This window comes from Salarias fasciatus, chromosome 16, assembly GCF_902148845.1.
Source record: "Salarias fasciatus chromosome 16, fSalaFa1.1, whole genome shotgun sequence".
In the NCBI taxonomy this organism is placed as follows: Eukaryota; Metazoa; Chordata; class Actinopteri; order Blenniiformes; family Blenniidae; genus Salarias; species Salarias fasciatus.
In genome coordinates, this window is record NC_043760.1 from 17,796,146 (window position 1) to 18,013,863 (window position 217,718).

The 217,718-nt window shown below is 43.0% G+C and overlaps 12 protein-coding genes and 1 pseudogene across 14 annotated transcripts; 4 read left to right on the top strand and 9 right to left on the bottom strand.

Moving 5' to 3' along the window:
• Positions 1-20,084: 20,084 nt before the first annotated feature.
• On the top strand, positions 20,085-109,406 carry asic4a (acid-sensing (proton-gated) ion channel family member 4a). Its single transcript, XM_030111126.1, has 10 exons — positions 20,085-20,832; positions 96,591-96,735; positions 97,137-97,264; positions 97,441-97,594; positions 103,003-103,056; positions 105,146-105,299; positions 106,143-106,234; positions 106,382-106,461; positions 107,351-107,461; positions 109,024-109,406. The coding sequence occupies exons 1-10, from the start codon at positions 20,257-20,259 to the stop codon at positions 109,192-109,194; spliced, it is 1,665 nt and encodes a 554-aa protein (XP_029966986.1). The 5' UTR covers positions 20,085-20,256; the 3' UTR covers positions 109,195-109,406.
• A 5,151-nt stretch (positions 109,407-114,557) lies between these two features.
• On the bottom strand, positions 114,558-139,159 carry chpfa (chondroitin polymerizing factor a). 2 transcript variants are annotated; one of them, XM_030111125.1, is made up of 5 exons: positions 139,155-139,159; positions 123,013-123,372; positions 119,245-119,809; positions 117,607-117,789; positions 114,558-117,475 (listed from the first exon to the last, which is right to left on the bottom strand). In XM_030111125.1, the coding sequence occupies exons 2-5, from the start codon at positions 123,300-123,302 to the stop codon at positions 116,213-116,215; spliced, it is 2,301 nt and encodes a 766-aa protein (XP_029966985.1). In that variant the 5' UTR covers positions 123,303-123,372; positions 139,155-139,159; the 3' UTR covers positions 114,558-116,212. The 2 variants fall into 2 exon arrangements, with proteins under 2 accessions (XP_029966985.1, XP_029966984.1); XM_030111124.1 differs by lacking the exon at positions 139,155-139,159 and having other exon boundaries at positions 123,013-123,481.
• Positions 129,894-137,915, top strand: LOC115402637 (pyridoxal kinase-like). The gene is made up of 11 exons (XM_030111127.1): positions 129,894-130,160; positions 130,954-131,008; positions 133,904-134,008; positions 134,655-134,738; positions 134,894-134,928; positions 135,177-135,262; positions 135,407-135,452; positions 135,533-135,644; positions 135,839-135,975; positions 136,194-136,260; positions 136,595-137,915. Exons 1-11 carry the CDS (start codon positions 130,080-130,082, stop codon positions 136,720-136,722), a joined length of 936 nt encoding a protein of 311 aa, XP_029966987.1. The 5' UTR covers positions 129,894-130,079; the 3' UTR covers positions 136,723-137,915.
• Positions 139,160-140,032: 873 nt separating the features above from the next.
• Positions 140,033-154,829, top strand: agpat3 (1-acylglycerol-3-phosphate O-acyltransferase 3). Of its 2 annotated transcripts, none has more exons than XM_030111905.1 (10): positions 140,033-140,265; positions 147,696-147,753; positions 147,889-148,117; positions 148,235-148,404; positions 148,591-148,752; positions 149,940-150,093; positions 150,182-150,284; positions 151,331-151,406; positions 151,773-151,971; positions 152,577-154,829. In XM_030111905.1, the coding sequence occupies exons 3-10, from the start codon at positions 147,940-147,942 to the stop codon at positions 152,666-152,668; spliced, it is 1,134 nt and encodes a 377-aa protein (XP_029967765.1). In that variant the 5' UTR covers positions 140,033-140,265; positions 147,696-147,753; positions 147,889-147,939; the 3' UTR covers positions 152,669-154,829. The 2 variants fall into 2 exon arrangements, with proteins under 2 accessions (XP_029967765.1, XP_029967766.1); XM_030111906.1 differs by lacking the exon at positions 140,033-140,265 and adding an exon at positions 143,809-144,125.
• Positions 154,830-157,036: 2,207 nt separating this feature from the next.
• On the top strand, positions 157,037-160,870 carry LOC115403450 (GTPase IMAP family member 8-like). Its single transcript, XM_030112344.1, has 5 exons — positions 157,037-157,094; positions 157,393-158,100; positions 159,096-160,367; positions 160,460-160,515; positions 160,616-160,870. Exons 1-5 carry the CDS (start codon positions 157,037-157,039, stop codon positions 160,868-160,870), a joined length of 2,349 nt encoding a protein of 782 aa, XP_029968204.1.
• A 3,610-nt stretch (positions 160,871-164,480) lies between these two features.
• LOC115403451 (olfactory receptor 6C1-like) lies at positions 164,481-165,431 on the bottom strand. The gene has a single exon (XM_030112345.1). It carries the CDS (start codon positions 165,429-165,431, stop codon positions 164,481-164,483), a length of 951 nt encoding a protein of 316 aa, XP_029968205.1.
• An 11,569-nt stretch (positions 165,432-177,000) lies between these two features.
• Positions 177,001-179,533, bottom strand: LOC115403453 (olfactory receptor 13C4-like; annotated as a pseudogene).
• A 2,814-nt stretch (positions 179,534-182,347) lies between these two features.
• LOC115403278 (olfactory receptor 142-like) lies at positions 182,348-183,274 on the bottom strand. Its single transcript, XM_030112139.1, has one exon. It carries the CDS (start codon positions 183,272-183,274, stop codon positions 182,348-182,350), a length of 927 nt encoding a protein of 308 aa, XP_029967999.1.
• A 1,657-nt stretch (positions 183,275-184,931) lies between these two features.
• On the bottom strand, positions 184,932-185,897 carry LOC115403454 (olfactory receptor 10A3-like). The gene has a single exon (XM_030112347.1). It carries the CDS (start codon positions 185,895-185,897, stop codon positions 184,932-184,934), a length of 966 nt encoding a protein of 321 aa, XP_029968207.1.
• Positions 185,898-194,754: 8,857 nt separating this feature from the next.
• LOC115403455 (olfactory receptor 10G4-like) lies at positions 194,755-195,732 on the bottom strand. The gene has a single exon (XM_030112348.1). The coding sequence runs from the start codon at positions 195,730-195,732 to the stop codon at positions 194,755-194,757; it is 978 nt and encodes a 325-aa protein (XP_029968208.1).
• Positions 195,733-198,727: 2,995 nt separating this feature from the next.
• On the bottom strand, positions 198,728-199,654 carry LOC115403456 (olfactory receptor 142-like). Its single transcript, XM_030112349.1, has one exon. It carries the CDS (start codon positions 199,652-199,654, stop codon positions 198,728-198,730), a length of 927 nt encoding a protein of 308 aa, XP_029968209.1.
• A 1,912-nt stretch (positions 199,655-201,566) lies between these two features.
• On the bottom strand, positions 201,567-202,532 carry LOC115403457 (olfactory receptor 10A3-like). The gene has a single exon (XM_030112350.1). It carries the CDS (start codon positions 202,530-202,532, stop codon positions 201,567-201,569), a length of 966 nt encoding a protein of 321 aa, XP_029968210.1.
• Positions 202,533-205,511: 2,979 nt separating this feature from the next.
• Positions 205,512-206,507, bottom strand: LOC115403458 (olfactory receptor 6N1-like). Its single transcript, XM_030112351.1, has one exon. It carries the CDS (start codon positions 206,505-206,507, stop codon positions 205,512-205,514), a length of 996 nt encoding a protein of 331 aa, XP_029968211.1.
• Positions 206,508-217,718: the final 11,211 nt, after the last annotated feature.

A 217,718-nucleotide genomic window follows, 5' to 3' on the forward strand; every position in this document is an offset into this window, starting at 1 on the left:
TCTCTTTTGTACTGCAAATGTCAGGGTGTGCACATATACATATATTACAGGGGATATACTGTATTTGAGTAATCTCTCTAATTATAAAGCATATGCCGGTCACTGTTTTTATTCCTGTCTTTTCAAAGACAACGGACTTCGGTTGCGTGCTTCTCATACCCGTAACCCTTAAACCCTTTTTACGTGACAGTAATTGACTGTAAAATAACATTGTTTTAACACCTTTTTTTCCTCTTAAAAGTTACACAATAAAAACGCACCATTTAGAAAACAATCATTCGGTACAAAGATATGGTAGAAATGCTGCCGTTTGCATATCCAGCCCACTTGTCCGTTCGGTGGTTTTGTAATGCAACTACACACGCATAAACACAGAGTACAGTGCAGTGTACCTTTTAGCAGTGTTCCTTCATCATATACTCCCTTTTGTATGTTTGTCAGAAATGTCTTGGCTGGCCCGGATGATGGTGCACACGTGTTGGAGGAAGCATTTTGAAATTGAAGAGTGAATAGCACGGGCATTATTCTGGGATCCACCATTGTTACTTGCACTTGTGCACTGCGGTGCGATTGCAGTGGGCATGTACTGTACACAGTGTTTCAGAAATGGAGCTTTTTCCATCTTCACATGGAGACCATTTAGAAAATATTGCACTCTGGAAGCCGTCTCTGAAAAGTGTAGTTTTCAGAGACTGTATTAAAAAAAAAAAAAAAAAAAAAGGAAGGTCTGGCTCGCAGGCCTTCTGGAGTACAACCTGTCATTCACAGACAAGATTCTCCAGCATACCTTGGGAAAAAAGGGCAGAAACTCTCAAGCATTGCACATTTTTTTGGACAATTCGACAAAGGTGAAATCCTAACATATAATCCAGGCGTTCCATTCATAAGAGAGTAAAAACCACTGGACCGGTGAAGTACACCACACTGAGTTTGGTCTTTTAGTGGATGCGTTGGAAGCAGAAAAATTAAGCAAGCATAAGGATTTGAGCAGCTTTGAAAATGAGCTGTGACTGCCATCGCCAGTCTCCACCAGACGTGGTCCAGGGAGGCAGACCAGGCAAATCAAAGGGGTTCAAAAGGCTCAACTGTTCTGTGTGGGGAGAAACCGGTGGCCTGTGTCTTCCAGTGGCACAGAGGAGCGACGGTACCACCGTTTGCTGACAGGCTTTTCAAAGGTGGCCCTCAATTCTCCCGCACTGATCTCTCAAGGTGTCACATTCAGTGGTGTAAGAATGATCAAACACCTACACACAAAGCAAGACATGACTTGCTGTCAGCCGCTTTTTGAGCACAGTTGTCCTGGAATGATCTGAGAAACATGGCGACTCGGCTCCACTGTGGTGTTTGACCTCCTGTTCTCCGAAATCTCAGTGCTGTGGATCTTTGTTCTGTACTGGTAAAACAAGTCTGATCCACATTGGTCGCTCCTCACAACTGCCAGGACTTAGAGGATCTGCTACTAACTTGGTGTCAGATTCCCAGAGACACTTTCACGCTCGGCGCTTCAGAAGGTCAGACCTGTTTTGGTGACATAAGGTGACATTATCTACTGTAGCATGTGTCACCAACACTGAGCCTCGGAGAGCAGTGAATACTTTCCTTTTCAGCAACACCATCAAATTACTTTTTCTCAGTCTCTGAAATCAGCTGCTATGTTTAACCAATCTTATTTTCCAGTGTGGTAAGGAAAGACATCCCGACTCTGAATTATTTTGTTGTTTCTCACAACAAAAACATCAATCATGCCTGGTTAACTTAACATTGTGCACTGAAGGCTGGTTTTAGAGATAATCTTGGTTAACAGCGATCCAAGACTGGATTACAAAACCTCTGAATGGAAAATATGGCTCAACTTGTGAGCCTGCAGCTGTTTGTTTAATTTAATTTTCATGCTAGAATGGCTGCTTCCAGTCCAGCTGTGTGTCAAAATCTTCTTGTGACAAATGTCCGCAAAGCAAAGCACACAATCTGTAGTCGAGCCAAGAAACAGCAAAAATCTTAGAATCAAACTCCAGAGCTACATCGTTTGTTCACTATTTTTCAAATATTAGCATTTTGTCTAAAGAATTTAAAATACTGCAATGAAAAACTCAAAAAGAATTATTCTAAGATCATGAGAATGCTTCCAGAAACAAACCACAGCGGTCATTAACAGCTTATAATGATCAGTGTTTACATTGGGACTGCGCCAGAAGCAGAATGACGCTTTAGACTGTCGCTCTGAGAACTCGAACTCAGCTGACTTCACTTTTTCTTTTTTCCCTCTCTGCTGTCCTTTTCTATTTTCCCATACATCCAGAAGATGCCGTTTAAAAGCTTAGTGATGAATTTGCGACAGCCGTTTTGCTCAAGTTGAAACAAACTTGTCCTTTTCCCATCTCAGTGGCAAAATCCGTCTGTCTCTCAAATGTGTTTTGCATTCTGTCTGAATAATCAAAGTGTGGAGATCAGGGTGATAGACAGAGCAAAGACTTCAATCATTATTTGTGGTTCTGTTTGCATTAGTTGTAGCCTAAAACTCTGATATTGCTGCTGACAGGAGGCTGAGGGTGGGCCAATGAAAATCAAGTTTTTTTTTTCTTAATCCAGTCTGTTGGAAAGCTACTGCAGAGCGAGGAATGCCACTAAGTGAATCTTGGAACTGTTGTCGAAGGTTGATCGATGCATCATCAAAGGGAAATTTTCAGCCACACATTCTTCCTCATGATGAACTCCAGTTATATAATTTAATTCAAATACATTATGATGGCTTTAATGAGACATTTCAGATCAAACTCGGTTGGGGCCTGTCGTGCATGTTTTTTTTTTTTTTTTCTTTTTTTTGTACGTCTCAATGTTTCATTCCAATGGAATCTAAAGGTTGGGTAATCACCATCATCCTAAGTAAGGCCAGTACCATGTTCATCATAACAATCAGGTTTTTTCCAGCAAAGAGAGACCTAAAATGTTTCAGCATTCAGGAAAGGGGCCCTTCAGGTTCAGGGTTAAAACCCCTGGATTAAATAGTGAGGAAAATCAGTTTTCAGTGTCTACTATTGGTAAAAATTGTAGCTTAATTCCCATTTCCCTTTAACTACAAAAAATATGTGAGACAGTTGCTGTTAATTGTAACTCTTGTGTTTCTGAGTCTTCAGTGATTTACATACAGCTGTATTATTATAGTGTGGCTGTACCGCATTCGCTGAGCACTGTGTGGATCAGTCTAATGACTGATTGACTTCATTTCAGCTGAAGTTACGTCACTTAGTCTCGGGAAGATAATCTATAATACATTTTAAGAGACTTATAATTGATAAATTTGGGAAAAAGGATCAACTAACAGCTGCAATAAGTTGGACACATTCAGAAAGCAAGTGAATGTTGGGCTGAGGCTGCTGTTATGTCGCAGGCGTTGTTGTTACACATTAATATTGTTAGAGAGTCTCTCAAAGTGTAGAACTATAAAACCCCCCTCACAGAATTTAAACCGTATCGATCCCTCCTTTAGCCTACCCAACTCTTCCTTTCCATGAGTTGGGGAGCCCAATGCCAAACTTCCTCATCTTTGTTACATTTTGAAATATTGTAGATGGCTGTTTCACTCATTGATGACAAAAAAACAAAACAACAACTTTTCTCTTTAGTGCTTGGAGGCTTTAAGTTTTATATATTTGGTAAGTTTTCATATACAAAATGCAAAAACTGTTCTGATTTTCACTCCTCTCTCTACATCCTACATCTATGAATTCAATGATAAAAGTCTGTGAAATGGCATTAATGACGGATTCATGAGGCGCTTTTCCTCAAGTAATGCAGCTTTCAGTGAAATAGGAACATCAATGTGGATAATAAGACTGAAGCAAACAGTTGCCAAGTCCATGACTATCTTCATTCTATGACTGACCAAACGAGTAGAGCTGTTCATTATTGTCACTGTTCCTGTCCGTTACTAATGCTACAGTAGCAGTATTACCATCAATGCACTGGTTGGTTCTCATGATTTTGTAGATTTTACCAGATTTACCTTTCAGTGTCTCCTGAAAGTCAAAAGTAATGGTTAAAATATCTTCCCCGAACACATATTGCAAGCATTATTGTTTTTGTGCAGAACTCCAGTGCAGACAGCCTGACTTTAAACTAGAGTATTTAACAGTGGTGGTGTTCATTACTTTTTTCTTGCACTGATGAACATCAGTGTTCTGTTCTGAATTTAAAATTAGGATCATCCCCGTGCCAGCCAAGGGAGTTGACTCCAACTTGGAGGTGTATTTATGCTTTCAGGCTCAGTAACCAACATTTATATGGATAATGGAAACATTTATTCCAGAGTTATTTATTTGTTATGTGCCCTATTCAGTAGTCAAGTGTCAGACTCAGTCAGCCATGCCTAAAGTCCATTATCTACGCTGTTTTGGCATTCTCCAACCATGATATACCCCCCCCCCCCCCCCCCCCCCCCCCCCCACACACACACACACACACACACACACACACACACACACACACACACACACACACACACACACAGAGAGGAATTTCTTCCTGTTAAAATCCAAGTTTAAATGCTGCTCAACAATTTTTCACCCAGAAATTTATTCCATTTCCTGTTTTGTAGAAAGCACAGGATGTCATTAATGACGTTATTGTGTGAGTAGGTTTTCACTGAGTTATTAATGGCTTTATGACATTTTTTTACACTTAGTAAAGCAAACACTTGTGTCATCCCCAAATGACTGCTTGCCTGAAAAATATGAAATTAGCATGTTGAGACAGAATGCTGGTCAGTGAATTTAAGTTTCTCTTATTTTGGAAAATAAAATAATAACACAGTGGATTCAGACAGTTTGTTCCTGCTGTGAACTCATGTAACATTAATTAATCAGAAACTAGGAACAGCGTGTTATTTGTATTTTGATGAACTAAAATAGCCATGGCATTTTTTTTTTTAATTCAAAAGTTTTATTGCCTTGTTTACCTTTTTTGCCTTTTTGTTCAGGTTACCAAACATTATCCAATTAATTCACAGATGCTGTCAAAAAACTCCTGACTTTGATCCGGGTGTTAAGCAGAAGAATATTGTATAGTATCCACTCCCCAGATTTTCTGCAGAGCAGATGGCTGATGTATAATCTCACCAAATAGTGCGCAATTGATTTGTCACTATTTGCAATCACAAGACTCCCAGTATTGGTCTGACCGTTTTGCAATATTTATGCTTTCACCCCTCATTGCCCTTGCTATAATAGCCCTTCCCCCCGTCTCGGCCCCCACTCAGCTTTTTGGCAGCCAATTATTCACCTGATGCTAATGACCAGGTGCTAGCTCCACTGTCCCTCAGATATCATGCCTGAAGACTGATATATCGATCGGCTGAGATTGATCAGGGCAGGGATGATACAGCAACATTACATGATTTATTCAGGTTCTAATATCTTGCGTCAGGACTGCCCTCGGGGGGATTGGTTGTCGAGGCTCAGTGTACTTTCATCTTCTGTCCAAGTATCGCCCCCGCCCCCCCTCCTCCTCCCCCGTCCTCACAGGCTACAGCTTCACTTTCTCCGAGGCCAGAGGCGCCGACAGTTTAAGCTTACGCTTCAGAGCTCCGCTTGCTTATCGATATTTTAGAATTTGTAAAATCGGCAGCTTTTCACTCATTTTTTAGTGACTTTGCAGTAATTCTGCTGTGTATTTGTGTATGTATATAGCATCCAACTTCTTTGACTCTTTAGTTGTTTTATTTTTCTCCTGACCTGAAGGTCTCCCTGACACATTCTTAGTGCAGCACAGATGCTCAACAAGCAGGCTGCAGACCCTGACCAGGCTGGAGTTCATTTTGTACCAGGCGACACACAAAGAATAAAGATATTTTCTTACATTATGGTTTCATTAGTCTTTTGGGTATTTGCCACATTCACACGTTTCACTTCCACACTTGACTCGGTCGGATTATTTCAGTGCATTCAGTAGTTCAGTAAGCTCGCCCTCATAAAACATCACACAAGGAAATGTCACTGGAGAGGTTCTTTGAAAAAGGGAGAAAGACGGTGAGAAACTGGGAGGATCACAGAGTGCCAACAAGAAGAGAGCTGCTTTTAAAAGAAAATGCTAACGTCCCAATGTAGAACACCTCAACACCCGTCTTTTGAACAGTCTTCCTGCTTGAAACTGGCACATATTGCATAAGACGTTGCTGACTTGTGGTATACAATGACCCATAGGTTTTTTGAGACTGGCACAGGTGAGAATATTCAGAATAGATCATCATATTGTCATCTAGTAGTCGTTTTCATGCTGAAGTTGAGGAACATTTTATCTCGCTGTACATAGGTAATTGAAAGGAAGATCACCTCATACATGTGGCTCGTCTCTGTGGTCCAGTAACGAAAACTGATGTTGGTTCTTTTCAATTTTTTTCCACCATGCTATTGACTTTTATTTCAAGTTTGAGCATTTCATTAAATTTTGTTATATATTTACATGAATTTTGTTATTTGGTTTGTGTATTGTTAGGCACCTTGTGCACTCTGAGTGTAAACATATTTTCTTTGTAAAGGACTGCGTGTGCTTGAGTTCTGTGGACAAGAACATTTACAGCAATCATGTGAGCACAATCTCAAAACAGGCCCCAACAAATACAACAATCTACTCTTAAAAAAGAAACATTCATTAGTATTCATCAGTGGGGAAAAGTAATTTGTGATGCATTAGACATACTCAGTACATGTGGATGCTTTACCTGAAGTACGTACACCATTTGTTTACAAAAATCCCAACTCTTAGTGAACACAAACTGTCTCCGAGTGGAAGGCTGTGCATTTTGTCAAGCTCCAGCAGGTCAGTGTTCCGGGCTGATGGCAAATCGCTTCAGGTTTGCACGTGAATCAGGAAACAAAAATAAGACCACGTGACGCAAGGTGCTTTTTGAAGAGCAGCTGAGGCATAACCATTCTGGTGTGTGACCTTCATTACTCTTATCAGCGGGAGCCTTCTATAAACATCACACAGTTCATTCACGGCTGTACAACAGTTGTGGATGCGAGGTTTAACTACAAAGAAATTATTTCTCTTTCGACTATTTCTCGACTGTGTTTGAACCAGTCTGTGCTATCCCCACAAAGGTCGTCCCCGAGACCCGCCAGAGTCTGAGAAGCACAACATGTAGTGATTGTGTGTGTTAAATGTTTATACAGGGATAAGCAGAGAGAAGTATAGGGAGAGAGAGGCAGCCCAGACACTCCAGATGGTGGAGAATATAACCGTACATGTAAATGTTAAAACATGTTTCATACATGCATGATTTGCCAGTGTTGTTTACAGTAATTCTTAATAGAAATCAGTGCTCAAAAGGAAGATAAAATGTTTCTTGCAGACAAAATCTAAATTCATTCTAAACACAGGATTTTTTTTTCTTGTCCTCTTGGGTAATTTGAGTAGCAAAAGATATTGATGCCATTTTTAATAAAATGTCACATCTCTAATGAAGAAGCCGAGTGGAGGACTGGCTCGGGCTGCAGAGCGGTCAGTGGCTCGAAGTCTTCGACTCAGGTGGTGGGGGGCGCGCGCCCTGTTGTTCTAAGGAGCTGGAGGGCAGGTGAGCTCCTGTCAGAGCAGAGGATGGGTCGCGCCCATGATGCGTGCTGCACGTTGATGGCGCCGCTCATGAGGAAGGGGGAGAAGAGGGGGGTAGTCAGCGGTACCTCCCAGGCCTCCCATCCTGTTCCCCACCATCCCATCTGTCCTGCACCGACTGGCTGTGTGTAGAATAACAAGTCAGCATCTGTCCGGTAATGAGGCTCTCAGCCCAGCAACAAGATATTAGGTGCTAACAGGTACATTACGACAACAATGTAGACTCATCAGTTTAGTCTTTGTAAACACATCACAATAAAAACTGATACGATCATCGCTGATATCCTTTTTTTTATTATTATTATTATTTTTGAATGAACAAAAATGTTGGCAAAATGTGCCTGGTGCAGGTAAAGAGCGCTGTGTCGTGGCGACGTTTCAGAAAAGTTACATTTCCTTCCTTTTAAATGGGGTTGGAGCATTTTCAAAAAGTTCCACCTTGAAAGGCGTTTCCAGAAAAGTTGCGTTTTCAGTGGCTCCAAACACCGTTGTCATGTAAACAGTCAACCAAAACGCAATGAGAGTTGTCCGTTTGCACTTCAAAACATCGTCGAGTGAACGGGGCCTTGAAGAAAAAGCTTTTAGCAAGACGGTGAGGCTTTGGCTGCCTCTGAACCCCTCTGACTGCTGCGACAGTGAATGCAACTGGTGTAAAACTTGTGCCGATTTCAAGGATTATCTCCGATCTGCTTCTCTGTATCACTGCACGTTTACAGCCGTGATGAGTGAGCACAGGTTTTCTGTCTTTCTACTGGAAACCGACAAAGCAGCAGAAATCCTCTAAACGACGACATTACCAAACACAATTAAGCAAATGTTTGCACAAAGAATGAATTTCAGACTTTAAATCTTATTTGGAGGTGACCTGTCGTTATTGGGCGAAGTGATCATTTCAGCATTGATAATAGAGCACAGGCAAACAATGGTTAAAGTCAGCCAAATGAGCTCGAACATGTGGAGAAATGCAAATTTATTGACAAACTTTGCTTTCTCAGGCACACACACACCCTCTCGGACAGATGAATGACTGAGCATGACACACTGGGAAGAGACTACACTATCCAAGAGTGCCGTCACTGGCCTGCCAACCCCTGGCTGTGCTTCAACACAGCCTGTCATTTTATTCAGCCAAAAGCTCCTCCAGTCATGGTTTTTTTTTTTTTTTTTTTTTTTTTTTTGCCCACCAAGGTATTTACACACACAAGTTATTAATCTACCTGGCGGAGAGTTTTTTAAAAGCTGAAGCTCAATCTTAAAAACCAGGATTTACTGATGGGAAGTCTCACTTTGTCTCACTTCCATTTAAAATGCTGTTCATCATGTCGAAGTGTCCTTGAGCAAGATGGACTGAGCTCCTTGTATGGCAGCCATCTGCATTGGTGTGTGTGTGGTTAATCGAGGAAAGCTTCGGGGACTACTCCAGCCACTTGTATGAGGAGGCGTCTACTAAGACTAATGAATCCACTGGACCTGATTTAATTATTTTGCGATGCCTTCTACCTGTATAGAAAAGAATAAGCTCTGACATATTTCTCTATGCCAGGAGACCCGCAGCAGTTCAGAGTCTGTTCTTTCCTGACCACACTTCAGACTGCAAGAAGTCTTGTTGACATCAGCTGATCTGTGTGTAACATCTCTGTCTGCCGGCTTTTCCCACAGTGCATTTAAAAACTCTCACACAGCGAACTCAGAAAAGAGTCTGAGAGTTTTTTTGTTTTTTTTGAAGAAGCTATTGAAAGTAAGTTCATTTATTATTTACAATGAAGTACATATACTGTAGATGTTTTGCTCAAATTGATTTCTTTTTTTCCCTTTTTCCGGTCAGTAAAACTTTAACAGCTTGACATTTAGCTTTTGTTCCACTTGCTTATGGGAGAGAGGATTTCTTTCATTTTGTATACCGGGGTCAATTTTAAGAAGCAGAAATGCATTCCAGAAAGAGGATTCAAAGGCTTGCTTCAGTTACCTGCTTTGCTTCTGTGACCTTCAGTTATAAAAGCAGGTTCCTGCTATTTGCAAGTCGATTATTTGGTGCCCTTTGTCAAAAGTACTGCAAAAACATTTACATTTACTTGATGCTGTTTTTAGCTAATTTTTTATTTATTTCTGTTCTCTTTGGAGTTCTGGATGTTGCATGTCTATGATAGACACAAATTACCTCAGTTTATCACAAATAAAACAGTCATATATATATATATATATATATAGAGAGAGAGAGAGAGTTCCCTTATGTTTTGTAATGATATTAAGGATGTGTGTCTTAGTATTATGTTGTATTAAAGGATAGCAGAGTGTGCGTGTGTGTGGCTGGAGAAAAGTGATCCTCAGGGCTATAAAAAAATCACTGAACCCTGCTCTTTGCACCCATGTGCAAAGCATGGCAATTCCTCAGTCCACTGCACAAGCCCCCCCGTACTTTTTTTTTCTTCCCTTTGGGCAGTGCGCTCTTACATACACAGAGGAATGAGTAACCATATGGTCCATCAGAAGATAGCACAGCCTTAATAATGAGAGCTCTCATTAGACAGTGGAACCTCTGACTTTCATCTGCTATTATAACATGGTAGCAAAATTTGTGCTCGCTAAGGCCGAACTAAGCTACTGAACCACACCATGTCCAATCTCAGCATTAATGCAGGCTGATGTGTTACCTTGCGAGCTACACCAGTCATTTCAGCATTTTCATAAAGATGAAAGCGACAGTAACACTCAAGTGTTCCGAATTCGCAATGAAGTGCGGAGTGAAGGCTTCCAGTTTCCCCGCCACAGATTCACAGCCGAGTTTGCACAATTCAGAGTCACCAATAAACCTTTGTGTGTCACTGAGAGCATAAGCTCGCTTCCCTTTGGTCACCCTGTCTGTGTGTGGTCATTCTAGGCTTCATCATGTGGCATAAACTTTTATTACTTATTATTTCCCTTTCTGTTAGCGTTTAGTCTTTCTATTCCAAACTGCTTTCTTGTACCAACCAGGAAGTTTTATGCAAATTTACTCTTCTTCTCACTTTTAACTCTTGTTTTCATATGTTGCTCGTGAAACGATATAAAAAAGCATGTAGTCGGTTATCAAAGACTTCAACAACTGGGATACAGTGTGGATCGATCAGCCATAGCATTATAATTGTTATAATGAGCGGCCTGTGACCGTGCAGTGTCCTGTACAACACGCCGCCGTGCACTTTGCATAATGAAACCTTTCTGTCGTTTACTTCTGCGGCAGTTTGAGCTACAGCCGCTCGTCTTGTTGGATCAGACCACACATGGCAGCCTTCGGTCTGCACGAGCATCAGTGAGCCTCGGCTGTCCACAATACTCAAATTTTGATTGGGGGGAAAAAAAAAAGCAACAGACCCCTGCAGACTGGAAAAACCCCAGAAGATGCTCTGACCCTGTTATAAATCCAACAATTGTTCCTTTTAGAAGTCAAAGCTTTGTCCCTTTTCTGTTTGTATCACATTAATTTTGTTCACTAAATGTTTATCTGCTGCTAATATGTATATATCCTTTTTTTTTTTTAAATAAAATGCATTTTTACAGTTGTTCAAATATTTCCTGTTCAAAGGGAATAAATAGGAAAAAAAGAAACTGAACCTAGATTCATCGCTACACAAAACCGATACGTAGCTATAAATAGCATAAAGCACAAATGTCAAGATGCACCACATTCTCAGTTTTGTAACCTTAATCACCGTGTGGATGGTAAATACCAAACAAACCTGATATAACCTCTGATGAAATGAGTCACAAGGGCCAACGTAGCATCACGCCGTAGCGCCCTGGAAAGTGAGCAAGCATTTTTTATCTGGAAGCTCAACTGTTTATTCGGCTTGGCACCAAATAGCATAGAAACACAGCACAGACTTTGCAAATCGGCTGGAGTCTGTTGAAATTAAGCTAATCTAACTCAATACATTGTGATGTTGTACATTTAGTAAACACTAATTGTTTCTAGCACTGTGATTCTGCTCTAAATTAACACCAACATTAAAAACAAAACAGCCCTTCTCATTGTTTTGCCTTTTTTGTTTCCTAAATTCTTACAAATAGTGATGTTACAACTGCAAGAGTTATAGATATTCATTGACATTTTTAAATAGATTCAAACAATGCTGCAATGTAATTAAAAAAAAAATTCAGAAGATAAATTTAGTTCTGTTTTTCCTGTTTTCTCATTATAGGCTACGGTCACGCTGCAGCTCTTCATCCAGACGGTGAAAGAAGCAGGACGTCAAGCCGAGCGCCGTTCATGGGAGTAAATATGGAAGCCACACAGGTCAGTGCATGTATATCAATTTTCAAGTGGCTGTGCAATAGGGATCAATATAATTTTGAGAAAATGACGAGAAAGAGATTGAGAAAAAAGAGAACACACCCTCCTCTGTGGCACTTCCTCTGTTCAGACCACGTGCGCCATGAGGAAAACATCAGATATATATTTGTAGTTATTTGATTTGGTGCCACACGTGAATGAGGCCTGGGTCTGGTGTGAAAAAACTGGAATTACAATGTTCACACGGTCACAAAACTGATCGGATATGGGTCACTTGCCAGCAAAAAATCAGAACTGGGTCGTATTTGTCTGCAGTGTGAATGGAGCCATACGTGCACCCACACGTGTGCATGCACACTCTTACACACAACATAAATACAATGTTCAAGTATGACTAAAAAAGACAAGAATGGAAGAGAGAAGTTCAGTATGTTCAGAAGATGAGTGTATTTTGCTGATTATAGATGTAAATTTGAGGTTCCTCCAGTCCTTTTTTTAAGAGCTCCTGGTTCAGCATTTAATCATTTCTCGCAGGCGCTCTGAGCCGGTACAGTTCACTAGGTAATTAAGTGCTTAATGTGCTTTTCCACTGTTTGTGCCTCTGTCTGTTGTCAGGGTGTTTTCTTCATTCCAGTTTACCTTCACAAAGTCAGAAAACCAGATTTGAGAACTCTGTAATACTCAAAAACCATAAAACAATGCAAATGGAATGTGTTCTTCTGGCTGGACATATTACTTGGGTATATACAATTTATTTTTAATTTTTTTTTGTCATCTATGTTTTCCTGGAGGTTGTGTGATATAAATTCCTTAAAAAAGCTCAGGCTTAATGAATGCTTCTAAAATACACGTGTACTGATAGGCACGACAGTGCATTTACATTTTCCAACACCTCACTTAAAACCTGAGCTGTCCGCATTTGGCCACTTGTAGTTTATCTCGTGTATGATGTTTAGCATCCACCATATATGATCATACCAAAAGAGAACTATGTAAAAAGCTAAAGGACAAACTGACCTCGAATTTTATTTTTTTCATCTGATTATCAGGGTTTGCGTTGCTTGGGTGGTGCCGGGATTACATTTCTCTCAGTGGCGGGAAGAATCTCATATGCTGGTTCTATGAAATGTAATCAAAATTCAACATTTGTTGAAAGGCACAATCTGAGCTTTACACACGTGCTATAGACTAGTGACAATGCTCTATAGACGTGTCATAGGTTGTATTAATGATTTATAATTACATGTAGTGCACAAAAATCAATAACACCCCTCAGTGACAGAGGTTAGCAAGTAAGCCTCAACAGCATCTCTTTAAACTGATTCAACAACACATTGTCACAACTCTGACAGAAATTTAAAGCCGAACTGAAGAAACGTGGTGCAACGTTAACTCGCTACTGCCACCAAATGCAATGAAGTTGCATTGCAGATACTTTACTGTATGTGCTGCCCTTTAATGGACAACTTCAAACACTGGTTCTGTGGGAACCAATTGTGTTGGGTTTCTTTTTTTAGTTGATTTGTTTTCCTCTATAATGGCTGCATACCTGTGTGGTTCTTGTAAGTATAAATGTCTGCTTTGCTCTTCTATTTTCAACATTTGGACATGAAATTGTATTGCCAACCTAGCCATGCACTTCATGTTGAAATGGATGTTTGCTATTTCATCAGTGTTGGAAGTATACAGGCTTCACATGATGGTGTTCGTTGTGAATTTATGTTCCTGCTTACGGTGTGATGAAGATGGCTATTTGCATGCACACTGCTCTTCATCACAACTTGCTTATGCACATCGCAGAGTGAACAGGACAAAAGTCTTTGCTTGTAGATGAAGCCCTCAAGGCTCAGACACAACAGGAACTTCCATCAAAGTATAATTATAATAGAACTCAGCATAGAAATGGACTGAAAATATGCATTATTGGAAAAACAGTGACACTAATTTTAAAGAAGTATGTATCGTCAGTTTTAATAATGAAATAAGGTGTGCATAATGGAGAGAAAAGCGCAGACAAAGTGTATATATTAAAAAAAAGTGTAGGCATGACTGTATCAAGCAGATATCAGATGAGGATAGAGAAAATAATACATACGAGCCTTGGTTAACACCGACGCTGGACACTGAAGGAGCCTTCGGTTGGTTTCCTCAGATTGTAACAGTTGAATCTCAATATTCCTCTCATTGAGCAGAGGGCTCTGCTGTTTGCTCCAGGAACAAAAGAACAAATATCAGCCCGCCGTCTGCAGCCTCTGCGCTCCCCCACCTTCAAATATGAAACATGGAAAGAAACAAGAAATACAATATTTCGTGGCTTTTATGCAAATCTGACATTTCCCCTGCTGGTTCCAGCGAGCCAGGATTTCTGTTGACCACAGATACCTGCCTGCATTACTGCTGAGCTAGCAGCAGCCTCTGTTGAACAGAGTCTTCATTATTTGTTATCAACACATTATGTCGAAAAGAAATTACACGGAGGCAAGTCTGAAAGTTGAGGTAGGTCTGAAAAGTAAATATGTCTCATGCATGCTCTGTCTAGCCACAGCTACAGTAGTTCTGAGTGTATATGGAGTTTAATGTAAATATGCATAAAAAGGGTCAGCACTGTATGTTCAGTTCAGATCTGCAGTGCACAATAGCACTAATAGCCATTTTGAAACCTTTTCTTGTTTTAATTGCGAATAAAAGCAAGTTGTACATGCAAACGTATGAATACCAAGTTTCCATTCTCTGATGGCATTCTTTTGATTGACATTTTTAGGAAAGCAAAATACAGAATATGATCAGTGCATGTCTTCTGAGTTCACTGTCAGAAATATAGTCTGTCCTTTTATTGTGTTTTGGAGTGATGCAGAGATGCCCAGACGCCCCGACGGTGACCACCAGAGGTCAGTCAGTATAATGGGACCACAGCAGCCCCCAAACCGAAGCACACTGTGGCTACCACAGAAGGTGAAAGGACTGACTGTTTGTTAATATTTTGTGCTCACATTTCATATTTCAGTTGAACAAAATGGACAAAACTCTGTGTGGATGATGTGCACCAAGCATGGCCTGTCCACCCAATAGCATGACGTTGAAGTGTAGCATTTTTCAGAAACTTTAACTGTAGCCCCTCCCATCCAAGCTTCCAGCTGACATCAAGACAAGGTGAATATTCTCATTTTCTTTAATGTCTACTTTTGCTGCAAATGCTTTTTGGTAATTTAATCGGGCTACATTACAACATGTAGTATATTTTTCTGCACTGTTTGACCTGAATACCAACCAGCTACAGTTCATCATAGCATACATTAATCTTTCATGTATATTCAGAAATACATCTTACAAAAACTAACTATGAAAGTACAAACAGTTAACTTTGATATGTCAGTCTTATTTTTTTGGATTTGGTTCTTTAAGGTCAGATTCAGTCAAAGAGGAAAATGCAGAAAAACATTTCATCCAGAAGAAACTCATAAGGATGAGAGGCCACAGAAGAAGTTGGCTGAAGAAGTGTTAGTTGTTCACTAAGTGCTGCATGAAAGCAGCTTGATGGAAAACTGAGTGGATGGACAGTTGTTGGTTGCACAATATGAACAAACTACTGGACTGCCAGCTGCTTGCAGAAGACTGCCAAACAAACCCTGTTCAAGAACTGTGAGGAAACTTCACTAGGAGCAGACCGAGGCTCCAGCTAGAGACACACATACATACACGTGCCCAGGAAATGGATTTTAAGTGTTTCATTCACAGTGTAAAACCTCTCAAGTGTGTCTTATTTGACCTCAGAAGGAAAGGAACTGGACCATTGCTGAGTTGTCTGAAGTCCTCCCTTCAGTGGCAAGGCTTCAAATCAGAGCTACTTCAAGACTGGTCAGAAATATCCAAAGTCACTTGGTTTATTCAGGTTTCCATAATTCTGTATTGTTTTATACAGTGAAAAAGTCAGTTCAGCATCCAGCAGCACATTTTGGAGCATTTCCTGCTTCTGTCTTCTGAGAAGCTTTATGGTGATGTCTATTTTCCTGCAGGACTTTCACCTTTCACAGTTCCACAACCTCCTCAGATTTGGCATGTTCACTGATCTGACCTTAGCCCGATCTATAGAAAATCTATAGCCTGCTGTGCAAAGGAAAAGCAAAGGTGCCAGATGGCCGAGACAAATGACCTAAAGTGTGCAGAAACAGCAACCTGGGCTCCATAACAACACCGGGCGATCGTCTCCAAGTTACTCGTGTTATTTTCGCAAGAATAGAATCCAACCAAAGTATTAAGTGCATTACTGTACAGTTTCATTAAAGCCATGAAACATTCATGCTCTCAAGGGGATAAATACATTTGAATTTAAAGACCTCTTTATGGGTTTAATGAACATTGCAAGCTTCAGGGGAGGTTAGTGAGGCGCTGGAGTTTAGGGCCTGAAAAATGAGTTTGTGATGATGAATTAGTGAGATTATTCATGAAGTGAGAAGCTGTATTTACTGGAGTAACAATAATTTCACACTCGTACCTTCCACCTTCACAAACATGCTTCAGAGTTACTCTTCAATAAACCAAATACTGCTTCACTCAGTGTATAGGCACTATGTCTACATCGTCTCCCTCGGAAGATAAAAGAGACGTTTCGAGAAATTATTTTCAGTATGTCAGTATGTTGTCTGAACATTTGGTGTGTGTGTGTGATTTTTATTTCTAGCCACATTTTGGAAAATACAAGTCTATCAGCTCACTGAGGTGCATAGTGCTTGCTAATTTTTCTTCGCTTTGGGAAATTGTAGGTTTGTACAAAGCCGGTAGTTCTGTCAGTTGAGTGCATCTATCAGGTAAAAGTTCACATTTCACCTGCAGTGTGCGTCGATTGGTAGAAATCGAAATGGTGCAACTTTCTGCCATAAAACCACCCTTTCTGCCTCCTTTAGTTTTTTTTTCTTAAATTTCCTCCCGATCAGCATCAAAACACACACTGGATTTAGGAGTGAGGTAGACATTTTTGTGTTATTGTACACTTGAGTTTTGAACAAACTGAGAAAAAAAAAATAGGAAAAAGAAAAAAAGGGGAGACAAATGAAGCAATTAGGCCACAATTACAAGCACAATTCGTTAAAGTTTTGTAGGTGATTAGGAAAATCACACATTTAACAATGTCGTCATTTTTTCAATCCATTTCTGCTTGCAGCAGTCACACATCCCGCTGGACTCTTTTGTTCCTGATTTAGAGCCATTCTTTCCACATGCTTTGGTACCTAAAAATATTGTGGTAAATTTACCAAAAAGGCAGAGAGAAGGTTTTTTTTAACGGCTTTATTAATACCAAATCAATGAAATATTCCCTTCCTAAGTTGTTTTATTTATTCAGTGTTTGGCTTTAAAGTCTGTTATTCTTTTCCACTCCACTCAGTTTCATTTTCAGTTTTTGTTTGCATATTTATACTGGAAAAAAAAACAGGTTTTTTTTTTTTTTTTTTTTTTTTGGTTATGATAGGCGAAGCTGCCTTAAACTATCTGCCTAAAATTTTGATCAGCCAGTTCAACACATTTGAAACTCACTACAGAGACTTTCAATACTTTATGGATGAGATGATAAAACTGTCAGACTTTTTTTCTGATGGAGGGGTCTTCTTTTCATATCTTTCTTCTCTGAAAACTATATATTTTTAAATTTCTCAATAAGCAGAACAAGTAGAGATTCCTGAGAAAGATAAAAACTCACCCTTGTTTGTGTTAGAGATGCCATGAGCTGTTAGGGAAATTCTTCCTTCAAAACAATCAGGAAAAATAATACATTCATGTCTTTTATGCAGCTGAATTATGAATTTTTCAACCACAGTGAAGTTATTGGAAATCATAGCAAATAGAGCTTATCCTACCCACGTTTGTGAGGTAGTGACTAACCTTGAACCTCGTGTTTGGTTTCCAGCAGCAATGAGAACCGGTCCAGAGTGGTGCCAGGACTCGCCTGCTCTGGAACAAGAAGGTACTCAGTGGGCCTGGATTACCAACCAACAAAAAAAAGTAACAGCCACTGCAGTTCTCTGTGGAAATCCAAAGCAAACTCGAGGGATATTCAGGAACAAAAGCTGGCATTCGAATAAACGCAGTGCAACATTGCATTTTTGGAAAGCAAAGGGGGAAACTTGAGGCCAGAACTCGCTTTGTATTAGTGGTAATTGTTACGTCAGACCCTTCTTACCAGACCTGAAATGATCGTGTTACAGTAACATATACACATCCCTGGCTAAGAGGACTCGGCCAAAGCAAGGTCACAGTGAGTCCTTCCCAGTTCTGAAATGTCAAACACTTTAATCTAGAAGTCCCCAATGCAGTTTAGTCAAACACAAAATATAAGGTCCATTGTGAGCTCAGCACTTGGAAGAAACCCCGACTCATAATCGTTATTTTCCTCACATATGCCCTGCAAAAAGCCCCTTCTAATGGTTTAGGCAAAATGAGACATTATTCATAGAGTCAAAAACAACTTGAAGGTCAGCGACATTTAATCCATTGTATCTCATTTTTAGGGCATCAAACACAAAGCAGGCCTGGGCTTTGGAGCATAATTGGCTCTGACAAACAAATATAATGCCGTCGACTCCTTGAATGGTTTTCATGTGCCAGATGTGTCTGCGTGTTTTTTATTCACATTTGGTATTTAGTCATGGCACTGGACTGTGAGCTTTCATTCCCTCCGTGAGACTGTAAATAAGCCCAGCATCCTCTGGGAGTGACTACATAAAACACTCTGTGGTTAGGAGACCTCAGCGCCTGCCAGAGGCATAGCTAAACCACGGACGCTCCGCTTCTATCAAGTAAAAAGCAATATCCTACATATCTGTGTTTATCTAGCCGAAGAACACAGCATCAAAAGACAATCCTTCTTTAAAAAAAAAAATAGAAATAAGTATATAAAATATAGAGCAAATGTTTCAGAGACGGCAGTAAAAAAAAAATAAACAAAGGAGGAAAGGATTTTTTTGTCTTTTGTTTTGTCACTGAATGTATTTCTTTGACCAGTCAAACATATCAGTGAGACAATGATTTTTTTCTTTAGTTTTCTCAGTAAAAGATCTATGTTTACAGCATAAATACGTTTCATTGGTCATCTGTATCAGGAGAAGTGTTTGAAAATAAAAAAAATAGCAGGTTTTCTTCGACTTCTCCCCGTAATTTTGAATTTGTGATCCTCTTGTGGACTTGACTTGGCATGTGTGTTTAAAGCGGTTGAATTCGCTTTTAAATATGCCTTTTTCTCCAGAGGTCCCAGCCTCTTGTGATGTGACCCGCATGACTAATTCCATTTAAAGGGGAATAACATGCATTAGGGCTCTCACTTTTCTGCCTCCCATTTGCATAATTTTGTTTGGCAACTTGGAAAAGGGCCATTAACAGCGCTGAGAGGCGCACTGTAAAGGGTAGGGACAGAGGCAGATCAATACCTGATTTCAACATCTTCACCAGCACTGGGATCCAGATCAGGATGCATTCACTCATTCAAATTCGTGCAGCAGCCCTGTGATGCTCCCATTAGTTCCTGATAAGGAAACATCGTTGTACTGCCCCTCTTAATCTCTGACAGACACATTCATGCGATCGATAGTCTTTTACTTTTTTTGTTGCAGAGACAAGACTGATTGCCAGGAACTGCCTTGCGTTCAATTCCGCTCTCTCTCGCGGTCCTCATTATTGTTTCAATTAGGCGTTCTCCAGGGACTCCTTTTTTTTGGGATGGTTTTAAAATGCGATGACCTCCCGCGATTCACATCAAACAGCAGCTGTTTGGCAGGACAACCTCTGACACCAACTTTATTCAGGTCAAGAAGTGAAAGCTCCGTCCAAACAAGTGGATTAAGCGGGAGGAGGTCTGTCTGCGGGAAGCGCGGGGATGACCGGGGGAAGTTGCGACTCGCGCCAGTGAGGAGGAAATAATCACAATGTTACCTTCTCATGAATTATTAAGTGCCGTGTTGCTATTTTAGCCCCGGCTAAAAATGCTGCATTTCATCTGTGGTTGGTTCTGACGCTGCGCGCTCGGATTTTTTTATTTTTTTTCCCTCCCTTTTTTTTTTTTTTTTTTTTTTTTGACAGCTGTATTACTGCTGATAAGCGAGACTGTGTGAGCTGATCAAGTAGTGAGACAAGCATTCAGAGCAGTAGCAGCACAGCAGCAGCAGCGCTGTAGTCACTAGGAGCCGTGGCGGCAGAAGCAGCAGCAGCACTATCAGTCACAGCACAGGCAGCAGCGAGAGCAGCAGCAGCAACAAACTCTCTCCTGTCTTTTTCTCTTCTTTCCGGAGTTGCTCGCCGCTCAGAGGACGAAAGCCAAGGAAGTAGGAGGGAAGTGATCAGGGGCTGATAGCTGCCATCAAAAACAAAACCTAATCGCAGACCTGGCTGCCCCCATGCCTATCGAATTTGTTTGCAAAATCAAATTTGCAGAGGAGGATGAGAAGCAGAAAAGCAAGCAGGATGGGGACAGGGAGAGCCTGATCGAGGAGAGCTGCACACCTCCGGCCAAGGACTTGGCCGGGTTCGCTAACTCCTGCTCCCTCCATGGGATTAACCACATCTTTGTCTCTGGCCGCCTGGGCATCCGGCAGACTCTTTGGGCTCTTGCCTTTTTGACTTCACTCGCGCTGTTTCTGTACCACGCGGCTAAGTGTGCCATTTCTTACCTGGAGCACCCTCATGTCACAGCGCTCAATGAAGAGGCGACCCCCGAGATGGTTTTCCCCGCTGTGACCATCTGCAACATCAATCGCTTTCGCTTCTCCGCTCTCACCGACGCTGACATCTACCACCTGGCTAACTTGACGGGTCTACCCCCCAAAAACAGGGACGGGCACAAACCCACTGATTTAATGTATCCTGCCCCTGACATGCAGGACATCTTCAACAGGACAGGACATCAGTTAGAAGAGATGCTTATGAGCTGCAATTTCAGCGGGCAGAACTGCTCGGCCGAGGACTTCTCTGTGGTGAGTGTGTGAAAGTTTCCCAAAGTTTCGCTTTGCATGTTACTTTTAATCTCACGCTTCTCAGCTGTGATTCACTGGGTTCATTAAAACTTTTTTTTTTTTTTTTTTTTTTAATTTCATAAAACAAGTTTTGTTGAATTAATATTTTTTTTTTTTAGATTTTACTTTACCAACAATCTGGGGAATCCTAACTTCACAAAGTCCTGCTTGTTCATACAAAACTACTGACAAGTGTGAACCAAAACGAGCACTTAAAGGCAACCGTGAATTGAAATTCTCTTTGTGTTGGCAGTCATCTCCAGGGGCCATGTGGTTCCCACGATGCACTTCTGCATGCAAGATTCATGCCTTTTGCTCAGTCATTGAACTGCATCTCTCCTCACGAAGTTCTAAGCAGCAACAGTGTTTCTCTTCAGCCGTGCCTGTACCAGAATCTATTATGTCAAAGAACAAAGGCTGCTCCCAGAGAAGAAAAACAGAGAGCTGTCGTATGTGGTTGTGTACTTTTCCAAGGCAAACTGTGCTTTAATGCTGCCTCCAGCCTCAGAGGCTGAGAGTGCATGGCAACAAAATTGTCATCGAAAATAGCCCGGTCTCGTCTTCCTCTCTTTTCCATCGCTCCCTGTCGCTCCCACTCTCTTGTACTGACATTGCAGAGCAGCTGCCTCTCTCTCTTTCTCTCTCTCTCTCTCTCTCTCTCTCTCTCTCTCTCTCCCTCCCTCTCGCTCGCTCTCTTCTCTCTCTGAGCTCTTGTACCTTTCAGGAGGGAAGGAGTAATGCTTCTTCAACGTTGTATTTCAATCCTGCCGCTGTTAAGATTAAATATTTAAAGACAGACATACATGATTTTTGCATTAGCCAGATTGACTAAAAGGAATGAAACAATTTCCATGAGAGGGAAAGTGTGTGTGTGTGTGTGTGTGTGTATGTGTGTGTGTGTGTGTGTGTGTGTGTGTGTGTGTGTGTGTGTGTGTGGAAGAGAGAAGGGATCAGGTGAAAGAGGGAGAGTTTGTGCCTGTGTTCTGTGCACTATTTATTAAAGCCACTGTCCTTGCAGGAGATGGATTTCCCCATCTCTCCTGCAGGAATAGGAATATGCAATTGCTTTAGTGATGATAAAGTGCGGGTGTCAAGTCTTAATAGGGCATGTTGAACATTGATACGCTCACCTTCCTGAGACCCAGAGCTTCTGTCTGATCACAGAAGGCACTGTGTTACATTTGATGTGTCAGATTACACTAAAGAAATAATGACTCTTTTTGCACTGCTTCCTGTTTGATTTGCTCTCAACAGCCCGCAGAGGTGTTTGTTTTCCTGTCGGCAGGGCAGGCTTCCACATGTAGACGTAAAATTACCTGTGACATGAAGAGGGATCCCCCTCCAAGAAAATTTTCTCAGTTGTTCAGTCGGGCGAGAGGAGATGTCATGATCCTCGGGGGAGCTGAAAACTTTGACAAAATTCGGTTTGAAGCAGGAACACTATTCTGAAAGTTTAGAACGTGCTTCCAGCGTGTTTGATGGCAACGCCGCCTGACATTTTGACACTCACTCCTCCCTGAGTACATTAATTAGCAGACAATTCTGACATCCAGGAAATGTCTGTCCCATGTCAGTCGTGGCGGCGTCCTGTAGCTCTCTTTGGACGCCGGCTGACTTCATCACAGATTAAGATCCTGTTGAAAGTTCCCTAAGCTGCTGTTTCCTCTCTGTCGGCTATGTGATCTGCGTTTTCGGTTGGGGGGGCGGAGGGGACTCGCTGTCAGTTAGATTTGTTACAGGCTACTTGCTGCCTCCTTGCATGACAAATCACTTACCGAGTCCTGGTGGGGGGGGACACCACTGGGAGTGCACGGCGAGGACCGACTGGGAGTTGTGGGAACAGGCCTGAGAGCACAATGCGAAGAGCAGCAGATGCTCTGTCACACTCGCCTCTCCGCACTCGCGTGTATATTGTGGCAACAAATCGCATGCCGTTTGTTACAGCGGGAAAGCCATCATTAAAGGTGATGTACAATTAATCACATGCAAGCCTGTAAAGACCCATATACGCACACATACAAAGGAGTCCTGCAAGAATTAGTCATTATTCTTCCTCTCGCGGGGCCCTCCTTCAGGATCAGCCTCTCGTAATGTATTTTCTTTCCATTGATCATTCGGCGAGCTGCAGATGTTTTATTTTGGTAATAGCCTCATGGATGCAGGGGCTCCTGAGAAAATTGCATGATGAAATATAATTGCGTTTTTTTTCCTGACATTTTATTTATTTATTTATTTTTTTTTTTTTGCCTTATTCCATTCAGAGTTTTTATTGAGCATTTCAATTAATGGCCTGATTCAATTATTACATTTGAATGGTAAATTTACTAAATTTAGTGTTGCAATTGTATGCTGTAAAATACAAAGACTTCTTTTTTCCTTCCCTTCCTTAGTTATTAGTTCAGTTCTGAAAAGCCTGAATTGGTCTCTGTGTTTACTGTAAAAAAGAGTTAAATAAATATAAGTCTCAAGGCCAGCACAAAATTGTCTGGCTGCTTTAATTTATTGTAGGAAACAAAACACATAATCACATTGAGAAGAAATGTTTTCTCTTCTCTCCAGCACCGTGGACCAGCGTGATTATTTGACGTAGGTAATAAGGAAATTTTTTATAATTAAAGATTACATTATTGACTTGGATTAATCGCAGAAGATGAAGCTGATTCAACAAGCCATGAATAAATAGATTAATATTTTTCTTCCAGTCTAACTCTGAAGAATTGTTCATCTATTGTGCGGTGCTGTCGCAAAGATGAGCAGCGAGCCCTTTGGCTTTTTTTTTTAAACAGAGCTCTGAATTGGTTTGCTCTGACTCTCAGCTGTGTTTGCTGCTGCATTATCAGATTTTGCTCTCAGCAAGGACAGATCCCTTATGCATATATTCATGGAGATAACTAAACAGCTATAGGGTGGCATGCGAGGTGATCTATAAAAACCTGGGTTAACGGGGACAATACTGAAGAGCTCTCCGGCTGCAATTTGTCATTTCACTGACTGAAGCCTCTATTGTGTGTTTTATAGATAATTGAATGTTTAATGGTGTAAGCCACAGATGATGAGCCACGCCGTTCCCTCACCCCCATCCTGTCCTTCAGAGCAGGATGAAATGTTGAACTACATGAACGCAGATCAATAATATTTAGAGGTGGCACAATAGGAGACATTATTGTAAGGCGATATTGGTAAGTGCACGATCTACTTGATGAAGAAAGAGAAAAGCTGTAATTACAGTGTTAATAGGAAAAAGCAAATAGAAAGTCTTGCTGTAATGAGCCAACAGAATCGGCTGGAGCTGGAGTTCGCACCAGTAATGTACAGCTCAAGTCTCAGAGGTGCGATCACACAGAGATGAGTCACCAATCACTGGATATCTGGGATAATTTTCCTGTGTGGTAAAACAGTTTCTGGAGTTGTTGTGTTTTTAATATTTTTTTTTTCCCTTCAAACTTTGGATCACCCTTCAAACTGCTTGCCAGTATCTTTCTCTGCAGTGTGTGAGGTGCATTTTCCGTATCTGCAGAACGATATATGAACGTGACTGTCCGTGCACTGCAAGGAATCCATCCCTACCTTCAACATTGTCTGTGGGGGGAAAAAAAAGACATTGTGAGTTTCAGGGAAATAAAACAGGCGTAGGATTTCATTTTCAGCTCTGTGTGTGTGTGTGTTTATACGTGTGTATGTGTGCAGAAGACTGTGAGAGTGACATTCGCTTCCCTTGTGGGCGCAAAGTCTGTGCGCCCCTTAACAACACACACATACACACGCACACACGGCGACTCCCTCCCCACTTTCCTGCCACCCGCGTTCCCCCTGGTGGAGAGTGAGGAGTGTAGGAGCGTGAAAGTGACCGGCTATCTGGACTGGCTTCATCTCTAACAGCCTGTCAATTAGCCATCTACAGTTCCACTGCTGTGGGAGTCCCTGCAGCTTAACATGCTGTCTGATATCTGATCCACACATCCCACCCTGGAGGCCGGTGCTGAGTGGTATTACACCGCCCCGCAAACACATAAACAAAAACATGCAAGCTTTTCTTGTCTCGAGTCTTTCCTTATTTTACCCCGCTTGCTTCATGCCCCCCCTGCACAAAAAAAGCGAGCGGGAAATAGAACCAATCCCATGTCTTATGAGGCTAAAGGGGAGGACTGCTTCTTTTGCAGCCCACATCAGTGGCACTGCACCGTCCTCCCAGCCTCTGCTCCTCTTTCCCCTCCTCGTCATCCACAGCATCAGAGGAAGATGAATTACACTGCAATTGGTCGACTACTCCCCTTGATATGCATCACCACTGTCTAATCAGATGAAACCCACCTGTGACCAACCACTGGATCACACCAATACGCAAACAGTTTATTTTTGGGAAGATTTACCTCCTCCGTCACTCGCTGAGCCGGTTTTAAAACCTTTCAGCGTGCGCTCGGTTTGATGAGGAGAATCTGCGGCTCGGGGATGGCTTTTAACTCCACGATAAAGGCTTCCGATGTTGTGGTCCCGCGAAGCCCCCCACCCCCCGTCTCTAACCCCTGGGAGTCTTTTACTCACACAGACATTTGTCTCTTTCTGACAAGGCACACACCAAGCTGTTGGTAGTGTTAATGTGGCTGTACAAACACACACGCGCACACACACACGCATGCACGCATATGAGCCAATACACACGTGTAGCGAGACCGCGTGTTGCGCAGATAGAATGCTTCCCCGTACAATCACACACAGGTCTCATCACAGATTGAGAGAGCTGGCTGGTGAGATTGATCATGACTCCTGACTGGGCGCCCCTCCCTTCGCTGAAGGATCAATACGTCCCTCAGTCAGATTGCTTCCCTGCCCTTCCTACTCCAAGCCTGGTGTGACTAATTATCTTGTGCCTGTGTTTTGGGTCTCGGTCTCAGTTGCATTTGTTTAATGCTAGCATAGCTGGTGAAGGATTTGATCTTTAGCTCAAGATATCTGTTTGTTTTAGTGCAGATCTGGCTCCCAGTCAATCAATGTACAGTGTCTACCTTTTCCCTGACGGGTACTGAAATTATCGAGCAGTATGAGATGACTCACTGTCTGTGGCGCGCAGACACGGTTTAGTAACAAAATGTAAAATCAAACACGTTTTGTCTTTGCATGCCCTCTGAAAAAAAGAAAGGTACCACCTAATGAAAAAGGGACTCGGTGAAATTGCATCTTCAGGCTTGATCAAATTAAACACAGATCTTAGGATCTGGTAAAACTTCAATTAGTTCCTGCAAATGAAACCATGTGTGTGACATGTTGGGTGCCTAATGCCACATTTAAGTAGGTCTTTTTTTTTTCTCTTTCTGCTCACAGATGTTCTCCATATTAACCATGCTTTGTATTACCGTCGCAATTTGAAGTGGAGGATTTCCGTATTAGTAGTATGAAAGGCTTCATTTGCAGCTATTCTGCTTCAGTGACCCCATCAAACAAATACTGCTATTATTCCCCTGGATTTTATTAAAAAAGGACTCGTTGCCCAGCGTATTTGGGGGAAGATTTTATTAGTGAACATATGCATTTTCTTTTAAATATATAGTTCACTCAAAGTCAGTTTCAATTTATGAAGTGCTCTTGTCACAGTAAAGCTTTTTCCTTAACACTCCACAGTGATGATGAACAGCACTCACTGTGCAGATAACTATGATTATGAAAGTCTTTGGCCGAGCTCACTTTAAATATACACTTGTCTTCTTAGCTGCCAATGTGAGCTTTTTATTTTGTCATCTTTCCCAGGCTCTGAATACATTAGTGCAAATTCCTCTGAAAAATTAACCAGGCTTGCTTTTAGGCTGCCACATAATGGGTTCGTGCTTCTTCATTCCCCTCACTCGTAAGGTTTAATTACTTTGTGAGAGATAGTACAAGTGGGTGGACAAAAAAATAGAGACACCTTACAAAGTAGTTCAGTTCCATACAACAGTGTTATTTTCACAGGTGAAAACTAAACTACAATGTCAATACCCATTTTTTGTTTTTTTCTGAACTGGACATCCAAGATTTATTTTCTCTGTAGTTGTCTTTCATTTAAGTACCTGGCAAAATGTACAAATCCAGTCACACATGTAAGAGGGTAAAAATCACTCAGAGAAAGAGTTTACGCTCATGATCATGTACTCCTGCAACAACATTAGAGGCTTCAAAAAAGAGAGGGAAGTGTGTGGGATAATTTTGAACTCAGATCAAAAACCATCAAAGTTAAAAGCTTCATTTCTTTTGGAAGCTGTTCGTGGTTTCAAATAGAAAACTATGGAGAGAAAAAAAAAAACACATCACAACCTATGTGGTGTAAGTTAAAAGGTAGCGAGTGGAGAAATGCTGAAGATGCACCAAACAATGTCAGATCTGTAGCGCAGAGGATATAAAGGTGGATCCCTATGCTTCAGTAAAGCTGCTCCGCTCTGTGCAGAGTGCACTATGTATAAGAGAGCATTACCTGTGGTGACTTTATGGTAAATCAAAGCTGTCTGGCAGATTATGTAAAATGCTGGCCTTCAAGAGGATTTCTGAGCAAAAGCTCAACCCAAAATTTACGATGCCCGGTGCTGTGCCGGTACAGTGCTTCCTTCAGTCTGAGGTAAAACTGAGGTCAAACACATTTCTACATAAAAGAGGAAAACAAAGATGCAAGATAGATGTGGTGTAAACTGCAAAAAGCACAAACAGCTCGGGTGAGACTGTCGGTTAGATTACCTCTGTGGGGGCATTTCTGAGGTTGTGTTTGCAGTGCGGAGGACATGACAAACATGGACCGATGCACTGTTCTGTTGTTTGCAAATCCTGCGTTTCTGATACCCCAAATAGATTTGAAAAGTCAAAATTAAAACCATTGTGACTTGAATGAAAATGTCAGTCAGCTACAATTCAGCCGACGGAAATCGCATACAGCACAAATGTCATGGTGAATATTTACCCCTGGCACAGTCTGAGCATGAGGGGCTCGTCTGTCCGCTTGGCTGGACACTTGGCCCTTATTCTGAATTATGTCTAATGTCACACACTTGGCTGTGCTGGGCGCTGCTGTTTGGTAGTTTATTATCACATACACAACATTGTCGGAGCGAACATGCTTTTTAACGTCCTCTCCCTGTATGTTTTGTTGTGTCCTCTCTCGCACTCTGGGCTACAGTTAATGCAAACCAGGTTGGAAGTCTTGAACACAAACACTGAGTCGTCATGACAGGTGTGATATTTTGTCTGAATCTACACGACTTTGTGGTGTAAAACACCTGAGCAGGCCTTCATCTATGATGATGTTTGGCGTACCTCGTAGCTCTCTCTTGGGAGATACATGCAATGATTTGTCATATAGCTTCAGGGCTGGCTCACCAGCAAACGTACTAAATGTTTTTTTTTTTTCTCCCCCCGTTCCTTTTTTTTTCCCGCTGCTGTGTAGTGTTCAAACCTTATATTGTGTTACTTAATATTGTACACCATGCTTATGGAACTACGTACATGCTGTGATGGGGAATGTTAAATAATTCAAGCTAATGCTTTCATGGTGTCGGTGGTTCCTACAGGAGCTACTGTGACCACCGTGTGACCCCTCTGTGATTTAAAAGATTCGGCTCCGTTAGCTACTTTCTTCATAAGAGAAAAAAATTAAAAATGTATCCTCCTAATCAATGCACGTTGGTTGTTCAGGTAGCTTCAGTCTTCACAGGATGAAAAGTATATAAATATTTCAACCAGAAATGTATTCACCAATAAAGTGTTGAGACAATCTATCTGCAGTATACGTTTGATTTAAATGCGTTTTTTGCATGAATAGAATTTTATCAAACGAACTAGATGTAATTGTAGGATTCTCACAAGCTTCTCTTAAGTCTCTCAGAAACTTTTTAGACTGGAGATCGTATGACAAACTGCTGGGAAGTCAGATCTGACAGTGTTTTGATTCTGGGCTGACAACACATTGTTGACAGCTCTTCACTGTAGCTGCCTGAGCTAACGTTAGCGTCGCGTTGACAGGAGACGCTATTTCACAGCTCCTGGAAGTCCCGATTGAAAACTTCTGTTGTGATGAAACAGCAGTGTGATGTTCTTAAAAGTAGAAGCGGGAGATTCCAACAACTCTCTGCTGTCACTTACACTTGACAGCTGGAAGTAGTGGATCTTCACTCAAATCAATGAGAGGCTGTCGCCGTCCTCACTGCTGTATGGAAGGAGTCTGCAGAGCAGCCAAAAGATGCAACCCAGGATTTATTAAAATTAGGATCATTTATCTTCAGCAAAATGTGAAGATTATTATACTCAACTCTGATCGAAACAGCTGGGATTTTTCTGTGGTGATTGGATTTTTTAAAGCAGACTGAGGATGAAATTCACAAAACTTAGGTACTGTTGATGGTATAATTAACATGTTAAATCGAAGGAGGCATATTAAGGTAAATTTGATCATCCGTTTCAAAGTGCAAATCAGTAAAATCAGAATAAGATCTATTTCATACTACGTATTATCTTCTGTCATCCATCATCTGTCCTTCCACACCACTTCATCCAATTCAGCTGCAGCCGATCCGGGCTAACGACTGAGGAAGGCTGGATACAGCCTGGACAGGTCACCAGTTCGTTGTGAGGCGAATAGAGAGACAGACATCCACAAACATTCACATTCACGTCATCGTCACCACTTTATCTCAAACTGTGGAGCACCCAGAGAACTGCACAGCAAGTACAGAGAAAACATGCGTAGAAAGGTCCACAAGCCTTTCTTCAAATGACAAATTACCGTGTGTGTCTATTAGCATGTGTGTTTTGCGTGTGTGTGTTGTGAACTGGCGACCTGTCCGTGGTGTAACCTGCCCTCCTCCATTAGTTAGCTGGGATCAGCTGCAGTGCCCTCCGACACTAAACTGAATAAAGCGGCATGGAAGGCGCTGGACTAGACATGACAAAAATGATCCTGCTGCTGTTGTGAGCCATCAAAGCATCCGGCGTATGCAGTTTGACAACAACCTTTTATCTGTTTTATTTTTTTATGTTTTCTGGAACTCATGTTTAAAGAATGAAAGCCATGACATTAACAAAAACTTTGCGTCCTTGTCACTGAAACGTAAACATACATTTAGCTTGTCTTTTGTCTTAAAAATATGAGCATTTTCTTTCTGAACATTATATTTGAAACAGCCTATAAGGAAAACATTTTCTTCCTGTAATAAAAACATGTATTACACTGTGACCGGCTTTCTCACAGGACTCCTCTTGCTCTTGGACGCTAAATGTTCATGTCTTGTTTGGGTAATGCATGGCCATTAAACTGTTCACCTGTTGTTGGCAGCGTCGGTGTCTGGCTCCGTCCTTGTTGACAAAAACACTTGACCTTCAGGTGGAGCGAAATGTCATCTGATTCAGCACGCCCAGTTTGAATTGCCACCCCTCATTTTGTCACCCATGCATCGCATTTTGGTTTACAGGAGTCAAAGCAAATGCATTACAGTGACAGTAAAATGACAGTAGAGCGCTTGTTTTGAAAGAGGACAATCACACGCAATGTAATTTCGATCCGCTGTTTGCATAGCTGTATATTTATGTGTCTCCGCTCCAGTGTAATTATAAAGAAGATGAGAAGTGATGGATGTTTATTACATGGCTTTTCAGGGCTCGGATCATTTGGAAGTCAAATAGATGTGAAACATCATGACCTTCTTTGCCCTGCATGACAGAGACACCAGATTTATGCACTACAAATCTTTCAAGTGGCATTCATGCTGAAAACTGTGACTTTATCCAGAATGACAGAAAGTGAAGCCGTGATGCACGGAGGTCCTGAAACATTAACGACAGTATCGTGGATTACTTTATCGTCATACAAGAATAATGAAATGTTTCCTTCACTTTTAAACACACAATTGTCTGTGCTCCTTCCTCATCGGCTTCGCCACCAGTCTTTGGAACACAAATGAAGTTGCACCATTGGCTGACCATATGGCATGCTTTCCTGCAATCATTTGAAAAATTAAAGCCCTCATTTCACTTTAAAAGCCCTTTAGGACGTCATGCATGTTACAGCCATAGATTTGAGTTTACAGCTTGGCCGTGTGCTTCTCCACAGGAAGGTTTTGTGTGGGGAAATATGCGTGCAACTATATTTACATCTGGTTCCCATGACTCCTCCTAACGTGATTGCCAAGTCACGGTCAGGCATGTTTGCTTGAACAAGCATGTAACTGTACTCATGTTCTCCGACGTTGTTGTCAGGATTAATTCTGTGTTTTCCTAATGCATGCTAATGAGAAAGTTGTGTGCATTTGATTGTCAATAACGTGAAATACGGCTCTGCTCCCTAAATGCTGGCTCCGTTCAATATCCTATTAAAGCTGAATCACAGATAACTTGGCGCGCATCAGGAAAGCAATCTGAAATTTGTGCTGACATTGATCCAGCAGGAAGGAGACCTATTGCTCCGATTAACACTGTTGCCCCAGGAGAGGAGTCCCTTGGCCATTAATAGCCCACTGTCCTAGATTTTACTTAGACCATATAAAACGCTCTTATTTATGAGACACATGCTGGCAAAGCATCGTGGACATGGAGCTCCCATCCCTGGGAGCTGTGTTGTTGATCACAGTCTGTTTCATTTTCAGGTAATACCCCGACTATTTTTCTTATCTGTTAGCATAACTTATTTGCTGTTTGTGCATTATTTTAAAGACTTCTCTGCTGTACATATATAAATCTTAACCTTGCCGTTATTAAAGCAGTCACTGTTGCACTGGGAGACATTTGAAGATGCTGAGAAGCCTGTTCTCAGAGTTGGATTGCCTCAATGTGATGCTAATGGCTTTATCTGTACATATGCAAAAATAAATGCAATCACAGTGAAGGAAAGTGATGTTTGGATTGATGTTGTGTATTCTTCCATGTTTTCATGCCATCGTGGGATGATATGAATGTACAGAATTTCATGCCAAGAGATGTTCTCGGTGTTTTCATTGTTTATTAAGTTGATGTGTGAAGCCCATGCGGTGCATCAGGTCATTTTACAGTCCCAAGGTCAGAGGAACAGCCCCTGCCTGTGCTTATCCATGTGCCAAAGGGTCTGTGAGCATGACACTGAACCTCCAGTCGCTCCCAGCGGTGGGAGAGTATCTTGCCCTGGAGCTGCGTTGCCTTTGGTGTATTAGTGTGTGCTTGCATGTGACTGAGCATGTGAAGAGCTTCAGAATAAGTGAAGCAGCAAAAACTGCACTATATGGGTGTATTAATATTACATTCTTATTTTAACGCAAACCACGATCTGGTGCCTGTACGGAAATCCCATGGCGTGTTAGCTTTAGCAGTCAGAACCTGTTCTTAAGCCTTCATAGATGTTTCACAGTGGATTTCCTGCTCATTTCATGCACGGTGTGAACTGCTGCAATTCACTATTTACATGTATGAATCACTAAAGTATACATAAATTACAGAGTCTTCACCAGGAAGCAAGAACTCCACTACTCGTGTTTAAGCAGTTTTCCCTGGGCTTCCGCTTGATTTTAAAATTCATTTTGAGATCACCGTATCGATCTGAATACAGAAAGACCCTGATTATAAGACTACCTCCACATTTTACAAGGGTCATGGTTTCAAAAAAGATTTAACAGACCAGATCTTGTTTGTTTTATTTTTTGAATAAATATGATAATGCATGGATTTAAACGGCTGTTAAACTTTTACAAACCGGTAAGAGCACATGAATGCTGAGGTGTATGCATCCATTCTAAAATGCAATGTTTTCATATAATAAGCATCTGTGGCTGGTTTATTTCCTCCCGGTTTTGATAGAAAAAGTCACCTTTCATTGTGCACATCTGAGCAGCTGACTCAGGTGTCCACAGACCACATCCAATATATACATGCTCCTCTTGTTTTTCCAGTTCTCCCAACTCAGCATAACACTGGGAACTGACTGCAAGCGTGCTTTCATATAGCGCTCCAGTTTAAGTCGACCTAGTTGACTTTTTGATCCCAGTGCGGTGTGGCCGTGCCGGTACGAAAAGCAAAAACTAAAAGAGGTGGCCTCAAAGCGGCGGCAGTCGAACTCTGCCGCCTGAATGCTGTGTCAACGCAATCACAGTCAACTGCGGACCAAATGCCCGTGATGACACCAGTTTGAACTTAGTGAGTTCTTGCGGTCTGATTAGAAAAGCAGACCACTTTATAAATGCCCGGTTGTCCACAGCAGAAAGGAACAGGTCTCCTGGAGAGGGGCATTAATTGCCCTGTATAACAGTGCTGCATGAAGGAAATATGCTTTTTTTCTTTAGGTGTTTTTCAAAACAAATCTGTAGAAAATGAATCTATATGCAGAGGAATTTTTATATTTCATTGCTCTAAAAACCATGTTCAAGCACAACCCGTTCTTGTTTCCTACCATATTTGGTCAGATACTGCAGATGAAATGCTCGGCTCATTAGCGCCACTGACGGTGATTGTTTAGGTGCGTTGCCGCGGAAACCTGAGCGCGTGAGCTGAAAGGAGATGTGTTCACACAGGCGAGAACAAAGTGTGGATGTCTGCCGTTGATGGGTCAGTGTCAGGTGGCCTGGGTGTCCAGCTGAGCCCTGGGAGCAGTGTAGTGCGGTTACAGCAGGTGTTTGCTAATTCGCTGTTTTATCACCAGCACGCTTCCTGTTCAGTAAAGGATTTGGGCTAAAAAGGCTCAGGTGGTGAAGTGAGGGACTCGTCCAAACCCAAGGTTGGCGGTACAATCCCCACCTCCGCCTGTCCGCGTGCCAAAAGTGCTTGGGCAAGACATCGAACCCCAAATTGCTCCCAGCGGTTCCCGAACAGCTCTGTTACTCCTGGACTGTGAAAGAATGAACAATTGTTGAAACGTTTACTGATTGTGTGAAGCGCTCTGGTAATGCTGAAGTAATCAAACAATACACTTCATGATTGAAGTCCACTTATCCTTTTACTGAAAAGGATGCAATGGCCAAGGTGGCACAAATTATAAATACACTCACAGGGTTCGGAGATGAGAAACTGAGTGTGAAATCTGTTCACGCCATCTGTAAGTCCGCAAAATGCCAGGGGATAAAGTAGAAGACCCCCTACTCCCATGCGGAGAAACAGCTTATACTTTCATTTCAAGATTGAAAATTATGTTGCATTCTTTCTTAAGAACATTTAAATATATACAGTAAATATTTTTATTTGTATAAATATTAATAACTTAATTTTTAGGTTCTCTTTTGCTTTCTCTTTTTAAAAATCTTTGTCATTCAGGAGCTTAATAATTACTATTTTCAAACACTGCTGTTGAAAGTCGACTCCCTTTGGACTCCAGTCCCCTCCTTTCTAAGCTGCATGCGTTTCAAGATATTTGAAGATGTGGCATTTAAGGTGCCTTTAACACCAGACTGAGCATTTGAACATGGGAGGGTTTGAATTTCTGCTCACAGTTTCTCCCTCTTTGAGAATGATCTCAGATGCAGCTAATGGGTGTCTCGACACATTTTAAACAGTGCGCGCGAACATCTGTAAAATGCCAGGGACCCTTTCTAAGTGTGCCAATTATTTGAATACCAGATGTCTGGGTGCTGCTGCAGCTTAATGCCAACTCGAGGGAGGCCGCTGTAATTACACCCACTCGAAATGTGATTGTCTGATCTTACGACGCGATGAAACGTATGTAACATGCATTCTGGCTGAAAGTGACTAATAGCTCATCCATTAGCCAACCTCCAGCAACTGGAAGAAAGAAAATGACAGATCTTTGTTTTCTTTCTTCTTTTTCTCTTTTTTTCGCCTTAAACTGTGGTCTCATCCGTTTAATTATAAACACTGTGATAAGGGCATCTCCTAAGAATGAATATGACCGGTAATGAGCTATGGCAACTCTGTTTATGCATGCCCTTGACATTCTCTTTGAGCAGAGGGAGGGAAAGGGGGCAGCGGCATCCTTCTAAACACATCTTAAAAGTCCACTGGAAGGGAAAAATGTCAGTGGGCCTCACAGAGTAATCACGATGCTTTCTCCCTTCCTCCCTGACCTTCACCATGTATACTCTAAAGAGAATTAGCAGGATATTAATAAGTAATCGGTATGTATACGATGATGAAAGTGATCCCCAGAGACAGACTGAATATGTCTTCCATAATAGCATGCCCTTAAACTGACAATTAATTAGTGCATTTAGGTAATGATAAATAATTAATTAGCATGACATTGAGGGACTTCTGGGACAGTGTGACAACTGGATAAATTACCAAGTTGTAACCCAGGCTAAACACGCCTGGCAACTGAACCCACGCCACATAAATCTATTGTGCATTTGAATATCAGTGTAATCTAATTGGTGTCATCATATCTCTCCTGGCAAGAGCTTTGCCTAAGGATACTATTTGGCTGCTCCAGTGGAAGTGTGCTGTGAGCAGATCAATAGATGTAGTGGGCATGATTATGTTACGATTATACACTGGAGAGCAGGAGGGAGAGAGAGGAAGGTGATTTGAAGAGAGGTACCACACCTCTTGGCACAGCTCCTCCGGGTGAAAAAAGCTCCTCTGTGGGAAACGGAGCGGTCAGCGAGCTTGGCTGCACCCCGGCTTCGGGACCAGCTGGCCTGAGAGCAGAATTAGAGCCTCCCCCCTTGTTTCCACCTGCCGTACGCCGCTCAAGTGTTCCAAATCAAGCCATTATTTGCTTCGTTCCCTTGCCGTCTGACTCAGCTTACAAATAAGTCAGCTGCCCGCCCCTTTAGCATGGCATCTTACTGGTTAGATCAATATGTACCCAGGGAGTCTAATGGTGACTGGGAGGAAGGATTTATTGGACCAGTTTGTCTCAACTGATTCAGATTTTTAACAACACAGCAGTACAAGCAAAAAGTTATGAACTTTAAATGTATTTTTCTATAACACCACAACAGAGCCTTTTTTTTTTTTTATCCATGTGCAACTCAATAATTGAACTTACTTCTCTTCGATATCAGCGCCGGTGTTAAAAATGAATCGGAGCGGCGCTTTCCTGAGCTTGTGATGATACTCTGAAGAGGTCACCTTTAACCGTGCCTCTTTCTCATGCAGTTTCTGCAGGACTACGGTCTGATCTTACCAGACATCGCCTGTGTACCGAGTAGATGGCACTGAATAAATAAAACCCTCACCCCTCCAAACACCAGTGTAAGATGTCAGGATTAGCATCTCATTAGGAAGTACTTGCACTTGCGGTGTGTGTGGACAAAGAAGTGAGAAAGAGAAGCTGTTTGAGGTTCCGTGTCTGTATGTTTAAAAAGGGGGAAAAACTTTGCTTGTTAGGCGCCTGATCACCTGTTTCAATACACAGGCTGTATTACTACCAAATACTGCCACAGAGATGTTGTTTCGAGCACAAACAGTTTCAAACAGAAGCAAAATTCCCTTTTGTCATTGTTGAAAACTGCAAGATTGCCCGTGAAATCCGTGCGGCCGGGGAGACTCGCACTGAAAAACTTGGTGACAGTTTGCTCAGGAAATAAATTGGGCTCGCTGAAAGTGTCTCCTGCTGGTGTCCGGTCTGTGTTATCTGTGCCATGAACATGCAATTTCCCCTTGATTTTGCTCCCCGCGGATACGTAAACACATTCGACTGAGCAGTAAACCACAAAAGACATACACCCAAAAGACAGTTGTAATAATCTGCCCAGAGAGTCAAACTCTCATTCGGAGCTTTTAGATACTCGTATAATCAACCTGCTATAAACTCTGTCCTTTTTTTGTTGTTGTTGACGGCGGTGGATTCATTTATCCAGATAAAACCTGTCTGTTTGTTGTTTTTTCTCTCACGTAGAACGACGAAGGTGAAGCAGCTTTTTCTCACAGTGGATTTTTTTTTAGATTTTTTGGGGAGATGTGATCCACCTGACTGATATCGGTGAAATTCCCTGGAAGCTCGGACCAGCCTCGGCACCGCCCTCAATTTAGCCGTGCAAACATCGCTTAGCAGCATCCGATGGCCGGGGTTAATGTTGCAGACTCTCTGGCAAAGTTTAAGAAGAAGGTTAATGTGAGTATGGTAATGTGACTCCCAGGTGTGCTGTGTTGCGGCTTTAACCGGAGAGTTTTTTATTCCCCTTTGGATTGTGAAACATATATTTCCATACCTGAGGTGATATCCTATCCCCAGAGCTCAGCTGTGTCTGCCGTCAATGGGAGTTGCTGTATTTCTTCAGATTGAAATGGCAGACATGTGTGGCACCTTTGGCTGTTGATAGGGACCGTAATCTCCTTCCAACTCTGTTCCTCGTTAGTGCGTGCCACTATCATAAAAATCTCCATGTCACTGTGAGAAGTGCGAGAAATGGCACTGTGAATTTTACTGAACTTAAACTGCCTTCCCTTGTCATCATGTAGGCAGTCTGAAATTAACTTTTTAGCTCGCTGCCAAAGGCTGTAAACTAAAAAATTACCTGCCAAGAATACCACCTCTTATCAGCCAAATATTTTTTTTTTTTCATTCAAGCATGCCACCCGGCAAGTTCTTAGCATTTTTCCTTCCAACAGTTTTTACACACACTTGGATAACCATTTGTTTTTCATACTTATTTTAAGATAAACATTCAGTGTGTCAGATCCAGTATAGTAATCACAACTGTGTTAAGTTAGACATTCATTTAATCAGGTGACGTGTGTGCGCTTGACGGTTCCCCGAACAGTCGGCTTTCAGTTGTTTTGCTTCACGAAGAGTGTTTCACACGTTGATTTCACTGTAAGTAGTGTCAAAGCCTCTTTGCTTGCTGACAGGTTGGTGAGGGGTTTTGTTCAGCCACATAAAGAACAGTCCATTAAAGATTTTTGAAGCTGATAGAGAAGGGCAAACGGAGCACAGTAACAAGCAAGAACACACACAAAAAAAAGCTGCAAAAGCGACGTGTGGATGGCTGACTGAGTGATTTTATGAAACCAGTGTTTGTTGTTGTATTATTTAGAAACCCAGCTATTCAAGCAGAAAAACAGAGAGCAAATGACCATCCTTTTGCAAAAGAAAAAAAAAACTAAAAAAACACTGATTATAATCCATTATTCAAGCTGAAAAATGACCTAAATATAAAGAGGAGAATGAGTTCGATGGCTGGAATATATACTGAACCGTCATTCATTATAGAGGTTTTCACAAAATCTTCATTTGGTTTGTTTTGCCTCCACACTACACCTTTGAAGGTGGACCAAACCGCCCAGACAACATCATGCAATTACAGGAGCTGGTCGTGTCGAGCACTATTGCCCGAAACAAAACCTGATGCGAGAGGGAAGAAAAAAGCATGACGAAGTAGAAATCCAGCCTGTTTGATTGGTCCAGACCAAAAGTGAAAATCTCTCCAGTTCACCTGGCTAGCGGCTCATGGGTAGCCATAAGCAATCACGATAAATAGTCTTCTGACCATTTATCAATGACTACCTGTACTTCTCTCTTTCTTTCTGCTTAGTGTCGGCTTCTTTGGATTCAGGCTGTTGGTTTTGTTCAATACCCAAAATGCACTGCGCTCTATCTATTTCATATCCGCTCTCTGTCTGCTGGAAGGTCCAGACCACAGTTCGCCTGCACATGAACTGAGACCTACATCTCCGAGCGGACCAGAGTTCACTGTTTTGGTCTGGGCGAGAGTCCAGGGGGAGCTTTCAAACCTGCCTGAACCAACCTTAGAGGTGAATAAATATCCAAGGTTATAGAGTGTTTTCCAGTTAAACCAAACACTCTATTAGAATAAAAATATTCAAATTAAAATGATGCAAAACTCACATTGAAATGTAGAAAAGTGTAGGGAATAATGTCCACTGTGTCTTGCACTGGTTTTGAGGCACAATCCGACATTCATGACTAAAGTTTGTGGAATTTATTTCAACCCGTTTTGTTTTGCCTTCATCCATAAACCAGGATGTCAGCCCACCGCCAGCGCTGCAGATTCTTTTGGTGACGTTGACCCGTTTGTCTCCTGTACGCTGAGAAAAAAACTAAACAATATATTCTGTAGCGTTCAGGTCCGTTTTGGGGGTCAAAGGTTCACTAAATGAGCTAAACATGAAGTCGCATGAAGTGACAGGTAACTCCTATTTGACAGTTCGGGTGACTTGTGGCCCTGTTTGTGCTTCACGCCGACGTGTTCGCGGACATGTGGGAGAAGATCAAAACGCACTTTGCTTCAGTGACTGACAGCAAGTCTGCGCCCTGTGGCTTTATTCATCTTCTGCTGTGGTCACCGTAGAGCTCACAAAAGAAATAGCGGGTCATTGGTATTACTAATGGCTGTCAAAACTGGATGCAACGTGTCTGGAATAACAATGAATTTGCAAAGCTTGCATCGTGGAAGTTTTTTATTCTCTCTAAAATAACAGTATTCAAGAAAACAAATAAAATGTGATCACATGTTACTTCTTGACATTTAACAAGCTTTAGTACTAATAATTTCAGGAAGTCAAAACACAGATTTGTGACATTCATTTGTAAGGGGACAAATTCTAAAAAGGTGAGTTGGAGGTTACTTTCCAGAAATAGGTGAATGTCTAAATAAAAATATACTGTATGTGTTTGAAAATGATGGACTTTACTTCTGCTGATCTTCTCAGCCATTGTCTGCCTTTGATAACACATTCAGTCATCAGTTCCTCATTGTTGATCTGTCGGCTGCATTATTTTTCCGGTACTGTGGCTGCTTGTCATGGCTGATGAAGTGTTGAGTCTGTGACTGAAAAGTGAATTGTGCTTTTAGTGTACAGCCCATTTTTCTTGCATTTCAAATGTTTACAGTGATTCGTTTAAGTCAAATATGCAAAAGTACAATTTACTCACAATGATGGGATAATGGCGACATGGAAATCACGCCTCTTTAAGATTGCTCTAAAAGCATGAAACTGGCAAAATTACAACTTATCTAAACATACTGGCCATCATAGAGGATTCAGACAAAAGTCTAGCCTTTTACGTCTGACTATGCTGCAAAAGCATTTATTTTACCAACCGACAAATGGAGACGATGGTTGAGTTGTGTGCTTGCTTGTTCGGCAAAGATCATGTGAACTGGGAAAGGTATTATTGGCATTAATGTGAAATGGAGAAAGACAGTGCATGATCATGCGATGGAAAAGTGGTGGGAGGCGCTGCCACTCTCTCTGGAGGCCGGTCATGTAATTTCTTTTTTAGATTCACAGGCAGAGAGAGAACGTTATGAAACAGAACAGAGCTGAGGCTCCAGTTGCGACCAGCCAGCAGAAAAAAAAAAAAAAAAAAACCTGGGGTTTAAATGTTACATCGTTGTGTGGTTTGAATAATGGAAAGCTGCTCAGAGTCATTGTTTTGCTTGGATGTAGCTTGTAGACAGTGTGTAGAGGCAAACAGGGACAAGGTGGGGGAACGGAGTCATTCTGATGCTAGTGTCAGTAATAGAGCCAGCAGTTTGAGCATCATGACTGCCAATAGTTTTATTACTTTTTCTTTTCTTTTTCCAATTCAGATGTCTCTGTCTCTAATAAATTACAGCCATTCAGTATAATTTTGTTTGTATTCCTTGTCAATTCAGAGACTGCACCTTGAATTCAGTCTTCCAACATATTCAATCAGAGATATTACACGGCTGAACTCCCTGTTCCGTAAAGTAATCAGGTAAAATGCATATAAGGAGATGTAGGAATTGCTCTAGATGGGAGTATTGGGCTTAGTACGATCAATGTACGATGTGATTCAAACAATCTTAAAGCCGCTCGCTTCTGCTGTGAAATATTGATAAGTGTGTGTGGGAGCTGCTGCCCCAACAGCCTTCCACACGCTGGAAAGTTAAGATCATTTGATCACCCACCTCAGAGACATCCGCGGCAGTGATTTACTCCCTGTATTTCATTTTTTATTTTATCCAGCCCGTCATCTATCTTGACTCGGCACACGGAGCATGGGTTTTGCCCTCCGCGTTCTGTCTTCCAGAGCGGGACCGGATCGAGCAGCCGAAGCCCTCCGCGGGGCCGGTGGGACGCGGCCCGACGCCGACCACGCTCAGATGCTGCTCGAGGTTTAATCCCCGCAATGTGAGAAACGGGCTTCTCTCGCTGGCTCTCTTTTGCTCCTGCAACTTTGATCAGGCCCTAATGTGATTAGGCAGTGACCCTGACATGACTGGCCCGGGAACTGGTGAAAAGAAGCATGTGAAGGAGGGTGGGGGGGCAGAGCGGGGGGGCGGCGGTGGGAGGCAGCGCGTCTGATCTGACCAGTAAACCAGGAGAAGAAAGGAATTATTCTGAAGGTGTCTTTTCTCTGTTGCTGCAGTGCCTTTTGGGTAATAAAGGTTTCATGTATTCGTTTTACCCGGGCAAAAATTGCGATCTATAATGACCTGACATTTCTTCTTTTTTTTTTAAACTAGCCAAGAGGCTCATGATTTGAATGTTAACCAGGGTTTTTACTTGATGTGAGGTGCAGTCTACAGGGAGGAAGCTTCTTTTGAATTCTACAGGATCCGGGCTTCTCTGAGTTGAGTTTTCATGGTAAATTAATGTAAATCTTCCACTGCCTGCGTCGCGGAGCAAAATATTTCTGTGCACTCTGTCATTGTGTCGCGTCTGAGCAAGCAACGCGACAACACGTCTCAGTTATCCACACGGCGCTCGGGCTGCACTATATACCCCCTCACAGACAGTCTCCTTCAGAATCGGGCAGCGCTGAGCCTGTTTACTGTGTCGTGTACTGGACCGCTCCCATATGCGCCGCGCATTATTCCCGCCGTCAGCCGGCTGACGGCGTGCGGGGTGAAACCGCAGTGTCTTAACTTCTGAGGCCAAATGTGTCGAGCCTCGATATATTAACTTCACTCTAATAGACTATATCTGCCGTAGTGCAGAAAGTTGTGGAGATTAGAGTGAGAGAAAGTGGAAGCTTGATTATTTTTGCATTCTGTTTGGCTCCCCGCTCCATGTCAGCGGCTGCATGAGGATACTTAAAATGCCTTTTTGGAAACACTTGAATGTGGAATCACCTGCAATTCTTCAGCTGATACGAATTCTGGCCACAGCCCCCCAAAACCTCACTTGGAATGGGTTCACTTTGATTTAGGGCTGCATTTTTACTATCTAGTGTCTCGAGATTTGTCAGATATATGGCCCTCTCAAGGTGTATGCAAATGTTCAGCAACAAAACCGTATTCCATGGAAATTAAAGAAACGCACTTGACATGCACCCTGTGTTTTTAATAAGTATTTCAGGGAGACTGTCTGTCTCAGAGATTGACCTATGCATTGTGTATTCTTTCCCTGCTTTAGCAGCTCTAAAGGGACAATGTCATAGATGAGACAGAATGTGAAAGATGTCCTGTACAATTGGCAGTGAGATGGAAAAAGATGCTGCACCACAAGGGATCCTTTGCCATTAGTCTAGAATGAGGGAGCTGGTGTGGAATGGAAATAGGCCTATTTACAGACATGGTGGTGCTTTGGATCAAGAAAAATGTGTTGAATCGCTCACATCACTGATTGCATCCGGTGTTTACTTTTGACCGAGCGTCAAGAAAGTAAGCAGACGCCTAATATTGTTTGACAGACAAACAGTGGTGTAGATCTAACAAAACCGCACTATTTACAGACAACCCTGTAACCCGTAAAACATCTAGTAACCTTGTTTGACAACGACCAGCACAAGGCAAACAAAAGGTTTTCATTCATTCTTGCAGAAATCAAATGCTGGTGCACCGACGGTTCACATCCACTTATAAAACCAACCAACAAAGCGTCTGAACAACAATGTCGGTTGTGTCTTCCTATTTCGCACAAGACTGGCCTTGACTTCAACAGCCTTTGCAAACAGACCTTCTTTTGCATTTATGTTAATTCCGATCATGTGGTTCATACGGTCAAAGCTAAGTACCTGATGGTAAAATAATAAATGAATGAATGCCAAGCTGTTGTAATAAACTAGCAAAAAAAAAGAAAAAGAAAAAGATCTGCTTTACCTACATTAGACCATTAGAAAATAATAATTAAACCCTACTAACTGTATTATTTTCTACATTAATTATAGTAATATAGTAATTTGTGCAGAATCAATTTATTTTCCTAAAGGGATTGCGATATAAAGAAAAATGCAGTGCCACACAATAAGGTGCTCTTAAACAGCAGTGTCCAATTTGTTAATTAGCAGTGAAGTATTTTTCAGAAATCACACAAAAAAATGCCCTTCATGTTAGCAAGAGCCAATAATAATAATAATAAGAAGAATAATAAGAATAATAATAATAGTAGCGATCCACTTTTCAATAGGATTTGTTGTGGTAAATTGAGTCTTGTTTTGGTGCACACAGGGTCCTTTAGTTAATCAGACATCAATAAAATTTTATTCGTCAGCTGCACCTTCTCCTGTGAGGGTGATGTGATTTTTAGGACTGGTAATATCTGCTGCTGGTCATAACTGCACTTTCAGACAAAAGGTTAAAAATTTAGACAAACAGTTACTTTTTTTTTTCTTTCTTTTTTTTTTTTTTTTTTTACATATTTGAGGATGTATTTCTCAGGAACGTATTTGTGTCCTTTTGGCTTGGTTCTGTATGTTAATGCATGCAGAGCTGTTGATGATGGGCCTAACAAAAAGCTTCAATAAAAAAATATAGTGCCTTAAAACACCAGCCCCACTTTGGACATAATTCTGTGCTTTATTTGAAGGAAAGATCATTAATTATTCATTCCTGAAGTAAATGTGGCCATTTGTAGGAATATGGATGTAAGTGACATTGCATATTTGGAGCAAAGGACACGCAAGTTCACGTCCTGCATTATAGCATTGCTGTCATTTTGCTTTCAGCTTTAACTAGTTCATGGGTTATGTGAGGTAGTTTTCACTGCTGCTTGAAATCGCCCTAAGACAGCATTTTAAGGCCGAGCACAAACAGAACACTTTCAACAATCCTAAATCAAAATTATCCTGAAAAAGGTTTACGTCTGTAAAAAGCCTGTAAAGTCTCTTTTGACTTTGTTAGGTCGTACTGCGTTGCAAGTGAGCGCTCGCCGAGCGCCGGCAGACCAGAGACACTGATTGCCTCTCTGCGTCTCGACTTGCCTCCACATCCAGCAGCAGCGTCATTCCAGGCTTTTCGAGGCTGGACAGGAACATAAACTAACTCAGATGCCCGTGCAGTGGCCTTGATAGATCAAGCGATAAATTTATCGTGTGAGCAATTAATTTCCCTCACCTGTCTTGACGATGTTTTTTTTTTTCTATGCCATAAATATAAGCATCATGGCTGGAGTCATTTATAATGAATTAACTCCGGAGTTAAGTGCTCTTGGTGTTGTGACACTTCAGATGAGCTCCTCCCAGAGTTCAGCTGTCACTGCTGTTTGGCCTGAACACGCGTTGGTTTCAGATGCAGACATTTCTGTGGATGCAAAGAGAAAGCTCCAGTTTCTGGTTCCATCTCCCAGTTTAAAAAGAAAAACACAAAACTCGTTCACTGTTGACATTTAAACCTCAACCAAAACCACAGATTTGGAGCAAAGCCGCTCTGTGTTACAGCGTCATGCAGGATTAGTTTCCTATCTAGTATCGTTTATTCAAAATTTGTATTTCATGTGACCTTTAAGAAAACACATAAGCCCTCGACGTTCAGATTCTACATAAATAAAAGCCTTCACAGTAGAGGATTGGCATATTTTATGGATCCAGAATAAACTAGTTTGACCATAAACCTTTGCTTTTACTGTTGTATTTTTTTTTTTTCCTCCTGTGCTTGAAAACATGTAATTTCCTTTGCTCAGTGTTACCTAAATGGCACTGGGTAGGTACGACTTCAGCCCAACCTTTATTAACCTCTTGTGATTCTGTCTGCACACATTAAGCTGTTTTTACTTCCATTGCCACTCCTGACTGGACGAGCATGTCAGCTTTTTCTCCTCCTTAAGCACCACGCTACCAAATACATCAACATTTTTCTGCTAATTGATGAGAAACTTTGTGGGATTTATTTGATTGAACGTAGCAGTTTATCTTAAATGACTTATTTATCAGCCCATTTTAAATATTCTGACCTCTCATGTTTCCACTGGATATGGATCTTGAATAACTGTCTACAACTACGTATCAATTGCTGTCTTCTTTTAGGCTAAAGAAAATGTTTGACTGGACCTTCAGATAACTATTGCAGTTTGTTTGCTAAACTGCTGAGTTGTTGAAAATGAAAAAAGCACTAAAAAACATCTTATTAAATTAATGTTTAGTTGGTTTGTGTACACCAGATGGTAATAAAAAAAATCACCATAAAAAGAACATTTACAGTGCAAAACGTGTCTAGAAATTAGGGTCATGACCAACCTATTGATTAAGCAATTAGGGGGGGAAAAAAACCATTCTATATTTTTACACTGAAACATTTCTCTGTGCATCTGAGAAAATTCCTTTCAGTTTCTGACATACTGATCATACTGATGCACTGGAACCATCCGGCAGGAAACAACAATTTAGGTTTAACTGAAGAAATCCATGTCTTTGGTTTCATTGTTATTCCCAATGTTACATATAAATGAATAGTTGTTGACATCAAAACAAAATCAACATCAATAAAACATTTTAAATGAGTCCCGTCGCTACTACATACATATACATATTAAGAGAAAGTGTAGTAATTCATAAACGATGCACTGTACTATTGTACTAACGGTGGAGAAAACAGTAAATCTTCCAGAGTAGCTCATCTTTTGTGACAATGAGAGTAAAATCAGCCTCCAACATGTTTCATCAAACAAATACCAGCTGTAGTACAGCTGCATCCAGCAGCAAATTGAGACTATAAGCTCTGGCTATGTGGACAGTAGCTCCTAGGAACAACAGCAGTGAAGGAGAGGCTGCTGCGTTATTAAAGCAGTGTGACAGAGGTTCGCCCGGACATGATACGTGAGTTGGACTTATTGTGAGTCAGAGAACTGTTAATTATGGAAAGGAGCTGAAATAGGCAGTAATTTTTCAGAACTGGTAGCAGAGAAATACTTGGAGTAATTTCTCTCTTTAATTGAGCTGAGTTCTGGTCCGGTGCTTAAATCAAGAGCCACTAATACTTCTTCATACGGAAAGCACAATAGCAGTCTTTGCCTCAGAGCAAGTGGCTTCAAAGTCAGAGGCAGTGTTTCCCACCGCGGATGTAACTGGCGGTTGTGGCTAAAGTGATTTACAGCGCTGAATGCCGAATGGCTTGGATGCTTCGAAAACTTTAAAATCCATCTTTATGTTGTGATTTCTGCAGTTTTAGTTGCGTTGGACATGTGAGATTACGACATCCTGAGTCAGTGGGGTTGAATTTTAAGCAGTGAGCGTCTTGTCTGAGTGCGCTGATAGTCGAACGCCTCGGGTTTACACAAGCCAAGAGCTGTGTGTCACTGCCACCGATGCAGCTCTAAGTGCTGACTGTGCTGATAAGCAGACTAAATCAACAGGACAAACTACAATGACCAACTCCCCAGTGCTTTCAGCACACCCCAGAGTTTTTTTTTCTTTCTCACCTCACTTAATATCATTTATTCAAATCCCCTCAAGTCCTCAAGCCCCGATCTCAGCCGCAAAATAGTCTCATAGTCGTTGCATATGTTCTAAAATTGCCTTGAACCTTTCTCAGTTTTACACAAATTAGAAGCTCTTCATTCTTGAGCTGCGTTTTCCTCCAAGTTTAACAAAATGAGTGCTGGACTGAGGAGAAACACTGGATATGTGTTCAAGAGCTCCCACATGACATCAAACTGGAGCCAAAAGTAATATTCTTCGTTCTTTATGGGAATGTTTGTCATAAACAAAGTACAAATTCATTGTGAAAATTGTCAGTAACTCAGTGGGTTTTTCTCCTTATGGTGCGTTCACACCGGACGCGTTGCAAGCTTCACAGGCGTTGCTTTTACATTCAGTCTATGGTGGACGAGCTTCAACGGACCTATTGCGCGTCGAGCTTTTCGAGCGTTAGTGACGCGCGTCACACGCGTTGCAGGCGTCAACGCCTGAAGTTGGGAAAATTGAACTTTGGAAGCGTCAACGCAGAGTGTCATCCAATCACAGACGAGCACTCTGGGGAAGACGGGGTTATCTGATGCGCTGATGCGGGCCAGAAGGTCGTCAAACTGGGCCTGGGAGAGGCGGAAGTACCGCTGAAAGCGAACCTCATCCTCACGCAGCTCCTGGGGCAAATGGTGAAATTCACCAAATTGCGAACGCCGTTGCAGGATGGGATGAACCCAAAAATGTCGCACAGGCGCCTGACGACGACGTTTTCTGACTTTCTTAAATAAAGCCAAGCCAGTGTCCCGATGGGATCCGCCATTGTCAACATGAAGACAGGACACAGAAGCTCCTCCCACTCCGCGCGGCGCCAGCGTTGCAAGCGTCGTGTGTAGATTTGAACACGTGTCGAATTCCACACTTTACATGCGTCAACTTTGAGGCGTCAGTGAAGCCCGTGAAGCTTGCAACGTGTCCGGTGGGAACGCACCATTACATTTTTTAATTTTTAGCTATTAACCAGTTGTTAACCAGTTGATACTTTAACAAAGGATCTTCCAAACTGCTCTCCTTAAGCTGCAGTCGTTTGAGTGAATAACACTGGATTTCTTTACTGAATTTGCTCTCTTGATTTAAAGGTCTCAAATCACTCTGGATTTTGCATCTGAGTTTTCTCTCTCTCTCTCTCTCTCTCTCTCTCTCTCTTGACCCTGGCTCAAAAATACAACGCAAAGCAGCTTTCCACTCCACCCAGAATAGAAAACATACTCGTTTACATCCCACACAGAGTGGGCCAGACGCTCCACCTTCTCCTCTGTTGGCATTTTCTTCCTCCGGTCCTCCAGCATTACGCACACGCAAGCTGCTTTTGGACCAGTATGTCAGCGTGGACCTTGCAGTAGTTCTAAGGCACTGTCTTCCCCCAGGGAAGTCAATCAAAGCCTCGCAGCAGTGAGCTATTTCTCCAAGCCGAGCTGATCATTTTCCCTCTAATATCCCCGGTCCCAGCAGCTCAGAGGCTGATCAATGTTGGTGGAAACAGAAAACTGTCCATTCTGTCTCGGAGTCGGCGTGCGAAAGCGAAAAAACACCCAGAATTGATGACTGTGTAAACGGGGGCCGGGGTAGACTTGGTGCGACACCTGTGCATCCCCACCCCCCCTTCCTTTCAAAACGCATTCCTTGTCAGCCTCATCACAAATGAATTAGCAATTCAGAGCGTGGCCCTGGGGTTGCCGAGTGTTTATGTGGATGCCGGGTGTGATGAAGGCTCACATTTGTTTCCTGTCACTGACCTGTCACTCACGGGGCTATTAGTGCCGAAGGCAACGCCATTTTTAACCTCAAATAGTTGGAAAGACATTAGCAGTGACCAAAGAAGGAAGAGGAGGAGGAACGAAGAGGAGAAATGTTTACAGACCCCCCCCCCCGATCATCCCCCCAAACACGCGCCCTCACAAACAAAGCAGGCATTAGATCATCGGCACTCGCAGGGAGAGATGCCCTCCACACAACAGTGGCGAGCTCTTTCACCGCAGATTACATGGTAAGAGACTGGCGCTCTGTTTTTTTTTTTTTTTTTTTAAGTATTATTATATAGGATCAATATTCCTAATTAGCACTTCTAAAACAGCCCAAAGTGCTTGTCAGATTTTCAGCTTCATTTTTTTCTTTTTTCTTCAATGAGTGAATCAATTAACTATTTCAAGTGGGATCTCACTCACATTACAGCTTTTCTCACCCTGTGAATCACAGTCTTCTCAAAAGTAATTTACAGTTACGTGACGAGCAGGAAGCAGTGTGGAGTAGCCCCGCAACACACACACACACACACACCTCCCATTTTGTAATGTTGATTTCATGCGTTTGAAATGGCTTTTAATTCTGTACATCGGGCCGATCTAAATCCCGTCACAGCTGGTAAATGAGATTCAGTGTGAGGAGTGACGCTGGGCGGCGGGAATAAGGCCTTGTGTTGTGCAGGAGTTTATTTTATATTCCTCATTGGCAGATACTCTGTGCCTTTTGCCTTCTGGTCTTTCCTAAATGCAGCCAGTCCATTATGCATGTGGTATAAACTCAAATGAGAAAATGTGATCTCTGGTTAACTGAAAAACACAATTGGAAGCCAAAATTCTGAAAATAATCTTTTTTGTTGGGGAGTTTTATTGAACTGTGTCACACCATTATTTTCTTAATTCTCTATTTGTTTCAGTTCTTCAACAAAGACTGGCAGATGGTTTTTTTTTTTCCTGGTACAGAATAAAATCGGATCTTTCTCTCTGTTGTAAAACTGCACTTTATGTTCAAAGTTCAGTATAATTTTACACAGCCAGTGGAGGTGAAACCTCGCACAATGTATTATAATGCCAGTTACTACTAGTAAAAATAGCAACTTTTTTTTTTACTAAACTGAAACGAAAATATGTCTTTTTTATTTTTTTTTTACCATTGTTTTTTCTGCTTGGACTCAGACTGGTTGCCCTGGTTGTTCACACACTGCAATTTCTAAGCCTCTAAGTAATTATTGTTATTTTTTAAGCCACAAATCTTCTTAATTGAGACAGAAATTAAGTCAGTATAGCTCAACACAAAAAAATCTATGGTGTAAGTATAATATTTAATAAATAGCCAGATGTTGGCAGAAGATACTGTAACTCTCAAAATATGCAGTATGGACTCTCTCAGACAAACAATATGCAATTGATGCCTCTTCTTGTATTTTAAAAATGATAGTCTTGTGTTGCTGTCTCGGATGGCTGACATAGTGTCCATTCAGCTGCTTTTATATTATATAATATATATTGGGGGTTGCTACTTGAAGACGTTGCAACTTGCACTGTAGACTTGGAGAGTTTTTACACCAAATTCTTTTCATGGTGCAACCAGAAAAAAAACCCAGAGCTCACTTATATCTAACAGAATTACAGCAGAAAGCAACAACAAACAACTCGACGCTGGCACCAGTGATGTACTTTCATCCTGATGAAAAATCCAGATGTATTCTTTATCACATTAAGAGGTTTTATTGACATATTACTCATTCAGCCAATGGATTCTCAATGTGATCTTTGGTGAAATCCCGGCAGAAGGTTCTTCTCCAGCTCACAGCCTCGTGGAAAGCTCTTCTGCTTCTTGAAAGCCAGCGAACGTCTGGCTGCTGATGACCTGCCTCACCTCCTCGAAATGAGCTGCTGTGTTTCTGATGACAGCAGCTCAGCTGGATCAGCTGTCAGTCTGCAGGTGTTAACTGCTCCACATGCTTTTGAATTTGTATTTGCACACATAACGTAATTTACTTTCCAAATAATAATGACGGCGCACGGCTTGCAGGCGGCAAACACAGCGGTGCAGCGACGTCCTTCAACAAGACCAAAATGAACTATGTCTGCCTTTTTTCTTCTGTAAACTGTCGAAGAACCACCTGCGTGTGCATTTCATATGTAATCTGTATTGATAATCAAACCCAATCTGCCAAACCACGGTTCATAAATTCACTGCTCAATGACTGAAAGAGTAAAAACAACATTGTTATCCATCGTTCGTCGCATTTGCATTTATGGAGAATCTTTTTTGTAAATGTATGCAGTGATGGAGGTTGTAACATTTCTCAGAATTTGCATGAACACGATGAAAGGCGTATTTGAAAAAAAAAAAAACACTGGGCAGCTTTTTTCACAGTGATATAGGAACTGACTCATCAGTAATCAAAGTGAACTGGAGTCCGTTTTGAAGCCTTGATGAATCAAAAAAGAAATAGTTGGGGAGTGTGCATGTTGACAAATGGTTTTCCTTAACAGTCTTCTTCATCGTTTGATGCATTCTGATCTTTGTGACAGTAAAAGCCGAACAACAGAAGTCTTCGGTTGACTTCAAACATGAACTTCCTTCATCTACACTCTGGTTTAGACCCAAATGGAGAAGTCTGGTCGTCTTGTAAATGTGAATTTCAGTGAACTCTGTTGCAGTTCATTATCAGTTGAATAATAAAATACATTAAGTGAACCAGAACTAGTGACATGGTGCATTTTGAGTTGAAACAAAAAAAAGTTAAAAGCATTAGCTTGAGGAATCTGTGGAAAACAAAACAAATAGTTTAAAAATTGGAGAAATTATAAGGTGTATGCACTTATTGATATTCGATCAGATTGCTATAAATCACGGTTGCATGTGGCCATCTCAATAACTGATGGTGTTAAATTGTTTATTGGGTGTTTGGTTCTGGGGGAGCGTGTGAAGTGAGCTGAACAAGATGAATTTACGTCTTTAGCACTCTCCTTCATCAGGCTGTTTTTCAAAGTCCTAGTCAGTATTTATTTGGGACAAGAACAACTCGAAGCAGCACCTGCAGTGGTTTGGTCCGCTTTGCCCCCTCAAAGGAACCAAGTAACAGGACTAACCTGGTGTGAAAGCACCCTTTAAGTCCCTCAACCAATCAAAGGACTGACAGATTAAATGGTAAAGGATCCACTGGTACTTCTGTAACACGCAAATCATTATGTGCCATTTGTGTTTTCTGGTTGGAGCAACATGTTTCCATGACGACTGAGCACCACATCTTGCTTAGGAGGCAGCGGTTGGTGGTGTTCCCTTTAACACTACGTCAAGGTTGTCGAACCATTGCTCATCAAGTGCCTTTCTTTACATTGCTCACTGACAGTCACATACCGTCAGTGTTCGTTTCACTTCTTCATAGTCTTCATGTCCATGAAGGTGGTGCACGAAATATCAACAAGACATCGAAGAGTGCCTTGGCTCTAGGTTTTTCTACAGTTGTTTGTATTTTTATGATTTTGCACGTTACGCGATAACGGAGTATTCATGTTCCCTAATATATAATTAGAACATAACACATTCATTAAAGCACATATATAATATTGTAACAAACCACATTTCACATTTGATATCTTTGTTGTTTAGTCAGTAACTTAAGCAGCCAGTAATCCTTTCAGAAAAGAGCTCAGCAAACTAGTTGATGAAAACAGAAGTGAAACAACAGAGGTTCCAGAGAGTTAATGCTTCATAAAGATTCATTTTTAACATGGTGATTGTAATATTGCAAACGGTGTGAAAAGGCTGATTGATAAGCCCATCACTGCTGGATAAATGCTTTTATGTTGCTATGTTTTGTGGCCTTGTTTTTTTGCTACTTAAACAGTTTTTGCATTGGTGGTGAAGTGTTCAGAATTGATTGTAGAAGTTAAAAGCTGAGGAGTGACTTGTTGTATTAAGTTAATTTTACCCCTTTCAAAGAGTGTTCTATTTTGCTCACGGTTTATTCATATATTCAAGTGTTTCATGAATTGTTAGCTGATCAACTGTAGGCTGCATAAAGCAAACGTAATAAAAGATTTACAATTGTTTTTTTTATTTTTTTTTTCCATTCTAGTTTCGCAGCGACATAATTGTCTGATAAACAAGAATTATGCCTGGAGAAAGGCCGACTCCATTCTTTCCAGACTGAGTTCATTTTAACATTCATTTGTGCATGAACAGATTGATGCTTCCTACATGAAAGAGGCTAATCAGCGTGTTATTTCCTTTCATACTTCTATCTGCTGCTCCCATATAGGATGACAGCTCATTGTGGTGGCACAGTCTTATTAAATTCAATAGCGGTCATGTCAGCTCAGGTTTTATATATGTGCTGTTTGTCCATTGCTGACCTTAATTATTTAAATGTAGCATTAATCCTCTGAATCCCGGGGATTGTGAAGCTGAATTAGGGTCATCCAGAGGTTAATGATTGTCAGAATTACCTGGGTGGTTCTCAGCAGAGTGTTGGCAAAAAGCAGCTTTTAATACAGCTGCAGTGTCGTTATAGTGTGTGGACTCACTTTGTCCCTCCAGTGATATCCCCCCTCCCCCCTTTTTTTTTTTCTTTTTTTTTGTGTGTCCGTGGTTGTGGGACCAACTGTAACCTTTGCTTTGTTGGAAAAATCAGGTGTGTGTTTGGGCTTACTGCCAAACCGTTCTTTTATTTGACTTTTTTTGTGTGTGTTTGTCAAATGTTATCAACAAAAAGCCCATCACACAGCGCTGTTTAATAGCACAGATCCCAGTGGGTGTGTGTCAGGGTTGGACCACTTTTGATTTTTGTCAAAAGATTGTGAGCGTCTGATCTTTCAGTGTGTACGACCTGATCAATAAGAACTTGGGTGGCCACTTACATATTCTGCATGAAAGCGTTCGCTCGACTACGGTTCCTTGAAAACAAAGCAGTAAGGAAATTGAGCGAGATTTTTTTTTTTTTTTTTTTTTTGCAAACACCCAGTTGCTGTGCTATAGGTGAAAATAACACAAATACTGATTCAATTCATCCCGAAAGCTCTTTGAAGCGATTGTGTTGTGACTTTTTCTTAGTGCCGTATGGGGCTCAAGCTTATCAAGTGTTACTGAGAGGCATAAAGGGATATAAAGTGCTCCTTGTGTTGGATTACTATGTATAATTGGAGCCGATCTCACATGCAGTTGTTGTCTGATAAAGCAGCTGTTTGCCGTTTGTTCTCGGGATCAGACTCTTTGTTGCAGGGAGACATTTCTGCGTGTTGGTCAAATTAGCACAAGACATAATGCTGATGATAATGGTGAAGTTTTCATTACTCCCTCTGTTATGCATTTTAATATGCCGCGGCTGTGCTGGCTTAAAAAGACGCGCGCTAATTATTATCGGCTACAGTGCCGACACTTCCAAATAGTTCTCAAGGAAGTAGTTTCATAAAGTCACAAATGAGAGTTTCTGACTGAAAATGTTTGCAGCCCAGTTCACTTCAACACACTGTATGTAATTATTGCCAAAAAAAAAAAAAATCTCATTAAACATTGAGGAAAGTGTGCATTTTGCATTAACTCCTCGGCGTAGGAAACACATTTGCCGTCGAGTTTTGTCATCAAGGACGGATTCATCTTTTAAACTGTGAGTCTAAAGTCACAGGCAGCACTTGGATGCTATCAGGTGCGGCATGAAATTGAATTTCAATGGGAATGCCATTACCCTTCATGTTTGTTTACACCAGCCATATTGCACGCACTTTTTTGTCAGTTTTGTCAGTGCCGCTCAGTTCGAAGCGTCGACCTGATTTTAAACGCAATAAAAACAATAATTACATGCCTCAAATGTACAAACATAAATCCAGATGCTGGGTTAATCGTGGCAACGTTAGGAGAGCCAAAACTCACTTATTGAGTTAAGCATTTTAGAACTTATCGAATGAATCATTTTCCCCTCGCTGGCTCATTCTCACCGAACTAAACATGTTGCACCCGTTTCTCAGTGCGCTCGTCACGTTCCAACTTGGTGAGGGGGCCTGAAGCCTCACCTGTTTACATTCCTAATAAGGAGATCAGACAGGCTGACAAGAAGGGCTTTAACTTAATTAATAACATGCCATGGCTTAGCTGGCATACATGTAGTATTAAATGCCCTGCAGCCTGCAATCAAGCCCCACATGACAGCAGCCGCCGCCCGTGACTTGGCATAAGCAGTATCTAAGGAAGAGTGCATGGGGCCCAGGGGTGCACTTGATTTGGTCATCAACATAATGAGGTAATTTTAAACAGATTGCCGCTGAGACAGATAATAGGCACATCATCAATGTGCCAGCTTGACCTTTACTAACAAAGCATAAAACCGTCCTGTGCTGGCTTAATGTTCATCTTCTCCAGGCTGTATTGCAGGAAACCTTCGGATCAAGTGATAGTTTTCAGACAGATTTTGCTTCTTCTATCCCTTTCTTAATGAGCACAACCTTCCCGAAGATCCAATTCGATCTTCGTGTTTTGTATTATAATTTAAAATGGTGATTCTATGGAAAGAAACAGGAGGAAAAGTTTGACTTATTGGTCTTTCAATGCAACAAGTACAAAAGACCGACCCATCTCTTCCATATGATGTCAGTCTAGGCTCCAAGATTGATTAACATTTAATTGTATTGCATTTAAAAAAAAAAAAAAGGGAATATCGGCTACCTGATATAATCCAGACTCGTTCCTTTGTGAATGTTTGCATGTTCTCCCTATGCGTGTGTGGGTTTTAAGGGTACTCTGGTTTCCCCCACAGTTCAAACACGTTTGAAGGTAATTGTCAGTACATTGCATGTAGATTGGTTCCATTGTGTGTTGTTTTCCGTCCATCCTGCTCTCTCTCATAGTCATCTGGGATCGGCTTACTAGCCTGAGTTGAATAAAGTAGTAAAGAAAATGCAGCTATCATTTTTATTGTGACATAATTGTTTTGAATTGCATTTCAGCGGAGACAGAGGAACATTTAGAGACCACAGAAAGATCTGACATTTTCCCAGAAAATCCATTGAATAACATTTCAGCTGTAACTGAATTTAGGAGGACAAAAATGATTTTAAATTTCACAATAGCTTGTTCAGTGTTTGACAAGATGTTTCGGTTTGTAGGAGCAGTTTTCTGGGTTTCAGTGTCTCGAGTTTTCCATGTGTATATTTTCTTCTTTTTTATTTTTTTGATATTCACACGTTCATTGAAAACGTGTCCAGAAAGACACAAAGAGCCAGCTTGCAGTGGAACTGCACAACATTAAATGCATGAACAGGCAGCGCGAGCCTGTTATTTACTTTGTCCAAATTGACAACCTCAAATAGAAACCCTTCTCTGACTGATGTTCTCATCTCACCATGCCACTCAGTGAAAGATGCACACTCTATCTCTGGTCAGTGAAAAATTGTGAAGTGCTTTCGCGCAGATATGCCAACTTGTATGCACTGTCAAGTCTCAGCAGGGCTCTGACTGATCTGCTGGAGCTATGAGGCTTTATGTATTTTTATTTTCGTACCTGCTGCACTGCTTCCTTTGCTGGGGAGAAGCAGTCAAGGTGTCCACGTTCGTTGCTGTGAAACATTTAGTTCAGGAGGTAAACTGTGTCCCTGAACAAACAGAATGAATTATATATTGTTTGAAAAAGATCTTTCAATGAAATGACCAGCGTCGACCTCAGATGCTTGGGAATAAACCTTAGCCTAATGTCATCATTTAAAGGAATATGAAGCAAAAAATGCGTAGGAAAACATGAAATTGCTAAGAGAACAAAAGTAATAATAGAGCTGAATAGTCCTCATGCATCATGAATTGTTATGATGTTTGTTATCGGCATCGTGGACATTAGTCATCACAGACAAACGCTCACTTTTTCTGGCAACAGACATTAGAGAGATGGAAGACAGCAGTGTGATGACAAATGTATTGCCCATACTTCTCATGCAACCAAACATCCCGGTGATTTGTTACAATTTCCGCACTCAATTAAACCATTTAAACTTTAATTTCCATTATGAATTCCCCTGTAAACCTATGGTCTGACTTGTTGTCTGCCTATTATTTGCAGATTGAAAGAAATACAATGTTTTTGATGTGCTATAATATCAGTTTTTTTTTTTTTTTTTTTGTTTTTTGTTTTTTTTTTTGTCAGATAAATACACTTTGCCTCCAACCCAACAATATGAAGAAACATTTATGGTGTTTTCTTTAACGTAAATGTGTTGCTGAGATTAATGTCTGCCCCGCCTCTCAGTCCTTGTCGGCAGTGTAGTAGATCACATCACAGGGAGAAGCACTGCAGATTAAAAATGTCAATTTCAAACGTCACCCTCCGCTCGCTGATATACAGCGCCGGGGTTGGGAACGCACGCGGGAATTTGATCGAGGAATCTTTGTTGAATGTCACCGAGAAAACACCTGCTGGAGCCACATTCATTTGCGTGCGCACACGCGGGACGTGACTGCCTTGACTCGCGGTGACACCACGATACACTCTAATCTCCGTCAGGGTTCACCTGGCGCGCTGCGTGCTTCGGCCTGAATAATGTTTCCCCGTCCTCCGCCGCCTAAGCCGCGCTGGCCTTTGACTTGTTTACACAGATTAAAGATGTGATGTTGAAACGTGCGCCGGATCAAACGGCGGCTCTGCCGAGGCGTAGCGAATGTCAGCATGATGAAGGTGAGGACTCTAATGCTGTATTATCTCTGCTGCGTTGTTTATTGGATACAAGGGGGAGGAAGCAGGTGTGATGAATGTCCAGCTGAGACAGACACACATTTCTACCTGTCTCCACCTGTCTGCCCAGACCGGGGAGAGCGGAGGGGGAGGGCGAAATCTATTTAGCCGAGAGGGGGTGGGGGCTGGGTCGGGCAATCCGATGTGAAGATGTTTGCTGGTTGACAGGGTGGAAGCGGCGAGCGGACATGGCACGCTTTGGCCCTGGGAGATTTCTGCCTGACACCGCCGGGGAGGAGAGACGGGAGCGGGTCGGGGGACGAAATAGGAAGGTCGGCACAGGACAGGCAGGTGTCAGCCGATGCGTTGTGGGTTAACAGCTTTGGAATGATGTTGCTGCCGGCTTCACCCACAAACAGAGACGCCTCTGAAACAAAGCTCGGTTCCTCCCTGGTCTGTACGTGCTTCTGATCTCTGAAAACCCAACTGAATCTCTCTCTGATTCATCCAAGTTCAATGTACTCCAAAGTGCTCGAATATGATGACAATAATTAAGCCGGCGTCACAATTATTGTGACATAATGTAACTGATGATCTCAAAAAATCCCTTCAAAAGAAACTACACCACACTGTATTTACTTTTATACTCTTAAACCAGCACATCATTCTTTTCTAATCTATTGTTAGAGGTTCTGTTCCTATAGGCACAAAAACATTAAGGTTAAAGTTATATCAAGAAGCAGAGTTATTGCATATCTGTGAAACCGCAGAAACTCTGGGCTCCTTTGTGAAAGCCTCCCTCTCTGTTCTGCTTCGTACCATAAGGCTCACTAATGCCTGCTGGCACAGAACAGTGGCGCTGGCTGGAATGATCCTATATGAACATAATTCCTGGAAATACGAAACATTACGTCAGTATAATGTGTAACTTGGATTCGGAGGACTGCTGTTTCAGTTCCACCAGCAGTTGTTTTTGTCTCAATCAACAGTTATTTTCTAACTTTGTTTCAACGTTTTTAGCATAACTCCAAACCATAATGTCTCAGGTGTTGTCTAAAGGAGTGGTATAGACTGAGAAATGTCTCATAATTTCAGGTAATTTTCTTGTTTTTTCTCCTCTATCACTCCCACTCTTTTGGTATTTTAGCTTCCTGGTGATGACACTCTTCAGAATTTAGCATTGTTGATGTCTGTTGTTAACATGGAACTTGCTTGAACTTGACAAGGATTTCTGGCCTTTAAAATGTCTTTACTCTGAACCGAGGGTGTCTCTGAGGCAGCCGAAGGTCATTGACGGGCTAACGTGAATATACTTTATCATAATCAGCCTTCAAATTAATGATCAACATTTCTGATGTTTGTGAAATACTATATTGTGAAAAATAGGTTTCATCCAAAAAATTCTGAATGTATGCTGCTCTTACATAATTCGCTGTTTGAAAAGACATCCGTCATCGTCTTTTAGTCCATCAATAGCAATTAAGCAGTGTTTCATATTTTAACAGCAGCGAAGCTTCATTTGTGTCGGATCATGCTGGTGTCAGATTGCAGAGCGAAGCGAGAGAGGCTCTAGTTTAAACATGTAAAATAATTATAATATAGCACACTGACCTTTTCTCTGACCCGTCCTTTTTTCAAAACGGGCTGCTCTGCTGACAGGCTCTAATTAACATTAGCCTCCAGAAGCTGACTGCTGTCTTCTGGGAAGCGGAGAACAATCGTGGCCAGACCAGAGTCCTGTAAAACACAGCAAAAGGCCATCAGTTCATCTGTTCATCCTCCCCCTCTTTTCCAATCCCCCCCGTCTCCTCCCACCTCCTTCTAGTCTCCCACTCAAAAGGAAAGAAAGAAAGGCAGCTAGAAAGATTCACATATTAGAGGTTTGTTCTGTCTGCATTTAATTTTTTGATGTGGTAGTTATGGTTTTCCATCAAACTACTGGCTCATAAAAGACACTAATAGACTTGACGGGAGCAGGAGGGTTCACATAAGGAGCAGGAGGAAATTATGCGCTGTTGACTGCGATGTTTTTACCATAGTCGTGGTGGATACGGAAGTTTAATGGTCACTACATAATTAGGACAGGGCATTTAATGTAAATGTTATTGTCTGGAAAGTAATCATTAGGATGTTCTTAGCAAGTGTTTCTCAGCGTAGAAACTCGCCAGTGTTTCATGCACTGTGACTCTTAGTGTCTGTAGGAATGTTCCTAGTTGGCTATTAAGAGCAAAAAAAAAAAAAAGATGCCTAAGACAAATTTACATAACCAATCACAATTCATTTAATGGGATACACGACTGTACAATAAAATGTGATCCGGCCAAAAGCAAAAAGTCCAGTTTCACTTGAGAGACAGTGGAAATAATGCAAGGTACTCACACACAGTCAAGACAAAACTCGGAGTTCACTTTCTTTCATAAAAAGACTTCAGCAGCTCAGTCTGGGGCAGATGGGTGGTTCAACCATCGGCAACCTGATCTGCCTACTTGGTGGCAGCTCTGAGCTTTTCTGATCGGATCAAACAAACTGAACCATTTCCCTTTTGGAAATCTGAATCGATAGGAATATTTACAATACATAGAAATTTACCTCAAATACTGGATTTTATTTTTCTGTATCATCTAACCAATTTTGATGCCAATACTTGCAAAAAGTAAAAATGTGTTGGCTGTTCCTGAGCAGTGAGGGTCAAACTGTCACTGTCACATTGACAGCGACAGTGGAGTCATCTGTAGTAGTGACGATCTTTGTCCTGGAGGCCATAGTCCTCCGTGTTTTGGACGTTTCTCTGTTCCAACACTCACGATTACAATAATTGAGTCGCTATCTTGCTCTCTGCAGGTTTGCAATCTTGCATTCATTAAATTGTGGTTTGTAGGAAGAAGGAGACATCTAAGAGACGGAGGACAGCGTCCCTTAAGGAGAAAGCTTGGCGACCACTAAACCATTGTTGGGTTGGTTTAGGCCACATTTTTTCCACATATGAAGGAATGTGGTGCCTTCATGCTCTCTGATTTGCTAAAACATCCCAGTCTGGCAAAAAGGTGGTTTCCCTGATCTGCTATAAAATCTAAAATCGGTCTTATTGTGTTTTTCTCTGACATGTAAAAATCTAATTAGACGAATCTGCTGAAAACCCCTGGGCTAAAGGATATTCTGATCTTATTGGGGGTGTTTATCCTCATATCTGAGAGGTGTTGTTTTTTTTTTTTTTTTTTGTTCGGTATGGGAATGTTTTTTCCAGAAAAACACATTGCATAAATCTCTCCCGGACTGAAAAACCCTGAAAGATGTTCAGCTCACTCATCAGGAGAAACAGCTGTTAACCTACAGAAACTGAAGAGTGGCATCTGCACTCCTGTTGGCAGGAGTTTACGTTTTCTTTTTTTTTCCTTTTTTATTTTGACAAAGCTCCAACACAAGGTGCTCACAAGGTATCTGTCCAGTCAGAGGAACAAAGTCCTGCAGCATCAGACGGTGAATGTTGAAGCAAACACGCATTTTCAACAGGTGGAGCTGAGGGTGGAAACTGTCGTCATAGAATTTTCTACGTTTCTAAAGTAACTTGACTGATGTAATACTCATGTTATTGTGGTAAATTTAAGCTTGAATTTGAAGGTCTTAACAGGCAAGCTCTCTGAAATTGAGGTGTGGGAACAAAAATGGGCGTTTAGGGAGAGAGGTCTAATACTAAAAAAAAATCACCACTCGGAGGAAATGTTGAGACGCAGTGAGAAGATGTGTGATATTGACGGAGTTCTATTAGAAATGCCTCAAAGTCGAAGGGTGTGTTTCAGATGTGATTGACATTTTCAGCTGCACACTCCTGTCAGTTGGAGCTCTTATCTGCAGGCGGGGGAGACGCTGCATGGACTTGCACATGCATCATAGTAGAAGAGAAAGGGCACAGAAGCTGAAGTTAAAATGTGTTTTGGATGCAGAATTAGGATAATGTGCAGGAGTGCAGGATGAGTCATTAAACACTTGACTTTTTTTTTACATGTCAAAATAAGGATTAATTAAAAATAAGGAAACCGTCCTGAGTTTTTTTTTTAGGAATTGTTTGACACATACTTTGAGATAAATGAACAATTATTCAGCAGACAGAAGACAAAGACAGTAAAATTGTTTTTTTTAGTTTATAAGTTCATAATTTCTTTTAGGATGTGGTGCTTTAGGTTGTCCTCTACCTTGTCTGAAATCTTTTTCTTGTCAACTTCGTGGCAGAGTAATGCTGAACAGATTACAGCGTTTCTTTTATTTCTTCTGAGATGTGTTTGATGTGTGACATTCCGATGTGAAATGAAGCAACAATATGCAATGCATCCAGCACTTGTGGCTCCTGAAACTCAGTGAAAGCTCCACCAGCCAGAAAAACACTTTAAAAGTAATATTTCCCACGTGTGTCTTTGCATTGTGAATATACTGACGGCTCAGTGGAGGAGCCAAAACCAACCTGATGCAAAATCAATGAATGCGGTGCAGTTTTTCTTTTTCCTCTTGATAGTAATGAATGTTCAGATTGTGATTTTTTTTAAATAAAGTAGTTCTTGATGGGCTCATCTCAGTGCAGCTTTTTGTTTGGAGTTTACTCAGTCATCTCTCAACCCCTACGTAGGACGGACTATCAATATCCACTCATCTTCTCAGCTCTGAAACTGTAAACTGCAGCACTTTTCACTTGAAGCACGTTTATAGCTCACCAAAGAGACCTTCAACCCTTTTTTTTTTTGGTTATTTCTGTTTTGCAGAGATTTTTTTTATTATTATTCCCTCTCGTTCGTTTGAATTTTTCCGTCAAGGTCAAAGCACATCTCCTCTAAATCTCAAAGGCTCACAGATTCTCCACGTTCTCCGTGATAGATTCAGGCATCGTGAGAATACCCGGCGAAAACGATTCCCCGTACCCTCCGCGATTTGTGTAGCGCCGACGAGCGCTCCCCGCGCACCTGCCATTTTTCACTGAAAAAATCAATCAGCTGCATCAGGGGGGCTCATTTTCATCATCACTTCATTGACTTTCTCCCCTGCTAAATTTTCTTTACAACTACCTAGCGATACAGCTGGAGGCCGAGGAGATCATAGCGCGTCTTAATGAGCCTGTGTGTGCACACACTTCTCTTTCCTTCAGCCTTGTTAACTGACATTTAGTGGAGGCGCCCGTGTTGCTGACAAAAGCATTCCCAGTAATGCTCTTGCTAGGTGAGGCACGTATAGCTCTTTGTTTGATCCTGACAGCTTGGAGGCACGAGGCATCACACAGGCAGTCAGAACAAACCAGGTGACACAGAAGCGCCCCGCTTGGAGTTTTATGTCGGTTTAAGCAAGTTTCTGATTTACTTTAATGGGGCCGCGCCGCCGTAAGAAAGATGACGTTGCAAACTGCGCCGTAATCACTCTTGTTTTTAATGTATGCCATTAATATTGTTGCATTCTGTTTTAGTGTGGTCACCTTGAATTTTAACATCGCTGCTGTCCTATAGAAGAATTAATAGCATGTATACGTGTTGGGTTGCATAAATTTAAAAAATGTACCAGGGTTACTGAGTTAGAAACACTTTGTTAGTATTCAGAAGACTTTATACTCACACTCTCCTATGATAACTATGTTACAGCTTCGTTGTTTTTTTGTTGCATTCTGTCTTATTCATTTGGCTAATAAAATAGTCACTCGATTATATCATAACTTACTCATTAAAGTTATGCTTTGATTAATTACTTTTCAAAAATCCTTTAACTGAGATAATAAAATTGATCTAAAGGGACGGCACATTGTTAGTGGTTGCTATTATGAAAGCAATCACACCAATTACAAATATGTTACTCTTTATGATCCAACAAGCATCAATTCGCAAAATAAGATGTTGAACAAAAAAAAATCTATATTTTTCATTTATAATCCTTGTCGACATTTTCTTACTTACTTCGCTGTACAGCTTTATCTCTGGGCTTAAAGTAAACACCGCGTTATCCAGCGATTGTATTGATCTAGTTTTAAACCCAAAGCAGAATTGATAATGGAGGCCTGTTCGCTGTTCTCCATCCAGATAATCAGGAAGAAGAGACACATTTGACTGCAGATTTAACAGCTGTGTGTTTGTAGAGATTTGTTGTGTTGGTAATTATGTTTTTTTTTTTTCTCTCTCTCTCTCGCTCTGATGAGCACGCACCCAAGAGAACAGAAAGATTTCCTTTTTTTAAAGCATCTTTCCTTGGAGCTGTTGTTGTCTTATCTGGATTTGGTTTCATCCTCGCAGTCATTCAGGTCCTCCGCAGTTCTCGGCGCTGACCTCTCTCCCGGTCCGTGTGATGTGATCCAACATGACACCGGAACGCGTCCCCTGGACCACCGAATGGCTCTTAGTGTTGTGCGCCTTCAGGAGTGGACCCAGCGCTGTGGTCTCCTCCTTTCTACTGGCGGGAGCCGACCGATCGTCTCTTGTTTTCCAAATGGACCCGAGGTGTTTGCACTGAAGCAGCGCGGCACCGCTATAGAGCGGCGCCTCGCGTTGTCAGGCAGAAAGGTGCGAATGAATGTCACAGAGGGGAACAAGCACATGTCATGGATTTTTTTTCTTCATATCAGATAGTGTGCGTGTGTGTGTGTGTATATATATCACAATTCCTTCAAGAACGGAGCACTGAAGTGCACCACGTCACAATGTGGTCGCAGTCATTTTCTGAAGCAGCGGAGTGTGTGTGGAACATTCAGATATCCTCACCACCGCGATCGTGGCCTCGCCCATGGGACGTGAACTGAGCTAATGGAAATCAATGGAAGCAGTGGCATTTCAAATGCAGCATGATGAGATGTGTGAAATAACTGAGAGAAAGGGGATACATTGATCCCGTGAATACCTTGATGAGATGTCGCTCGCAGGTGTCCTGTGACGTTCCTCTCAGAGTGGCCGAGGCGGACGGACCCGTGGCTGTCCGATCACCGATCGGCAGAGATCCCGTGTGAAATATCCGCTGTAAAGAATTATTGCCGGGAGCTTGCAGGGGCTTGATGCCCCTGGGGTAATCGCAGGTAAATAACACCACCAGGAACAAAAGACAAAACATCAGGGCAGGATACTGTGAAATGTTTGCCTGTGATATTACGAGCTGAGGCTCGGATCTTAAATCGTAGTTATGTGGGTGTTGGAGGTGTTTTAGAAGGTTCCCCGTGAGAATCGCGGTAAGAAAATGTTCTTTGCCGAAGGAAAGGGAGCGAGAGAACGTATTCCTGCCTCGAGTATGCACAGTTCAAAGGTGAACCGCTAGCCCCCTCATCTCACCTTCTCATTATTTTAGAACAAACAGCATTCTCGCCATGTGGAAAAAAAACACCAAAAAACAAAACGTCTTATTGCTTTGCGTCCTTTATGGCTGTAGAGAATAAAAAAAACAGCGATTTTCCTGCATGCAGCACGAAACACTTGATTGCTCTTCCTCTGCAAATACATGACACCAAACCAACCGAGACCCACTGCAGACTTTCTTGCACATTTCCAGGCGTTTATTTTTCAAATGTATATTTCCTAAAGGCATGCTTGCATCACTTTCCGTTTGAACCCTCCGTTAGAAATACAAAACAACTAAAATGAAAGTTGGGAGACTGTTTCATGAAGCCGCTTTTGTTCCCCTTTTGCTCACATGCCCCTTCGGTTATTTAAATATAAATACCGCAATAGTTGGTCATATTGGCAGTCACTCGTAATTATTAAAAACCTCTCTTATCAGAAAATTACAGACTCTGAATCAGATAGCAACAGAACGAGGGATTCACAGATTTCATTACCCTAATGTTCATTGTGTTGTAAATGTGTCAACATCAATCGCCTGTTGCTCTCTCATTGACGGTTCATGAAAGAACGGACGTCAGGCTCGCTGAAAAGGCTTTGATGGAGAAATTACAGAGGGGTCTCGTCCTCTTTAGATACTCTTTGTAGTCAAATGAGAACGTTGTTTTATGGGACGAAGGGAACAAAGTCAAAAGGAAACCCAGAGCAGAAAGCTGCACATTTGGCAAACTGACAGCTGCGGCAGCGGCTTCCAGCAGCCTTCTGTAGACGCTCCCTTTGACAGCCAGGGATAAGTGGCCATTAAAATCCCATGATCACTTAATACACCTGTCATTAGCCATCAACTGTGCATTAACACTGCTACCCAGCGCTCACTGCACTGGGAAAAAATAATCTTGCCTCAATTAAAAAGCCCCCCCCCCCCCCCCTCCAAAAAAACGAGTCCTGCAATTTGTCCGTTTGTCTGATTGTTATTGTGGCCCGTTAAGTGCTCTCAGAAAAATAAATTCAATTTGTATGTGAAGGGCTTCCTACATCAGCGAGAATGAAATTCAACATGTAAAAGATGTGCAATCTTTTCTGTTAAGCATTTATGAACTGCCACCACTTTTAAAATGTCCTTCTTGCTGCTTCCTGGATCGCACATTTATTCAGAAGTTGTTTTTTTCCTCTTTCTGGGTGCTGACGTGACTTGCCCTGTTTGTGTTGCTTGTCTTTTTAGAATGAGCTATTGCAACATGCCTTCTACACACAGATCCTCTGATCCAACACCTTCTGTTCAGATTTGTCTCAGATTGTAAGTGCTGTTGTCATGAAGAAGATGAACAGAAGCATAGCTTCAGCGTTACATGGAGGCAAGTTTCCTCGAACCAACGTAAACTAAACTTCTCATTTGTCGTCATCCAGAACGAGTTCCTTTTACTTTCACTGTCATTGTTCCACTAATGAACAGATTGTTGCTACATTTGAAAACAAAGTGTGAAAATTGTTCATTACTTTCCTCCTGGTCTATCCAGAAGGCTTAAAGCAGTCGTCTAATGCAGTGACCCTTTCAACTCGATTGTTTAGCTTTCTTCAAGGTTCAACAGTTCCCAGTGACTTTTAATGCAAACATTTCCTTTTCTGGGTGAATTTTGTGTGAATTATGTGTTGTTGGTTGGAGAAATGAACATGTTCACTTAAATTGCCCTGCTATAAAAACTTTCTGATTCATTCAACCATTCCACGACCGGACATTGTTACACACAAAATCTGACCTTTACAGTGGGAGATATTTGACCTTGGTTGTCATGGTAGTAACAATAGTCGACTCGGTGTTCGCACTGAACTTGGGAAATGTGACTGAATTTGGCTCCTAATCTGCCCTCAAATGGTGGTCATTCCATTTATCTAATCACTCTCGCTCTTTTGTGAATGAACTTTTGGAGTTTTTAATATTACATGTCCTCGCTCCCTCTTTTGTTCGCTTTATAATTACTATTTATATTCTCATTGGCTGCACAGTGGTGTAACGGTTAGTACTTTCTTCTCACAGAGAATATCTCCAGTTTGAATCCTGATTGAGGTTTTTGAGTGGAGTCTTCATGTTCTCCCTCTGTGTGTGTGTGTGTAGGTTTATCCAAGATGAGCCGGTTCCCTCCTACAGCCCCAAATATGCATTGAATGCTCATGATCTATCCCTCCTTTGTCGCAGAGAAACATTTAAATGATCTCCGCTGTGAATTTTTCCACCGTCTTGATTTTTTCAATATTTCTAATCTTCCTCCCCAGCTTCACGATTCTCCTGCCCGGAGAACATCCTGATGACTCTGTATTTATTGTTGTCGCGTCACATTTGGAAAAAATTGCTCCTCAAACTGTCCATTCCCATTGCTTTTTAATCTGACAGGAGACTCATTTATGCAATCTTCCCCATTTAATCGAAGCACTGGGGGGAGAAAAATGTGTTCCCAGGCTCCTTTAGTTCCTGAAACTGTTTGCTTGAAAATTGTGAACGGCAGTATTTGAGGGGCAGGCAGGGGGGTTGAAAACTGTGGGTATTTTCATGTCTGCAACTCAGACTGATTTATTTAATATTATTTTCAATCAAAGCCAGAGTCGCTCTATTGCAGAAAAATCACCCTAAACATCGAAAGTGAATTATCCCCAGAATCTTAGTTTAATAAGTGCGGATAAAACAGATCTTCCAAAGGAGGCGTACAGATTATGCTGACAAGTCATCCAAACAAACAAAAACAAGCACAGACGCGAGCCTTTTGAAACCTCTGATTAACTTTTCCTTTTTTATGCAAAGACGACAAAACAGATAATTTCTGTCAAAACAATGTTGTCTCCTATCTAGCTAAAAAAAAAAAAGAGAGAGAGACAAAAGAATCAACAAAATGGACAATTGAGCTGGGACCTCGGCCAATCAATGCAGTGTTATCATTAATAGAGTCATTAAAAGAATAGGAAGCCGTCTATGTTAATGGATTTTCTGGTAATTGTTTTTGTAGCCCCAGGCTTGGTATGTGGATTTCCTTTCTTGGCCTGTTTATTTTCTGTCAGTATCATAGCTTAAGGTTGACCATTTCTTCATGAATATGCTATTTGAAAATGGAGATTGCCATTTTAATTAGGTCCAAATGTCTAGAAACAGGTCATCTTTTTTTTCCCCACACATATTTGGAAGAAGGAATGGAAAAGTTAAAGAAAGTGTCAAAAACTCACAAGCTAATGTCTTCAGCTCATTTTGAAACCAAACCGTGATGCTGAGTTACACCTAAAATTTACAAAGGAATAATTAAAGAAAAAGACTTCTAAAAAAATGTATGCAGCTGGAGGTGTTTCTGGCAGCGTTATTAAGGTTTTAGTGGCTATATTTGACATATTTAATCAACAATGAACAAAAAAAAAATCCCAAAAGGATTTTTAAGTGCAACAAAATCTTATTTGTCTGAAGTTATTTTACATTTAATAATACAGCCATACATACATCTTCTATCCTGCTTAATACCATGGAGGGTTGCGGCCCTGGAGCCAACCTCACTGATGGACCACTGGCCAGTCCATCACAGTTCAGATCGAGCACACACAGGAAGAACATCCAAACTCTGCACAGGAAAACCCCCAAGCCCAAAATTACACTGTGGATTTTTGGAATTAAAAAAAAAAGATCTTGTTAATAGGAATCAAACCTTGTAAGGTGATACAGTGGTTCATCTTCTTGTCTCACAGCAAGAAGGCTGTGGGCTTTTTATTATGTAATTTGCACATTTTCTTCCTGTTCTGAGTTTTCACATTCACAGTCCGCTCAAGTACTTGTTAGATCAGTTGACTTTTAATGACCTGTATGCTTTATTCACCAGTGAAAACAGAAAACTTTTGTCTGCTTTGGGCGTCTGTTAACACGACAACGGTGCTTGAAAGAACTGAAAATGCAACTTTTGGAAATCAGCTCCCAAGGTGGAACTGCTATTACTCCGTCTGCGTGGAAACGGAGGAAATGCGGAGTTTTTTAAATGCTGCTTCTATGCATGCATACCAAGGCTGTGGTAAATCGTTGTTCTGTGCATGTAGAGTAGATTGACAGTGACAAACATGGCTGCCCCTGTCTCCCTGTCCAGATTCTCCTCGTACTTCCTGGGGTCTTTCCACCGGGTTGTTCTATCATGTGAATTTTTTGTCTTTTTTTTCTTGGTGTAAGAGATTGAGTGATTCGGAGATGGAAATTGTTTTACTGCCTCCCAAAATATTTTGATGAAGACAGGATTACTATTGCAACAGCACATCATCAGTAGGGTAAAACTAACCTGTGTGAGGAGTTTCATTACAAAAACAATCAAAAGTGGCAACCCTACATGAAAACTACACATCTTTTTTAAAACATTCCTGTGTAAACACAAACTCCCCTGAAACACAAATATAAAAAATTATGCATTTCACTTGAAATATAGTGTGTGTGGTTGTTTGTGTCTTTGTGTTAGCTGTGTGATGTACTGTTAGTCTGTGTGTATCACCCAGAGCAAATCATGATCAGCTCCCACTGCCTGCGAACCGAATCAGGAAAAGCAGATACTGTCCTCCAATGAATTTTTCATGATAAAAAGCCGCTTTGGAGTGTTTAATACTGTAAACCCTTTTTATTTGGATTGATAAGTACTCCGATATCACTTCCAGCCCTCAAGAAATACCACACACGAGTCTCCTGATGTTGTGGTCTTTGTTTCATTTTCACTCCTTCCTGAAGCAGGTCCGTGGTTGTGTGCGTTTGGTGTGTTGAAATGAGCTTTTGGCAGACCCACAGTAGCCCACTGGCCACCCCTGTGCAGATTACACCGTCATCTACCCAGCGGCTCAATTGCGGTGTGGCTTTTTAGCAAATTAGAATATTCATGGATCAGTTTTTCCAAATGTGCTTGCTTGCTAAAATTAATGGCCGTGTGGGATTTTTCCTGATTCTTTGCTACCCGAGGGTTGTTGACAGCTGTTGGGTTTGCCAGCATTCCTGTCAGATGGCAGGCCAACAAGTTGCTGTGTTTTATTTTTTACTTGTTGTTTTGTTTTAGTTTTAGTTTTTTTTTTTTTTTTTTTTTTTTTCTGGTCTCGTCGCTCATCGTATCTCTCATAGCACCAAAACAAATGCGGAAATGGAGGCTGTCAGGACTCACTCCCATAGGACGCTGGGCAGAATCGGCCGCATCTGGCTCTTCACGGCCGTCACAGAGGCGCGCAGTGAAGAGCTGTGCACGCCTGGGGTAGCACTGGCACTTAATGTAGCTGCAGCCAGCTTGTCTCCCCCCACCCTCCCCTGAGTTCACCCCAGCAAATCCCTCCAGCGCCGCCGCCCCCACCCCCGCCGCCCCCGCCGCCCCCCGCACGCAGCCCTGAGTGATGTCAGACAGTCAGGGATGCTGGATGCTGAAGGAGAGCGCAACGGCAGCAGGCCTGCAGAGATAAGGCCCCCCATACCTCCACAGATTAAACAGCAGGATTAACCTCTCTACTCCACCACTGCCACCTCGGTGTCTTTCACCCCCTTATCTAACCCCACCTCCTCCTTTTCTCCTCCAACATTCGCCACCATACATTTGTACAGTTGTCATGATGTGGGAAATTGCTTTTTAACCCAGTGCTGCTTTGCTCTGTCCTCGGCAATTGAAACACAAGAAAATGGAACGGGTGTTGCCAGAATCCCCCCCCTCTCCCCCTCTCACCCCCCCAAAAATAACTGTGAAAAAGAAAAATATAACTGAAATAATATGAAAATATAACTTTACCCTGAAAGGCGTTCCTCACTCATACTGAGCCAGACTTGAAATAGTATGTATGAAAAAAAAATTGAGGAAAGGGAAACCTTGCTGAAAATGCCACAGATTACAGCAATTTTGGCCATTTTCACGGCTGCTCTACATCTTTTCTTTGCACCAGGTTTAATAACTGGAAGCCTCAGTTGCGACATCCCAGTTATTCATGTTCAAAGGAATACGGGAACCCGGAAGCGCCAATAAAGAGCCCGACTGATAATGTCCTGAGCTGTGCCCCCCTGCAGCCACACTACAGAAGTGATTCCAGATATTTATTCTATGCCTCGACGTTCATGGCTCCGGTCACGCTCGCAACAATACATGTCCAGTTCTCAGGTTTCATGGTTATTGGATAGCAATCAAAAAAGTGTATATGTTTAACCGGGCCTCTGAAATGGGATGGCTCATATTTACATAAGTTCTATGGGACACCATCACTGCTTGACATGGTTTCCACTCAGAAGTTAATGCATTTCAACTATCTGTGCCCAAGGCTTATGATGCAATTATACAAAAAAAACACTGAAATACAATTGTTTTGTTATTCTTGCACTGGATTTTTACAATCCTTGCATATTTTTATGTTGTATCCATTTTCCCAGGTTACCCTCTGAGTAGTTTTCTTTGAGTAGTTTCGCAGGAAAATCCGACAGTAGATTCGACTATTCACAGAAAATATAAATACAAATAATTATCAAAGTACGTTACGTCAGCAGTTTGCACCCATGAGCTTTTGTATGTTTTCAGTCCCCTCAAATCCTGTGTACGGTTCAGGCTTAGATGGAGGAAAATGTAGATCTGCAGCTCTCCAAACCAGGCAATTAGCATAGCATCCCCCCTGTGTTCGGTACCTGCGATAAGAGGGCTACTGACCAAGTGAGCTATGACATTCCATTGATCCAGAAAATTGCTGCAGAGCCAGCCTTGAAATTAGTTTAAATTGCTGAATCAAAAAATGTTATCCTGGATTCTGGCAGGGCCAGCGTAAACCTCATGCCTCTAATCCCCAGACTGATGTGAAAAGTTGTCAGGGATCGTGTCGCCCACCGCCACCACTGATGGGGGAATTTGGATTCCGTGTGACAGACAGAGACACATGCAAGCAAGTGGGATTTGACTTGGATGGCACTTATGGCTACCGGGGTCGTGACTTGGTTTCAAATCTGCAGGCTTTGGGAATTTCCAGCGCGATCTACCACTGACTTTGTGCTTTTCAATTCAATTACACGCCAACTCTTTACTCCGTGACAATGTCAGATCTCAAGCTCTCTTAGATGTGAGTTGAGTCATAAATCTGAGGCTTTGACGCTCGGTGCAGGGATTGTGGAGGGGGGGTAATTTACCACCAGTCAGGTGCTCATTTTATCCTCTTTGAATACTCTCAAAATAGCTGCAAACAGCAGCGCTGGAGATGGGGGTTGATGGAAGGAGGCAACGGGCAGGAAGACGTCAATTCTAAACACCCTTAATGTGGAATAAGTTCTGTTAAGAGGCTCACTGAAGCAAACACAGGAGTGGATTAAAGTCAAATATATTCTATTATAAGTATAATCACTGCTCGGTCTGAACACAGGAATAGTAGTGTTGGTAACTGTAGATCACGCTTTTGCCATGTGGACAAGAAAATTAAGGCTGATTGCCCACAGTGACACAAATAGTGGCGTGTCAAACACACAGTGAAGTTGTAATTTGAAGTCACCCACACATTAGTTGACACATTATACTTTTCACGCGGTAATCAGACGGCTAATAGAGACAGACTTCTGAACCAATTTGTGCACGGTGATTGTCTGCAGTGTGCCGCTGCCCAGGTGTGCCACGACTGCTCACTAATAAACCTGTGAAATATGATTCTAACAGCAGCACACCGCGGTCTGCTGCTGTCAGAGCTGCAGATGTTGATTAAATCAGGTCCTACAGTGAATAATGTCTCACTGTAGAGTTGGATTGTTGGAATAAACCCTCCACCGCTGTGTTCCTTATGCACAGTCTTCGCCCCACATGGCCCCACTTGCTTTTTCTGCTCTTTGCCAGAATTGGGCTGTTGTGAATTCGGTTCAAAAGTGTCTTCTACTTTCACCACTGGAAAATGTCAACAGCCATTTTATCTGCTGGTGACTGGTCAGTTGTTGCATAACCTTTGGTTTTTTTTTTTTTTTTTTTACTTTAGTTTATCATGTTCCACAATGTCAGCAAATATGGAGAATAGTCTTCTTCTTACTTCTTTTCTTTTTTCTTAGTTTCTCTTCTTGACTCATGTGGAAAAAGTTAAACTCTAAGTGGGTGAAGCTTTAAGTATCGTACATAATCCCTTCTGCTTCTGACAGGAATAAGAAACTTGCCCTAAAGACCACTCAACGGATTTTTAAGTTAGTGTGTGAAAATCCAGCAGGATAAGAGAATGCCCCACTGGATACAGCGGGATTAGTATATCTATTGATTTGTGTCATCATGAGGAACACGCAGTATATCACAAGCACATTAGAAGACAGTATCTCTCCACATTAAAATGTGAGGCGAATGGAGGAGGCAGGGCACTTCAAACAGCCGCTCGGCAGCTTACTGATTTGCTGAGTGTGTTTCTTCCCAACAGGTATGCAGTTATATGTTCTCATTAGAAGTCCAACATCAAAGCCCCACAGACAGGGAACGAAAAAACACACTTCTCATCTACTAGCAAGGGCAGGGGACTTCTGCACTCGGGGAGAAACCTCATAAAGCTCTAGCTCACTAAGTCCGGCGTAACTTTAAACCAGCACAGAGGAGGAGGGAAGTGGCCCACCGCTCCACCTGAACAGTCCTCGGTGCTTTGTCTGCTTAAAGTCTCCCACTGGGGAGCAAAAAAATAAACTCCAGGGTCTGACAGTGTGTTGACTCTGCAGTGTGTCGACGCTGTCCAGCATGTCTCACCAGCGCAGACGCTGGAGTGAGGCAAATATAGCAGAACGTAGTCAATGTCCAGCAAGGCTAAATCGTTTCTGTCCTTTACCCAGCAGCGTCCGCCGCCAGAAAACCCTCTTTAATGAGCACCATCACAACACACACACCAGCGCCAGTGTTTTCTGCTGCTGAAGAAAGAAGTGAAATGTCTGGCATTAATCTTGGGCTTGTTTTCTGTAAGGCACAGATCATGGACCGCAGAGAGTTTGCAGCTTTGTAGTATAGCAGCAGCGTCTCTAAACAGACGTGACACATGACAGGACAGCATGCTGCGCTCACTAAAATGATTGGTCCTTTCATCGGTATGTGCTGTTTACCTTGTTTCTCATAAGGTTTAAAGTTGGAGGATGTTTTTGCAATTAAAAAAAAATTATTAAAAAAAAAAAAGCTGCTTTCCATGGACCTTGGGTTAGAAAAAGCCCAGTTGAACGAGCAGCCTGAGCGTCCATAATGATGAGAATAGTACCTGACCTTCTGGGGAGTTTTCAGAAGATGCAGAGAGGGCACAGCTATGAGCCGCTGGGTTTCTATTGTGAACAAGTGAACAATACGGTAAAATGTGGTCCAAGGCTGGGAGTGATTGCAGGTCTTTGATTAGAGCGACTCATCAGCTCCTCTCGTTATCACGTGGATTTCACCCTCGCATATGTGGTGTTTTAAATCAACGCAGGAACCACGTTGTCCTCTTCAGACATGGAGATCACCACCCAGCAGGCTGCATGACAGTCGCTGATCTTATCACTGAACTGAGGAAACCAAGCACATCGATAAAAAGGTAAAGAAATCCTTTGAGGTTAATCGTTTTATTAACAAGGTCAGACGCAGAGGAGGGGATGTGAGGCTGGAAATGTTAGCTGTTCCCGACTGGTAGACGTCAGTGGACTCGGAAAGACAGACCTCCTGTGGTGAAAATGCATGAGTGGAACTCGTGTTTGAGCCAAACTGATGGGACATCTGTTACACCGGACGGGGTGAGAATCCCTTTTAGTAGGATTGAGCCAGAGCAGAAGCAGCAGCGGGCTTCCCATCGGACCGCGGGAGCAGATGATGGATGTCTCCTCTGACTGCGGGCTGGAGATGAAACACACAGACAAGATTCTGTCACAGAGTCCGGACCTTAATGAACCCTTATCCCATGGATCTAACTTCATGTTTGAATGACTTCCCGGCTCTAACCCAAATCGAGTAGCGGCAACAAAGTCAGAGCCTGATCGCGTTGCATCGCTCTCTTCACAACACTTAAAGAACAAACTACAACTGAATGTGAATCTCATGCTGAGCATCAGTATTAAACAATTACAGTAATGTAAACACTTCTGTTTATTCATCACACTGTTGTCACACATAAAATGATTTGGGGGGAAATTGTTGAGATGGGCGAGCCGCTACGTCCAAACACAACCTCACAGCTCATGAAAAAGACACCTGCAGGAGTCCCAGACTGCCTGGAAGTCACTGATCTGTCTAACCTTGAATCTCTTTCAGCCACTTCATTTAGCTTAAACAGATATTACTGGAAACTCAACCTCTAAAAGACTTTTTTAAACCTTCAAGGTAGAAAATATTTCATCTGAAATTTCGAGCTCGGAGTCACCTTGAGTATTCTGTCTGTTCCTGGTTCGAAGGTTTGGGGAATACGCCTGGATTACTCAGAACATGCTGGTCGAAGTTAGAGACGGGTGTGAACCCAAGAGTCGGGGTTGGCAAACACTGGTTTCAACAGTTTGAAAGTTTATGACAGTTAGAATCGGTGAACATAGCATGCAAAATATAAGCTGGAACTCTTTGCAGCAGACTACATTTATTGTAGTGTTAAATCTGAGAATGTTGTGTGTAGCAATGCTACATGAACATGGACAAGTATTTAGTTTTTGGCTGCTTGAAAACATTTCTCTGTATTTCATCTGCTTGTGCGTGTCGATGCATTGCTAGGAAGTGGAAATCCTTCCACTGTCAAAATGAGAATTTCCTGCTGGAATTCTGGGAAATTTTAGAGTTTAAAGGAGCAAAGATGTCACTACACAGGACACCATTCGTGCAATTTCATGAGAAGCAATGTTTCTTAATCATGGACGCAAAAATAAATTAACCTTATTGCAGTGAAAGGTGGAATAGATGGCCTTCATTTGTCTGGCCTGCGGCTACTCCGAGCAGAACGGCAGTATCTCCGTGACTTCACAAGCACGTGTTCGTTTATTTCACTGCTCCTTGGCTCTTTCTTTCTTTTCGTGTGAACATTTCCAATTGGGAAGTGGGAACATTCACAGCTGGCAACTTTGCATGTTTCAAGTTGCATCAAGATCTGGAAACTGCTAATAATTAAACATGTAGATAAGTTAGTTGGAGATTAATAAACTACTAAAAAAAAAAAAAAAAAAAAAAAAAGAAAAGAAATCAAAACAAAGATAAGAAAAATAAGACCACTTCATGTGTAAAGCTACTTCATAAAAACAGACACATGAACTAGCAGGGTAAATGTGTTGCAACTCGTCACTTTAACCCTTTTTTTTTTTAATTGTTCTGTTTTTTCAGTGCATCAACTTGCCATTCACGGAAAATCTTTGCACCTACTTGTACAGTAATTGGTATTATGTGAAATCAAGCACTGCTTTTAAGCACTCATTAGTAATCACAATCATGACGTGATCTTGCAAACATAATTATTATCCACCAGCTTTCTTACGCTGCATTGATTTAATTTGACTCTAAATTATTGGGTTATGCAGGTTTTAAACAGCTTCATCTACATAAAGATGTTTGTTTGTTGTTGCTTTTTTTTACTCTTTCTGTGTTCACCTTTTTGATTACAGCAGCTCCATCACGGACCAAAGTGTCCAACATTTCTCACATTTCTGTGCCCACCATCCAGGCACTCGCAATGAACGGCACTGTCTCTTACTCACTGTAGATGCACTAATAATTTAAAAATAGAATGGAAATATTCTGTTTGAAAACAATTAATAGTGCTTATTCTGACAAATTATTGTAGTGTTGTTTAGTATTAGAACATAAAAAGTACACTTCTTTTTTTCAATGAATCCTTTGTCTTTGAGGTTTGTCAGACTGATTGAACATCCATAGGTATTTTGACTTGATTCATTTTCAATATTTGCCGCATGAAAAGCTACAAGCTGAAACTTCCAAAAGGATTTTCTTTGCATGTTTATTTTACTCCGAGAATCAATATCCGTATTTGAAGGTTTAGTCTAATCAATGAAGATATTGCTTTTTAATGTGGGACAGTCAACTCAAATAAAGTTAATCATATTTACGCTTCTCCACAGTAGTTACATGACGGGGGTTGTGTTTTGAATCAGTCATACAGTTAAAACAAAAAATTGCTGTTCATGTTTTTCTATTAGCAGGTTAATGTAACCTTCATTAGTGAAGATTTCCTCTTCTGTCTGCTTGTAATTTGCATCCACCACGAGATTTGCTGTTTTGTGTATTTGTGATTCACTGAATGAAATTAGGAAGGTCTAAATGTCCGAATGTCAACCAGTGATTTCAAGGTTTGCAAATATGCAGAAATAAATAGATTAAAAAAATTTTTTAAAAAAGCTTTCCCTAAAAACTACCAAGACCTGCCTTGACTCTCTGATTGGATCTCACCTTAAATGTGAAATGAACTCCACAACTTACCAGTGAGGAAAACCAAACTCTCAGATTTATATAATGTCCTACAGTTCAATACAACAGACAATTATGAGAAAAACCGAATCTGCATGATTGAAATCAATTAATAGGCTGCCGCCAAACTGTCATCATGTACAGTATGTTATGTTTTTTTTTGGTTTTTCACAACTATCTCACATAAATGCTAGTGAACAAAATGTAGCTATTGTAGGCTTTATACACATTTTTATTGCTATCAAAGGTACATAATTATAGCCACAGTGCAACATGCCATATTTTTTTTTTTTAAAATCCACCACATAATAACAACACAAAAGGCTCGGTATAATATGCAATCCAAAACCACATTGACAAAACACAACATCAGCACAACAAGAAAACAAACCCAACATACAGTCTAAGGTTACATGGTCAATTTTATACCCAACCAACTGAAGAAATAGAACATTAAAATCTTCCAGAGAAAGAACTGAATTGAAATACTACAGAATCCAAGTCCTTTTTTTTTTTTTTTTTTCTTTCCAAAGGAAGCACTTATATTACTCATGTGAAGGACGAGGAGTCCTTCAACCACGAGCAGGGAGATGGAGTCTCCTTAACTGTGTTGTTAGGTAGGGGAAAAAAAACAAAAAAAACATTCTTGTTCCGATTAAAAAGATCAGAAATACTGAACGGCTACCAGAATGAAAGAGGGAAAAATAAGGGTGTATTAGTGACTTGGTCGAGCAGGGCTCCGGTGCATGTCCTTGTGAAAGGCCAGCAAAACTAAATAGCGCGCCGCATCGAAGAAGAAGACCAAGTGAGGACCATGCAAATAGGCAGAATATTTCATGTGCGAGGCTGTCATAGTGACAAAAGGAAAAAAAAAAGCATACCTTTTAGTTTCATTCGGCCGAGCTGCACCGTCGTTAAATAGTTGCTGTGCAAGGACCTCCTGGGAAATTAAAAGCATATTGTGCCACAATTTCCCTGTGACTCTGAGCGTCCCTTGGGAGAGGACTTTTAAAATTTCTAATAAAGGAGACTTCAAATTACAGAGAGGGGACCGGGCATTAATTAAACTGGGGATTTCAGTAGGGTCAACTTCTCATATTTATCTGTTTATACCAATGGTTTGGTGCTCTGTAAAGACTGTTTGGTGTATTGAGGTCACCACACATGGGTAAAACAAACATGTGAATGTTCCCACGTATGATCCGCAGATGATTTATCCCTTACAATAAAGCAAAACCACCGGGTGATAAAATTATGTTCCAAGTTGGCCAGACAGACCTGACAAAGTTTGCTTTTCTGTTATATTTTTACCTTCTTTGAAATTTCCTCAAAGAGGTTTTTCAAAGTGCTCTCTGCTCTGTAATTATCTGGTTTTAATGTCATCACCTCATTTGTCAGATTAACCTTTTTAGAGGATGTGCAGCGAAAGTGGTTTTAACAAGACCCGCGAAGACGCATCAGAGCGAATCTGCCATTATTTCTGCTGTTCTTAAAGATCTCTCTCCCCCAACTACCTGCAGACTAAAAGCACCAGCAATTTACTGTAATAACGCAGCGCGCCGTGGTGACTGCTTTCCTATTCTCATGCTAAACCCGGGGCTAACGTTGTTCGCAGCCTTGACCCGACTGACAAAATTCCAGCTCGCTCGGCAGGCAGCGCGGCGCCAAGATTGGACGTTGCGTTTTGTTTTGTGCGTCCATCAAAGCACTGATACACATCGCTGCAAGCGTGAGTTTTTAAAGTAGGCGGTGGAAGCGCAGTTTTCAGCCATATTGTTGAAGATGAGCGATGATGAAGTGGAGGCAAAGCTGATAAAGATTGGTGTGGTCATTCATTTATATACAGGATATTACTGGATAACTTTGGCAATTCTCCATGCTCAGATCTAAATTTCCTTTGACTCCTGAAACTAAAGCCTGGGGGCTGAGAAAATCTTTGTGAGTCATTATAGTCTGCAGGGGATGAATCATAGCATAGTGGCGTTTCCCTGACCTTTCTCACAGTTAACAATGTACATCTCTTAGCTTTTCATTTCTCTCTGTGTTTATATCCGGCCATAATGCCACGGCGAGCATTGATAGTGGGCATTTCTGCAAAACCCTGATTTACATCCAGTGACATTTTTAAAGCTGCTCTAATCAGTATTTTCACATTAACAATAGAACAAATACATTTCTGTCGAGCGAAATGTGACATTTGTGGCAACAAAAAGAATATTTCGAACTGTCGACAGCCACCTCAGCTCCCGGGGAGTGTTTTAGTTTGATTCTCCACAACTTGTTTCTCTCTGCTCTCATCTACCTTATTTTCAGCAACAGCAGCAAGCTCTCTTTCTCTTTTTTTTTTTTTTTTTCTCTCCCGTTTCAACCTGGAGCAACTCAAATTCAAATGTGCATTTATATCCAGGTGCAGTGTGTGTCATTTTAGAAACCTGTGGCCAATTAAATGCGCGGTAATCTGTAGAAATACTCATCGGCGGGGGAAAAGTGAAAACCCGGCGCTTCCGGCTCTAAATGAAGAGGCGCGCAAACACTGCAAACAATCATAAAGCGACAAACAACTGCCCGAGGTCTCAGCGGGTTATATATAAAAAAAAAACCAAACAAACAAAAAGACTAACTAATAATCACGATCTACGCTTCACCAAATAACAAAACATAGTCTATGATGAGAAAAAAAAGCTAAAGGGAAGAGGGAATTTATTTTGCAAGGTGATGGAGAGAAAAGTAAGATTTTACCAGGTGGCAGGAAGCACAATGCCAAAAGATTGCTGTCACTCTTTAACAGCTGCATGTATGAATATACAAAAACATGCTAACCTTGTCAACACTGCCTTTCTTTCTCTTTTTTTTTTAAGCGTTAGTATGTTTATAGCTCAACCTTCCTATCAAGGATTTAAATATTTCAACTCTATCAGTATTGGTCTGAATATAAATCAGACTTTTTTTTCCCCTCGCAGCGCTGAGCCGAGTTTACATAGCAACAGAGGTAAATGCTGGCGTTGGACATGTGAGTCAGCTCGTCAGTCATCGGGGGGCAGAATGGTGAATCATACCAGGGAGGAGACGTCGGATATAGGTGCTGTTAACAGGCGCTTCAAAGATGAGCAGGAAGTCTCTGCCAAAAATAATTTGAAGACAATGAGGACTGCAAAAAAAAAAAGAAAAAAAAAAAAGTTGTGATCAAGAAGCATCTGAGAAATTCTGCAAAATTTGCATCGTCCAGCACAAACAGCATGTAAGTTTCAGTCCCATCGTCAGTAATTAGATATGTTAACAACAAGAACAAGATGCAGCGTGAAATTAATTTTCCTCCTATTTTCGTGCCAATATAGTAACTATTTCAGCATATCAGACTCGGACTGTGGCCCTGAATGGACACTCAGGATTAGAGACAAAGGTTCAGGCAGAGTTCAGCACACCTGTGATCGTTCAGTGTGACAACAGAAGCGCAGGACCAGAAAAAAGGCATGGATACATGGAAACCTGACAAAAAATAAGAGATAAGAGCTGGAAACGTACGTCAGTGACCACAATTTAAAGACAAGGCTTGAATTAGAAGCTAGGTAAACCAAAACATCAGCTCAACAAAAAACTGAATTAGTAGGAAAAACAGGAGAAAAAGAAACCTTGAACAAAAGCAAACAAGTCAAAATATGAAATTAGAATGCCAGATTTAGCAGGAAGCCTTTCCCTAAATTGATTAAATTTGTGGCGACATGTGACTTTCTTGTAAATGAATGATGACTCATATCGCTATGCTGGGCTCGATCTCTGGGCCTCTTGGCTGAAACTGCTGTCGATAAACCATCTGTCCTCCCAATCCTCCTCCAGACATGGCAGCTCCTGCTCCTTAAATCTGATATGCCGCACATTGTTTCCTCTTTCTGCTGTTAGAAATGTTGTGGCCAATAGAGGTCTTAAAATCCAATCACATGGGTCGCACCTGGAAATTACAAATCAGCTCATATGAAATCTTTTCTGTGACTTATGAAACTCCTGGAACATAAAGTTGGAAACTTGTTGACTGGAATTAAAGAAAATCTTTAAACGTTTGTTTTTGTCATTTTCTTATTTTTCTTGTTTAATATTAATGGCTGTTAACTGTTGGGGTGATTTAGAAGTTTCTTAACGGATATAAAAGTCGTTTCCAGACTGTGTGGCTTCTGGTGAAAACAAAAGAACTCGGGATTTGTGTCAGTGCAGTCAATGAAACATCCAGACAAGGAGAAGAAGAAGAAGAAGGATGTGGCTACATGTGCCTTAGTTATGGTACAGACCATGGTTGCGTGACTTTAATTACATTGTCTGTTTGGCAGAGCAGCGGCACATCAATCTTATCTGCTCAGCTGTGAGCAACAATCCCAAACCTCAACAAAACCCTTTCAGCTGACACAGGGCCCGGCCCGCAGAAGTACAACAGATCGTCTGCTTCTCTGTTGCTGTTTTGTCATTTCAAAGTGGATGACTTTAGTATTTCGACTCCTGTCTGAAGTTATTGAAGATCTGAGCTTCCAGGGTTGCAACAAATGTGAAAAACAAACTGGATCCTGATCAGAATTCATATCAGAGCATTTTTTTTTTTTCAGATTTAGATTGCTTAACAGGGAAAGACAGATTTAGATGAAAGAGAATACGAGAGCCACAGTTTTGAGCTCGCTATAGAAATCAGCCTCTGTCAATAACACCGATGCTGTGAATACAGTGCAACAGCTGTGATAATTCTAACCACGCTCGCTATCAGTGCTAATGGTGCAATGCTGCTGTTTTTTGCTCCTGCTCCTGTAGCCATCATTGTAGTATAATAAAAGTGGTAATTTTCGATTAATCAATTGCACAATAAGTGAAGTCCTGTTTCCCAGGGGAAGCTCTGTTGTTTGCTTTGTTTAGCATTTCAGATTAGACCCGAACGGTGTTTGATCAAGCTTAATTGAAGATAAGGCCAACTTTATCTCCCGCTCAAGAAACAGCAGGGCAGAGCCAAGTAGGAGTGATGGATGGTCCCTCCTAGCTTCCTTGTTGTTTGTTTCATCCCTCGCTGTGTTTAAAAATGACCCTTCAAAACGATACGAAGGGTGGAAACCAGTGTTCTGGGCCGCACTGAAGGAGGACATGCTTGCTTGGGTAATCCTTTACCATGGCTTTTACAAGGGCCTTTCTTGGCACCAAGGCAACCCCTCAAACATCAATATCAGCCGCGCTATATCCCCTCTGGATAGGTTCAGTTGATGGCCTTCCATCCATGTATGAGGCTCTCTGGCAGAGATGGAGGCGCCGGGGGAAGGGACTGACATTGATTTCTTCATCCCAATGCACATGCTGATGTATCGACTGCCGCGCTGATCAGTTCCAGACTTTGTGTTTGCCGGCTGAAAGAAAGTGAAGAGAATTTCATCAGAGGCTGGATTTATTTCATTTCGTGGCAGCACTGCCTTTGTTTTCACTGTAAAGCACTGCTCTTCAGTGTTTGTCTTTTCTTTTTTTTTTGTCTGTGAAATATTGCCACATTCAGTTCAGAAAAGAAGACTCCCTCTTGAAACTATGATGACAACCAACGTGATTATGTTGAGGGCAGCTCAGCACAAGCAGAAATGCCTGCTCTTCCATGTTGCACTTACTGTCATTCACTTGAAATTAGCCGCTCGCGTTTAAAACATCTATAAACTCTCTGAAGGGCAAAGACTCAAAGGCATGAAAAACATTGTGTGGAGTCGGGTCGGGCTGGGCCTCCTCCTCCTCCTCCTCCTCCTCCTCCTCCTCCTCCCTCGTCACTGCAAATAGGCTCTGATCGTTGTGAATTTGTGAACATAATGTACTCATCTCAATGTCATCGCTCACTAATGATGAAGACATGTAGACCGCAGGATTCACACGCTGTGGGATGTCGTGTCGCTTGGTGCTTTCAGAGGTATATTTTGCAGCTTGTTGTCACAGAGCAGCTAAAATAAACATGCTCTCTTCCTGACATGTGTCAGAGTGAATTATAGATCTCGGGAGGAGTTGCAAAAGTCACAATTCTTATTCTTGGTGTACGGCTTTGTTGTTTATGAAAAGTCAGACGTTTTTAGCGCCTGACTGGAATCTGACTGATAACACGTGCTCCAGAGGCAAAATACGAGAGGAAAACACACCACAGCTGCTTCCCTACCTTCAGGTGAGGAAGCTGATTGTGTGTGTGTGTGTGTGTGTGTGTGTCTGTGTCTGTGTGCGAACAAAGGGCACAAATGACCTTGTAGCCACAGAAACATTCGGGCACACTTGTTGACCTCAGCTCAACCCCTGAAAGAAAAATTAATTGCGGATCTCCACTCAAATCGCACTCAGATCGTCCGATATTTATTTAAGATGCACGGAACCCTCGATATGATTGATGTGTAAAGCAATCACACCACGTAATCTGGGCTGTGTCGGCGCTGGAGCTCTTCACTGGGAGCATCCGCGTGGGCTTTGTGTCAGTTAAATGCGATGAAATTGCTCCAAGTTGTATTAATGGAAGCGAGTCACAATTTAAGCAGTTGGGGATGGGGTCAGAGCCGAGCCCACCACCTTTGAAATTGATTTGACACGGATTCATCCGCGTGGAGCAAATGTGTGTTAAAAAATGCATGCCTCTTGATATTTTATATTATAAATGGCGAAGCCATACTCACCTGTGACACGGCGGGAAAATACATCTTTCTCCAGCCGTGGAGATAAAAATATGACAAACATACCTCTATTTGCATCACAAATAGCAAAGGAAACTGTCTGTGTGCATATACTGGCAAATAACAGTTTATCTGTTGTCTCTTGAATTAATGGGAGACAGTGATGGCTTGCTGTATTGCTTTTCTGCTCGTTAATGTAATGACAACAGCACGCAGATTGAAAATGTTTAATAATGAAGTCAATAACTGTGCCAAACTGTGTACATCAGGCCTGTAATGTGTTGTGCTTGTGTTTCTGTTGCTCCACCATCAACACATTATGACTCATTTATGGGACAAACTCAAAAATTTGACTCTCAATGGCAAGTCTGGAAAAAAAACAACTGAGTCTCGGTAGGAAGACACATATAGATGTGACGGTAAGATTGATGGTGTCCTCCGGTGGCCATGATAAATACGTCAGAGACAATGTATGAAAGCAGGTGATAAAACATAAAAGCGGGAGACTTTGTGTCAGCTGGATGATTTGAAGAAGGATTTTTTTTTTTTTTTTTTTTTCCGGACATATTGCATGTGAAGAATTGCTAATCAGCAAACATTAAAGGTGGAGCAAATGTCAACAGTGGGTAAGACGTCACTACAGTCCTTTTGATTGATTCTTAAAGCAACAATATAGGCAAAACTTCTCATCCACCCAATATCTCAAGAAACATTTGGAACTAAAACCCTGAAACGCTGCTTCATGGTGGCACTTGAGGAAAATCTATATACCAAGTTCAACCTATTGATACTAAAGGTGCATTTGTACCAGTTGGGAGCATTCCCATAACAAATTCATTCCATGAAAATCTGCATATAAACGACATATAACATTATCTTTGTCTTTCCCACATAAGCCGTATTTGAACACAGACCGTCTTGTTGTGAGACAAGAACGTTAACCACGGCGTAGTTCAGCTTAATTAAAGTTTATTCATTTTAGCACTGATTGGAAAGTCGATATATAAACTGTAAGTTCAAAGAGTACAGCTTTTAAATAATCATCTTGTAGAATATTCAATATTTAACAAGGTTAACTTAAACTTTGAACTGGTGATGTGAGGAGAAAAAGCACACAAGTTGTGGAAGTCACCTTTCAGGCGCTGAGAAGCAGATTGAACTTTATTAAATAATAATAGCAGAAATCAGGGTGAGCAGGACAACCTGGGCTGAGAAGCAACGTAATCTTATGTAATGTAGACAACGGTAATCCCCAGTTATGTATGAATGTGTCTTTGCACACTTATGTTTGTGTTTGTATTGACTAAGAAAAGAATCTCTGTATGGGGCTTCAATTAACCGGATATCTTTGATTCAGACAAGAGGTTATTCAGCTCAGCGATTTGCAATCTACGTTTGTGATTGGTAATGTGAAGCAAATGACAGCTCATTCATGAGCACAGATATTGGGAAAGTCATGTAAAGCTGCATAAGAGCAACTATTATTATTGGCACGGTAGTCTAAATGAACATAGTAAATGATTTATTCATTTTTGTGTATTTTGTATAAGATTAGGCACCAGCACATGGTTACATTGGGTAAAAGATCTGGGTTGAAACAAGGACACAACTCTGCCTTGTTGCATGTGCAGTCTATAGTTATGACTTTAAATAAAAAGGTGTGTGTTTTCTTGTGCTTCAGGACTGAACACAAAAAGTTATTTCCACCCGCAGCCTCCTCTCTACATGAACCCTGTCATTCTTTATTGTATACTACCTCATCTGTCTTTTTCATCTGTAACCGCTGATAGCCACAGTACAACAAAACTTTGGTTGTTTTGAAACTTTTCATAGCAATCAGCCACCTCTGTCTTTATCATCAATATGAGGAAGGTCTGCAAAGTCCTGCTGGAGAATCTAGCCGTTTCTGCACCTATTGCATTTGGTTTAACATTCAGTTTCAGTCCTAATTCTGTAAGTAATCATGTGCAGTTGTGCACCGCATACTGTAGTTTTACCAATCACCTCAACCGCCGCCACAGCTTAGCCAAGAGTGCAGTGACACAGACCTACTCTGGGGCTTTGGCTGTAAATAACAACAAACAGCTTCACTGTGAATAAACTCCAGCTAGATCAAATGCACATTGACAGTCGGGGCTGTAACCACAGGAAGCCTTCCAATATTTCGAGGCCCTATCACGAGCAAGTTCTTTAACTGACAGTCAGAGCCCAGGCAACAGGCCTGGGATTGTCATGACTGTGGGGATATACAGCACCCGGCACCAACTCTTTCTAATCCACGCTGAGCTCTGTGGCCTCTGATGCAGGGTATCAAAAGTGCCTGTTATGTTCACAGAAAATTAAAATGTAGAAGTGCGGCAGCTGTGTCATCAACCTTTAAAGGCGGCTGGCGCTAACTCAATCACCTTGTTTGCAAGGTGTGACGCCGATGCTTTGAAAAACGTTTCAGCAATCCGAGCAAGGCTCATCAAACAGCTAACATGCCGTTTATGAGAAATATTAAATAACTGACACATTGTATGGAACGTGCTGCCTTTTTGTGAGTCTTCTTGAAATTTGTAGCGCCGGGCTTGTCCTTGACGTTCGGCAGCTTCAGATGCTTCCTGGAAAGCTCCTTGTGGTCCCATGATCCCCATTTGGCAGAGCTGGAGTCCACAAGCCAAACATCTGGGCAGGTGGCATCCAGCCACTCTGCTAATAGCGGGCCAGATACCTCGCCTGTCTTTGATGTGCAGACAGGGATTACAGTAGTCCTCCACTCTCACTCTTAATAACCCCACATGAAGCGCTCATCACATTTCCTATTTCTGCATCGACCTCCATCGGTTAAAAGCAAATGTTGCAGCAGCATGGCAAGATCAGCCTCGGTCATATAGGACACGAGGGGGAAAGGAAGTCAACCCATGTGAGTTCCAAGAGGAATATGTATGGCAGGGTTGATGCAAACTGGAATAATTACACAGTTGAGTGATATAAGTGATTTTTTTTTTTTTTTTTTTTGCCCTGAGAGTGTTCAGTATTCACAGCTGAAAAGTGATGTCGGTCGCTCATTTGTACAACAATGCTGCCCTGTCTGGCTGTGTGGGTGGGCAGTTAAATGGGCTTGTGGAGTTCTTAGTCCAGAATAGAATAAGCACCAGAAAGTGAGTTTATAATGCCGCAAATGTCACCGCCTCAATTGTAATCATTATTCAGTGAAATTAATCATCAACTCTATCAGTCCCCTGCAGGTCCACTGTGCACAAATGTGCTCCTTTTGTCCTGTAATTTTTTTTTCTTCCTCCTCTCTGTTCTTTTGATCAGATGCAGTCAAGGACAGGATCAGTCGTCCAAGGTTTCCACTTCCTGTTTGATCTTGCCCATCCTTTGTTCCATCGCTGCATTATCTCCTTCCTTAACTGAGCCATTTAAGAGGCCAAATTAAACCGGGTGTGTTTAGGTGAGCAGTTTGAGCCTCTGTGTCTGCCAGAGTTCCTCAGGCTCTGACTCTAGATCCAGCTTAGTCTAATGGACTGTGAGATCTGCTCTTGACTCGAAACAGTCTATTTCACCTGAGCAAAAACACTAATCAGACTTGTTTACTTGAATGATTTATGTAGCGTGAAAAACCTGAATCCCTGTGCTCAGAAAGGTTACACGGTTGAGAGGCAAATATTGTTCCACTGTTGTGCTCACAAAACAGAAAGATTTGGGTAAGTGAGTCAGTAAGTAGGTAAGTAACTGCACTTATTGCACCATCTTGTGAATAAAGCAAGTGTTGCATGTCATTAGGAGTCCCGGGACAATCGTCAGTGTGGCACAGGAGGGAGTCAGAGCGTCTCTAGTTCAAGTCACATTTTATGAAACACTTGCAATCCTGAATATTTCCTTGTGCTGACACATGTGCTTGGCTATGAATACCTTGTCACAAAACGACAGGAGCTACCAGCTGATATTTATTTGCATCTGCATCACCGTCATATCCCTGAAGGCTGACCATATTTTAAATTGATGATTCATGTCAAGACATTGCAGATCCTGCTTTTACCTTCCACAACTTTCATCAGCACCAACATGTGGCTCCAATCCAGCCGGAGTCATTTCCCCCGAGTCCCCGGAAAAGAAAAACAACCAAGCAGGTGTCTTGGTTATAATGAATACTAAATAAAAGGTTGGCCGTGGAACTGAGGTGGTGTTTCTTCAGTGGCGGTTAGGTGGGAGTGCTTGTGCATTTGGAGCCGACGCCAGAGTCTGAAATAGGAAGGGAGTGGTGCGAGATTGAGAGCTTAGGAAATGAAATCCTGTGTTAATGACAGAGGTACCTTAATTAAAGCCGAATATCTAAATGACTGCAGAAAAACAAAGTCGACAGTAAGACAAATGCCTAAGGCTGGACTGTTTGTCAGTGCAGCGCCCAGGGCGGATCCCTCCTCGGCCATATCGCAGTATAACGTACAGAATGACTGATCAGAGCTGTGGCCGAGACGAGGCGAGGAGGAAAACTGCAGCACACCTGGCTCACGTCTATAGGCAGCAGTGTGTTCCTGTGCTATCTTGAGAGCAGCATTACCCTTCACAATTGACATAACTGCACTGCACTCCCCTCTTCTGAGCCATGACCTCAAGCACTGCGCTGGAATAAATAGCCTGAAATTCCTAAATCGCCCAAAAGGTGAAAAAATAAACAAAGCTTAACCAGAGGTGTTGTTCTGGTTTGACATGGAGGATGCCGACTGGCTCAGATGACCTACAATGTGACTGGACTGCACTAAAATGTCACAAATTAAACGCGCTCTTTTCTTTAGAGTAGTTTGATTTATTTGGAGGCCTTCAGGTGCTTTGATTTCAACATCACCATGTAGGTGGACTCATTTTAATCTAGATAAATTGGTAATGGCAACTATTGTTCACTCGGGAGCGTAATTAATAGGCGCTGTTCGACTTTTAAGGTCAAGAATTACTTACCTGTTTTGGTTGGGCCCAGGCACAACCTCTAGCTGCAGGAAATGATTCATCTCAATTACACATAAAGACTGATTAGGGACCTGTCTCACCGCGGTGATTCAAATAAATTATCCCCATTATGACAGTGATTTCTAATCACATTTTTGAAACGGCGCCTTTATGGACCTCGTGGCTGTGATGGCAGTGCTCACAGGAAGCTTTCACGTCTCTCGGAGCGCTGAATGTAGTGGACTGCTCTGTTTGGGAGTCGCTGTATTGTGCTGGAGAGCCTGTCCATTTTCAACTGCTTTTTCAAGAGCATCCCTCACCGCTCCATTAGCTGAGTATGCTTGGACATGTGGGGAATAGTAGAAAAGGGGAGAGAAATGTGAGTGGAGGGGTGAGTCGGGGATGGGGGGGGTGTACTGAATGCACTGTTCTGGCTTCGGTGCTCAACTTATTTTTGAAGCTCTGTCACAGCGAGCCAGAAAAAAAAAAAAAAAGGGTTGCTAAGAGAGAGCAGAGATTAGTCAGAACTCCTACACTAATAACTGAAACAAACCCTGCAGGTCCGTATCCCAACTCATTTCAACGCGCGGTGGTTCGGCAGACAGGAAAACACAACACGCAGCCAGACAAGTTGGAATGACCGGGTAACCTTGGCACATGAAGTAAATCTGCTCCGGTGTTGACCATAATCTGAGTGGGTCAGTGTAAAAGCCTCAGTTCTCCATTCTTTTTAATTTCAGGTCCATTCCGTGCTCAGAAAAAGCCATTCTTTCATGTTTCTTTGTGCATATTATCACATAACGCTCATTATTGTGCCTGACCGCTGAGCGACCATTGATTGCACAGTATTTACCTCACTTGAATGAGCATATCAAACTTCCATTGAGCTCTCAGCACTCAGTAGTGTAATGAAGGCTGGAATTGATACACAATAAGTGTAACATTTTCAACTGCAATCTCGAACCGTGTCCCTGATGCCGTGTTTGGAAAACGGCATTGAGATGGAGGTTAATGGTGCAAAGCTTGTGTGCCTCGCATACTGCTGCTCGTTCTCTTCTTTTCCGTCTACTCCCTCATATATGTATACGCCATTCATTCTGAACGCAAGGGTTACGACAGAGCAGGATTCATATTTACTCCCCCGTCCATCTATATGTAAAGATCTCCACGCCTTGACCCATGATGAAAGTGAGCTGACATTTGTTTGAGGATTATTTATGAATTACAGGGCTTAACCACATCATGTGAGAAGAAGGGAGGCTCAGAAATGAGTTCTTATCTCTTCATGTTGGCATTTCCAACATGTTTGCTGAGTTAACAAATCGCTCTCATTTTTTCTGTCCTGATCTCAAACTGCAAAATATCAAGAATCTCAGAAATCCTGCTATTAGCCTTGCCCGACACGTCGTCAGTTATTTTATATCTTTGAAGCCGTGGCATCTCAGTCTCGTCACGTGAACTTGTGGCAGACTTGCGGGGAAAAAAAGAGTTTTGTTTGGATATAAGATGTAAAATCATTCATGCCTTGGTCGAACAGAGCATGTGTATAAATCAGTGTGTGTCACCACAGTGTCAGCTGTGTATTTAGCTCTGTGGTAGTATAAGTAATGGTTTTGTAGCTGGCTGCACTGTAATCAAAGGTATATTTGGGACTACTATGCTGATTTACTAGAGTGTTTACTGGTACAGGTTTACTCTCTCTAAAGAAAAAAAAAAATCCAATGGGTGTGCCTCTCCTGCTGTGGCAAAATAAATAAATAAATAAAATACAACAGGAGAGCAGTCAGCAGTTCCCTGAAATTAAGTCAGGAAAAATGGTGGCAAGCAAGAGATTAAGTATTCAGCATATTGACTGGAAAATAAATTAACCTCAACCCCAACACACTAAACAAACAAGGGGATTCTTCTGCTGTTGCTGACCTGTGGATCGTGGCCCTCCTTCCTTGTCTTACAGACAAACTCGAATACAAGAGATGAAGCGAGCCTCATAGTGGATCAGATCACTGCTCTTTTAAATGAGGAGTTTGCAAGGTGTTACCTCGCACAGTCCTGCGTGACTGTGAGGATTCTGTCTGTAGTGATTCACTTCAAAGAGTAAAGTTTTTTTTTGTGCAGGAACACTGGAGAAAGTTTCAAAAGCAGAGCTGAAAAGGAAGTAATGGAATGCAGCCGAAATGCTTGGGCTTGCTTTGTGCCCTGCACTATAAGGCTTGATGCGCTCCCTAAACTGTCTTTTATTTTTTATTTTTTGATAACTTATTCCTCACTCCTTTGCTCTCCTCCGTTCAGAGGGAACTCTGAGAGTGAGACGTCACATATTCAGCCTTCCTCCTGACGCCTGTTTACAAGAACTGTCTTGAGAGAACAGAGTAGTCTCCCCGAGGGCTTTTCAAGTCAGATATGTGGCTTTACCCTTTGACCATTATAAAAACATCAAAAGGATTGTCTGAAGGGGATGAAAAGCAAACTGTTTTTCAAATCACACTGCTCCAACACACGTCTGTGACTTGTTAGTTTTTTAAAAAAAGGAATTATGTGGCCGTTTATGACTCCCAGTCTGTTTTAATTCATCATTTGTTATCTTTTTCTGAAGCCACACCTTAAACTCAAGCTTTTCAAAGTGCCCTCCTCTACTCTCACATGCTTTTTCTCATTCTAAGTAGAATTCTCTACTCAATGGCTTTGACATTACAAGATTAATTATAAAGTTAATGGCTATTGAGATACAGTCATAACCTTTCTCGTGCCACTCTGACACTTTTAATTTAAAATAATTGGGAAATCATTATATATAGCCTGCAACTTTTTTGAACTGTTACACTTATGGTTTTGCAATAAAACATTTGTTTTCTTGGCTCCTGCCGCCACACCTGACATCCATGGTGCCCCCCAGGTGAGGCAGACGCTGTACAGTCTGGCATAAAACCAAAAATGAATCCATCACCTCGTCTTGAAATTAATACTGTATCCTCGGCTAGTTTCTTCTTAGAATGACTGACAAGTAGATAATATTCTTTGTCTTGGATTAATCTTTGACGGTTGCTAATCTCTTAAGAATTCAGGTCAGAGAGAGAGATTTTTCTTTGCAGTACTTCGACTGGCAGCCCTGTATATCATTGGTCCTGAGAAAACACGTCAAATTATCATGTAAATATTCGGTTTATGTCACATTGTGATTGAAGTCTTTCCATTGGGGGGGGGGGGGGGGGGTTGTAATGAAGCCATTAAATCAAGGAACGCTCTGTCTCAACCTTAAACCTTGGTGAGCCGGCCTTAATGGTTTTCAGCTGCCAATCAGTGCTCCGGCAGATTCTCCCACCCTGTGTAAATGAATTCAAATCCTCCTGCCTTGTACTCGAAGAGCCACCCGATGACACGCAGCCTGCCTGGAAATGGATGTCCTCCAGAGAAGCACTGAAGTGACTCCTGCAGGTTATTTAAAAGGGAAAAGTTGGGACTGTCGGATCATGGTCATAAAGAGGGTGTTTAAGGGTTTAGCCCACCAGGGCTTATGAATTACATGGTAAGAGGTTGGTTTCTTAATGCATTTAGCACGGAGAGACAGAGAGTGAAACAAGGCAGTCTGGGAGGAAAAACACTGGTAGGAAGGAATTGACATTTAAGGCTGTTCCATTATAATTGGTGAGATGCAGTGTATGCAAAAGGAATAAGTCAGGCAACGCCTCCGCCCTGTGTTGCACCCCACAGCTTGAGGCTCCATCGTTTTGCCCTAATCTTTTAAGTTCTGGTCTGGCCAGTTGAGTCACTTTCATTTATGTAGCTCAGACCCTCGGATAGATTTCGTTTCAAAGACTTCACAGTGTGAACATACTCCATCTTCAGACTCACAGTGTGAATAAGATACAAGAAAACTCCAGCAGAAAAAAAGGGAGAAACCTTCTGAACAAGCAGCTTCCTTCCTCTAGGATGGACAAACATTCAATAGATGTTACATATACAGAGTTGACAGAAGCAGAAAGGGTAGCTCTCCAGGGTGAAACATGGAAATAGGGCCCTTCACCATGTACTGTATGTATTCTGTCTGTCATGTACAGCACACTGAGCAGACTGTACATGGCAGCTTCATTATGCTTCACACAGATATATCCAGGAACCAGCCAGTCCCACTGTTTGGGAAAGCTCTCAGCATTTAAAAAATAGACTAATTTCATCTGTGAACTTTATTATACACGTCACATTAATTTTTTTTCTCCAGTCTGTAGGCACTGAATCAAGACTGTTTACCGACACAGTATATGTCTACTGGTTCTTTTTTTTTGTTTGTTTTTTTTCAAGTTCTCGTAGCGGTAGATATTATCTCAATTTGTATATTGTGATGTGCATAGGTGGTCTTAATTTTAATTATATCAAGATGGTCAACAACAAAGGAGGACTGAGATGATGTAATAGGTCAAATACAAAGTGGTGTTTGACCAAGTTTTAGATGGAAATGTGAGTTAATTTTAAGGAATGATGTCCACCAGCTTGAAGTAGTTTTGGTTCCTCAATCCAAACAAAACTAAACAGTTGTTTTTTATTTATTTATTTATATATATATATATATATATATATATATATATATATATATATATATATATATATATATATATATACATATATATATATATATATATATATATATATATATATATATATATATATATATATATATATATATATATATATATATGTATTTATAATTGGACATGTCGATCTGATTTGTCTTTTCAGATGTGACAATATATTGGTCATATAGAGCAGAGGTATGTATCTTTTCAGACCAGGTTCAGTAGAGACGAAGACATCGTAAAGGGTCCATCCTCAGAGCTAACGCAGAGACAGACACAATCACATAATGCATGTATCATCATACAGGTATGATCAAATCACAGTCGTAAATTAGTCTAACAGCCGTGTCCTTGGATTATGGGATGGTTACTCCGTCTGAAATACATGTAAAACATAGGTCTGAAATTGAATACTGATATTTGATTTGATATAGATTTTGATTGGCACTGTGTTCTCAGAGCACACTCATTTTATGTGGAGCACATTTCTACATCATTTTTCCATCTGTGTGTTACAAAAAAAAGTGCTACACAGAACAATATGGCTTTGGGCTCGATGGCAACAATGTGAACAATGCTGCATTTAGTGCTGCAATAATTAGCTCTTGAGTTACTCAGAGGCTTACAATACTTCTTTTCATTTGTTCCGTAACCACCTCGCTTGCTTCAGTTTGTCAACAGCAGTGCCAAGTCCCAACCTGGGATTTGCCCAAGTCAGTCCTGTTACCTTCGCTAAATTTGGTGCAAGATGTAACAAGAGAAAAACGCTCCATCAATCACGCTGGAGATGCAGAAAGTGGAGTTGGAAGGAGGGGGTTCAGAAGCTGAGAAATAAAGCAGGGAAAGCTCTGCCAACAACCATTTCCTGGGTGAGATGATGGGAAAAGTTTCCCTGTGCTCTCTGGGGATATCATTTGTGAACACACTGGCATCCTCCAGAGCCGAAAGTTTTGGAGCAGAACCCCGGCACTTGGTCGTGGTGTTTTGAGTCTTTCTGAGGTGAAATCCTCCTTTGCGTCTGTTGCTTGCTCCATCAGATAAAGACTGCCAGTCGAGGCTTAAGTGTGTCAATGAACCCGGGTGGGGGCGGGGAATCAATGATAAGTGCAGCTTACCTCCTCTACTGCTCCGCACCAGCCAAATAGAGATTAAACCATTTCAGCCTAATAACATGTCAGTCAAAAGTCACACTTGAATACTTGAGCCCTCTCTCCCCAGGCCTCCGCCCACACGTTGCCTCCTCCCATTTTCTAATCACACCGGCTGAGAAGACGCTGCAATTTACATAAAGACAAGGCGACCATGAATATGAGCTGACTATAACCCATGCGCGCCACATCAAAACCTGAACTGCCATCTGTAATTGTCGACCTTGTCTTTGTATCCACGACCAAGACTCACTTTGAAGGTATTTCATTTGTGTTATTGTCCAAAACACTCGCTCAGTACAAACTGTACAAAACTCCCAGATCAAAGGCCCCAGAAGTCTATTACTGCATAAAATACAGCAGCCCTCCTAAACAGCAGCTTTTTTGTAAATGCTACTCATTTCTTGCTTTAATCACTGTTGTGGACATTGCAGAATCACTCTCTGTTGCAGGGAATTACTTGACTGAGCCCCACAGCCGAGGCTTTGATTTGTTGTTCAGCCATCTACACATGTGGATACACCCTGTGGTCTGTAAATGAGAGCTTGTGTTGTTCCGCCAGCATCCCTTATTTAGACATCACAGCACTCATTAGGTGGCTTAAGCTGATATCAAAGTCAGAACACAGCCGTCTATGTTTTCCAGAACGCGGGGACCGTCACATCGTCCCTTTAATGGTACGCCTGCCGTCTACTCAGCTCAATTGTTATTTCACTGTCATATCTGCCGGCGCCTCCTCTGCTGACCTCTCCTGCCTCGTGATTTCCTCCAGCCTTAATACTTTCATCACTGTCCTCTTTTTATTTGATGTTTGGACAAAATGAATCCGGTACATTACTTTTCTCCATGACAATAATGTATCATAAATGTGTGTCATTGAGAGGGGAAAACTGTACGGTCAGGATTATTGTCGGAGGCATCAGCGACGTTACAGCCGCCGTTTCGGTTCGTCCCTCAAGTTCACACAAAGCACACGGTCTTCCCGGGCATGCTGCTGCTTCGTTGTTAACTTTTCATTATCAGATGTAATTGTCTTGATAAAGTCAATTGAAACAGCTCGACTTTAATGTTTGAGTTCAATTCAATTTTATTTATATAACGGCACTTACAAGATAGCCATCTTATGGCACTTTTAAAATGAACACGTTGACATTAGACGGCGAGCTAATTCATTTACTGCTGACTTGATCAGGGTGAGAGGCACAGATTAGAAACTTCCAGCTCTTCATTGAGAGATGCTGCAGGAATGTACAGAGAACACACACATAATTGAACCAGGTACAGTTGGTGCTGTGTCTCAGTTCGCCAGCATACTTCCCATAAGTCCTTGTGGTAATTGTATTGAGTAACAGCCTGGTCCTGAAGATAAAATGTGTCTCTCGCAATGATCAAACTTGCCCTTGCTTGATTTAGACAATCTGATGTTATTTACAGTGTGACAGCATGAATTACAGAGTTCCAGAGTGGCTGAAATGACTGTGAATGCCAAGAAGACTAAATTGTTGGCGAAAAAAACAAGTTGATAAGGAAAATATGCTCAAGGTTGTTTAATTCTGCTCTGAAACCAAAAGTTTTACCCCAGTTACATAAAATGTAAAGTAGCTCTTACAAAACAAAATGCATTGTCATCGGCAAAAAATTTGAGGCTTTTGTAAATTTAAAGAAGTTGCATTTGCCACGTGAATGGTGAATCAGTTCACCCTCCAACAGCAGGTTTCAGATCCTACATGGGTGATAACAAGGTAACAGCCCACTAGGAGGTGAAGAGGAGACAAGCTACCAGCCAGGAGAGACAATACCTTCTTTAAATTTACTGTTGGGAAGAATATTTGAGTTAACAAGCAAATTGTTAACATCCTCACAGCCGTATGTACAAGGACACATAGCAAACAGGAAAGATTTTAATTAATTTGGTCGTCATAAAGCTCAGCAATATAATACCTTAGCAGACAAATAGCACGAGTAAACTAATTTAATTTCTGCTGTAGCAAAAAGAAAAGTTTTTATCTTGGAAAAGACTGTGGTGAAAATGCCCTATCTTACCACTCTCTTTAAATACAGACCATTGCTTTGTTGAAGCCCGAAGCGCACGGCTTCAACGTGCAGAGAAATCCTAAGCTGGACATCTGCCACACCAGGTTATAGCTGCACAGCTATGATTGTGCAATGGCTGTGTGGTGGAGGGATTTAATTAAATCTTAATAAGGATCATAGAATCTTAATAACTTAGATTTGGCTGTTTTGGAGTGCATGAAAAGACTTGAAATTGGTTGTGCTCCGTCCATTGTTCCCTTTTGATATTCTGGATCGTGGTATTGGAGCCACAGTTCCCTTTTGTTTACATGTGGATCACGGATTGTGCCTTTTTAAACTCAGAGGAGATAACGGTTAAATGACTTGTACGATGGATTTTTTTTTTTTTTTTTTTACTTTGCAGTGCATTGGTTTAGATGAGAGGTATAAACAAAGAGATGATATGTCCCCCTCAGGGACAGCTCCTCTGATAGGTGTTGGCATGATAGCTTATTTAAAGCAGCCCCTCTTTTATTGTCTTTTGTTTTCGTTTGAAGAATGATTAAAGAATCTCTCACGCCATTTGATATTTCAGTGGGATGGTCGTACTGTCGAGCAGTGTTGCGCGGACTTTGCATGGTGGGTGTGGGAAATTGATTCAAATACAGTTTATCAAAGTCCACGAGGGACTGAGGCAGCAGACTGCATCCAGAGGTTTGTGGGTAATATTCAGTTACTGGTCCGGGCAGAGACTCTGCTTGTTTATTTATTTATTTGCTCCGTATCTCTGACTCCGTTTCAGTGCAGTACTAGTGGGAGTTTGTCACATCCAGCATGTGGACTGTGTCATGTTTATGGTTATGCTCATGATATGAATCTATTCTCTTGTGCAGGTTTACACCAGATATGGGAAATGCTACACATTTAATGGCAACAAGACAACGTCCAGGAAAACCAAGCAGGGCGGAATGGGAAATGGGCTGGAGATTATGTTGGATATTCAGCAGGATGAGTATCTGCCCATCTGGAGAGAGACAAGTAAGCCTGGAAACTATTTGTCCATTGTATTCTCCTATCCCTCGCTGCGATGCGACATACCTCTGCTGCTGTGTGACTCAAAACCAACCTATGTGCATTTCTCTGAATCATGTACTGTAAATAATGTATTTTTTGATTGCTGCACTGCACCTGGAAAAAAAAAAGTAATTTGTTAAAGGAAATTCCTAAAGCAACATACACAGCCAGAGATTTGTCCTTGCATTATAGTTGTCACATATTATTAATCCCCTCTGGCCTATTTTTCAAACATGACTGAAATACGGTTTGCAGTTAGCGTCAAGCAGAGTTCGAGCTGTCAGATGAGGCAGTCATCTGAAATTCCCTTGTACTCTCCCTTTGCATCGTTCCGTGTTTCTGCTCCGTTTCATCTTGATGAGAAGATGAGACGTCTCTGGAGGCCGGCATTCGAGTTCAGATCCACAGTCAGGACGAGCCTCCCTACATCCACCAGCTGGGCTTCGGCGTCTCCCCGGGTTTCCAGACCTTTGTTTCATGTCAGGAGCAGAGGGTAGGTCTTCCTCATCACAGCCCACCATATCTGACCCCCACCCCCTTCCTCCTCCTCCTCCTCCTATGCACCCCACCCTCCTCCGACCCGAACCTCAGCAGCAGATTACTGTTCTCCCTGCATCCTCCCTCTTCTGGTGGCTCAGGCTGGGGTCTAATAAATCTCTGTGTACTCAGCTGACCTACCTGCCCCAGCCCTGGGGGAACTGCCGCTCCACCAGCAAAGAGAAGTTCCCAGGATACGACACGTACAGCATCAGCGCCTGTCGACTGCTCTGCGAGACCAACGAGGTCCTGCGAGTGTGCAAGTGCAGAATGGTGCACATGCCCGGTAAGAACAGCAGCTACATTATATTTGCAGAGCGCCGCAGACGTCAGGGGGAAATGCAGCTGAGCAGAAAATGACTGAATCGTGCGTCCTGACATTAGTAATAAACTCCACAAGCAAAATCAAAACTGCAGATTAGATTTTGTGATTCAGATTACAGCATTTAAATGAAACAAATACATCTGTTCATGTTTTCATGTACATAGATCATAGTGTGCACGGCTGTGGTCAGGTGAAGGTGATTTTCCCCCATTAACTGTATTGTAAATGAAAGTAGATGCAGCTTTGAGTTGAGCAACATCCCTTCATGTAAATTATAGCAACATTTACATTTTGAATTTTAAGAAGCTTTCAGTTTTCTAGTATTTTCCTCAGTTTTTATAATTAATTGGCCTTTTAGAGTTTTTGGGGAAAGCAATGCTCATCGACCCAGTGTTTGTTAGTCGATGGCCCCGTGTTCAAAACAACGACGATAGTTTCCGGCCCGCTTGAGGGCCTTCCACATGCCCGACCTTGATGCTCGTCAGCGTCGCCGCCGGCTTTCTGGCCAGTGACACGTCAGAATAAAGTCGCAATGAGTCTGGGATCTTTCCTGCTCATCTGTCTCCATCCGGATGAAAACTGTTCTGTTGTCCTTCTGTGACCTTCATTAATTACCGTGATTTAATATTTTCTGCTCTCTGTAGCTCATGCATCTGGTTTTCATTGGTAGACGACTTGCAACCAACACTATTGGATTATTTGGGAATTTACTCATGTAATGACTTATTGCTTGGAACGCAATATCCAATTTAAACCCAGCATCAGCTTTAACAAAACCAGCAGAGATCTGTCAGAATTATTATGTGAAGGTTTGTTTCGAGTCAGATTGAGAAGAAAAGGGAACCATTCGTAAACTAGAATTTGGCACTCAGAGAGCGCAGAACTCCGCCACAGGTGAAATCAGTCACCAACAACAATAAGAACACCATATGTAAATATCAGTAAACAGATGTAAACAAACCCTGTCCAGTGTTTCCTGCAGGATAACAGTTTGGCAACGGAGGAATGTGCGGCGGGCCGGGGGGGGGGCTCGAAACAGCGCAAAACGTGCCGCTGCTGCTCCGCGGTGCACAACTGATAATTAGCCGCAAACGCGGCGCTACTTTTTTTTTTTTTTTTCCCTGTCCGTTGTCCAGGCTCCGCAGAATTTAGCACGGGCGGAGCGCCCGGACTGAAAAGGTCTGGTGGAAACCCTGCCTGTCATCAATTTAATAGTACTGCGGCCCTCTGCTGGATAGATACAGTACTACACTGGTCAAATGAAAGTCGTCACCCTAACGGAACTCAGCAATAAAAAAGCAACACAATGACGGACATGCAGAGATGCATAACAAAGGAAACGAACAGTCCAACATAGGGTGAAATCACTTACAGACAAAGCTCTGATCAAGTTTTGAAGAGAAGCCAACTTGTGGCGATTTTGTCGTGCTGCTGCGCGACTGTTCCGTCAGTGAAACAGGTCCGACTAGGAACTAAAACTAAAGGTCCGCTGGGCGGTACAGCCTATCGGCCAATGATAAAGAATCCTTTAAAAAATTCGTGATGATCCGGATCATCACCCAAATTTAATCAATTCTAAGTTAGCCCAAGACCCACCTTTCCACAAAGTTTCATTGCAATCCGTCAATTACTTTTTCCGTGATCTTGCTAACAAACAAACCAACCAACCAACCAACCAACAAACTGACATGATTACATAACCTCCTGGCGGAGGTAATGAAGCTTTTTGTATAATTGTTATTATTATATTAAAAAAAAAAAAAAACCTCTGTGGCTGTAATGGTAATGGTAAATGAAAAGTTCGAACTGATCCACACATAATGTTTCCACTTGATTATCAGATGTCTTTTGGGACACGTGAAACCTCTGGAGACACTGCTGAATGCTGGATAATGCAGGATGGATCTTATAACCTATAACAGGGGAGATGCAGTGTGTTGCAGTGGTGTGTTGGACAAACACAAAGTGGGATGTCTGGATCTCCTGTGTGCGTCATCGTGGCTGGAGTGCCGGAAATCGAGGAGCTGAGTCACTGAATGCGTGCGTTTTCACCGATGTCTCTAAGAAGAGGGCAGGTCGAGGCTGGAAAGATTTGATGTTGGAGCAGGAAATTTACGTTTTTCATTTCCACATGTAAACATCATATTTGAACAGGTATGATATGCATGACCTGAAGTAGACAAGTTTAAACATTCATTTATCCAACTACTGCTGAACTAAATCCATGTTTTATGGGTTTGTGAAACAACCAGTACCGTGCTAATAAATAAATACACAAAGTTCTCAAGTCTCACAGTTCTTTAGTTTCCCCTTCAGAGTGTTGTGCGATGTTAGTAATTGCCCCTACTATAGTGGAACATTCAGGCAGTTTTCAGAACAGTGTTAAAAACAACAACAACATGGATTTCTTCTTATGCAGCTGAAAAAACTATAATTTTGTTGAGTGTACCGTAATTTTGTTGAAGAGTGTAAGAGCACAGCAGCAAGGAAAATACTATATTATACATTTCAAATCAGTCAAATAAAGATTTTCCTTAACATGCCTCTTTTGAGATTGATAATAAATTGCAAAGCATTATTGCATCCTGAGTAGCGCCTGTAAACGCAGCGCATACAAATTTACAGCTTTGGCATGAGTCTGATCTGCTCTGCAAAGGTAATTTAACAAAACACGCAAAATGAGCTTCTTTTAAGAAATTCTTCTGAAAAGAAATATCATTAGCTGTAATGAGCATTTGTGGGGAAAGTACTTGCACCTTTGACCTCAGGAGCTAGTTTGTCAGGTTTTTCAACCGAAATGACTCCTTGTAGGCGTTTTGCATGATTATCCACTTCTTCTCTCTTATGCAGACTTATTCTGCCTTCCATGCAAAATTCCTTCAGCTGCAAGATGTCTTCAGGTTTTCTTTCATGTCCTTCCCGTATCAAATCCCCCTACGACCTTTCAATAGGATTCAGATCTCGTCTTTTTTTCCCCTGACTTGGCCATTCCATAACCCTGTACTCCTCCTTTCTGAACCAGCCCTTGGTGGGTTTGCTTGATGCTTAGGATCATTAGGTTTTTGAGAGGGCCATTTCAAGTTCATCTTCATCTTTCAGACAGATGTCCTCACATTATCTTTGAGCTCACTTTGATATGATGCAGTTTTCAGCGAGTGACCGCCAGCTGTTCGATCCCTCGGGCAGTGAAGGAACCTCAAACCAGGGCATTTCTGCCACCATGCCTGTACACAAACCGTCCCGTTGCCGTGGTCAAACGCCTCTTACTTCCGCTCACCGGTCAGGGCCACAATAATTCAGCTGAATCTGTTTATCTCATCAGTAAATTGTAAGTTTGCTGTAACATTTTCAGTCCAGAATGTGTCGTTTCCTGCCATGCTTTCCACAAGAATCAGATTTGTCTTTCTTTATATTTGAATAACTGCACACCATTCCTGTTTAAACATGTTATGAACTACATTCCATAGATTTTTTTCCTAATTGTGTTTATGTTTTAAGCAATAAAGTTTCTTTTTTTTTTTTTTATTTAAATCATGTCAGGATAAGCAGCAGAGCTGTGTGAGAGGGCCAGGTTCAAGACCACCGAGAGGAGGAGCCAGACTTGTTCAGGATTCTTACAATATGTCTTATTTATTCACCAAATAACAGCAACAGCAAGAAAAATCTGTTTCACAGAAATTTGGCTACTCTTTAAACCCTCTCCTCTGCTGTTCATCCTACAAATGTATGTTCTTTTATACTAACCATTTAAAAGGGAAATAAACAGCATTTTTCAAGCATTGTTACAAGAAATAACTAATCTCTCCAACATATTAGACATTTCCTTTCCTCCTGAGTGTAGTTTAGTTGATTCCGGTCTATACAATGTTCTCCACTTTGGGGGAAACAGAATGATAGTTTCTTTCAAAGATAGAAAAAAACGTTTGCATAATGCAAAAGATTTGGATGAATAGACAGGAAGGACAGAGCCGGGTTCTACAGCAGTCAGATTACTTTTCTGTTATGATGCATCACTTCAGATATGATGGCTGTTGAGCCTGCTGTAATAAATGTGGTAGCCAGAAGGAAGCTTTGTTCAGGTAGCATTCACATCACATTATACCGCTGCACATATCAATAGTTACTGAAGTGCATTGTCGGAAATAGAGTGAAATTCCACCATACATTTTCAGAAATGAATCGGTCGAAAAACACACCAAAAGGGAACGTGTGTGGCCACACAGCGCTGCATCAGTACCGAGTAGGATTCCTGTGCCTTACATAATTTACAGGGTCTTTTTTTGTTTTTTTTTTCTCCAGCAGTCCCTCACATCAGCAGTTTGTTGGAAACAATTTGTGTTGCTGGGATTTATTCTTAATACATTTATCTCCGAGATAACAGCAGAAGTTGTTGATCTTTACTCACATTAACCAGTCACTCTTTACAACATGTCAGCAAACTCATCAGCAGGGTGTCTCGTGATTGTTTTATTGTCTTCGTCTCATTACAGGACACAGGTTTATGTTGATTTTCAGTTGACTCCAAAGTAGCTTTCGATCACTCCAAGAGGGTTTTTTTTTTTTTTTTAAGTTGGAAAAGTGTCTGGTTCTGGAGCTGGACGCTACCATCATGTGGTGATTTATAAAGCGTGTAACTTCTGAACTTTCAGGCATTGAAGTAAAAACTTGTGTTTGGTTGAGGATTTGCTCGGTCCAGAATAAATATTTTAGTATTTCAGTCTATTTCTATATTGGGACGACCACCCAAAAGCTATTAAGTTGTTCTTGTTCCTGATGTGTGGACAGCAGACAGAGAGACACCGGACAGCTTCTGCCTCCACACTCAACATATCTAAAAATAAAGCAGACCGGGCATTTTGGAGAATAATGTTAAATAATGAATCATGTTTAGTGGCCACTTCTCCAAATCACAGCCGCTTCTGCTCCTCCACAGAAGTCAAAGTTTCTCAGATCATCAGACGTTACTTCACCGTCTGTTAATGAGTGTTTTTCTCATGAACATTTCACACGCAGACAAACTCAACTCTGGCTCAATTATTAGTGCCGCTGATGAATACCTGTCATTAATGGCCCGGGCAGTATGTTTGTCCACAAAGAAGCGACTCACTGATTGGTTTTTAAAGACCTTCTAAATATGCCCGGCGGGCGGAGCCAGCATGCTCCATTTCTCAGCGCAATCAAGGACGGGCGTCCGAGAAGGCCGCGGCTCGGCGGAGGGAAGTCGTCCTCCGCGCGCCCGCCTTCCATTTGGAGATGAATGATAAGCTGCGGAGCGTTGTTCACAGCCGCGGCTCCTCATTGCAGCAGACGCGGGTCACTGATCATTTTGTTTCTGATTGATCAGACTCATTTTCTGTTCTCCTTTTCAGGAACTGCAGCTATCTGCCCTCCCAGTAAAATCAACTGTGTTGACAAAGCACTTGGTAAGAAACAATCTTCCTTCATTTCTTTTCTCATTACAATAGACTCCCCCAAAGGGGAAATGGAAACACAATCAGTAAATATGATAAGGATTTTTTTTTTCCCTGTTATACAAATACCTGGAGGTAGACTGGGTATTTTGAAATGACTTTTCCTCATTGTGATTTAGTCACTTTATAGTGTGATGGCTGTGCCGCCTCCATTGTTGAACTGCTAATATTAAACCCACGCTTCATTTCTGCATATCGGCGTCCCCCACCCTCATCCCCTGACCTCCTGCTCGTTTCCCTGCAGATATCGTCAATGAACCCCGCTTTCAAAGACGTCTTTCTTTTTTTTTTTTGTTAGAAAAAAAAGACATTTTTTTATTGTCATGGTGAGCGTATAAGTCCAATTATCATTTCTCACCCAAATAAGCCAGAAATTTAATTATGTCTCTCTTCAATGAATTCAGATCATGTTTAAATACGGTTGAATGAAATCTCAGATATATCTCAGCAGAATAGGGACACTTTCACGTGGGTCATATTCCCGACTCGAACCATGTGAATAGATTCACCCTTCGTGAAAGGTAATCCATTAAAAAATAATTTTTATACTTATATCGTTAAGGTGTTTTTGCCTTCACATCAGACAAGGAATATGTGCCACCGTGCTCCTGCATACAAATAACCTAATTGTTAGAGTTATAAAATACATCAATCATCAAATTATAATTACTGCTTTCAGTGCTCCTCCAGCCTGTTTTTGTCTGGACTGAATGCATTTAGAATTTGAAAAGAGAGATTGGGAAAAGCTATTTACTCTCTGGTGTGTGTTTTGTTGTTTTAGACTTGGAGGATTATAAATATGTATTCGGCAAAGTGCAAACATTTGGGGTCTGCATGTTAATTGGGTGTAATGTGCAATGTGAAAAGTCCTCCGTCGCCCCTCCTGTACTTTATCATTTATTCCAGGAGAAAATACCGTCACAGAACCACTTTCAGCACAGTTACAGTCTTTAAATTGTAGATGGTCACGGCGATGTTGGTCTGTTTATATCACATTTTTGTCCATTTGGTATGAATAGGAAAGTCACGAAAATTTGACCACTTTAACTTTTTTTTTAGTTGTTTTATGTTTTGAACATTTCCAGATGTAACCTTAAACGTCTTGCATTCATTTGTGACGTCAAACTTGTGGAACTTTTACCTGCTTTAGCAGTGAGTGTGGTTAAACGGTGCATTCATTGAACTGGGAAATGGAAAAGTTTCTGTTGCTAGACACAATGATTTATAAATGAATGACAAATAATGTTGTCGCCCATATTCGATCATGTTTATATACACTATTTATTCTCTTAACTTAGGCAATTTTGGCGAACTGCGAGTCTGTTTGTACCAAGTGTGGCTATTTCAGTGTTACCTGTGACACAGAAGCTTTATTAGACAGTGTAGCATTTTTGTTGACGGACATCAAATTTGCTTTTTCATTTTCTCACGCTGGAGTTTGGTTGTTTTAATAATGTGGAGGCCAGAAGTTTTCCATTTCCCAGTTACCATAAAGTGGTTAGTTCTGATAGAAGAAACCTGATTGGAAAAGGGGCATTTTCTTGAGTGCTGATATAAAAGGAAACAGCATTTGGACATTTCACCGTTTGACTCCACTTCAGTAACTACGACTGGCTGGAATAATAACACCAGGTGTGTTCGGATTGCCCGGTAGCGCTTCTCATGGTGTCAGCCATGTTGAGACTGTGTTCGGTTCAAAGAGAACGGTGCAGAGTGCAGGGAATAAGTGAGCAACAGTACATCACTTCACATTATTATTATTTCTGTCACTAAATGGCCTGTTGTGAAAAGCTGTGGATGTTGTGTTGTCAGTACATCACTTCCTCTCTTGTGAAGCAGCCTATTGAACATCCATTCAGCCGCTCGCGTCAATATTCCACTTCTCGTTAACTGAGCAGTCGTAATGTCAAATTCACAGTGGCAAATGCGACCCGGTGGCGGCGCGGCCTCTTCGTGTATATATCTCTGGGAAAGCGACTCCAAACCTGCAGGTGAAACTGACCCCATCTATTAAAGCGCAGCTGCCATCTTTGTGTTGCAGCGCAGTTACAGAAGAACAGCGGCGACACCTGCCCATGCGAGACGCCCTGTAATCTCACCCGCTACGGAAAAGAGCTCTCCATGGTCAAAATCCCCAGCAAGGGCTCGGCGCGCTATCTCTCCAGGAAATACGACAAGTCGGAGGACTACATCAGGTACGACAGGGAACCTTCAGCCAGACAGACGCCGCTTATGAGCGGCGCTGCGGGGCTCGGTGTGAAGGGCCATAAACTATGACCTTCAGCCTGTGATCACCTACAGGCGTACCGCCGTAAATATAAACAAAAATCAATTTCATGCAAGCTTCAGCTTATATTTAGCCAGGTAATAGAAATGCGCTTGTCAGAAACCAGGCAACAGTTTGTTTGCAAACTGTCTGAGATTAATTTATAACTTCATCCTGCAATGTCAGGCACTTTTTTTTAACAACTTCATTGTTTTTATTATTGAAATGATTTGCAAATCTTTGACATCTTTTAATTTTTTGATGCACATTTTGATAAATTGTTAGCACCGTATTACTCATTTTTAAAACAACAGGTTATATAATACCTTCTAAAACTTTTAATTTATATTTACTAATATCTCCCTGATCAATCTGTGTGCACTGAATAATGCGCTCGCTCTGTAATTCCTCTCAGTCCTGAGAAACGTGCTCGAGGGTAAACATAAATAATGTGAGGCATCATGCGCGCTCCGGTTTATATAATATCAGCAGAGCAGGCTTTGTAAAACGCAGAAAGGTTAGAGATGTGGCAGTGACTAAGTGTGCAGTCAATCCACGCTCAGCCCTAAAAACATCTCATTATCCCACAGTCGCTGGTTAGATCTGTCGACAGCGCTGTGAGCCCAGAAACCCTATCATGTCTGTTAACACCGAGCATGAATACGACTTGATACTATTTTTATTTTCTTTTTCATTTGGCATGATGTTTATAGTAAAGTATTTTCTTTTTTATATATATATATATATATATATATACCATTTCTCCTTTCAGAGACAACTTCTTGGTCTTGGATATCTTCTTTGAAGCTTTGAACTATGAAACAATCGAGCAGAAGAAAGCATATGATGTTGCAGGTTTATTAGGTAAGATTTTCCATTTTTTTCTTTTCCATTTTTGGACTTTCGAAGCAGTGTGAAATGCACTTTTTACAGCAGTTTTTATTCCCAATATCAGTAAGCACACACAGCTTGTGTTTCCATTGTGCCTTCTTTGAAGTATTTTCTTTTCAGGTGACATCGGTGGACAGATGGGTCTTTTCATAGGAGCCAGCATCCTGACAGTCTTAGAAATACTGGATTATATCTATGAGGTACCGTGTCCGTGCACGCCACACACACACCTCAGCCAATCACGCTGGCAATGGAAATATTTTGACAAGTATTTTTGTAGTGCAGATCTTGTCAGTGTATTTGAGGCGGGGGTCATCAAGATGTCTTTTTTTTTTCTTTCTTCTTTTTTAATTGAAATCACGATGAAAAGAAATGCAGAGAGAAAAATTGTTAATTTTTTTTTATCAAAGCAGACTTTTATTATACTGACTGTAATACTCATTAAAACTACAGAACATATTTTAGAGTGTAACCCTGAAACCTCTACAACAGATGCATATTATATGTATAGATATATTACTTTGGCGCTATTAGAGTGCAGATATATTTTTTATTGCTTATGGATCTCCACAGCTGATAATATTTTATCTTATTCATGAGAGATTTAAGCACCAGACCAGACCTCATCCTAACCCCCTGCTGTAGTGGATTTTTCAGAGAACTCCACTGTGACCAAAAATCACTATTTTAGAAATCACACGAGTGTGCTTCTTTGTTAGCTTTAATTTTCACCGCTGAGCATGACGACGTGCCTCGCTGTTCTTACCAGATATAATCATCTGAAAATCTAAGCGCAGGACTGGCAGCGCAAATGTTATCACTTATTATGCATGTGAGGCATTTTATTTGATTCCCTGGCAGGAGAAACTAATATCCGCTCAGGTCTGCGCTGAGGACACGATACTAATGTCGATCATAAAATGAACTCTTGCCTCATTTGTATCCCCTCTCGGCTCTGCAGCCAGGCGCCTGCTGACTGCCAAAACGTGCGCGAATAAAGCGAGAATCGGAGGGAGGGGACCGTACAATGCAGACTGAACTTTTCACTCTGCTGCGCCTCTTGTCTCCCTCCCTCATCTCTGAAACCAGGTGATCAAGCACCGGCTACAGCGTCTGCTGAGGCCGCAGAAAGAGGAGAAGAAGAACAAGCAGCCGACCAGCACAGTGGCAACGGTGGGTCTCGAGGAAATGAAAGCAAAGGTACGGCACAAACTGCACGATAACAAATGATGCCCGCTCTGTTTTCATGCCGAGTGTAAAACTCACCCTGGAGCACTGTAGCTGCGCAAGAAAACAACAAAGGGAGGAAAGTACGAGAGAAGAAAGTTAATTTTTCCTTGCCTCTAAAATGATGAAGAGTATAATGTTTCTAATTAGTCTTAACCCCAGCGAAAAAAAAGAAACACAGCAACCTTTGAGCAGAGTTATGTTATTACCCAACTTAACTTCTTATCTTTCATCTGTGTCTTAATTCGCTGCCGCGCGATAAAAGTGATGATTTGATCAGGTTTCGCTGTTCAGGTCAGTTCATCTCAGGCACAAACTTCAGTTCAGTATTAAATATCTTCATCTTTCATTGAAAATGTGTTTTTAATTTTGTCAGCCTAAATGAATGGTTTTTGGTTTTTGGTGTGTGTCAGTCCTGAAGCACTGCAGCATGAATATACACCTCCAACTCCCACTCAGCACAGTATCTGAGGGAGTCTTCCTGGATGTATGAAGATATGTAATAAGCTTGAGTTTTGTTGATTTTAACAGTAATTTGACACTGTTGGAGAAAAAATTCAATTTAAACTCAGTACATCAGTGTGGCTGTAGCAAATAAGAAATGCAGGTGAAGAAAAAATTCAATCAGCAAAAAAGCATATTTGCGTTTACTAAAGATGTATGAATTAGTGCACCGAAGCTGGGCTTGTGTTTGTGTGGATCCCAGATCTCAATCCCGGCTGCAGGGTGCTAAAACTGAAGAAGGGAGCGGCTAAATAGACACTTCTGTTGGAAGACTTATTCACTACAATAATCTAATACATGCAATGGATTTGCTTTTAAAAACTCTAAATCCTCTTTAGAACATCTGCAGGACTTTAGTAGCCGCCTCTTGAATAGAAACCTTGATTTGATGCCTTCAGACAGATGGTTGACAGAAAATGGCCTTCTGGCCCAGACAGACTATTTAATGTGATAAATACATTGAAACATGATCAAAGGTAACCAGAAGAATGAGCGGACAGATGTCTTTAAATCAGAATTTCTTTCGGCTCAGCACGGAGGGAAATAAAGTTTAATGGGGAAAACTTAAAGCTAAATGGAAAAAAAAACTTTCTCCACAAATCATAAATGTTGAAGCACCAGAGAGGAAATGACCGTAGCGGTTAACAGCATCTTTGGACAATCCTTGATCGATTCATTTCTTCTCTGGGGTCAGTTATTACCAAGTGATCCGACGGGCTCCTGGTCACGTCCTGGAATTACAGTTGCTCAGCTCGCCCTCACTGCCGATGCTGTGGAGAGGCTCGGGCGGTAATAGATAAATTACCTAACATGGTAGGAGACAGATACATGACATTTCTTTTCATGTTTGGACACTTGAGCAAACGTGAAGGTTCTGTCGATAGCTTAGCTTTTAATGAATGAGCACATGTGTGGGATTGAATCGCGGCCGTTACATTTCTGTGAAAAATAATCCCACCAGAGAGATTTTTCCAGCTACCTGCAGGTGCAGCCTTGTTCCACGTGCTCCTTGTCTTGTGTGCTTTCCACAGGAGCCCAACGACATGACACGGAGTCACCCAGAGGGGGCGTACGCCAACACCATCCTCCCCAACCACCACATCCCCCTCCCCCACCCCCACCCACACCCCCACCCACACCCACACCCTCCACACCACCACCGCGCCGGGCACCACGGAGTGTTCGAGGACTTCGCTTGCTAAAAGCTCCGAACCATCGTTTCCAGTCCTGGTGACAACAAAAGATAAGAGCTGTCCGTGCTGAGATCGATAACAGACCCCCGGCATTTCCGTCATTCCTTTGCTGTCACCAGTGAAAAGCTACAGCCAAAGTCAAAACACCAAACTTGTGCTGCTACAAACCACTTGTACGTACAGTATGTAGGCACAAATCGGACACCGCTTCTTTTTTTCCTCCATTTCCCTCTCCATCTCTCTCCCTCTCTCTCTCTCGCTCTCTCCGGATGGGAACCTGCTCAGCTCAGCCCTGCTTCACTCGGTGATTTCAGGACCAACTTTGGGTTCATGATCACTACAATGGAACGACAAGAGGACTGCATGTCACCTTGATCCATTCCAACTCCAGTATAAGGAAAAAAAAAACAAAAAAACTTTTTTTTTTTATTGTTCAGCTGGCATCTCAGATTTTTCTCCCGTCTTCATCCTTCCTCAAACTCTTCCTCCCGCTTCATAAGAAAAGACGCACTGTACCATTCGAACACATCACTCCAGATAAATTATGTAATTATTTAAAGAGATACTAATATCTATATGTTCTATATTGTATACAGGATACTTTGGTAAGCCAACCTTAACTTGTGTTACACCATCCAAAATACGAAGGGGAATTATTTACCTTGATCCGTATGACCTTGGCTTAGACGATCTAGCAGCATCTTTCCACATGATACACTCTGTCTGGTTTGTGGTTAAGGTGTTAGAGAGTAGCATTGTACTTGTACATAAAGATCAACTTAAAAATGAGAAAGTTCTAAAAGTTCTGTTTTAATGGTTGTTGTTTATATTTAGTTACTATATAACTTATCCAAGATTACTTTTAGTTATTTATAAATTTTAGAGGAGATTTTTTATATGAAAATAGCGATCACGATTGTAGCAGTTGCTGTACACTTACAATCTGCAGACATGACGGACTGCCGACCACCGAGACGGTTATCCAGGGAACGGGAACGGATCATCTCTGTGGTTTCCTCTGACCTTTTTTCTTTTTTTTTTTCTTTCTTTTTTTTTTTTTTTTTGCAGGGCAACACAGAAATCTTTAGCATATAGAATCCATTTGCAGTCGTGACATGGTTGTACTTGAAATACTCTTCAACTCATTTCTGCCCACCGTCAACTCTTTAGTTTGTTTAGCCTCATAACTTTAAGCTGACATAAGCAATAACAGACAGAATTCGATTTATTTATTTATTTACTGCCTGTTTTTTTTTTTTCTTTTTTGCCGACTCATCATCTTCCGCTGTGGGCCGGGAACCACTGTAAAAAGTGCAGCAGCTATTTACTGTGTGAACCTGGCATCAGTATGTGTGTGTGTGTGTGTGTGTGTGTGTGTGTGTGTGTGTGTGTGTGTGTGTGCCCTGACGTCCTGGCATGTGCACACATGACTGACTGCACACGTGACTGAGCACATGAGACCGACGCAGGACGAGGACAAAGGTGCCGTTTATGTTTAAGAGCACAAGGGCGCAAAGTGGGAGTAAAGAAAACACAAAAAGCTGACCCGCACTCAGATTCACCCATAATTCACTCACATCTGTTTGATCATACAAGGTCGGCTCACTCACCGTTCGGACTTTAAACCTGCGTTTATATGTAGGTCTGGATAAGTTCCTGCGGTGTAAAAAGTCTGAGGATTTACTTCTTTTTATGTGTTTACACAACACTTTTGGATTAAACCGTGCTACCCACTGCACCAACTCAAATCATACTGTTTTTATTAAAGAGGAGCTCTGATTTTTTTTTCCCTTTTTTTTTCTTTTTAGTGTTATGGAACTAGTGGGACCAGCACGAAATAAAAAGTGATCCTGCAAAGTTCATTATTTGGTCTATTTAATTAGCTCCCCTCGCTGTTTGGTCTTATGTAAATGCATTTGTCAGGGACTTGTAATTTTTCCGCCGTTCATTTTTAACGGCGTGATTGCCAGATTGCAGCTCGGGTATCAATATTTTCCAGCGGCAGCAGCAAGTAGTTACCTTCACCTCTGCTGTGATTTAACAAACCAGCCTGATCTGTCATGATTGAGGGTTTTTTGGAAAATCGACAAAGGATGTGAAATTTGCTCATGGTGTCGGTTATCGGGGTGTCCTCACAGAGACGGATGAAGAAAAAAAGAGTTTTATCCAACAGTTTCTAACAGATATGGGTTTTAAGACCCAACTGAACCAGCTGAGATAAATGCGTTGTGATTTTTTGTGATTGTAATGATCATTATGGATTTAAAACTTTACATTCTTTGATTCCATCACTGGGCTTCGAACATGATGCTGCACAGTTATATTTGCAATATGTTTTACTAATATCCACTTAGCTCTGATGTGGTTATTTATTGCCATAAGAAAGAAACAATTTGATGAAATTCAATCAGTGCATCAACACATCATCTTTGACGTCCAATCATCTATTGACACACTGGATTGTGTTTGGGTAACAACAGCATAACTGCAGACCTGGCACCACTGATTGGTGACAGGATGGAGTGTGTTAAAAATATCAGCATCTTGGTGCAAAATTGTGAAGAAAAGTTTGTGAACTAAATCCTAAAAGTTACTGCACAAAAGGTGTCCGACAATCCACCTTGAAAACCCGCATGAGGAATGTACAAAATGCCTACACATTATGGGATTTCATGTTAACAAACGACAACATAATTTTTCCTGTTAATTTGATCGGTGTATTCTGTCAGGACACGGTTGCCATACATCACTTCGGCTCACAATGAGAATCCACAGTCCCCATCTGTCAAATCCCCTCCTCCGTCCAAGTAATCATGGGCTATACATGGCTGTTTAATATTCATAATCATGTGTCACTTTGACATTTTCAAAAGGTTCCCAATCACAGTCTCTGATGGCATCCTGTACAGGCCATGCATAACAATCTTCTCCTCTGTCATCAATAATTGTAGCCGTCCTCAGAGAAGTCACACGGGGGGATCGGGGCGTTGAGATGAATACAGGACCGAGCTTTGAACGCTTCCGTCTGCCGGTCCGTGTGGGGAAAAAAGACCCTTTTTTTTACCCTGAAGATGTAGGGTTTACCCACGCTGTAAAACACAGCCTGGTTAATTCTGAATGGAGAGGGATTTAACAACGAGGGAAACTTAATTACAAAGAGCTGATTTTTACAGCAGCGGCAGTCTGCGCGAGGTGCCACAGGACTGCAGGTAGCAGATGGGACGACTTCCCTACTCAACAACATGTAGCTCGCATTCCTGGGATTCCTCGACCCGCCGCTCTGTGCTCCTTTTTTTTTTTGTAAAGACGACCAAGGACGCTACCTTTTTTTCCTCTTTTTTAATATCTCTGACATCTACCCCACTTTGTGCTTATTGCTTAATTCAAACCAACCAGCTGCAGATGTTCACTTTTGAATATGAGCCATTTTCTCCTTTTTTTTACATTTTTTTTCTCACAGCGGTATATTTTTGAGATGAGGCCTGAGAGACAAACATAAGAGTGTGTTGATGCAAGCAGTTATCAGGAATTCACAAGGAGAAAATTTCATCCCATAACTGGCAGAAATGGGAATGGACCATCCCTGCAGCAACACTTGCATTTTGTACATAAATGTGATCTTGTGATTATTGCTTCTGTTAAAACACATTTTATATATGTTAAATATGGTAAATACAATGACTATTAAAGTTTAGATAAAAAAAAGAGTGCCTCTTAAATGCAGAGCCCAGTTCACTTTATCTTGTCTGTTTTCTTTTTCTTTTTTTTTTCCCAGCAGGATGAATCTGAGATGGACGCCGCCGATTTGAAAGCATTCCCAGATTGAGACAAGTGAAGAGAGTTTGACCTCAGCCTGAATGGATGATTTCACGGAAAACAAAGTGGAGAAAATCATAGCAACGGATGTTTCTAAATAGGAACTTTTAAGCCATTCTTCAATCCCCCTCAGAATAGTCTTTAGGTGAACCCGGTTCTTCCTGGGAGCGGAGCAGCCGCGTCCCCACGTGGGAGGAGAAAGTCCTGAGATTGAACGTAAAACGAAGTACAAAATAATGACTTACAATTAACTCCCAGCTGCTCTGTAGTTATGTGGTTTTACAGCGTGCCTCAGGGTAGCGCATATAGACCCTTGAAATAACTAAAGCTGTAATTAAGGTTGCAACCTTTTCCCAGTTTCTACCCAGCCCAGACATCAGGAATACCTCCAGTCTGACGTGAGCAGCGACGTCCGTTTCACTGCTGCCACCGAATCGGAATGGGAGGGAATTAAAACCAGATTCTCAGCATTAGAAACACAATTAGTAAATGTTGTTGTGAGCAGTGGCGGCCGGCAGTCTGAGGACCCGAGCTGCAGACCTGAGACGTGTTCTTCTGCTGACACCTAAAGGACAAACGGGATTCTGTAGCTTCAGCACTAAAGAACTCCACTTTAATTCCATTATTCATTTCAGAGACAATTAAAAAAGAAAAAAAAAGGAGGGAATGTTTTATTCAAATATTCTTTATTAAAATTTTACAATAATTCACAGTTTTCTGGGAGTTACAGCACCCAAATATGTGTGAGCATTAATTAAAAAGGTATTTTTGTTTTTTTCATTTTGTACGAGTACCCATCTGCAAACAACGTGACCCATCAGGCCCAAACGCCGAGGCATGTGACTGCTTTTTGACATTGATTGCAAATAACAATAAAATACAGTTTCTGACATTTCAAAAGCACAAAGATGGAGCAAACGGTTGAATTTCGTCACAAAAATATTAAAATATCAGCTGCTGTGTAAATAAAGCTAAAGCAGGTTTAAAAATAAAGTCTATAAAATATTTATACATGTACAGAGAATACTAGGAAAGCCTCTGTTAGTGCAGAAGTATTTAAGATCTGCATAATTCAGGAGATATGACAGATAAATAAATTATGGACAAAATACATCAGAGGCTTCACTCAGTGACGACGTGAATAATCCGCCCACTCCCTTAATTTCTGACTTCTCGCGCCCGCAGACAACGCAGATCACTTCATACGGGGGTCTCCGCCCTCCGGGTTTCACAGTGGTTAAGATTCATCTTCTGATTCAGCTCACGGTCGTAGAACATTCATACGACGTCGGCTACGTCACCGCCACTGTGAAAGGCTGCTCTCGTGGAGGAGATGCGTCAAAAAAAAAAAAAAAAATCTTTTTTTTTTACCTAAATAGCAGGCGTTTCGTCACTGCCACTGTGGATGTAGTGTTTCCAAGATATATATTAAATCCAAATTCTGTTAAATAAGGAGGACTCGCCTTGATTTTTATCTATTACAAAGTGAATTTGATGGAAAAAGAAAAGTGTCTCGTGGCAGCAGATACATAAGATCTTTTCAAAATAAAGTTATGAAGTTACAGTGTATGTACTCAGCATTAAACACCAAGTGTGAGTCTTTAACAGTCTGGTAATGTAACATAACCCTGCTGCACTGGAAGCAAATGTCTTCAAAATCAAAAGTCCCATCTTCTGTCAGACACCGGTCAAGCCATGCTAACTGTAATATTGCACATTATCATATACCCATAACTTTCTAGTGTCTTGTACCATTGACCTCCACGTAACACACACACACACACACACACTCACACACCCTCCACTGTGCAGGAGAGACCTCCCATTGGACCGTGCCACAACAAGAGAGCAGCCAGTGCTGACCGACACAAAACATCTTGTACAACACAAAGCAAAACACTTTGGAACAGCTATACGATTCTTTTCGAAGAAGAATACCTGTATTTGGTGGTGTTGAGAAGTTTATCATCTATTATTCAAGCGATAATTTCAAAGTACTGCTACTCGGATAAAGAAAAAAAAAAGCCATCTGTCCAGATGATTATTATTCGTATTCGTAACTCTGATCACTGCATGTCAACTTTCTCATAACATAAAAAAAAAATAAATCTCAGTAACACAGAGCTGACCTTCTCATGCATGTGTTTTCATTTGCCATATAAAACCCCTGCTCTGCTCAGAGGCACATGCAGCCTGTCAGTGGCTGGAAGTACGTGTAACTAATGCAAAGTTAACCAAGAGCCCACTAACGTTTCCCCACTGCGTTTCCCATCCATTCATTCTCTGCAGGTATTTCTGTAACAATCTCAAAAAATAAAATAAGTGTACGTCTCCTGAAAGAGGTGAACTGCAAAACCAACCTAAAGATTATTGAAAAGTAACAGCCAACATAGCAAATGTCAGCGTTAAGGCACATGAATAAAGATGCACTTCTTTTCTCTCTACATACTCTGATCAGTACATATCAAAAGTGCAATGAATTACTGCCCTCATATAAAGGGGCACAAGAACTGCAGCACTCCGACGTAAATCCATCAGTAAAACTCCCATTCAAAGTACCGTTGACAAGACGATGAAGCACAACGAGTGTGTCATGAAAAACAACTGAACACTGTCGCCTGCAACTCGCTGTATGTTCGTTTGGCTTTGCTACACGCACCCCCACTTCATTAAAAAAACAAAAAAACAAAACAAGAGCAGTAGTACCCAGTATGTCCTCTCAGATACGCTAACTATAAGGAAAAACTGCTGGAGATTCTGACCCAAACTCAAGAATAAGCAGTGACATCTCTCTGAAAGCGTCTATGATCTGTCTGCTGTTTCTGCCCTCTAGTGGTCAAAAATTGCCCAATGCAATTTTGTTATTTATCAGAGGAGCAAAAAATATTTTTTGGTTCTAGAAACTCATCTGTGTAGACAAGTATTACACAAGACATTTTCTTTAGGAATGTACTGCCTTCACACTTTATAAATACCCAACATCTCCAACCGAATAGCCCTTGATTTGCACAGTCAATGACGGATGACAGGTTCAGTCACTTGTTTAACTACAGCACCAAATATGGGATGTATTTAGGTAAAATGTTTGGGTTTAATTGATGTGCTGCATCTTCTTCACCTCTAGCTCGTATCGAGAGCCTTTTAAAACACACCCCTGATAAAAAAAAAAATCTCTTTAAATGCACAGGAGTCAATGTTTTTCTGGGTATTTTCAAGTGCTATTTCCTTGTTCTTGTTCGAATAGCAGCATGGCGAGCTGAGAGCGAGAGCCAATCCCATGCAGGTTGCTCTGAACACAGCGGTGATAGAGGTCTTCGCTCAGTCTGGAGTTGCAGACGTGGTAGGTGTAATGCTGGTGCAACGCCGGCTCCACGGCCCTGAACACGTGGAGGCTGGAGTACTGGACAAACATCTCATAGATGTCCAGGCTCTCTATGATCTCCTCGTTGTCCTGGACGTCCACCACCATCCGACTGCGCGTCGTCATGTAGTCAGAGTTGTAAAAGCACGCCTCGTCGAAGGAGTGGCGGTCAAAACGACCAGCGTCTTTGACCAGATCGATGGTGGCCGGTTGCTCCGTGTTGTGATAGGCCACGTCAGGATTGTAATCCTGGAAGTGGATGGGGAAAAACACCTGCCAGTTGCTGATGGCGTTCATGCGGCATCGGTTGAGGAATTCGGAATTGATGTTCGTGTTGACTTTGGCCAGGAAGAACAGCGTGTCCACCGGGTGCTTCTTTGAGATGATGTCCATGTACTTGATCTGCGACGGCGTTTCCGTCTTGACACTGATCCACGGGATTTTCACCGTCGGGTATTTGTGCTCGTATTTGGCGATCTGAGATTTCACGCTTGCAAATATATCGTTCTGATTAACCTGTTGCGCCTCCTTTGGCTCATAAATAAACAACAGCGTTAGGATGGCATTCTCGCTGGTCTCGAACGCGTTGGAGGCAAAGACTTCCAAAAAGTGGTCGACGTAACTTTGGTCGTCGTGAGTAAGAGGTATGATGATGTGGACCCGAGTGGCTTCGGTCACGTAGGGCATGGGAATGATCTCGATCCAGCTCAGAGGTCGCACCAGGTGGACCCTCTTGGTGATGGAGCGGCTGTGACCTTTCTGACTGACGGCCTCCAGCTGCAGGTCCAGGGTGTACTCCATGCCACGGATCGGGTCGAAGCGCCTGTAGCCGTTAATCAGCTGCTGCTTCTTCAGGTGCAGGACCGGCATGTACTTCTTGTTCAGCTCCTCGACGGCGGTGTCAATGACGTCCGCCACGTCCATGTGATCGACGCCCTGCAGCTCACACTTTGGAGAATCATCCAGGCAGGAGTAGATCTCCTCCTCGGTGAAGTACTCCCACATTAGAACGTCGAAGCGACCTTTGGGCTCAAACGGCGGGTTGATCCCCACGGGCCAGTGAGCGCTTCGGTTGCCTTCAAATGCGACCACGCTCACGTTCTTGATCTCTGCCTGCGGAAACACAAAATAAAAAAAAAAGCCTTGAACTCTCAGCCTGTGACGGTCCGCCGTTCACACAAAGAGACATGTTTTTATTTCTGACTCATTCCAAGGTGATTTGTGACACTTGAAAATCAGCTTACCTGCAGCTTAGCAATCTCATCGTAAGTCTTCTGGAGTTCAATCTCAGTGAAGTATCGGTGCAGCCGGTACATCAGCTCAGGGTCAGAGACAGGATGGACGGTCAGAGCGTTCTGAAACTCTGGGCTCTGTTCTTTTTTTGGATCGGAGTTTTTTCCCAGCTCATAATGTTGGTACTGCCGTCCCTGAAAAGAAACACAGAGCTCTTTTCATGAGGCGCGGGGGCATGACAGAAACATGCCTAATGTTATTCCAAGCTCAGCTGTTTTGCCGCGTTGCTTCATTTTAAACAAACATTGCATGCGGTCCAGGCAGCGTCTTGGGCTCGTCTCCAGAGCCAACAGGCCGGACTCAACCATAATTGCACAGGGAGCTTTTATTTTGTACAAATAAAACACAATGGTTACGCTGCTATAAGTTCAATGATCCAGAGATTTGAGACAATTTTAGACATCGCGCTCCTTCAGGGAACACCGAACTCAAGAGCTTCTTTATTATGTTTGATTTTTTGCAAAGAATTAATTAAATGTTTTCACTCGTTATTAATGAAGAAGGAAATTCAGGTTTGCAACAAGTTGAAAATGAAAACGCTGCTGAGCAGAACTGCTGTTCCAGGCTGTCATTTAGACTGAAAACAGAGTAACCATCTAAGGAGCTTGAGTGATTAAAAAAGTGAATCCAATCTGATCAAGCTATTAAAAGAACAAAGAATGGAGACACTTCTTTACCGAGCAGCGAGGCAGCTACTCCGCAAATGTTTGCCAACAGCTTACAGCCCGTAGCACGACACTCAGTGAAGCCATGTCCGTGCCTAATTATTATCAGTGGTGTTGTCTACGAGCGTAAAGGAAATATGTCTGGCTCGGTTTCCAGGCTGTTTTCTGCAGCCATACATGGAGTTTTAGCTCTCGCCTCTCCATTTTCTCCCTTATCTGAGCAGCCTCTGCTAAAGCACTCTTGAGTTGTGGCACTCTAGTTAAGCGTGTTACTCACTTTTAGCTGTATAACGAGATGGTTTCTGAGTCTGAGGATGAATCTAAAAATCAGTAAATCTTGTGACTTTTTTTTTTCCTTTTTTTACTGTCTTTACATCTTTAAGGCCCTGTGAATGACAGACAATAGCCTCAAAGGGTACTGGGGCAGAGGTTGTTTGACCTTAAATGCTAATGACATTATAGGAGCAGAGCATGTTGACCCACAGGGGATTTTCACACCATTAAACCTAAGCTGAACTCACAGCTGCGCTCTTTTCACCTGTTTACCTTCTGCATGCTGCCACTGGAGCTGCGGGGAGGAAAAAGAAAGGCTAAGGGGCATTAGCAAACTGCTCTGTAATATAAATACCATCTCTGTACTGGCGTGGTAATTACAGTTTTATATAGTTGCCTGTCACTTTTAAGTGCTGTCCAGAGGCAAAGCATGACTTCTGCCATGACAGTTTTGTTTTTCTCCTCAAAAGGAGAAACACGTCACACAGCTGCTCTAAATGGCAGCCTTGAAGCACTTCTTCTTTGTGGCTCAACACTCATTCCAACTCTTTTCAACACTGAGAAGTTAATAAAACTTTGGCACATAACAGCAGAGTATCTTGTTAATGTGAGAAGTTTCCAGAGCCCCCACAAAGAAGTCCCTCTACCCACCTCGTATTCACTGACGCAGTTAGTTTGGGTGTAATCGATGATGCATCTTCCCAGCCACTCGTCGGGCCGAGCGCTCAGGATGTCGTTCCTGCAGTTCTCCAGGAAGGGCTGAAGCCGCACGAGCAGACTACGAGACAGGAGGTACCCGAAGCCTCCGTAGCAGTACCGTCCCTCCATCTCCCCGCCGATGAACTCCTCCGGGTGGCCCATGTAGAGCTCTCGGTCCATGCTCAGGTGTCCCACCAGAGCCTTGATCCGGTCCGCCTCCGTGTAGGTGTCGTCCTGGACGAAGTAGAACCAGTCGTACTCGTTGATGAAGTGGTCGAAAATGTACCGGACGGTCTGAAACATGTTCCATATGAGCCGCTCGTCCCCGTGGGAAACCACGAACATGCCATGGGGCACTTTGCGGTTGTGCGAGCCGGTGAAGAAGACCACGGGGTCCAGGTGGTGGCTGATGGTGCGATTGACGGCTACAGCCAGGCTGTTGATGGTGGTCTTGGAGGTTAAAACGCCGACAAACAAACGTTCACGCATCCCCAGCTCTGTGCTGACGTATTTGGCCCTGGAAAGAAAAAAAAAAAAACGAAGCAGAAATTCAATAAAAATTGTCATTAGAGATTGAGATACTCTTTAAAGATTTTACTTCAAAAAGAAACATTACTCAGAAATCCAGAAACATTAAAAGACCCGTGCCCTTCTGGTTCTCATGTCAAAGACAAACTCAGTTTAAAAAGGCTCCGTGCAACAAGACGTGAGCATTAACACTATTTTAACTAAATTAAAGGGGTTAGGACTGGTCCACTGTAGACTATTGCTCAGCTGTATGTCTGACGTTTGCCTGGTGTTGATTGAAATCAAGGTAATGTTTTTTTTTTTTTTTTTTTATATTCAAAGAGCAAGAATGGCTTTTCTTGACTTTTACAGCTGTCTGATTTCCCACTGGAATGTTTTAACTCAGATTTTCTGTGGAATTTATGGCATATCGTATTGAGTTTCACGTCCCAAGGCAACGAGAGAACAGTGTGAATTGTACTAATTTAGAAAAACATTTCTTTGTTTGTTTTTTTTAATATGGCATCAATAAGGGTTTTTTGGCAAGTTTATAATTTGCATCTTAATTTCAAATATCTTTTTTTAATAACTACTGATGTCTGGTCCAGTTTATACAAATGTTCAAAATTTTACAGTTTGTTTGAGAAACTATAAGTGAGTCAAGTTTGCACATGTCAGCCGTCAATTACGTTTGTTCCCTGGAAAATCCTTTTCAAGATTCCACCACTGATAGTGTTACATGAAATACAAGTATTGTGTAACAAATAAATAAATACACCAGACACACCAAAATCTTTGTGCGTCAAACAAATCCCATCAGACTCGCTAATTTGAATTAATTGACACACAACTGACAAACTCTTAAAACTTAGACACGCAAACTCATACACAGAAGAATAGATTACAACAATAGAAATATGTTATTCGTCCCAGAGAGACAATGTTCTTCGTCAGCGATCGTGACTCAACCCATCTTGCGTTCTCTTGTTGCACCAATCACACCCATATAACAAGGCTGCAACTATAGCTGAGAGATACAGAGAGGAACTGAACCAATCCAAAATATGTTTAAGTGTTTGTGAACATACTGAAGGCTGCAACATAACAGCGGATGACTCACTCGTGCTTTTGTCATGCATGACAATCATACAACTATCTTTAGGTTTGGGTGGGCCGCTCGCTATGCTATGCTATGTTCAGTCTTTCATTAAACAATTAAACACAAATCCAGATTACTCAACAATGGACCATGGTGATGAGTGCCAACCACTAGACCACAGCGGCGCCAACCTGTAATTCAAATTCTGAAAACTAATGACTTACTGGTTTCATAGTGATGTGAAGGGGAAAGTCATTTAAACCACATTTAACTTGATGTTCATTGTAACTGCTCTGTGCAAACAGTTGCCTATTTGCAAAGTTATTTTACAGAGAAAAACAGCAAATGGATGAAATTGGATTTAAATACACTCAGTACTCTTTATGTAACTCTGGTCTGGAACTTGTTGGTCAAAAATTGTCCTTCAAGTTGTGAAATTGTTTCTTTCTTTTTTTTTGGAGCCTTCAATGTTCCAAATTGTATATTAGTGATTAGACCCAGGCTGCATGATTACATCATACAGAGTCTCTTCACAGCCAGACAACCCTGGTTCAAGTCTGGCCTTGGGCTCAGTGAGTATATACTGTAGTATTAGTTATCCGATCAGTGTGAATGTGTGTGTCTCGTAGTTGTGTCCAAAGTTGCCTTCACCCATACTCAGCTGGGACTGGCTCTTGTCCACACAGTCCTGTTTTATGCAGTGGTATAGAATATGAACGGTTTAAATGCTTGTGTCTTTAAAGCACCAACAAAACTTCGATCAAAACACTTTTTTAAGGGAATGGCATCATATTCAACTGCTTTGGGACTGAGGAGCGACCATTATAACAACCGGATAACATAATTATCCCAGAAATCTTGGAAACTTCAGCCTGTTTACAAAGAGAATATAAATATACTCTTCAGTATTGGCATGATTATCATTTACGGAGCTGCAGCTCTCTCAAACTCTGCTGCAAAGAAAATAAACAAGTTAAATAATTGTTTCTCTCAAATATATCTGGCTCTGACACTTCCATCCATTGGTACCTTCTTCCTTCACTGCTTGGATTATATCTACATTAAACTTTGTATGTACATCTGTAAGTGAATACCTGTTTTACCTCATTCCATATGCTGGACGCCACTTGTCACTGCGCCTGAAGATTCATCACACTCTGCATTTCAATAGAATAGAATAGAAAACAATAGTCCCAGAGAGAAATGATTGCCAAGGTAGGATGTTTGTCTTTGTTCATAGGATTATTGGGCTGCTCCCATCTTACCTCTGAATGTACCTCATTTTAATATCAAATCCAACATACAATTTGTGCTCTTTAGACTGTCTATCTGCCTCTATTCCCAGAGACAAGCAGGCGTCCGCTGATCGCTACCATTAAGAAATTTATCACCAATGAATGACTTCAAAACTTGTCTGACAAACTTTTTAAAATGGCCAATTGTGAAGTGTGTACGTGTTTTAATGCATCAAACCTTCATCAGGTTTTTGCTTTAGTAGTCTTTTGTGGTCTCTCTTTTCCTCCTCAGGATCTCCTGTTATCTCCTTATCTGCTCCATCCAGCCCTCTATTCCCTCACCAGGATGTATTTGACTGAACCCATTCACAGGACTCTGGGACTTTATCTTTCTTTGTCATTTCTACTTGATGTATATCTATCATCTTTTGTTTTAATGCTGTCACTTTGGCCAGCCTTGATTGTAAAAGAGAGCATTTGATCTCAAGCAACTTCCCTGGTAAAATCGGGTCAAATAAAAAGCTCTGATTTAAGCTGTGCTCTAGTCAGTGTTGGAAAACACAGCAGGGAAGCAGACTCAAGATTTGATCAGATTTTCAGCAGAGATTTAATCAGCACTCACAAACAAACTCTCAACTGCATCCTAACTATATATCTTCATACAGACGGCACTTAGCTAGATATGCCCGTTTAATCAATGTGTTTCAGTACATTATATAACAGTTATCACTGTTATAATGAGTGATGGCTGGAAGGGGATGAGCCACCCGGCCTGCTGGACTGTGGAGTATAATAAGATGACCTGGATTCACAACAAGCACCAGCTCCAGACTCTCAGTTCTCTCTCAGGCTGTGCCGGATCAAGTGAGCAGAACTTACCTGTAAAGTTTCTTGGGCTCGCTCGGCGCGGCTTGTTCGTAGGGAACTATCCTCGGCTGGAAGTCCTCCTCGGATTCCGCATAGTTGGCAGCAGAAATTGAGTTGGGTTTTCGGGCTCCTTTCAGCATTCCGTCCTGTCCCGGAGACACATCCTCGCCCTCCGCACCGTCCATGAAACACGCTTCCTCCGTCCAGTTCACACTCAACATGCTCAGCATGAAGCCTAAAGAAATCCCTACCACCACCGGGCCGAATGGCCGCACGACGGAAATAAACATTGAAAGTCTCATTTTCGGCGGCGAGCTCTCGGCCGGTCCGTCGCGGCTCCGCTCGCTTCTACGTCGTCCGAACTGGCCTCCGCTCCGGTGCAGCTCGGCTGGACATCAAGCCTGGAGTCAGGCAGATGTATCTCCAGTCAACTTGTGGAAAAGATGCGGCTCCTTCCTGAAATTTTACGCAGATTGTTACGTGTCAGTCGAGACGGCTACCTGGCTCCTCCCCCCGTTCCGCCTGCCGTTTGCTTCGGAGGAAGGGACTATTTGCGCCGAGGCCGCGGGGCGGCGGAGGGATACACAGGATGAATTGCCGAGTGACCGCCGGCTCCAGGTGTAGTCTCCGGTCATTCACGCTCGTGCACCGCCATATTCGTCCGGGCGAACAGGTGCTATCATCGACTCCTACCTGCTACTTTCCTCGGCCTTTATTTAACCCACAATGAAATAACCTCTTCGAAAAAGCCAACTTTTAAAGGGAAATTTACATTAGAAGAAATAATACACTAAAGAAAATATTTTTACACAAAATCCACCCACATTTTACCTTATCCACATACAAAATTCTGCAGGTTTTCATTCAACTTTTCACTTAATGATCCAGAGGGAATGAAAAGGAAAGTGGTAGTTACCATGTAAGGCCACTTTCCCAGTGAAGGGTTCACAGAGGTTAAAAAAAATATCAACCATTTAAAATATATAGTTGTTATTCATTAATCCTTGTCTTGTTTGATTGCTGAAACGCTGATAAACAAGTAATTAACTCACTATTACTCACAATATTTGCAATTTAAATTCTTAAAATTGTAACCTTTTGTATTACCACTTTTATTTAATTATAGCAAATTGTATCATTGAGAACTATAAACTGAGATATTAAACTACAGGCCAAGAATAATCCTGACTTTTCGTGTGGATTGTTTTCCATGCAAGCACTGGATTTTGATTTTTTCGTTTTTTTCTCAGGTGATGTCCAAAACTGCCCTGTTCATGTTCACATATTGATTTGCCATCAATCAGAGGCAACATATTTCTACTTGCTGCGGAGTTGCCTATTATCATAATTGCATTTAGAACCATTAACAGGTAGATATACCATAAAATGCACTGATTTTCAATAACAACACATCTTACACAAAGGCCATTTGGGCAAATGTTAAAATCTTATCTAATTTGCTTGTCATGTCAGCAGAAATGTAAATTTTGGTGAATGTTATGTATCTCATCTGAAAGCCCATCTTAGGTGGTAGTATTTGATAATGCCATACATTTCAATTAAATTGCAAACAGTCTGGTAAACATCAACTGAACCTCCATGTGTAAGCTTGCCATCATCTCAGACAATTGATCCCTCAGCAGATAACAGTTTTCTTAGAAGTACTATGACTACCCACCTTAGAAACTGCAAGTTTTCCCTACCATATCCAGGTCATGTCCGTACAAATCAAGGAACAGTGTGCAGCTGTCACATGGGCTAGATGGGGTGCGTTTGTTCAAGTTATTATCACAATACCTTCACAAGACTAAATGAAAGCCCAGTGCTTTACATCTGACTTGTTCTTTGAGTGAGTTCAGATTGTCACGTCTAACAACCATCTATGTCAGAGAGGCTTAGAGGTTAATCTCACATTGTATCTCTAGGTTTACAGCTTTGCAGGTTTGAATTCAACACCTGTCAGGTCACAGCTGTGTGTTTGCAAACAAGACCCTTCACCCCCACCAGCTCCCTGGACTTGATATATGTGTGAGAATTATCCAGTATACATCTGCAATGTTGACAGAAAGAAAAAAAAAACAAGGCTCTCTCATAGAGGTAAAGTCTTTCAAAGAACAGGGCATAGCGTGAGCTTCTTTATAGGAGCTGGGTCAACCTGCGATGATGGAGAATGCTTTATGTTACCAGGTTGTTTCTGTGAAAAGAGTGTAAGCATGTGTGTAAGCATGACCCAAGAGGGAACAGAGACAGAGCTTTGTTTATCAGTTGGTGATACTCTGACTCCACCGCGTACACTAAATGGATGATAGCATAAATGTGTCAGACATACAGTATATGATATCCGTTTGACACCATAAACTGAGAAGATTATAAGATCACAGCCAAGTTGTCACACAAAAAAGACCACAACAGACATATTCTCACAGACCATCAGATATAAAGAACCTCACTGACACAAGGGCTATTGTGCTGTACTGACATCATAAACCTTAAATTTAGTCCTTCTGTCCCTCTTAGGCTGTGACTCACTGTTTTATAATTTTTAGACTCATATCCTGTCAACTGAATATGATATTTGGGGGTTGTATCCTGAATGTAAACTAAGCACAATAGCAAATTTCCAATTTACAGCTGGCAGTTTTCTCTAGAGCGCTGTTATTAATGATTCCCTGGGCAGGTAATGAGTCTATCATGAGTTTCCCTCTCTGCACCTGCTCTGTGTTGTGCATTGTACATGTGAGTTGCTTTCCTCTCATCCACCTGGGTTTGGTGATTTTTTTTTTTTTTTCCTGTAGTGTCTGTGCAAATCATCCTGGTATCGTGATCAGAATTTATGAACTGGGCTATCCTCCGAAACAAAAACCCTCATCCCACCCTGTTCACTGTCCAGCCATCACCACTGATCTGTGAGTGAGTGCATGACTGTGTGAGGATGACTGACAGAATGTTTTTTTTTATCTTCTCAAGTGGTGAAAATACACAATTTCAATTACATCGATTTACCATTAACATTTACCTGTGAATTATAAAAAAAAATTAAATATTGGAATTTCATCTGGATCAATTAACTGCAATCATATGAATGGGACTTGAGACAAGAGAAAGCTTGCTGTCTCGTTTGATATTGTGTCTTTGGGTGACATTGTGCAAGGCCCTGAGAGTTCTTGAAAGGCTTTCTTTGTCTCACAGTTGTTTCATAAACTTACAGCTGTGGCAGTTCCAAAGAGTTTCTCAATACTTGCAACACAAAGAGACCCACACAATGATAATATTGACATAAGAGAATAAAAGCCTTTTCTCATGTTCACAATATAAATGCATATACTGAACAGACTCTGTATAACTAAATAAACACACAACAGCTGTTTCTCCAAACTTTACATGTTTTTTAAATTTTGTTTTTTGTTTTCATTCAATAGACACTAGTCAGATCTTTGTTCTCTTCTGCCCTCTGGTGGGAACCCCAAATAATTACCTTAATTAGTTTCAATTTTAACAAACATTAAAGGAAAATGACTAATTAAAGACAAAGGGCCAAAGCTTTCGTCATTCTTACACTCAGTTGAATACATTAATCAAGAATTGTGCCTCAATACAGAAGGTTTCATTTTGAGAATTGAGACATTTTTGATCAGTCTGTATGGAAGTATTTCTATAGTGAATTATTGGTTATTGCACTGTTGGTGTGGTTATCACTCCTGGGCTCTGAGGGGATGTGACTGGTTCGAGTGTCGTTGGCCTTTTGAGGCTTTCTGAGTGAGCTTTGCATTTTTTTTCCTTGTGACTTTTCTAGTGCTGTCAGTTTTAGTCGCGATTAATCCATTGAGGTCTGCCAATTGGGTCAAAGAAAAGAACTAGAGGATAATAGTGTTTTTTCCTGACATTGGGACTGATTTATGAGGATTAGGTTCTTCATTGCAATTAATCTCAACTTTAAAAAAGTTAATTGTTGACAGTTCTCCATGAATTAATCACGATTAATTGCGATCAATGCGATTAAATTGCGATCAATGCAATTAAAGCTGACAGGACTAGACTTTTCTAGGAACTGTCCTTCCTTTGGTTCAAGTGTCATTGTGACCTTGAGTTAGAAACAGAGATAAAGATGATATATGAACTTCTTGTGGTATAATCAAAATTAGCACTGTTTAAACCATTAAAAAGGACAATGCAGGAACAAAATAATTCAGTTGTATTAATTATCCCTGGTTAATTTTTGGTCTTTGCAATCTTTCTTTGGTGGATTTGAATCTTGTCTCTGAGTATTATGGTTTAGTTTCCCCCCACAGTATGTGAGAGATTGTCTGTTCATTTGTGTTTGTCCTGTGATGGACTGTTGACATTGTACGCTCCCATTGTAATCACCTCCAGCACACCACAACCCTTATTTGGACAGATGATGAATTAAGTATTTTGTAGAAAAAAAAATTAAAATGCACACTTTTTTTTCCACTGATGTACATGTTAAGGCAGTGGTGATCTGACCTGGTCCTGGAGGAATGTCTGTCTTGTTTTCTATAGATGATTTCCTTTTTTTTTTTCTTTTTTTTAAATTTTTTTTCCCTTGTCCTGTTCGGCAGCTGGGGCGTGCAATATTGTATGATTGTAGCCTTTTACTATCTGAACAGATTTTAGTGTTAGCAGCAGGACGAGACTGAATCTCCTCCTGCTGCTGCCTTTATTTAAAGCTGGCATCTGGCATGGCTGCCGGACAGGACCGGGATGGAAACGTTCAGAGAGCGAGAGACAGAAAGAGATAAAGATAAAGACAGGGAGAACGTGGGGGGGCGCACAACCTATGTACAAATTCACAATACAAAGCAGTGTTGTCGACGCACCACACGCAACCAAGAACAATCCCAAACCCCAATCTAGACAACACCAAAACAGAGCCGACAACCAACACAAAAACTGACAGAACCATACATATACATATACATATACATATATATAATAATTTTTTTTCTTTTTTTTCCCCCTGACGAACCATAGTAGTGAACAGACTAGTAACGAGAAGTAAACTCGGGGCGTGCATCAAGAGAGGGCTACTACAGATCACCATTATTCTAACCACCACAAGAAGACAAGGTAACCGAGTATGTGAAGAGTGATTGAAGATCAGCGTGATCATGCAAATATGACGGTGATAGTGATGGTGATAGTGATCATGCATATATGACCTCTGACCCCTGAGAAGGCCAGAAGCAGGCCAGAGAGGCCCTCAGAGCCCAGACAGCTGGCGGTCATTACAGAGCCCGGATCCAAGCCACTCCCCCAGGCAGACGCCCACGCTCCAGTTCAGAAAAGGGGCAGAGGAAAGCCCCAGCCGGGGACCCCGGCGGTCCTGGGGCCCGGGCCCCGCGGAGCCACGACTGGCAGGAGCCGGTCCACCCCGGGCGGGGTGGACATCTATAGATGATTTCCAACTCCAACAGTTGATTATAATGCGTTTCCCATTGTCAGACTATCTGCAGAGCTTGGTAACATCACCATTCACTACATTCTGGAGGAGCTGGAAGATGGCAGACCTGTGGCCCTATTGGACCAAATGGATCACCACTGTGTCCGGGGAACTACATAAAGAATTGAAATTACAATGCATTAATGATGTTGAAAAGTCAGTCTTCCAACACCTTACTTTTGGACAGACTTATTTCTTGTGGTGATCTACATTCGTTAAATTCTCAGTGTAATGGCCCTGATATTATGTGTGTCTTGACAGGGATACAGCTCTAATAAAGCTGATTGCATTTTGTGGTGATGTACTGTGACTCTTAATATGTTTTGTGTTTTCAGATATTCCATCAGGATTGCATTCGTTTCATATGTCTAGAGCTACAGCTATTACCTACTTGGATTAACATTCATGCCATAAATTCTTAACTGAAGTCGCAGACACCTATGCTCAAAGCTTAGTTTTAACTTGGAATGTGCAATAGTTCATTTCCAATCATCCATCTTCTGTTCCACTTTATCTTGTTCAGGAGCCAATCCCAGTTTATGGGCAAGGACAGGATGCACACTGACTGAACAGGTAGACACTCCATCACACGGCAAACACAGAGCAACAGAGAACCACACACACCCACATTCACACCTGTAGGAATGTTTTTAGCCTATGGGAGGAAACCAGAGTAACCAGAGTGATAGGATTGACCAGTATTTGAACCCATGACCTTTTTGCTGTGAGGTGAGAGCAGTGCACTAACTACTGCATCACCTTGGAGATACTTCATTGTCAGACCCACCAGAATTCAAAGGTTTTCCCTGGATGGCCCCAGAGAGCTCTTTAGATCTTTAGATTATGGCATAACACCACATTCCTAAATATCCATACTTGCTTTAGAACAGGGTCACAGACGGAAGTCTCCTGTAAGTAACACTGGGTCACTGGGAGTGAGGTCAGGTAGGCTGCTTTAGAGCTGGACAGGCTATTAAAAGCTCAACAAGCTCTCTCTCTCTCTCTCTCTCTCTCTCTCTCTCTCTCTCTCTCTCTCTCTCTCTCTCTCTCTCTCTCTCTCTCTCTGCGTGCAATGTGCGTGGATTTCACTTTTTCCTCCAGGTATTCAAGTTTCCTCCAACAGTCAAACACACCATGTCATGAAATTAACCAGTCAGATGAAATCGCCTCAGAAGAAGGATGCACTTCTTTTTATCAATACATGCAACGTGACAATATTTGTCACATGTTCGACAATGTCTTATTTATTCACAAACTCCGTTTTAGATAAGATAGAATTATTAAAACATTTTTTGAATAATTTTACAACTGACTCGTTTTTTTTTTTTTTTTGTTTGTTTTTTAACTCGGCGTGTCACTTCTTCCACGATTGAAAGCAAGAAATCTCCCATATTCCAAACGCGCCCCTGAACGCACCGCTTTAGGTGTCCTTCCCGCTGCCTGAACAAAAACTAAGCCTGTAAATGTCACTCCCAGCCACGGCGCTTCTGCCCTTCAATGCCGGACTTGTTCTTCACATGCTGGTTTAGAGTTTCAGTGTGTGAGAGCCTGCTCGCTTCATCTGCACCGTCCTGCGGCAGCTGTGTGTGTCCGGTGTCCGTGAAGCCTCGCTGCGGTCATGGAGTGTCGTGTGTTGTCCATCCAGAGTCATGTTGTCAGGGGATACGTGGGGAACAAGTCGGCGTCATTCCCGCTGCAGGTGAGAACCGGAGCTTCAAAACCTTCAAAAGCAGCCCGTTCGGAGGCTTTAAAGGGGGAAAAACAAGTCGGGAAAGCACTTTGTCAGTCACGTTTGTTGGTGCAGAGACACACTTCCTGATCTGTGAGGGGTGTTATGATTAGTGCAATGTTAAATCATCCATGTTTTCACAGGCCGTTTCCCATCATTTACTCCTGCAGTCCCTACAGCTCCTGAGACAGTGCTATACAAATATAAGATATACTGCTTAAACTACTGTATTATAACCATGTAGATCCAAAAAATACTATTTCACCTCCATGGTACTTTCCAATTTTCAGCAAAGCAGCCCAAAAGTTTCTGTATGTTTCTGTGGAAAATTTAATGTAAATAACAGTAGAAGCAATGTATTTTATGGAGAGGCACGTGAGGGGAAAAAAGAAAATGTTTTTTTTTAAATCTATTGTAGCTTCATTGAAGTGATCACAATGTATGTATTTTATATGAATATATATATATATATATATTTTAATATCCACATTGTCCCTTTGAGAGACTTTGGATGTGTATAGGAAGAATAAAAAAGTGGGCCAAGAAAAAAGTCACATGTTTTGTTATTTGGTGCTTGGTTTTCCAAAACCTAACTCAAAGTGAGACTGGGTGAGGCTTTGCATGTGGATCCAATCTGGCAGTCAGTGATCAGTTATTTTCACAGCACAGTGAAATGCCTGGGCCCGGTTAGATCTGATATGAGATCTTATAAGGACATCAATGTTCACTGTTTTCACAGCTGTTCTCTCAACTCTTTTCTCAGGTGTTGGGCTTTGAGGTGGATTCCATCAACTCTGTTCAGTTCTCCAATCACACAGGTCAGCCCAGTGAATTTATAACAGCTTTTAATTCAGTTTTGCCTATCAGTGGTGTGATTTGTTTTCTACTCTTTATCACTCATCTGCTTTTGCCAACTGATACAGGAATCATATCTTCAAAGTGATAAGTTGTTTTTGTTGAGTTGGTTGACTGACTCGTATGTGAGGCCTAGAAGTTTGACAACTATGCTGGTATAACAACATTGGTTATAGTTTCCTTTTCATTGCAAGTGACAAGGTGAAAATTTTAGTTTCAGTAAAATTCAGATGTGAACTCCTCATATGAAGTAACTTTGGGTGGCATTATATTCAACTCTATTTCTCACTAAAGGTCTGTTATTTGTCCACCTAGAAAGGTAAACTGTTAAGGAAAATGGTTTGAAAAGTAGATGCAATTAAAGCTGAATTTTCATTTTCTTGAGGAAATGCATGCATTACAGTTTGTGCAACTGAAGTGTCTGCACAATTATTTGAATTTGGAACAGGGGACATAAAACGAAGGTTGTTTTTAGTAGATGAAATGAGACACATCCACATGACACAAGTGATGTAAGTAGTTAATCAACACCTTTATGCGCTGTCTCACTCCTCCAGGAATGTGTGTATGAGCTCTGTATTCAGTTGTCTGCTTCAGAGGACAGGACTTCAGCATTGTGTCCAACTCATAACTTTTAAGTTAATGTTTATCTAAGACCCTCTTTCTCTTGTGCATAGTCCACCGACCACGAGTTTATGTGATGCCCATGCTTAGATGTTTTTTACCTTTTCATGAAAAGAAAATAGTATGTATTTTTTTCATGAACATGAAACACGAGTACATGACTGAATGTGGTTGTAAAAGAACTCAGAAGAGCCCATTGTTTAAAAGAAACTCTCAAACTGCATAACTTCCATAATCATTTTATTAAACAGGCATGACAGCAATTACCAACAGCCATGTCCTCAGTGGTTTAGCCCACACTTCCTTTCTCTCATGTCTAAAAGTCTCATATTTTGTCAGTCTTATTTTGTAGCTATGATATCAGCTTTGCATTTGTTTATTTCCTAAAGGGATCATCAGTGTATGTAGGTCACTTGGTATAAGGTTATATAATCTCACATGAAGTGTGTTGCAGCAGTTATGTTGTCTCAGATTCAGTGGAGAATGACTTTGTGCAGTCAGACTTAACCAAGTTTATATAATTCATGTTGCTCAATGTAGCAGGTAATAAAAGTGTAAAACAGCTTTCAGCTATCAGTGTCTTCTTCTGATTGGCTGACTTTTTTTTTTACACCAATTACAGATTGTTTTTGGTTGGGAGCTTCCTCATTTCACAACAGTGTTTCATTTCCTTTAGAAAGTTCGGAGTTGACAAATGGCATCTGTGTACAATTTTCACTTTCACACTGTTCCAATATATTATCTAAATCTTACACAATGTTGGATCTTTTAAAACATCCATAATTTACTTGGCAAATAATCTTCCTCAGACTAATTTGATGGAAGAAATCTGCAACTTTGATTTCTGAAGTAAAAGGAAAAAATAAGTTGATAGTCTCTGGGGGATGGGGTGGGGGAAGCAAAGAACTGATGGCAAGTATTAAAGACTCAGTTTAGTTGTCAGTTAAATTGCACCATTTGTGGGTAACTTAACCCAAAGGAAATGCCAGAAAATTTCGACCACAGTGATGGAGGGTGGGACGTAGAAATTCATTACTATTGGCAGCGAAAATGAGAAACAGTCTATGTATTGAACAGTGTTTTCGGAAAAAAAGAAGACCAGAAACACTGTTATAAAAAAAAAATAAATTAAAAAAAAAATTGACAAATCCTCCAACCAGATCAGGAGAAACAATATTTCATGATATCCTGAAGGATTTCAGAGCTGGTGAGACGATATGAGCTCTTTCAAAGTACTGTGTGTAAGAAAAATGAGACTGTACCTCTTTGTGAAAGACTCACAGACTTAATGTAATCAGACAGTGAAAAAATTACTAATGGCCAAATGAAAGAAAAGAGAAAGCTGAAATGCCTTGTCTCAAGGCACCTGCAGGGATGAAACCATTATTATCTGGATTTCGTGTGCCAGAGTATGTGAAGAATGCGGTTTCACCGCAGGAGCAGGAGACATTTACCCAGAAATCATCTGACCCAGTATAAACATTTGCTCCCCTGAACAGGGCAAGCGGTCAGTTGTGGTACACATGGTTTAAATTGCCCCGCTGTGAGACTGTAATCCCTGCTTCTAGCTCTAACCAGCATGTGCAAACAACATTAATATTCAGAAAAGTTCAGTCTGGGTGGAGGTATTAATGTGTGCAGTGGCCTATCCACAGCACATGCTTCGACTTTACTGTGAGCTTTCTGCTAAGTATTCGCCACAGGAGGTGAGCTCGCTGGCTCTGGGTCAGCTTCGGGCTCCGTGTTCTCCAGTATACCAAAGTGTTTTTGTGTGTCTGCTTTTTTGTGTCCAATCATTTGCAGTCGGAGCAGCTTTTCAGGGTTTATTCCAGGGTAATGGGGAAAGGAGGGGGCCAAAGAAAAGAGAGAGCTCTCAGCCAGGATACAATCTTCCTATTCATGCAGTGAGGAGGCCCTGCTGGGCCCCGGACACCACGAAGAATAGAGAGGGGAGGCGGAAAGACTGGCTAGATTCATGCACAGCAAAAGCTAATGCAGTCCAATCATGCTTCTACTGCGTTTATGATGTGGATGCTCACTTATGCACAAAATGGATGAAAATGCATTACCAAAGCCAAAAAAAAGCTTTTGAGTTTTTTTTTAAAATGTTGCATCAGAAGTGAGAATTTGGAGCACATGTTAAAATAAAAAAAAATTAAAAAATCCCTTGGTTCTTGATTGTATTTGGTTTTAAATCCTGTGTCTTGTGTCCGACTGACTTTCCGTCTTCCCAGGCTATGCCCACTGGAAGGGTCAGGTCCTGACCGCAGAGGAGCTGAACGTGTTGTACGAAGGCATCAAGCTCAACAAGGTCAACCTCTATGACTACATCCTCACAGGTGAGTCGAACGAGTCTCCTGTTAAACACTGAACACAGTCTGTCTGTTGAGTGAGCTCCAGGAAACAGTCTTCCAGTGCATCATGGGGGTGACTCTCGGAAATCCCTCTCTCGCACACTATGTACATGTGTATATAGGTTAGGTCAGTAAATGTCTCTAACTAGCACTCAGAAACAGACACATGCACATGGATCTGCTGTTGATGGTAGCTTTATTTTGCCGATCTAAATTCCGATCTAAAATGGTGTGAGATGTGCAGTCAGTGTGCGTTTACAGTTATTATGGGAATCTTCTTCCTGCAATAAAGGTGACAGCTCAATGTGAATGACATTATAAAGAGTTTATGTGTGTTGTCCAGTCTGGTCAGAAGGCTTTAATAAATATGCAGGTTTGAAAAATTGTGCATCTTGAGTGTTGCATAAAAAGCGTACTACTGTTTAGTATGTTATAACATTGTAATTACTAGTATAAATAGATAAATAGAAATAAAGAAAGCCAGAGTAGCAGCTAAAGCCGACACAGGAATGTTGTGAGGCAACAGTGCTAAACACAGCACCGCTGTTTTACTTGGCACATTTCTTTCTTTATTTTTTTGTTTCAGTATAAATTGAATTTATGTGTTTTTGTCTTGCATTTTCTTCCACAGGGTACAGCCGAGACACCTCCTTCCTGGAGACGGTGGTGGATATTATCCAGGAGCTGAAGAAGATCAATCCCAATTTGGTGTACGGTGAGTTTTCCATTTTGACAATAAAATCCCATTTTATTATTATTTTATTTTATTTATTTTATTCAAAATTCCATTTTGAACAACAAAACCTAACCGAGTGTGACTTTATCATCCTAATGTGAGACAACGGAATAATCGTGTTGGTTCTTTTACAGTTTGTGACCCTGTCATGGGGGACCATGGTGCTATGGTAAGCATCCGCTAATAAATACTCTTCATTTTAATTACACTGTAGAAGTAATAATTCGTTGCAGAACAAGCAAACGTTTGGTTGAAAGTTGTCCTTCATGGCTCTCTTAAACAATTTTGGATGACTTGCTTTACTTTGCAGTTTCTACCTGTAATTGTTAGATGCCCTTTTGGATCATGTCTAACAGTAAATTTGCTTATTTAGAGGTTTTGTTTGGAACAACCATTTCTTTGTGCTTCTTGTCTCAGTATGTTCCAGAAAATCTGCTGCCAGTCTACAAGGACAAAGTAGTGCCTTTGGCCGATATCCTCACTCCCAACCAATTTGAAGCAGAGTGAGTGTATTTCAGATCGTATTTAACCATAGAAATATTTTTTTGGGGGAAACAAATACTACTATGGAGAAATAAATTCAAAGATAATGCTAAAAGTGTATTTTTTTTCTTTTGTTTAACTCTTCTGTTTGCTTTCTTTTCTAGACTGTTAACAGGGAGGAAAATAACCACAGAGGAAGACGCCATTGAGGTGAAAATCAACTCTTCACGTTGCGTTTACCCGGGTGTGATTTTGAAGAAATACGATGAGTGATGTTCTCTGTTCTCCAGGTGATGGACCTGCTTCATAAGATGGGTCCAGAGACTGTGGTCCTCACGAGCACAGACCTGCCCTCCAAACGTGGGGACCAGTTCCTGGTGGCTCTTGGGAGCCAGAAAATAGGTAAAGTGTTAATTTTCTCAAGGCAAGGCGACGCCACCTTGTTGCTGTGAGTGTAGATCACTTTGAGTTTACTGTTGTTTTATTTCTGTGCCCTATTTAAGAATAAAGAAACTTCATGAAATGTATTTATTGTAGGTTACTTGTGGTTTCTGTGTTTTGTGACTATCACAAAATACCTGTTTTCCTGACTGCAGCAAAACCAGATGGGACCAACTCCAATCAGAAAATCTGCATGGACATCCCCAAAGTCGATGCAGTGTTTGTGGGAACAGGAGACCTGTTTGCTGCCATGATGCTCGCCTGGACTCACCATCACCCCAAGGACCTGAAGGTCAGTCACATGCGTGTGTTTTTTTAAGTCGATGTTTGTAGAAATCACCATATTGATTCAGACCCATGTGGTGTGTAACCTTCAAGGCAACCCAGATAAACCAGCTGTCATGTTTTTAAAGCCATTGAAACATACTCTCATGAATCTGCTTTACAAATGAATTGTATCTGGATGTAACAGTGTTTCTTTGCTCTGTTTTTTTTTCCATGTTTACCCAGATGGCCTGTGAAAAGACCCTTTCAGTCATGCACCACGTCATTAAGAGGACCATCAAGTATGCCAATGGTAGGGTGTGTTTGTGGTCTCCAGCTCCAGTTTGTCCTGAAGTCGTTTTGTCTGAATAGGCTTCACTCATCTTGTTTAAAATCAACAAGGATGTGCCATCAAAGAGTGTCGACTGACGAGTCCTCCGGCTCTCTAAGAGAGGAATTTTAAACCTGCTGATTCCATCTATCACCTCATCACTGCTTATTTAGACCTAAGAGGCAAAGCTGTTGTGCAAGATAGTTTTGTCCTCTTTCTTCATATAGACAAGAAGAATTTTTTTGACCTGTAGCATGATAAACCACAGTCTACACACTTGTTTTCTTTAATTTGCTCTCCTCCTCTTGTCTTCCAGAGAAGGCTGGCCCTGGGAAAAGGCCGAGCCCCGCACAGCTGGAGCTCAGGATGGTTCAGAGCAAGGCTGACATCGAGAATCCCGCCATCGTAGTGGAAGCCAAGGTTCTACACAAGTCTTCTCACTGAGGGCGGCTGCGGCACAAATCTGCTCGAGATGTGGGCGTCCTGCCAGACACGGGGAAGGGTTTTCACATCGGAAGACTGCCTTACAGAAAAAAAAAAAAAAAATCCATGAGGGACACCGTATTTCCATGAGCCGTCAAGCGGGATCCGTTGTGTGTTCACACTGCTCACAAACATACTGGAATCACTGCCATATGTGTGTATGTGTGTACTATGGCCTGTGTAGACATCATCTGTTCTTGATTTAGAACAAAAATGGACACAAATCTCCTTTACTTAGGTTTGAGGATAGTGAAACTGTACTTGAATACTTTTTAACATAGTGGAAATAACGTCTCCCTACACAAAACTCTTTCCAGTTATCCTAAATAGAAAATACAAAAAAAGCCAGTGATGTGTGCATGACCACGCCTTTTATTTGTTTTAACCGCAGTAAGTCGGGACTAGTCTAAAGGACCTCTAGTGTGTTGCTCCCAACGCATTATAAGCACAGTGAAATTTGTCTTGTGAAATGCTGGATCAAGCCCGAATACATTTTAACGTGTGTTTTTTTTTTTTTTTTCGTAAAAAAGAATAATTCCAAAAAATGACATAAATGCATACAAGTGTGCTTAAAATGCACCTGAGTGTAGAAGCAGTGAGGGTGTTAATAACATACACACTTGGATTGGGTACATTTTTAATTCTGACATCGTTCTCTCATAGCTCTTAAAGTTTTACTCATATATTCCACCTAATGTTGGTTTCACAATCCCTTTTTTTTCCTCTCTTAGTTTGATTTTAGACACATTGTAACAAGGGTGTTAATTGTAATAATACATGATGTCAAAATTGTTATTTTGATAAAATTTGGGGAAAGTTTTTTAATTATGCAACACTTTGTTGAGCTAATGAGTGTGTAACATGTTAGATCCACGTCTTAAGCATCTCAAATTGAGGTATTTGCACAGATAATCTATAATATATTCACTGATGTATTCATTCTCCACTGTGCTGTCATATCTCAAAGAGAGCATGGAGATGAGCGGCCGCGCTGTATGATAGTAGCCTTAACACGGTTAGGAAGATGAGTTGGTCTCTGAATGTTTTTATTCATTAAAAACCGATCCTCACACATGGTGTTAGAAAGTGCCAAAACTTGTTCTCATATGGAGCAATATATGAACATGAAATAATAAAAAGGATCTTTTCTGAAACTGGATTGATGTTTATTCTTTTTCATGTTCTCAGCAAATGAGCTCAGATATCCATCTTAACAGTCTTGAAAGCTCTTAAAATAGTTTGGGAGTGGTGGTTTAAAGGTTAGAGCTTGTATCTGGAGGTTTGCCGGTTCAAATGCCACTGCTGACTGGTGACAACTGTGACTCCCTGAACACGACCCTTGACCCCCAGGTCCTGCTCCTAGCAGGTGTGGTTAAGGTTAGCTATGAATAGGATGGTGTACCATTGCTTTCATGAAGTTACCTCAACTGCATTCTTGATGTGGATTTTATTTTTGGGCAAATTGGGATTTCAGATCATTTTAATCACATGTCAGTACATTTTTTTCACACCAGTATGGATGTGATATAGATCTTGCATTCTAGATATGGCAACCATTAAAATAGGATTTGAAAATGGTTAAACCGACAGAAACTCTGCTGTGTGTTAGAGCCACTCTTCCCTGAGGTGCTCAGAAGGAGGAATCGATTATCAATTGAGTTATTTACATGCATATGTAAGCACACACCTGTTTTGTTTTGTTTTTTACTTTGCAATCTTCTTGCTTTATTTAATGGAACACTCTGAGAAGTGCATTGCATAAACTACATCATCAAATGTACTAAAGTTTAAAATTGAGAATGTGGCTTTTAAACAAACAAAAAGATTTATTTAGAAATAAAACAAATGGAACAAAAGTTACGAAATTAACAAGTCTTCAGTCATTTTGCATGCTCATGCAATATTGTGCATGTGTGAGCCCAGGTGAGTCAGCGTTGCGTTTTCCAACACTAATCCTCAGTTTGAATGATCAGCATAATCCCAGATAACCACGCAGGCCAATATGTCTGGCCAAATGTAATCTGAACACACCAGCAAGCTGCTGGGAGAACATTTTAAGTGACCCGAGTGAGAAAATCCAGACTTTTCTGAGAAAATGTGAGGGGAAAAATGGTTATAGCCTCAGTGTAATCTTCGTCCAGATAAACATGGGAAACGTCCAACAAAGAGCTACAAAGTCCACGTGTTCAAAAGGAGATTTTAATCCCCTCCGGCCCGAGTGTTGTGGTGCAGTTCTGCCGGATGTACCAGCAGGGGGCAGAAGAGAGCTGCAGCAGTCAAACACGTGCACCTGTTCAGAGGTCAAACGGATGACGTCACAGTGTCTGCATGGAGGCTGCGTTCAAAACATTTTACACAAGTTTACAAATCTGCGTCGTTTCATCAGAAGAGACAAGAACACACGCTGAATCAGACACAACATGAAGAATTTATTCTTGAGGTGTGAGACCGGGCAGACAGTATGCCTTCTTAGAAAACGGGATGTGTTATTGACCAACAAGCTTTGAAAAAGCGGTCAGCGTTGCAATGCAATGACTTACATATGGATGCGTTACATTATTTTTACCTAAATTCTCAGTTTGGCTCTCTATTTTACATGAATATTGTGTAGTGGCCTTTATTCTAACAATGTCCTAAATAATCTTAAAGTGCTCTGGCATTTTGAAAACAAAATAACTATGTGCAACTCTTATATGTATTGCTTTACATTTGTTGGTGTTAAAATAACTTCTAAAAACGTCTAATAGCTTCTGTGATGTAAATATGGAAGTATTTTAAGTATAACCCAGATCAATCAGTAATTGACAAATAATTCTTTATGGATTTCAGACAGTCGGTATACATTCACAGGGTATCCAAAAGCACTTTTTAGGTATTATTATTATTATTATTATTATTATTATTATTATTATTATTATTATTATTAGACGTGACTGAAATTAACTAAAGTGTGCTGTAGAAAATAGTGTTTTATATTATTAGAGTAGATTAAATTACATAACATAGATATTCAGTTCCAATGTATTATTATTATCATCATCATCATCATCATTATTATTATTATTATTATTATTATTATTATTATTATTATTATTATTATTATTATTACAAAAGTCTAAAGAAACTGAAGAAGTAACGTCAAACATGACCGTGTTGTTTACGTTTCCTTATTTTTCCCGATACTTGTTATTTATTTGCGTCTCTCGCGCCGCTGTTTTTGTCGAGGAGAGCTTTTTGGATGGATGTGTGTGTAAATGAGTGGGGGGCGGACCGGATGTGGGCCATGCCACCTTCAGTTTGGCTTGGAGGAAATGTGGGGCTTTAACCGACAAACAATAGCGCTCCCGCAAATCGCATTACCTCAAGTCCAAATTACTGCGTTTGTGGAGAAAGAAGAAGTGAGGCGTGTCCTGTAACACACTCATTTGACGCCCTCTGAAGGCCAGAAAGCAGCGACAGAGTCCAGACTTGATCTACCGACTCCCAAGTGGATAATCTCTCCAGGTAAGACCGGCGGAGCTCCGTTACTCTGCTGCTAACAACCGGCTAGCTAGCATGCTGGAATGACAGTTGGCGTGTCCGGGGGAGAGGTGCTAAATGGAAGGAGATTGTGCTCAGTTTCAGCCGAACGTCCCACCACGTCAACCCTCTCAGCTTAGTGTTAAATATATCCACCACTCTGGCCACATTGATGCTCATCAGTTAGCATGCTAGCTGCTGTTAGCAGCGGACTCCCGGTGCTGCTCGGCTCAGTTACCGCAGCTTCACTTCAGCTGCCTGCCACCACTCACCCCCTTACCCGCTGTCCTGTTGGGCTGTTTCCACCGGTACGCGGGGGTAGATTTATTTGTTTCAACAACTTGAAGCCCCGCCGCTTAGCTAGCTGCGGGGGAGCCATGTGTGCCCACAGATAAGCCGTGCCAGTGGGATATAACGGGGCTAGGTGGCCACTGAGCCGGCTGTTAACCCAGACATGCCGCATTGGTGCGTGGAACTGGACTTAGTGGCTCCACGGCGGCTAAAACAGTATTGAAACACTACGGAAAGAGTGCAGTGTGGTGGGATCGGACTACCAGCCCTCCTCTGTGTGCCTTCTGCCGGCTCCGTGTTGACCTGCGGTCCGCTGCCTGCCACACGCCACATGGAGGTTACTAGAGTTCATTCATGACTTCAAGCCTCTATCTCAGTTTGAATGAGCCACTTACCATCACTCCATGCCTGTTCCTGCTGGCAGTGTGTGTGAAGAAATACTTGCACTCATTCCCCAGAACAGTGAGTAATTTAAGACATGGAACTTTCTTATTCAGACACATCTCTCTTCGCATTTTCATCCTTACAGGCAGCACAGTGTTGCACACTTTAACCCAGTCGCCAAAACAGGTTGATTTTCACATATCAATTTATTGCATTGTGCATGCAAGCAGCTGACCTTGACAGCTGGAGCTGCTACAGTCCTTAGTGGCAAACGCCTTCTGGTTTAGACTATATAATATGGTAATCATAGTTGTGCCTGGAGGTAATATAAGCAATTATTCTCTCAGCACTCTGTTAATTATTGGTTAATTATCACACTCATCCTGGGGAACCCTGTCATGCATTGCTTTAGATGGTTTTCTATGATGTTGACTAGTTTTCAGGCCTCTTCAGAGCTCAGGGCATTTTTATTTCATTTCTTTTCAGTATGGTGGATAGCCAGTATGTTTAGTGAGAATGTCCTTAATTTGAGTTTGCATGTTCTCTCTTTGAAGTATCCAGAGAGAACCCACACATGCTGTTTCCTCAGTACAAAAACATAATTTGCAAGATCAGTTGTGACTTCAAATTCCCTGCGAGCGCATGAGGTTGTCAGGTTCTTTGTCTGCCTTGTGGTGGATTGGTAACCTGTCAAGGACGAACAGTGCCTTTGACGATAGTTGGGTGGGATCAGCTCAAGCGTCCCACAGCTCAAAGTTAGATAAAGCAGTTTAAAAGATGGATACATGTGTGCTCTACTTGTAAAGCTATAATTACGATGATAGTAATAATAATAATAATAAATAATAATAATAAGAAGAAGAATCTGTAATCACATTATTGTAGAGATTATTAAGCCTCTGTTGAGTCATAGCTCCTATTTGTGCCATGCTTGTGTTTTAATTGTAACTGCAGAAGAAAACCCAGTTTCTTGAGTTCTTGGCTGAAGCCCACCAAAGTGAGACATGCTGATGTGATGTGATGCAGTTCAAAGTGCATTGACACTCCTGTTTGCACAGGAAACCTATTGATCTGCCATGCAATGCCCTATAGGACTTTGAGACATACATAGATAAGCCTTTATCTGAGTGATGCTGTCTTGACTGTTAACTCAAGGGTTTGTCTGTACTATTATTAATGCAGTTAGTTCCCTATATTTCTATTTCTGGTTTAATGGAAAGTAACTTTTCCAAAGCACTCTGACAGTCCAGCACATTAACACCTCCACAGGTAATTATTCCTAATAATTGACTGAATATAAAAGGAAGGATGTGACTCATCCCTGAACGTATGCCTGCATGCTTTATTTTTGAAAGGGTTATGACCATGTTTCACTGATCCAAGGCCATTCTACATCAAGCCAACTCTTCACCTAATTTGGAAAATTCTTACTGCGTCCAACAGAGGTCAACCCTTTTCCAGAGGCTCTAAATAATATATTAAAATAGTTGTCTTTAAGATATCCTCACTGTCTCAGGGGCATTGATGTAGTCAACTGGAAAAAGGAATGACGTCCAGCTTGTATCTTACAGTTGGTTTGTAAGAGTTCCCATTCATTTTATCAAGTTATGTTAAAATCTAGCTTATGGGTTCTGTTTCTCTGTCTCTGATCATGTATGCATCCAGATGTAACCGGGTTTTATTTTTGTAGTAATTGCAACACAAGTTTGTAACATTGTTCCTTAATTTGTCAGCATTTCACACTCGATTTCAGTTCTTGGCTGAATTATAAATATATTTGAACGATAACAAGCTGTTATGTTCAATACAGTTGATGAAAAAGAATAAAATAATGTTGAAATCAAACCTGATGTTTACTTCACAAAGGTTAGAGTTCCTTCCACACCAGTAATGTTCGTAATTATAATAGTAATAGCAATAGTTGATTATATCTGTATCCATTTTCTTATCATCTTCCTTGTTAGATTTTGGTGTACCTTAATATACTTTTAGCGAATTAAACAAAAGGTTCTTTGTTGTTTGCTGACTGAACTCTGAGTGGTGGTCAGTAATGTGGTGCTCTGTGTGCATTGAGAACTCTTCATGCTCTGAAACACGAACGACCTTCATCGTCCGGCTATCACAATGTATTTTTATCTCTCTTCATATTTGGCTTTATTGCCCGGCAGTGCGACCTTGGGGCTGCATTGTCGCCTCTGACCTGTTTGCTTCAGTTAACACTTGACAGTTTGTTTCTGCATCTATCTGCCTCATCAACATCGACCCAGAGGCTTTTGTTGACTTGTCCACTGGCTCGTCATGCAGCTGAGGATAATTTTATGTGTGTTATCAATTAGTGTCTGTCTTTTAACATAAAAAAAACAGCAAGAACAGCAATGCTGGATAAACATTTGTGGTTTCTAGAAAGCTGAGTGTGCAAACATGAATGGACTGTTTGAGGAAGGTGCCAATCATCTTTTCTGCTGCGGGGTGTTACTTAACAGGTGGCTCACGGCAAGGTGGATCAAGGTAAGCTGCAACATGATTGGTCACTGCAACCTAACAGATGCCTGACTGAAAACTCCACCCGGGCTGGTGTGAGCGCAGGCTTGTTCTTTGTTAATGTTAATGAAAAGTGACGTATCCAGGGTGCCCATAGCCTGCTAATCAGCACTAATCTGATCCAAAGGATTATAGAGGATGGGAATGCATGTAAGACACTGCTTACAGTACATGTGTACTTCTTCCCTTCCTGTCGCGAGCCATCTTTCTAGCTGTGGTACTAGCATTAACAAGCGGGCTCGGGTAGCATCTTCTTCAGTGTCTTCTTATATGCTTGTTTTTCAATGGAACACCGCTTTTTTTAATTATTTCTTTTAATACATAATGCAGAAGTTCTTCAGTAATTTCATGCACTGATCGGGCAGTTCCTCCAAGAAACTGGGATCCAACAGTGTTCTTGCCGTCATCATCATAATCTTCCTCTTTCCTTGTGTGGGATTATCATGGCTGTGAGGCAGGGCAGCCTGTGACCATCCGCTGCTCTCTGCAGGCCTTCTCTTTACATTTTGTTTCTGGCTTTGAATTGGTGGGATACCAGGAGCCAAAATGCTGAACCAGAGCGCTGTCATGATCTTCACTGGGATTTGTGGGGCACTGGTGGTCATGGCCATGGCCTACTATGTGTACTGGTAAGTCAAGTGTGAAAGTGGTAGATTTTTTCCCCCCTGAAAAAAAAGTGGATGTAGATATCGGTATAGAAATTGTTGCTCCAACGTGGGCGTTTATTCTGGTGAGTGGAGCACAGACCTTTCCAAGCTAAATTAGGTGTCAAATGTGAAAACAATTACACTAAAAAGCTGCCACTAAGATATTACTGAGCCTTTGTTTCATCGAGCTGGTGTTTGGAAAGATACCTTAACGGTGCATGCGTTCAAACATCTCCTTCAGTGTTAGAATAGGAATAGACGCTGTATTGTGGTGATGCAGAGCAGAAGCAGCTGTCCGGCCTTAAGCAGCTTTAACCCGGTCAGCATTACTAATCTTTTTTTCAAGGCCGAGTGAGTTCACAGGTGGGCCCTTCAGCCTTTGGATGGTGCACCTCCTCTGATTTCACAATGTTTCATTTAAAATCTTCCAGAACGATTCAGTGAAGTGTCTCCCTTTTTTTCCCTAATCTCAAGAGAATCGCATTAGTTCGGTCGTCACCAGTTGAATTGGTTGATGAGAATGGTCGTGTGGTGGAGTCCCGATGATGGCGTTTCCTCTTTATTTCTCTTTTAAATTTAGTCTGTAGAGAGAGAAGTTGTGAAGAGGAAAGAGGTTTTTAGTTCCTGTGCTACATCGTGGACTACTGACCCAACTGGCAAGGACATGAAGCACTGATCCAATCAGTCCCTCCTGGCTGAGAAGCACAGGCTGGTTTACCTGACGGAGACTGCTGACATGGTTAATTAGTTGCATTTAATTACATTAGTCGTTACACTCCGCGGAAAATAAAGAGACGAGGATCTGAAGCCTTTTTTAATGTTTCTACAGGTTCATAACCCTCTCCTCTGGCCAAACATTACACTACCAGGGATCACGTTTGGTTGTCATGGGCTGCCATCGCTGATAAGAAAAGGAAATTGCAGTAAACAAATGTCACTGATAGGGAAAAAAAAAAGCTTGGTGGCTACTTGTACAGAATTACTCAACATTACAATTCCTGTGGTGTGTCGGTTGCACACGTGATGTTGATATCTAATTTCTACATCACGCTGCCCTGTAGTCCACTTACCAGTGAGTTTCACAACTTTTGTAATTTTGATTTGTTTGCCGCTTCAAAGAAAATCATCAAGATATCCTTATTTGATAAGTATTTTCATGGTCTTTGTTCCAGAAAGACAACAAACATATAATCAAGAGGTCAGTTTGTTCCACTTAACATCCATTCTTCAGTGAAATCTCATTAAGTTTGGCTGATTGCTGTTTATATTTCATGTGCAGTCGGTGGGTGAAATACGTTTGTCCTAGGATAGTTTGTTGTCTGCTCTGTAAGGACACCAGACATGCTCAGACACAGAGCAGAGGGAAGAGGAGGGTAGAGAATATGTGGAAATTAGAACAAAGTTCATGGCGCCTTTTGAAATGCCTCTATCTGACCTGTCACACACAGTCACTGCTGGCTGCCGCAGCAGAAGTTGTGCCAGGGAACTTGTCTCTTGTTGCTCGTAGCTAAACACTGGAGCTGACAGTGGCCAGTTGGAACAGGAAAAAGAACAAGTTTGGATCTGCATGTGATTGTGAAAACTTCACATTTTGAAAAATTCTGCGAACTCAAAGATCATACGAGTGTTGTGGTTTTCTAATGAGCAGTGACTAGAGACGAATGCAGAAGGACTGGAAGGCTGATGCATTTTAAAGTCCTCTGTACACATCGGCCCTGCATCTGTTGATCATTTCACGCTGTGCACTAATGTAACTTTACCCTTCCAGCCACTCTCTCCAAGTATGAACAAAGGTCACATCTGTAGTGTCAGGCAGAGACAGCTGTGCATGTCTGGCCTGACAGTCGGTGATCGCTGATACATGATATATACACACATGGGTGACAGCATTTCAGCACCACTCTGATATTTCACAACTTCAGAGGTTTTCCAGCATTTTGATGTTCAGCAGTTACAGCAAACAGAGCTGACTTTCGGCGGATATCCCTGTAAGATTTCTCTCCCTTCATGCTTCGTGAGGCCTCCTCATGAGTGTGTGTTTTTGTGTTGCAGTGCACTGGAAGGACTGACTGCACTGGATGTTTGCCTGACATGCTGAACCTCTATACAACAGAATTTAAGTTTAACTTGAGACTTGTTGGTTTGCTCCTCACTTACAGGGTGCTGGAAGGAAAAAAAAAAGACTTATTACAAAATTGACTTTGTACATTTATATTCTTCCGATCAGTTTTCTGGTGTTTGTAGCTCTTCAGATATGTCAAGTTTTAAATGTCTTTCTTGTGTACTTACTTCATCCATGGTTGTAGTTTACAGCCATCTCAGACTGAGCATGTACTGTGCTCTCAGAAGTCATTTCATTCCCTCTGAGCAAGACTGTGCCTACATTGGCAGAACGTTTCTTTCGTGCACCATGTAATCAACACCCAGTGTTTCCCTCTATCGTGCACAGATGACTTCCTCTTTACCTCGTGTGCAGGTTGCTGTGTGATTCACATTGGTTTGATTTGTACAGAGAGGCTGTTTCAAACATTTTCATAACTGGAAAGCCACAGGCGTTATGTAAAACGTAGCAGGTGGAGGCCCGGCAGTCCTGAAGTGGCTTCGGAGATTAGACATGTTTGTCAGAACAGCTTTAAACTGGCTTGACCTACACTTTAACAGACTTTGTTACAGATGTGAGAACGGTATGCCTGCCAGTCTCAGATGGTAAAAGACCCAAAAATGCATGAGTGAAGGGTCTCCTGCTGATTTTAGTTTTATCACTGCAGAGTGAACTTCAGACCTCTGCACCTATATGTACCATATTATGAAATGCTCTCTTATCAAGGCAACATCTAGTTGATACCTGGACTTTAAAGTAAACCACAGCCATCCTTCTTAGTAATGGATCTGATGTGCATGCTTTGCACCAAGGCAGAGACGCCCCTGGACTGCTCCCCAGTGTGTCAGACACTGTCGGATGTTTGCCGTTAATCTACAAAAGGAAAGTGCAGATCACAAACGAGACTCCCTCGAAGCCAATAGGAGGCCAACCCGTGTGGTTCTTCCTGATTGTAGGTGGACCGTCTCAGACTGCCTCTTCGCTTTGACACATCTATCGGAATAGTTGAGGTTCAACAGTCCAGATGTATCTTTTATATAAATAAACTCAAAAGTGAAGGTTAAGAATGTGTTTTTTCTGACTAAAGCGTTTTTTTTTTTTTTGTTTCTATTGTTCAAATGATATTTTCATCAGGTCTGTGTGTATTTCAGTAACATTGAGTTGATGTGTTAGGACCCTGCTGCTCAGAGCAAAAACACGTTCAGTGTAAATATAAAATACCTCTGCTTCCGACAAACCTTTGTGTGCTGAGCGGGAATGTCCCATCACAGTCAGCTTTGTTCCTCCTGGTACAGCTTTCACTTAATGGTGACGTGCGCTGCCCCCCCGCTGGATTGAGCAGAGGCTATTTCTGACCTTGTTATTTTATTAGCAACCGGTTTGATCAAACGTGCACTTTATTAAAGTCTGACCTGCACTGCTTGTTCACCTTCTCGCCTGCTGTCTTCCAGGTCTGTGATACTGGCTGACGGACCGTGTAAAAGAGGCTTGTAAAAGGATTCCACCGTGGTAAGATTCACTTTGTTTTTCCACAGTCTCTGTGGTGGAGTATTGGCGAGGCTGCTTAGCTAATTGCATGAATCTCCCTGGTTTGTTATTGCAGTGGTCCCGCCCCCTCTTTTAAGTTTCTGTCTTTCTTGTCAGGTTGGTCGTAGTGTATAGAGGAGCTTACCCAGCTCTCCAGGCTCCTCGGCCATGGCTCTGCTGGCCTACCTGAAGAGCCTGTTCATCCTGCAGCTGCTGATGGGCTTTGTGTTTGTGGTGAGCGGCCTCATCATAAACTTCATTCAGCTGTGCACCTGCATCCTCTGGCCGATCAACAAACAGCTCTACCGCAGAATCAACTGCCGGCTCTCCTATTCCCTCTGGAGCCGTAAGTACTCCATAATCCTATAGATTCTAAGAACGTGTAAAGAAAAAGGTCCCAGGTGGCTGAGTTCAGGGAGACTTGCTAACTAACACCTTGCGCCGTGCGGCTGCGTCTGTGCAGAGCTGGTGATGCTGCTGGAGTGGTGGTCGGGCACAGAATGCACCCTATACACTGACCAGGCTACGGTGGACAAATTTGGCAAGGAGCATGTCATCATCATCCTCAACCACAACTTTGAGATCGACTTCCTGTGTGGCTGGACCATGTGCGAAAGATACGGCGTCTTAGGGGTCAGTCAAGCACTCGATGATGAGTGTCATTTAACAGCCTTGAGGGAAAAACACACATTTACGTCTTTTGTTTAAGTCTTTCGAAGAAATATTTTACTTCTCATAACTCCTGGTTTTAAAAGTTTGAACAATCGTCCCACCTTTTCTGAATATCTACTCCTTTTTTTTGTTTCTTTTCCCCTCTAGAGTTCAAAAGTGCTAGCCAAACATGAACTGCTGAAGGTTCCTCTAATCGGCTGGACCTGGTACTTCCTAGAAATCGTTTTCTGCAAAAGAAAGTGGGAGGAGGACCGAGACACTGTCTTCAAAGGACTGGGCAGGCTCAAAGACTATCCTGAGTTCATGTGGGTAGGTACAGCCGGAAGCGCGGCGCTTGGACATCGTGTGGCAGCTCTGTTTAAAGACGCGTTCACACCTGTCAGCTTACATTCACGTCAGACACACTGTGCTGTGATTGCTGTTTTTATAGCCATTTGTTTAGACTGTGAACAGTTCCCTCTGAATCAGAACAGCAGATCTTTACTAAGATTTAGCAAATTCTTTTCCAGGAGTTATTTCCTTGTGTGTTTTATTGAAAATGTAGCCCAGGGTGTTGTAGCCATAACCCATGAGTTGAGAGATAATCCCTCATGTTCCAGGAAAACTATGTAAACACTGCTAGGCCAAGTAAAGTAGATCAGAGGTCGCCCTGTTTACAGTGAGCACTTCTTACTGTCTGCTTGAGTTTTCATTTTCTCTCTCGTAACAGCACAGTTGTTGGTACAGCGTGTTAAAAACATATTGTTGGATTATCCAGTAATGACTTAACGGGATTTCCTTAGGCAGAACATTATGTTGCCACTTTTTTTTTTTTTTTTTTTTTGACCCAGATAGTTTTATCGCTGTCGATCTTAACGGCAACAGATTAAAAAAAACACACACACACACACACACACACACACATTCCCCTGTGTGCACCAGCTGCATATGAGAGGTCTCTGCGTGAGGTAGCATGCTTACAGTATTTATTGAAACTCCATGAACTGGGCTTTACGTTGTGCAGCCAGAAGTAGGCGTTCACTTTCCCAGTAAATGCGAAACTCTCATTTCTGTCGGAGTTAAAGGAAACCTGCCTCCCGTCTGTCGATCGGGGTCGGGTCCCGCTGTTTGTTGTTCACCTTTTTCCTGCAGGTGTAAATCTGCGTTACAGGCCACCAGTTCCCCCGCTGAGATTAGACAGATCAGCAGATGATCTAATTACCTCTTAAGTCAAGCACCAGGTCACTGCTAATGACGAAGCTTTTGTGTGCCCAGAGAAATATGCCAGACCGTCTTCGGTTGAGCCGCGACCCACCTGTCTGCTTTAGCACCACAGAGATAAGACTTTATTTTAGCACCGCGTTACACCGAGCTGTAATTCACCCGAGCGGAGGTGGGGTAGTGGACGGGGCAGAGAAAAAGAGGTCATCATAAGATTTTTTTTTTTTTTTTTTTTAAACAAACAGGTGTTTGAGTGTTAGTAATAGTGTAATAACACAGCTCCCGTGTCTCTACAGTTTCTGCTGTACTGCGAGGGCACCCGCTTTACAGAGAAGAAGCACCAAATCAGCATGCAGGTTGCAGAGAGCAAAGGCCTGCCCAAGCTCAAATATCACCTGCTACCCCGAACCAAAGGATTCACCACCACCCTGCACTGTCTCAAGGGCACAGGTTGAGCTGCGGAGCTACCCATGCAAAGTTTTCTACCTTTAAAAGGTTTGTTTTCCCTGCTTAAAGTCTGACTTTGTGTCTCTTACAGTAACTGCTGTGTATGATGTGACTCTAAACTTCAAAGACAACCAGACCCCGACTCTCCTGGGCATCGTCAACGGCAAGAAATACAAAGCTGACATGAGCGTAAGGTGAGCGACTGCAACGTGCACCAGCGGGCTCCAAGCTCTCACTGCTGCAGCTTCACTTACCTATGAACTCTGTTGCCACTCATTTTGGGTTTTAGTGTTGCATTATCACCTGTCATCTCACTGAATCAGTGCCGCACTGCTACCTGTGCTCAGATCAGGAGCAGTTTTATTGAAAGAAATGCAGTTGTCTTTGTGGTTTATTTATTTTTTTTACACGGTCAACAAGCAGGCTGGATTGAATGCTCCAGCCCTTTCTTTTGAGTGTAGAAGTGTGAATTAAAAAATGAATTTCAAGCACTTTGGCCTTCTGCCAGCAGATTTTTGTTTTCGTAACCATCAAAGAGACAGCCGCACTGGCACCATTCCCAGCATGTTGTAGCCTCCGAACAACAGATCTGATATGTCGGGCATTCCCACGAGGAAAGAGCTGACGGGCAGATGGAAAACGATGCCGGGTTCCCATTGATGTGAAACGTCTCCTGATAGAGCAGAATTATGCAAATATTGTGATTATGTGATGCTGAAATGCAAGTGGGGAAGTCGAAATACTTTAGGATACTTCTTTAGTCCTGTGGAGTCTGGAGTCCAGTACCAGCTGGTTTTATCCTACTTTTTCCTGACTTGGGTAGCCGGTTGTTTTAAGTTGAGGGCGCCCTCTGGTGGTAAGACGCTGGAACTGCAGACCGCTAGTGTTCTTCATTCCCAAAAATGTTCATTTACCCTTTTTCTTTTTTTTCAATTGGCCGAATGTAGAGAATCCAAACATAAGTTCAATATGGAATATTTCTCTTGTCAAAAAGCAACATTTTTAAATGTTTGGACAAGATACTGTTTGAGGGTTTTGTCTAATAATGATATAAAGATACACTACCAAAATAAAACCACATTTTTTTTTAGTTCTTTTTCTATTTGTGAAGAAGAAAAATAGAATTGCTGTATTGCATTTTCATTTAATTCCTAAATTCTCATTTCCCTTGGGTACTGAGGGGTCTGAAGCAAAGCTGTGTGTTCATTCTGGGGTATTTATTTGCTCTTCCCCCTGCCAGGCGGTTCCCCGTGGAGGACATACCCGACGACGAGCGGGAGTGTGCCGACTGGCTGCACAAGCTCTACCAGGAGAAGGTGAGCTGGCAGTGGGCGTTTTCCAAAAACTAACAGGGAGAATTCACCAGTGAGATCCTGGATAAACTCTCATGTCATTCCAGCTTTGTCTGAAATATTAATTAGTTAGAATAATGTTTTGTTTTGGCACGTCATTGCTGTAACTTTAAACCTACAAAACTAAAAGTTCCCACATGGAATCTCGGGAATCTCACACCCTCCCACCCTCCTGTGGAGCTGATTGGATTCTTCTCAACTGAATCCAAATGTGTCCGATCTCATGCTGATCACCTTCATCTACAACATCTTATCGGGAGGATGCAGTTGATTCTCTTCCGATGAACTTGTGGAAAAAGCCACAGAGCGGTTCTTCTCTCTGCCCGTCAGGATGCCTTACAGGAAACGTACAACAAGGAAGGCAAGTTCCCCGGACCCACGATCATCCCACCCCGCCGACTGTGGACGCTGCTCAACTTCCTGTTCTGGGCCACGCTGCTGCTGTCACCCCTCATCAAGTTTGCGTGTGGAGTGGCCGTCAGCGGCTCCCCTCTCCTCATCATCGGCTTCACCATCTTCCTCATCATCGGTGAGTAGACACTCAGGTGGGGAGGTGCGAGGATAGAGTGGATGTTTGAGTGCGTTTCACTTGTGCCGTCAGTCATCGTTTTACTACCTGTAGTTTAAGAAGTAAGCCTGTCATTTCAGTTAACGTCCCTTTGTTCAGTTCACTGTCTTCTTCAGCACCCAGTTTTAGAATCAATCAGTTGCTGACTATAGGTTCTGATTCTGAAGTCTTTACTGGAACGCGATGCTAAAATTAAATCGGGAAGCACTGAAGGAGCAGTCAAACAAGAACACACACTTCACATTTATGTTTCATTCAAGATCAATTATTAAAGAGCAGGAACAGGCATGATGGCCACAGTCCTACTTTTTCAGTCTGTAACAAGTGAATTCACATTCTGAGGAATGTTTTCATGTTCAGATTTATGTTTTTGCGTCCTCTCTCTTCTCTCTCACCTGAACCAGTCGACGAGAGACTGAAATCTGACACAGCGTCAGTGTTTGACTTGTAGAAAAAAAAAGCAGCGTAACTCAAAGCCTTCTACTGTTTCCCTTAAGGCTCAGAGCTGTTTAACGTTTGTATGGCTGTCCTCATTTACTCTGCCTTTTGTTCCTCTCCCCCCCCAGCCTCCGTAGCCATCCGCCGCCTCATAGGGGTCACCGAGGTGAAGAAAACAGGCTCCAGTTACGGCGACCAGGAGGCCAAGAAACAAAACTAAAACGTGTCACTGCCCCCGCCCCCCGCCGTGTTCCGCCGCCTGCGCGCGGCTGCCCTGCGGCGTCTCTCAACTACCCAACTCCATCCTCCTCCTACTGTCCAGTCAGTTGGTCGGCCGGGGAGAAGACCAAGCTGTGAAAATAGAATAAGAGACCAGAGTTTAAAAATTCGAGCGGCACTATGGAGAGGGAGAGTGTAGAGGGCCTGGGGTCTCAGCTCTCTGGTGTATGGACGGGGAGATGCAGTTCTGTGTTTTCCTGCATCTCTCTGAGTCCAGCCAGCCCTCCTACCTACGCGCCCCCCCTCCCCCATCCATCTCACTAACGCCTGAGGTTAAGATCCTGACATGTCTGTGGTCACACAGACCTCCATTCAGCCCATTTCCCTGCTCAGCACCACCTACTTCCCCTTCCTTCCACAGTCATCGGCCAATCGGTGGGTGGGGTTTGGGGGTTGGGGGAGGGGGCACGGCGATTCACCCATGGAACCGATCATTATTTTATATCTTCTAGGCTGAGCCTCCAGCAGGGGGCAGTGCAGCTCCACAGCAGCAGTGAGTCACATGCAGGCCGTCTCCCTTCTTCTTCTCACCAAGTGGGACTTGGTGCCTTGAGGCCCAGCCTGGTTTTCCTTAACGGCGTCATTTCGCCCAAATCACAAAGAATTTACCATTTCATCCCATGAGAGACAGCCTAAAGGTGACCATGTCTGCCATCAACAGCTTTACTGCTACAATAACACAATGAAGGTGACGGTGCAGGAGAGTTTTGGTGATGAACTCACATTTAGAAACCTCAGCAGGACAAACTAGATGATGAATGTAAAGGTGAGGTTATGAGGTTCAGGTGTTTGGAACATTGTTTAAAAAAGACTCCTGTATAGTTTTTAAGGAGTATTGATTGTGATTTCATCGTCAAAAGTAGGATCGGTCTCACGTCATTGAGTTGCTGAAGCCGCAAAAGCCTGAGGAGTTTCTAGACTTGCAGAGAGGTGATGTGGTGTTTCTGTGATCTTGGTGGAATCATCCTTGAACGTCCTGGTTTGGAGATTCTTGTGTCTGTTCCACCACAGCAAGGGCTCTCTGAATGTGAAACCCATCCTTATGGAGGACGCCTGCCGTCTGTTACAGGTCTCATTCGTAGCCCGACGCACCGAGCCTCCCACTCATCTCGGCTCAACCTTCCACTCGCGTTTCTGCTTTTCACCCGTTCGCGCTCCGACCTCCTAAATGTGACCCGAGTCTAAACACTGAAGCAGATCGTCACACCCCGACGCCACTCAAGCAGCTCAAACCCAGAAGGTCGCCCACTGTCCTCATGTCGCCGTTCACTTCTTCCTGCTCTCCAGATATAGACTGCAGTAGTCATCTTTGAACCTTTGCCTTAATTCAAGCTTGCTCAGGCAAGGGATCGCTTATTCGCCACCCCTTTAAAACGACACTCACCTCTTATTTCTGTCATGTTGTGTCACCCGCTCCTCCTCCCATCGCAACATGCATTCACATGGTTTGATTACCAAAATGCGTTAATAATTCAGATTTCTGCGCTTTGGAAGTGTGAGAAAGGTTGCTGGTTCCTGGAGAAGATGCTGCTCACACACGCATCGTGCTGGCAGCTTTGTTTTTGGTCTCGTGCATTTCATAATTTTCAAATCCCATGTTTGACTGAGTCACAGATTAAAAGCAGCAGATCTTTTTCCCCCCTAACTTCAGTTGTAGACGGTGGTAGCAGGACGTGCGGAGGAGGTGAGGGGGGGTGGGGGGTGTTCCGTTCTGCTCTCTCCTGCCCTCCTCGCTGTGCCACATGTAGGAATTCAGCATTCATTTAGTTTGATTCAGCTCTCTCTTCGTTTCTGGTGGATCACTTCAAATGCGTCTGTCCTCTCACTGTAGGCGTCACCAATCAGACTTGCAAGCCTTAATAAGTGCTGCTTAATTTATTTAAACACAGTGGGTGTGAAGGATCGGCACTTTAAGAGCTCTACAGTACATCAACAAGGAGCTTTACTGTCTGGCATCTTTCTCTGAAGTTTTACAGTATATTAAAAAAAAAACGAGGCCGAATGAAGTCACTTCTTACTTGAAAGGTTTCTGTTTCTAATCAACTCCCTTTTTTAAAATAGAAAAATACTTTGAGTTTGCATTACCTCAGTTATTTGTGAAACACTCTGGAAAGCCCAGCCTTCAACAGATCTGTTTTCCCTTAAATTCAGACCAACAAATCTGATATGAACGCTGTCCAAGCCAACTTTGTCTTTCAGTGAAAATCACATCGTGAAGTAGAAAAAGCTGCTCAGAGGTTCCAGACAGCGTTAGACAAAAGCTTTCCACACTGGATGTTTGGGTTTTTCAACTGAGGAAAGAAGTAAAACTATCTTCTTCTCTTTTGTTTTGTCTTCTTGAACTTTTGAATGCAATCAAATAACATAACAAACTGTCAACACCGTAGACGTACTACTTTTTAAAAAAAAAAACTCCAAAAACTGACCCGTTAGCAGCACCTCTTTGCATCGGCTTTGTTTTTTTTTTTTTTTCTACAGCTATTTTTATGTTTTCTTCAATTTCAAACACTTGAGATTATTAAAGGATTTAACCACAAAGAAACTGCTACTCGTTTGACTTTCTTTGGATTGGTGTGAGTTACTGTTCACGTGGAGCCAGCGGGCTCAAAGGAGCGAGGGAATTCCCAGCATTTTTACCCTTCGTCGCCGTCGTCTTCTCCATCAGCACGCCGGCATCCATCCCCCCCTCCCTCCATCTCAACCGCATCCATGACCGAGACACAGCCAGAGTGTGTGTGTGTGTGTGTGAGAAACTGTAAAACTGAGAATCTGTACATAACAAAAACGATGAATGTCACGCTCACTTTTAGAAAACGTAGAGATGTATGTAGCTGCTCTTTAGACCTCTTGAATGACTCGTTGACTGATGCTCCGCCAGATGTCCGCCGGACGCGGCGCAGTGAGACTGTACAGATGTGTACATACTGTAAATGACGACGACGTCCAGTTTTAGAGAACCGCGGAGACGTTTCCTCTGCCGAGCCCCAGCCTGGGTTCCAGGCTGCAGCCACTGAGCTCTCCCCCCTCCGAGTGCAGATTACTGTAAATACCTTCAGCGATGCCTCTCTTCTGATTTAAACCACAGACTCAAGGCTGCAGGCAACAAAGTGATGCTCACGGAGCATTTTCAGACTTTGTAATTCATTATGGTTTCTTACTGTAGTAGTCACTTTTTTGCATGATGTGCGTTCTTGCACAGTCACTGAATCGAGTTAATCGTGACTCAGGGACTCTTTTACAGACTGGAAATGCAACAGCTGTGGCATTAATTCTAAATCTGAATAAAAAGGCTTTCTGGGGAAAATGTGATTCATGTTTTTGTTGTTCTTTTCGCGGTTTCTCGACCTTTACTTCTTGACAATTAATTTCATACATGGTTACCTTAATATAGGGATTATTAATGTTTCATCTAATCAAAGTATTATTTACATTTTAAGTTGAATTCATGTGAAGCAGGCTCCCAGATATTCCAACACTTTGGAAAAGTGAAATATCCTTATGCTTTATAATAAACACATGAACAGCATTAAGTTCTAATTTAAAGTTGTATTCTTTATCATTTTGGAATTAAAAAAAGACAATTTCTCAAAGTAGTACAAAATATAAGGCTGCAATGATCACAATTCCTATTTAAAGCAGTTTTAATTTGTATGTGGAATTATCTTTCCAATGAAAATTTAAGTCGTTTGTGTTGCTGTTGTACGATATGCTATGAAAAGCAGCAACAACGGTAAGAGAGAAGTTTTCTTCCATAACACATCAGGAATCAAATATATTCAACTTATTTTTAAATTGCAAAATAGTCTGTTAGTGTTTTCTTGCAGTTAGTTATCACAAATTGGTAAAAACAAAAAATTCCATAAATCCATTATAACTTAGCGGTATGTGACGCTTAACAGAAAGGTGAAAGCATTGATCTTCTCTGGTTAAACATTAAAAACTAGGTGGTTTTAAGTCGAGGTTTATCTGCGTTTGTCACTTCTATTTTTGCCTAACTTGCCTGTTAGGACTTTGACCAAAGTGATCTGTTCTTCACAAACTAAGCACAGCTTTATTTTTAGTTGTACCACTCTCAACACCGAACCCCGGCCTCACATATGAACCTCTGTCTCGTGCAGTCCCAGCCTTACGGGGGTCTTAAGTCTGTGTGCTAATTACATGATACAGGCTGGACTTTGGCCATGTGACACGCAGAAAGCTGAATCACACATCAAAGTTCGGGCTTAAAAGGTCACAATGCAGTCCCGTTTTTTGCTGTAAAATGTTCAGACTAACACGCTGAAAAATCGAGCTTCAAGACAACGTTTGCATGGAGAGAAATGTGGACGAAAGGCCTCTAAAGGCCCATAAAGGACTTTCACAGGAAGGTAAATATGATTCTTTTTCTTTTCAAAATCTTTTTCCAACATTAAATAGTAACTTTTGGCACGAGAGACAACAAAACTACAGATGCCAGTTACTAGAAAAGACTAATTTTGCATTTCTTTGTATGGAAGACGTATAGAAAGTCAACTTTTTAAGCTATGAGGCAATCTTGTTCTAAGTGTGTTTTGTGCTTCAGTTCATGGTGCATTTCACTGGATCAACTCAAATAGCGTTGTGTTGAGATCAGGACTGTGATAACTCAGAGATTTACTGCTGCTGAATAATCTTTTCGTCCTGCAGGAGACAGACGGGACCTTCAGGAGCTGAGGATCGTCCTCCTGGGCCACAGCTGGCTGGACAAGAGCTTGACGGGAAACGCCATCCTGGACAGACACATGTTCGACACCAGCAGAGACGTGAAGATGTGCGTCAGAAGACAAGGGGTCCTTGCTAACGGACGTAAAGTCGTCGTTATCAGTACCCCTGAACGGTGGGTCCAGTACTCTGTTCAGGACACTGGCCTGGTGGAGGTAAACATGGCCGCCTGCATGTCCATGTGCTCTCCCGGGCCTCATGCCTTCCTCTTGGTGATCCCCGTCGACTCTCACAGAGGACGGGAGTGGACGGTAGAGGGACCTCTACAACTGCTGAACAACTCCCTGTGGAGAAACGCAATGATAATATTCACCAGAAGCGAGAAACTAAGGGGGGCGTCGGTGGAGAGCTACACCGCAAAACACAGGTTTCTTCAGGACATCATGGCAAAGTGTGTGTACAGATATCACCTTTTGAACACAAGCGTCAGGGGAGAGGCCCAGATTGCAGGGCTGATGGAGAAGATCAACGTGATGGTTGGAGGAAACATGAAGCCGGGAGGAGCTGGCTACGTCACTCCAGATACAGACGTCTGCAGAATGACTGAGAGAGAAAGCAGAGCGGTGAAAGAGAGGGCAGCTTCCAGGCGGATGACTGCACAGACCACCAGGAGCACTCTCAGATCTCTGATGGGTAAGCCCTCTTTCTTAAAATAATAACAGTGGCTCAAAAGACTGCATGAGCAGTGAAGTGGTCTATTTTTGTGTGTCAGTTCCCCTCAGTGTAGCTGCATTATTATTTCAGCTTCACTCTGTGACAGGCTCCACTGATTCGGTTGACTAATGCTGCAGCCTGCAGCTGTTTTCAGAGAGGAAAAAGCTGGAAAATGACTTTACTTTGGCTGAAATGTGAAGTCAGACCAGTCTACCATTTGAATAGAAACTGAGGACTAGATTATGATTGTTGGAAATGCAGCTTAAAAGAGACATGAGGTTCGGGAGGTTGGTGGAATTCCTCAGATACCAACATTAGGACCAGCCATTACTTTAAACTCTTTACTACAAGAAGTATTCACTTTTAATCTTAGGGTTGTTGATCAGTGACTGAAAGTGATCCTGACAAAGTAAATATTGCAAGCCAGAGCATGAAGGAGAACCTGTAGAATTCAGGGAAGATAACATGTATTACCATCTACGTTCAATCTGATCTCTTTTTCAAAAAAAAAAAAAAAAAACTGCAACTCCATCTATATCTACCACTAGAGGGCGCTGAGTACCACTGCTGGCATTTGCAACCGCAGATTGAAAATCACAAACAAGAAGAGAAATAGTGTGTGATCTGTTCTTTGTTGGAATAAAAAAACACATTGCACAGAGTACATGTTGCTACAAAGAGACAACAAATTGTTGCAACAAAGAAATTATTTACCCAATGCAAATGGCCCTACTTCAACATGCAATTTAATTAGCTACGGTCTTCGTGGTTAAATGTGTACTTGTTTTTTCGTGAAGATTACTTAAACCACATTAGAAAAACATGTTTTTCTGGGAGTGTTTAAAGTGACTCACAAAACTCTTTAAATGAGTGAAATGGTTATAACAGTGTGAAGTTACATGTCATTTTCATTCTGAGGAAGTTTACCACTAAAGTTAATGTGTTCCTAAAGCTGATATAATTGAAATCTGCAGGGGAGTGTCCTTTCACTGCAGCGCTTCAGATTGTGGTTGTGGGTCCGAGGCAGGTTGGAAAGACTGCCGCTGCAAACGTCATTCTTGGCGACGAAGGCTTCGCTGCAGGACGTCCAACCTCGCAGTGCATCAGGAGGCAGGGAGAGGTGGGCACAAAGCGGGTCGCTGTTATCGACACTCCAGGCTGGCATGGCCGATACTTCCCTGACGACACTCCACAGGAGGTACAGCGTGAGATCGCCCTCAGCGCCGCTCTCTGCGATCCCGCTCCTCACGCCGTCCTCGTGGCCGTACGAGCCGACGAGAGCTACACCGAAACCGACCGAACGAAAGCGGAGGAGCACCTGAACTCTCTGGGACTGTGGGTGTGGACTCGGACCATCGTGTTGTTCACCTGGGGCGACAATCTGGGAGTCACTCCAGTCGAGGAGCACGTAGAGCGATGGCCCGCTCTGCAGTGGCTGGTGGACAAGTGTGGAAACAGATACCATGTTTTTGATAACTCCAACAGGTTGAATGATGGGCAGGTTGAAGAACTGGTGAAGAAGGTTGAGGAGACGGTGGTGGAGAATGACACTAAATTCCTACTGAAGAGTCTCGAGGATCTCCAGCGGAGCAGCAGAAAGCTGGAGCGAAGCTCCAAGAAGGTGGCAAGAATGCTCAAAAAAGCAAATGTGGAAAATGAACGTCTGAGGGAAACTCTGGAGGCGAGAGAGAAAGATGAGCAGGTCGAAGCCGCGATGGTAAAAACGGGAACGGAGACAGAAAAGAGGCAAAGTGAAGAGATTAGCAAAAGATTAACAGAAGCTGAAAAGGAGAACAAGCACCTGAAAGAAGCCCTAATGGTAAAAGACGGGATGATAACAAGGCTGGGTGAAAAGTGTGTTGAGAAAGATGACGCCATCAAAGCTACAAAACTAAACATGGAGTCAGTAAAGAAAATGGAAGAAGAGAACGTGAGGAAGCACGAGCAAGACAACGCTGCCCTAAAGAAAGTGTGTGAGGAGAAAGACAGAGAACTGGAACAAATGACGGCGGACCACAAAAGAGGAGTGGAAGAGCTTCAGGAGACAATCAAGATGTTAAAGAAGGAAAACGAAGACACAAAAAGCATGTTAAAGGCAACAATCAACGGAGTGCAGGGGTACCTTCTGAGCAGAGAGCCACAAAGACTGAAGAGCATGAAGAGTGACCAACACAGTAAAACATTGACAAACCTCCGGTTTTTGGAAGAGTTACCTAAACAACAAAAACCTTCACTCGCCAAACCAGGTGAGTTTAATCTAACAACTTTAGTGGATAAAAAATTAAAACAGGACAAAATATTCCCTGAAGGACTCTTTAATCTCACCTTTAATATACAGAATCGGAGCAGAAAAGCCTCACAAGGATGCACGTTGACATCGAGCACCGAGAAAAAGTGAGTAATTTGTCCTGCAAAGTGAGATAAATGTCTTTTGTGTGTGTGAGTAAACATGAATAGATCAATTTAAAACACATAACCTTGCTATGTGCTGTAGGTTTCAGACCGGTTCTCGCCGTGGCTGAGGGCCGGCGGCGCGGCGCTGGGGGCTGCAGCGGGGGCCCTCGCTGCCTCCTCCAGGTTTCCCGCAGGGTTCAGCGCCAGGTCGGCTTTCGGTGCAGCAGCCGGGGCTCTGCTGGGCTCCTTACTGCTCCGGGAAACCAGGATCCAGCAACAGGAAACACACAAAGGAAAACAGCAAGGCGGGGAGAGCACTGCGAATTTCTTAGAGACGTCAAAATATATGAATTGATCAGTCCCAACATTTCAAATGTATATATTCATGGGATTATAGAGTGGTCTAAAATCGCGTTTTAAAAAAACACAAAAAATTATGCTTGGTTTTCTTTTCATGCCTAATATGATTTTAATTATTGACACTCACATTAATCATTCAAAGCTGTGAATGTGAGTTACATGTGTCTATTTTCACATGAACCCTGCTACAACATTATTTATTGCCTACAGTTTCCAGTATGTAATTCATGTACAGGGTGTGCAGAATTATTAGGCAAATAAGTATTTTGACCACATCATCCTCTTTGTTGCATGTTTTCCTGCTCCAAGCGGTATAAGCTTGAAAGCCTACTACCAATTAAGCATATCAGGTGATGTGCATCTCTGTAACGAGAAGGGGTGTGGTCTAATGACGTCAACACCCTATATCAGGTGTGCATAATAGGCAACTTCCTTTCCTTTGGCAAAATGGGTCAGAGGAGAGATTTGACAGACTCCGAAAAGTCAAAAATAGAGAGATGTCTTGCAGAGGGATGCAGCACTCTTAAAATTGCCAAGCTTTTGAGGTGTCATCATCGAACAATCAAGCGTTTCATTCAAAATAGTCAACAGGGTCGCAAGAAGTGTGTTGTAAAAACAAGGTGCAAAATACCTGCCCATGAATTGAGGAAAATCAAGCAGTAACCTGCCAAGATGCCACTTGCCACCAGTTTTGCCATATTTCAGAGCTGCAACATCACTGGAGTGCCAAAAAGCACAAGTTGTGCAATAGTATTCAGGGACATGGCCGAGGTAAGGAAGGCTGAAAAACGACCACCACTGAACAAGACACAAGATAAAATGTCGGGACTGGGCCAAGAAATATCATGAGACTGATTTTTCAAAGGTTTTATGGACTGATGAAATGAGACTGAGTCTTGAATGGCCAGATGGATGGGCCCGTGGCTGAGATCTCCACTCCGACTCAGGCGCCAGCAAGGTGGAGGTGGGGTACTGGTACGGGCTGGTATCATCAAAGATGAGCTTGTGGGACCTTTTTGGGCTGAGGATGGAGTCAAGCTCAACTCCCAGTCCTACTGCCAGTTTCTGGAGTGCACTTTCTTCAAGCAGTGGAATAGGAAGACGTCAGCATCGTTCAAGAAAAACATGATTTTCATGCAGGACAATGCTTCATCACACACATCCATCCCACTGGCCAGAAAAGGTCTAAAAGAAGAAAAAATAATGACATGGCCTCCTTGTTCACCTGATCTGAACCTGCAAACCTGTGGTCCCTCATCAAATGTGAGATCTACAGGGAGGGGAAACGGTACACCTCTGTGAACAGTGTCTGGGAGGCTGTGGTTGCTGCTGCACGCAGTGCTGATCGCAAACTGATCAAGACACCAACAGAATCTATATGGATGGCAGGCTTTTGAGTGTCCTCGCAATGAAAGGTGGCTATAGTGTTTACTGAATTTATTTTGTTTTTGTTTTTGAATGCCAGAAATGTATATTTGTAAATTTTGAGTTGTTATATTGGTTTCCCTGGTGAAAATAAATAAGTGAAATGGGTATATATTTGTTTTTTGTTAAGTTGCCTAATAATTATGCAAAGTAATAGTCACCTGCATACACGTATCCTCCTGAGATACTGAAACTAAAAAAGCCGCACTCCAACTTCCAAAAATATTCAGCTTTTATATTTGAGTCTTTTGTGTTAATTGAGAACATAGATGTTGTTCAAAAATAAAATTAGTCCTCAAAAATAATCCTGCACACTCTGTAGTTTAGTCTTATCTCCAAACATTTGCAAATATAGTTTTATAATTCAGTCTATGATTTCAATCAGTACATTTCATTATTAACAGAAATGTATAGACTATAATAATGCCTCATCAATGCAAAGTGTCATGGGAGGCAACATCTTTTATTAAGTAACCAACAACAATAATCTATACATTAAAAAAACATGTTGAAAACATCCAGACACCAAAATAGCTTGAATCGAAAATATGGGATTTCCAATTAAGTTGAAATATTTCTCAGTGCCAGGACATCAGGAAAATGTCTCTCAGACTGTAACCATGTATTTAAATGTTTGTTTGCAATACATTGCTGTTTCTGGTATGAGCAGACGTCTGAGTAGCATTGCTTTTATTCTCTTGCAAAATGCCCAAAAAAAACAATTGCTGCTTTTCAGAGGAACTGAAGAACAAATTCTCCATTTACTGTGCGTACGATTTTCATAGTTTTTGTTGTTGTATTTTGACTTTCTATACAGAAGAGGCATTATTTATATATTTAGTTGTAAATTTACTAGCATGCGTGATAACAACAAGGGTATTTTGTGCATTTTAAAGCATGCTGAGTCACATCTGAGAAATACCAAATGAACCAATGAAGTTTCCACTCATACAGAAGAAGACCACTTTTAACATACATACAGTAATTTGAAGACAGCTTGGGCACCATAAAGTCAGGACAAATTGTGGTTCCTCGACATAAACACCCAGAATATTTGTGGAATTGAACCATTATCAATTTAACGAGACGTCTTAACGCTATAGTACATGAAACTATACAGGCACAAATCTGCTTGAAGCAGCATGTTGGACCGATAGTGTGCAGTAAGTTTCAGCGCCATGTCCACAGCCAGCAGGTTTGTTGAGATTGTTGCATTATTTAGCAACATTACAGAAAACCTAGAAACCTAGTGTGAGTTAATTAACAAGACAGTGTGTATCTGTTAAAAGGAACTTTTTTTTATATGTAGCACCTTTCATACACAAAGCAATTCAATGTGCTTCATAAAGGCAAAGAAATACAGAAAAATGCATTAAACTTTAAGATATTAAGAAAATAAAAGATAAATTCAAAGGCTAAAAGCAATTAAAACAGCAGAGTGAATAGTTAATAGATTTGAAATGAAGCAGATAAAATACATTTAGAATAACGTACATTACGCTTTTCCCATATTGGTATCTGCCGTCCCAAATCACAACAGATATTCCATCCTCTCATCAGAGAACGCCACATGTCATGCTGCTCCACGTGACTTCGCAAACAGTGAACTCACACAAAACATTCAACATTGAAATAATAAATGGAGAGAATTCTACTCAGTCTCTGAATATAACCATCTTAAAAAATCCAAATAAATGACATAATAATATAATCTGAACCTACAAAAACACTGTTTCCTTTGTCTTGTGAACTGGAAAATGTAACCACACGGAAAATCTGCTGGTTGAAGAAGAGTGAAACTTTGAATTAGAGGACTTTAAAAAAAAGAAGAAGAGCTGAAGAAAAGAGGAGGCCCATTTTTTGATATCATCAAACTGCAGCTCACACGCTCTATTCAAACGTCTGTCTGCATTTCAATATCAGCTGCAAACATCAAACAAGTTTATTAATGGATCTGAAGATTTAAAGCTGGTGTGTGTGGGTGTGTGTGGAATCCTGGACAAGAAATGAAATCAGACAAAGTTACCATTTAAGTGGGGGCGAATGTGGCTCGGATGGAAGTTTGTTGGTTCAATTCCCCATCTCCCCCTGTCCATATGTCAACGTGTCCCTGAGTGAGACACTGAATCCTAAAGACATTGTCACTGACTCTGTAGCTAACACGAAGAGGAATCAGTGCATTAATAAAGACGGAGGCCAATTTCTTCTTTTAAAAAAATCAGACCCAGGATTCTGGTGCGTATTTTTCCAAGCTTAAATCCATAAATGAGCGGATTCAGGATTGGAGGAATGATGAGAAACACCATCCCCATGAAATTCTTAGTGCTCGGATGTAAATCTCTTGAGCCGAAACGCATGTACATCAAATCAAAAAGCATCACAACCAAGAACAGCAGCAAGGAGATCACATGAGGCACACACGTCTGCATGAACTTCACTCGGTCCTCTTTGGATTTGACACATGTTCTTATCAGGTGCATGTAAGTCCAAATGATGAAAAATCCATGCAGCAAGTAAATGATGATAGTTGCGTATGAAACGATGTTGTTTGCGAGCATGTCGGCGTCGGCGCAAGCGAGCTGAACGATGAGCCAGTTGATGCAAAACAGCCGCTTAATTTGAGATTCACATAATTTAAGTCTCGACGTGAGGATGATGCTGATGGAGAAGATGCAGAAGGGGGTGAGCCACGAGAAGCTTATCAGGTGTCTGAGCCTCCTCTTCGTCATGAGTGAGCGGTAGTGCAGAGGCCGACATATGGCCAGATATCTGTCGTAGGCCATGACTGCCAGTATCGACAATTCACAGCTGGCAAACGAGTACATCACAAAGGCCTGCAGCAGGCATCCTTCATAGGAGATGTCCTGAGTGGACGAGAGCAGATCTACCAGGAATCGGGGGTAAAAACCTGAAGCCCCATAAAGTCCATTCACACAGAAGCTGGCCAATAAAATATACATCGGCTCATGCAGGTTCTCATCAAAGATGATGATTGTGACAAGGGAGATGTTGACGATCAATATCACAGAGTAATACAGTAAAGTCATTGCAAAGACAGTAGCTCTGTAATTCATCGTCTCATTGATCCCTAGCAGAGTGAACGCTCTCACCGCAGTAACATTGTCTATCATGATGAGGATGTGCCGTTGTTTCCTCTTGTGAGCCTCGGTCTGAGCTCACAGAGAGGAAAAGCAGCCCTGCTCTGACTCTGATGTCCTCCTGCATCATCTTTTAATGACTGACTGAACAACAGCTGGGATTTCAAACTCTCATCGGTGGTCCTCAAACACTTGTGGGCGTAATTAGTGTCAGAACGACCTGGAAGTTAGTCTGTGGAGTGAAACTTTCTGTTGCCAACGACTATGTTCTCACTAAAATTGAAAGGATTTCTAATCATGCTCAATTTAAGGGTTAGTGCAAGGTGTGTTTGTGCAATTCGACCAAATTGGTAAATGTATCTCCAGCTTTGTATTCCAAATAAAACAGCCACAAGATCTCTTTACAGATTGTCTTGCAAGTAAAATACAGATGTGTATTTACTAATGAGGTGCTGCTTTGGATTTCCACTGCCCTGATGCAGCTCTTTTAATCTGAATTAAAGTTGAAACAGGTACTGAAAAGAGACTTGAGAATTAAAATGTATTCATTTATGCTCAATTTGTCAATTATCTGTCCATGTGAGCTTTTTGTATGTATATTTTCAGCTGTTTTTAAGCATCACCTGGCACTACAGACGTTGTCGTATCTGTGTCATTCTGCAGATACGCTGCCAGCACTCATGTTTCTGTTGTTGCATCTGTTTGGTAACGAATGTGCTGGGTTGACTATTTATTTACTGCACTTTTTCTGCAAAGCTGAAAAGATCTTGGAGCTGATAGCTTGTGCCAATTATCAGTCACGACACAACCAGAGTTAGGGTCCATTACTCAAAAAAGTAAAGAGTTACCCGTTACTCATTACTTTTGAAAAAAGTAGTGCCTTACACTACTTGATTACTCCATGGAAATAGTAAAGAAGTTACACTAGTCGTTACTGCATAGTACTCCACGGAAGGATATACCAGCGCACAGCGGCTTATGTCTACTGCTGTGCGCCGCTATATCCTTCCATGGAGCACTGCGCATGCGCAGATCTGTGTGTATCAAAACGTTATTTTAACTGATTGAAAAGATAACACATCTTTTAAAATGTTTTATAACCATTCGGATTTACTTTACGTGCTAATATATAGGGATGGGACGAGATCTCGTGTCACGAGATCTCGCGAGATCGCAATGCCGCGAGATCTCGCGAGATCGAATGCCGCGAGATTAAGTAAGTTTATATCAAGGCAAAAACTCTTTATTAACTGGAATATTGACGGAATGATACATTACAAAGCGCAAAGCCATATAAACACGTGCAAACCCCTGAATATGCCCATATTCATATTTAAAAATCCGGTCGAAAAGGACATGAAATACTGTTCTGCGCATGTTCTATCTGCAAGGAATCTTGGTCTTTTGAGTCCACAAACTACTTGTGATACAGTTTAATTGATACGACGTAAAGAAAATGTGCGGAAACGATCGTTCAGTTCTTCTCTTTTATTGAAAAAACGGTGCATCGCATCAATGCACATTTTACCACGTCTTACCGGCTCACACTCTTTTTCTAACAGCATGCAGAGAGAGCCTGCAGCGGCTGCGGCGCCCTTCTTCCTCTGTGGTGTCTGTGTAAAATAAGGTTGAACATGCAAACAGCGCACCTAGTGGCATGAAGTGCAAATGCAGTCATGGCGTTGTCTGTGCGCCGCGGTTTGAATGGGAATAGGGGAACGAGGCAGCCGCCTCGGGCGCAGTGCAGAGCGGAGGACAACGTGGCCGTACAAGGGGCACTCCGACCCGACACTCCATGCTCTGACGCTGCATGTGAGTACCGCGCTGCCCCCCCCCCCCCCCCCCCCCCCCGGTCTCGTGTCGTCTCGATCTCGTGGACTCAATCTCGCGAGACATCTCGTCCCGTGAAATTTGTGTCTCGTCCCACCCCTACTAATATACCATCCCCTGGACCACTGGAAAGAGTATTTTGTCCACTTTCGTCAGTCCGGCTCTGACTTCCAGCACTTGAGCTAAGCTAACTACGATGCTAACAGCTGGGAACAAGCCACTGGACGCACAGACACAAAAAAGGTGTGTATGAGCTTGTCTCACTTCGTCAATGATAGGGAAAGGGTGTGGGTCCAAAATCTTCCCCCAAGAGGATCCAGCTGGGGCATTTACAGTAGGAGGGAGTGCAGTGTTGTCAGTGGGGCACAAATTTATATAAGGCAACCAATTTTACTTTAACGGTTCCATCAGCCCTGACCTGGAAGAGATAGCGAGTAGTTGCTTGTATGGCCACCGTTCCATCTACTGGTGGTAATAAAAAGAACTCTGTTTAAATAATATTTTGGTTGCTCTATTTGCAGTTATTGTCAAAGTGACGTTCGTAGCGTTTCATTTATAACTCTAGTTTAACTACCAATCTAGGAGGAGTAGTGCCGTTACACTACTCGTTCCCATCAAAAGTAATTTAACTACTTGTAACGTTTGTTACTTGTCATTACATACCCAACACTAGACACAACTGGCTTTTCACAGAAGGGGAAGAAACTCACTCATTATTTCAATCATACACTAAAGCTTGTTCTCACTTATGATATTGACATTGATCAATAAACATTTTTTTACTCACAGCCCTCTGTTATCAGATCACCTCCTGATATTGTTTTAGTTAACTTTAAAGCCATTAGAAATTAGATATAGGAGATGTTTGTTCAACAATGCTGTGACCAAATTCAAAAAAATGATCCCATCAACTTCATTCGCGTCTCTGGACCCAATGGAAAGCAGTTGTCCTAGTATCAGCCTGACTCAGGTAGATTCAGTTGTAGATGGAGCAGCAGCCGAAAGTTACAAATGTAACTACGGTTCTATGAATCCCAGATGACCGCCAGAGGCGGTGCTGAAAGCACTGGAATGTTTCCTTCACGCATGCGTAGTTCGAGTATGTATACCAACAACGTCACTTGTGACCCCTGGGTGACCCAGGAACCACTATAAGTTCTGGTATCCAAGCCAGGCTCGCTTCCTACAGAATCGTCTTGTTAGAATCCACGAGGATTCCGAGTGACAGGACGCTCTGGCGGTCATCCGGGATTCATAGACCGTAGTTACCTTCGTAACTTTGGCTCTATTTCATCCCTACTGACCGCCAGAGGCAGTGTTGAAAGCACTGGAATGACAAATGCCAACTCAGTCACGAGGAATCCCAGGAACCCACCTCAATGAGAAGCCTCTGCAGGGCCCAGTACCACCCACAGTGGACGCGGAGGCACAACGTCCAGTCTGTAGAACCTGGAGAAGGGGCCAGGCGTCGTTCAGGAGGCGGCGGCACATAGTTCATCCAGGAGCGCCCCTTTCAGGGTGGCCCATGATGTGGACACCACCCTGGTGGAATGACAATGCACACCCTCGGGCAGGGTAGGATGATAGGAATAGTGAATGGTGTCCACCACCCAGTGGGACAGGCACTGCCTGGAAAGAGCAGAACCCTTATTAGGGCCTCCATAGCAGACAAACAGCTGGTCAGATGTCCGCACATCCGCTGTTGCAGGAATGTAGCTTCTCAGGGCACTAACTGGGAACAAGAGTTTTGGCCGGCCCCCCAGGTCACCCGACAGGGGGTTATATCAAGCGAGTCGTATAGGCTGGTTGGCACGCAGCCTCGACAGCACCTTAGGAACAAAAGTGGCATTCGGCCACAGTGTGACGCCCGCCCCATCTGAGGCATGCCGGATGACAGACAGAGCATGTAGCTCCCCCAGATGTCGAGCCCAGGCTGGAGCCTGTGGGGCTCTAGGGGGGGGGTTAAGTCTCAAAGCCCCCCTGAGGAAGGCTAACACCAGAGTGTATCCCCCAAACGTGTGGCCTGCAACCTGTGCATGGCGGACCGATATCACTGCCACATACACCCTCAGGGTTGACGGGGATCTGCCTCCATCCAAGAGAGACTGCAGAAAGTCCAGGACCACAGGGACCGGGCAGAGTATTGGGTCCTCCCCCCGACCATTGGACAACTTCGCAAACAACTTCCATCTGTTGACATACAGCAGCCTGGTAGATGGCCCCCTAGCATTCAAGATGGTTCACCAGTAAGGCTCTGAACAGTTGCTCAGCAGCAAATAGCCAGGCGCAAAGACGGAGACGGTGAGGGCAGGGGTGCCACACCCAGCCCCTGTGCTGAGACAGTAGATCCCTCCTGCTGGGAAGGCGCCACGGTCTGCTACTAGACAGCCTGTGGAGCAGAGGAAACTAAGTCCGCGCCGACCAGTAGGGTTGCACCAACAGCAGTGTGTGCCCCTCTCAAAGCACCCTGCGTAGGACAAAGCAGGGGGATCAGTGGAAATGCGTAGAGAAGGACCCATGGCCAAGAATGCGCCAGCGCATCCTGGCTCATAGGGCTGGTGGGTTCTCCATAAGTGGGCAGTGGGAGGACTCCTCCGAGGCAAAGAGGTTGACCTCGTCCCTGACCTGAGAAACCTGTAGCAGCTGGGCAGCCCTGGTGCCTTCCTGGTGGTTGATGTAGAAGATGGCCGAGGTGTTGATGTACATTGATGTGATCCCTGCCGTCCTGGACAGACCACCATCTCTGCACTGTTCTGTGGTGCCAGACAGCACCCCACCCCGTGAGACTGGCGTCCGTGGTGACAGTCTCATGACGGGCTGGGGCTGCTCCCAAATGTGTCCGTGAGAGCCAAGCCCTGTCCCTCCACAGGGCCAGGGCCGAAAGGCACCCCTGCAACACCCTGAGCCTCCGGTGGCAATGCCACTAGGCATCCAGGTAAATGGACTACACTTGTATAGCGCTTTTTACCCTGCTTGACAGAGCCCAAAGCGCTTCACACTGCAATATCACATCAACCCTTTCACACCATACTCAGTGGTGGTAAGCTACGACTGTAGCCACAGCTGCCCTGGGGCAGACTGACGGAAGCGAAGCTGCCAATCGGCGCCATCGGCCCCTCCAACCACCACCAACCATTCACTCTCACAACTTTCATACTAGGCAAGGTGGGTGAAGTGTCTTGCCCAAGGACACAATGCCAGTTTTACGCCTACGGGAGGGGGCCACACACATACATAATTGCCTGCATGGACTCATCCCCCATCTCACCCACCAAGCTCTGAGACGACCAGAGGGACTCCTGCTCCGAAACCACAGAGCCCCGCTCACCACCCCCCTCATAAAAATGGGAGGCAGAAGCTGCTAAGGACATCACGTCCTCCTCGGGCACTGATGCGGTCTGGATGGATGGCGTTCCAGATTTTCCCACAAGAGAGTCAGGCTGGCGCTCACGCAGGAGGGTCCTCATCTCCTCCAGCTCGTTATGCAACCGAGCCTCCTCCGAGGCGAGCTGCTGCTCGGTCGTCGCCCTCTTCCCAGGTGGTGGCCCCCAGCAGTGGCCCACTCATGGTACTTCGAACGCCTCGGTTGAGAAGCAGGCAACTGCCCCGAAGAGGAGATCCCCTGGCCACCCTCAGCTACAGTCCATCCACGGATTGTCTGACAGCGCCTCCCTGAGGTGAACAGGGCCAAAGCAGCTGGGACAGAGGTCGTGGCCATTGTCCGCAATCCTGTCTGTTGTTGCTTCCGCATTTGAGCCTCCGTCAGCCCCCGTAACAAGGATAGCTCCATGGTATAACAATCAATTCAAAAAAGTGAAGAAAAGGCACAAAAACTTGAAAAGGCATCTAACTCAGCAAGATATGTTTCGTGCTGCCCATAGAGAAAGTTTGCCAATCTAAAACAAAAAAATCTGCCTACTTTTCCTCCTTAACGGAAGAAAACAAAAACCCCAGGTTTCTCTTTAGCATGATAGCCAAGCTGACAAACAGTAACAGTTCTGTCGAACCTCAGATCAGTTTAACATTCAGCACTAATGATTTTGTAAACTTCTTTAACGACAAAGTATACCGATTAGGGATCAAATGGAAGACAGAGCAGTCACAGACTGATCAATCACATCTTCAGATCTGTCAGTAGAACCTGACAAATATCCAGCTGCCACCCTACAGAACTCCCTGAGTTCTCCTAAACTGTGGTCTCATCTAAATCTACAACTTGTACATTGGATCTATTCCCGAAAAGAATGTTCAAAGACATTTCCCCCCCTGATTAGCACATCACAATTTGATCAGCTAAACCTATATTTAGTTGAGTTCAACTTAATGCTTAATTTATATAGTGCCAAATACAACCTAGTCATTTCTAGGCTGCTTTCACAGAGAAAACCCAACAGATCCACATGAGCAAGCACAGGGGACTGTGGAAAGGAAAAACTTCCTTTTAAAAGGAAGAAACCTTTGCAGAACCAGGATCAGAGGTGGTGGCTTTCTGCTATTTCTATTGAAAATCAGAAACAAAATTTTTAGCAGAAATCATGTTTGTTTTTTTAGGCCTCACAGTTGCTGTAGTCCTTGTTATGCTTATGTCTTTGTTTCTTGCGTCTTCAGGAGTTGTCTTCAGTGTATTTCCCTCATGTGTTATCACTTCATGGTCCCTTGTGTTTATTGTCTCATCATGTTGACTCATTGTTTGTTTCTGCTTTGCTTCAGCACAGGTGTATGTTGTCATGTCGTCTGGTTTCTGTTTTGCTCCTGTGGTGTGTTTTCTCTCCTCTCATCCCTTGTGTCTTACTCTAAATGCTCCTCTGTGGCAATTTTCCTTGATTACACCTTTCATTGTTTTTTCCTACATTTTTTCAAGTCATCTTTGTTGGTCAGTCTATTTAGCTTTCATGTGTTTTCTCTATTGCGGGATTACTATTGCAACAACATATCATCAGTAGGGTAAAACTAACCTGTCTCATGATGGTCTAAACCCAGCTCACGTTCCCCTTTTTTTCTCTCTCTCTCTTTTTAATTAATCCAATGCTTGGTGAATTCTGCTTCACAATGATAGGAAGAGCCAACATCGAAGGATCAAAAAGTGACATCACTATGAATGCCTGGCTGCCATAAGCCAGTTATCCCTGTGGTAACTTTTCTGATATCTCCTACTTGAAACCCAAAAAGTCAGAAGGATCATGAGGCCCCGCTTTCACGGTCTGCATACATACTGAAAATCAAGATCAAGTGAGCTTTTGCCCTCCAGCTCTAAAACAGAAGTTATTACATTTTGCCCAAAACACACCTCCTTCTTTCACCTGCGTAATATTTCTAAAATTAAGAGAATGTTGACCCAAAGCAACACTGAGAAATGAATCCATGCATTTGTTACCCCCAGAATAGACAATTGTAATTCCCTGCTATCAGGGGGCCCCGACTACTGCTTAACAAGTCTTCAGCTAATTCAAAATGCTGCAGCAAGAGTTCTGACAAGAACCAGCAGGAGAGATCACATCAGCCCAATAATAACTTCTCTTCACAGACTTCCTGTTAAATCTAGAATGGAATTTAAAATCCTTCTTTTAACCTATAAAACTCTGAATAACCAGGTTCCATCATAACTTAAAGAGCTGTGAGTCCCATACTGACCCAGGAGAACACTTGTTTCTCAGAGTGCTGGCCTGCTGGAGGTTCCTAAGTTCTACTTCGTGAGTGCTTAGCCCACCTACGGGCTTCACTATAGGTACTCTCCTCTGGAGCCAGCCAATCACTGAGACAAGTCCGAAACCGACACGCCAATCTCCTACATGCGCTGGCACACTGCCACGCCCCTCACCAAGGGGATATAACCAGCGCCCTCGCGCTAATCTTCCCTCTTCTTTCTCAGCCCTTGAGACTTACGAAGCCACTTCAAGATTCAAGACCTCATCACGAAGATGCAAGATTCCAAGTTGGACAAGCCGGCCCGTGAAGAGTCGCCACCCGGCGTCGGGCCGTTCACCTACCTCGGCTGTGGCACAGCGCTGCTGGAGCAAGACCGCCACGAGCGCTGCTTCACCTGCCTGGGCTGGTAGCACCAGCGTCAGCGGGCATCCTGCCCTGCCTGCTTCACCCTGCCGCTCAAGGAAGCCGAGCGGCGAGCGGCTTTCCTGGGCACCGTCTCACCGGCCTCCACCCTGGACGACGCCGGCGAAGACCTCACCGCCGTTCCCGCCTCCTTCACCGACAGGGCCAAGGCTGGGATCTCAGCAACCACAGCTCTTCTGTGTTGGAGAAATCCACGCGGCACGATGATTCCTTCTCCACCTTCTCCAGAGCCAGTTGTCGGAGCGCCCCCCGTGAGCCTGTGGAACACCTCGTGGGACTCTTCACTTCCGCCGCTGAACGCACCGACCTGGCGCTCCCACCGCAGCCTCCGGAGCCGGCGTAGCGTGACTTTGCACTCGGGCTAGCAACCCAGTCACGGACTTGGTCCCGGACTGTGGTGCTGTGTCCCGCCGTGCCATCTTTCCAGGCCAATGTGCAGCGTGACTGGTGTACCCTGCTCACCGCCAGGGGGGCGGTGAAAGGCTACCGTGAGTGCTGCTGCATGGACGACTGGCCGCTGGTCTCCGGAGTACCTATGATAGAGGACTCCATGAGACTCTGCCTGTTCCTCACATCCTCCACCTGGCAGGGCAGGAAACCCATGATGCCGTCTGAGAGAAAGAGGCACATGGCGGGCTTCCTGGATCGTGGTTATGCTAATGGCAATCAAGTCTTTGCAATCGCTAACAACATGACCTTTCTCTTAGGCTCCATTGATAAGATCTGCCACGAGTGGTCTGAGCTGTCACCGGAGCACATCGAGGAGATCCAGAACACGGCCGATGTCCTGATGTGCATTGGCAACGCCATGGCCAGCACCCAGCTTGCCATGCGGCACCTGTGGCTTGGCCTCTCCTCCCTCGCAGAGCGGGACCAGAGGGGAGTCCTGGGGCTCCCCCTGTCCACCTCTTCTCTCTTCGGCCCTGACATACAGGTCATCATCGAGCGTCTGGAGGTGGTGGCATGGGGCTCTCAGCAGCTCGCCTCCCGTCTCCAGCCCCGTCATGCGCTGAACCCGCAGCGACGATGCCCTGCAGAGCAACGGAGGTCTGCCCCCTGGGATGCTGTGGCTCCTGGTCAGGCCCGCTCAGCTGCCCGCTGGCCTGCTTCCTCCCGAGGCTCTGACCAGCCAAGATGGTCCCACGCTCCCGAGTCGTGGAGCGCCCTGTCTGCTCGTCCTCATGTTGCCTCTGCTGTGAAAAATGTTTCTATTAAAGGCTGTCAGGCCCGTTACATCTCTAAAGAGCAACAGTCCCTTCTTTTTCACCGCGCTTGCATGACTGAAGCATGTCAAGCCCGGCAGGGCTCTCCCTCTCCCTCCCTCCATTGCCTCATAAAGCAGAGGGTTGGGGTGAGTGGCGTACTTGCAACGGCACCCGGGCGCCCAGGCGAGCAGCAGCCCTCCGCCGCATCTGCCTTGCGGGACAGCGCGGAGCACATCCGCGGCGCTGCACTCGCTCCACTGGGAGCCTCTCTTCATGCCGCTTCCTCAAGAGAGGGGCTCATCGCGCTCAGTGCCGGGCCCCCTGCTCCCTCATCAGCTCTTCCTCCGCTGCGGTTTTGCTTTCACAGCGGCGAGCCGGTCCCGCTGGCCCTCACACCGTGCATAACGCGCAAAAGGAGCGCCTCTGATAACTTACCGTCAGCTCGCAAGTGCCCCAGGCTGCGTTTCCCACCTGCATCTCCCTGTGTGAGCACAGCAGAACTTCAGAGTGCTGGGATTATGCCAGCTCACATCCCCGCTGTCGTGCGCTCGGGCCCCGGCATCATTGGTGAAGCTAGCGGCCTGAAATGTCTCGGGATCACGCCGCCTCCACCAGCTTTGGCTACAACAAAGCACTGGTGCGCGGCCCCAGGGCGGCCGCCCGTGCACTTCTTGGGACGCCCCGTCCGCAGTCCTTTCGCCGGGGGCCCCTTCCGAGCCCCTTCCGAGGCCGGGAGGGCGGGTGGGCCGCCCCCCCGTTCCATGGTCGTGGTACAGCCGCTGACGCTGCACTTCCAGAAATGGTGTGTGATGCTCTCACCGCTCTCACCCTGGCTGTCCAGGACGCTGAGATGCGGTTACACCCTGCAGTTCGCGTGTCACCCGCCTCTTTTCAACGGGATCCTTCGTATGCGGCTCGTGTGCCCTGTGGGGGTGGTGCATTCGAAGCAGAGGTGTCCTCGCTCTTACGCCGGGGCGCGGTAATGCAGCTGAGTGCGGAGGGGGGTTTTAACTCCCCCTATTTCTTGGTTCCCAAGAAGAGCGGCGGGATGAGACCCATTCTGGACTTGCGGGTCCTGAACGCTCATGTGGCCACCAAGAGGTTCCGTATGCTGACGATCAAACACCGCCTGGCGTCCGTCCCAGGGACTGGATGACGTCAGTCAATCTCACCGACACCTACTTTCACATCCCCATTCTGAGGAGGCACAGGAGCTTCTTCAGGTTCGCCGTGGGAGACCGGTATTTTCAATACAACCAGCTCCCCTTTGGCTACTCTCTCACTCCGCACACCTTCACCAAGTGTGTCGAGGCCACGCTGGAGCCCCTCCGTCATCGTAGTCTGAGGATCCTCACTTACATTGACAACTGGCTGATTCTAGTGCCCTCATATCAGGAGGCAGTGGAGCATACGGCCCAGGTCCTGCACCACATCGAGCTCTTGGGGTTCGTGGTGAACTGGGACAAGAGTGCACTCACCCCAGCTCAGCAGACAGTTTATCTGGGGTTGGAGCTGGATGCTCTCACCATGACGGCTCACCTCTCTTTGGAGACCCGGAGGTCCCTGATAGTGGTGCCCGTAGCCCGGATCCACCTGATCAGGACCGTTCTGGGACTGATGGCTGCGGCCCACCCGGTGGTTTGGTTGGGCCTCCTGCACATGCGCAGGCTCCAATGGTGGTTCAGTCACCTCCACCTCTTGGGGAAGCGGGACAGACACAGAAAGGTCTCGATCCCACCTCAGGTGCATCAGGATCTCCTCTTCTGGATGGATCCTGCTCTCCTTATGCAGGGAGTTCCCATGGGTTGCATGTCGCATCACGTCGAGGTGTTCACGGATGCGTCTCTCGCAGGATGGGGAGGCACCCTGGGCCACCTTGCGGTGGGCGGTGCCTGGCACTCCGTGCCCATTCACATCAATGTGCTGGAAATGACGGCGGTGCAGCGGGTTCTGCTCCATTTCCGAGCCAGGCTGTGGAACAGCCGTGTGCTCGTCAGGTCGGACAACACCACGGTGGTGGCGAACCTGAACAGGCAGGGGGGGACGCGGTCTCCCCCACTACATCGCAAGGCAGCGGAGATGCTGCTGTGGGTGGACCGGCACCTGTCCTCTCTGAGAGCACGACACGTGCCCGGGGCTCTCAATGTCAGCGCGGACAGGATGTCCCAGGGAGGCCCCTCCACGACGAATGGGGTCTGTCCCCGTGGGTGGCAGCCCGACTCTGCCGCAGGTTCGGCTACCCAGTGGCAGACCTTTTCGCCAGTGCAAAGAATGCACAGTGCCCACTCTGGTTCTTGCTCAGGTTGTCAGACGGACCCCCTCTCGGGGTAGACGCCTTCACGCACAGGGTCTGGCCTCCGGGCCTCCTGTATGCATTTCCTCCTTTTGGAGGAAACCCGCCTCTTGGCCCCATTGCTGCACAGGGTGAGGGTGCAGAGCCTCCACGTGATTGTGGTGGCCCCGGACACCTCAAACGCCCAGTGGTTCCCGAACCTGATCTAGTTGACAGTCAGAGACCCGTGGCCGATTCCCAACGGGCCCGACGCTTTACTGCAGGCAGGGGGCACCCTCCAGTCCCACCCTGTCCTTGGCAGGAGATTCTTGGCCTGGTTTTTACTAGAACAATGACACACAAACACGACTTCAGTGCAAACAACAGGCAGTATTAAGAGATGACATCTCTAACAATCCCATGTTTCACTGGTAACATGTCGGATGACGCCCGTTTCTTGCTCCTCCATAAACCAGAAATCCTACTTCGAATTTTGATCAGATTAAATCCGTACACGAGAGGATTCACAATTGGAGGAATAACAAGATTTTCTATTGCCATGAAGTTCTGCATACCCAGTGGCAACATCCCCAACCCGAATCGGGAGTACATCATGTCAAAAAACACAGCAAAGCAAAAGTTCAACAAAGACACTAAATGTGGGACACAAGTTTGTGAAAACTTCTTTTTGTTCTCTTTGGATCCGAGACACTTGTGGACCAGATACAAATACGACCAAAGCACAAAGAGTAAATGAAAAGTATTGATGACAATGTTAAAGTATGTGATGCTGTTGCTTGCTATAGAGACGCTGCCAGTTTACTGTTTGAACAGTAAATTTTGGGAATGAGAGAGCCACACAGCTTAATTTGAAAAACCGACATTGTGTTGCTGAACATGCAGAAAAGTTTTAAGAACCAGGAGAAGGCCACTAACAGGATAATTCTTTGTCTGATCATCACTGAGTGGTACTTGAGCGGGTAGCAGATCGCCATGTATCTGTCGAAGGCCATCACAGTCAGGATCAATAAATCACTTCCAGACGAGTGTATGACGAAGCTCTGCAGGAGCTACTCAGTGTACGAGATGATGTGAGAGGGGGACAGCAGATCCAGGAGGAATTTAGGGTAAAAGCCCGCCGTCCCATAGAGTCCACTGATGCACAGATTGCAGAGGAAAATGTACATGGGCTCGTGGAGTTTTCAGTCCACAATGATGGTCAGGATGAGGGCGGCATTCACCATCCATATCACAGAGTAGCACAGCAGAGTGAGAGCAAACAGGACGATCCTGTGCTTACTTACTTACTTACTTAGTGCTCCAGCGAGGGTCAGAGTATCCCGTCCCGGTGCGTTGAGCCAGATTTTTCCATTGCTGGCGATCTTGTGCCAGCTGCTCTGCATCCTCCACAGCAACTCCGTGTTGTTGGAGGTCACCCGCAATGACATCAAGCCATCAGGTCCAGGGCTTCCCTCGTGCGATCAGCTGGGATGGTGCTGTGCTGCAGGAGGAGGCTAAAGTGTTCCTTCCAGCGCTCGAGGCAGTTGGCTTTAGTTGTGATGAGATTACTGTCAGAATCTTTTTCCAAGGCTGTCTTTATGTGTGGACCGCTAAAGGCTTGGCACAGTAGACTGAATACACGGCACAAATTATTGTTGTTGGCTGCGGACTCAAGTTGTTGGGCTTCTGCTTCCCAGAACCTCTCCCTATCCTCAGCAATGGCCACATTGCGCAGGCGGTTCAGTCGCCGGTACTCGCCTAGGAGCCGGGCCTCACGTCGCTGGTCAATGATGTTTAGTGTCCTCTCTGATATCCAGAGCTTTCTCAGGGACAGTCGTGAGCGTACGAGGACATTGTGAGCAGACTGGAGGACACTGTCCTTGAAGGTCACCCAATCTGTCACTGTCGGGGTCCAGGGCATCAAGAGTGCAGTGGATGGAGCGACTGAAGTGTGTGGTGATGTTGGGGTCGTTGAGTCTGTGTTGCCAAGCTGTGCTCCTCTGTACACCCGGCAGTTGGTGACAAATGACTTTCAGCGTCGAGAAATGAGGATGTGGTTCAGCGCCTTCCTGGTTTTGCCATCTGGGCTGTACCATGTCCAGTGATGGATTTGTTTCCGAGGAAACCAGGTGTCAGCAATGCAGGGGCTGTTATGGTGGCAGAGGAGGAGGAGGCGCTTGCCATTGTCATTTGTTTTCCTGTCGATGAAGGTGGTGCCGACAGGTGAGCCAGGGACTGATTGTTGCTGGATAGAGTGGCGTTGGCATCCATGAGAATGATGGTGACGTTGTGTGGTGGAGCTTGGCTGACAGCCTGGTGGAATTGGTCAAAGAAAGCGTCCTTCCATCCTCATCAGCGACAGCCGTGGGGGCATAGGCGACAACCACTGTCATCCTGCCTTGGTGGTGGAGAAAGCGAGCAGACAATAGCCCGTCGCTAAGGGGTGTCCAGCTGATGAGAGACCTCCGGAGGGCTTTTAGAATAGCAAGAGCCACGGCATAAAGGCCAGTCCAGCTCTTGGGGCCACTCCTGATGTAGTAATGGTCACCTTCTGTTGTTTTGCCATTACCTTGCCATCGGACCTCACAGAGCCCTGCCAGGGAGATGTTGTAGCGGAAGAGCTCTCGGTACAGCAGAGTGGCAGCTCCAGGGCGAAGGAGTGTCTGGACATTCCATGTGGCAACACGGGTCCTATGACAAAGGTCAGTCCATACTTGTTGGTCGGGGGCAGGCTCAGGTCCGTTACTGTGTGGGTCCATCCGGCTTCTTTCTCTGGTCAGTTTCGTAAAAAGGGGGGTTTCTCCTGGGTGGGTTGTTGGCCCTCCTCAGGATAGCCGGTTGGTGGGGCTGCCACCTCACAGCATACCGGCACGCTGGGGTTTGTAGTCGAAGTTGCCCTTCTCCTAGACAGACTGCTTACCAAGGCTGACGAGCTCTGTCTACCCGGGTGTGGAGTCAGAGTTGTCCCTCTCCTTGGCTCTGTTGGTCCACGGCACCCTATTCTGTTTTATTCAGGTGCAACCCCCCCGAAGGAGAACACCCCTATCCGCCACCCAGGGGACACGCCTCTACACTGTATAGCCCCAGCATGAGGGATCCTGTGCTGCGCTGCATAATTCAGTCCTGAAAGTGTAAAATATTTCTGCATGGAAACATTATCCATCTAACTTGTGTAATTACAGATCTGCTGTTCAGTTAAAACTGAAATCTCTCTGTGTCTCCATCGTAAAGGGATTAAAGGAATACTCCTCCCAAAAAATGATTTGGCCTCATTTTCTACTCACCCTCATGCTGAGAAACACTCTGGAGCACTATTTTGATGTGTCAAATGCAGCTGGAGAACTTGGGGGATTTTCGTCCACAAAACGTGCCCATTTTCCTTCATACTTCTCGTCCGCTGTAATCCAAGTGTCCCGAGCGGGTAACGTCCATAATTAATTCTTAACGAGGTCATTTAGTACATTTTAAGAGCCTAAACAGTGCTCTCTTGTACTTCCCCAGTGCACGTCTGTGCGCGCAGCCTGAACTACGGAGGCCACGGCAGACCAAGCCAGACGCTTGTGCGCTTTCAGCAGGACACCGAAGTCAAAGCTTTAAAACAGTAGCCAGTCACTTTTCTGATTGTTCACAGCTCGGTCACTCACAGCAGAATATAAACAGCGGAACTTCTTCTTCTACGCTTGTAATTTAGAAAAGTAGTCGCTGAAAGCGCGCAAGCGTCTGGCTTAGTCTGCCGCGGCCTCCGTAGTTCAGGGTGTGCGAGCAGACGTGCACTGGGGAAGCACAAGAGAGCACTGTTTAGGCTCTTAAAATGTACTAAATGACCTCGTTAAGAATTAATTATGGACGTTACCCGCTCAGGACACTGGGATTACAGTGGACGAGAAGTATGAAGGAAAATGGACATGTTTTGTGGACTTTATGGACCGTTTTTTCTTTCGGGCTCTGTCGGTGCCTGTTTGTTGACAATGAAAATCCCCCAAGTTCTCCAGCTGCATTTGACACATCAAAACAGTGCTCCAGAGTGTTTCTCAGCATGAGGGTGAGTAGAAAATGAGGCCAAACCGTTTTTTGGGTGGAGTATTCCTTTAAACGGGTTGACTTCAGGAAACAGGACAGGTGGCTGACAGTCTGAGCTGAGTCGGTCTGGCCCTCCAGCGTTTGACGCTCCAGTTAAATTACCTCTCTGATGACCTCAGGCGACAGGAGACAGCAAGTCAGTACACAGGTTTCGATTTGTACTGAAACTCTCAGGGGGTGACTTCACTTCACTTTACTTCCTGGAGTTTTATTGTGAAGCTTTGTGAATGCATGATGATAATTAATCAATAAGCGCTTGGCACTCCTGGCATAGGGATTTTGTACATAGGTGAAATTTCCCAAATGCGTTTCAGTGTGATTTTCTTATTGAAGTTAAGTTAAGGCCACACTGCGGTGTAGTCTGCATGTTCTTCTGATGCATGTGTGAGCTTTCTTTTGGGGACTCACAGTCCGAAAGTGGTGACTCTAACCTGTCCTGGGGGGTGACTGACTCTGCCGTCAATCAATACAGGCTGTGATCAGCTCCAGCGACCCACTACCCTAACTTAGATAAAGCAGTAAAGAGAATGGATGGAGAGCATATTAAAATCCAGAATTTATCTAGAGATTACCAGACAAGATCTTAAACACATGGACCACCATCTTAAATTTCATTCCATTGCTCCTTTATTTTTCTTAAAAGTGAGGAGGTGCTGGTTCTCACAAAACACAGTTTACCTCCTCAGAATAAAGACACGTCCAACATGTCAAAGATCACTGAGACTCCTGTCCCGACTTTAAAATGAAAGACAATCAAAGAAAAACGTAAAAACAAAACATCTTAAAGTTGTTACATTTACATTTTTTTAATTAATTCTAATTTTAATAAACATTTAATATTTGTAAGTCTTTAGAAAACATCTGAATATTCAGTTTACTTATATTTTGCACGTCTGTAATTGGGGTCAAAGGTCAGATCTCTTTTTTCCCAGATCTCAGATTATCTATACAAGACTTAAAGTCGATGGCACTCAAACTGGATCAAATCAAGATATAAAATCAAACATTTTCCTGTGTGGCGGTGCACATCATATTTTTTAGATGTTTGGTATTTCCAGTACATTTTACAAAACAATACTACATTCAAACTTCTGAATGAAATTTCAGGCATTTTCTTCAAAAACAGGTGGGATTTGAATTATTTACACTTAATGAAGCAGGTAAACCATACATCTAGCTCTAAATAGATGTTTTGTTCAAATTACATCCATCTTCTGTAAGTCAGCTGTGGGCAAAGGCACACACGCACGCGCGCGCTCGCACGCACGCACAGACACACACACACACACACACACACACACACACACACACACAGACTTGGACTGGCTGAGGAAATGGTGAGCACACAGACTCTGTCAGTCAGACTCTGCATCTAAATCAGTGTTTACATTCAATAAGTCCCATGAAAGCTGAAATGGTGGCAAGTGCCGAAGTTGTTATTGAGTAATATATTGATCTTCAGATCCGTACAAGTCTGACTGAAAGTCTGCGCCTCACTGTGAGATGAAGCCACTCACGTACTGAAAGATCCTGTTCCTTATTTTGGTCAGTTTTAGGCCGTAGATGATGGGATTGGCTATTGGAGGGATCAGGAGAAACTCTATCGCCATGAAATTCTGAAGATTTTGCGAAATCTCCTTGGAGCCAAATCGCATGTACAAAAGGTCAAAAAGCAAACACCCAGTCACAGTCAATAAACACACGAGGTGTGGAACACATGTCTGCATGAACTTCCTCCTGCCCTCCTTGGATGTTTTGCATGTCTTGATAAGATATAAATAAGACCAAAAAATTAACAGGAAATGACAGAAATAAAACGTATAATTAAAAGCTGGAATAATAACTTTAGCCAGGGACACTGTGCAGGCTATGTTATGGACTAAATGGTTCACACAGTAAACCTTGGGTATGTGTGAGCCGCAGAACCCCGACGTTGGAGCGGTGATGCTGCTCATGAACACCAGATACAAAGGAATTAACCACGCAAAGAACACAAATATAATAATCTTCCTTTTGGTCATTACAGAGTGGTATGACAGAGGGCGACATATCGCGACGTATCTGTCATAAGCCATCAGAGCCAGGAAGGAGAAGTCAGCGCAGGCTGAGGAGTGCAGCACGAAGCCCTGAGCAAGGCACCCGGTCAGAGAAATCACTTGAGCAGTGGATAATATGTCCTTGAGGAATTTTGGGTAAAAGCCTGCCGTCCCATAAAGACTGTTGATGCACAAGGTACAGAGGAAGATGTACATGGGTCCGTGGAGGTTTTTATCTATAATGATTGTCACAATAATTGTGACATTTACCAGCCAAATCACACAGTAGCACAGAAAAGTCAAAACAAAGAGAAGAAGTCTGTGGTTCGCCATCTCACCCAACCCAGACAGAGTCAGCATAGTGATCACTGAAGCATTGTGCATCGTATTAGAAAGACAGAACAACACAGAATATTAGAAAACCCTGGAAATCAATTGGAGACAGATTCAAAGAGTGACTGTAACATCATTTATTTTGTGTAAAGGATTCTCATTGGCTTCATTCAAAAGTCGCCATGAATATGGATATTCAGACAATCCAATCAGTGAGCTGCAATGAATCTGGGGGAGTTGTAAACATTACAGAAGATTTCCACTGAAATGAGCAGAATAACAAGAAGTACTGTATGTCTCCTTTATGATTTATATTATCTTTTTTTCCATTATATGTAAAATATATAATTTACTCAAAATGACACTGAGGCAGCATTCTTTTTCAGCATCACTTTTTAAATACTTACTTACTGTTGACACTTCTCAGGAAAAATTAAGCACAAATTATCCTCGTCTGTATGTCAGGAATCTAAGGTTTGAACACACCTTCTCGTTCAATTTTTTTTTTTTTTAAATTTATCTAGAAAGTGTGTCCACCTTTCACTGACAGAAACGTCAGGCCATGAGTGTGTAATAATACAGTAAAGACCAAATAAAACTATACAAAAGCCATAATGCAAAACTGTATGCAAGGTGAAACACTTACCAAGTTTTATTGCTTTGTTGATACAAATTTAAATATGAATTTACTCCAGTGTTTTATAGTTTGCACTCATTCTTTTAAAGGATATACCAATGATCTCGTTTCTCTACTTGATACCCACACATTTGTTTTCTGTAAGTAAAAACCATAAATGTATAAATAAATGTATTTACAGAGAGAGAGAGAAAGAAAACTGTTGTGTCTGGTATCGATGTATAATTGTTTTTTTGTTGTTGTTGTTGTTGTTGTTGTTTTTTGTTTTTTTCCAGTTGGTTTAGTCAAACATTGAAACAGCCCAAAACTGTAAATGTGTGTATTGTACCAGCTCCCCTGCTTCAGCGCCTTCAGTGGGAAAAAAAAAGAAAAAAAAGCCATGTAAATAAATCACTGCTCACAGCAGCCTCAGGTCTGAATTTTGAAAAGAAAATCTACAAAGTTATCCTCATTTTTCAGACTTTTTATCCATCAGTGAAGCCTTCACCTTTCAGTCAATAAAATGCAACATGAATGCATTCACTAATGACTGACACTAAAAACTAAAAGGAAGAATAACTGAAAAAAATTAAGTACGTATATTATATTATATATGTATGAATGCTGTGTCCAAATGCTGACATCCTTATTTCAAATTGAATATATCATATAAAATGCCTATATGTTGTTTATACGAAATAAACAGAACAATAACTACAGTAAAATGGAAAATGCTTTACAGAAAGGAAGTAAAATTACAGCTAAAGTTGTGTTTGATATTTACAGAGCTCCTTTTTAGTGTCGACCAAGCTGTTTTCTACACAACCACCTGTCACTTTTGTGAATTTTACTGTAAAAAAGTCAGAAACATCAACACTTACAAGGCTAAAGGAATCATTTTGTCTCTTCAATCATGTGATGAAAGTCTTAACATCCTGCGTCTCAAATGAAAATGATTCAGCAGAATGCATGCTGGGAGCAAATGTTGCACATGAACCACATGTTGATCTGATATGAAGCCTGTGACAATCAGTGTGTCACATCTGCATGTGGATAAAAGTTCATTTGTCTCTGCTTCATGAATGAAAACAGTCAGTGGACATGTTTGGGCTCCTGAAATATTCGACATGATTTCCTTTTAAGCTTTAACAACCTCAAAATGTTTCTTCTGATCTCTGGGAGTTTGAGGCCATACACAAGCGGGTTCAAAACCGGAGGAAGGACAATAAACTCCAGCGACAGAATGATGGCCACATATGGATTCACCTCTTTAAGGTTCTGTCTGCTTAGAGCTGTATCACTAAATGAGGTCAAGGAATAAATGGCAAATGAAATTACATGAGGAACACAGCTCTGCAACACTTTTCCTCTCACCTCTGATGAGTTTTTCCAACAAGCGAGCACAATTCGAAGGTAGGTGTAAAAAATGAAGCTGAAGGGAACGAAGGCGATAACAATGGCCCCGAGCGTCGCAGCGATACTGTTAACCACAGAGGAATCGCATGAGAGTTTCACTATGTTCCAGGTCGCGCAATACAGCTTGTGTATTTTGTTGCCACATAACGGGACTCTGATCCCAGCATCAAGAGTGATTACAAGGTAACAGGCTGGAGAGACCAACGCAACGAATGTCAGAACAGAAACAGTTTTACGGTCCATCTTCCTGTGATAATGCAGAGGGTGGCACACGGCGACGTATCTGTCATACGCCATGATGCTCAGGATGGTGAGTTCATAGGGGGCGTAGGTGTAAATGATGTAGATCTGAGTGAAACAAGCCGGGCGTGAGATCAAATGAGTGTCTGAGAGGAGATCCATGAGGAATCTGGGGAAGAAACCAGCAGATCCATACAGAGAGTTCAGCGATAGAAACGTGATGAAGATATACATGGGCTGGTGTAAGGTGTTCTCCCGGAGAATCACCAGAATGATGACGACATTCGCAAACACAATGAAGCTGTAGAGCACGAGGCAGAAAACGAAGGCTGCGTAGCGGTAGTGTCCCAGCTTCATGAACATAGTGAGGTTGAAGTGGAGGTAGGCTGTGCTGTTCTCCATCTCTAATTCACGACGTCTGCAAACCTGCAAAACTCGATGCCAGTCATAAAAATACAGCAGTGCTATGAAACAAAGAGAACATGATTAGTAACTATTTCAAAACATAAAAAGAGGGAAGAGGATCCTGTTCAGTAGTTTGCGAAAGTTCACACACAGATGACTCACACAGTGAGCTCTATTGGGTATGTGAAGCCTTTTAACTTCTCCAGCAGGATGTACGTAACCACATTATTCCACCTCCTGGGATCTGACATGTTCCCCTCTTTGTATACTTAAAATACTACAACAACCATCACCGTTATTACTGAATTCATTATGCTTTTATGCGTTTAAGCTCATTTTTATTTGCTAAAACAAAAATCAGGGCCTTGCGCTATGACAAATAGTGGTAACCTGTCAGCAGTGGGATAAAAAACTGGATATTTTATTGATCCTCTTGGAAAAATCACAATCCCCTTGGGAGAAAAGAGGATTGCTTTCCTCAACAGAATAGATTTTACTCTTGACATGTTGATACAATTCTCCGTAGCTTGGAAAATGCTTCAGTTTCAAAGCTGAATGTTTGTTATTTCAGTCGCATGCTAACTTTCACTGAAAGGAACAGCCAGATGAAGGCAGTACAAGGCCTGAATTATATTCAATGCAGGTAATCAAACCCTGAGCTTCTCCTGTCGCAGAGTGTATCATCATAGTTATTGTATGTGTGCAAATGGCTCAGTGGGAAGAACAGTATGAGGAGCTCTGTGGTTGGAATAAAAAGTAAAAAGGCCTCTTTATGGGTAAAGCAGCAAGAGATGCTCTGAAACACTTCTATGGAAATTTCAGATCCTGGACTGCAGGGTTTTCATCCATGATGAAATTAAGTGATACTGATGGTGATCTTTGACAGCGTGGCCCCAGCTCTCCTCGGGTCAGTAAACATTACAATCTGGGCTGATCCCTAAACTTTCTCATGATCATTGATACCCACAAGGCCAGACCTGGCATGGAGCCCCAGATGGAAGGAGACTGACATTTGTATTAGGATTTTCTGGATGTTTTTTTATTTACAAGTACATACTTACTTGTAAGTACGTACTTGTAGGTATGTACTTGTAAGTAAGTAAGAAAGTACTTGTAAGTAAGGACTTTTAAGTAATTAAGTAAGTACTTGTAAGTAAGTAAATACTTGTAAGCGCGTACTTGTGAGTATTTGTAAGTCCGTACTTTTAAGCGAGTACTTGTAAATAAGTAAGTACTTCTAAGTAAGTAACTAAGTACTTTTAAGTAAGCACTTGTAGGTAAGTACTTGTAAGTAAATAAGGAAGTAAGTACGTAAGAAAGTACTCATAAGTAAGTAAGTACTTCTAAGTAAGTAACTAAGTACTGTAAGTAAGAACTCGTAAGTAAGTACATGTAAATTAGTAAGTAAGAAAGTACTTATAAGTAAGCAAGTAATTACTTGTAAGTCATTAGAGCCGCCTTTTGTTGTATCCCGACAGGTTAGCTGGTGACTGTCTCCTGCAAAAACACAACATCGCTCCTGCAAAGGCCTACTTGTTAACGATGCCCAACGCGTTCCCGAAATAAGCCACATGCCATGTTGGTAATTTTTTGGTGAAAAACTAGGGGGGCCCCTGTTGTATATTTCTGTTCCATTTAAATGGCTACACTGTGATTTTGCAATTCTATTATTCTGCTTTTTTGCCTTGTGACTGCATAGGCTAAAGGTCACCATAGTTAAACTCTTTGTGAAAACGTAAAAACCACAGCCCTGAGAGACATCAGGTGTGAACCAGCCAGAATAAGGAACTGACACCTGGTCAGAAGTCCAGGAGGCAGTTTATCTCCAGTTCAGGCTGCCTTCTATGGTGTAACCATGTGTCAGTCTATTGTACCGGTCATATGTGGCCTGCTCAGATGAGCTGGACCGTTGTAAAAGGCCCCAAGCCAGCTGGAGGAGAGTGTTGTAACTGTCTGCAGGATCGCAAATCTTAAGCATAACTGCTAACTTGTGAAGAAGAAAAGTGTCATATGGTCAACTTTAATTATGCAAAAACCAAGTATAAGGTTGGCCCTCTGCCATCGATCGGGGCCATTCAGCCTGGGGTTCTGACTGAGATCTGATCTCGCAGGGCTGATGGTCCGGGACATCCTGTATTTTTATTTTATTATTAGCATAGTCCTTCGCTATCTGATCATCTTAATTGAATAAAATAATCTGTGCTGAGACTTACAAGTTTCAAGCATCTTTATTTCACTTTGATTTTAGTCTCAACACCCCACAGGTAACACAATGCTGAGAGCTGTCCATCTCTGATCACCTGGCTCCCTTACCTTATGCCACAACCTGTCTGCGGTAGATCGATGGAAGGGGGCGTACGCCGCCTGCACAACCAATCCAGACACCAGGCACGAAGTGCAGAGGCCACAACCAGAAGAGAGAACGGCCACTAGGCAGGGGTTTCTACTCATCTTGCAGACTCCCTGCTCCAACACGGCACCCCGTTCAGCGGGGCCAAAGAGCTGGTATGACCAGCCAGACAATAACTCTCACAGCAGCCGGCGACAACAGCGAGGTACATCCACAGCACTCGCAGTGCAGCTCCCTCTGCGCTCACAGTGCAGGTAACAATGCAAATAGTGCAGTGTTATGGCTGCCGCCGTATAGTTGTGGTGCGTGTGTCTGTGTGTGAGCGCGTGTGCTTGTGTGGCTGGGATTTCTCTCTCTGTTTCACCTTCAGGTTGCCCATGAAGGTGATAATTGAATTATTGGTTGGAGCACCTGACAGTCGGTGAGGACACGACGGCACCCAATCATCAAGCGGCCACAGGAGGAGCCTCCTCTTCAAAAGCCTGGTGGGAGGATCAGTCTGGGAGCGGCTGTGTCTGTGCAGTGGCCTGTCGCTCCCCACTTGTCTGGCTCTATTGATCTGTGGTTGTTGTACTGGATTGTGTTGGATTAGCCAGTGATTTTGTGTTGTTTTGATTACTAGTTAGGGATCACCTTTGGAATAGTCTTGTTTCTTCTTTTTGTGTTGAGTTTGGCTTATGTTATCCCTTAGTTTGTTATGTAATCCTTTCTATTTATTAAACACCTCTGTTCACCTTTAAAATCTGGGTTTTATGTTACTTCCATATCCTCCTCCTAAGAGCCGCGGACATAACATGCAGCTAACGTAAATAGCGCAGCTCCTTCGACACTCGCAGTGCAACCAAGCTAACAGCGCAGCAGTCACTTACCAAGGCTCGCTGCCTCAGCGGGGTCAGTAACCGGGGAAACCCCGACATGGCCAACCACACCGACCACGTATCCACCAGCCCAGCTCGAGTAGCCAAGCCAGGTGGAGGAAGCACAAAGGAGCACCCACGGGGTGGAGAAGCGCTCCCAACGGGGCTAACACCCACGGCCAGCGGCCATACAAACCAAGGGGAGCGTCAGCGTCCCGCTGCCCCATGCACTTCCAAACAGTAAACGGCAAACTTGCCGTGATTCCGGTGATTGCAAGAAATCTCACCTCGGACACGCCGCAGCGACGTCCAAGCGCCGCAGTGGAGATGAGTAACGGACTGTACTCAACATAGTCCTAAGCTTTACTTCTTATTGTCTCATGCTAGCTGTTGCCAAAGCTGTCCGTCCCTGGGAGTGGGATCCCTCCATACTGTGGTTCTCCCCAAGATTTCTTCTTTTCCCACTGGGTTTTTGGAGTTTTTTCTTGCTGGATGTGAGGGTCTAAGGCGGTGGTTGCTTCGTTTTGTCTCGTTACTGTGAATCTGACATATTAAAATTATGCTTATTCACTGTTTTTATTTTTACCAACCAATGAAACATCTTGAAGCCCTCTGAGGCAACTGTTGTTGTGATACTGGGCTATACAAAAATAAATTGATTGATTGATTGATTGATGAGATGGGTCAGCTAGAGTTGCAGCGTTTGGAGGGCATCTGCAGCTCCAACCAACACGGTCACAAGGCTCCCAGCAACCGAGCTATGTGATGCCAAACAGGCACTTCCCATATCTTCAAGCCTCGAACTGAACGCGAGAAGAAAAAAGGGACCGAGCCTTGTTTGGATGCTGGAACTTATAGTGGTTCCTGGGTCACCCAGGGGTCATGAGTGACGTTGGTATACATACTCGAACCGCGCATACACTACGGGAACATTCCAGTGCTTTTAGCACCACCTCTGGTGGTCAGTAAGGATGAAATAGAACTCACTCCGCTCCACACTTGATTCCATTGGTTCCCTGAAGAGAAAAACAACTCAGAGGAGGATTGTCACACCCTGTGCCTCTGCAGCCATATGGGGGCACTCGGGCCTGCTTTGTTTCTCCCTTCTCTGTGCAGGTGAGCGGTGCTGAGGTGGTGTTTACGGAAGTCAGGGCTGGGCTAATCTCTGCGATCAGGTTCAACTGCTACTAGGAGTGGAGGCCACATTCCCCTGATGAAGAGGACTATTTGAACAGACCTCAGACCTCACTCCAGTGCTGGATCGTAGCACCTTCTACGTAGAGTCAGTTTGTGGAATGTTTTTCCAGTGTGGACATTTTTCCCAGCTTACCCCATGTCTTTTTCCCCCTTAGCCTGCCGACAGTCCAGCCGGGAATCCTTCCTCCCCTGATCATTGGCCTCGGCCTCTCACCTGCCTCCGTCTGCACTCTGTGCCCGTTCTGAAGATCGGCCTTCCTTGTCCAGATCATTCTACCCTGCCCTGGTCTCTCGGCCCAGTACCTCCCGTCCTCAAGGATTACTTTTGGACTCGGATCAGCTTGAATATTAAATAAACCCACCTTGACGATCACAATCCCGTCTGTTGTTGCTTCCGCGTTTGAGCCTACATCAGCCCCGGTAACAACGCTAGCTCCAAGGTATAACAATCAATTCAAAGCAATAAAGACATGAGCAGTAGCGGCCGGTGGAGCGGGGCGCAGGTGACGGGAGCTCTTGTTTCGTTCGCCTACACCGTCAGCGGCGGGTGGTGCGGCGTTAATTCACTTCCGCATTGGCGGAAGCGCTCGTTTCCATACCCGCGCATTCCAGGCGGGCAGTGTTGAAGAAACCAGTTTTTTAAAAATAATCGTTGCCTAACTGTTGTGTTGTTTGGAATGTGCCTTGAATGCGCGGGTGTGCACCGCGCCACCTGCCGCTACTGGAAATGAGCATAAAAATTTGAAAAGAAAAGGCATCTAACTCAGCAAGATGTGTTTCGTGCTGCCCATAGAGAAAGTTTGCCAATCTATAAAAAAATCTGCCTACTTTTCCTCTTTAAGGGAAGGAAATAAGAACCCCAGGTTTCTCTTTAGCATGATAGCCAAGCTGACAAACAGTCACAGCTCTGTCAAATCGCAGATCAGTTTAACCTCAAGCAAATCTACAACTTGTACATTGGATCCATTCCTGACTAGACTATTTAAAGACATTTTCCCCCTGATTAGTACATCACAATTAGATCAGCTCAACCTATATTTAGTTCAGTTCAGCTTAATGCTTAATTTATATAATGCCAAATACAACCTAGTCTTTTCTTGGCTGCTTTCACAGAGAAAAACCCAACAGATCCACATGAGCAACCATAAGCGACTGTCGAAAGGAAAAACTCCCTTTTAAAAAGAAGAAACCTTTGCAGAACCAGGCTCAGAGGTGGTGGCTTTCTGCTATTTCTATTGAGAATTCATATTTGTTGTTTTTAGGCCTCACAGTTGCTGTAGATCTTGTTATGCTCATGTCTTTATGTCTTCAGGAATTGTCTTCAGTGTATTTCCCTCATGTGTTATCACTTCATGGTCCCTTGTGTTTATAGTCTCATCATGTTGGCTCATTGTTTGTTTCTGCTTTGCTTCAGCACAGGTGTATGTTGTCATGTCGTCTGGTTTCTGTTTTGCCCCTGTGGTGTGTTTTCTCTCCTCTCATCCCTTGTGTCTGACTCTTTGCAGGATTACTATTGTAACAATACATCATCAGTAGGGTAAAACTAACCTGTGTCACAACGGTCTAAACCCAGCTCACCGGGGTAATATTTCTAAAATTAGGAACATGTTTACCCAAAGCAATGCTGAGAAATTAATCCATGCATTTGTTACCTCCAGAATAGAGCATTGTAGTTCCCTGTTGTCAAGGGGCCCCAACTACTGCCTAAAATGTCTTCGGCTGATTCAAAATGCTGCAGCAAGAGTTCTGATAAGAACTTGCAGGAGAGAAGCTTACAGTTAGGTCTGGTTCAGGCCTCCCTGGACCATTTTATTAGTGAAGCTGCTATATGTTAAGACTGCTGGAGGACCAACACTGAGCTTCTCCTCTCTCCTTTCTCACTCAACATGTTTCACTACTACATGTCATTAAGCACGGCCTTTCTTCTAGTCGATGAACCCTCTTCCTCCTGTCGTCTCTCTCTCTCTCTCCCTCTAGGATCCCCGAGGTTCATGATCTGAAACCTCCTGTCTTGATCCACCTGCATCAAGTGGAACATTGCAGACCTGACTCAGAGAATCAATCTGTCTGTTTTATTATTTTCTCTCTTTCTATCCCCTCACCCCAACTGAAATAGTAGAAAGCTGCCACCTCTGAGCCTGGTTCTGCAAAGGTTTCTTCCTTTTAAAAAGAGTTTTTACCTTTCCAGAGTTGCCTGTGCTTAGTCATGTGGAACTGCTGTTTTTTTCTCTGTTTCTCGGTTTCTATATGACCCTGTTGTATTTGCCGCTATATAAATACAGTAGAATTAAATTGAACTGAATTGAATTGAATTTCCAGTTTCCAATGGTTTTCCAGTCAAGAGTTTCGAGAAAGATTAAAAAATGCTACAGCTTTTAACTTAAACTGATTTCAGCAGCACAAACTCGAGAATATTGTAGCAACTCGATGGGTCACTGCTATGTTCTGCATGCTGCTAGGCATGCTGGGAGGACTTCGGTTGGGCCTGTTCGGGGCTGCGAAGATGTTTATTTGTGTTTGTATCGTTCCTTTATTATTTGTTATGGTTATTTGTCTTGTTATCGTGTTCCGGTGTTATTTTTGGTTATTTCATGTGTCAGACTGTGAACGAATGGGGTTGCTGTCACAGTGACTTGGGGCCTGTGAGCCACATGTGTGTTTTCCCAGTGTGCTTTTCAAAATAAAAGCCCTGGTGACTGAGAGAAGTTGTCTGTCTTTTCTCCTGCCTTCATGTCACTGCTCGTCGCCACAATGTATTCAATCTCAGAAACTCATCAAAAAACAATAAAGTATGAGAAAAAAAACTCAGAAGCTCATTAAAATCAAGAAAGACTTAAAATAAATAAACTCAAACATCTCAAACTGAGTGAAAAACCAAGGAGAATTTAAAAACAGCCTGCCTGATGTAAAATGGTGACTAATTTCATAGGTTGTGGACAGTAAATCCCACTACATGATATTAATAACATCTTTTCTGACCAATTACCAAGCAAAACCATAGTTGTCACCAAATAATAAGCAGTACTTTGTGCTAAAGCTTAACATGTCAGGCCTGTAAGAGACAGGAGATGAAAGCATTTTAATATAATTGTAGCTATCAAGAAGAACCTAAAGCAAAATGCATGGTTTCTGTTTATTTATTTCATCTCCAAACAGAACTGCGTATTATAAATCTCGACCTCTGTCATGATGATGCTGAGCTCAAACATTTATGAGTCGTTAAAGAAGAAGTAAAACACAGGGCCCAATAAGAGAAAAATGACTCCTCTGCTGCTCATTTCCATTGTTCATTGTTTGTTTGTGAAAATAATTAAGTATGAAACCTCTGAAAACTCAATGAAGTAAACTTCATGTAAATCAACCTGCACAGAATACATGATTTAAACCACAGAGCTGAACAAAACTGCAAAGTCTGCCCTGTTGAGACTGGAGGAAGAAATGACTGCTTTCAGTTCCAGTCAGCATTGTGCCACCTGAATAAAATTGATAAATTAGATTTTCAGATATCCATGTGGCAACAGTCGTTTCACCTCAACAACATAACGAAGTTGGCTTCTCACCAAATATTACAAGCTCTGCAAAGTAGGGCTAATTATTACAAATTTGATGGTAATTGAAGACAGGAATGTGTGTTTCCCTGCATTTTCTTTGCAAAGACTAAAAAAAAAGTATGTCCCAACTTTGTGAAATGTCACACGATTCTTTTTCTCTTTTTTTCTACTCCAACACCAAGCAAAGCTGTTGCTGCTGAAACTAATCCGATACTTTACATGAAACTTGCTATTATGGTTTAAAAAGTTATAGCATTTTTACTTTTTTTTTCAATTATCTCATCAATAGCATCATTGCTGTTTTAAAAGATTTAAAGATTTCACAGATAACTGTAATTAACCATCTTCAAAGTACATTCCGGCCTCCAGTATCAATTTCAGCTTACAACAAAGAAAAAGTTCCCGCCGACTGGTGAAAAGAGCATTTGGGGAAATATTTAGTTAAACGTTGATATTTTCTATCAATATGCATGTCATTACTTTAAAGCAGATTGTCTTACAATCCCACAGTTAGCAGTTTGTTCCATATAAGCTAAATGAGACAGTATGCATCAGCGATAATGAAGCCAGTGTCTGTAGGAACTGAGAACTTGCACTGTGCTGAGGTGAGGAGCATAACTGAGACATTGCCTTTCTCTTATACACACTCTGTTGTACCCACACAACCTTGAGAGGGCATTAAATGGCAAATGCTTTGACACTGCTGTGGGAATAAAGTGTGTAAATATTAAAAGTGTGTGCTTATGTTGTGCTTCCAATGATGAAGATGCACACCTGAAAAACCTGAAGTAAGAACTTTGAATAAAAGTGCAGAAACTGGGGTTACAAAGTGATCAGGTTGTGTTTTTTACTAGAGCAATGACACACAAACATGACTTCAGTGCAAACGACAGGCAGTATTAAGAGACGACATCTCTAATAATCCCATGTTTCACTGGTAACATGTCGCATGACGCCCGTTTCTTGCTCCTCCATAAACCAGAAATCCTACTTCGAATTTTGGTCAGATTAAATCCGTACACGAGAGGATTCACAATTGGAGGAATAACAAGATATTCTATTGCCATGAAGTTCTGCATCCCCAGTGGCAACATCCCCAACCCGAATCGGGAGTACATCATGTCAAAAAGCACAGCAAAGCAAAAGTTCAACAAAGACACTAAATGTGGGACACAAGTTTGTGAAAACTTCTTCCTGTTCTCTTTGGATCCGAGACACTTGTGGACCAGATACAAATACGACCAAAGCACAAAGAGTAAATGGAAGCTGTAGATGACAATGTTAAAGTATGTGATGCTGTTGTTTGCCATAGAGACGTTGCACGCCAGTTTACTGATCAGTGAGTTTGAACAGTAAAGTTTGGGAATGAGAGAGCCACACAGCTTAATTTGAAAAACTGACATCATGTTGCTGAACATGCAGAAAAGTGGTAATAACCAGGAGAAGGCCACTAACAGGGTTATTCTTTGTCTGGTCATCACTGAGTGGTACATGAGCGGGTAGCAGATCGCCACGTATCTGTCGAAGGCCATCACAGTCAGGATCGATAAATCACTTCCAGACGACGAGTGTATGACGAAGCTCTGCAGGAGGCACCCGGTGTACGAGATGATGTGAGAGGGGGACAGCAGATCCAGGAGGAATTTAGGGTAAAAGCCCACCGTCCCATAGAGTCCACTGATGCACAGATTGCAGAGGAAAATGTACATGGGCTCGTGGAGTTTTCGGTCCACAATGATGGTCAGGATGAGGGCGGCGTTCACCATCCATATCACGGAGTAGCACAGCAGAGTGAGAGCAAACAGGACGATCCTGTGCTGCGCTGCATAATTCAGTCCTGAAAGTGTAAAATATTTCTGCATGGAAACATTATCCATCGAACTCATGTAATTACAGATCTGCCGTTAAGTTAAAACTGAAATCTCTCTGTGTCTCCATCGTAAAGGGATTAAACGGGTTGACTTCAGGGAACGGGATAGGCGGCTGGCAGTCTGAGCTGAGTCGGTCTGGCCCTCCAGCGTTTGACGCTCCAGTTAAATTACCTCTCTGATGACCGCAGGCGACAGGAGACAGCAAGTCAGTACACAGGTTTCGATTTGTACTGAAACTCTCAGGGGGTGACTTCACTTCACTTTACTTCCTGGAGTTTTATTGTGAAGTTTTGTGAACGCATGATGATACTTAATGAATAAGTGCTTGGAACTCCTGGCATAGGGATTTTGTACATAGGTGAAATTTCCCAAATGCAGTTGACTGTGATTTTTTTAAATTTAAGTTAAAGGTGCATTAAGGAGTTTTTCAACCTTAAAAATGCTTATTTTCCACCATAAATATGTTACACATTTTTTAATGATGTGTACAATGTGCCCTGACATATTTATTACAAGCACCGCTAACAGCGCTAAATTGTCACTTGAAAGTTGCAGTGCTGGTGTTCTGTCAGATTTTGCTGCCTTATCAGATTTTGCTACCGTTGCATTTTCTGATAGACACGTCTATAAATTTTTGCTACCATGTGAAATTTTGCTGCCGTTGTTTTTTTTTCCGTATAGCTTTGTCCATTAAAATTGTTTATCTAATTACAATGACGTTACCATGTAAAAAAAAAAGCAAATCTTCTTGCGTGTTCCTCTATTTTTATTTTTTTTTACCAAAATTGTAGGGGAGCATATTTTGATAATACAATCCCCCCCACCACCATCAAATACTGCTCCCAGTATGGCTTCAAGGCATAAAAGTAGGTCCTGAACTGGCCTGCTTGCATTTCAAAAGAAAGACAAAAGACTCAATAAAGTATTTTTAATTCTTTCTACATTTTGGGCACAAATATGTTTTCCCCTTGGCCTCCTCTATTGTGCACACCTTGAGCACGATTCACACTGCACCTGTAAAAAAAAAAAAAAACAAAAAAACATAGTAACCAAGCTGCACAATTGTGTTTATTATTGAAGAACAAGCAGCTGTGAGCAAATTAATAAGCAGAATAAGAAGAGTGCTTGTATTGAAACCAATTGGTGATTGACATTCAATCCTACAGGGTGATGAGGGAAAAATACTTGACAATAGGTTTCACAAAAGGAGTCCAAAAAAGAAGTCGCACTTAATTCAACTCATCTGACGGTGCAAGTGAACTATCAAAATATGCTCCCACCCTCAAGTACATATAAAACACATGAAAACTTGCTGGAATTAATGATACGGGGGTATTTGGGGTGAATACTAATGATTCATTCGTGCACAGAGTACTGGGAGCATTATCTGATGGCGTGCAAGTGAACTATCAAAATTTGCTCCTGCATAAAAGTACTGATAAAACATCAAAACAAGCTGGGATAATTACACAGGGCTATGATATAGGATGCTGGGACATGTACATTCCAGTTTTACAAGACAAAGTACTTACCAGTTCTCCGAGAGCTCTCCTGTCCTGCTCACCATGCTCACAGGACTCGAACTCCGACAGGGAGCAAATAATTATGGGCGTGACTTTAATGACGTGGAACGCGTGCGCATAGCCGCAAAGTAGCAATTTTTGATGGGTAGCAAAATCTGACAGAACACCGGACCGGCACTGCAACTTTCAAGTGACGATTTAGCGCTGTTAGCGGTACTTGCAATGAATATGTCAGGGTACAATGGACACATCATTAAAAATGTGTAACATATTTATGGTGGAAAATAAGTATTTTTAAAGTTGAAAAACTCCTTAATGCACCTTTAAGGCCACACTGCGGTGTAGTCTGCATGTTCTCCTGATGCATGTGTGAGCTTTCTTTTGGGGACTCACAGTCCGAAAGTGGTGACTCTAACCTGTCCTGGGGGGTGACTGACTCTGCCGTCAATCAATACAGGCTGTGATCAGCTCCAGCGACCCACTACCCTAACTTAGATAAAGCAGTAAAGAGAATGGATGGAGAGCATGTTAAAGTCCAGAATTTAGCTAGATATTACCAGACAAGATCTTGAACACATGGACCACCATCATAAATTTCATTCCATTGCTCCTTTATTTTTCTTAAAGTGAGGAGGTGCTGGTTCTCATAAAACACAGTTTACCTGCGCAGAATAAAGACACGTCCAACATGTCAAAGATCACCGAGACTCCTGTCCCGACTTTAAAATGAAAGACAAACAAAAACGCAAAAACAAAACATCTTAAAGTTGTTACATTTACATTATTATAATTAATTCTAATTTTAATAAACATTTGATATTTGTAAGTCTTTAGAAAACATCTGAATATTCAGTTTACTTATATTTTACACATGTCTGTAACTGGGGTCAAAGGTCAGATCTCTTTTTTCCCAGATCTCACATTATCTATACAAGACTTAAAGTCGATGGCACTCAAACTGGATCATATCAAATCATAAAATCAAACATTTTCCTTTGTAGCAGCCCGCTATATTGCAGTGCACATCATATTATTCAAATGTTTGTTTGGCATTTCCAGTACAGTTTACAAAACAATACTACTTTCAAACTTCTGAAAGAAATTTCAGCAATTTTCTTCAAAAACATGTAGGATTTTAAATTATTCACACAAAATCAACCAGGTAAATCATACATCCAGCTAAAAAAATAACATTTCTTTCAAATCACACCCATCTTCAGCTGTGGGCAAAGGCACACACACACACACACACACACACACACACACACACACACACACACACACACACACACACATACAGACTTGGACTGGCTGAGGAAATGGTGAGCACACAGACTCTGTCAGTCAGACTCTGCATCTAAATCAGTGTTTACATTCAATAAGTCCCATGAAAGCTGAAATGGTGGCAAGTGCCAAAGTTGTTATTGAGTAATTTATTGATCTTCAGATCCGTACAAGTCTGACTGAAAGTCTGCGCCTCACTGTGAGACGATGCCGCTCACGTACTGAAAGATCCTGTTCCTTATTTTGGTCAGTTTGAAGCCGTAGATGATGGGATTGGCTATCGGAGGGATCAGGAGAAACTCTATTGCCATGAAATTCCGAAGATTTTGCGAAATCTCCTTGGAGCCAAATCGCATGTACAAAAGGTCAAAAAGCAAACACCCAGTCACAGTCAATAAACACACGAGGTGTGGAACACATGTCTGCATGAACTTCCTCCTGCCCTCCTTGGATGTTTTGCATGTCTTGATAAGATATAAATAAGACCAAAAAATTAACAGGAAATGACAGAAATAAAACGTATAATTAAAAGCTGGAATAATAACTTTAGCCAGGGACACTGTGCAGGCTATGTTATGGACTAAATAGTTCACACAGTAAACCTTGGGTATGTGTGAGCCGCAGAACCCCGACGTTGGAGTGGTGATGCTGCCCATGAACACCAGATACAAAGGAATTAACCACGCAAAGAACACAAATATAATAATCTTCCTTTTAGTCATTACGGAGTGGTATGACAGAGGGCGACATATCGCGACGTATCTGTCATAAGCCATCAGAGCCAGGAAGGAGAAGTCAGCGCAGGCTGAGGAGTGCAGCACGAAGCCCTGAGCAAGGCACCCGGTCAGAGAAATCACTTGAGCAGTGGATAATATGTCCTTGAGGAATTTTGGGTAAAAGCCTGCTGTCCCATAAAGACTATTGATGCACAAGGTACAGAGGAAGATGTACATGGGTCCGTGGAGGTTTTTATCTATAATGATTGTCACAATAATGGTGACATTTACCAGCCAAATCACACAGTAGCACAGAAATGTCAAAACGAAGAGAAGAAGTCTGTGGTTCGCCATCTCACCCAACCCAGACAGAGTCAGCATAGTGATCACTGAAGCATTGTGCATCGTATTAGAAAGACAGAACAACACAGAATATTAGCAAACCTGGAAATCAATTGGAGACAGATTCAAAGAGTGAAATTTATTTTGTGTAAAGGATTCTCATTGGCTTTATTCAAAATCACCATGAATATGGATATTCAGACAATCCAATCAGTGAGCTGCAATGAATCTTGGGAAGTTGTAAAGATTACAGCAGATTTCCACTGAAGTGAGCAGAATAACAAGAAGTACTGTATGCCCCTTTAATGATTCATCTACTTTTTTCATTATATGTATAATATATAATTTACTTAAAATGACATTTATGCAGCATTCTTTTTCTGAAATCTAAGGTTTGAACACACCTTTTCATTCAATGATTTTTTTTTTTTTATTTATCTCGAAGGTGTGTCCACCTTTCATTGAGATAAATGTCAGGTCATGAGTGTGTATTAATACAGTAAAGACCAAATAAAACAAGAACAAAGCTATAATGCAAAACTGTATGCAAAGTGAAACACTTACCAAGTTTTATTGCTTTGTTGATACAAATTTAAATATGGATTTACTCCAGTGTTTTACAGTTTGCACTCATTTTCTCCAATTGGTACTAACACATTTGTTTGCTGTAAGTAAAAACCACAAATATCTTTACAGAGACAGAGAGAGAAAGAAAATTGTTGTATCTGGTATGGATGTATAATTGTTTTGTTTTTTTCAGTTGGTTTAATCAAACACTGAAACAGCCCAAAACTGTAAATGCGTGTATAGTACCAGCCCCCCTTCTTCACCACCTTCAGTGGAAAAAAAACAAACAAAAAAAAAAAGCCATGTAAATAAATCACTACTAACAGCACTCTCAGGTCTGAATTTTGAAAAGAAAATCTACAGTCATCCTCATTTTTCAGATGTTTTATTCATCAGTGAAGTCTTTACCTTTCAGTCACTAAAATGCAACATGAATGCATTAATGACTGACACTAAAAACTGAAAGGAAGAATAACTGAAACATTCAAGGTGTAACATAGGATTTTCTCGAAAAGACGAAGCCAAACGTCTGTTACTCGCTTTTTGAAAAATGCGCATGCGCCAGACAGCCGAGGAAACGCCTATCAATGGCGGAAGCGTGCGAGCGTGAGCTCATCTTCTCCGGCCGTGCACGGCTCTGTTTACAGTTTCTGCGATCGGCCTCGCTCATAAAGCTTATTTTCTGAAACAGTTACAGTTTCATTATGTCAGACTCGCCATCGGTAAGTACTGGCTGGAACCAAAGCTCACCGGCTACATAAACACTCTGAATATGTAGAACCTTATCGGTAGCGAGCATGTTCAACGGCTTTACGAAAGCAGCTCAGCAGAATGATTGACAAACCGACCCACCAGTTATTTTGATGATCCACCAGGAACTCAAACCAAATAGAACATCCTATATTACACCTTTAAGCACATACATTATATGTATGAATTCTAGCGTCCAAATGCTGACATGCTTATTTCAAGTTGAATATATCATATCCAATGCGCATAAGCTGTTTATATGAAATAAAAAGAACAATAACTACAGTAAAATGAAAAAAGCTGTACAAAAAGGAAGTAAAATTATAGCTAAAGTTGTGTCCAATATTTACAGAGCTCCTTTTTAGTGTCGACCAAGCTGTTTTCTACACAACAACCTGTCACATTTGTGAATTTTACTGTAAAAAAGTCAGAAACATCAACACTTACAAGGCTAAAGGAATCATTTTGTCTCTTCAATCATGTGATGAAAGTCTTAACATCCTGCGTCTCAAATGAAAATGATTCAGCAGAATGCATGCTGGGAGCAAATGTTGCACATGAACCACATGTTGATCTGATATGAAGCCTGTGACAATCAGTGTGTCACGTCTGCATGTGGATAAAAGTTCATTTGTCTCTGCTTCATGAATGAAAACAGTCAGTGGACATGTTTGGGCTCCTGAAATATTCGACATGATTTCCTTTTAAGCTTTAACAACCTCAAAATGTTTCTTCTGATCTCTGGGAGTTTGAGGCCATACACAAGCGGGTTCAAAACCGGAGGAAGGACAATAAACTCCAGCGACAGAATGATGGCCACATATGGATTCACCTCTTTAAGGTTCTGTCTGCTTAGAGCTGTATCACTAAATGAGGTCAAGGAATAAATGGCAAATGAAATTACATGAGGAACACAGCTCTGCAACACTTTTCCTCTCACCTCTGATGAGTTTTTCCAACAAGCGAGCACAATTCGAAGGTAGGTGTAAAAAATGAAGCTGAAGGGAACGAAGGCGATAACAATGGCCCCGAGCGTCGCAGCGATACTGTTAACTGCAGAAGGATCGCATGAGAGTTTCACTATGTTCCAGGTCGCGCAATACAGCTTGTGAATTTTGTTGCCACATAACGGGACTCTGATCCCAGCATCAAGAGTGATTGCAAGGTTACAGGCTGGACAGACCCAAGCAACGAATGTCAGAACAGAAACAGTTTTACGGTCCATCTTCCTGTGATAATGCAGAGGGTGGCACACGGCGACGTATCTGTCATACGCCATGATGCTCAGGATGGTGAGTTCGAAGGAGGCGTAGGTGTAAATGACGTAGATCTGAGTGAAACAAGCCGGGCGTGAGATCAAATGAGTGTCGGAGAGGAGATCCATGAGGAATCTGGGGAAGAAACCAGCAGATCCATACAGAGAGTTCAGCGATAGAAACGCGATGAAGATATACATGGGCTGGTGTAAGGTGTTCTCCCGGAGAATCACCAGGATGATGACGACATTCGCGAACACAATGAAGCTGTAGAGCACGAGGCAGAAAACGAAGGCTGCGTAGCGGTAGTGTCCCAGCTTCATGAACATAGTGAGGTTGAAGTGGAGGTAGGCTGTGCTGTTCTCCATCTCTAATTCACGACGTCTGCAAACCTGCAAAACCCGATGCCAGTCATAAAAATACAGCAGTGCTGTGAAACAAAGAGAGCATGATTAGTAACTGTTTCAAAACATAAAAAGAGGGAAGAGGATCCTGTTCAGTAGTTTGAGAAAGTTCACAGACAGATGACTCACACAGTGAGCTCTGTTGGGTGTGTGAAGCCTTTTAACTTCTCCAGCAGGATGTACGTAACCACATTATTCCACCTCCTGGGATCTGACATGTTCCCCTCTTTGTATACTTAAAATAATACAACAACCATCACCATTATCACCAAATTCACTATGCTTTTATACATTTAAGCTCATTTTTATTTGTTAAAACAAAAATCAGGGCCTTGCACTATAACAAATAGTGGTAACCTGTCAGCAGTGGGATAAAAAAACTGGATATTTTATTGATCCTCTTGGAAAAATCACAATCCCCTTGGGAGAAAAGAGGATTGCTTTCCTCAACAGAATAGATTTTACTCTTGACATGTTGATACAATTCTCCATAGCTTGGAAAATGCTTCAATTTCAAAGCTGAATGTTTGTTATTTCAGTCGCATGCTAACTTTCACTGAAAGGAACAGCCAGATGAAGGCAGTACAAGGCCTGAATTCTATTCAATGCAGGTAATCAAACCCTGAGCTTCTCCTGTCGCAGAGTGTATCATCATAGTTATTGTATGTGTGCAAATGGCTCAGTGGGAAGAACAGTATGAGGAGTTCTGTGGTTGGAATAAAAAGTAAAAAGGCCTCTTTATGGGTAAAGCAGCAAGAGATGCTCTGAAACACTTCTATGGAAATTTCAGATCCTGGACTGCAGGGTTTTCATCCATGATTAAATTAAGTGATACTGATGGTGATCTTTGACAGCGTGGCCCCAGCTCTCCTCGGGTCAGTAAACATTACAATCTGGACTGATCCCTAAACTTTCTCATGAACATTGATGCCCACAAGGCCAGACCTGGCATGAAGACCCAGATGGAAGGAGATTGACATTTGTATTAGGGTTTTCTGGAAGTTTTTTTTAATTCTGTCCTCACAGCTGAAGTGTACCGAGTACAGAAATTACAGACCATTCCATTCTTTGTCCTTTAAATATGCAGTATATTAGTTGTAATTCTTTTAGACTGTAGGTTAGTGTGGACAAGTGCGCATCTGGAGGTGGGCATCTGTGACCAGCAGCTTGGCTCATTAAATAAGACTGAAAAATATTATTTTTAAACAGGCTAAAAATATATTACATTGGGGTAAATCTGGATCACTGATTAAAAACACTTTAAAGGTCAACACCACCACCTGGGGAATCACTGCCTTGTGACACTAAAGGTTGTAGGTTAGTTAAAATCAAGTGAGTAAAGTTAATAAACACAAACCCAGGGATAAACGTTTAGAAATCAAGTTTATTATGTATGGAAACACTTTATAGAAATAAATTTGTAAAGTCCACTTCAGTGCAAATGTAACCACTCCATTCAAGAAACATCAAACAATAAAAGCATTCCCATAAAACATGACATTGAAAAAACACAGAAAATAAGTAAAAATGTATGTTTTTACTTAGAAAGATAAAGCAATGAAGACATGCATTACATAAACCCTGCAAAGTTGACCTTGTCACATACAGACTGATCCTCTGCACTGGAGTTGTCATTTAATTAACAATGAGAAAGATGGAATTCATGACCTGCCTAACACAGAGAATATTTACATGAAATTCTTTCAAAATCAAATGCAGTCCACCCTCTCAGGTATCCATTGTTAAAGTTAAATCCTACAACAAATGTTGGAAGAATGGCCAAAATGTTAATGTAAATTACAGACTGTAACAGTGTGGTGCTGCTTTATTGATTGTGGTGCTTGTCCTTTGGTTAATTACACAAAGTTTTGTTTTGCAGGTCACCCCATGAGGCCAGCGCATTGATCACTGAACGATAATGAGCTGGCAATTGTTCCCTCTGATCCCTGAGGCCTGCTGTTTCCCACCACGGGAGGTCACAGCAAACAGATCAATTCTGGCCCGGAGAGTTCGAATTTCATCTTTGTTCTTGTTGTGCATTTATCCTCAATAAGTGTCACGCACGTTCAGCAACAGACAGATCCAGCTCTCTTTTCTTGCTAGTTTAAGGACATGTGTGGTATTTACCTCCAATATCCAAACTGAATTGAAGAGGCCAATCAGCTCGGAGAGCCTTTTCTTCATATTCACACATCCTTGAAGTAACCTATTCAGAGACATTGAAGTGAATTCATCCAGTTAATCCAGTCATCAGTTATTAGTGTCTTCTAGGACACAGACATGGACTATGAACACAAAAAATATGATTCCATACAGAGAAGGTGTTGTACAACAGTACGTAAGGTAAATATTGTACAAGTCAGATGAGTAGATATTCAGAAATGATCACTCTAGGTTTTGTTATTTTCAGGGTTCGGTCAGTCGTGCTTTGAAAGTGCTTATTCTGTGACGTAAACAGAACAATCCAGAAATACTTGCAATGCACTGTGGTACTGTAAACTCATCAATATTGACTCGTCAAACCATTTTGAGGATAAAACAGAAATTTAAGCTTTAGTTATGTTGAGATACCTGATGTTAAATGAAATAATAGTCCAGCTTCAATGTATTTATATCGCAAAGGTCTTTATTTTGCTCTAACAGGTTCTAAATGTGTGATATTGTCTTTACCATATATGCACTTATAGGCTTCTGTAAAAAAAATAAACCAAGAACATATTTATAACAACAAAAAACTTAAACAGAGCAAATATAATATACAGCTTTGACTTTGTATTCTTTGTGAAACAGCAGCGACTACACCATCCTCTCCTCTAGTCTCTTTTCTTTCCTGTGAGAGAGTCCCTTATTTTCTATGTGATGAAGTGAATTTCAGTCAAAACATTCATTAATATATAGAGAGAGACTTTTTTCACTTCAATTTGGAAGAAAATGAGTTTTAACTTACATAGTTGACATGTCTTTTTTGTTGTTGTTGGGTGATATTTGATTATTATCTGCACAGTTACAAAGTTTCAATTTAACTTGCTGACTTAAGTATATCATTCGGTTTCGAATTTTCGTCAGGATCAGTCCATAAATAACAGGGTTCATAATCGGTGGAAAAATCAGGAACTGAATGGCCATAAAGTTCTTTAAATTCTGCGTCATAGATGCTGAGCCATACCTGGAGTACATTACATCGAAAAGCAGAGCAGTTGTGACATTAAAGAGACAAAATAAATGTGGCATACATGTCTGAATAAACTTCCTCCTGCCTTCCTTGGAGTTTAAAGCTGTCTTTACAAGCTGTGTGTACGACAGCGCAATGCAGAGAAAGTGACATATATAAAAAGAAATAACGATCAATCCAAGGATGTCGTTTGCTTTCGTTGAGCCGCATGCAAGTTTAACCACTGACCAGTTGTCACAGTAAAGTTTGTCGATTTTTGAGCTGCACAGTTTGAGTCTTGAAGTTAAGGTTACGACTGCAACATCGGTGCTCATTGGGACGATCCAGCAGAGCATAAGCAAGACAGCAATCTTCCTCACAGACATGACAGAGTGGTACTCCAGGGGTCGGCATATGGCCACATATCTGTCGTAGGCCATCACCACCAATATGGTGTAGTCCACCTTCACGTTGGAATAAATGGCAAAAACTTGCAACAGGCATCCCACATATGAAATCACCTGGATGTCAGACAGCAGATCAAAGGCAAATCTGGGGTAAAATCCTGCAGCTCCATAAAGTCCATTAAAACACAAAACCCCCAAAAATATATACATGGGTTCATGGAGGTTTCGATCGAATATTATGGTTAAAATGAGAGACATATTCACAAAGACAATAAGAAAATAGCATAGCAAAGTCAGAGAGAACAGCACAGCTCTGTAGTTGGTTGTTGCGCTGAAGCCAGACAGTGAAAAATACAGAACTGTACCAGATACATTACTCATCCTGCTGACCCGTCTTCAAGACACAGAACTATAAACATCATTCAAGCATGTGTTGGACTGTTCGATGTAAGCTCACCCAGAGATATGAAGAAAGGCTGAAGATTTAATCTTGTCTGATGCCGTGCCATTGGCTGACAGTTCACATGTTTTGCATATTCAGCAGCTCATCCTGTGATGTCCCTTGTTAACCAGGAAAATGTGAGAAATGATCCTGATCTAAACCCCAAATGTAATGCAGGACTGGTATAACATTTTTTTTTTCAAAGAGCTTAATTGCGCTATTGTTTTAACATAAAGCTCAAGAATAATAAATGGTAAATGGACTACACTTATATAGCGCTTTTTCATCTGCATTATCAGAGACCAAAGCGCTTTACACTGCATTATCACATTCACCCATTCGCACGCACATTCTGGGCCGAGTCGGGCGGGGATCCTCTCAGCCTCAGTAGCTCCTCTGGCTCAGAGAGCCAGCCGTCTGAGCATCCCCCGCGAGCCTGTGGAGCACCTCACGGGGCTCTTCACCACCGCTGCGGGCTGCACCGGCCTGGCGCTCCCGCCGCAACCTCCGGAGCCGGCGCAGCGCGACTTCGCACTCGGGCTAGCAACCCAGTCGTGGGCCTGGTCCCGGCCTGCGGTGCTGTGTCCCGCCGTGCCATCATTCCAGGCCGACGTGCAGCATGACTGGTGTACGCCGCTCACCGCCAAAGGCGCGGTGAAGGGCTACCATGAGTACTGCTGCTTGGACGACTGGCTGCCTGTCTCCGGAGTCCTAATGATAGAGGACTCGGTGAGGCTCTGCCTGTTACCCACCTCCACTCAGTGGCCCGGCAGAAAGCCTATGCTGCCGTCTGAGAGAGACAGGCGCATGGCTGGCTTCCAGGATCGTGGTTATGCTAATGGAAATCAGGTGTTTGCCTTAGCTAACAATATGACCTTTCTCCTAGGCTCCATTGACAAGCTCCGTCACTGCGGTCAGAGCTGTCTCCGGAGGACATCGAGGAGATCCAGAACACAGCCAAGGTCCTGATGCACATATGCCACGCCACCGCCATGGCCAGCACCCAGCTCGGTATGAGACATCTGTGGCTTGGCCTCTCCTCACTCGCAGAACGGGACCAGAAGGGTATTTCAGGTATTCTGCTCCCCCTTTCTACCTCTTCCCTATGGTTTCAAATGGTACGACCAAAAGACGTCCCCTTCTGTCACTTTCTGTGACTCCTCCAGTCAGGATGCTGATGACAATGTCAGACTCTTTGCTCAGTGGACACTTCTATTTGAGAACTTCCTCTTTGAAGCCCTCAGTAGTGAGGTCCCATTGATCAGTTATTCTGCGTCGTCTTGATCTTATGATGTGAAAATGTGAACACAATGATGAGGAGGACTGTTTAAATAACAAGTCTAACTAAACCAGTTCATCTGTAAAGGTTGAGGTGTAATTTAGGTTCATCCTGTAATGTTACTCTAAAGCAAAAAAATCCTGAATTTTTGAGTAGTGTTAGTATCCATTTGGTGATTTAGTGCATTGTGAATAATTTAATTATACAATCTAAACTTTAGGAGGAAAAAACAGGGATGACTACCTTTTAAATTTAAACAGAATTATATGTAAGAACCTGTGTGTGCAAATAGTTCCTAAAAAGCTCAGAATATCTTCAAAGTTCCACTTTTATCTGTTTTTATTTCTTTATCATTGTTGTTTTGTTGTCACCATAAAATTGTTTCGACTCAAAAAAAAAAAAAAAACAAAACAAAACAAAGAAAAAAAAACAAGAATAATGTCATTTATCAGGATCTGAACAGCCTGACCTGGTCCAGTCTGAAATCTAAAGAACTCCAATGTATGTAACAATAGCTTTAATATTTAATACAGAGGAGCTGAAAAATGAGTGCATATGCTTTATAGGCCGTAAGGTGAAAGCAGTACCGTTTCATCCCGTTCCGACAAATGGGGTACTGCAATCTTTTAAAGGGACTTAAGGCAAGATTTGTGAAAAACTACACATGCATTTCCACTTTATTCAATGCTAACGGGTCGTGAAGCATTGAAAACCTAATCCGCGTATCTGTCTGTTGCCTTATACAGGCTGTGTGCCAAATAATTTGTTGCTGTTCGGGGTCCGAATTTCCCGCGCAGTCATGGGGATGTGACGTAAATTGACACTGTATGCGCGTTGCCGAACAGGAAGAACATGGCCGCCGTGGACACGGACTCAAACACTGCTGGGATCAGGGGAGGGCAGTGTTGGCAACTTGGTAACTTTCTTGGTAACTTTCTCGCTAAATCTGGCGACTTTCCAAAGCCTCTTTTCGACTTTTTTTTGTCAAAAGTAACTAGCGACAAATTTAGCGACTTTTTCTGGTGCTCTGGCGACGTGACAGGACGTCTCCGCTGTTCTCAGAAAGCAGCGGGTGCTGCGTGAGCCCCTCCTCCGTCCCAAAGCACTCACAGGCGGCCAGTCTCAGCAGCGCTCCTGCTGCAGTCAGAGCAGAGAGGAGACCCACACCGCTCCGTCCACACTTCAAATGAATTGCGGCCCGGAGCGGCTCCACAGCGGTGACGGGAAAGCTCCAGCAGCCGCGGCCTGCTTCACGCGCCTCCGTGGTTATGCGGAAGGTCCCCGCGCGCTCCGCGGCCGGCACAGAGCGCGTCTCCGCCCGGGAGCGGAGATCCGAAGCTGCCGCTGTCACACCCCCTACCTCGGGATCCAGCTAGTGGCAGGCCTTGCTTTTGTTTCTCCCCTCCTTCCTTTCCTTTTCTGTAGGTGGGCGTATGCTTCTGGTGAGTGAGGTGTGGACTGGTGCAGGGAAGCTGCTGATTACTTGAGTGCTTCCACCTGCAACTGGGCCTGGTCTTCACCAAACAATTCATCACCCTATAAAGCTCCCTCAGACCTCAGTGCAGCGTTGGACGGTAATACCACCACAGAACCACTCGCTGCCCCGCCTTGGATGACGTCTCTGAGCCTCCTCTGCTTCGCTCCGACTCCGCTGGAAAGGTTCTCCGGACCTCACCCCTCTGGGCTGCTGCGCCAGGACTTCCACACAATCTCCCCTCTGGCTGAGCATCCACGAACCCTCTTCCTTTACGCTTCATCCGCAGTAGCTCTTTCCCTCGCTGGATTGCCGGGGTGGGTCTTTGGGTTTAGTTGTTAGCTCCTTGGTTCCTTAGTCCCGGTTTGGTTATGACTGATTAGGTTACGGCTCAGTCCTTGTTTTGTTCACGGCTTGTCAGAAGGCTTGGAGTCCTGTTCTTGTGAAGCGCTGCCGTGATTTTCAGGAGTAGCGGGATTAGTTTGGGTTCGGTATTGATTCCTCTGTAAATAAAATAATTGTTCGAAGAACTATTGATCTGCTGAGTCTCTGTCCGTGCTTGAGTCTGTGAGTTTGAACGTGACGTCCGCGCCGCGGCTTGCTACACGGAGGCGCAGAAAGCAGGCCACGGCTTCCACGGGCCGAGTGGAGCTGCCCCACAGAGGCTGACGGGAGAGCTCCGGATCTCTGCTCCCGGGCGGAGACGTGCTCCCTCAGGGACCCGCCGCATAAACACGGAGGCGGAGAGGAGCTCCGCGACGGATTTAAAAATGAATCGTTAGATTAATCAATGCATCGAAGAACTATTTCCTAGATTAATCGATTACAAAAGTAATCGTTTAACGCAGCCCTATTATCAGCGTTATCTCGTGAGTCAAAAAAAAAAAAAAATGACCGAAGCCGGGCAGGCACCCGAATAAATATTGGATATGCGTTTGATTCATGGAGGGAACTTCAGCTGCATTTGGGAGTGAAAATGGATGCTTACAAAAATCACATAATATGCACTGTGGTCTTGCAGTAATCCGCGATGTAGTAAACAGCATGAGCATCCCTGGTGCAGCGCTGTGAAGCCGGACATTCTGTAAAATGTTTGTGCGCGCTCTTGTGCCGCCTTGGCTAGTGGCTGCAGTTCCCCACAGCACCTATCGCGGCAGCACTGAGGTAAATTTTGTAAAGTTACCTTAAGTCCCTTTAAAAATATGCTGTGGTAACAGAGACAGGGAGTCGGAGGCGGAGTGATCTGCTCAAACTGAACTTCTTTATTCACCATCGAACACACACAGAACTGCCAGAACTTTCGGCGCAGCGCTATATATGCGCTGTCAAAACCCCGCCCCTAAGTCTGAGTAGTGATTTCTGTCCACGTGATCACCACAATGCATTGACTCTGAGCAAGATGCTAAAAGTTCTCCTTTTGTAATCCCGCAGTGTTTTTTAAATCAGGGTTTGAAGTCGGTACTATTTACTTTACTGGCGTAGTTATATTGTCATGCGCGCTGCGGTTTGAGTCATGTGTAAATAATAGCTACTGAACGTAACTAAGGTTCTACGAGTGTGTGCGTGCCCACCTACGGGTGTCGCTATTGGTTACTCCTCTTGGCACAAGCCAGACACTGAGACAGATCAAAGCAGTTGCCGCCCCATCTTGTACGTGCAGGAGGGGCATGCCATGCCCCTCACCATGGCTATATAAGCTGGGTGATGCACAGAGCCACAGATGCGGAAACACCATGTGTGGAGTGGGCCCAGATCACTGCCAGCGGAGGACGGTTCCATGCCTCGTAATCCGCAGCAATAGCACCACCAACCCAGTGGGCAAGGCGCTGGGACGACAGCAGGGCACCACACCCCCTGATCCCAAAACCCACGAACAGCTGGTCCGTAGTCCGGAAGCTAACTGTGTGCTCCATGTAGCAATGCAAGGTGCTGACCAGACACAACAACCGCAGCCGCGCCTCGTCCACTGACGAGCCCGGTGGGGCGACAAGTGCCCTGATCCAGATTACTCGTGACTGGCCAGAGATGGACTAGTCCACCATCCTGACTGAATGGATGAAAGCAGGAAGGATGGATGGAAAGGGCACACAAATCACCGAGGCCAAGGCCAAAAGGAGGGCAGCCTTAAAGGACATCCGTCTGTTCCAGAGGCTCAAACAGAGGTCCCCTCAGACCCTCCGACACAGTGTGGAGGTCCCAAGGGAGAACGACATGCCTAGGGAAAGGCCTCAGCCTGCACGCACCCTGGAGGAAACGCTTCAACCAGCGGATGGCTGTGTGCTGAAAAGCGGCCAAAGCCCTCTTGACCCGTTGTGGTGGCAGACGCAAGCACTCCGAGGGTGGATGCAGACCGGCCACTATCCAAGAGTCCCTCCTAAAAACTCCAGAACCCCGCCGACAGAGCAGGAGCCGGGGTCCAGACCTCTTTCCCGACACCATGTCACAAAGAGGCGCCACCAAGACCTATAGGCCTTAATAGTGGAGGGGGCCCTGGCACTTTGGGTAGTTGGCACCACTGATGGGGAGAGATCTAGCCCGGCTAGTCTGACCCTCTCAGCATCCAGACCAGGAGTCTCCTGCTCAGGACAGGCGGGACTGAAGGGAGCTCTCTGCCTAGATAAGAGCATCTGGTACGTCGGGGATCAACCAGGGATCCTCGACCACCATCTACACCAAGACCAGGAACCACCTGGCACTGGGATTGTCCGGGGCCACTACCAAGATGTGAAGGCCCAGCAAATTTCACCCTGCGCAGCAGGGGGTCAAGGAGGTCTGTCAGTGGGAAGGCGTACAGGAGGCCCTGAGGCCACGACCTGTGAGCCAAGGTGTCCACCCCAAGAGCAGGGTCGTCTGACGACAGATCTAGGTAATTATCAGTGGTGACAAGCACCACTCGTCAGGCAGTGGGCCTCCTTGAGATATTCTGTCCGCACCGACATTGAGAGCCTCTGGCACATGTCGCGCTTTCAGAGAGGATAGGTGAGAATCTGCCCACAGCAGAATCTCCACCGCCTTGCGATGCAGGGGAGGAGATCTGGTCCCCCATGTCTGTTCAGGTAGGCCACAACCGTTGTGTTGTCTGACCTGACGAGAACATGATTTCCCCGCAGCTCGGGCCGGAAGTGAAGTAGTACCGAACTGAACTGCTGTCATTTCCAGCAGATTGATGTGGGCGAGCGTGGGCTCTCAGACTCCGCCCACTACAGAGTGGCTGAGACTGCCGCCCCAACCCGCGAGTGATGCATCTGTGAACACCTCGACTTGGTGCGAGATGAAGCCCATACGCATACCCTGTTGGAGGTGACCCGGGTTCATCCAGAACGCGAGAGCCTCCTGTGCCAAGGGCAGAACAGGTACTTTCCTGTGTCTGTCCCTCACCGACCGTAGGCAGAGGCTACCGAACCACCTCTGGAGCCTCCGCATGTGCAGGAGGCCCAGGCGCACCACCGGGTGGGACGCCACCATCATGCCCAGTGCAACCCTCACTTAGTGGACTCGCACCAAGGGTGACGTCGCCAGAGTCCGCAGCAGGGACAGAAGTGAGGACAGTCTCTCCCTGGAGAGACGATCTCCAGCTCCAGGCCTCGGTACGTGGTTTGCTGGGCCGGAAGGAACACACGCTTTTCTTTGTTCACAGCAAAGCCCAACTTCGTGACGTGTTGTAGAACTCAGGCAGTGTGCTCTACAGCTTAATGCCGAGAGGATGCCAGCACCGACCAGTCGTCGATGCAGTTAAGGATTCTCAGACCTTGACGACGGAGGGGCTTCAGCGCAATCTCGACGCATTTGGTGAAGGTGCATGGTGCGAGGGAGTAACCAAAGGGGAGGTGGTTGTACTGAAAACAACGGTCCCCGATGGCAAATCTGAGGAACTTCCTGTTCCTCAGAAGAATGGGGATGTGGAAATAGGCATCCTTCAGTTTGATTGATGTCATCCAATCCCCGGGGCAGACATTCTCCAGGAGATGTTTGACCGTCAGCATAAAGAAACCTCCTGGTGGTCACGTGAGAGTTGAGGGTGCGCAGGTCCAGAATAGGCCTCACTCCCCCCTGCTTCTCGGAAACCAAGAAATAGGGGGAGTCGAAACCCGAGTGCATCTCCTCCAGATCCACCTCCTTCATTGCGCCTCTGCGCAGGAGAGAGGACACCTCCATGAGCGCGGCCGTCCCGGAGGGGCAACTGAGCCACGTGCGGAGGATGCCACAGAATGGGGGGGGGGCATGCAAACTGCAGGGCGTAACCGTTTCTCAGTGTCCTGGACAGCCAGGGTAAGAGCGGGCCCAGCACGTCTCTCCACGTGTGGAAGTGAAGCGTCAGCAGCTGCACTGTGTTCACATCCAGACACACTGGCCCGCCCGCCGTCTCGGAGCACAGACGCGGGGGGCCTCCCTCGAAAGGGCCGTGCAAGGTCTGGGTGGTGGGAGGAGAAGCCAGGTGCCCTGCCAACCCCTGCCGAAATGTGGCGGCCAATGCAGATGCAGCGGCTGTGAACTTGAGCCGCGTCGAGCCAGCGGTGAAGTGATCAGACCCGGGCAGCGGGGAGACAGTATCAAACTGCCCCGCTGCGCAGGCACCATCCCTCCTGGGCCGGTTATATTTTCCCCAGCTCTGCTGCGAGCTCGGCGGAGGTGAGCAGGTGCAAGATGCAGTAGAAGAATGCCCAGCACTCCTGGCCTGAGAGCGTGCAGGCAGTGTGTGCAGTCGGGGGGGGGGGGGGGTCACTCACCCCAGCACAAGTGGCCACAGCATCCTCACTCATCCCCCTCTTCTGCATTCGGTAAACATCGGCTATCAGATGTGGAGCTGACAGGGATGACAGGGCGCCTCCGCTGAAGTCACTACGTCTCCACATAGTGACACGCAGCACAGCCAATACCGTCGGGGAGAGACGCTTAGCACTCCTGGCAATGGAAAGACCAGGGTGCGTGAGCAGGGGCGTGTCTCCTCTCGTCACCTTGGCGAGCGCGGTTTGTCCAGCCGCAGCCAGAATGTGCCCGGCCGCCTGTCTGCCGCTTCTCCCAAGCAGCGGCCGAAGAATAGGAGGAGACGCCCCTGTCGAGATAAATGCACCTCGGTAGCGTGAAGACGATCAGTGGGGGTGTGTGGTGCAAGGATGACTGCTCCTTAGTAATGTAACGGGCCTGACGGCCTTTATTTTCATTTTTGACATTAGAGGAACAAGCAGGAGGAGGCCAACGCAATGCCGGAGACTTGTTCTGTTTTGCGTGTTTGGCTTCCCGGGAGTGGATCCTTGATGGCGGTCGGCTGGTCCTGTCTCCCCAAGCACCGTGGAATCCCAGGGGGCGGACCTCCTCCGTTCTGCCGGCCAACAACGGGGGTCTCCCTACATGCGTTGTGGCTGAAGGTGGGGGACGAGCTACTGTGAGCCTCTGGCTGCCGCCTCCAGGCGGTTGATGATGACCTGGATGTTGGGGCCGAAGAGAGAGGATGTGGAAAGGGGCAGCCCCAAGACGCCTCTCTGATCCTGGTCAGGGAGGGAGGAGAGGCCGAACCAGAGGTGTTTCATACCATGCTGGGTGTTGGCCATGGCGTTCCCTCCATCGACAGAAATGGCCCGGCTCATCCTCATCAGGACCTCGGCTGTGTTCTGGACCTCTGTGATGTCCTCCGGCGACAGTTCTGACAGTTCGTGGCAGAGCTTGTCGATGGAGCCTAGGAGGAATGTCATATTGTTAGCCAACGCAAACACCTGAGTTCCATTGGCATAACAACGGTCCAGAAAGGAAGCCATGTGCCATGTGTCTCTCTCAGAGGGCAACATGGGCTTACGCCAGCCCCATGGAGAAGTCACGCGGCTCGGGATCAGGAGGCTGAGGTGGGAGTGCAAGCCCAGTGTGGTCTGGAGCGGCGGTGAAGACACCCGCGAGATGCTCCATCGGTTCGCGGCGGGAGATCCGGGCGTTGGTCGACATGGTAGACATGGAATTGTCAAGCTGCTCAGACCTCCCGAGGAGTCCGAGGAGCCACGATGGCTTCTCATGTCTTCGTTGGCTTCGGCCCACTTGTCTGAAGTGAGAGCAGGAGGCAAGGCAGCTTCATCTTGGCCGGATTCTCCGGATACGAAAGTGGGAGACATTCCAGATGAGAGTTGTCCGAAAAGCACTCAAAAAAAATCATCCCCAAACAGGTCCACTGTACCTGGCCATACTTTCACATCAAAACGTAGTAATTGTTGTCATCTATGCAGATGTGAAAACTTCATTTTAATACCTTTTACCAAATTTAAACAGTGAGCCTTCAAGTATGGTGAGAATTTAGCTGTTTTTGGAGTTTATTGGAACTGGTGTGTATTGGAAAGGGCTAGAGTGGGATAAAGGAATTTAGAGTGCAGGAATCTCTCGATTTAATCCAATAAAAACTTCTCTCACTCGTCCCCTTTGCTGGCTCAATCTTCACAAATTATACCTCAAAACGTAGGTATTTTTCTTGTGATGCTCACAATCTGGTCATTTTGTCTTTATCTCAAATGATTCTCTCTCCAGATGCATTTGTTTGAGGAGAGTGCAGGATTTTCTCCCATCTGCTCCAATCCATTTTGGAGAGAAATTGTTTCGCCTGAATCCAAAAGTTCACACATGTTCACAAACACACCGTGGCTATATCGATGATCCTACAGACATGACATTTTCAGGATAAATCTATGAAAGGCTTGTGATGCTAAAAGTGCAAAAAGAAAAAAAATTTCAAGTTCGCCTCTCGCGACATTTCTTCAATCATGCGCACTGCATAAAAAACTGCTGATTCACTGTCATGGCTGCCGGGTGCAGCTCTGTCATGGCTGATCTATGGTCAGAGCTCACAGTGAATATGGAGGGGTTATACAAACACACACACACACACACACACACACACACACACACACACACACACACACAGATTTGGCAGCAGCTTGCAGGCACAGACACAAAAGTTCTGCGGGAATTTTTGCGTTTAAACAGTCCTCCTCATCATTCCGTTCACATTTTCACGTCATGAGATCGAAACAGCAAATAACAATTGATCAATGGGACCTCGCTACTGAGGGCTTCAAAGAGGAAGTTCTCAGACGGAAGTGCCCATTGAGCAAAGAGTCTCAGGCCTCATTCACATATACGCGGCTGTGTGGGCGTGGATCTGTCTGGGTTTGCACAGTGTCTGCGCGGAAAAGTCAGAACTGCATGAAAACAGATCAGTCCTTTCACACTCCACGCGCGGGGAACGCGTGGGCCCGTTCAAATCCACGCAGCAATTTCCAAAATAGAAATCAAGTCTATTTTTCTGCTGGGACTTGAGCGGGCTGTGCACGGTGTCCCATTGAAACCAATGGCATAAACACACATCTCGTGTCAACGAGGCTTTCTATGCATGCATTGAGCTCATGTCTGCCCACAAACTGGTCTACACAAGTGGGTTTTGCCAGTGTTCTGGTCCATCTATTTTTCCGTGCAGCTTGGAGCAGGGTCCCATTGAAAACAATGAAGACAGGGCCAAGTTGTCATATATGCAGATGTATGTTCTGTTTGAATTTACTATTTGGTACAGTTGAGAGGAGCGCACATGTCTAGATACTTCAGTCTAGAAATCTATATCTATACGTCTATGCAGTCTAAGCCGGAGCTACGGAAGCCGCATTGTGTTGTGTGTTTTTGACTGCCAATGCTGATGCACGTTTTTGGATGCCTGCTCTTGGGAATAAACATCCTTTCGCTCCTGAAACGCCTCTGGAATTACTTCAAACATATTACACTAGTAGCCCATTGCCACGGACAACCCGCTCACGCAGACCGCGCTGGTGAGAAAGGGACACCTGAACACGCCGCTCCAGCGCCCGCGCAGTGTACGCGTCCGCCCTGTGCCCGCACAGTGACCGCATATGTGGGAATGAGGCCTCAGAGTGTCATCAGCAGGCTGCAACACGCATACAGAGAGACTGGAGGAGTCACAGAAAGTCACAGAAGGGGACATCTTTTGGCGTCTTAGGCGTCATCGTCTTGTAAAAGACTAGGGAGCATTTGTGAGGGATGTGGGTCAAGTAGGCCTCATTACTGTTGTCTGATCAAGGTATATTCACGTTTGGCAGAAATTGAAAGAAGTCTCTGATGTTAGAGGCATCAAGGACAGCAGTGTGTATCAGCCACTGTTCTTACCAGGCAGACAAGCTTTTGGTGGTGGTGTTGCAGTGTAGCCAGGAGTGTCTGGTGAATGGAGAACTACCCCCCACTTTGTGAATGGTACAGCCTCAAGCTCATACTGCACAAATAAGAGTCCAGTCCTTGTTGTATGAACAACACAGGCCTAATTTCATTGTTATGGATGACCATGCTGAAGCTGCTGCTGGAGACCGGTGTTCTTCACATGCAGTGACGAAGTGTGCCAGACCAACAACCGTGGAAGGG

Coding starts and splice junctions, on each gene's coding strand:
- LOC115403458 (XM_030112351.1), bottom strand. CDS start 206,507: ATGAGTAATGTATCTGGTACAGTTCTGTATTTTTCACTGTCTGGCTTC.
- chpfa (XM_030111125.1), bottom strand. CDS start 123,302: ATGAGACTTTCAATGTTTATTTCCGTCGTGCGGCCATTCGGCCCGGTG. Junction 119,810..123,012: donor GAGCCCAAGAAACTTTACAG/GTAAGTTCTGCT, acceptor TTTTCTTTCCAG/GGCCAAATACGTCAGCACAG. Junction 117,476..117,606: donor ATGAGATTGCTAAGCTGCAG/GTAAGCTGATTT, acceptor GTGTTTCCGCAG/GCAGAGATCAAGAACGTGAG.
- LOC115403456 (XM_030112349.1), bottom strand. CDS start 199,654: ATGCACAATGCTTCAGTGATCACTATGCTGACTCTGTCTGGGTTGGGT.
- LOC115403278 (XM_030112139.1), bottom strand. CDS start 183,274: ATGCACAATGCTTCAGTGATCACTATGCTGACTCTGTCTGGGTTGGGT.
- LOC115403457 (XM_030112350.1), bottom strand. CDS start 202,532: ATGGAGAACAGCACAGCCTACCTCCACTTCAACCTCACTATGTTCATG.
- asic4a (XM_030111126.1), top strand. CDS start 20,257: ATGCCTATCGAATTTGTTTGCAAAATCAAATTTGCAGAGGAGGATGAG. Junction 103,057..105,145: donor CTGTGTTGACAAAGCACTTG/GTAAGAAACAAT, acceptor TTTGTGTTGCAG/CGCAGTTACAGAAGAACAGC. Junction 106,462..107,350: donor TACTGGATTATATCTATGAG/GTACCGTGTCCG, acceptor CTCTGAAACCAG/GTGATCAAGCACCGGCTACA.
- LOC115403451 (XM_030112345.1), bottom strand. CDS start 165,431: ATGATAGACAATGTTACTGCGGTGAGAGCGTTCACTCTGCTAGGGATC.
- LOC115403454 (XM_030112347.1), bottom strand. CDS start 185,897: ATGGAGAACAGCACAGCCTACCTCCACTTCAACCTCACTATGTTCATG.
- LOC115403450 (XM_030112344.1), top strand. CDS start 157,037: ATGGAGAGAAATGTGGACGAAAGGCCTCTAAAGGCCCATAAAGGACTT. Junction 160,368..160,459: donor ACCTTCACTCGCCAAACCAG/GTGAGTTTAATC, acceptor TTTAATATACAG/AATCGGAGCAGAAAAGCCTC. Junction 160,516..160,615: donor ACATCGAGCACCGAGAAAAA/GTGAGTAATTTG, acceptor TATGTGCTGTAG/GTTTCAGACCGGTTCTCGCC.
- LOC115402637 (XM_030111127.1), top strand. CDS start 130,080: ATGGAGTGTCGTGTGTTGTCCATCCAGAGTCATGTTGTCAGGGGATAC. Junction 131,009..133,903: donor TCAGTTCTCCAATCACACAG/GTCAGCCCAGTG, acceptor CCGTCTTCCCAG/GCTATGCCCACTGGAAGGGT. Junction 136,261..136,594: donor GACCATCAAGTATGCCAATG/GTAGGGTGTGTT, acceptor CTTGTCTTCCAG/AGAAGGCTGGCCCTGGGAAA.
- agpat3 (XM_030111905.1), top strand. CDS start 147,940: ATGGCTCTGCTGGCCTACCTGAAGAGCCTGTTCATCCTGCAGCTGCTG. Junction 148,405..148,590: donor AAAGATACGGCGTCTTAGGG/GTCAGTCAAGCA, acceptor TTTCCCCTCTAG/AGTTCAAAAGTGCTAGCCAA. Junction 150,285..151,330: donor AAAGCTGACATGAGCGTAAG/GTGAGCGACTGC, acceptor TCCCCCTGCCAG/GCGGTTCCCCGTGGAGGACA.
- LOC115403455 (XM_030112348.1), bottom strand. CDS start 195,732: ATGGATAATGTTTCCATGCAGAAATATTTTACACTTTCAGGACTGAAT.